At 37.3% G+C, this 243,793-nt stretch overlaps 12 protein-coding genes and 1 long non-coding RNA gene across 56 annotated transcripts in view; 8 read left to right on the forward strand and 5 right to left on the reverse strand.

Annotated features, from left to right (window-relative positions):
- Positions 1 to 49,141, forward strand: part of LOC112053155 (cytospin-A) — a 74,137-nt gene extending 24,996 nt beyond the window's left edge. For 5 of the 14 annotated variants that reach the window (XM_052883296.1, XM_052883299.1, XM_052883295.1 and 2 more), the window contains exons 3-25: positions 1,911 to 1,966; positions 2,992 to 3,164; positions 3,865 to 4,225; positions 27,895 to 28,279; positions 28,578 to 28,733; positions 28,836 to 29,021; positions 29,385 to 29,509; positions 30,022 to 30,181; positions 31,569 to 31,664; positions 31,879 to 32,003; positions 32,543 to 32,699; positions 33,363 to 33,539; positions 34,952 to 35,083; positions 35,630 to 35,767; positions 36,353 to 36,515; positions 37,900 to 40,632; positions 41,678 to 41,779; positions 42,714 to 42,829; positions 43,514 to 43,664; positions 46,275 to 46,427; positions 47,166 to 47,289; positions 48,115 to 48,271; positions 48,865 to 49,141. In XM_052883296.1, the coding sequence (XP_052739256.1) occupies positions 1,923 to 1,966; positions 2,992 to 3,164; positions 3,865 to 4,225; positions 27,895 to 28,279; positions 28,578 to 28,733; positions 28,836 to 29,021; positions 29,385 to 29,509; positions 30,022 to 30,181; positions 31,569 to 31,664; positions 31,879 to 32,003; positions 32,543 to 32,699; positions 33,363 to 33,539; positions 34,952 to 35,083; positions 35,630 to 35,767; positions 36,353 to 36,515; positions 37,900 to 40,632; positions 41,678 to 41,779; positions 42,714 to 42,829; positions 43,514 to 43,664; positions 46,275 to 46,427; positions 47,166 to 47,289; positions 48,115 to 48,271; positions 48,865 to 48,954 (6,204 nt within the window). In that variant the 5' untranslated portion in view covers positions 1,911 to 1,922 and the 3' untranslated portion in view covers positions 48,955 to 49,141. Of the gene's footprint in view, positions 1 to 1,910; positions 1,967 to 2,991; positions 3,165 to 3,864; positions 4,226 to 5,025; positions 5,327 to 27,784; positions 28,280 to 28,577; positions 28,734 to 28,835; positions 29,022 to 29,384; positions 29,510 to 30,021; positions 30,182 to 31,568; positions 31,665 to 31,878; positions 32,004 to 32,542; positions 32,700 to 33,362; positions 33,540 to 34,951; positions 35,084 to 35,629; positions 35,768 to 36,352; positions 36,516 to 37,899; positions 40,633 to 41,677; positions 41,780 to 42,713; positions 42,830 to 43,513; positions 43,665 to 45,017; positions 45,156 to 46,274; positions 46,428 to 47,165; positions 47,290 to 48,114; positions 48,272 to 48,864 lie in introns of those variants that run through there. The other 9 variants (XM_052883300.1, XM_052883309.1, XM_052883305.1 and 6 more) reach the window with 9 other exon arrangements.
- Positions 1 to 60,771, reverse strand: part of LOC112053158 (inositol oxygenase-like) — a 200,511-nt gene extending 139,740 nt beyond the window's left edge. The window contains exons 1-7 of one of the 2 annotated variants that reach the window (XR_008251076.1): positions 60,626 to 60,771; positions 59,574 to 59,751; positions 58,343 to 58,551; positions 57,792 to 57,928; positions 56,966 to 57,100; positions 56,218 to 56,313; positions 55,397 to 55,668 (exon numbers count right to left, since the gene is read on the reverse strand). Coding sequence is in view for 1 of the 2 variants with exons in the window: in XM_024092469.2 (XP_023948237.1) it covers positions 55,560 to 55,668; positions 56,218 to 56,313; positions 56,966 to 57,100; positions 57,792 to 57,928; positions 58,343 to 58,551; positions 59,574 to 59,751; positions 60,626 to 60,643 (882 nt within the window). In the remaining variant the exon portion in view is untranslated. Of the gene's footprint in view, positions 1 to 55,192; positions 55,669 to 56,217; positions 56,314 to 56,965; positions 57,101 to 57,791; positions 57,929 to 58,342; positions 58,552 to 59,573; positions 59,752 to 60,625 lie in introns of those variants that run through there. The other variant, XM_024092469.2, reaches the window with a different exon arrangement.
- A 2,739-nt stretch (positions 60,772 to 63,510) lies between these two features.
- LOC112053163 (inositol oxygenase-like) lies at positions 63,511 to 74,039 on the reverse strand. Its single transcript, XM_024092482.2, has 7 exons — positions 73,933 to 74,039; positions 72,048 to 72,225; positions 71,204 to 71,412; positions 67,221 to 67,357; positions 65,663 to 65,797; positions 64,767 to 64,862; positions 63,511 to 64,282 (listed from the first exon to the last, which is right to left on the reverse strand). Exons 1-7 carry the CDS (start codon positions 73,945 to 73,947, stop codon positions 64,174 to 64,176), a joined length of 879 nt encoding a protein of 292 aa, XP_023948250.1. The 5' UTR covers positions 73,948 to 74,039; the 3' UTR covers positions 63,511 to 64,173.
- Positions 74,040 to 75,299: 1,260 nt separating this feature from the next.
- On the reverse strand, positions 75,300 to 97,084 carry LOC112053160 (protein suppressor of white apricot). Of its 3 annotated transcripts, none has more exons than XM_024092478.2 (15): positions 96,768 to 97,083; positions 91,069 to 91,238; positions 90,677 to 90,834; positions 89,941 to 90,157; positions 89,346 to 89,410; positions 89,024 to 89,237; positions 87,380 to 87,565; positions 86,382 to 86,651; positions 85,171 to 85,469; positions 84,066 to 84,429; positions 83,245 to 83,375; positions 82,166 to 82,256; positions 81,079 to 81,130; positions 79,654 to 79,686; positions 75,300 to 78,655 (listed from the first exon to the last, which is right to left on the reverse strand). In XM_024092478.2, exons 1-15 carry the CDS (start codon positions 96,956 to 96,958, stop codon positions 78,337 to 78,339), a joined length of 2,760 nt encoding a protein of 919 aa, XP_023948246.1. In that variant the 5' UTR covers positions 96,959 to 97,083; the 3' UTR covers positions 75,300 to 78,336. The 3 variants fall into 3 exon arrangements, with proteins under 3 accessions (XP_023948246.1, XP_052739281.1, XP_052739280.1); XM_052883321.1 differs by having other exon boundaries at positions 96,561 to 96,907; XM_052883320.1 differs by having other exon boundaries at positions 78,538 to 78,655; positions 79,654 to 79,690; positions 81,082 to 81,130; positions 96,768 to 97,084.
- Positions 87,703 to 88,742, forward strand: LOC128198347 (uncharacterized). Its single transcript, XR_008251077.1, has 2 exons — positions 87,703 to 87,764; positions 88,308 to 88,742. It is a non-coding gene; the product is annotated as an uncharacterized LOC128198347 (long non-coding RNA).
- Positions 97,085 to 97,815: 731 nt separating the features above from the next.
- LOC112053159 (eukaryotic translation initiation factor 4E transporter) lies at positions 97,816 to 134,638 on the forward strand. Of its 5 annotated transcripts, none has more exons than XM_024092476.2 (24): positions 97,816 to 98,274; positions 105,071 to 105,239; positions 105,738 to 105,816; positions 106,630 to 106,870; positions 109,763 to 109,925; positions 111,073 to 111,162; positions 111,382 to 111,450; positions 112,568 to 112,667; positions 113,337 to 113,429; positions 114,640 to 114,759; positions 116,261 to 116,366; positions 117,082 to 117,237; positions 117,637 to 117,746; positions 118,363 to 118,467; positions 119,903 to 120,043; positions 120,870 to 121,017; positions 121,215 to 121,336; positions 121,633 to 121,729; positions 123,020 to 123,195; positions 123,767 to 123,877; positions 124,510 to 124,587; positions 125,128 to 125,187; positions 127,270 to 127,429; positions 127,758 to 134,638. In XM_024092476.2, exons 1-24 carry the CDS (start codon positions 98,190 to 98,192, stop codon positions 127,931 to 127,933), a joined length of 2,955 nt encoding a protein of 984 aa, XP_023948244.1. In that variant the 5' UTR covers positions 97,816 to 98,189; the 3' UTR covers positions 127,934 to 134,638. The 5 variants fall into 5 exon arrangements, with proteins under 5 accessions (XP_023948244.1, XP_023948243.1, XP_023948238.1 ...); XM_024092475.2 differs by lacking the exon at positions 97,816 to 98,274 and adding an exon at positions 103,714 to 104,366 and having other exon boundaries at positions 127,744 to 127,884; XM_024092470.2 differs by lacking the exon at positions 97,816 to 98,274 and adding an exon at positions 103,715 to 104,366.
- A 6,499-nt stretch (positions 134,639 to 141,137) lies between these two features.
- On the reverse strand, positions 141,138 to 145,889 carry LOC112053156 (ecdysone oxidase-like). The gene is made up of 3 exons (XM_024092466.2): positions 144,255 to 145,889; positions 143,754 to 143,887; positions 141,138 to 143,120 (listed from the first exon to the last, which is right to left on the reverse strand). The coding sequence occupies exons 1-3, from the start codon at positions 144,364 to 144,366 to the stop codon at positions 141,483 to 141,485; spliced, it is 1,884 nt and encodes a 627-aa protein (XP_023948234.2). The 5' UTR covers positions 144,367 to 145,889; the 3' UTR covers positions 141,138 to 141,482.
- A 4,373-nt stretch (positions 145,890 to 150,262) lies between these two features.
- LOC112053164 (ecdysone oxidase-like) lies at positions 150,263 to 153,371 on the forward strand. The gene is made up of 3 exons (XM_052882910.1): positions 150,263 to 150,298; positions 150,990 to 151,193; positions 151,655 to 153,371. The coding sequence occupies exons 1-3, from the start codon at positions 150,263 to 150,265 to the stop codon at positions 153,143 to 153,145; spliced, it is 1,731 nt and encodes a 576-aa protein (XP_052738870.1). The 3' UTR covers positions 153,146 to 153,371.
- Positions 153,372 to 156,050: 2,679 nt separating this feature from the next.
- On the forward strand, positions 156,051 to 158,969 carry LOC112053157 (ecdysone oxidase-like). Its single transcript, XM_024092467.2, has 3 exons — positions 156,051 to 156,467; positions 157,132 to 157,268; positions 157,394 to 158,969. The coding sequence occupies exons 1-3, from the start codon at positions 156,356 to 156,358 to the stop codon at positions 158,954 to 158,956; spliced, it is 1,812 nt and encodes a 603-aa protein (XP_023948235.2). The 5' UTR covers positions 156,051 to 156,355; the 3' UTR covers positions 158,957 to 158,969.
- Positions 158,970 to 159,942: 973 nt separating this feature from the next.
- On the forward strand, positions 159,943 to 187,642 carry LOC112056161 (ecdysone oxidase). 2 transcript variants are annotated; one of them, XM_052883003.1, is made up of 4 exons: positions 159,943 to 160,719; positions 184,008 to 184,126; positions 184,700 to 184,836; positions 185,981 to 187,642. In XM_052883003.1, the coding sequence occupies exons 2-4, from the start codon at positions 184,015 to 184,017 to the stop codon at positions 187,541 to 187,543; spliced, it is 1,812 nt and encodes a 603-aa protein (XP_052738963.1). In that variant the 5' UTR covers positions 159,943 to 160,719; positions 184,008 to 184,014; the 3' UTR covers positions 187,544 to 187,642. The 2 variants fall into 2 exon arrangements, 1 of the variants encoding a protein (XP_052738963.1); XR_008251006.1 differs by lacking the exons at positions 184,008 to 184,126; positions 184,700 to 184,836; positions 185,981 to 187,642 and adding exons at positions 164,578 to 165,371; positions 166,860 to 168,007 and having other exon boundaries at positions 160,267 to 160,719.
- LOC112056158 (uncharacterized) lies at positions 167,998 to 227,946 on the reverse strand. Of its 21 annotated transcripts, none has more exons than XR_008251017.1 (12): positions 227,931 to 227,946; positions 177,708 to 177,912; positions 177,189 to 177,368; positions 176,605 to 176,777; positions 175,673 to 175,873; positions 171,319 to 175,593; positions 170,672 to 170,876; positions 170,013 to 170,328; positions 169,535 to 169,707; positions 169,175 to 169,310; positions 168,831 to 169,031; positions 167,998 to 168,751 (listed from the first exon to the last, which is right to left on the reverse strand). XR_008251017.1 is itself a non-coding variant. In XM_052883005.1 (2 exons), the coding sequence occupies exons 1-2, from the start codon at positions 168,908 to 168,910 to the stop codon at positions 168,502 to 168,504; spliced, it is 330 nt and encodes a 109-aa protein (XP_052738965.1). In that variant the 5' UTR covers positions 168,911 to 168,972; the 3' UTR covers positions 167,998 to 168,501. The 21 variants fall into 21 exon arrangements, 1 of the variants encoding a protein (XP_052738965.1); XR_008251010.1 differs by lacking the exons at positions 177,708 to 177,912; positions 227,931 to 227,946 and adding exons at positions 176,209 to 176,331; positions 177,457 to 177,701; XR_008251019.1 differs by lacking the exon at positions 177,189 to 177,368.
- Positions 194,857 to 224,657, forward strand: LOC112056160 (uncharacterized). 3 transcript variants are annotated; one of them, XM_024096527.2, is made up of 10 exons: positions 194,857 to 195,050; positions 195,384 to 195,443; positions 203,902 to 204,085; positions 207,570 to 207,636; positions 207,737 to 217,271; positions 217,756 to 217,865; positions 219,267 to 219,452; positions 219,596 to 221,829; positions 222,206 to 222,643; positions 222,747 to 224,657. In XM_024096527.2, the coding sequence occupies exons 3-10, from the start codon at positions 203,910 to 203,912 to the stop codon at positions 224,095 to 224,097; spliced, it is 14,097 nt and encodes a 4,698-aa protein (XP_023952295.1). In that variant the 5' UTR covers positions 194,857 to 195,050; positions 195,384 to 195,443; positions 203,902 to 203,909; the 3' UTR covers positions 224,098 to 224,657. The 3 variants fall into 3 exon arrangements, with proteins under 3 accessions (XP_023952295.1, XP_023952293.1, XP_023952294.1); XM_024096525.2 differs by lacking the exon at positions 195,384 to 195,443; XM_024096526.2 differs by lacking the exons at positions 194,857 to 195,050; positions 195,384 to 195,443 and adding an exon at positions 195,844 to 196,277.
- Positions 227,947 to 239,241: 11,295 nt separating the features above from the next.
- LOC112056159 (uncharacterized) lies at positions 239,242 to 243,409 on the forward strand. The gene is made up of 4 exons (XM_052882911.1): positions 239,242 to 239,326; positions 241,116 to 241,229; positions 241,573 to 241,763; positions 243,237 to 243,409. Exons 1-4 carry the CDS (start codon positions 239,242 to 239,244, stop codon positions 243,378 to 243,380), a joined length of 534 nt encoding a protein of 177 aa, XP_052738871.1. The 3' UTR covers positions 243,381 to 243,409.
- The last annotated feature ends 384 nt before the right edge of the window (positions 243,410 to 243,793 follow it).

The raw sequence follows: 243,793 nt of genomic DNA on the forward strand, positions 1-243,793 counted from the left end.
AAGGTCAGACCTTTCATATATGAAGATATGGAGCTCAGACCCACCACGCTGCTGCTCGCTCCCTTGTGGTCGTTTGATATTTTCAGTAACCCACTGACTGTTATATTGATCATAAACACCACTATAATACGCACATGTATGGACTTATGTCAGTTAATGTAATTTCAAAACCAAAATACAAAGCCGATTTTTCTATGCGATCATTCAAGAAGTATAGGAAGTAGGAATAATTTATTTTTTGTTTGTCACAAATAAAAAAAAATTGGTTGAACGACGAATTTATAAGGTAACCAAACTTTGCGGCGAATTGAGTACCCCTTTTTTTAAAATCGGTTAAAATAAAAAATCATAGATACGGGGAGACTAGTTCTTGTCGTAGACATGGATTGGTCGTTGATACATTTTGACAAAATATCAATTCCTCTGAGACAACAATTAATGATAATTTCCATAGATAATTTCATTATTAAGATCATTATCTGATAATTTTTGGTATGCAGGGCCGTAAAATAAATTAAAAAAAAAATCTAACAACTGTCGAACAATTTGTCAGGATATATATAAAAAAAATCGAATATTTGTATAGTTACGATTTAAAGCTAATTTTGTGGAGAAAAGTTATTAAGAATTAAATAAATTTAGCATTAATTATTTATTTTATTACAATGTGGACAAGAGTGAGAAAGACAAAGCAGTACAATTTTATCGTGGTAAATACCGCGTAACGATCTCTCTAGCTCGTAGTATCTATTTTATCTACTAGCTTGGAAATACATAATTATATGTATTTAATTGGAATTTTCTTTTATTATAAAGTCCGTTTGTAAATCAAAATCTAAAAAATCATCCTGTATTAACTAGTCCAACTCAAGACTCAAACCCAAAGTCTCTTAATCCTATAGGGTAACCACTGGACCACCAGGCAGTTAGCTTTAAAAGTTAAAACTCAACTCATCAGATGTGGATGTTTCTTTGGATCCCGAAGGACGTCCACTGCTGGACATAGGTCTATTGTAAAGACTTTCAAACACCACGGTCCTGAGACGCGAGCGTCCAGTTGATATGCCATCGGTCGACTTAGTCGGGAATCGACCAATTCCACGTTCTAGCACCTTGGGTTCACAGATACATCGGCTCTTCGAACCATGTCCCTCGCCCCTTCAGTTTGGCGACTCGCTGAGCCATGTCGGTGACTTTGGTTGTTCTGCGGATCTCCTCATTTCTGAATCTATCACGTAGAGATACTAGACGCCGAGGGACCCCGGATTCGTACATCAACACTGTTCGAAGAGACTTTCGTCTATTATATCAATGTTCGTCGTATTTCGCCGCAAAGATGTCCCGAAGTTGTCGCAATTGATTCGTCGGTTTACCTCTATCTCGAATTTGGACCTACCTAACTGGACCGCGTGTCCTAGGTATATATAAATTATTAAATAGGTAGCTATAACAAAAAACTAAGTAAACAAGTTATCAATAGATAATGACATGATAAGGAGTTGTTGGTAAATTGTAACATTCATGCAATTTTTACCGAGCATGTCACATTAAATGCTCATTTCACTTGTTTGCTAATCGTACTTAATCTAAGTATTTAAGTGAACAGTTATGAAGAAACATGGTAGGTACCAAACCAAGGAGTCCACTAATTTCTATACTACCTTTAGAATAGCAATTACTAATTAGCAACCTATTTAAGTACTTCTTCGTTTTTTCGGTTTTATGGCTGCGCGTGTTGAGTGATTGAGCCAATGTCATAATATTTAGGTTCATAGTACTTTTATTTAGTTTAGGCAAAATCTTTGCTGGTACACTACAAAGGAAAATGCAAATACTTAAGATTTATTTATAAGATGAGACAGGAATTTCAGCATAAATGTAATATATATTTTATTTTGTATTGTTTGTAGATCGAGGAGGTTATGCAGCAGAAGGCGCCGGGGGTGCCTAGCAATATCAAATTACAGTAAGTTGTAGTTAAATCTAAATCTATTTTTTTATGTAGTAGAGTGAGTAGGATCACTTATGCGACTATGTGGCGTAGGTGGTTAATTTTTCTATGCTATATATATCTGGCTTCGCTTAGAAAATTATATATATATAATTTTCTAAGCGAAGCCAGATACTCATATAACCCAGTTGATAGTACCTAATGGATAGTAAAAAATGTTGTTTAAGTTCCTATGAAACAAACACGCTGTATTGAATTATAACTGATATGTTATGTTTTTGTACCGATAGTAATAGTGATTAATTATTGGTTTCAATGGGGGAATAAGTTGATCGATATACCTATACCTACTTTAACTGATAAGTTTAAAATAGTACTACTAGCGCCACCTATTAACGATGTGCACAACTATTGATATAGTTCGCGCTGTTGCGCATAGATGGCGTTACAAGTTGCAAAATGCAATACTTTGAATTATTATTTTTAACTAAAGTGAAACCTGTGTGCTAATTTTTTCCCGCCATATTATTCGCATGGTTTATAAAATAAGACATACATTTAAGCTGTAACTAATTATGATTAATCTATCTATTCTATATACCTACATAAAAATGAATTGCCGTTCGTTAGTCTCGCTAAAACTCGAGAACGGCTGAACGGATTTATGTCATCTTGGTTTTGAAATGTTCGTGCAGGTATAGGGAAGGTTTAAAAGGCGAGAAAAATTAGAATAATTGCCGGGAAAACCATAAAAACAACCCTTTTCTATTTCCAATACATAAAGGTTTAAGAGTCACGGGATAGGGGTAGTGTAGGGGTACAGTAGTGTAGGTATAGGGAAGAAGTGTACATAAGCACAGATCTACAAGATAAGTCAAATCTAAGCTTGACCGGATCCGCTAGTAAAGGACCTATATAAATACAGGCAAGGATTCTCAATCAAAAACAATAGTCATTGTCTGTACGCAAAAACCACTGAATGGATCCGGCTGGTTTTTTCCAACTTAAAATTTAAGTACTGTATTTTGCTTCTTTCTTAGAAATCCGCAAAGCTCGTCTGTAACCCGCAGAGGTTTAACGGCCAACTTCTTCAAGACAACCTTCAGCTCTCGAAGTAAGGCGGTCCCAGCCGCCGCTCCCTGCACAGTCAAGGAAACCACCAAAATAGGCAGCGCGGAGACCAAACCTGTCACAAGAAACCGACCTAGAACAGGTAATAAATTGTAAAGTTGTGTTTTGTATGAATGCATGGATCGATTAGAAAAAATAACATCCCTTATGTGAGAAACAAAAGAATTAATTTCTTCAACTTGCATTGAATATACTACAGGTTCGTTTCATGTAGGATGGTGCGGGTGACAGTTCGTTTCACTCTTTAAAGTTTGCCGCGATTTACGATAATGAACTTATACAGGCGACTATCACCGTACCCATGCTATCTGAAAGACACTTTAATGTTGCAATGAAAAAAGTAATTGTGCCTCTTACAGGCAAGGTTTTTTTATTTGTGGCTCGGCCAAGGCATGGGAGGTCATCAAATGAACAAACTATGAAAGCTGTAAAGCTTATAAAGCTACAGAAGAGACCTTCCGCAATCCTAAATTGACACGAGCAGGAAATTATCACCTCTTTTATTTAAAAACCAAAGCATAGGAGGTTATCAAATGAACAAACTATTAAAGCTTTATAGCTCGTGTCAATTTAGGATTGCGGAAGGTCTCTCCTGTGGGTAAGTAAAGGCTTTTGCAAGTAACTACCCTACCGATTACGCAATGGCAAAGATCATAGCCCACAACCTAAGCATTAATAAAATCTTTGTAACCCTTTGGAATGCAGATGGCTTATGGTACATGACCTATATTGAGTCTCAATATTAATTTAGGAATAATGTTGATTTCTTTATTTCCTTGTAGTACCACAAGTCGACCAAAGAATCAGAAGACGGAATAGCGACAGACAAGTCAATCTTCGACCCGAGAAACCATTAGAACCTACTAGACCTCTCAGAGCCAAACCTGCATCATCAGATGGAGGACCAAAACCTATTGAGAAGTCCAAACAAGATATCCCCAATGTTGTCAAGGTTTTGAAAATCGTTAAAAAAGTCCAAGCACCCGTCGCACCGGCAACCACTGCAGAGTCAATTCTTCCGCCATCTTTGAAGCCGAAAGTGTCAGAGAAAGTGAAACTGAAGCGAGAGAAATATGTGAACAACAATAGCGTTTGGACAAACGCTAACATTTTGAGTGAGCGGAAACCGTTGATTGATATTCGGTAAGAGTTTTTGAATTTACGTAACATGACAATTTCCTTTTTGTTTCGAATGTAATGTTTCAATTTGTTTGGCGTTTGCCTGCAGATTTGATTGGTAATTTATTAGTTTTTAGTACAGAACGAAAATCACACATTATTATTAGGCAACGCGCTTTTCGTTCTGCATTCTTCTATTATGCATCACATGAGATAAAAACACCAAGCTGTATCTATTGATAGAGATGATTTTTGAAATATCATCATCATCATATTTTGATCTTTGAATGAATTTTGTTTTATTTTCTTTTAGGTACATTTTTAACATATTGCTTAACTAATACCAAGTCAAACCAATAGGTACCATTTTTAATTCTAATCTAAAATAACTATTTTTTTAGTGATATTAAGTATGTTTTAGTTTATTTTACCGACATTATTCCTAAATTCGATCTTACTTATGAAGCACCGTTGTATAAATTACACATAAATTTAAAATTATAGGTATTTATATCAACGAAAAGTACATATTTTACTACTAATACAACCCTTTTTATCTTGTTATAAATTTGAAATTTTGAATAATCATTCAACGTTAAATCTTCACACGTGACGGATTATTTTTTGTATACATTTATCGTGTACCTGTCTTCAAAACTATACGCATCTCTTTCACACGTATAGCATTTGTACAATCAAATATATACGCCGTCCTTCTTTCGACGCGGGTTAAGTTTCCTCGTAGTATAATGCGACTTTCGTGATAGGTTATAGCGGTCTTAGTATTAACTGCTTCACAGAGGGTCTTTGAATTAATCGCGCTATAGAAAGAAATGCAAGACAGACATATTATGCGACCGGATAGCAAGTTTGTTTGCCGCGGACGGCTACGGACGTGTCCCGTTGGCCAGTTTTATATCGAACTTTTTGTAATACGAAATAAACGAACTTTTTGTGTGTTAAAATGGTGTGTTTGCGTTCAAACTGCTGTTGATCGGATTTATTTTGTGTGTCTATTCATAATAGTGTTGTAGTGAGTCGTCGAAATACACAGTGTAACGAAAATTTTACTTAGTGTCTCGTTTACTTGTCACTTTCTCGAGCTAAACATGCTATTATTATAAAGTATGTTAGTGTGAAAGTTAACTTAATGTGACCCATCGTTTTTCTTTTAACTTTATCAAACGCGCATAGACAAAATTTAATTATTTGACTTAATTTAGGTTATGATTTTTTTTTATTTTTGTAGGCAAAGGTACAGTCGCGTAAAATGTAGGTTCGGTAGTGTATTTAGAGATATATTATTTAATACCTTTTTATTATCTAGTTCATAATAATGCTGATAAAATGATAAATAACATAAACAATTTATGTAATGTTTAAGCTGTATTAAGATAAGCAAGGGTATTTGGAGGCAATGTGACGTCTCAGGGTCACTCTAATTATATACACGACGCTTCTGAACATACCAAATCAAAGTATTCGTCGTGGTACGTAGGTACTTAAGTGTACTTGAGCTACTTAAGCGCTTATCTAAGCACAGAATAACTGTGAACCTTTAATTGAAATCTGTTGAAGTCTGTTAATAAGTAGACAAAAGATAAATGATTCAAAGTATGTTCAGTATCTGTAACCAATAAAACTTTTTTTTTGAAAATGGAACTACATTCTTACATAAGCAAATTGTAACGTCATAATACAATCAGATGTTATTATGACCGGAAGCGACAGCATAACGTGCTCTCCGAAGCATGGGAATGTTGCATCACTAACATCCCATCTCTGGGTGCGACTTAAAATTTCTCGGAAGAAAGATATCTGCAACTACTTCTACATTAGTGTCTAATAGCTCAATCGCTCGACGCGTAGAGCCATAAAACCAGAGAGAAGAAAAAGTAGCCCCTAATAGGTCAAAATCACGAAATGATTCGATATTCAAATCACGAAGTGATTCGATATTTAGTTCTAGTCATTATATCAATTTGTTATATTTTGCTCATATTCGATCTGGTGACAAAAATCTCCCGTGGCTAGTTTCTATACGTAACTATACACCCGTTAACTAATAACTACCACAAGAACTACCTACTAGTCATTAAAGTGATTTGTTTGGATGTCGGTAGAAAACCAACCACAGAATTCTTATATTACTGTCTTATCTTGACTATTTTTAACCAGAAGTAACAGATCACGTACATCCTAAAAATCTATGTCTACTATTCAAAGCAAATTTCAGCTCATAACGCTGAAGAACAAAACTTTGTCTTGATTTAAATCTAAACCATTTTTGGATATAGTAAATCGTTTTAGTCTAATAATAATTCAATCCATACTCTATAGTCAACTAATCTGAAAAAGAATAAAAGTTACAGTTAAAACAAAAGACCCGTTTAAATATCTAAAAGAATGATTGGCTATACTCCCAAAGATGAATCGCTAATAAGAATTAGACGACCGCTCATTAGTTTAACGATTAGCATCAGTACGTTGCAGGCTACATTAAAAAATAACTTGAACCATAGTGATGTTCCAGTATCAATTTGACCTACCCTTTAGACTCAATAATTGATCCAAAAGTTCTAAATTGTGTCCTAAAAATCCTACCCTTCAAAGTCCAAAGCAATAATGAACAGACATCTTTTGGGCGAGCGTGTTACAACTAAGACATCATCATTGCTTTCTATCAGTCGATGATATTCAATAATTTGTAGAATAAATATAATTTTCCTTAGCTTAAAACGATGTGTTCTCTACAATATCTGAACATTTATTTATTAAAGTGTTACATGTTCTTCTTTGCAAGGTTGTCTGAACTTGTCTGGAACATCGAAATGATCGCTTCGTAGCGATAAGGCCGCTTGTATCCATTCTCTTGGTTGTTTTTGTTTTATCGAATGAACCGATTCCATGTGCCAGTGGCAACGTCTTGATCAAAAATAAATGTTAAATGCTTGACTCGTCTTGTACATGCTGCTCAATCTGATCTAATCGGAATTACAGTATTCTTGTCCTTGTAATCGGAATTACAATGTCCTTGTTATTACAGAAATTGGGGATATTCTCCTATTGCTATAGACAGACGTCTTAAGATGAAATTAGAGTTGATTGCGTTTAATTTTATTAGACAAGTGGCATTCATTGAGTTTTAGTTTTTCCCAAACTGGTTCACGGGCGTTTGGAAAACAATAATCTATATCTATATTAATATTATAAAGCGGAAGAGTTTCTTTGTTTGTTTGTTTGATTGAACGCGCTAATCTCAGGAACTACTGGTCCGATTTGAAAAATTCTTTCAGTGTTAGATAGCCCATTTATCGAGGAAGGCTATAGTCTATATATTAGCCCCGTATTCCTACGGGAACGGGAACCACGCGGGTGAAACCGCGCGGCATCAGCTAGTATGATACTGTTTGCGAAATTCTTATGTAACAATTAGATATTATTATTAAGTTCGTAGTCTTCACTTGAGGATGCTCTGGTATCTGAGTAAAATGGACGTAAAGAATTACCGATCGGATCTAGGTGACTTGGATCTGTTATTTTCTGAGAACAGAAAAATAAATCAATTATTCACTGCTTATAAAATACTAAAAAATAAAAGTGTTACTTTCATTTGAATAAAACGCACGTTAAGGTGTACGTTTCTAAATTGACAAGGATAATCCTTACAAATCCAGAGATTAAACCGGTTAAGTATTTAATGCGTTTAATACAAACGAGAGGCCTTGTCCAATCAAAACATTGCCTAGTAGGGCTTCTCATTTACCTAATCTAGATTGTGTTGTTTCACATCATTATACTTATCAACTCTCTACAACCTTCTAAATGGAAAACACTTAGACCACCTATTAAAAATGAATGTACGAGTAACTACCTGGTTCGTAAAAAAAATTGTTAAAACATTCAAATTAATTTTTTTTTTTTTTTTTTATTTAATTGTATGTAACCTAAAAATTAGTTGAAAAAAATACTTAGGTACGCAGTATGATCCAATTGATCAATGAGGAGAGAAATGTTACTAGTTTATCCGAACGAAATACGCGCATGAGCCTCAATTTAACTGTATAATATTGATAAATGATAGTAAGCAATCTATTAACTATATACTCGTATTTTACGTATATTACCACTAAGAGATTTTCATCGTTGTGACATTATCTTGAGTGATGTGATACACTAATAGAAACGTGCAAGTAGTAAAACAGGACTAGAAATCAAGATTCACACCAACCAAAAGAACCATTTATCAATATCAGCCTGCAAATGAAAAAAAAAAACCTTCTGTCCTATTAGAGATAGCAAGAAAAAATTATGAACTAAAACTCAACATTCAATTCTAGCTATGGGCGTAGTATACATTATTAATCCGATGGGACTAAAAAGTTCTCAAAATATTTTGTTAAAAAGTGCACTCAACTCTCATGCGCTTGTATCCGAAAAAAGGTTATAAAAGAGCCATTGATTCGTAAATTGTAAGCTCTAAATTGACACCATATGGGCGGCGTAAACTGTGTCATGCCTGTACACGATGAGCATCGGAGACGATAACAATGAAGCGTCTTGTGGGTAATGACGTAACAACGATCTTCTTCATATTATACTTCTGGGATTGTTATTTTGTTACGATTTTAGACTGTTTTGAAATTATTAAACTCACACAAATTAGAATTCAAGAATTTATATCCATGACGACAAGGAAAGTTATAAATTCTCAAATTCAAACAAAACCATTATGGTAATACTCTTGGCAATATGGACTTTAAAAAGTAATGTAATACGAATGGAAGATGTTTCTGTACATCTCAAAACAATCAGTGCATAAATAATAGACACATTTGGAATAGTTCAGATGCAGTTGCAGAGCAGCAGATGCAGAGCCTAGGGCGGCATATTTTAGGCGGCGGCAAATTTGACCCAAAAATCTTTCTCTCCTACAAAAATAAAGAAAACATAACGATAATTTTACTAATATTTTAGTTCTGTACGTCCTGTACAATCCTACTAAAATATTAAAACTTGCATTTGTACTGACACAATCTAAGGTAATTTTTATATTGATTGCGAACTAGGATACCTATCGAATTTCAGAGTTCATTAGGGGCTGTAAAAATTCCGCCACTGTTCAGATGTATAAATTATGATTTAAATATTTGTTATACAAAATACATTGACCTCTTATAAAAACTTCTACCTCTAATAACATCTCGATGTCAAACTACAAAGACCTGGAATGATAGGGTGAATTAATCTATTAAACACCACAATAATTCAGTCATCAATGTCGTCAAAAGTGTGTCACGTTTGCATACTAATACGCAAAGATTGCGCCAATTACGTGGTATGTATTTACCAATTAAAATGTCATTTGAGTGATGACGTAACAGTGCATTAATAGCAGACGTATGGATGTCCACGATAAGACGACGAAAGACTCTGAAGTTACACGATGCATGAAACAGGAAATTGTTGAATTAGTCATTATTGTAAACTATCAATAAATGTTATGAAATTTTCGAATAAAATGCTAAAGAACGTCAAAATTGTGAGGAAATGTCTGTAAACGGGAGTTTGCAGTTGCTATAATCTGACCCACTCAGATTTCACTCGGCTGACACCGATATAACCACATCTATGCCAGGTTCAGTTTAGAAACTGCCCTGTTATTATAATATCAAAAGCAACATTAACTGATTAAGAATAATATGAAACGAAAATATGAAATAGGCTCACGTTTTAGCAGATGGTAAGCGTAGACGTGGCCTACAACATAACGCATTTGCCTAAAAGACGCCTATCCACGTTTGTCTTAAAGATGCTCAGGTTGTAAGAAACATACGACTTCGGAAGAGAGAGTTCCATATCTTAATCATGCTTATAAGAAATGAAGAATTTGGAGTACCTACTGAAATTATGGTTAACGAACTTAGTGCTTGAGTCCCAAAGTAATATTGCTGGTAACAGTTATGACGAAGCCTTTTTTGGAATATTTGGGATAGCAATTGTCATACACATTTTGTCCCAAAATGGTCTGGATTTTTACAAGATTTACCTTAATCTACCGGATGATTTCGAATAGGTACATCAACATGATAGTAATTAAAACTTTCTCTTTAGTTAGAAATAACTACTAACCCAACTAGAGGAAAACTTGTTCTTTTTATTACCATATAAAACTTCATAATAACCATACTTGTAAATTTATTTCTTCGAATCAAGGTTTTCTCCTTAAAGGGAGCATCTCTAGAATGTCGGCAGATTGCGGTTGCATGCAATATTTAATTCTATTAAAGAAAAACATTAACATTAAAACCGTATACAGTGCGAGATAAAATACTTTTAATTCAAATTCATTACCTGCACTTAATAGTCACAAATCGAAGAATCAGACATTCATGTCCGATGAATCATAAAATTGTCACTTGTATTCGAAACCTACATGAATTGTACTTGTATGTAGGTTTAGAATCATTGGAGGATTTTCGTTTAATATTCCAAGTCAATTTTAGATATACACTATGGGTATTTTATTAAATTACCCCGTAAACTAAAGGTCTCAACGAGCTACACGAATACAAAAATGATCAAATCAATAATACGATGACCAGTAAAGCTCGATTTACGAAGCATTTAAGAAGTAAGCTTACATGGCAATAAATCTAACGCGTGTAACAGACAAAAAAGTTGACCTAAAAAGGCATAATTATGAACAAAAAAATCTGGATTATAGATGTCAAAGAACTTACGTGCGCGATTGTATCGGCGTCCACGTGTTGCTATGGTTACGCGTGGCTATAGATGTTTACCCCAGTTTGCTCACGCCCGAAAATGTCTTACTGCGCATAGTTCATTGCGCATAGTTTACTGAAATATAGCCGGACGTCTAGATAACTCTGCATTTTACAACCATTCGTTCATTGAACGCCCATACAAATCTAACGATGTCTTCAAGCGTTGACGTCATTCCTTCGTTACATTTAGTATGGAGCGTCTTTAGTGATCCGTTGCAGTGCCACAAATATGACCCTTTAAATCCCTGTAGCTTCGAAAATAATGATCGCAGATAACCTGTTACTTCTACAAAATTGCTTTTATTTATACCTCTTAATTTTTAAACAACTAGCGGACGCCCGCAACTTCGTCCACCCTTAGACATGCTTAATCCGGCGCTATCGCAAAATTCTATCCAGATACAAAATCTTAGCGGAACTACCCTCCTGCCAAATTTCGTTTTTGTACATCAGACGGTTTTCCAGATTTCGCAGTTACATATTAAGATTTAAACAAGATACGCGCGGAAAACATAACTTTTCTTGCAGTGGGGAAAAAACTGTCATTATCCCTATTACTATGTTCCAGTTCGAATGAAAGATACATCTTGCAAACCCATACACTTGTTATCTTAGTATTGTCACGTAGAATATTCCTCTGATTTTCCACTATGTGATCTATATGCTGCACGCGTGATAATTAGCTGCTCCGTGACGCCGTGTGAATATAAAACACGATAATAGACGTCGTTGGCTATGCTTCGCCATAAAATGAGGATCCCTTAACGGTGTCAACGCAACTTCCTTCCATCAAGCTGAGTTTTTTTTTTATTTTCTGGTGTATACTTATACCAGATTGATTATTAATATTATCTTTATCTAAATAAGTATAAATAACTAAGTATAGCAAAAAACTCATAACGAAATCGCGAAATCCGCTTGACATAGAAAGATGAAATTAGGCTTAGAAATACTTAGTTTATAGTTTGTAGACATCCGCAAAGAGTTTAAGACAGGACCGGATTAAGGAGGTTTTAGGGCGAACAAAGTTGCAGGCATCCGCTATTTCGGAAATTTCGGATTACGGAAGAAATCATAGTAAAAACGTTTTTTTAAGTTTTGAAATTTTTTGTAAAAATTCAAAGTACCTAAGTATATATTTAAATGCAATAGATCCCCTAAAAATCCTAAAATGGCTATGAAGTCACACAATTCAAGGAAAACCGTAAATGAGTGGGTGACACAGAAGGAAATTAAATTTATTAAGGAATTTGGCACCACGGTCGGTCAGTCGCAATTGTAAGAAAATGTAATAGCAAGAAGACTAAATGTAGATAAAATAGACTCAGCTGAATTCAATTTAGTTTAGTTGCTCAGCAGAATTTTATTTCTCGAATGGATAACAACAATTCGTTAATGGCGCGAGCTATATTGCTGTCTAGAATCTAGATCATTGGGTTGATTTCATAATAGGAACTTAGTGCATATAAATACAATTGTACAAACCTGTAAAATACAATTGTACATACCTAGAACATGCATTAGAACATTAGTAGGTATATACTTTGGTTCGTGTTCTTTTATACCCTATAAAATTTTTTGAACAGTGAAACAGTTTATACCATAGAGAGAGTACTCTGGGAAAACAAATTAGGACATATAACATAAAGAGTACTCTGGGAAAAACAAATTAGGACATATAACATAGAGAGTACACTGGGAAAAACAAATTAGGACATATAACATAGAGAGTACTCTGGGAAAAACAAATTAGGACATATAACATAGAGAGTACTCTGGGAAAAACAAATTAGGACATATAACATAGAGAGTACTCTGGGAAAAACAAATTAGGACATATAACATAGAGAGTACTCTGGGAAAAACAAATTAGGACATATAACATAGAGAGTACTCTGGGAAAAACAAATTAGGACATAGAACATAGAGAGTACTCTGGGAAAAACAAATTAGGACATATAACATAGAGAGTACTCTGGGAAAAACAAATTAGGACATATAACATAGAGAGTACTCTGGGAAAAACAAATTAGGACATATAACATAGAGAGTACTCTGGGAAAAACAAATTAGGACATATAACATAGAGAGTACTCTGGGAAAAACAAATTAGGACATAGAACATAGAGAGTACTCTGGGAAAAACAAATCAGTAATAACTGTACACATTTAGCTACGTAGAATGTGTGTCCTCAAACTTGCTGACAGTATAAGAAACCAAAGGGGACGCCCTTGTAGAGTCGTTCCGCCTATCTCTTCTGCTTCTGCTTTCGGGCCCCATCAGGCGATGCTTCTGCGCTCGCCCAAACCCCCTGGTGACGTGTCTGAGGTTCCATTAAGGCGGCACTTAAATCAGAATAAAAATAAGTAACTAAAATAGTTATTTTCTGAAAAATATGATCCATGTATTTTAAATCAAGAGTAGGACAATAAATGTATTTATTTCTTGATTTACAAGAAGTGAGATCTCAGACGTCGAGAAGTTGCAAAAAGTTCTCATCATTAAATCTACTAGTTGTCCGTATGTACGTACATCTCGATCTCTAGATCCAGTTTAACAACTAATGTCTTTGAAAAGTTATCTTGAACCTGCATCGAGTAAAAAAGAAAACCGACGTTTCACTTTACTGGTTAAAACAACGTGACATTCGAGTTCTTGCGTTCGAAAAAAGAATACGAATTGACAGCTCGCAAATGGTGTTGTCCTTTTCATTAGTGAATAGTGGGAAGAGGATGACACTATTTATTAACCCGTTAGATAAAACAATGAAATGATAAAAAATATAGGCTGAAACTAAAAGTAATAGCACGAAATACATATGTACAGAATAGAAGATTAGTGTAGTAGTAGTAGTAAGTAAAAACAGTCCAAAATTTTTATACGTAGTTAGTAGCTACGGTATGTAAAATTACGGGTAGGTATACAAATAACGAATTAACGAGTAGTTTATTAGATTTAATTAAGTATTAGGATTAAGTTAAAAAAAAACTCAAGATTTAGCTCATAATGCTAAAAATCGCCATTAAATAAAAGATAATAAGTATATATTTTTTTTTAATTTTTGCAACTTTTTTACCCAATCTTACCCTTTTTTCGCCAAAATTCAAAATTCATTTATTTCCAGTAGGCTCAGTTTACATGCATTTTTGAAAAGTCGGTTGACTATTTGTAACCATTCTACCACCGATTATAGCTCTCTGATTATTGATATTTATATCAAGTAATAATAATTAGCAAATTTTTAAATTATTTGTCATTTGTTTGTTTTTATTTAAGGTACCGTTGCTCGTTTCAAATTACGTGATACTTACACATATTATTAACCACAAAACACAAAAACTATTTTATTTTTTTGTTTTGACTGCGGTTTGCTGCCTAACCAAGAGTAGGTCGTAAGAATAACAATATACTATGATACTTAGTAATTTTTAGGGTTACAGATATGTCTGTGTGTTTATCACACGCATATGTCTGTCTGTTATAGTATTTTTTTTGTGTATAGATAAAAATTTCTTTAGTTCTTCCTCTCAATGTCCGTTCGCCTCGCCCGATTACATTTTTTTGTAACGCACTCACCTACTGCCCTAGTCAAGCATGAGTTACTAAAAATACAATGGGGCTATGTACAAAACACCCGAAAGTAGTGTTCGACCCCTCAATGGGTGGGCTCAAGACATCTTCAAGAAGTCAATGGTTGCTAATAGTTAAAAATGATTGTGTAGATGTACCCTAAGCCATATCATATCATGAGTGAAAATCGTATGGAAATTAATTCAGTAGTTTTTAAGATTTTTGCGTGCGATCTTTCTTCTTCGTCGATGCGTTGCTAACAATTTCCCTCCACACAGTCCGGTCCTCAGCTTTTCTAATGGCTGTTGTTACAGGAAGGCCAGTGAGTAACTTAACCTGGTCAGACCAGCGGGTAGCTGATCGGCTGTGTAGTCGTTTGCCCTCCACCTTGCCCATACCACTATTAGTTTATCCAGGTTATCGCGAAGGCGACGGGCTAAATGGCCAAAGTATTCAAAATCCTCTGGTAACATTACAACTGGTAACGCCAGAGGATTTTGCATTTAGACATGCCCACTCAATTGGCTTTGATTGTCAAGTCTAGACAAAATGTCGCAAGTACAATTGTAGCCCGATTCAAACTATTTGCGCTCCATAGATGCCAAAATTCATTACCTACCCTGCCCCTGTAGTCAAGTGGCATGTCGATTTTCTTTCTACGATCGCAAGCGCTTCGCAAACATTTGCTATCGACAGGTCACGTGATCAAGATCTGTCATTCGCATACATTTTTCTAGTTTTCACCATAGAAAGAGAATCGACGTGCCATTGGGCTACCGGGGCTGAAGACTCATTACGAGCCTGTATTAGTGAAGGATTTTTTCATTTTGTATGCTTAATATCTACCCTAGTCAAGAACCTCGTCGATGTTTACAAATATAGGTATATCCATTGTTATGCCACGATAAAATTGTGGGTATGCTTAAAAATAATACATTGCCAATTTGAATGTCGAACGCTCGAGTATCCGTTACGTATTACGAGGTGACTTGTGATCGCGGTCGGGTAACCTTGTTATTGTACCCAAGAAACACATCCTTGGGTCACACTTGGGCAAATAAACGTTATCGAATATAGCCTATTGCTACTATGACGCACTGTACAGTAAGGCTTGATAACATATTGTTAAATATTATTTATGTAGTTAGGTTGAATAGTCGTCAGTAAATTGTTTTGGTTGGCTTATTCTTAATTTTGACGGCATCCGTGGCGCAGTGGCATGCACGAAGGATTTAATGACGGAGGTCCTGGGTTCGATCCCCGGCTGGGCTGATTGAGGTTTTCTTAATTGGTCCAGGTCTAGCTGGTGGAGAGCTTCGGTCGTGGCTAGTTACCACCCTACCGACAAAGACGTACCGCCAAGCGATTTAGCGTTCCGGTACGATGTCATGTAGAAACCGAAAGGAGTGTGGATTATCATCCTCCTCCTAACAAGTTAGTCCGCTTCCATCTTAGATTACATCATCACTTACCATCAGGTGAGATTGTAGTCAAGGGTAACTAGTAAAGAATAAAAAAAAAAAATAATAGCAGAACCCGGCTGCAAAACAACAGCTTGTTAACAAAAATCACATTGTCAATTGGTAAATGTCATTTACCTACTTTATGATAACCAGGAAAGGGAAAGGTTACGAAATCACGTGACTTAAGAATTATTAACGACAGTCTATACCTTGGCAACTTCGTTCGTAACACTCCCAATGTGGCGCGCGGGCCGGGTTGCGTGTAGCGATGATGCGTGTAGCGTGAACTGGATGACATTTGTTACATGTCAAAGATGTACATAAATATATAATGGAATTAAACACAAAACTTTGCATGTGTTCGTTTAGTGATGTAGCTAAATGCGGATCACATTGCGGTGATTATGTAGGCACCTAATATATCTAGTATAGCATAAAATATCTTTTATGCTATACTAGATATATTAGGTGCCTATTATATATATTATTGATTGATACATTATCACTGTTAATTATTGTTATCTGACTACGTGGTGGATAGTGTTAAGCAAATCTTTTAGGTTAAGGTACAGCCCCACTAGCCAAGTGCCACGTCGATTCTCTTTCTACGATCGCTAACGCTTCGAAAACTAGAAAGATGTATGGGAATGACATTTGCTATCGACAGGTCACGTGATCAAGATCTGTCATTCCCATACATTTTTCGAGTTTTCCAAGCGTTAGCGATATTAGAAAGAGAATCGACGTGGTACTTGGCTAGGGGTGCAGGCTATACTGAAATGTACGAGTATGTATGGAAGGATATGTACTTCTCCCACGACATAAATATTTGAATAGCACAAAATACAATACAAGTTACAATGCGCATAATTCGAGACCTTGTAATGTATACATACATATGTATACATGTATGTATGTATGACTACATTTTTGTAATACATAGATAAAATTATAATGAGCATCGGGTTGACGAAACTCCTTGAATTTCATTGTATTTTTTTTAACGCTTTCCTGTTCGTAAAATTAACCATAATTGAGTGGTAAAAAAATCAAAATTCATTTATTTCAAGTAGGCTCAGTTTACAAGCACTTTTGACACGTCAGTTGACTATTTGTAAAGATTCTACCACCGGTTCGGAAGACAGGTTCTGCTGAGAAGAAACCGGCAAGAAACTCAACAGTTGCTCTTTTTTAAAAAAGCATACAATATTATAATTGGTATAACCGGATTCATCATCGAGAGATGGGGAATCCGGAGGAGGATGGAGGTTTGACGGTATCCGTGACGCAGTGGTATGCGCGGTGGATTTACAAGACGGAGGTCCTGGATTCAAGCCCCGGCTGGGCCGATTGAGGTTTTCTTAATTGATCCAAGTCTAGTGGGAGGCTTCGGCCGTGGCTAGTTACCATCCTACCGGTAAACGACCTCCAAACGTTTTAGTGTTCCGGTTCGAGGTCGTGTAGAAACCGAAATGGGTGTGGATTTTCATCCTACGCCTTAAATTAAACTAACAAGTTAACCCGCTTCCATCTTAGATTGCATCATCACGTATCATCAAGTGCTAATTTGTAACTGATAAAAAAAAATCCAGGACTCAAACCCAGGACCTCGTGATCCGAATTCCGAAACCACTTAACCACGGGCCTAACAAGGAAGTTACGATTAGATAACAATAAAATATGCATTACTGAACCTCCAGAGGCCTATCGGTGTTACGTTAATGAATGCATATGGTCTAAGATCCGGTATCAGAAATATATGCCCTCATCGTTCATCATCATTACCAGCCGATGAACATCCTCTGCTGAACATAGACATCTTGCATGGACTTCCAAGCAAAACAATCTCGCGACGCCAACATCCAGCGGCTCCCTGCAACCCACCAGGTGAGGTGTACCGAGTTCGCTTACTGGTGCGGGCCTCCAATCCAGCACCTTGGGAACTGTTATTTATATACCCTCATCTGTTATTTATTAGTGATAAGAAATAAATGATAAATAATATTCACACACACACAGTGACACATTGCATAAAGGTTGCCTATAGTATAATCAATAATCGTGCGAATTTTCTGACAGATGTTAATGTCAGTTTTTAAAATAATGATACCATATTTATTGTCATAGTGATGTCCTGTTCTGTATAGGTAAAAAATAGTGCCCCAGATCATTCACTCTCAAAGAGGAATTTTGAACATAAATTTCTATCATAGCGCTTAGTGACAGACGGTTGAAAGAAAAATTGTGTAAATTATGTAATTGATCAATTTTTTACCTATTTGCCCTGTTTGAAAATTTAAGCCAAGCTACTCAAGCCTACTCCTACCCTAAGTACCCTTTTCTATGTCCTCCTGGTTCTAAGGTACCTCTCCACCAATTGTCAGCCAAATCGGTCCAGCCGTTCTTGTGTTGTAAGTATTGTAACAAACCCTTAATATAGATACTAATATTATATAGGGGAAAGATTTCATTGTTTGTTTATTTGCATTGAATAAACAATGACTATTCAAATGTTCGACTCTGTGATGGTCAAAAAACTACAATTTAAAACAAATATCTAGAGCCTAAGCCAACGCAAACACTAAGTTTGAAATCGTCTGATGATCGCCTCCTCCAGTCTTTTCCACTCCGTTCTATTTTGTGCTACCCTCCTCCAGTGATTACCTGCAGTTAATTTGATTGTCATGCTTAGCTCGTTACATTTCATGATTTCTTTTAGTGACCAGTACACTTCTTCCAGCCGTTTGCTATTCTTCTGTTAACTTCTTTAGTTGTTTGTTCTTCATGGGAGATAAGTCAAATTAAATAAGGTCTTAGAATAATTTTATTTTTATCACTGTGACTCAAAATAGGTTTTACGTTTATTATTAAGCCTTAGACTGAGAAATTTCTTAATAAATAACAGATGTAACTGTTATTTATTAAAATTATTTACTAATTTGGTTCAGAATATATTGAGTGAATCATGATCGTTCACTTTGTCACATCACTATTTTTGATTCAATAAAAAATGGTATCACAGGAAACTTCAAAAGAGATCGCTGAGTTCAATATTCGACTATAGTCAGCGGTCAAACACATATTTCATACAAAATCTAGGAAACTATAAACTAGTTCAAAGGCATCTTAATACAGTCAAATTAAGTATAAAATAAGCTTTCATTTTACTGGGTAATCAAGTGTTTATGTCTAGCAACCCCACAATTGCAGCGTGAAAGCAGGCAACCTTACATTTTTAAGTCTATTTCTTTCAACTAGGTACGATTTTATTAATTTAACAATGAGGAAAGTAGATTACATAAATTAAAAAAATATATCAATTAGGTAGATAATAGCACAGTATACATATAATAATAGTATCTGGCTGCAATTTAATCAATTTGCAACGTATCAATGTGAATATTTTCTATCATTTATTTGTTATACCATATAAATAACAGATGAGAGTATAATTTTTTATGCCGGATCTTGTACTAATGGTAAAAGCGAATGTTATGCCCGTGCGTGCAAAACGCGTAACGTTCCCTTGCTAAATAGTTATCTGCATTACAAAATGATTGCTTCACGTCGCACACGAGTATGTTGAACTGTTGCCACTAAATAACATCAAATATACGGACGAGCCTGCGCTAGCCAGACATACTCGTACTTACCAAAGCTGAAAGTTTGTCAGCCTATGCTCCTAGTAAGTTAGGTAGCCAATAGGCTGGTTGACACTTTTTAAATGGTGTTAAATTGTTCATTATAGTTCTCCTACATTAAAAAAAAATCACATTTTTTTGAGACGTGTTCTATACACGTCTCAAAAAAAAAAATTATATACTTTTTTTGACAGTACGAGTCAAAACGCTGTCGACAATGATCGTCTATATTTAATCGTTTCATGACGTCGCGTAAACACTAAACCTTAACCTTAAGGTTTAAAGTGTTTGTCGCTTGTGCGACGAAATGGACGACAGCGTTTTTGACGTTTAGAAAAATTGATAAAATACATAATTTTATGACTTTTATTAATTAATTACCCTACATTTTTGAAATTTTCGAAGCGTTTGCGATCGTAGGAAGGATTCGACATGCCACTTGGCTACAGGCCTATATTTTGTTAGTTTTTGAAGCGTTAGCGTTTGTAGAAAAAAAATCGACGTGGCACAGGCCTAGTTTGCATCGGGGACTTTCAAAATTTTAATTTATAACTTGTGACTACTCCGTAGTTTCGTAGGTAACCATTTTGTGCCAATTTTGAGCGGCATACTTGCGTTATTGTAAGTACATAACTATAAAATTAACTCATAAGTTATGATTAATGTGAGATGTTACTTTGTATGAATAAATATGTAAATGCCAATAACCTTGGATACATCTGTCCAACCGCAGAGCGAATGAGACGATAAATAACTGATACAATAGAATCTAGACCGAAATCGAGACGAGAGGGCATTAGGCGCGGTGACTACTAACGGTCTTAAGATAGTTACAGAGAGTGATTTTTTCTTCAAATGTTACTAATTTTTAGGGTTGAACCACAGAATAAAGATGATTCAGAATGAGTCTTTGAGAGACAAGCAGCGTGGTGAAACCAGCGAAACACATAAAAAAACGAACGACACGCGTCTCCTTGAAGTATATACAAACTTTTTCTTTAATTTGTATTTTAAAATTCAACAATAACAACAATTACGTAAATAATTATAATAATCAAGTAATTATAAACAAAAAAAATACTCCATCTTATTTCTTTAATTTTTGTGAATTAAAATATTTAAAATTTTATTGAATAATATTGAAAATTACTGATGCGACGCTTCGTGTCGTACTGACTGGAGAATGTATTCGTTTTCGAATTTTGTATTTGGAACGGCTACGACACAGTCGTGGTCCGTGCCCATTATTCTTTAATCTGTGGGTTAAACCTTAAAAAATCAAACTTCTAAAATAACATAAAAAACGTATACGTAACGCATTATCCAGAATTCACCCTTAAAATAAGTTGTGTTTTTTTAAGGTTTAAAAAGGGGATGAAAGCTTACACTGATTCTCTCGCGAACGAAATCACGGACGCCAGATAGTATAAAACTGAATCTCTATTTGTTAGCCTCGCTAAAACTCAACACGGACTTCAATTAAGTACTTGTCTATGTACCTAAAATAAATCTATACTTCTATATCTATACCCTAACTAATATATAAAGCTGAAGAGTTTGTTTGATTGAACGCGCTAATCTCAGGAAATACTGATCTCAGGAAATTCTTTCAGTGTTAGATGCCCATTTATCGAGGAAGGCTGTAGGCTATATATTATCCCCGTTTTTTTACGGGAACGAGAACCACGGAGGTGAAACCGTGCGGCGTCATTTAGAATAAAACCAAAGCAATAGTCGAATAAGAGGAGGAAGGTAAAAACAGACACAATAAATAAAGTATGACACACAGACACAATAAATAAATGTAGAAAGCAATTAGAAAACAGTCCTATCTACTAAACAAGACCTATTCTATTGAATAGAATGATTTTCGTCTACATTTTTTAATAGGTCCCGACTGTTTTCTAATTGCTTTCTACACTTCTGGACTGAGCTTGTTATTTTCTTTTTAGTTTTAGTATAATTTATACGCGCGATACGCGAAAAACATAATCCTTCTTGCAGTCGGGTAAAAATATGTGAGCCGACCCATTGATCTACAGTTCTAGTACCAGTACATCGGTTGCACTGAAGCAATGCGCAGTGAATAAGAAATAAAAGTGCGATTCAAGCTTCCATATTGGATCTGACGGGGAGCGCGGCCACGGCTGGTCGTTCACCCATTCCTAGCCGTAGGGTGACCACGGGCTCGCCTCTATGCAGACCTGTCCCGAGCGTTTGAGGTCACTATTTAAGGTCAGATAAAAAAAATACATCTTTAATGGATGAATCCCTACTAATATTATAAATGTGAAAGTAACTCTGTCTGTCTGTTACGCTTTCCCGCTTAAACCTCTCAACCGATTTTGATGAATTTTGGCACAGACAATCTTTAAACCCTGAGAAAGGGACATAAGCTATCTTTTATTGCGAAAAAAGGGATGAAGAGGTTTAAATAGAGGTTGAAAGTTTGTATGGGATTTCTTAATTTTAAAAGATAAAACCATGAAACTTTATATTTAAGCACTCGACAAGACATAATTAAACATTTGTTCTAGCGTTTTTGAAATTTCGACCTGTGAGGGGATGAAATAGGGGTTGAAAGTTTATATCGATTTTCACGCGGACGAAGTCGCGAGCATCCGCTAGTTTAATATAATAACTATAGCGAACGCCTACGAATTAGAGCTTTTAAAGGGGTACAATTTCGTTTTAAATATTTTTTTTTGCTTTAATTTAGCCGCTTACGCAGCGCACGTAATATTTTTGCCATATTTTTATTTGATTTTATGGAAGATCACGTGAAGAAAGTGACCTAAAGTAATAGTTAGTGAAAGACTAAGATTAAGTTATTGCACATTATCTTAGTATAGTAATAATTTATTATAAATTTAGGTTAAAGTTAAATCACTAATTAGTTACATAACTAGGCTAGATCGTAATCTTTTGAAGTACCAAATTGGTAATTAACAACAGAAAAAAAAAATGATGACCCACTTCTATTTATTGGTCGTAGTGTGATTCTATATGAAAGAGAAAAGTTCAATTCCCCAAGTATAAATTGAAATAAAGGATTCGTTTTAAACGCCAGGTTTACAACGTGGTTTGAATTATATTCCCTTTTAAATATAATAACCCAACTGAACAGGCTTATCAGTATGGTTGATCATTAGGTTAACATCAGTAATCTATAACTGTTGAATAGTTACAAGTCCATCTTTATCTATTTCTAGTAATTGTTGTTGGTTGAATCATAAGTCCCACCCTACTAGACACATGTACTTATTAAGAATGTGAATTACTTTAATATAACTACCTTTATTAACATGTATAAAACCATTTTTTTTACAAATAAAAGTTAGTGGTTTTGAACTAGGGTAGGCACTATACGTAAAAAAATGTACAATGGAAGATTCCTCCTCCTATAAGGGTCATGATTAATCCTCTGAGTATGTAGTGTATTTATGCATCTTTTAAGTGCACGCCGCTGAATATTATACTCGCAATAGTAACTCGCCAACCTGAATTGGCGCAGTGTTGCGTCTAAGCTCTAGATCCTCTTTCCTATAACGAGGGAAGCTCTGTATTTAAATAATGATTTGTTTGTCAATCAAGTAGGTTGATAAAGATGAATTATTTTTGTTAACTGACTGAAAATTACTCAACATTCCATTTGGCGATAATCTCGTGAGCAAAGTTTAACTATATTTTGATTAAAAGTAAATTAATTGTTGTCACCCTACGAACGATACCTCTGATCAAGGAATGCCATTCAATCTATACTGTGTATAATAAAAGCGAATGAGGTGTGAATGTCTGTACATATTTATGAAAAATTCATTATATTCCTTTTTTTATCTTTCATGATTTCTATGAAGCAATATAGTAACAAGTTAGTGCTACGGCATGGAAAGTGGCGTACACAAGGTGTATGACTAGAGTATGCACTATTCGTACAATAACAAAATAGAAAATTCCTGCTCCAATACATATTCGTACTAAGTCCTCAGGGTAGGCAGGGCCTTTTTGCAATGTAAGAGCAATCTATAAAGCACATGAATTTGATTAAAAAATTGTTCATTGTCGTGCTACTAGATTGAAAAAAAAATATTATATTTTTTGAGACGTAATTTGGCATGAAAATTTCAATTTTTAAATTATATATTTTTCCAATACGAGCCAAACCGCCTGTCGGCCATGATGTCTATATTTCAACTGTTTCATGAAGTCACGTTAACAAATTCCTTACAAACGGAGCGTTTGACAAAAATTGGCTAACAATTAGTTTGACGTTTAATACAGCATTTGTCACAATGTTAGGTACTTGCTGTACTAAAATTTAAAAAAAACCCGATTTTTAAATTAAGTGTCAAAAGAAATCCTTTACTTTTATTAATTAATATCGATATATTACGGACCCTTATTCCATGCTCTACACGAAATTAATATTGTTTTAACAATTTTTTTGAAAGACCTGATTTTAGTTAGTACTAAGAAACCCTTTACATATTATAACAGAAAAGATAAATGGTTATGCAATATATGTGGTATGTAGGGATGTTTATTTTCCTGAGTACAATAAGCTCTACAAGTTGAATAAAATTAAAATAGTAAAAAAAACATCAAAAAGGGTTATTGGAAACGGTTGTTACGCGTATATATTCCATCAATCTAGTTTCTTCCCCACAACGGACGTGTTTCCCCCAGCCCGCATGCAAATAGAGGGCCGAATGACCACACCTCCCCTATCTCCCCCACTGATTCAATTGCAGAACACTTACTATGATTGCACTTTCAATTTGACACGAATAACGATGTTTTAAAAAGAGGTATGGGTTTCACTTTCATACATAAAGTGAACTGTATTTTATAGTGATTCTCCCGATATACTCGCAAGTACTCTGTACTCACTCGTATTAGAGTGAAGTGAGGGTAGATTTTGAACCTTGAACCCTACGTGTAGTTCCACACATACGTGCTGGAACTATTGCGCGGCAAACAACTAGTTATACCTACGAGTTTTTACGGCCTCCCTGGCGCAGTGGTATGCGCGGTGGACGTACAATTTGGATGTCCTGGGTTCGAACCCCGCCTGGGCCGATTGAGGTTTTCTTAATTGGTCCAGGTCTGGCTGGTGGGAGGCTTCGGCCGTGGCTAGTTACTACCCTTCCGGCAAAGACGTACCGCCAAGTGACTGTTTGACTATCGTTAGGTAGAATATATTGTATGTTTTGTTCCTCCTCCTTTATGTCATGCTAGATGGGGTCTGGACAACATTATCTTAGTTCAACAGTATCTATTAGTTTTTGGACTTTCCGAAGGGTTTATTTTTTTTTCCCGATCGTCTCTGGTCTTTAGACGGAATTCTCTATGCCCTGAATTAGAATTAGAATTGACTAATCCAGGACTGTCGGAAGCACATCCCTCGACCAACGATTTACCATTGCACTCGACTACACTCGGCGGTTACTCGACTTGGTACTACGAGTAATCAGAGGCGAAGAGATCATGCATGGCGATTCCCGCCGGGTTACCTATAAAAGTACTGTACTTTATCTAGATATATGAGAAATCGGAGTTTGTATCACGCTGTATGAATTTCCTTTTCTTTGGGACGGCTTACCTTCATCTAAATTTTATCCTTCGCCACTGGTACTTACCTACCACAGAATAGTGTACCTACTACAAACTTCGTACTTCCTAAAAATCTGACGTTCTTATACAAAATTACTAATTTCGATCTTCTTCGAAGCTCTTTATTTAAGAACTCCCTAAATATTGTTTTTATTTTTATGAATAAAATAATCTCTTTAAAGGAGGACGTAAATAATAAAATACGAGTATTATATTGTTATATTAGTATCAAGTCATAAAGTGTAACACAAAATAATAAACCTGTTTTCAATTACGCAACAAAATCGCACCTCGTAAACATGCTATCATGTAGATATACCTACTAGATACACAGTGCGGTGGAGACAATTAATTGACTCAGAGCTACGTAGGCCACACCGACAATCAATACCACGTGTTATGTATGTACCTATTAATGAACAAGAGCCTGAGTTACCCAGACCTCCTCATTTTAAAAAAAATCTTTAAAAAAAAACGAGAAATAACATCGTACTTATGTCCTTTCTAATGATCGGTTTGAAGGCAGTGCTTTGCCAAATAGGCTCTTGAAGATTATTTTGTTGCTTTCGCCTGAATGGAAAAATATGTGTTCTATACTTGAGCACTTCATTGTCCTTTGGCTGGTCGGCTATGTCTCGGCTATGGCTAGTTACCAACCAACCGGCAAAGATGTACCGTCAAGCGATTTAGCGTTCCGGTACGATGTCGTGTAGAAACCGAACGAGGTGTGGATTTCATCCTCCTCCTAAGAAGTTAGCCCGCTTCCATTTTAGATCAGACACCATCAGGTGGAATTGCAGTCAAGGTCTAACTTGTAAAGACTAAAATAAATAAAAAAAAATCAGGTTTCAAAATCTTGAACCCACTCAAAACTCAGTAGTGTCCTACCGAACTTATTTACGTTAGGAGTATAAGCTGAGTTTTAGCTTTTGTAAAATAAGGAAGGTCTAGTCATTACACACTCTTAGTTCATTAGGGTAGCCATGCGTCTCGGGAATGTGTTATAATGATAATATTGTTAAAAGTTCCAGGGATCATGCTTGTCAAGCCAGACAATCCGTTTAACTGAGATCCGGATAATTCGGCTAGTATAAGAGTTTATAATTAAAATATGAATGTCTTCCCTATCGAATTTTGGTCACGGCGGCCAATCAAATCAAATCATCGTTTATATCAAATATGCCGTTGGTTCGAAAAACAAATTTTATTGAAAATAATCAGCAAGAAACCCAGCAGTTGCTCTTTTAAAATCCTCATAATTTAAAAATATAAATTTGAATTAATAATAATATATTCTGCTTAAATGTATATTTTCGTTTGTGTTATTTTGTTTTAATTTTCGTAAAAATCTTTTTGTCCTGGTTTTTTTTAAATAAAATATGGTCACCCTAATTAGTTATCATTATAATTTATCAAATGTGACCAAGAAATCATGATAGGAAGCTATTTTAGTAGATACATAACATTGATAGGCACCTTTTCTACACACTCAATAAATAGGTAGATATATGCTATCAGACAGATCGCGGAAGATTGATTAGAGATTGTAGTGAAATGAAAGAAAATGTATTAAATATAATCAATACATACAAAATAATCTAAAGTGTCTGTCTGTGATTCCACATTAACTTTGTTTTCTCAAGTACTTACAGTTATTTACACGGTAATAAAACAAATAAACCTATTTAATTTTTTGTCTGTTTATTCGGTCTAATCTCTGGTATATAAATAATATACCCTACGTTAATTAAGTGTCAGAAAGTTCTAAGACAACAGTTCTATAAAAAGTCGTGTTTCACTCACACTAATCTTTATAGATATTGTTGAGTCAATACACAACACAATATTTGAAAAACCCAATTATCGGTTTCAGATATCATGCGCTAATAAATGAGACAGTCCTACATACTCATATATACGCTAGAAAAAGACATAACTCTCCTTCGTTAGTTGAATAAAAATATAAATATAAAATTTTATATCTCTGACAGGGTTGTTGCGAATATAAGTATCAACATTAACATTAATGGAATAACAGCATCAACATCAAATCCATGCTGATTTTAATTTTGACATTCACTTGAAGGAGGTCTGTATTAGACTCTCTATACAGTCGATCTTTACCATTTAATGTATGGGCAACCCAGTTTCTTACGTCCTATATCGAAGTATATTTATCAATTTAAATAATAATCTACATTAACATTAACGGATTGTCTATCAGCATTGTTTCATCAGCATCAGCATCACATCCATGCTGATTTTAATACTGACATTCACATGAAGATAGACTGTATTAGACTAGTAACACAGTCCACCTTTACCATCTGTATGCGCAACGCTTTTTTTACGTCCTATATCGAAGTATATTTATCAATGTGAATATTCCTCGTCCAACTTTCCACGTTTAGACACGGCCTCATTGTAAGCTTTTATATGCTAATGTGAGAAGTTATCGTAAAAACAATAGTCTACAATAGACAGCGATAATAATTCCGATCACACAGCAGCGGACGCAGTGACCGTTACGATATGCAAACACAATCGAACAGTGACGCCATAACGAAATATGATATAGAATAGTCAAGATGATGAAGTTCAAATCCTTGTTCCGTAGAGGGCCAAGTCAGGGGAAGCAGGAGTCCACTTTAAAAGGCGCCCCGTCGGTCTCCAGCCTCGACTCCAAACACCACAAAGTAGCACCGGCCAGGGAAAAGGCGCTAAAGATATTCGGCTCGAAAGAGAAACTCCACAAAGCGCACAAGAAGAGAGATTTAGGAAACAACAATGCGGTGTTAGAAGACCCGGAATTGAGAGAGAGTTTGGAGGTGTACGAAGATGGCCAGGTCAGAGCTCATGATTACGGTAGCGCGGAGGAGTTGGGAACGGGGTCCGTAGACGACAGGGGGTCGCAAGAGTGCATCAGCCTGCCGGTGATGCTAAATGCCGACCACATGCCGGGCTTCCAAGAGGTCGAGCTCAGGCCTAGAGTACCTTCTGAGGTGAGAATCTATTATTTATGTTTAACAATTTCCAAAATACTCGTAGATTTATTTGTTTTAACTATAACAGTTTGCAGTCCTTTGTCCAATAATCCTGTATAAAGAAAATATAAAATGTACGTACGTATTCTGAAAATACTTTGGTAGTTTGATAAACTAAATTGTAACTACTCAATACCATGTTCTGTTTATGTCTAACTCTAGAAACTAGCACATAAGACTCCTTATAATAGTAGGTACAGACTGGTCATATTGGTAAGATTTATAAGCACTCAGTCTATGCTTTATGTCGATTTAGGCGTCGCTAACAACTGGAGTGAGAGAGCTGGAGTCTCTGCGGAGAGAGTTGGAGGAGAGCATGATGGAGCGAGCGCAGCTGGGCGCGCGAGTGGACGAGCTGCTCGAGCGGGCCAACGAGGCAGACAGGCTACGATCTGAACTCGAACGATTAAAGGTAAGCGATAGCTTGTTGTCGCTCACGCACGCTGCGATGAGGTGGAGAGATCTCGTAGGAGATACAGAATACTTTAGTTAATGTTATTGTTGTGCTGTACAGTTGATAGATGTAGAACGCGAGTCGACCCTGGAGCGGCTGGCAGACGAGAACGGCACGCTGCGCGCGCGGCTCCGCGGCGTGGCGCACTCTCCGCTCTCCGACAGCGAGAAGCGACAGCTGCTGTTAGCGCCCGCGCCGCGCCGCATGCACTCCTCCGCGCCCGCCTCCATCGCACTCGCGCACAATGTGAGTATACGAACAGAACGGTAAGCGTGGCGCACTCTCCGCTCTCCGACAGCTGCTGCTGGCGCACGATGTGAGAGATAAGATATGCATAAATTATAATGTAATCGTCGTCATCATCAGTATTTTTAAGGCGATGCCTCTCTCCTTACAAGAGGGAGAACCATAGATTCACCACGCAACAACCATGTGGATTGCCTTTCCATAAAAATGAGTCTAGTTGCAAAGCTAAGGGGCAAGCTACAATTGTGAGAACTCATAGATCCATTGAATGTCCTAAGACCTAAACACTAACCAGTTCACAATCTCAGAAAGAAAAAACTAAAAGTATCCGTCAAAATCAAAGTGTCAAAACTAAAATTCCAGGGCGAAGGCGACAGCGGCGAGGCGAGCACGCCGGAATGGGACAAGCACTCCTCCTCTTCGCTCAGCGAGGTGTCCGTCGCGTGTCTGCAGGACAGGATCCTGCAGATGGAGGAGCATCATTACAGGTACATTATCTTATTCCAACCATACCATCAGAATTCAATTATTATAACGTGGCGGGTAGGGCGACAAGGTACTATCAGATCGTTGAACTCTTGTGTTAGAGGAAACATCTCGAGCTTATCTCAGGACTAGTGACCTTGTAGGTTTAAAGGTACCCTTCAGAATGCATTAACACTCGCCTTTACCAGGCAAGTTCTCCATGCCCACACTTAACAATTTATGATCAATTACGTACAATACAACGCCTTTGTAAGGGTTTTACTTTCCTACAAAACATTATTTTACAAAATCCACTAATGCACTGAGCAGCATAACGTCGTGCAATCTGCACCACCAACATCACCTGTACTCGAAGAAACTCATAACAATGTACCTACTCATCAAATGTTTAGAAAGTTTCTCCTTAACATTAAGGTTTGCAAAAATAAGCGTTTCTATAATAGTTATTAAATTTTTTGACGTTCATCTTATTTCGTCTGAATGTTATACGAGTTAAGAATCTGCTTGTCTCCAGCACGAGCGAAGAGCTGCAAGCGACGCTGGCCGAGCTGGCCGACCTGCAGTCGCAGCTGGCGGACGCGCACGCCGACAACGAGCGGCTGGCTGATGAGAAGCAGGTGCTGCTGGAGTCCTTGTGCCGGCAGACCGAGAAACTTGAGGATAGCCGAACAAAGGTACGGTTGGATTGTCTTAATACGTACTACTGCCTCATTGGTCCCGTGGTTAGCTGGTTCAGCTACGGATAATGAGGTCCAGGGTTCGAATCCCGGGTCAGGCCAACAAAAACAAATTGGGATTTTTCTTACAAGAAAAATCTTAATAGCAGCCTGGAGTTAGGAAGTTGGCGGTGTTAGTACACCCACGTGCCTCGGAGAGCACGTAAAGCCGTCGGTCCTGCGCCTGATCTCTCACCGGTCGTGCCGTCCCATCGGATTTCGAGAGTGAGGGAAGAGAGAGTGACCGAAAAAGTCGGTCGGGAGCCTATTATTATTATTATTATTATCCAAATGAATTAAACTCTCACGCCCAGTACAAAATAAATATATATAAAAGCCAAAGGGAAAATAAATAAACTTACTTAAATACACAAAATAAATAAACTTAAATATATATTACATAAATACATATATGCACCGGGCGGAGGATTCACCCCGGCAGGGAGACCAAACGGCCGGGGGTCAGGGCGACAGGTGGAGAAACCGGCGGACTATCCTAGCCGAGTCCAGCAAGACCGCTTTTTGCATCTTGCCTGCGAGCGAACTGCCACGGAACCCCAGCCGCCTCAGATGGTGAGCGAGGCTGACTGGGATCAAACTATTATTTATTATTATATATATTATTATAGATTATTATTATTATTATTATTATTATTATTATTACGTACTATAGGCCAGCACGAGCGAATCTGTTTAATCGAATAAGAAATGAGGAGATCCACAGAAGAAAACAAAGAAGAACTAAAGTCACTGACATAGCTCAGCTGTCGCGAAGCGGAATAGGCAATGGGCAGACTACATAGTTCGAAAAACCAATGGACGTTGGCGTCCCAAGATACTCCTACCAATACTAATAAACTAATACGATTTCTATTGACATCAACTACTTGGAATATTAAATTATATATTGGTGGACGTGATAGCCCAGTGGATATGACCTCTGCCTCCGATTCCGGAGGGTGTGGGTACGAATCCGGTCCGGGGCATGCACCTCCAACTTTTCAGTTGTGTGCATTTTAAGAAATTAAAAATCACGTGTCTCAAACGGTGAAGGAAAAACATCGTGAGGAAACCTGCATACCAGAGAATCCTTAATTCATTGAAGGAAGACATTGAAGGTGTATTTGAATCCAATAATGTTAATGGTACTTTTTCAACACACATGAAAGGTGTATTTGATTCCAATGATGTTGATATGTCTACTTCAAAAGACATTGAAGGTGTATTTGTATCCAATAATGTTCATGATACTTCTTCAAAAGACATTGAAGGTGTATTTGAATACAATAATGTAGTTGATGCTGCTTCATTCATCGAATTGGTGATTAGTGATTAAACCTTACAGGTGGACACACTCCAAGAGTTGCTGATGAGGGAAGGGGTTGAGCCAGAAACTGTAGTCTCTGGAGACACCGATCAACAGTTATTTGCTGTTCTCAAAGTAAGTTGTTGGCTTTCTTACAACTTATTCAGGAGACATACTTGTATTTAAGTGATCTCGTATTTAAGATCAAATCAACACTAAATAATTTTAGAACATTTTATGAAAAAAAGTAATCGTCGATGTAGTTTTTTATTAGGGACTACGAAGATGTCCATGTCCATCCACAAACCACACCGTAATTTGTGATACTAACTTGGATTGGTTTGTTCAGGTGTCCCAAGAAGAACGGAGGTTGTTACTTAGCAAGCAGGAGCAGCTGGAAGCAGACCTAGCGTTAACTAAGACAGCATTAGAAGACAAAACCAAAGAAAATGAAACGTTGACTGAAAAAATTAGGTACGAAAATGTGATAAATTGACCAATACAGCGAAATTTTTTAAATTATCCGGGTTTTAAAAGTAAATAAAAATAAGCTGCTCTAGCAGGATCTTATCAAATTTGGCTAGGTAGGGAGAACAACACGAACAGAGAAGTTAGCCATGAGTAGCTAGCTGTCAAGGACGTCCTTAACCCTACACCACTAGTCACAAGTCCGGGGCTTCGCTCGGAATGTTCGTTAATATTTGTCACTCTTATATAAATAGTTAGCTAAATTTTGAATCAGTTCTAACATTGCAACATGTCGAATTATTGTTAACCTGGCTGGGATATGTTTTCGTTTACTGTGCAAACAATCAAGAAATATCAATGTTCTTTGTTTAAAAAACGCAATTATTTTACGGTAAACCGCTTCGTAACGTAACGCGTTACGGCGCCACTTTGTCTGGCTTCCCTGTCTGTCAGCATGTGGGAGCAGGTTTAAGTTTTTGTAGATTTACCTATATAAATTTTATGTAAAATTTAACATTTTTGTCAAAGAATGATTCGTTCCACAGAAATCTAGAAAGTAGTGTGGAGAAGTTAGAGGTGGAGCGCTCGCACTGGGAGCAGGAGGCGGGCGCGGCGCGGGAGGCGGCGGCGGCGCGCCAGCACCAGGTCACCACCCTGGGGGACCTGCTGGAGGCGGCTAAAGCACAGGTAAAGAAGGCACAGGTAAATTCATTCACTGACTACTTTTTGTAACTATTTTCAATAACCAAATATGGTAATCAATAGACAAACGAGGCGGTTGACCGTAGGTATCTAGAACTGACCTTTGTGTAATTGAAAATGCAATGTATGTAATCCAACATGGCAATCAAAGGACGAGTGATGCAGTTAATTGTAACTAAAAGTAATCTTTGTCTGACTGGGTTAGGTTGCGAACAATCCTGGGAAATATTGTAAAATATTGACCTTTCTTTTCAAGAAATTATTAATCAAACTTGATAAGTTGGTGATGTTACTCCCTATGCCTCGAAAAGTAAATTAAACACCAGCCTTGGTCGTTATCATTATCATCTGATCTATAGTGTTTGTCACCCTAACCAAAAGCTAGCTCACTGTAAGCTCTCGTTGTAACATCCTATTGGAAAATGGAGTTGCCTTTTACTGGGCCATTAAAATAGGCAGATGATGATGACTTTAATGGCACATTAAACATCGGTCCCGGTCGTTGTAATTAACAATAGTGTTAGTGATTGTTACATGATCACCCTAACTAAAAAACATTAGTACAGCCTGATTGCCTCAGTCAAACTTTTGGTAAATGGAGGCCGTTGCCTTGTAGTGGGCCTTAAAATAGGATGACCTGTTACGTGAGTTGTTGTACATCAGCTGGCGGGCGCGGCGGAGGGCGCGGCGCAGGCGGAGGCGGCGGCGACGGCGGCGGCGCGGCGCGAGGCGGACGCGGCGGCGGCGCGCGCGCACACGCTCGCCGAGCGCCTGGCGCACGCGCAGCGCCAGCTCGACCGAGCGCACTCCGACGCGAGGAAGCTGCACGACGACGCGCTCGTGAGTGTACTACTACAGTTAGAGCAAGTACACATTAGGTGCATTTAGTAGGCGTTGATAGCGTACGTACACCGCGCTCAGCACGGCGTTTTACGACCGCAGTCACGCGCTTCATCATAAGCCCACGCTTGCATGTGTACACCTTCGAAAAACGCGCGTTATCAAAGCGCGCGTTTCGAAAAGCCTAATATGTACTCGCTCTTTGCGTGCGCGGCAGAAGGATTTCCGTTGTTCTACATGTTTGCGTGCGTGACAGAGGATCTCCGTTGTTCTACATACAGTTTGCGTGCGCGGCAGGGGATCTCCGTTGTTCTACAATATTTTGCGTGCGTGACAGGGGCTCTCCGTTGTTCTACAATAGTTTGCGTGCGTGACAAGGGGATCTTCGTTGTTCAACAATAGTTTGCGTGCGTGACAAGGAGATCTCCGTTGTTCTACAATGGTTTGCGTGCGTGACAAGGGGATCTCCGTTGTTCTACAATAGTTTGCGTGCGTGACAGGGAGATCTCCGTTGTTCTACAATAGTTTGCGTGCGTGACAAGGGGATCTCCGTTGTTCTACAATAGTTTGCGTGCGTGACAGGGAGATCTCGGTTGTTCTACAATAGTTTGCGTGCGTGACAAGGGGATCTCCGTTGTTCTACAATATTTTGCGTGCATGACAGGGGCTCTCCGTTGTTCTACAATAGTTTGCGTGCGTGACAAGGGGATCTCCGTTGTTCTACAATAGTTTGCGTGCGTGACAAGGGGATCTCCGTTGTTCTACAATAGTTTGCGTGCGTGACAGGGAGATCTCCGTTGTTCTACAATAGTTTGCGTGCGTGACAAGGGGATCTCCGTTGTTCTACAATAGTTTGCGTGCGTGACAAGGGGATGTCCGTTGTTCTACAATAGTTTGCGTGCGTGACAAGGGGATCTCCGTTGTTCTACAATAGTTTGCGTGCGTGACAGGGAGATCTCTGTTGTTCTACAATGGTTTGCGTGCGTGACAGGGGCTCTCCGTTGTTCTACATACAGTTAGCGTATGCGGCAGGGGATCTCCGTTGTTCTACAATAGTTTGCGTGTGCGGCAGGGGATCTCCGTTGTTCTACAAAAGTTAGCGAGTGTGGCAGAGGTTCTCTGTTGTTCTACAATAGTTTGCGTGCGTGTCAGGAGGATCTCCGTTGTTCTACTAAAAGTTGCAATTTTTTAAACTTTATGAATTTCCAATGTAAGCACATTGGAAATTCATAAAGTTTTTATTTTATTACATTATATTTTAATTACATTATGCATTTAAGTGTTGCTATTTACAGACGCAGTTTTTTTAATAGAAAGCTGATTTTCGACAGAGTAAATAATAAGTACCAATTGGAAAATTTTACCTATTTTCCGTTATGAGCATTTGAAAGTAATGGGAACTCCCTTTCCAGGTATCAAGAAACAATGCCAAATCGACGATCTCAGAATTAGAATTCCAATTGGAGCAGCTGCGACAGGAGAAGTCTGCGCTGCAGGGGGAGCTGCAGACTCTGCAGGAGAACAACTCTGAACTGCAAATACAAGTTAGTGCAATTGTCATCTGAATAAGAGATTGTTCTTATTTTATTAGGTTTTGGAGTTTTATTTAGATGCTTGATAAAATTGGGTTAAAGATTATTCTGTTACATCAATTTATGTAAAAAAAATTAATAAAAAAATACAACTGACTTCAAAATCACAAAAATGATTCTACTAAACTAAAAAGCGAAAAATAACATCGTACAATGTGTCTGATCAGTTTGAAGGTGGTACAAGTAGCAAGTTAGTGTTGTGTTAATTAAAGCGCTTGCTATCTGTGCAAAAATGACAAGCGTATCAAAATATTATCATATGGAAAACAGGCAAAGATGCAAATTCATTTTCAGAAAGTGTGTTCAAAGTGTGTTTCCTCGCAAATGTGTTATAAAACGTCATATGACATACGTGCGCTTTGCTAATTACAGCCTCCGCTTCCTTACTATAGCTGCAATATCGCCTCGTCTGTAATTTGTAACTTACCGCACTTTTATCATAATGTACTATTAGTGAGGAGGCTACTGATTAATTATTATAAATCCCTTTCACAATAGGTACAAGTAGCCACAGATGAGAAGCTAGCACTGATGAGCAGAGCGGGCGAGGCTCTATCCCGGACTGCGGACCTTGAGCGACAGTTGCAGGACACGAAGACACGACTGGCGCAGGTCACCAGGGACAGGGAGAGAGATGTGAGTATTCCGTGCGAGAGAGGGGACTTAAATCTGCAAGTAGAATGACACAGGAGGAGAAGGCCAAAGAAGTGGTTGGAGTGTGTGGAAGAAGATGATTGTGGCTTAAAAAGAGTTAGAGATAATCTAAGCTAAGATAGTATTACAGAGGTATTAGATGCATAAAGAGGACATTTTGTCTGTACCTAAGTGGGATATGGAAAAGGCAACAATGATGATGAGTTAGGGAGAGGGGACTACTTTATATCTCATATCAGAAGTTTCCACTTGTTTTTAATGGGAAAGCGTGACAAATGGGATCTGGTTTGATTATGTTTCTGGTTTTTAAAATACATTATCGTCTAGCGCTTGTTGCGATCACGCCCACCGAAGTTTTGAAAGTGTTTGCTTATTGTGTCTTGAACCAAATTATATGGTGGAAATTTAAAGAGAGAAACATCTCTCCTTAATTATAGTTGTTCCCGAGTTTTAATTATTATTGTGATGTGCTTCGTCTTTATGTTAGTAATTCTTTTCTGGTATTAGAAAATTCTGGCTTAGATAAAACACACCAATGCAAACTAAATATTTCCTTTCGCCGTCTAGGAAACAGAATGGAAACAGTTCCAAAGCGACTTGCTGATGACGGTACGCGTCGCCAACGACTTCAAAACTGAAGCGCAAAGAGAGCTGGAGAGGCTGGTCTCTGAGAACAAGATCTCCAGAGATAGGATACGACTGCTCGAAGACCAGATACACTCCATGAAAGGTGAGGATACGCTAAGGAAGCATGATTATTTTTAATGATTCTCCAAAAGGGGTTATGACAACGTTTTCTTCTTCTAAGCAATAGGGTTACTTTTATGTCATCTATCTTTTCAAATTTTGGTATGCATATTCTTAAAGTTGAGAGTTGAATTTTGACAGTTTGAATTAAACTCTTCATCTGTCAAGTCTCAGATTTCGCCTGTGATTTAAATTTTATGGATTAAACCTTTGTCTACTATAATTATAACTGCACTAAATACAGTGGCTTTTATTTTACGTTGGTAAACTAAGCCACAGTGTATTTAATTAGATCAGACAGGACTGAATTATAAATAGTTTGACTGAATTATATCTCTGCATGCAGATAAATTTAAATCTGTTTGTTCTAGCTAACTTTCTTGTTTAGACAATGTCTGAGTGTTGCATGTGGTTTGGTAGCAATTATTGTAAATATTTTAATGTTTTAGAAACGCTTTGTAACTTTATGACGTGTTACTGCCAAATTATTAAAGAAATTGTCTAAATATTTTTGTTGGCTACTATTTTATTACCCCGTATTAATTTTATTCGACTTCACGATCTATTATAATTTCTATTCTATTTTATTATTTCTATCTTCGTTTGTCTGTAGAGACTCTCCTTGCTCCTGTAAGCTTTGTATGTCTACTTCCAATAGTAGTATTACTACAATATAAACTCATATTACTGTAAAAATGTTCCCAAGTTTTAGATGTAAAGCATAATAATTCTGCTCTATTTCTAATTTTTACAGTTAATTTAAATAAATTCAATAGTATGAAATACAACTTCAAAATAAGTTACCTACATTAAGTCATAATGATGTATACTTTAATTAGATTTTTATAGTGTGTTATATTCGAATTATTTTACGATTATAAATGTCTAAAATCAGGGTGCAGAGGGCCAATAATTAATTAGATATTGAAGTATAAAGTGACAAGACTTTTTTAATGCTGATTGGTTAGTATTTACTTTTCAGTTGCATGTAAGAGGAAAATATAATAAATTATAAAATTATTGAACTATTTCCATAGAATAGTGAAATTAACAACATTTATCACGCACTAATTCTATGTGCTGCTTTCAAAAGTAGTCGCAATCATAGAACTAACATAAAATGTTGTCATCTAAAATTGCAAACTACAGCTAAACAAGGGTTTTGATAAAAGTAAAAATGGAACGAGAATAGTAAGAATAATCTGACAAAGTAAACACAAAATACATATACATCATACATAAGTAAAGACAAAAAAATATTCTAGTCATTAAATTGATCACTTGTAGATTTACCTTTACTAAAATCCTTGTACCGTTGTATATTTAAATATAAAGTTGTCTAATCTAAATTTGATGTACCAAAACAGGTGTTGAAATGCAAGAATCTCTGGATAGTGCACAAAGTTATTCCGACGGAAAACAACTATCAAAAGATTCCGATTCCCTAAGCGATAGCTCTTCTAAAGAAGTTTTTAGGAATATTAGAACACGTTATTTGTCAAGAGTACACAGTGTTAACGAACTTTCCAAGGATACAAGTCTAGTGGACCAGGCGTTTTATAAACTAAAAAAGACCGTCTCTCAAAACGATTTAGCTGATAATAATCTTACAACGTCCAAAATCGTAATTGACAATGTTACTACGGACGAGACAGATGATGATATGGATACAGCTAAAACGAAATCCGATGATTGTTCTAGAAAAATATTAGCTGAAGCGGCCCTATCCTTGGGGACCAAAGAACTAAAAAGGCAAGATGCAATAGATTTTTCAGCGCCAAAAGATGCAGACGATGATTCAATTAATACCAAAAATAATAACAGTAAGTATGTTTCGAAGTCCGAATCAAATAAACCTGAAAACCGGCAAGAGAGGACCATTTTTAGCAGAAATCTCTCTGGATTATTCAATGGTAAACCAAAGTCCTACAGTACAGATAACCTTACAACAAACGAAGAATTTAAAAATGCTTTGAATGAGGCTACTAGTATAGAATTTTTTGGTGTTGATTATAATGTCAGTAATTCGTCATTGTTTAGTGAAGGATCTGATTGCGTCTTTTATAATTCAAAAGAACCCAATAATAATATAGTTGATATTATTAAAGAGGATACATATAAAATCAATGTTGAAGGATCTGAAATACATCAATCTATACCTGTCATAAAAGCAGAATCTATTCTACCTTACCCCTATCCTGATGATATAAGGGCTAAAACTACTGAAATAGACAACTTAGCGAATACATTTATGCAGCCTTTAAAAAGTAACGTAGATAACTCTATCGAAAATGATCTTAAGAAAGTAAACGAAGAATTGAAAATTAATTTCAAAGCAGCACTTGATCGACTCGTTGGCACAAACGAGGAAAATCATGAGCAGACATTACGTAAAAGGGATGATGTTTCACCAAGCTTTACAGACGTTAGTAATGTTGAAATTATTAATATAAATTTAGACATAACAGATAATTTACCGGTAAGACGTTTTTCGACTTTTAAGGGTGAGGATGACATTCATGAGGAAAACTTTAGCAAACCAACGCCAACAGTAATTAAAATCCAAGAACATTATGATTCCACTTGCCAGAACCCAAGTTGTGAAGAAATCTCAAACAAAGATGAAAACTCAATTCAGAATGAAAATTTTCAAGCAAGTAGCAACAATTGTAACCCTTTTTCGAATCAAATTAGTATTGAGTTTGTAGATGATCAGATTGATATTCTGGAACCAACAGTTAAAGAAAATATAGACAATGCGCAATTACAAAGTTCGACATCTGGGCTTGAAGGAAATAATACTAATTTGGAAAACAAGAGCCTAATCGAATTATCTCAAGATCTAAATACACCTAATGAGTCATCAATAATTGATAATAATGTAAGTTATCATTTGAAAATAAAATCTGTTAGTGACTTCACGCCTCCTAGCTTACCTAACGTAATAGCTACTAACCAAGATGTAACTGCAGTTGAAACTAATAAAGTTCGCAACAAAGTTAGCACTATACTTACCCCCGTTAATATAATAAAAGCAAATGTAGATCGTGCATCATCTCCGATAATATTGACTCCTGTATTAATTCAACCGATATTTTTTAAACCAAATAATCCAGTTCTGGACAGTGAAGACCATCCAGAAAACACAAAAGGAATGGTTTATTATAATGATATGGACCAAGTCATTACTAAAGAAAACAAGAACCCAGATATCGTTTCACATCAAAATGACAATGAAACTAAAAAGAAAGCCATCTATAACAAGAATGTTAAACTTAAGCCTTTACCAGCCCTTCCACCAAAAAAGATTGGACCAAGTGAAAATGAAATTCCATCACCAAGTAGAAATCCACCTTTTACACCTCCAAAACCAGTAGCCAGACTGTCAAAATCACCAGAATGGTTAATTGATAACCAATATTATCAGCCTATGGAAAATATACCTTTCGTAATTAACACAGCACAAACTTTTGTAAAACCCAGTATCTTGTGCGAAAATAACAAAACAAATATAATGAATACGAATCCTTTTTTCCCACAAAAGAAGTATAAAAGTGAACCGGAACAAGAAAATTATTACGAAGAAATTGGGCAACCAATAACATTGATACCAGCCAAGAATGTAGCAGACGATGATAAATTATCAAACAAAACGTCGATTGTAGACGATTTTTCCAATATTAGTCGTGAGGAACTATTAAAAGTGCCACGGAGACCTAAAAGAAAGAAAAGGCACGACTCTCATTCATCAATAGTGCCGGAGAATAAAGACGCAGAAAAAGCAATATCTTGCATGACGAAATCAGTAATTTCGCTATCACGGACACCTAGTGCAAATGAGATTATAGTTAAAAGAGCCGCTGGTTCGGTTGGAGATATAGTACAAAGTTTGGAAAAAAGTTCACTAATTGAATCGCGAACTGCGCCTGAACCACCCCCTAGAAAATTCTCACTGCAAGGACAATCTGCTCCAAACATTGAATCAAATACGGGCTCTTTACCTAGACTAAGAAAAACTTACCATTGGAAGACGTTGGAACATAAGAGGCTTTCGCATCCAATACGATCACTTAACGATTCCCAGCCTTCGCGACCTCTACGTAAGTTAGGCCTAAAACGTCCCGTGTGATATGTGTCAGTGTAAATAACCGTGTAAAGCGTCTTTTGATGGATAATTTTGTGTCGTTTTGCGTGTTGTTGTATTGGGTGGAGGTTTGTTGGTGTCGGTAATTGTAAATTGCTTTAATTTTTTTCATACATTCGCAGTATACTGTGTTACAGTGGATCTATCATGATGAATGGGATACATTTGCAAAATTATTGCTAATAGTTCTGAAGTTCCGAAGCTTTACTAAAATCTTCAATTGAATCTACTTCTCGGTAATTTGCACTATTATTATATAATTAAACGATAATTTTATGATAGATTGACTATAATACCTTTTCATTACGTTGCGTATCATTTAGCATTTCGCTTATTCTGTTTAGTGAATTCCATTGACCAAACACGGATACAAATGCTAAATGTCATTGTTATGTTTAAGCGTTAAAATTTAAATTATTTATTGAAAAAATATAGTTGTTATTAATCCCTATACTCGTTTATTCTGATTAGATTTTCTATTAATTATTATTTTATATTATTCATAATATTTACCCAAGTTTTTCTAATATAATTGGCTTTATATTTTTATAATATCTTATTGAAATGCTTAAGCGCATGGGGCAATATTGGTAAGCATATTGTTATCAAAATTTATTTCTCTATAAATGAAATCATTACTATTGCTAGATTTTGTGATATGTACAGCTATTGTTTCAGTAGAATTTACTAGACAAACATTAGTTGAAGTTCGCTATTCTTCGCTACTTTCTATTGTTTGTACAATATGTTTTGTTTTACTATAAAAAAGTATATCATGTTCTAAATTTCGTCATAAAAAATATAACTTATATCATAATTAGTATTAACTTCTGTTATAGAAGCTTGCAAATCCATAAAATATTCAACTATTATTGGATATAACTGTTAGATCTACCAAAACATCTTTATTGCCAAAGAAAGCATTATCTTGAGAGCATCATAATTTCTAATATATACCACTTTCGAATTATTTATATCTCCATTTATTTCTCCATCTACAGCGTTGCCACCAAGAGCAGAAGACACGCCACCTCCTCCGTTATTATCAAGCGCCTCTTTACAAGACATTATGGCTACTGCGGCGTCTCACAGACGGACCAAAGGTACTTAGATAAAGTGTTTCAAGATTTATATATTGTTTTCTTCATTGTATTCAGCCACTGAGCCTGCAAAAGCATCGATCTCAACTATGTTCTTCGCCGAAGTTTGAGAAAGTCCCCCAAGTTTTTCTATCTCTCACCGATTATAGCTATGCTTCAGTCTCATTAGGAAGCTAACAGCAAATACACATTCTTTTTTATGAGAGAGATAGGTAATTAATTTAGCTTTATTTAAAGGACAGCTATAAAATTTTGGGAATCGCCTTAATCTCCCCCTAAAATCGTCGAATGATTTATAAGAGTCTGAGGCAATTTTGCCAGAGCCGGGAATAAAAATCCAGCTCGGCTGGGCAGCTTTTGGAAAACACCGCGACATCTTTTCGTCCGAAATTCCTCAGTGCCTGAAGACGAAAGTCTTCGAATTGTGCGTGTTGCCAGTGATGACCTATGGATCCGAGACTCTCTAGGATCGCTAGCCATGGGCCTTATTAGAAGGCTCAAAGTCACTCTGCGGGCGATGGAGCGAGCTATGCTTGGGGTTTCTCTATGTGATTGAATCAGAAATGAGGAGATCCGCAGACGAACCAAAGTCACTGACATAGCTCAGCGAGTCGCAAAGCTAAAGTGGCAATGGGTAGGCCACATAGTTCGAAGAGACGATGGATGTTCGGGTATCAAGGAGCTGGAATGGTAACCCTGCAGCGGAAAGCGCAGTGTTGATCGACCCCCCACTAGGTGGACCGAAGACATCAAACGTGTCGCAGGGAGCCGCTGGATGCTGGCGTCTCGAGACCGTTTTGTTTGGAAGTCCATGCAAGAGGCCTATGTCCAGCAGTGGACGTCCATCAGCTGATAATGATGATGATGATGATGAGGCAATTTTGCCAAATTTTAACCGTACTCTGTATATTTTACTCCACCGAAACCTTTGTTTCAGGTGTCAGTCGACAAGACTCGCGGCTATCGGTGAAGTCTCTCATCGAGAGCATAGAGAACGCGGCGAAGGCAGCCAAGCAGTCGCCGGCGACCACCCCTGTGACTGAGTGGCCACAGGTAAGGTTCTACCAACGTTTTAGGGAAACTAAGATGACGAGATTTAGGGACGAGACTAGTGTCGACAACCTTTATCATAGAAATGCCTTGGAGATATGAGTTCGTTTCGAAATTAGTTCGTGTTACCAAAAAGCGTTACTTTTTTATGCGTCCATAATGCATTTTTCACTTTGATATTGTGTGTTTTATTGTATTACTGGATAAGAATAACATTTAAATAGCCCGACCGCTAATCCGCATTGGAAGAGCATGTTTCATTGTTGTAATCGTTTTCGTCGTGTAAAGAGCCCCCTAATTTTACACTTTGTGTAGTTAAATAGCATAAAAACGATCTACAACTTCTAGTTTGAGTACTAAAAAAATAATTTGTTATGAAAACAATTCTAAAAAGATTCGATTCTTCAGCCGGAACAGCAAAACATCGATCAAGTAACGAGTTTAAGCGATGTGTTTGTTAGTTTGTATAAAAATTAAATGTGTGTGTAATGCTTATCAAATTTAAAGTTGTGTGTAGAATATATTTATTGGTGGTAAATATTTTCGATGTGTGAGTTTACCTCGTCCCCCTCAAAAAATGACATAATTTTGTTAGTGAATTTGGGTGCGATACTGGTCCTGGTGGCTGATTTGTAATTGGTCTGAGTGCTGTTAAAAAGGCTGTTAATGATGACATAAACGATCCAGGTGCAGAGCTCCGCAAACGTAACAGCTCCGAGCAGCAACATAAAGAATGGCGTCTCCGAGTCCCCTCCCCCCTCCACCAACGGCATGTCGGCGCCCAGCTACGCCAAGCCCCCCGCGCCACGGAACAGCAGGCAGTCGCCCATCACCACTGGTGAGTACAGCACACTAACGACCCCTTACAGTACACCTACATTATACAGGATGCTCGGGAGTATTTTCCATAATTCTAGGGTTATATTTATTGATAAATATCATGAAGTAGCTTACTAGTGCGGAGTGCCAGTTACATTTCTGTAGGTAGAACGAAAAAATTGTTTGTTTGAGCTGATTGCTAGAATCAGATGTAATAAGATTTACTTAAAATTGTTTCTCTGTAAGTGAATGTAAATTCTTTAAGAGAAATAAAGATTCTTTGACCTTAGTTGCAATATCTCGTCGACAGTCGATATCGACAGTCTTCAGTCGTCAGTCAGACTCTACGATTACGTATTTTAAAATGTAAGGAATTTGAATTACTTTGTATGAGAACATAAAAAGTTTTTTTTTAATTTAGTTAAAAAAATTAGTTATGCAGTTCGGCTCCTGTATGTGGACTCGTCAACACCTTGAAGATATGGGAAATGCTCCCGAGCAGCCTGTATACTGAAATGAAATGATGATGTGTTTACCAACAAACAAATTGAAAATAAGGGGAAGACATCGCTTTTTATTTCACAACTAATATTAACTTGTTCTTAATATAACCTAAAAAATAATACATAATATAAATAAGTAAGTATAATAAGTTAGAAAGCCCGCACTCACACAACAGTTTTGTCAAAAATGAGGGTATAAATCACTAGTCAATTCACACCTAATAATAATTATAATTAACTTTAACTTGTTGTTAAATTAATGAAAATAAATTTAGCTTAGAACAATTAGATATGGTTATATATATGGAATATTTTATATAATATTTATTAAACAAACCATACATAATTGAAAATAAATAAGTTATGAAATTACGTGAATTTTCTACGTTCATTTCTAATTTATTTGTTGGTAAACAGTACTCATCAAGAAAGGCTGTAAAATAGATGACACCCGCGCTCTCATCTACATTTCCCATTTCTAGCGCAATACGGGGATAAAATAGGCTATATGTTTCAGGAATTATGTAGGATTTTTAATCCTGTGGAATAATTTTTCAAATCGGTCCAGTACTTTTAGAGTCTTTTCAATTAAAACACATTGAGGATACGCGGGCTTTCTTGTATTGCTAAAAACTTGTTCAGGACATAGATCGCTAAAGCTAAACGCTTTAGCGATGTATGTTCTGTAGGTATGACATAAAAACCCTTAGATACCCTAATTTATAATACGAGTATTATTGTGTGAGTGTGGGCAATACGTAATGGCCTTAATTTATTTACTTATTGTTTTTAATATTTCCGATTTTAAAAAATAATTATTTTATTATGATTGACCGCATGTAAGTGTTAGCTAACGTTTTCTATTCCAGCATGGAGGAATCAGAGAGGCGCATAGCTCTCGCCTTTTCTATCTAACCTTTATGTTTGTCTTTCTATTATGTACATATTTATTTATTTATTCTGTTTCCGTTTGTCTTACTATTTATTATATAGCACGAACCCGATATGGTAGTACATTAAAATAATTACGTTTAATTTTGTTTTATTTGAACGACAACGATGCCTTTAATTTATTTTGTGACTAACATTGCATCCAGTACGAGTACGTTTTGTAAATAATTGTTATATGAATAGAATAATGTTAAGATGTTATCTGTGATTTTCCGCTTTGTTTATGGAATTTGTAAATAGACATACAAGACTATCCTATAATTTGAAATAAAAGTTCTACTAGTTTGATGAAATTTAAAATATTTATTTTAAAAATGAAAATAAATTTTGTTGAATTTCTCAATTTTTATTTTTAGAGCCATCTAATTACTGCTAATTTTATTACCATTAAATTTTAAATTAAGTAAGAAAGTAATTTTTTTTAGAGTATTTATTATATTTAATTAACATCTTCTTGTGTTTGTAATGGTTTGTAATAATTACTTATATTACTTATATTGGTTAATTAATGAATTTTCCTACACAATTTTATTATAATTCCATTCATTATTTGGCTACATATGTCAACAGAAATCAGCTTTCGCCTCGTCATAAATTAATTAATTGATTAAATTAGAACTCATTAAGAAATTTTTTCTGATTTTTGGTTAATCCATAAAATGGAGTACAATACATCGCACTTACTTAACGCTTTTGGCCTATCTAATATCATGCTTCATTGAACTTTTTGCTTTAGTGCCAAACCTCATAAGCAGAGAAAAAAATTCTCACTGCGATCCTTTTTCCTTTTACAGCATTGTGTCAGTTTTTGTTATTATTTCACATGTAAAAGTCTATTATAACGATGTATAGGTAGTTTATTATCTGGTGTGTTGTGATTTTATTAATATGTCAGTTGGTATATAAACCTAATATCATACATAAGTGTTTAATATTATTTTAATTGCACCTTTCTATTATTTCTTTATTTATCTTTTAATTTTATTTTTTGCCTTTTTGTTATTAAAGATTCAAGCTTATATATTTGCTAACCTAATATAAATCAAACCCCAACTTAAGTTAGTACTCTTGAGAGTAGTAATAGTAATTTTAAGAAATTTCGCTTCAAATTTGAAAAAAAAAACTGACACAACGCGTGGTATATGGCTTTTAAATGTGTCTAACGCGCGGGGCAGAATCTTCGGCGACGGGAGCCAACATCACCAACATGTCGAACATGGCCAACATGCCCAACATGGCCAACATGCCCGACGAGCAGCGCGCGCTTGCCACGCTGCAACAGAAGGCCATCGAGTCGTTCGTGCGGCGAAATAGTTACGGCGATATATGTGAGTGACTAATATTAACATTTAAGGTGGCTTCACATGTAACGGTACAGATGAGCTATTTTGTAGTGATAAACATTTTTTTTAACTTTAAAAAAATGGAATTTATTCGTAATTTACGTTTTTGAGTAATAAAAACATCTTTACAGATTGGCTCCACAGATTCCCATCGTTACATTACGGCCGTCTTTAATAATATCAATGCATGAGAGTAAATAATAATAATTTGACATTAATCATTTTTATGACAGAACAGTAGTAGATCTAGTAGTAAATCTAGTACCAAATTAAGTAAATGTTAAAAGCCCATTTGCTTTTTGATATCTTTTTAATAATATGGAACACCTTTTAAGAGTTGAAAAATCTCTTGAATAGTTGAAAAAACATAAATCTAATTAAAAATATATATATGTTTTTATAGTAAGAGTACCTACTAGCAACATTTTCGAAAAATAATTTAAATAAGGCTGCGTTTTTTATTCTTCTTATAGTAAGTATTCTAAACTCTTCCTTTATCGTTGCTTTTATGATCTTGTAAATTAATAAATATCATGAACACAATAGTGAATCTACTGTCAAAAATCAAATTTATAGCACATATAAAACATATTACTTTATCATTTATATTTTCTAATTTGATAAAACATATTAGAAACGATAAACATTTTAGTTTATAATAAACCGCTGAATGTTAATATTAACCCTTTTAATTATTTTCTTTTATAACATTTTTTAATCTAGGCGAAAGAAAAGATCCTCTGAATGCTCTGCAAGTTAAGAACGGTGGATCGAAACGCAACGCGCTCCTCAAATGGTGTCAACAGAAGACGTTGGGATACAATAACATAGATATTACTAATTTTAGGTAATTTTTTTGTTATGCTCAATTTCATAATTTGTTAACCGGAACGTGTATAGTTAACATAACGAGATTTAAAAAATAAGTTTTATAATGCCGTCTGTACACGTTCCGGTTTTATAGAACTAATTATAATTAATTTTTTAAGTATACCTAGGTTATTCATGCTCAGTGAGTCGCGAAGGTGAAGTGGCAATGGGCAAGCTACATAGTTCGAAGAGGCGATACTGGAATGGCCAGAAGCGTCTCTAGCTAACGTAGCGCCGCCCGAGTGCAATCATCACATAGCGCTCTTTAGTACCTTACCGTGCTGAGCACTGTTAAAATGGAATATGTACATACAAACAGCACTTCAAGTTACCACAGCTATCTGTGTAACTAATTTTTCCAGACAAATTTTAAAAATTTGTATAACTAGGTGGGAGGACTAGGTCTCGCTGGTAGTAAATTTTTGAAACTGTGACTGTTTTTCTTTGGGAAGATAGATGTTATGTAACACCCACTGTGATTACACGGATAAAACTGTCTTTATGGATGTAAAGGTTAACAAAACAAAAATAACTGAACACAACTTTAAAAAAAGTTTAATTTGAAAACAAACGCTCGGGCGCCTCTGAGAACGCGGCACCCGGATGCGACGCACCCTTTGCACTATAGGTAAAGACGCCTCTGGGAATGGCGACCCCGCACCGGAAAGCGCAATGTTGGTCGACCGACTAGGTAGACCGAAGACATCAAGCGGGTTGCAGGTAAGAGGCCTATGTCTATGATGATGATGATGACGCTATTCCAGTCTGCGAGCTAGATGATGATGATTTCGTATAACTCCAGCTCATCGTGGAACGACGGCATGGCTCTCTGCGCGCTGCTGCACTCGTACCTGGGCGAGGCGCGCATTCCGTACGCGTCGCTGTCGCCGCACGACAAACGCACCAACTTCTCCGTCGCCTTCGCCGCCGCGGAGTCTGTGGGGATACCCACCACTTTGGTATGTATTATAAACTTTTACATTTGTATGAATATTAGCCGCTGGATGCTGGCGGCTCGAGATAGTTGTGCTTGGAGGTCCACGCAAGAGGCCTATTGTCCAGCAGTGGACGTCTATCGGCTGATAAGGTATGAATATTAGCGAACGTCTACTAATTCAACTGCCCTTTGACCTCCCTAATCTGACTCTCTCACAAAATAGAAATCCTCCCTAATCTTAGCGAACGTCTAATATACGAGTAACTATAAACTATCTCCCTACCAAATTTCAATTTTGTACATCGAGCTGCTTTCGAGATATTTTATAACATAGATAGATTATAAAGCGGAAAAGTTAGTTTATTTGTATGTTTACACATGGTAAACTGTGAAATAATGAGATGAATTATAAAACAACCATTTAAATATGAGAATCAGACCTAAAAGGTATGACATAGTCTGATTTTAAAGAGAACGAGGAAATTAATTGGTGGAAAACTTTGTATTCAAAAAAATTCGAAGGATTAGGGCTTTCCAAGCGGTCTAATATTAAAAATACGACAGGATAAGGATGTTTGGTACTAAAAACTAATAATTTATGTATTTTCGTCACAGAATATTCAAGATATGATCCATCAAGAGAGACCAGACTGGCAGCAGGTGATGGCGTACGTAACCAGCATTTACAAACATTTTGAAACTTAGTCTATAAAATTTTGCGAAGATAAGTTAACATAACTGTTATGGAAATTGCTAAAAAAATCTTAATAAATGTCTGGTTTCTTTAAATGCCAGAATTTCTTAATAATTATTTTTATGTATAATATTAAATTTTTCTTCAATTTTCAGTTGTATGAAACTGAATGGTAAATATTATTAAAGATGAAAAGGTTGTAACTTGTAATGAGACATTCCCGTAAAGTTAAATGTATTAACCAACCGCAATAAATGTCAGAATAACTACAGATTTTATATTTCAGACCATCATTTATTGAAGAAACTCCTTGCTATAGCAATTATATTGCAAATAAAAGTATCTAATAATTGAGTGTTTCAGTGCAATAGTATTTTTTCTTTACACAATTTGTTTTTTTTTTTTTTAAATTTATGTGGATTTTGTGAAGTAATTTGTGAATGAATGATAAGATTTTTTTTCTCAATAAAAACAGCTTTGCACTTTAAACTTTTACACTTAAATAAAACATTTTGCTCTTTTATATGCCAAATATATATAATACCACTTGTATAATGAATGAAGTAATGTTATATTAACAAAAAACGGATTGCGGTTGGTGTGTGTGATAATGGTTCACCATTTTGTGAAATTGAATTGCCTTGAAATGGCCTTTGTTGTGTGTGGAATTGATATACATCGTTCCCTATGAAGACTGATATATTAGGTTAGTGGAGTGCAGTTTTTGAGCCGTTTTACCGTTATTCAAGTACATTCGCTTTGATGTCGTTAATTGGTTGTATTAGTTTTGTGGTTGTGGTTAAAAATATTTGAAAAAGAAGTTAAAATATATTTCTTATTGTAATTAATAATAAGTTTAGGTACACTTTAGTTTGAAAGGCTGCAATGCGTGCGCTTGTAGATAATCTATACTAATATTATAAAGAGGTAAAGTTTGTAAGTTTGTAAGTTTGTCACATTTTTTAAATGGGGTAATCTTCGGAACTACTGGTCCGATTTTAAAAATTCTTTCACCAGTAGAATGCTACATTATCGGGGAGTGCTATAGGCTATATTTTATATTGGTATCATATATATTAGCCGAGTTATCACAGTTTTTGTCATACAGGTCGGACTAAAAACCTTTTAAACAGACTTATTCGCATGCGCTGCCTTAACCATTGTGTAAAATTGAAATTAATGTATGGAGACTTTATGTATCTTTAAAAGTTCTACAAAAAAGTCCGCGACGCCATATATCTATCTTCTATATATTAGCAGATATAGTACCTTTTGTGTTTTAAAAAATATTAATTTTATATACTTAGGTTTACGTCATTATTTATACAACTAAACTTTAATCCTTATTAAAATAAATTATTTAATAATCACAAGGATATTATGGAGATAAGATTTGCCCTTTACAGTATGTTAATTACTTAAATAGTTTCGGAGATAATACAAAATTTCTAAAAGACGCAGAAATTCCGCTATATGACGCCCGGCGCTTTCATTTACGTAGTTCCCGTTCCCGTGTGAATATGGGGATCAAACATAGCCTATGACACTCGCAAATAACGTAGCTTTCTATTGGTAAAACAATTTTCCAAATCGGTCCAGTAGATCCAGAGATTACCTCCTACAACCACACGAACTTTACCTCTTTATATTATTAGCATAGAAGTCTCTATTTTCCTTGGTCATTCCTTCGCACCACTTGCGAAGGGCTGGACCGATTTTGCTAAGGGTAGGAGTAAGATAGAGAATTTATAGAGTAGGGTAGGGTACGGGTAGGGAAGGGTAGGGTAGGGGTAGGGCCGGGGTAGGGTAGGGGTAGGGTAGGGGTAGAGGTAGGGTAGAGGTAGGGTAGAGGTACGGGTAGGATAGGGGTAGGAGAGGTGTGAGATAGGGGTACGGGTGGGATAGGGGTAGGAAAGGGATAGGGTAGGGGTAGGGTAGGGGTAGGGTAGCGGTAGGGTAGGGGTTGGGTGGAGGTAGGGGTAGGGTAGAGGTAGGGGTTGGGTAGGGTAGGGGTAGGGTTGGGGTAGTGGTAGGGAAAGGGTAGGGCAGGGGTAGTAGTAAAGTTGACATCGAATTTCACGCGGACGAAGTCGCGGGCGTCCGCTAGTAAATTATAATTTTGATTACGGATCGTCGTGTGTAGTAACCATTACGTCCAAGTTTTCACGTAAAGATTTTTTTGTTTTTGTTTTCCCAAATACCGAATATACTTTTATAATGTTAAAGCGGCATCAGGCATTTAGGGGTATTTCGTATTGTATACAATATGATTAAAATTTGGATCAAATTTAAAATTAAATTTTCATAAATATTTTACTCAACTGTTGCGTACCCCTGCAATTTGCTAAGTGTACGTAGTATTAGATAAATACCAGAAATGCTTGAAGAGTATTCTTAATAATGGACTTCATGGGTTACGTATGCGATAATATGTTTTAAGGATGTGAAAATAATAAGTATCACTTTGGAATGGCAACACTGTTAAAAATTAATGTAATGTAATAGAAAATTGTACTTCTGTTGTGAAAGTAAACTTACTTTAAGAGCGGTTCAGTATAACCAGTAAATAGTCTGATATCTGGGAATTGTTCGAAATTTTATCGAATGCTTTCGATCGTATAGTATTACAGAACTTGGGCTGAATTTGGAAATTTTATAGATTTTATTACTATTCTATTTGATATGCAATGTAAGACAAAATATTGAATCACCGGCTACCTTCATAGATCGAATATGCTCAACAGTCATTAATTCTAATCTTTAAATATCTACTTGTTGTTGTAATAATAAACCTACGTAAAACAAATACCTTCTTGTTAAAATGCCTTCGATGTCTGTATCCTTATAACCGCCTTATTAAAGTAAATAAGTAGCTATTACGTACGTCTATTTACAAGTTTCCATCAAGCTTATGTTTTAACTGAAGCTTGGTTTATGTAACTTTTGTTCTACTCCTGTTAAGTCGCTATATAACATGAATAAAATTACTAGTATTATCTACTTTACTTAGAAATCCAGTTTTGAAGGAAGAAATATTAAAATAATTAAGTCCTCTACACACGTTCCGGTTTCAGTTGTGTGCATTTTAAGAAATTAAATATCACGTGTCTCAAACGGTGAAGGAAAACATCGTGAGGAAACCTGCATACCAGAGAATTATCTTAATTCTCTGCGTATGTGAAGTCTGCCAGTGAAGTGAAGAAGTGGGCCATTGTGGTGGATTATTGGCCTAACCCCTCATTCTGATAGGAGACTTGAGCTCAGCAGTGAGCTGAATATGGGTGATAATGATAATGATGATACAAGTTTAACAGGATTAGAACCTGAAACCAATATAAGTAGGTCCACCAGTTTTATTGTGATGCAATTAAGGTGCAAATCATATTTATCAGCATCGTTTTGTGTTTTATATTATTTTCACGCATACATTTTCATCCAGAGGGCCTAGTGGTAGTTTTATACTGTTACTATCACGTTAAAGTAAACACGAAGGAATTGAAACAGCGCCATCTAGTGGCACTACTGCACAACTATTTCAATTGCATATAAATTCGCGTTTACGTTAACGCGATAGTAACAGTATGAAAATATTGAAAACTCCCACTGATAAATGTGATTCTGGATTTAATTGCTTGCTTTATAGTAATTTCAAATTTCCGACTTGTGTAAACATGAGTTTTGTATGTATAGTGCCTGCCTGGTATTGTGTATATGCGGTTAAGTTTGACTGTATAAGTTAAACTGTGGAAATATACTCAGAGCCACAATTATCCGCCCACTTTCATATTCCGCTAGTATATTAAAGTGGACGGATAATTGTGCCTCTGAGTATATAATATCTGTAAACTTTACCCTACGCATTTACTTATTCAGTTCGCGCATATTTGCGCAGTCTTTAATTATCTTATGGTTGGTTTCAATAAACGACCTGTCTTAAAGTTGTCGATAATATGTTTAGCAAAGTAGTAAATATCTATAGTAATCTAAAAACACTATTAATTGTTGACAATCCTTATCGATCGTTCAGAAAATTCGTCAAAGAAGGAAAAAATCCTGAAAAAATCCCGGATATTTCAATATTACTTATACATTTGTTTTAGCTAGTAAATTGAAATGAAACCGGGTTTTGTATGTAGAAATTATAATATTGTTTCGATTTATTTATTACTTAAAAAGGAATAATAATAATAATAATAATGAAAATATTATTGTAATTTTATTTGAATTTTATATAAAATATGGATAATAATGAAATATTTGATTTGTTTGTGTTGTATGGATTCACGTTTTTATAAAGGTATGCTCACACGTTCCGGCGCCATTACCTGTGGCTGTACGTGTGATTAAACCTCAATGAAAAATATTTGGATTTATTTCGTAAATTGTGATGAAAAATAATGTTTGTTTAGTATCATTTAGAGGTAAAATATTTCATAATTTACTTTCTGCACTCGGGTTGTTTGTTTAGGTGTTTGATATACAGGATAATACAAAGTGATTATTTTAACTTTTAAAAGGTAAAAAAAAGTTATAAAAAAAAACAGGTTTTAAATCAAAAAGCATTTTTAACCTTTTTGCTTTTTATGATTTTTACGTTTATATGTAGCTGATAAACTTACACTACATTCGAATTATCTCTAGAAGTCTTCCTCTTTAGGTACATCATCCGACATATTTAATAATAAATCAACTTACCTACAATTATTAAACACCTCTTCAAACAGACCGACGTCCTTTCCAAACATAATATTTAGGTAATAAATACGTTACCTGTAAATGCTCTTATAGAATATTATTGTAAGCATTCTTTCATGCCTTATTTACATATAATATATGGTGAGGATTAAGAATTAAAACTCTGCTGTACCATCGGCCATAAAATTTTACATAACACGGCAAGATTGCCCACCATGTCAACTCCCTTAATGATTGACCTAAATCCGATATACCTATTTGAATAAGCGTGATCGATAATCAATAATTATTGCGATTATCATCATAATTATTAAAGGAATTCACCATGGAAAATGGTATAGGATTATGCCCCTTTTTACATGCTAAGTGTCACATGTATCTGTCAATCAAGGTTGAGCGTGTAGAGGACGCTTTACGTCGAGGTTACGTTACGTCGTGAGAGGGATTCCCGCTCCTGGTAATATGTTGGGGATATCAATGCAATTCAATTACCCCTAATTCTCAAATTATTGAAATTGCAGTGAATTTGTATTAAATATATTATTACGTTTATGATATTAAAGAACGTTGTTTATGCTTGGATGCACCAATGAGATTAGTTATATATTGTAAACGTCAAGCATTATTTCGTTTTGCAAAACTGGCGCAATTTAAAAAAAAAATGCCGTTATATTTTATGGTGTCTTCCTTCGGTTTCTATGGTATTTTAGGTATACTTAATGAGCTGGATTGATTAAAAATATTTTAAAAAGTCGATGTTAGGGGAATCCCTTTCCTCGTGTATTGTGTCCTCGACCTTACAATAATCCTCGTTTCGCAAAGTGATTGTTTGTTGACGCTATAATATAGAATAATTATCTATTTTCAGATATTTGTATTACTGTAAATATAGCTAAAATAAAGTTCCTGGTTTATTTTAAAAGATTTGTTTTATTATCTCTTACAAACTAGTAATATCACATTTTGACAAAAAGTACAATGACCCAACACACCGTTCCAACGTATTTGTAGAATAGTGAGTTTTATAAATATATCGTTTACATTGTTTACTTAAGAATCCTATAAAATCTTAAAACTATTCATAATAATAAATCTAATTACTAGTAGGAACAACACAAAACTGAAATCTTAACCTAAGTAAAGTCCTTGTACGAGATAGCGTTTGATGAAAATATGTTTATTTTTATTATTTGTATTATTTCTTTGGATAATATCTTACTTATGTACTAACTTATAATTAAAAACAAAGCCTTATCAAAATACCATAATTTATCCTAATTTTTTGACACCTATCGGGATTTCAGAATATATAATAGGTATACGATAAAGTAAGGTAAACGAGACGAGATAAAATACGTAATCAACCAGACCGTTACAAAGTTAGGTACCTGCGGAAACGAGAGATTATGTCTGTCCTTATCTGTCGAAAGCAATAAAGTACAAAATGACATTGTCAACCAATAGCGACGAACCGCAAATATTGCTACCCTTTGTCATTTTGTCTTCACGATGTATTATGTCATGGCCCATCTTAGGCTTTTTTTTATTCTTTACAAGTTAGCCCTTGACTACAATCTCAACTGATGGTAAGTGATGATGCAGTCTAAGATGGAATCGGGCTAACTTGTAAGGAGAAGGATGAAAATCCACACCCCTTTCGGTTTCTACACGGCATCGTACCGGAACGCTAAGTCGCTTGGCGGTACGTCTTTGTCGGTAGGGTGGTAACTAGCCACGGCCGAAGCCTCCCAGCCAGACCTGGACTAATTAAAAAAATCTCAATCTAAAAATAGGCTTTCTAGTGTCCAATTGTTTACATTATGTATCTCGCCTCGTTAAACGTGCTATAGGTAGTAGTAGATACGAGACACTGATATTACGAATAACTGGCTAGCCTATAAATAAATATCTATTCATTCGTTCACCAGTCGAGCTCGCCGGGGATGTACTTGTCAATGAGCCGCTCGTAATACGGCCACAGCGCCTCGATATCCGGTGCACTTGCACTTTTTGTGTACAAGTCGTATTGGCTGTGAAAATAACAGAGGCTTATTAGTTTACCATACAAAGTTGGACTTGGTCTAACTATGGGCCTCATAAGAAGGCTCAGAGTCGCACAGCGAGCGATAGAACGAGCTATGTTAGGAGTATCTCTGCGTGATCGAATCAGAAATGAGGAGATCCGCAGAAGAACCGAAGTCACATAGCTCAACGAGTTGCGAAGCTAAAGTGGCAATGGACATCGACCCACACTAGTAAGCGCAGTGTTGGTCGACCCCCCATCAGGTGGACTGACGACATCAAGCGAGTCGCAGGGATTCGCTGGATGCAGGTGGCTCAGTATCGTGATGTTTGGAAGTCCCTACAAAAGCCTATGTCCTGCAGTGGACGTCCTTCGGCTGATATGATGATGATGATTAGTTTACCTTTGATTCTTTGTTTGTTTATTGTTTGTGTGTTTATTATGATAAAACGCAAAAACCATTCGAAAATTTCTTTCACCATCACCATGAAAGATGTTTCCATTATCTATTTTTATGGAACATCATTTAAAGCCAATAAAAGAAATGAATGCTTACTTGAATTTAAGTACAGCTTGTCTGATCTTCTCATCGTTCTCGGTGACGAACTGGTTGTAATCTCCGCCGGCGTGCCACGGGTAAAACGAATGGAAACTGTGGAAGCATAGATAAACAGATAAAGACTTTATTGCACACTCAAAATAATATGACGGTACTTAGCTGTCATTCGCACGAGAGCGTTTTTAACAGACATTAAAAAGCGTTCAAGTTATAGTATGTAGTTAAATAAAGATCTATTTCCAACGCCCAAAATTGAAAATTCAACGGCTCAAAAAAAATGTCATATTTCTTATAACATAACCAGTATTCCCATTCCTCTCCTTCTAGTCGGAAGAACTGTGCCAGGAGTGGGTACGTCAATAGACTAACTGGGTAAGGATTGAACCACTATCCCTCAGTGATGAGTCCAACCGTTCTTACGGTTGAGCTATTGAGGCCATTCATTACTTGGGAATGCATTTGTTGTATTTGAACACTTTAACGTCCGTTAAAAAAACTCTCGTGCGAATCAGGGCTTACAAAGCATCAAAAAATTAGTTAGCAAGTATGGGCAAAGGATGGAGTACCATAAACCTCCAAGAATAATTAAGCAAAACTTAAAAATAAAATAGTCAAGTACTCCTAAAACTAACTTCTCACAACAACAATTCAAATAAAGCGCATTTAGTAAATCTTAATCCTAAGCTAAACCAATTATTAGCATTTAAATACATGATTCTGAAGTAATAGGACTGCAACTACTAACCGGATCATCTGTAAGCCTTCTTCAGGAAACTTGGCCTTGTTATGCTTCAGTACTCTGTAGAGGTATTCATCGTGTCCCCACGACATTAGGAGGTTTTCGATACCGCATTTCGCTTTATACATGCCCAATTCAGTGCTAGAACAATAAAAAAAATATCGATATATTTTCCAAAAATTAGATAAATTCATGTTTATAGGTAGTTCAGAAATACCTGGAAATAATAAAACGTGATACAGAAACGTTGGATCTTGATACCGGTAGAAGTTTTATTTCTGAGTGATGATTTGCCTCAATTATTGCAACTACACCAAATACTACGAGTAGGTAGTCGTATAACTTGTAACAAAGAGCATCCTTTTTTAAATTCCTAGGTTCCTAGGAAAACAGCGGAGGAAATGGATAGACGATGTCAAGAAGTGGACAAACTTATCATCTTGCAACTTAAAGATTTTACTAGACCGGAAGAGATTTCTTCACCTGACCGCCACACTTCAATTTTATGAAAGTATCAGTTTACGATGATGCTACATTAAAAATCGTAGTTCCGATAGTAAGTAGGTACCTACCTAAACAACTGTTTATTTAACATGTCCACCTATGTGACAGTCCAGAAACCCGAACGTGGAGTCAAGCAAGCAATTTTACATATACTATGAGCTCACATTAGGCCCACGGACATGTGAGAAGAACGGTTTCTTCTTCTTACAGTGCGGCTTCTTCTTCTGACCTTCTTCTGACCTTCTTCTGACCTATTAAGACTTATGGTGTGATAAGATAACTTTCTAAGGAGACTGTGACTTTGAAAGTGATAAGAAAGAATCCTCACTTAAATCTCGGGTCGTGCGTGTCGGGGTTGTCCTTGAAGCTGTCGTCTCCGTACACGATGCTCTGTCCCCACCGGCAGCCCACGGGGAAGGTGTCACCTACCACGCACCACTGCGGTTCGTCATAGAACGCCATCACCTGCACACAAAACACTTGAAATGAGTTTCTAGGACTCGTAGAATACTCAGCTATGCGGTTTTTGGTTGAACTTTATGTCAGAAAACCGTTTACCGGATCAGCAAAAGAAATGTTATGGTACATAAGTAATTTTAAGAAATTAAATAACACGTGTTTCAAAACGGTGAAGGATAACCACGGTGAGGAAACCTGCATGAATTCATGAATTTTCTTAATTCACTGCGTGTGTGAAGTCTGCCAATCCTCATTGAGCCAGCGTGGTGGACTATTGGCATAACCCCTCTCATTCTGAGAGGAGACTCGGGCTCAGCAGTGAGCCGAATATGGGTTGATAATTATGACATAGGTAATGGGAACACTTTAAAAAAACTCTTCATCGCCTTTTCCCACTCTTAGGTACAAAAGGTATTTTACTTTGCCAAGGTCATGTATCAATCCAATGAGCTGGAACCAGTCGTCATCAGGGTAGTCTTGTCGGATCCTCTCAGCGGTCTGAAAGGCGTGCACGATGTTGGGCAGATCGGTATCAGGATCCGACTCGTCGACCAACTCGTTGAGCTTGATCAGCGCGTCCTTCACCGTCGACTTAAAGTGGTTGAACTTCAGCCATTTCTCCATTTTGCCTGGGAAACATTTTAGAAGAAAAATCCAATCAATTCTTGCGAATAAATCGAAATACCTACAGTTCTCATTGGATCCTATAACCACAATCTACTGTGCTATAACCATGAATCGAAGATATTATCCTAAGCTTGGCGAATAGGTTGAAATTGGCGAATGGCTGATAGGAAGTAGCTATCCTAATAATTCTACTTTTTTTGTTTTCATTTTTTACAAGATCACCATCCAGTTCTTTTAGTGAACATTGCACGGCAAATAAGGAGATTTGGATCTTAGACCTGCTTCAATTAGATGATAATATTGAATATTGCCTCTGCTAAACACGGTGGTGAAACACGGCCGATTTACAATCTCCTGCAAAACTTTTAGGGAGAAAAAAAATACAACCGACTTCAAAACCTAAAAACGTACCCACTAAACTAAAAAGCGAAAAATAACATCATAATATGTTCTACCTGCTGATCAGTATGAAGGCGGTGCTAAGCCGGTGATGTATCATCATCAGATCTTGTCATGATGGCAATGGGACCAAATGGGGACTATACCGTTTCAAACAAAAAAAGAATTTTTGAAATCGGTCCAGGCGTCTTTGAGTAATCGGTGTACATACATAAAAAAAAAAATACGGACCGAATTGAGAACCCCCTCCTTTTTGAAGTCGGTTAAAAATATCAACATATCATACTTCGACGCAAGACAGAACAGTTTTACGGATTCTTCGGATATCCGAACCTTGGATTATCTTAATAACGTATGAAAACAATTATTACATTGATCGAAAATAAAGAGTCCCTAATGTACCCTGCGTAAGATGCAGATCACCAGTGCGCCACTAGACCAATAAGACAAAAACTGCTTCACGAATGTGCTAGAAGAGACTTTAAAAGATCTTACAGCATGAGAGGAATGGTGACGAATCGTAGAGCTTGCCACCACTCATGTTGTGACGTACATGAGCACTATATCAAGATTGGAACGACGAACACAAAAAAATATTTGGAAAACTGCAAGCAGTATAACTCACTTTTAACGAAGTCCACAGTCATATTCGTGTGCATGGTGTAGTAGGTGCGTCGCACGCGCTCCTTGATGGGGTCCGCGTCGTCCACGGAGTAGTCGCGGAAGCATGCCAGCGGCTTGTCTCGATACACCGACTCTGGCCGCAGCAGCAGAGACGGGTCCAGCATAGAGATGCTGTTATCCTGATAAAAAGACGGTGAACTTCATTCGGCATCAAATTCCCCTCTATTATGTAATTAGAACATCACGGCATTATCACCAAATTCGAGAGGGTAAGATACTAATGCTTTGGGCACGTAGAATCGAGAATGAAAAGGAACTACTCCTTTTGTTAGTTAACAAAAGGGATAAGGCGATTGTGATTGGAAATCAAGTCAAGTCAAGTGTACCCTGAACGAAAGGAAAAAGCCAGGGACATCTGTAGGTAAGGATCTTAGCAAGTGGAAAGGCATGATTTCTGACTACGGGATTGAAGCAGATTATGTCCGTAATTGTTTAACCTACCTGTCTTAATTCAAACCTAAAATCCCTTTTATGTAATTAAACGTCATATAGGAGTTTGAAGTTGGAGTATCTAAACTCCAACTTCAAACTCCTATATGACATTTAATTACTTACGCTGCTCTTTGACTCGGGAACGATTAGGTACTATCATGTATCTCGGCGAACAAATCAAAAAATTAGTCGCTACATCGAGTGCCAGTGAGTTAATTTGCGATCAAAGGTGTATATAGGTGACGTGATTATTTTAACTTGCGCACACACCTATAATATCTCCTGCATAGGTATTATGGTTAATCTCAACATGAGATTGGCCGCGTTGGTCGAAAAATTCGGTCAGGAGCATATAATATATCCCTATCGCACTAAGAACTTAAAAGCTCAAGAAAGATCACAGCCAATCTGGATTGGGATAACACAATCCAGATACGGATAACATTAAAAACAAAAAAATAAAGGCTAATCCCAAATGGACACGGAAAAGTAGTGGACGTTCAAGAACAAAAAATCACATATCATTTAAATAAAAATTCAAATAACATTAAAAATACTTACTGGATTTTTGAACTTCATCGCCCTTGGACGTTTTTATTCCGTTCTGTGCCAGATGAAGTTAGGAGATGGACTGACACGGGTGCGACTTGTCCTCATCTTAAATAATCCCTCCATCAATTGATTATAACGCGGGTCAAATGTTATCACAATGATATTATTTTTACGTAAGTAATTGTGATAATGCAAAAATCAATGTCAGTCGTCAGCTAATTGGCTTACCAGTCTTTCGAATTATGTAATCATTTGTTTTGCAGTGATTTGTTTATTGGGGGACCTAATTGTAATTAACAATTAGGTCCCCCAATAAGGTTATTAGGTCTTTAAAAATTATTATTCTTTTAAAGAGTTACATAAATTATTAAATTATAGAATTCATAGTTTCTATCATTCTCTAGTACTAGCCGTTGTCCAGCGGTTTCACCCGCGTTGTTTCTGTTTCTATGAGAATACGGGGATAAAATATAGCCTATGACACTCACAAATAACGTGACTTTCAAGTGGTCAAATAATTTTCAAAATCGGTTCAGTAGATTCAGAGAATAGAGATCCCCTACAAATACCACAAACTCTTTTCAATATTATTACTTCTAGTAGTATCTTTATAACTTCAGCTTGTTCTCTTATTTACCACTTTACTATACTTTACTTTTATATGAAAATAATATTGAGAGGTAAGGATTGTGACTGTGAGGTTGTAGGGGTATTCGGTTCAGTAAAGATCTACTGAAGCAATAGAAAGGGGACGTTAATGGGGATGATGACTAGGTTGGAATATATTGATCTTTATAATAAATTCGGATAAATAAGGTCAATGTTAACTAATTTATACATAAAAAGCAAAGATTGACTAGATATTTGCAAAATAAATAAGATTATAAAATTTCAAAATCTAATAAAAATCTTTTATCGTAATTAGATAAAAATTCATACAGTTTTAGCTTCCTTACATTAAATGTGACATTTTTCCATAAATGAACTATTAACATAAACGCACAAACAACAAAGATATTAGTAATTTTGTTTGAACGCCCATACAAATCTAACGATCAGCGAGCCAACGACGTCACTAACTTGTGCCATTTTCTATGGAGCGTTTTTCAGGGATCCGCGGCAGCGCCGCAAAACTGACTCTTTAAATCCCTGTAGCTCCGAAAGTAATGATCGCAGATACCCTGTTACTTTGACAAAATTGCTTTACTATTAGCATACTCTTAATTTATATACAATTTAAAAAACTGTCATCATCCCTATTTTTATTTATGTAGTCCCAAGGGAATTGGATCTAACTCAGATGAAACTGCGGGGCGGCTAGTATGAAAATAAACGCTCATGTCACTCGATGCTTACAAAAGTGTATTAACTAGATACTTTTTTGTCAGAAACTCAGACCACTTTTCTCAGCCTGGGATCTCGTGACCAGCTATCCAAATCAAAGCAATTATAGCCATTCGAGCAACCTATAGCCACAGTAGATATAGCACGTGCCACACGAGACTGGCACACAGTCGCAGCTTTGTGACGTCACTAACGAGGACGACCAAAAGGAGCAAACACACTAAGCAATTGCATACAATTATTTCTTTACAATCATCTATTATTTTTTTAATCTATTCCCTTCTTGTAAGATCTCTAAGAAATTATTCAGAATGTAGTAAATAGTATATCGGTTCAGTTATAAAAATAGGGGTTACTCAAGGATCTATGTTAGTGCCATTTCTGTTTCTCATTTACATCAACGATTAAGTATGCTTAGTCTTATCCTATTTATATTATATGCACATATTACTTTTAAGCATAATTATATTTTCTATTAACGGGTTAAAATTAGCTTAATAAATGGAACTATGGGCAAAATGGTAGGACAGTACTTTAAAGTATCTCTACAAGAAAATGCGACGTGCCTTGGAATTATTACCTATATTACCTATACCTATTAAAAATCAATTCTTGACTCATTCTTGAATCTTCCTTTGTATTTAAATTTAATAATGTCTTTAATTTGTCAGCGGATTCCGTAATTTGCTATTACATATTTTATTCCATTCATTCCCTTTCGTTCTCGTCTATTTTGTTCTACTAAATCTGCTTATCTATGCTTTCTTTTAGTAATCTTTCTTTAATATTCTATGAGTATTTATTCAATGTTATTTTGTTTGTGGATCTACATAAAAATAATTGATCCAGCCAGTCCAGACTCCAGTACCAACCATCAGTCTGTTTTTAATATTCACTAGCTGACGCCGCGCGGTTTCACCAACGTGGTTCTCGTTCCCGTAGAAATACAGGGATAATATAGCCTATAGCCTTCCTCAATAAATGGGCTATCTAACACTGAAAGAATTTTTCAAATCGGATCACTAGTTCCTGGGATTAGCGCGTTCAATCAAACAAACAAACAAACAAACAAACAAACTCTTGAGCTTTATAATATTAGTATAGATTATCATTAGATATTTTTTTCTGCTGTTGCAGGTAGATGTACCTTAAGGTTAACGATCGGTTCAGATGCAATTCATTTTCATTGAACGCGCAATTTAGATCTATATATAACTTTACAATACGCGCAGAAAAATCTATTAACCTTATCAATTGACAGTAGACCATGTAAAACCTATTTATAACCTATTTTTATGGGTGGTATAACTTTAACGTCGTTGTCTATCTGTGTGTGTCTGTCTGTGGCAATGTAGCTCTCAAACGGATGGACCGATTTCGATACGTTTTTTTTTCAAATTGAAAGCAAGTAAGTTAATTTTCTTTGTGCCAGCTCGCACTTTGCAACATGAAAAGTTTAAAATAAAAGTTTCTGACATAAAAGTCTTTATTGTAGTTAATGTCTTTACCTTCGGGGTTATTAGTTTATTTTAATTTTAACTTATAATACCTAGTTAGTAATTTCACACACACACCTCAGTGATGGTACCTACAGATTTTTAAATTGGTTTTCATTAATTATCATTATTTTTTACTAAAATGTTTTTTTTTGCTCCCTATAGTACTTCATCAGTTACAGTTAATTAGTTAGAGTATGATATCGGAATTAAATTGAATAAAAAAAATAATGTAGGTACATCTAAGCTGTGAGTAAAATAATCATTAAGTAAATAATAAAATATTTATTAAGTAATTAGGTACATGGGTATTTTTTATATATTTAATAATATCGTTATAAAACTTAATAAAATCGTTTAACAATAAATAAAAAAAAGTAATTAGATAATAACACATTTAAATTGAAACAATAAAAATAAATTAACAAAATACAATAGTAATTAGTAGATATTTGTAAAATATGGGTACCTACATGCTTTAAACGAATAGTGAACGTATAGTAGGTACCAACGGATAATAATTAAGTATGTAGGTACATATTTCAAAATAATGTGTATCAAAAATCTACCAACTGAGTGTCAAATACTTTCAAAATTCGAATATAAGTACCTACTTTGTACCTATGTGTACACTAGCCGATAAAATTAACTTTCACACGTTTACTTCGTCGTCTAAAGCAAGCATTTCCGGGCTAGTGAGACGAAAATTATATCATATCACCACTCGCAAACGCCAGGAATATACTTCTCAATAAGTTTCTCATAGTACGGCCACAGAGCTTGGATGTCGGGAACTGTAGCACTCTTCGTATAGAGGTCGTATTTGCTGAAAAAAAAAGCTTTGTGATTATGAAGATTATTTAGTGTTTATTTTTTATACTGGCCTTTAACGGGCTAACCTAAACTGAAATTACTGCATGCAAAATACTTTTAGGCCCAATTATCCGCCCACTTTACTATACTCGCGTCATATTAAAGTGGGCGGATAATTGTGCCTCTGAGTATACGTCTAGATTAAAAACAAAGGGTGGGGCTTACTAAATCATAGACCAGCAACACCTAACAATTTTTAACTCCAAACGTAAGCTACTTCTGTGACTATGTGAGCGCAAGAGCTAAGCTAATTATACTTGCTGATACGCACACAAGCGTACTTATCGCAGCGTAGCGATGCGTCAAGGGCTCCCATTTCGGGGCACATAAAATAAATCTTATGAATCCTGCGCCTACACACTATCTATGTGTTATAAAATCTATGGCTGGGGTTTGAGCAAATTCTAGAAACATCTAAAATGTTTGAAAGTACTAACTTGAACTCATGCACCCATTTCAGGATCTCCTCATCTTTCTCGTTGGTTAGGTGGCGGTAGTCTCCGCCGGCGTGCCACGGGTACAGCGAGTGGTATCTGCAACAATAGTAGATTGTTATACAAGGGGCTAAAAAGACCCATTACGAGGTATTTTTAGGGCACAAGCCGTAAGGCGAGGACGCTAAATAAAAACCGAATTACAACGGGTTTAACCTCGCGTGTTACATTCTACTTTTCACTACGATTGCGAGAAAATAAATCAATTCAGTACAGTATTCAATGTTTTATTTAAATTAAAAATTAAATGTACAACTGGACCCAGACTCTTCACCGAGGAGAGGATTGTTGATCGAACTGTTCGACGTTATTTTTCTGTCAAAGTATAATCAATGATCATCATTACATCAATGATCTAATGTGATTATAAAAGCTGTATCTATAGAATCGATGTTTCATAGTTGTAATCATATTCGATGATTAAAGAAAAATTAAAGAGCTCCGTAAAAATATCCTACTGTGTAGTTGAATGATGTACAAAACGGGCAAAAACTTCTAATTTAGTTTAAGATACGTATATACCAAATCTAAGCTCGTGTTCCTCAGAAAATGACAGACAGTTTGTTCGTGAATGCGATAGTGATCCTTCTATAATTGGTCTGAGATCGCTGTCCGCTAGACTCCTAACATGGTCATGGAATAATGATTCCCACCAATAAATTAGTTTATATAGTTCCAATACACATTGGTAAATTTAGTACCCACGGGCAGTTTACTCGTTTCTTCCGCGGGAAGCGACACATAATAGGGATTTGCGGAATAAGGCGTTTCACAGTCGGGAGGTTATCCCACTAGTTCGAAGGCAATGGGAATACTACACTCATATTATGAAGAAATACCTGATCATATAGAGCGCCTTCTCCGGCAGCGTGCTGCGGTTGTGCTTCAGGAACTGGTAGAGGTACTCGTCGTGGCTCCACGAGATGAGCAGCGCGTCCAGGCCGCAGTGAGGCGAGTACATGCCGTACTGCGTGCTGGTGAGGAAGACAACATGAATGACGACCGTGACACAGTGGTAAGCGCGATGGATTCACAAGACTGAGGTCCTGGGTTCGACCCCCGGCTGGGCCGTTTGAGATTTTCTCAATTGGTCCAGGTCTGGTTAGCTACCATCTTACCGTCAAAGACGTACCGCCAAGCGATTTAGCCTTCCGGTACGATTTCGTATATAATATAACGCAGTGGTGTAGGTAACTATATGTATATCATCTGAGACTCGTGGCATATTCATTGATTGAACCCTAGAAAATATCGTCTTGCCGCCGGGCTAGCATGGGCAAGGGATAAAATTTTTATCCACCCATTATATCCACTGACTAAGGATATAAATCCACCCGTCATAGCATGGCCACAAGGGAAAGACAAATTAATCCCCGATTGACATTACGCGTGGAGATCTTTTCCTCGACTATGGCATATGGAGTGGATAAAATGATATACTTTGGGACTTTTGACATTTAAACGCGATAAATTTATCCCTGTGAAGTTGATGTGGGGATAAAAATTTACTTAAAAAAACAATTATGTCTCGCATGTTTTGGTCTTTAACAATTGCTTCGCAATATGGGGTAGGGTAGGGCTAGGGTAGGGTTAGGGTAGGGGTAGGGTAGGGGTAGGGTAGCGGTAGGGTAGGGTAGGGTAGGGTAGGGTAGGGGTAGGGTAGGGGTAAGGTAGGGGTAGGGTAGGGGTAGGGTAGTGGTAGGGTAGGGGCAGGGTAGGGGCAGGGTAGGGGCAGGGTAGTGGCAGGGTAGGGGTAGGGTAGGGGTAGGGTAGGGGTAGGGTAGGGGTAGGGTAGGGGTAGGGAAGGGGTAGGGTAGGGGTAGGGTAGGGGTAGGGTAAGGGTAAGGGTAAGGGTAGGGTAGGGTAGGGTAGGGTAGGGGTAGGTAGTACAACTCACTTTTTGAAATTCATTTTTTCTACTAATATTAGTCTTAAAACACCGTTTACTATAGATACCTACTACAAACCACCGCAAAAAAACAATCACCAAACAAAACAATGCCAACAGAAAACAGATAAATAATATGCACAAAATAACCAAATATAATCAAATTTACGTTTATTTCGGACTATTGATATACCTAATGCCAATTTATAAGATATCTACAAATGGGTGGACAAGTCTTTCCCTCCGTTTATCCACCGGGGATAATATATCCACCGGCGTGACCATGCGCTGTGAGTGGATAAAACGAGTGTGGGGGATAAACGTTTTATCCTCTCCCCGTGGATAAATTTCTCCCTTGCCCGTGCTAGCCCTGCAGTGCCAAAGTTACGCAACTGCTGTTAAGTTCAAGTCCAGTTCAATATCCTTGTAATTGCAGCGGCAACTCTTTGGACACTGCAACGCTGCTTATATGCAGAAATAAGAACGGTAGTTGAGAAGATATTGCCTACTTGTATCTCGGGTCGTGCGTGTCGGGGTTGTCCTTGAAGCTGTCGTCACCATATACGATGCTCTGTCCCCACCGGCAGCCCACGGGGAAGGTGTCACCCACCACGCACCATTGAGGTTCTCCGTACAACGCCATCACCTGCACACAATACATACTTCAATGAAATACAAGATGGCGCCACTTGTTGGAGTAAAAGTAAAACTTCTTTAACCATTCGCTGCCCGCGAGTATTTTATCGGTGAGCCCGTCTGCGTTGAAGAAGCCGACAGTCAGGGAATGCGGTTTTAATCTAACGTTGTGAGCCATTTAAAAAATCTTATATTCCTCTATCGCGTGGATCATGATACTGTGCTCGCCTATTGCCCTTAGTGGTAGTTATATTTTTTTACATGTCACGTAACGGATACGATGGGCGACCGGTCGTCCATTTAGGAGTCACTTGGCCTAAATAGGAGTAAAATATTAAATGCATGACGAAAATTGTAATCGAGCAATGCGTGCCATCTACAATCACAGTGAAAAAGTGTTTGTTATTTTAAACCACCAATAGATGGCGTTTTTAGAGAACTTTGAAATAATTGTACACTTCAAGAACCTGTTGCGATGCAGTTATGCCTGATAGATGGCGCTGGTTTTGAAAAGAGTCTTACTAGTACTACAGTCAGACCACGTTTACAGCATGTTTTATTTTGTTTTTGTTTGTATATTAGCCCTCACTTAAGTGATTATATACTCTTATACCCACTTATGCCGCAGCCACAAAATGTTCCTCATGCTGCTTGTCGTACCTACTAGTTCTTTCAGTCGCGCTCCAAACCGACCAAATAGGAAGCAATGGCCAGGTCGAGTAACGTAGCCACATAACATCTCTGCCTACGTCCCTCGCCACTTGTGCAGTGTGTGACAGGCCCGGGAATCTGAGAGAATCAAGTACGCGTAGTAGATATCTAAGTTAATAGTTGCAATATCTTGTTGAGCGAATGGAGATTTACTTAGTAGAATTGAATTTTATTGGCAATAATTATCAATCTAACTTGTAAACAAAACGCGCGTGATAGGTATATATTATTGCACGTGGTCTTATAAAACATAACAGCGTTATCGAGGCATCAGTCGAAGTCACCGAGTCACCAGAGGTCCCTAAAACATGCGTAGATTATTATAATCGTGACCCCGCGGTTAGCTGATAAAACAGTAAACACGTAAATCATAAACCATGAACTTACACCAATCGTAAAGTTCGTTTGCTATTATGTTATCTTGTTTTCAATGGGTTTTTCCTACTTCGTATTTGCGTTTTATTCATTACTTAGTAAAATTCAGTTGTGACATTAAGAATATCACTAATACCTAAATAGGTAAAGGTATGCACAGGTAAGTGTATAAACGTCGATCGGATAACAAGGGTTGATGCTTGGCGACAATAGGTATCTGAATCTGACCAATATGGCGGCAGTTTAAGTACTTACTAGTTCAATAATACTTCTACCACACAACATAAGCTCTCAAAGAGTTTCTACTGCGCGCACTGTATGGTTTTTACACAATTTAACAGTTCTAAGTATCGCCGCACATGGGCTACATGCGACAGTCACAAACGCCGCCACTAGAAGCAAGAAGTGGCCACAAAAGTAGCTGAAGCGCGCGACAGCCACTTGTGGCCAGTGGTCGACTCGGTCGGTGGCTGCTACTTTTCGACTCTAACAGGTTTACTGAGGAGAGAGAGGGGTGCGGAATAGCGTGAGTGTGGCGACGTTTAGTGGCCGGTGCGGGTCACAAGAAGCGAGCAGCGACGATTGTAGCTTGTGGCGGTCACCGGCGTCAACCGTGTGCGGTGAGTTCATACAAAATGTATGAAACTACAGGAAATATGCCGGTAGCGGTGTTTTGTGGTTGTGGCCCGTGGCCCGTCTGTGGGAGCCCTAAAGACGCAATAGCATACATGTATTTTCACTACTCTTGCTCAAAAACACTGTCATATTACCACTCCACAGCGGGGCTAAACAAGCATTTTAGCCTCTAGGGGCTAAAGTAATTTTGTTTTTTAATTCTTGTCTGTTACGAGTACTAGCCTACTATAAAACGGAGGAGGTTTTATTCGAAAATAGAATCATTATAGGTAAGGCCCTGATTGTTTTGAAAAATAAATAAAAAGCTTTAAATTAGAATGAAATGCAGCGTTCTTGTCTGTGGAATGCGTTCATTTTTTTATTTAATTTTTGTTTGAGTTGCGAATAGAGCGAGATTTGAAGACATGGGACATCCTGTACGGTGTAATACCTTTGCCTTTTTCTCGTGAAAGAAAAATAAAATTAAAAAGCGAGAATTTTAAAAACAATATTGCCGTGAATAATCCATACTTGATTTTTTTTAATGAAATTTATTGTAAACTAGCGGACGCCCGCGACTTCGTCCGCGTGAAAGTCCTACCCTACCCTAACCTACCCCTACCCTACCCCTACTCTACCCTATCCCAACCCTACCCCTACCCTACCACTACCCTACCCCTACCCTACCCCTACCCTACTCTACCCCTGCCCTACACCTACACTACACTACCCCTACCTTACCCCTACCCTACCCTACCCCTACCCTACTCATTAAGGCTGCACTTCTTTATTTATTCCTCCCACCGCGAGTCGCGTCGAGCGCGGCAACCGTTACACAAAAATAATCCTTAAAGCATGAATTAGTATTCACGCGCGATGGCTTAGCGTATTTCATGTATAACTTTGGTGTTTCTTTACCAATTTTTATGATTCTTTTTTTATTGAATAGGTAATAATGTTAACTTTCTTATTAGGGATAAGTGATGAGTGTTATAAACATAAGAGTAGACAAATATAATTAGAAAGCTCCGAACTGCTAAGCTATCGGGAGTTACACGTGTTATTGTGAGTCAACCATAAAAGATAGACATATATATGCTGTTGTGTTTTTATAGATAATTTTAAGGAGAACATTTCCGTCATACATGATTTCTATGTACCTTTAACCATTAAGGCTGTACACGCGACGGAAGCTTAAAAAATTGAGTAACTTCTCCCGTTTTCTCAACATTTCTCTTCACTGTTCTGCTGCTATTGATCGTAGCGTAATGAAAAGTATACTATAACCTGCCCAGGAGTATGTAGAATAATTGTACCAAGTTTCGTTAAAATCCGTCTAGTAGTTTTTGTTTCTATAAAGAACATACAGACAGACAGACAGACAGACAGACAAAAATTTTACTGATTGCATTTTTGGCATCAGTATCGATCACTAATCACCCCCTGATAGTTATTTTGGAAATATATTTCATGTACAGAATTGACCTCTCTACAGATTTATTATAAGTATAGATAGATTTGTGACCGTAACATACATATTGTTCAACGTTAATTGTTATTGTTGTCTTCATCTAGTGATAATGGTGATCCTAATTTGGAGATGGATGAAATTTTCAATCTGTTACCATCAAAGTCGAGACGCATTTACTTAAATACCTACCTAGGTAAAGTGGAGAAAACAACAACGAATGGATTCACTTACGAAAGGAGTTTTTTAAACTATTATCTCCCACGTTTACCTCAAATAGTCATTATTCATCTTCACAGGAGTCGGAAATTATGTTGCCGGGTAAAAGCATCTCCCTTAATATCCAAAATTGTAGACTTTGTACATTTAATTTTCAATTAATATAAATCATTGAATATTGTACTAAACTATTTTATTTTCTCGCAATCGTAGTGAAAAGCAGAGTGTAACACGTGGGGCTAAACCCATTATAAACTCGGTTTCTCTTTAGGCGGCCCTCGCCTTCGTCTCGGGCCCTAAAAATACCTCGTATATAATGGGTCTTTTTAGCCCCTTGTATAACAATCTACTATTATCTTTTTTCGCAGGGATTTACCCTTACTAGTAATTTGAAAAATCATGTTAATCTGTGCTACATAGACACATCGTGGCTATATAATATAGCACAGTTCTTGAGGCTTTACTTACCTTGCCCAAGTCGTGGATGAGTCCAGTGAGATGGAACCAGTCGTCATCAGGGTAGTCCTGGCGGATCCTCTCGGCGGTCTGGAAGGCGTGTACGATGTTGGGCAGATCCGTGTCGGGGTCCGACTCGTCGACCAACTCGTTCAGTTTGATCAGCGCGTCCTTCACCGTCGACTTGAAGTGGTTGAACTTCAGCCACTTTTCGCGCTTCTCTGTTTACAAATAATTTTTATAAACTAGCCGACGCCCCGCGGTTTTACCCGCGTAGTTCCCGTTCTCGTGAGAATACGGGAACTTAATATAGTCTATGACACTCACAAACAACGTGGCTTTTTTTTTTAGTATAAGAATGTTGCTAATGACCTTACTATGCCAGCCTACGGCAAGCTCGGCCATCTAACCCAATAGTGCAACGGGCTGGGATCGAACCCATGATCTTTCTCTCAAAACTCGTGCTCAACAGTGAGCTGAACGTGGGTTGTTAATGAGGATATTGTTCTTATAAAAACAATTTTTATGCCACCACTTACGTTAAGAGCCGTGATAGCCCAGTGGATATGACCTCTGCCTCCGATTCCGGAGGGTGTAAGTTCGAATCCGGTCCGGGGCCTCCTCAACTTTTCAGTTGTGTGCATTTTAAGAAATTAAATATAACGTGTCTCAATCGGTGAAGGAAAACATCGTGAGGAAACCTGCATACCAGAGAATTATCTTAATTCTCTGCGTGTGTGAAGTCTGCCAATCCGCATTGGACCAGCGTGGTGGACTATTGGCCTAACCCCTCTCATTCTGAAAGGAGACTCGAGCTCAGCAGTGAGCCGAATATGGGTTGATGACGACGACTTACGTTTAACGAGATCAACTGTAACATTGGTGTGCATGGTGTAATAAGTCCTGCGCACTCGCGCCTTGATGGGGTCCTCGTCGTCGATGCTGTAGTCACGGAACGCGTCTATCGGCTTGTCGTTGAACGTCGGCTCGGGACGAAGCAGTTGCGACGGGTCTATCATTGAGATAGGATGTTTCTAGAACGATGAATCTACGTATTATATTCGACCTCTTTAATCCAGCCCTTACAGTAGTATCGCTGTAAAAATGGAATAACTTCTCCCGTTTTCCCAACATTTCCCTTCACTGCTCTGCTCCTATTGATCGTAATGTGACGAAAAGTATACTATAACCTGCCCAGTTATGTGCATTTTAAGAAATTAATTATCACGTGTCTCAAACGGTGAAGGAATCGTGAGGAAACCTGAAAATATGAGAATTTTCTTAATTCTCGTTCGTGTGTGTAGTCTGCCAATCCGCATAGGGCCAGCGTGGTACTGGTGGACTATTGGCCTAACCCCTCTCATTCTGAAAGGAGACTCGAGCTCAGCAGTGAGCCGATGGGTTGATAATGATGAACCTGCCCAGGAGTATGAAGAATAATTGTACCAAGTTTCGTTAAAATCCGTCGAGTAGTTTTCGTTTCTGTAACGAACATACAGACAGACAAAAATTTTACTGATTGCATTTTTCAATTTTTGGCATCAGTATCGATCGCTAATCACCCCCTGATAGTTATTTTAGAAATATATTTCATGTACATAATTGACCTATCTTCAGATTTATTATAAGTAGGTACCTAAAGATTTCATTGTTTAGGAGACGGTTTAACAGAATCGTTTCACCCTCTCCTTTTTAGGGCGTCTGTCCTCGCCCAAACCAATAGTGACGCTGCGGTGCAGAGGCGTCTTTAACAGTGGAATTCAAAGACGTTGCAGGGGCACCCCCAGATGACCATTCACCTGCTGAGTGTCGAATTTCTTAAACACATAGAGTTTAAATTCGACATTCGGGTGAACGATCCCCTGGGGCACCTCCACAACGTCTATGAATTCCACTGTTACATAATATGTAGCGCCTGGTTGAAATCATAACCCTAGCGCCCTCTAAGCGGCCGGCTCCCCTAATCCGTCGCCGGGGTACTACGCACCCCCTGCGTCATAAGTAAAGACGCCTCTGCTGCTGTGGTCACATTAACGAGCCATAAATAAGAAAACAAGAAGTTTACTTAAGTAGCACGTGTCTCAACTGAATCAGCCAATCAGTGTTGTGTATTAATTCATCATTTAATGTGTGAATGACTTTAGCTACGGGAAGCTGCTAGGGCACCTATAAACAAAATTTTGAGAAAATTTTGTTTAGTAGATAGATCGAGTCGATGATCTTTTTTTTTTTATTGTTTACAAGTTAGCCCTTGACTACAATCTCACCTGATGGTAAGTGATGACGCAATCTAAGATGGAAGCGGGCTAACTTGTTAGGAGGATTAAAATCCACACCCCTTTCGGTTTCTACACGGCATCGTACCGGAACGCTAAATCGCTTGGCGGTACGTCTTTGCCGGTAGGGTGGTAACTAGCCACGGCCGAAGCCTCCCACCAACCAGACCTGGACAAATTAAGAAAATCTCAATCTGCCCAGCCGGGGATCGAACCCAGGACCTCCGTTTTGTAAATCCACCGCGCATACCACTGCGCCACGGAGGCCGTCAATCGCTGACGATCGAGGGTGGCTGATGGAGGATAGATGATGATGACGAAAAAAGTCAAAGCTTGCATGCTAATGAACCAATATTCAGAGAAGATAAACATTTAGCTATTATGGGCAGAAAACATTTTTAAAATCTACATTTGGTTGATAAAGATTATATGTCAAGACAGTAAAAAAATTATAAAGATACTCACTACTTCAGCGGCCATAATTCTGGTAAAGACGTAAAAGATATCCAAATGCGTCGAACCGATCAACAGTCGCTTATCAATGAAGAGATGTCGTGTCAGCTCACATTTATAGCCGACCTACGATCCAGCTCTCGAGTGCTTGTTTTATAATGATAAACACGGCTTAATTTCACCTAATACGAGATTATTATAAGGCTAGCGGACGCCCGCGACTTCGTCCGCGTGAAATCCTACTACTACCCTACCCTATACTCATACAGCTACTGTACCATACAGGGAATGAGTAGGGACTCAACCCTACCCTTACCCTACCACGCGACGGAAGCTTAAAAAATAGAGTAACTTCTCCCGTTTTCCCAACATTTCTTCACTGCTCCTATTGATCGTAGCGTGATGAAAAGTTTACTATAACCTGTCCTGTATGATGAATAATCGTAATAAGTTTTGTTAAAATCCGTCGAGTAGTTTTTGTTTCTATAACAGGCAGACAAAAATTTTACTGATCACATTTTTGGCATCAGTATCGGTCACTAATCACCCCCTGCTACTTATTTTGGAAATATATTTCATGTACAGAATTGACCTCTCTACAGATTTATTATAAGTATAGATTACTTTGCACTCGTCTTCGTCCACACAACACAATTACCTACGAGTAAGTAGGTAACTAGGTACCTACCAAGCACTCAACATTTCCTGATTTTGTGGATCGCTGTTTGCTACACTCTGGCTCTCTGAACTGCCTAAATTATAATATTCGCCAAGGGACTATTCTACCGACATAGGCGTAGATATCTACCAGGAGCGTAGCTACCGCCGTATCAATAGTAAGGGACCACCGGACTACAGGGGCCCCTTACGTGTGAAAGCAAAAATTAATGAAATGTAATCCACAATCCCACTTGATTTTTTTTTATTCTTTACAAGTTAGCCCTTCACTACAATCTCATCTGTTGGTTGATGTGATGATGCAGTCTAAGATGGAAGCGGGCTCACTTGTTAGGAGGAGGATGAAAATCCACACACCTTTCGGTTTCTACGACATCGTACCGGAATGCTACATCGCTTGGCGGTACGTCTTTGCCGGTAGGGTGGTAACTAGCCACGGCCGAAGCCCACCCGTCAGACCTAGACCAATAAAGAAAATCTTAATCTGCCCAGCCGGGTATCGAACCTAAAATCTCCGTTTTTTGTGAATCCACCGCGCCTCAAATAATCAAATTACTGCTTGGCTCGTTTTTACGTCGGGAGTACGCAGTCCAGTTAGTCTTAACAGGTCCATGGTCGGGTCCAAATGCCATTTAGACATTAGCGACTTGTTTTATGGCGCGGAGTATACACATTGTTAGGGTTTTCATTAAAAAGATTGATTCAATTTTCAAATGATTTATTATGTAAGTTATTATATGTATAGTATCTACATTGTATATGTAACAGAAAATCCGCATTTAAGATATTAAGATTATCATCGGAGTTTGTTTATACTTTATAACTTAAGATAAAATAATAATTATCTATTTATATTCAACTTTGTGTCGTTTTAGAGAAGATATTCCGAACACCACATTGTATTAAATACAAAACTTACTATATTTTTACATTTTTCAGTCCATACAATCGCAAAAATTAATATTTGAATTAGGATGTAAAATTCGTCACTTGATTTGAATTAAAAAAAAATTGATTTCTCAGATTTTGTTTGTATATCATAATGTCACCTTAACCGGTACCAAATTGATTCACACCTCATGCATTAAAATCTTATTATATAGGCGCTTCCTTGGAACATAGATAATTACTAACTTACATATTTACATAGATTGCTGAAATACATATAAATAACCTTTGTGTTGGCATCGCCTCACAGTAAGGTAATAAAATATATTTAAAATCTTAATTAAATTGTCTTTTATACACTTAAAATATAAAACTAAAAATTTAAATTTTAAATTCCACGCCGGAATTTTTCATGTTTCTTGTCTCCAAGCATAGTTTAATCTACCCGCGAAAACCACAACAGCTAGATTGGAGCAGTTACATGCACAATGTTTTTAATTAGATTATGCCAAAGATTTTATACTATTAGATATGTCACTATCGCGTCGAAACTGATGCGAACAAAAGTGGCTAATTGTGTTTAGTCGCATAGTAAACGACGAAAGATGTTTTAGTCGAGTTGTGTTCAGGAAGTGTTAAAACTAAGTAACGAACAAAATATACAATGTAAGCAATGAATTTGCTTCTCAGACCAATTATAGAAGGACCTGTATCACACTCATAGTCACGAACAAAATGGTCTGTCATTTTCTGAGGAAAACGAGCTTAGATTTTGTATATATCTTATATTATATTAGAAGTTTTTGCCCGTTTTTTTACACAATTCAATTACACAAGATGGTATTTTTACGGAGCTCTTTAACCGAGGAACACGATCACAACTATGTAACATCGATTCTATAGAGACAGCTTTTATAATCGCATTAGATCGTTGATCATATACTTGGATAGAAAAGTAACGTCTAGCGAGACAGGTCCTATACAATAATTGGTCTGAGATTTGCTTACATAGTTTATATAAATTATTGTGCATGTGTGCGTTGCGTGGAGTAGCTAAATTCGGAAAACCTAACAAGTGACAAAAAATGGGGTGGCGTCCCCTGATAAGATTTTTATATTTTTAATCATCAGTCCAAGACTTGGCGTCTGATAATGTATTGTATTTCGAAACTTTAGACATTTCATTTAAGTAAAACGTTAAATACATAATCATATTAATAATAATTTTAAAATTTTAGTAAATTCAATTTAATTTCGCATGACAATCTATACTAATATTATAAAGAGGTAAAGTTTGTAAGTTTGTAAGTTTGTAACAATTCTTTGAAATGGGGTAATCTTCGGAACTACTGGTCCGATTTTAAAAATTCTTTCACCAGTAGAATCCTACATTATCGGGGAGTGCTATAGGCTATATTTTATATTTCTATACTATATAACTACTGAGTTATCGCGGGTTTTCTCTTACAGGTCGGACCGAAAAATTTACTTATTCGCATGCGCTGCCTCAACTATTGCGTATAACTGAAATAAATGTATGGAGGCTTTTTGAACCTTTAAAAGTTCTACAAAAAAGTCCGCGACACCATATATCTATCTTTTATATTTTAGCAGATATAGTACCTTTAGTACTTTAATAAATTATTTAAATTTTAAACTAAGGTTTACGTCATTATTTACACAACTAAACTTAAATCCTTATCAAAACAAATTATTTAATAATTACAAGGATATTATAGAGATAAGATTTGCCCTTTACAGTATGTTAATTAGTTATATAGTTTCGGAGATAATACAAAATTTCTGAAAGTCGCAGAAATGCCGCTATATGACGCCCCGCGGTTTCAATTATGTGGTTCCCGTTCCCGTGTGAATATGAGGACCAAACATAGCCTATGACACTCGCAAATAATGTAGCTTTCTATTGGTAAAAGAATTTTCCAAATCGGTCCAGTAGATCCAGAGATTACCCCCGACAACCACACAAGCTTTACCTCTTTATAGTATTAGCATAGAAGTCGCTTGGGAAATTATAGTCTTTTGGTCATTGCATCACGCACAAAAGGCTGGACCAATTTTGCTGAGAGTAGGGATAGGGAAGGGGTAGGATAGAGGTAGGGTAGGGGTAATTTAGGGAAAGTGTAGGGTAGGGTAGGGTAGGGTAGGGGCAAGGTAGAGGTAGTGAAAGGATATGGAACGTTAGTGGAAGGATATGGAACGTATAGGGTAGGGGAAGAGTAGGATAGGAGTAGGATAGGGTAAGGTAGGGTATGGGTAAGGTAGGGTTAGGGTAGAGGTAAGGTAGGGGTAGGGAAGGGTTAGGGTTAACGGTAGGGTAGGAGTAAGGTAGGGGTAGATTAGGGTTGGGTAGGATAGGGTATGGATAGGTTACGGGTAGGGTTAGGGTAGGGGTAAGGTGGGAGGAGGGTAGGGTTAGCGTTAGCGGTAGGGTAGGAGTAAGGTAGGGGTAGGGTAGGTTAGGGTTGGGTAGGTTTACGAGCAGGGTAAGGTATAGGTAGAGAAGTTTACATCAATTTTTACGCGGACGAAGTCGCGGGCGTCCGCTAGTATATATATCCCTTGGTCACGCCATCACGCGTGAAGGGCTGGACCGATGTCTCATTTTTTTTAAGTGTTTGTTATTGTCAGAAGGTTCTTATGACAGAAAAAAATTAAAGAAGGGTTGAGGTAGGTTAGGGGTAGAGGTAGGGGTAGTGTAGGGTAGGTTAGGGGTAGGGCAGGTTAGGAGTAGTTAAAAGTTTTCATCGAGTTTCACGCGTACGAAGTCGCGGGCGTCCGCTAGTTATAAATAAAATCAATTACTTTTGTACACTTATAAAGTAATTAAAATCAATCTTTGTCGACAGTCGACACAGAATCTTCGTCACTATCGCTAGACCACTCCCCCTCGCTGTATTCTCTATCTTTCTTCTTCTTTCTCCTCTCAATCTCCTCTTCGCTGGACGACTCTCGCTGCGCAAGAGACGGTAGATCGTCGATATTATTCAGTCCTAGTTCTTTACTGGGAGACATAGATCTAAGTTCTTTTAATGTGTTTGTAAGATCTATATTGATCTTCGGGGGTTCTTCCTCTAAATCACTTTCGTGTTTCCTTCTCTTTTTGTTTTTGGATGGTTTTTTGTCTTTCTTCCGCTTTTTCTTTTTAGAACTGTAAATCAAAATTAATTAGTTTATATTTTTTAGCAGCAATGTGCACCAATGAATATGATTGTTGGATACCAAACGCATCCATAGCAACGTAGCGTAGCACATTTCTGGTGGAAAAGCACCCTAATGGGCCCATGACACTCACAAATAACGTGGCTTTCTAATCGTAATAGTTATTCATTCCACTGTCATGTAATGAAGGCCACATTGCACAATAAACAGCATGAGTGCTGCAATCGCTAATTATGTGTAATGGCATACAATGCTTTTTCTACGACAATGATAAAATAAATGAAATAATTAACAAATGTTGCTAAATAATGTACATAATTAACCAAGTTTTGTTAATAATTTATATATTTAGTGGCCTCCTAGACTTTCTCTTTTACGTAAGCCTGATTTTTTGTAGCCGATGCTATGGAACTATTTAAAAATTGAAAAAAAATCATTTACGGTTTACCTGTATGGTAATGAACATTACCAAATGACCTATAGAAATGAATAGCTTTGTGATATGGTTTGAGGTTTTATATATACAGTAGATTAAGAAATGGGAGTAGAAAAAAGAATTTTCAAAATCGATTCAGTAGATTACCCTCACATCCTCACAAAGTTATATCCACAAAGAAGACCCTACGAAAGTGTGGCGCTTATAAAAAAAACCCAAAACTCGTGCGCATTAAGTTGACATCTAGCAACCAAACAAACACAGTACCAACATTCGAACAAACAAACACAGTGCCAAGATAATCCGCACGAGCTGTACATTACTTTCTATACAATACAAACAAAAACATTTGACGTTTCTCTCATAGATAACAATCGAGTGGGTGGCTTTGTATCGAGATGAGATATCTAGAGATAATGCCTTCAAACAAACATAGCGAATTAAGTTCTAAACCACCATTCAGATTATGTTATCACCATCTCAAAGATAGCACGATGACTCCAATCCATACTTTATACTGTCTGTCTGTCTGTGTTTTGAACATGACTTACCTTTCATAGTCTGAATCTTCGTCATCAGTCAATCTGTGAACAAAATAATAATCAATAATCCCAATAGTCATAGTTTTGGCCGTGTCTAGTTACCACCCTACCGACAAAGACGTACCGCCAAGCGATTAACCGTTCCGGTACGATGTCGTGTAGAAACTGAGGGGGGGGGGGGGGGGGTTGTTAGATTTTCATCTAACAAGTTAGCCCACTTCCATCTTGCAATGCATCATTACTTACCATCAAGGTGAGATTGTAGTCAAAGGCTAACTTGTAAAGAATATAAAAAAAGTCATAGGGGTACAATTGGGGTAGGTTAAGGTAGGGGTAGGGTAGGGGTAGTTGAAACCTTACATCGAGTTTCACGCGGACGAAGTCGCGAGCCTCCGCTAGTTTAGTAATAAAACCCGGTTGGGAGCATTATATTATTATTGCATAGCATATGAATGAATTCGGTTTTACATAAAATTCAAAAATTTCGTCGTCATCAACCCATATTCGGCTCACTGCTGAGCTCGAGTCTCCTCTCAGAATGAGAGGGGTTTTAGGCCAATAGTTCACCACGCTGGCCCAATCGGATTGGCAGACTTCACACACGCAGAGAATTAAGAAATTCTCTGGTATGCAGGTTTCCTCACGATGTTTTCCTTCACGGATTGAGACACGTGATATTTAATTTCTTAAAATGCACACAACTGAAAAAAATCAAAAAATTTGGTACTAATATAATATTCAAAATTAAAATAACAATGTTATAAAACTAATATATAATTTTTGTATTTAAGAATTCTCAGTAGTCTTACAAAGTACTTTTTATAAGCCAGCTTTTCTATTTATATTTAAAGATATGTATGAGGAAGCAAACAAGGAGCAAAACTATGGACAAAAGCTATCACACCACAATATTATTTGGATTAACGCAGTGGATTTATAAGACGGAGGTCCTAGGTTCGATCCTCGGCTGGGTTAATTGAGGTTTTCTTAATTAGTCCAGGTGTCGCTGGTGGGAGGCTTCAGCCGTTACCACCCTACTGGCAAAGACGTACCGCCAAGTTAATTAGCGTTACGGTACCATGTCGTGTAGAAACAGAAAGCGCTGTGTATTTTCATTCTTCACCTAACAAGTTACTCCGCTTCCAACTTAGATTGCATCATCACTTACCATCAGGTGAGATTGTAGTCAATGGCTAACTTGTAAATCTATACTAATATTATAAAGCTGAAGAGTTTGTTTGTTTGATTGAACGCGCTAATCTCAGGAACTACTGGTCCGATTTGAAAAATTCTTTCAGTATCTGATAGCCCATTTATCGAGGAAGGCTATAGGTTATATATTATCCCTGTATACCTACGGGAACGGGAACCACGCGTGTGAAACCGCGCGGCATCAGCTAGTAATAAATAAAAAGAGTAAATAGCAGTTCCTACCTGTTTTTTTTCCGTTTACTTTTTCGATGCTTGTCTGATTCACCTTCGTATTCTGAAAAAAAAAATAAGATAAGTTACGTAGTCCTTTCAAATTAAAATAGCAATCGATAGTATATTGTAAGCGGCTAAAGTTTCTGTTTATTGCCGATATCCTATTGGTTGCTTGCGTAACTATACTAGCTAATGTGGTGAAGTTGCTATGTATACGGGTAGGGGTAGAGTAGCGAGGGGTCGGGTAGGGTAGTGGTAAGATAAAGGCGAAAGTTTGTGTGTGTATTTTTTCTGGATTAACATACACTGAAGCCGACCATGGGGCCAGTTACTCCCGCCCGATCGCTCCCACTCTCTAACTCCCACTCTTTACGGAAACAACTCGCACCACCTAGCGTTAGCACGAACCAACAAGATAGTCGAGTGACGTCATATCCGTCTCAGACTACTGTTACAAATAGTACTTGCTTCCCGCCTGTTTCGTATAGATACGTGTCGCCGCCTAGCGTATTGTAGCGTCATTCCATTTCATACTTTTATGACTTTCGGTTATTATAGTTAAATTTAATTAATTAACAATGATTATCAATCCGAACAGTGGAGAGGTTATTATTAATGATTTATATAAATATAATTATTTATTTTACATAATATATATTCATCATTGGTTATTTTACTTTTAACAATTGTGACGTCACGTTATGATTTATTTTGTATTTAATTTCTCAACTTTGTGTTTCGATATTTTAATATTATTTTACGATCGTTATAAATCTCCTCTAATTAATTAATGTATTTTAGATAGAATTATAACGTTTGGTTTGTATAATAATACTCCGGAACTATTATTAAAACGTACTTGTATTGTTAACATATTCGTGCTACCAACAGTAGACACTAACTTTGCAAATATTATAAAATAGAGGGTTGTTTGGCAGATTCATTCATATACTACCATCAGCGTGTAATATTAACATTATAGCGGAAGCTATGCTGAAATTGTTATCGAATAAATTTGTGTACAGTGAAACTATTATTTTACTTCTCCCACCTTCTGTTACACTACTCTTTTCCTACAGTATACTATGTATCTCACCTCTCTTTTCCTTGCGGCGCCGCTTTTCATGTCGCCTTCTCTTTTCCTCCTGTTCGTCTCTCTTCTTTTTTAATGATTCCAGCGTGTCGACCTGTAGCCATAGTTAAAAATCATTAAAAATTGTAACTTTCAATAGTCACACAGTCAATCTTACTAGAATGATTTTAAACTTATTTCGTGGTTGTTCATTATGAATGATATTTAAACGGGTACATACCACGATAAAACGACGAGATTTTTATTGTCGATATTTATTTACTTGGTTTGCACAATTCTACCACCGGTGGTAGAATTGTGCAAACCAAGAGGGCCCCGCGATACGCATAATAACAAAAGCGATGTCGTGAGTGTGGTTTGCCTAAACAGCCAAAAACGCGAGGTCGTTGAAAAAAGAAAAAGAACAAGAAAGAGGGTAGATCGATTTTGCCCCTAACAGCTGACTTCACTTCTCATCTCGCAACTTCAGTCCCGTCGTGACCACGATCCATGCAACTGGGTCGAAATATCGACAATAAAAATCTCGTCGTTTAATCGTGGTATGTACCCGTTTAAATATCATTCATAATCTTACTAGAAGACCACCTTTTCTTATTCTCATATACATAAAAAACGGGACAAGTGCGAATTGGACTGGCACACCGAATTCCGTACAATTTGCATTTATATAATTTAATTACAAAAGTATAATTTTTTCCTGATAGATATTCCAGATGTAGTTTAGATCTAAGTCAAGAAAGTTTCATAGTTCTAAGTCAAGAAAGTATAAATTTTTTATCCAAACATAAATTATAAAGTATATTTTTTTTTATCCCTCGAGTGTCGCAATTTAAAGGTATTTCGGCATGAACGGCAGTATATTTTTTTTCATTTTACGTTGCCTTAGGAGTTTGACCTTTTTCACGTATTCAAGGAACAGCTTGATTTTAATGGTTTAAATTTCAACTCCAAGTGTTCAACTCAATGTGCGGAACCCTAAAAATTTGCTATGACCCTGTGTTAACTATGCCATTTACCCAAGAGACTATTTAGTTTACAAGTATAAGTTAATTGTATGTTGACGTTTAGTGTGGGTCACCCACCATGGCGCTGGCGAGTGAGGTGGTGGGTAAGGCTGCGGCGGCCGGATCCACGCCCACTTTCTTGAGGAACTCCGCCGCACGTTTCCGCCTTTCTTGCTGTTTCGTTCTGTCCACTTCAGTTTCACATTCACCTGTGAACAAATACATTAAAATTTTAGTTAATAAAAATGGGTCTAATAAAGTCGTAGTGTGGCAACACTACATTTACAGTAATTATCACAACAACATTATAGTGCAACCAATGGGGATGATGACTAGGTTTGAGTATATTGATTTTTATGATACATTCGGGTAAATAGGGTCAATGTTAAATAATTTATACATAAAAAGCAAAGATTGTCTGGATATTTGCAAAATAAATGAGATTATAAAATTTCAAAATCTATTCAAAATCTTTTATCGTAATTAGATGAAAATTCATACAGTTTTAGCTTCCTTACATTAAATGTGACATTTTTTAATAAATGAACTATAAACATAAACGCACAAATAACAAAGATATTAGTAATTTTGTTTGAACGCACATACAAATCTAACGATCATTACATTACCTACGACGTCATTAGTTCGTGCCATTTTGTATAGAGCGTCTTTTCAGGGATCCGCGTCAGCGCTGCAAATCTGACCCTTTAAATCCCTGTACCTCCGAAAGTAATGATCGCAGATACCCTGTTACTTTTACCAAATTGCTTTACTATTAGCGTACTCTTAATTTATATACAATTTAAAAAACTGTCATCATCCCTATTATTATTGATAGTTTTATTAGATTATTAAAATCATAGTGAAAATTAGGACAATTACCAGACGAATGTGCTCACCTTTAGAATCTGACTGGTCACCAGTCAAGTCGATCATTTCATCAGAATTGTCCTCCAAAGAAATAATCTCACTCTCTAAATCATCCTTATATTTTTTCCTCTTTTTGTCACTTTCCCTATCTCTCTTCCTTTCTCGTTCTTTTTCTCTTTCCTTTTCCCTTTCTGCACTCCTTCGTTCTGATCTCCTTTCTCTATGCTCTTTAGATCGATACTCTTTTTTTCTTTCGTGTTTCCTCTTGCTAGGACTCTTCTTCTCCCTGTCTCTGTTTTTTTCCTTCTTTTCTGGAGTTACTTCTCTTATTTTTTCCACTTCCTTTTCCGGGTACTCTTCGATTTTTGGGAACTCTGTAACTGGTTCTTTCACCTGTAGACAAAATAATGAAGATTAATAATAAAAAAACAATTATAAAGTAATTTTCATGAAAGAAGTCCCTCAGACGCAGCGCTAATGTCATAATGGCGCTGCTAATTTTATGTAAGGCGCTGTCAATTTTAGTTCAGGTTTTAGCCGCAGGACTTCTTTCATGAAAAGGGCTCTACCTGGCATATTTAGATAGACACCTTGAAGGGAACTATAGAGTAAATAATATAGACAAGTAGCTAATTCGGCAAACGTTGTTCTTCCATGAGCTTATTTTATTAAAAAATCACGATTACAAATTAGGGGTGAGCATAGTAGGGTGAAAATACTTGAATACGACATAATATTCGCATGTCACAAATATAATTATCTATAATATGAAAATGAATCGCTAAATGTGTTGCTAAGCGCAAATCTCAAGAACGGCTGAACCAATTTGGCTAATTCTTTTTTTAGAATATTCCTTGAAGTACGATCATGGTTTTACGGAGTTTTTTTAGGGTAGGGGTAGGTTAGAGTAGGGGTAGGGTATGGAAGGGAAGGGATAGGGAAGAAGCACACATAACTCAAAGCGAAGCTTGTCCGGGTCTGCTAGTTATATTATATAATGTAAAATATATGGTATTGCTTGAATAATAAATGATGTGAAATGTACATTAAAATGTCAGCCATTTTTCTCTCTGGCACACAATGTCTTTCATTGGGACTACAGAATTACATCAATTTTTCATTAAAAAAAAATACCTCTTCCTTAACCTCCGGCAAAGTGATGGCTCTTGCTGTCTTGTTGCTAACTCTCTGCTCTATGGTTTTAACGACCGGCAGGTTGTTAATCTGTCCCACCTCCATCTTGTACACCAGTACGGGTGGTATGTTGTTGGTTGCTTGTATCTGTGGTATGTTGGTTTTGGGTTGTTCTTTATTCTCCTCGGTGGTGTCTGCTTGCTTGTCTTCGTCCTCGCTTGATTCATATGGCAGAGCTGGTTTGGGTAGTATTGGATCGGGTTCTTTGTGCTTCTTTATTGAGAACGATACTACCGGGGCTGTAATAAAATCATGATAAAAACCAATTATTCAAAATCTACAAATTAATAACCAAATAACATTGACCTCTTACAATAAGAGGATGCACTATCATGTAGAAAATACCACTTAAAAACTGGCCAATTATGCTTTGACAGTTTTAGAATTATTGGTAAAGAAAATTATACCTAATGGCCTTCAATATAGTCCAATATTCAATAAAATCTCAAATTCAGAGCAAATTCAACCTTAAGTATGGAGTTTATGGTTGAATTTGAAAATGTGGCTACTTGAATTGAGTGCCAAGAAGTTGTATTAGGCACTCATTGAGTGTATGTACTCACTCCTGTAAGGCACGGGAGAAGTCTCATTTTACTAATAATACATATTATGCTAAATGAGACTTCCCCCACAAGAAAACAAAATAACTATGGAATTTAAGGTTACCTGTGAAAATAACTAATTTCCTCAAACTACACGAGTTAGTGTAATATGCTCAGGGGCACAATTATCCGCCCACTTTAATATGACGCGAGCATATTAAACTTAATGCTATGGAATCATACAAAGTTTCCACACAAACACTAGTACTATAACCACTCACTTTTCTCCCGTGTGACTTGCTCCTTCTCCCTCCCATTGACATCCACTCCCCTCTTCTCTTGCATCAGCCGTTTATAGAAAGGGTGATACAAGTTGTCGGGCTCCCAGAAAGTAAAGCGCAGGTCGCAATTAGTTCACAAAAACACTAGTACTATAACCACTCACTTTTCTCCCGTGTGACTTGCTCCTTCTCCCTGCCATTGACATCGACTCCCCTCTTCTCTTGCATCAGCCGTTTATAGAAAGGGTGATACAAGTTGTCGGGCTCCAGGAAAGTAAAGCGCAGGTCGCACTTAGTTCACAAAAACACTAGTACTATAACCACTCACTTTTCTCCCGTGTGACTTGCTCCTTCTCCCTCCCATTGACATCGACTCCCCTCTTCTCTTGCATCAGCCGTTTATAGAAAGGGTGATACAAGTTGTCGGGCTCCAGGAAAGTAAACCGCGGGTCGCACTTGGAGCGCACGATCTCCTCAAACTCGTCACCGTTCCGCGCCACGTACGCCGCCATCTTGTCTATGACAGTCTTGACGTCATCCGGCGGAGTTAGTATTATAGGTTTGTCTTTGCTGTCGGTTGATGAGCTGTCGTCGAAATCTAGAGATTAAAAAAATATTATTTTTTAACATGTATTATTTACATGTTACTTTTACATTTACATGTTTAGCCGAAGTTTTACGGTTTTTAAGTTATAATGATTTTTGTAGAAACCTTTAGTGTAGTTGAGTCACACCATGTGCTGAAAATTTACTTAAGCGTTGTTGTTATACTTGGTTATTATATTTTAATAGTTGTTAATTAATGAATGTCAAATTTTTTCTTCTGCAAAGTAAGTTTTTTTTTCATAAAACGGCACTAAGTAATTGTTTTTTTTATGTTAAACGAATTTTTTTGTATGTACTTTTAACAGTCACATTGAAAAAAAAAGTCTAGCTTAAAACATGTTCATTTAATAAGGATTCTATAGATGGAAGACATTAGTACATTATTTTCCAACACTTCGTTACAATTATACAATAAAAAAATATAGTGCCGTTTTTTGAAAAAAACTTACTATCCAGTAGAAAATTCAATTATAATTACCAATCTTAACCAATTATAAAATCAAAGCTTAAGTAATTTTGTAGCAGATGGTATGACTAAATTTCACTGAAGATAGGGATTTTGGTATTTTGTTCAAAAAACAGTAAAATTTCGGCTAACATATATTACGTTATTTTAATAGGCCTTAGTGTCAGCTATCATCCTGTAGCATATGTCGTACCATTTACGGGACACCCTGTATATAGTAGAGTGACAGTAGATAGATATATTTATTTACTGACCCGAGACATCACTATCGCTGTCAGTATTGTAGTTCTTCATGAGACTGAGCCCAGTGGACTTGCTGGCAGGCTTGTCCGTCCGCGGCGCCAGTGTGTTGTTGACTTGTGTGTTTGTTTGTATGTTCGCCTGCATCTGCGACTGAGCCATATACTGGTTGTAGAAGGGCGGATACTGCTGCTGTGTTGCTGTAAAAAAATATAGCATTTTTAATAAAAAATTAATTAGCCAATCAACTAAAATTAATTAGTACAAAGCAGAATAGCAGGTAGTACTTCGATTGTAAACCTTTGTCACAATTAACTTAACACTTATACCTCTTATACACAGGTACTGGAGCAGGAGTCTACTGCCAAGACCTCAACATACGGATTGCACAAGCGCTTGGTAAGCACAACTCAGTCTTCCAGGCAGAATGCGTCGGCATCACAACTGCGGCTGTTGCCGTGACCAACAGACAGGTAACAAATTTTAACATTAATATACTTAGCGACAGTCAAGCAGTACTAAAAGCACTGGCAAAACACTCGACTACGTCAAAACTACTGCTAGACTGTCACAAGGCCCTAACAAAACTTGCAACAAATAACTTAGTTACATTAAGATGGATAAAGGGACACAGCGGAATCTTAGGTAATGAAGCGGCTGATGAACTGGCGCGTCGCGCCACGACACTGAAGGTAGTAGGGCCCGAACCAATAGTACCCATACCATTCAGTGAATACAAAACATGGTTGCACAAACAAACCATCAGAACCCACGCCGAACTATGGGACAGCATAACCACATGTAGACATACAAAAGAGGCACTCCCAGGCCTCGACCCAAGGAAAACAAAGAAACTTATGAACCTCACACGAGACAAGCTGAGAACAGTAGTTGGCCTAATAACAGGTCACTGCCCGCTAAACAAACACCTTTCAATTCTAGGTTTGACCGACAGTCCTCTGTGCAGAGCCTGCATGGAGGAGGACGAGACACCGCTACACGTTATGCTCAGTTGCAGAGGCGTAACGGAACAACGAGCAACCTACATTGGCTCCTCAGCGACACTCCATGAGGCTATCGGCGACCTGGGCGGCCTGCTAAGCTTCTGGAGCGAGCTCGGCTGGATGGAATAAATCCAGCGGGAACCTACACCAAGGGACCCACGCACAACGGCCAAACACTTGGCTAAGTGCGGAAACGGCCCAGAAGAAAGAAGAAGAAGAAGGATACCTCTTATAATAAAAGGACGCACAATCATGTAGAAAATTTCACTTAAAAACTGGCCAATTTTGCTTTGACAGTTTTAGAATTATTGGTAAAGAAAATTATACCTAAAGGTCTTTAAATATAGTACAATATTCAATAAAATCCCAAATTCAGAGAAAATTCAACCTTAAGTATTGAGTTCAAGGTTGAATTTGCAAATGCGACTACTTGAATTGAGTGCCAAGAAGTTGTGTTTGGCACTCATTGAGTGGGGACGTTTTTTGGTTTCTGATTGTGCATCCAGTTTTTAATAGGAGATTATGCTTATACCCTAACACAACAATATAAAATCCCATTATGGTTGGTGACAACATTCCTCATCATCTTCCTTCCTTCATCCTGATGAAAATCCTGATTTTTTGAGATTCCTGAAAATTAACAAACACACATACCATGATCAGTGTTGTTGTACATGACAGGAGCCCCAGTGATCTCGGTGCTGGCGCGCGGGGGCAGGGGCTCCGTGCCAGGGGGCGCCACCTCGCCTGGCGCCAGCTCGGTGGTGTAGGCCTCGTCCAGGGTCGCCTCGCCGCGCATCTTGGATATCAGCAGAGTATAGTCGCAGTCCGCCGACGGCTTGTAATGGATGCTCGGAATGGAGGGCGCCTGTAAATTAATTTAAATTATTTTATAATAATATGCTCAAGTCTTAATAATAATATTAAATTACAATTTCTCAGGAATAATTAATTATATGTAAATAAATATTCTCACCGATTCAATAATTGTTGCAGCCAGACTTGGATGGAGGTAGTCTTCATTGATTTCTTGATGTTTTTCTGCAAATTAAAAATAATACTTAAAAAAAGATTCTTTCTTGTGTGGGGTGGGCAAAATAATATGTCAATCTTCTCCATTTGTCAATTAATATTACAATATAGTATTAATTCCAACACAATCTAGTGACAAAATCACCAGTCTGGCTATTAAAGACTTTTTTTTTTTATTCTTTACAAGTTAGCCCTTGACTACAATCTCACCTGATGGTAAGTGATGATGCAGTCTAAGATGGAAGCAGGCTAACTTGTTAGGAGGAGGATGAAAATTCACACACCTTTCGGTTTCTACACGGCATCGTACCGGAACGCTAAATCGCTTGGCGGTACGTCTTTGCCGGTAGGGTGGTAACTAACCACGGCCGAAGCCTCCCACCAGCCAGAGTTTGGACAAATTAAGAAAATCTCAATCTGCCCAGCCGGGGATCGAACCCAGGACCTCCGTCTTGTAAATCCACCGCGCATACCACTGCGCCACGGAGGCCGTCAAAATCAAAAACTACTACTACTACTACTATAAGTATAAAGCGTACCTTCCACAGTCTCTACCTTCTTCTCGGGCCACTTCCCAGCCTTGACCAGTGCGGTGAGCGCTGTGTAGTATCCGTGCAGGGGACAATCCTTGTTGAGGAACTTGAACTGCGGGTTGTCTTGCTGTTTAGCTTTGATCAGGATCTCCATCTGAGTGCCTTGGTGAGCAATGAAGTTTGATGTCTTCTCTATTATCGCATTCTGTTTTTGGGTGTCGGGCTGGAAATGAAGGGATAAAATTAATATATTTTTCTTAGTATATTTAACCTTATGTTTTACTTTATGTCATCACAAAATGTAGTTTCATTACATCAAAAATCATTTATTATTAGACATTGGGGAGAGGCCATCAAGTATTACAATATACCTGCATTACATATGGCCTCAATCCATTACAAATTGAAAACAATTAAAATAAATAAAATAAATCATAAATCACCAATTCTTGAACTGCCTCATTGGTCATACAACTTCGGACCGAAGTGTCCTGTTGATCTAACATGCTAGTGAAAAGCTAAAGCTCTTTTATTGTGTTGGGATGAGAGATGAGACTGACTGAGGGTTCCTATAAATGGTCTCTATAATACTTTGTAGTTATGAGATGAAGGATTGAGACGAGTTCAAGAAACTGACTGCCAACTTTCGGTAGTCGGAGAGGCACCTTAAGAAGAAGAAGTTATGAGACATACTCCTGAGCACCCTGTATAATTAACGTAAAATAAATAATTATATACTTACAAAAATTGTGTTAGCTGGCAAGAGATCCTTGAGTGCTTGACTTGGCTCAAACGGTTCTTCGATTTCAACTGGCACCTCAGGCTTGGACTCGGTTGGAGCATCATAGTTGAATCCCACCTGCCCATACCCAGCTGCATGAAGTCGCTTCAACTCTTCCTCTATGAAAGAAACAGAGTAACAGTAAACAAAATCTGTTACAATAGTTATGAAGAGCCATGATAGCCCAGTGGATATGACATATGACACCTGTGAAATTGGGTATAGAGATAAAATAGGAAAATAGGCTCTTTATCCTGGAAATTCATTGTGCCCAAAGAATTTTTTTAAAATACACATTTCATGTAAATGGAGTAACGTGAGTCTGCTTGTTCTACATATGTGAGACAAAGTACCTTTGTACATCTCTTCTTCATCTTCATCAGTGTGGAGCGCCCGGTACCTCTCCTCGTCACAGAGCTGCTCCACATCCCGCTCTGCCCTGGTGAGCTCCACTCGCCAGTCAAAGCCCCCGGGCGGAGCCTCCAGGGCTGACAGATCATGGAGTGCACCCCTCGCATCATACCTAGCAAAATAATTTATTTATTTATTTATTTAATATCAAGCAATACCATACATTACATTATACAATATAATAATAATAATTACAATAATAATAATAACAGTTACATTTTATTACATAATGCAATAATAATAGTTACATTTTATTACATAATGCAAGTTATGGATACCCAGTTTGGGCGTAGCCTTTTGTCGAGTGAGTGATAGGGAGACCGATTTTATTTTTTGTTTTTATTTGTCATTCAAGTAGTCATTCACCGTGTAATAGCACTTTTCGACCAGAAAGTCCCTTAATTTCTTTTTGAAAGCAATATCTTTCGCCTCATTACGTATACGGTCTGGAAGGTTGTTGTAAATTTTTATTGACATTGCGTATGGGCCGGAGCTGTGGAGTATTAATTTTGAAAGAGGGTAAATTAGTTTATTTTCGTTTTTTTCGCGGAAGCGCCGTGGTTTATAAGAGTTATCGACTTTTTCGTAAAAATGAAAATTTTTTCTCACAAATTTACATATTTCAAAAATATATATGCAGGGCAGGGTCAATATTTTTAGTTGTTTGAAATACGGTTGGCATGATTCAGTCTTACTTATATGTACGAGGATGCGTATACACTTTTTTTGAAGTATAAACAAATCTTGGGCGTTTGTGCTATTTCCCCAAAGGATTACCCCATACCTTAACCACGCGTACCCATAGGCATAAAATGCAGCTAATGCAGTTTTCATGTCAGTGGTTCTTTTTAATTCTTTAAGTCCATATATAAATTTCGATAATTTATTTTTCGTTTTGTGTATATGATTTTTCCAATTTAAATGAGTGTCAATTTCTATACCTAAAAAAGTTAAACTGTCAACACATTCAATATTTATGTCATTATAGGAAAATTTGATATTTAATTCTGTTTTTTGATATGGTCTGAACTGAATTATTTTCGTCTTATTAAAATTTATTTCTAAATTATGAACATTCATCCATTTAATTATGTCATTGAGTAGATTATTTAATTTGTCATTTAAGTTAATGTCATTTGAAAAAGATAATAATAAAGAAATGTCATCCGCAAATAATACACAATATTCGTCAAGGATTTTCGGCAAGTCATTGATATAAATTAAAAACAGAATACACCCAAGAACGCTTCCTTGGGGTATTGAGTTAGTCATTTTTATTACGTCTGATCTAGTGTAGTTAATTTGTCCCGTTTTTTGATCACATTGTTCAATTTCAACATATTGTTCGCGATTTTCTAAATATGATTTAAACCACGCGTGTGGTATTCCGCGTATTCCTATGCCATATAGTTTATTAAGTAAAATACTGTATTGTACTTTGTCATATGCTTTGGACATATCTAGCATTAACCCTATTGCGTAATTTTTTCTGTTTAAAATGTTAATTGCTTCTTGTATAAATTTATAGACAGCCAACGTCGTACTGCGATCCTTTCTGAAGCCGTTTTGGCTTTCATCAAAGATTTTAAATTTTTCACAATACGAGTTTAGTCGTCTACACATAGCTGTCTCAAATATCTTTGATGTTGCTGGGAGTAAAGCTATGGGTCGATAGTTGCTTGGGTCCGTTTTGGCGCCCTTTTTATACACCGGTCTTATGATAGATTTTTTTAAGCGTTCAGGAAATATTCCGTCGATAAATGACTGATTAACTAGTAAGTATAGTGGTGGTGTTAATTCTTTCGCACATTTTCTTAGTAGCGATGGTGGTATATGGTCAATACCGCAACTATTTTTATTTTTTAATTTACGTATAATGTCATACATTTCACGCGGTTCGACTAGGCGCAGGAACATGCTGTTTTCGTTCTGATTGCATATTGTCACTGGCCGGCCGCTTGCGGTGTCGTCACGAGCGCCCCCTCCCACAGAGGCGAAATATGTATTGAATGCGTTTGCTGTCTCATTCGTATCCGACGTTAGCTTATTGTGGACTTTCAATTTGATGTTCGAGTTTGGTCTTGTTCTATTAGCGTTTTTATTTGTACAATTTCTTACTATTTGCCACATAGATTTTGTAATGTTGTTTGACCGTGCCATTTGTTTAATATTATTTATTTTTTTCGACTTGTATACCGACTGTTTCAGTACTTTGGCGTACTTTTTATAGTAATTTTTAAGAATTTTGCTTTTTGATTGTACAGTTAAAATTTTTAATAATCTTTTATTTTTACATGAAATTTTTATCCCTTTTGTTAGATAAGTTACTCTTTTTGTATTTATTTTAATTTTTTTTAGAGGGATGCATTTGTTTAAAATATTTGTTATTATTTCAATAAACACACCTCTTAGCTTCTATGCATTTGTTAGCTTGTATTCATTCATCATTAATTGCTTGAGACCCTAGCATGACCAAAAGGAAGAAAAAGAGATCATATTACCTATCTTATGAGAATTTTATCAAATTATTATTATTATTGTGGCAATGTTTTTCTCAAGTTACTTATTGATATAATTAATATAATAACAATATCAATAATTTGTAGACCACATACTGATGAATTTGAAACAGAAAGTATATCAATAAAGAATTTGAATCATTAGATAAGCTCATAAATTAAAAATTTGTAACTACATTGCAAAATCTTTTTAGCAAATATGTATTTGCTTATGTAAATATTTGCTAGTGTCTAAATTTGTATATATTGATGTATGGTTTTGACATAAATTAACCGAATTGATCATATGTTTTATAGGGCAATTTTACTATAGTCCACAACTTTAGGTTTTTTACACAACAATAATACTACTCAAAAAGGTTCTTTTAAGCGACACTTTTCGTTTCGATTCACATACATTTTATTTTTAATAATAAGCTTTACGGCTCTGGGTTCTAGCCCTTTTGAGTCCGGTTTCACATACAACAAATTAATTATCACGGACCAATTATAGAAAGACCTACCCCGCTAGACGTTACCTCTCTGTCAAACAACCAACGATCTAACGCGTTATCGATTGTATCGATGTTTCATTGTTGTAATCGTTTTCGTCGTCTAAAAAGCTCCCTAATAATTCCGGTTTGTGTAGTAAGTAGTCAGTCAGTCAATGGCATGAAAAACGGTCAACAACTTCTAATTCACTAAAAGATGACGTGACGTATTTTATTTTTTGTTATTCTTTACATGGTAGCCCTTGATTTCAGTCTCACTCAGTAACTGATGTTCAGTCAGTAACTGATGATGCAATCTAAGATCGAAGCGGGCTAACTTGTTAGGAGGAGGATGAAAATCCACACCCCTTTCAGTTTCTACACGACATCGTACCGGAACGCTAAATCGCTTGTCGGTACGCCTTCGCGGTCGAAGCCTTCTACCAGCCAGACCTGAACCAATTAAGAAAACCTCAATCGGCCCAGCCGGGAATCCAACCCAGGACCTCCGTCTTGTAAATCCACCGCGCATACCACTGCGCCACGGAGGTCGTCAAAAACATAATTATAATTAATAATAAATTAAAACAATAGATAAAAGAAAAATCGATTCTATTCTTCTAACGAACGAACGAACAGCAAAACATTGATCCATTAATTGAATATTCTGTGTACAGATTATAATTATTATTTATTCTTGTTAAATTTTTTCGATGTGTGAGTTTACCTCGTCCCCCTCTAAAAACGACAGACAATTTTGTTTCTGCATTTGGGTGCGATGCATTTCCATGTCTAATTCCTCTATGTTAATTAAATAGAGTTTGCAGAAACACAACACAAACGACATAAAAAGAACCTTAAATACCCCAAGCAGACATGAGTCACGAACCATTTTGAAAAACAAAGATTGAGTTTTATGGGTATTAATATGCATTTATAAAATTAAATAAGAGCTTTAATTAATTTTATAAATCGTATTATCGTATTATCATATCAAAAGAAGAAAGAAGTTGTAATTCAAATGATGTTTTCTTTTATTATAATGTGAATAAAATATTTCATTTATTGCAGAATTACCTTAAACTATGATTAATTTTTTGATTTTGTATTAAGTGAAAGAAGATTTGAGATTTGACAGTTCACACTTCACAGCACAGAACACTACTTTATTTTTTGTCTGTGACTAATACTCCTACATCACAGTATTCGTTAACTAAATCCAGTTTGTTGTGCGTATTTTCTTCCCTTATAATTTTTGTTATTTCGTTTTGTTCTCGTTTCGTTGTTATTGTTTATTATTGTTATTTGTTGTTCGTTTACTGTTTTTAATTTTATTTAGTTTAGTACGAAATTAAATTAGCACTTTAAATCTTAATATTTTACAAATAGAGGCCTAAATTGAAAAGTAGTGTCTTAACAAACTCATCAAATTCTACATAAAAACGTATATCTAACAATAACCCACACTACGAGAAAACGAGTAAAAACTACTTGTCAAGTTTTTAATTTACGCCTATAATCGCGTACATAATTTTTATAGTCAAGCTACAGTTTTCTATTAGTAATTGAGTTACAGATAGAAGGACAGACGGATATGGGTATGGGTATCTTCAAGTCAAGAGTGAATAGGCATCTTCTAGGCAAGCGCGTTCTACCAAAGGCTGCCTCATAGCTTACAATCTAGCGTACAGCTAAGCGGTGCTTGCTTATACATAATAAAAAAACAAAACTATAAGGGTTCTTTATTGACCACGGAACCCTAAATATAAGTGAAACATTATCTGTTCGATAAATAACAGTTTATAGGAACATAAAATATAAAAAAAATTGTCTATCAAAGGAAGTTTTATTTCATGACAATATTCGTGAATAATGCTTTAGTAAAATGTTGAGCACCCCTGAATCATATGTTTTTGTTTATTTACATTGTTTAAAATACCTACCCGATCTGATTATAGAACAAACATTATAAAGTGATTACACTGTACTTACAATTACTTAAAGTTGTTTATGATTTTTACTCAAAATTAATTATTTTATTACAGGAGGAACTGCCACAAAATTACAGCAACTGCCACAGCAGACAGCAGCTTCTCAAAAGCATATCTAACGATTTAAATCCTCGATAGTGTGTACAACATAAACTTGACACAACAGAAATTATATTTTGTGAGATCTGAAATAAAACCTATCTACTAAGCTCTACAATGTGATAATTTATATATAAACACTAAACAATATGTAAACACACTACTTGTAAAATAAATAGCTTTCCTTTAGAGAAATATTATATAATTTATGTTTATAAAGTTCACATCGTACCACTTAGTCCATGTCATGATGAGGGTTATACTTTGTACATTCGGTTGTTTCGTTTATGTAAACGAAATTCAAAGTCACACAAATCTATCGTACGTAGGCATAGTACCTCAGCATAATACATACCACCGAGCAAGTCACCATAACAAAAGACGAGGCGGATACCGCGTCCCGACGTCCAGCAGCCTCGCTCCGCATCGACAACCGATAGGCTCTGCGAAATACTTAGTAGCATCTTCCGAAAAATTAACATTTTCTCATTATTTACTATAATTTTTTTTTAACTTTTTTAGCGGCACAGTTAGCAGTCTTATAGTAAAAAACGGATCGAACCTGTCGATTTTCAACGTTTCATCCCCCATCCACGGAATGAGGTGTTTGCCTTGGTCAACCTGCAGGGCTTTAACATCGTCCCTGAACAGTTTGCACGTATAGCCGAACACGAATAATTCTTCTTTCTTCTCTTTGCATTCACTTTTTCGCAATATTCCAGTTTCACTTTGACCTGTCCATTTTACTGACATTTTGATAATATTACACACGCACTACAATAAATTAATTTTAAATTCAAACCATTTACATACAAGAAAAAAAACTATAAATCCGCACCGCATGCATGAACGAACGCCATTTTTCATTTTTTGACATTTGTTTTGTTTGTCAAACCTTTGACAAATAATTATGACAATTTACTAGTGGTGTGATGATTTTTTCATGCCGATTATTTCGGAATTACCGATTTATTTTCACTTATTTTCAGAGAAATTTAAAATTCTAAATATCGAACCTTAGCGTTACTATCCAACCCACAACTAGATATGCACCTGATTCTGAGTCTTTAAATTAAAAATTGTATTTGTAGTAGCATCTTGAGTATTAAGTTCCACTCCTTTCCGTTTGTGTGAACCACTTTCGTTTGGTTCGGAGTGGCTTATAAATAAATGAAATAATAGTGAGATTTTCGTCAATCTGAAAACCATTTAATAGTTTATTTGTTTTCATGTTTGATTAATAAAAACGGAAGGACAAGGGAACAGAGGAATTTATCATCAAACTCAAAGGAGCAAGTCACAGATACTACTTGGAGCAAGTGAAAGTCGTTTCCAAAATTGCGTTCCATTTATCAATAATGCGATGAAAAAATATTTTTTAATTTAATTATTTTTATTTTTATTAAAATTTTACTACATTTTTAGGTAGAAAAGTTTTCGGAATAAAAAGTTGACAACAATTTATTTCAATGAAAATAGTTTGGCCACTCAGGTTATTGATAGGAAAGCCGTTTTACTGCAATAAAAAAAGAAGACAATGGCAACTGGATATAAACCGGATAAATCAAGAGTACAACGTTTTTACTGATAAATGCAGTATAGAGTGTGTAAATGTAATTTGTCCGAATATTTCAGGCCTTCAAGGCATATGGCGGACCTTTTAGTGTTTTATATATTTTTGCATGAAATTTGAAAACTGATAAATTCTTTTAGTTATGAACATCTCATGACCGCCAGAGCGTTAAAAGTTAATAATAATTTTTAGTAGCTTAATGTGTGTAAATTGTAAATATAGTTAGTATTTTCGTGCGTGGACGTTTTTATCCGTATTGTCTAGTGAAAAAACGAAAAGTCTGTGATATAAACAATACCTAGTTGATAGTATAATTTCCTGAAGACTTTTGTAAATATTGTATAGTTATTTTGGAATTTTAGTATAGTTAATACGAACGAAGACTGAGATATTTGTGTGTGATCGAGAGCTATGTCAGCTGTGAATTTGTTGGCTTCACTGAGGGAGAAACCAACGGAGACCAATCAGACCAATGGGTCGAGTTCGAATCATCCAGGTACGTAACGTTTTTTAAATCGTCAGTATCTACATATAAATGTTATATCCTACCTACTTTTTGAAACAATAGTTTAATGGACCCAATTCGAATTTCAAATATCTTCAGCTTTCGCTATCAGACGTCCTCAATTCAGTCCAACAGAAACAGTTATACAATACTAAGACAAAGAACGAGATTTTTCGTTGTAAAGGTTTCATGTTTTAGAGCATTAACATTTGTTTACAAATAAAGACTTAAAAGTACCACTCACTTCTAGTGTAACGAAAAAAACTACTTTGAGCGCTAAGTAATTAACTGTTTACTGCTAAAATCCTTCTAGTTATGATAAATAGACTAATAGTAGTGCCAAAAAAAATCCTTCTCATTTAAAGTGTTCATTATACCACATGTAAACATTACAGATATAGAACACACGGATTATAATCTACTACTAACTATCGTAAGGACCCACTTCAGGGCCAGGTCACCTTGTATGGGATGAGATAATATGGAACTTAAACCCACACTGCTCCAATGCATATTTGGGTGATTTTTGTTTTAAGTCTCGCATCATTCCTTCAATCTGTTCTGAGACTTTCAACTGGATTTTAATTATTTATTTTAAAGTGTGTTACAGTTACATTTGTGTTACAGTTCGTTTCATGTAGGATGGTGCTGGTGACAGGTCGTTTCACTTTTGAAAGTTTGCGGCGATTCACAATAATAATATATATTATTATGAAAGTCACACAGGCGACTATCACCATACACATGTTATCTGAAAAACATTTTAGGTGCAAAATCCAGTGATTTGCCCAAATATAATATAATAGTCTCTATTTCATGTACATCTCATGGTCTCTTGAGCCTTTTGAAAGTTGTACCAGGTTTTGTCATCATTAGGTACCTTGCAAGTTGATTTTCCAAACCAAAAGCTTATTTGGATGTTTCCAAATAAGCTTTTGGTATGTTCCCATTGAGTGCACTTCAGTTTTTATAGTTTTAATTTTTAGTTCATTATGCAAGTGATCATTTTCACTGTGCGGGTGCTGGGTCCATCGTGTGGTAGAGAGAAAAACTCCAAGGAGTCCTGGACTTGTGACTACAGGATGTAGGGTTAAGGAATTCCTTGACGATCAATCAACACTCCCCGTTCTCTGTAGAAGTTTAGCAGGCCGCAAAGTTCGCCAAACGAGGTCATGGAGTTTTTCTGGCTAGCCAGTGTGTTGTGTGCGTTGTTCAGATACACATCTGCGTCTAAGCATAGCATGTATTGGTGTTTCTTCTTCCTTCATGCATGCATATCAACATGAAATTACAATGCCTATTACTATTATCTATGTGATTCATAGCAATAAGCAATCACAAGCAACTAAACTACAGCCCTAATTGATGTGTACTTTTTTTTACTAAATTAAAAATAAAGGCTGTAAATGCATGTCATTTCATAAATTATTTATTGTAAATTCTAATTATTATTAGATTATTATTAGGTATTTAATATAATACATTAACTATATCTAAATGTTATAAGCATATTAATCAACATTATTTTCATTAATTTAAAAACAAGTTAATTATTACTAGTAGGGCTGTAGTATAATTAAAGAGGTCTTTACAAATTCTGTGACTCAACAATTTCATGTTTTAACCAAAAACCTTTTGAAAATTATAGCACAGGCTATATTTTTCCCCCATATTCCTATCGTAACGGGAACTACGTGAGTGAAATGTGGGAGGTCTAGTAATTAATTATAATTAGATAAATGTTTTAATTATACTCATAGCATTTTAAATCTGGTTGTGTTTATAAAGTGCTCTCAATAACAATGGGTGCTTAACAAAGAGGGGAAATATATAGTAATTGGCAATTGGGAATGACATTGGATTAAAAAGGGTCAAAGGGACTATATGTAGTACTATAAGACTATAAGCATCATGCCAAGTCCATGAAGTTGAACTCATGTAGTTTCATTTTTGCATCTATGTGTGGCTCTCTTATAAGCAATTTTTTATTCACATGATTGGCCCAATGTGAATTGCGGACTTCACACACACAGAAAATCAAGAAAATTCTCAGGCGTGCAGGTTTCCTCACGATGTTTTACCTTCACAGTTTGAGACATGTGATATTTAATTTCTTAAAATGCACATAACTGAAAAGTTGGAGATGCGTGCCAGGGACCAGATTCAAACCTACATCCTATGGAATCGGAGGCAGAGGTCACATTTTTATCCACTGGGCTTCTTCTTTCTTCTGAACTGTTTCCGCACGTGGATCCACTGGGCTATCACAGCTCTCAATTATAATTACTATTAGATGTGAATTAACTAGTGATTTATACCATTTTTAATTTGTTTGTTGGTAAACAGTGCACATCAAATGGGGCTGTAGTATATGTATAGTTCTCTTATAGGCAATTTTGTTATTACATAACATCCCAATCGCCTCGCTAGCTCATTGGTGGTAGCGCCGCGAATCAAACGCCTGATGCGAGCTGACGTGCTCGATGACTAGGTAACGGCAGAGCTATGGCTCTCCTGTCAGAAACCGCCCTAAAGTCTCACAACTCACCTGCTTAAAGTCTAACGACTGATCGCAGATCCAAAGAGAAAAAAAAAATTACATGACACCAGGAGGACATGTGATAAATACACTGTGTGCTAGCGGACGCCTGTGACTTCCTCCGCGTGGATTTCAGCTTTTCACAAATCCCGCGGGAACCATGAATGTTGTACATATTAACCTTCCTCTTCAATCACTCTATCTATAAAAAAAACTGCATCAATATCTGTTGTGTAGTTTTAAAGACTTAAGGACAGGGACAGAAAGTGTATTATATGTAGTGATAAGCAATGGTTTTCGTCACATCCACCATTGATTTGTTCCATCAACTGTTAGATATTATAAAAAACCTAGTGTATGATTATTGAAGGTCAGGGTTTGTGTACAACATTGGACTTAATGTGATTAGATCCTTGTTTGTAAACATTAAGTAGGTAACAGTGATTGAACTGGCTCATGGCAAGTTAATCTTCTTATGGCTTTAACTGAAACTTGCATGTTTGTCATGCTCCCTTTTCTGTATGTACATCAATACTCAATCAATATAAATAAAACTGAAGTGTCTGCAATTTTAAAATAACTGTTTTCTCAAGCATTTGCAGTTTTTTCAAGGTACTAAAACTACCTTTTTAAATTTTTTGTCTGTCTGTCTGTTAATAATTATAATAAGCCCTTTATTCTGTGATAAGAAATTAAATTTTTAAATAGGTACATTACAGTTTATTTTAATTTTAGTTTTTATTTTTATAGAATATCTCTTACTTAGCACAGTGTCTATCTGTTTTTTCTGGGCTAATTTCCACTAGAAAGCAGAAGGGGTGAGTCAGCAATGTGGTACTAAAACCACTTTTTTCCAATTTTGTCTTTCCATCAGTTTTTCCATTTTAATCTCTGGAACAACTAAACCGATTTTAATAGGAAATTCTCGGGAAGAGAAGAAGGTTACTCAGCGATATATGTATCAGGTTATATACAGGAAAAATCCCAAAATAATGATGTAAATGTTGCTGGTAAGTACAGTACTCGAATGATCCATAAAACACATTAATACAACATATTAGGAATACTGGGTACCTATAGATTATATTAGGGTAAGTCTCCCTTGACCTTCGCCGGTTGCACCCCATGCTAACTTGTGCTATTCAATTAAATCCATAGGTATTGTATAACTACAGTAGGGTTAAACTTGATATCAATGTAGGGCATCCAAAGCTCGGGTTAGAGGTACCACCTTTTTTTGTGCAAATAATGCATATTTGGCCATATTTATTAAGATTTCGTGGAAGTCAGGGGCAAACAACTAGTAGTTTTTCATGTATATAATTTCAAACACCCACCCCCACCCACCCATAAGCAAACATAGCGAAAAAAAATATTCATATATCAAGACTGATCAAAAATTAAAAAAAATTAATTTGTCAAACTAAAATTTCACGTTCAGTTTTTCACAAATCCTTAAATATATCGGAAAAATCCTGGATTTTTCGATAAGTACCGTATGTGTTTATCTATCTTCATTCCATATTTCAGCCAAATCCATTCAGTAGATTTTGTGTGAAAGAGTAAAAAACATATATACAAAGTTTTGCATTTATAGAAAACTAGCGGACGCCCGCGACTTCGTCCGCGTGGAATTCAGTTTTTTACAAATCCCGCGGGAACCGTGAATTTTTCCGGGGAAGTTAGGCTACTTCCCCGGAAAAAATAATCCCGTTATGTGTTAATCCCGAGATACAATATATGTATTTATGTCAAATATGAACTGCGTTATTAACCCGTAACCCTTTTATATTATTCCAATAACCTGTATTTAACGAATTTGTGATTGTGGTGACAGAATTGACAATGAAGCTCTTAAACAAAAGACAAGACATGGTAATACGTTTTACCATAGATTATTATTTATCTCTGGTTTGTACTGCGTAAATTGGAACGTATTTTAGGATCATCAGAAAAATAACATTGTAGGGTATTCATAGAAAATAATTGAAGACTCGTAATGCCGGCCGCACACATGTTTAGCGATGTTTCCATTAAAGCGACTCGACCGCTATGACTAAAGTTTACCATGATTTTTTTTATTATTCTTATTACTGTGAAATAAATAAATAATTTATTTTAAGTACTATTTGTACAACAATTTTCTGGTTTCTTAGCGATGAATTTCTTTCTGGTTATAACGATATAAATATATTTTATGTAAATTTTTTCAATTCAGCAATTGCGATAGTCGTCTATGTAGGAAATTGAATATATTTAAAGATTTGGTATTTACCTATCGCCTCACTCATATTATATACTGGCGTCTCCTGCGACTTTGCCCGTTCTTCTGGCGGCCGACCAGCGAACTCTCATCAATACAGATGTACCAATTCAATAATAATTTTGTTTCGGAGTTATTTTAAAAAGTATGTCGACAATCACTATCAATATTGTTCAAAATAAAACACTTATGACGAATATTTGCATATTAAATTAGGTTTACAATATTTAGGTTTATAATATTTGGATAAACAATATGTTAATATTAAGATAAAAGTTAATATTGGGTTTATATTTTAAATCAATTAAAATAAATAATGAAAATAGTCTTCGCGACAGTTGAAATGAAATTTATTGCTAATATAAGTAAGTTTACATTGGTGCTGAGGAACCTGACCCTCAGGATCATCTTCCTGCGTAAATTATAACTGGTATTTTAGCAATCATAAAGAATATAGGAGCAATAGAAATTAAAACCCATGTTTCTTAGTAAGACAGTTGTCTAAGAAACATCGCTTAAAAATCGTATTGGAACGTGTACGGCCGATCTTATTATTTTTATTCAAAAGTAAGGGTATATTGTGCTAAAAGATTACTACTTGCCGCGTTGTCTTTGTCTACCAGTCTTTTAGACAATCCCGTACGCTGCGACCGTTTTCGAGAAAAATCGGTTCGATTAGTTTTCCCAATCGCTTCGGTTCATCTTATTGTGAAAAGCCTGCGTGGTTAAGGATCGTAATCCTTGTTTTTTATGTAGAAAATATCGCGTCGTCGTGTTTGTCAACTTAGACAACTTAGTTTAGTAGTTTACCGTTACTTAGTTTTTAGTTTAGTGTTACGTATATTTTTTATTAATTTGCATATTTTATTTTTAAATCGTTATCCAATTAAATATTTCTATTAAATTAGTTTTTATTTGTAAGTTAGTTATAAGTGTTTTTGTGTCGTTTTGTGTTTGTTACGTGTTGGACGCCATTTTATTTTGCCGCGTGTGAGTGTTATTGGGTGTGTTTAGACATGATGGGTAGGAAAGACGTCCAAGCGGTCGTGGTTAAGAAGAGGCGCAGAAGTCGCCGCAGAGTCAGTAGGTCGGCCAAGCGTCACCAAAAGAGATCGATAGCGAACGCCGTGACGGAAAGTTTGGCGATTGCGTCGCCTGTGAAATGTGCGGTCCACGTATTCGTGTTGCGTTACCAGAGTGCACTGCGGAAGGTGCCCTCACAGTTGCCTCCGAAGATCCGCGCCGGCCCTCCCTCTAAACGCGTCAAGCGTGTCTCGTGGAGTAAGTGGCGTTATTGTCTTAACGCAATCCATTGCGCAACTATCTCTAGTTATGCGTGTACTAGTCTATGTATCTTCGGTTGTGGCGATCTATCGATTATCGATAGACCAGATTTTTTTTTATCGTTGGACCAAATTGATCTTAAACGTCAATCGATTTGACTAAGTTGCGCGAGTGTCAATACACGAAATTAATCGCAATTCAAATGGCGGCATCCAGACGCCATTTTGTAAAAATAATAACGTCAAAATAGCACTAGTAAAATTGAAAATATCGCTCACTCTTTCGTTGCCTAGGGGCGAAAGCGGGAGAGATATTTTTTGTTACTAATAGCTGCTATTGGCTAATAGTTTAAAGACAATATCACACGATATGTCTATCTCCCACGTAGACATGTCAATACATGGAAACTAAAAATAAATGTGCACAAGGTATATTTTCTGTGTGTATTGTTTTTTTCTTTCTGAAAGTGGCGCTGTCATCGCACCACGTGTCGAAGTTGTGTTTTTATAGTAATAAATTTAGTAGAAAATAAAAAACGACAAAGCAAATAATTATGATTTCATTCAGAAGCATACAGATTTTTTTTAATTAAAAAAGAACGGGCCAAGTTTGGTTTGGGCCACGCGCAGTGTAGGGTTCCGTAGATTAAATTAGCCAGATATTGCATGCTGCAGGCTTAACAGCTGTTTTGTGTGTGGCAGGTCACGATGAGGGTGTGGCGTCGGGCGGCGCGGACCCGGCCGTGCTTGCGGTGGGCCCGGTGCGGCGCCCCCTGCAGTACACGCGGGATGAGCTGATGCGTCTGCGCAACTCGCCGCTCGTTCGACGGGGCCTTGAGAATGCCTTCGCGGGCAACGACACGCTCGCGCTGTGAGTACTGCCCAAAACTGACCCGGGGTGTTGCCGGGGGGCCGGTGTGGCGCCCCCTGCTTGTACACGCACGATGTGCTGATGCGTCTGCGCAACTTGCCGCGGTCTGGTGACCGCCTTTGCGGGCCACGACACGCTCGCGATGCGAGTACTGCCCGTCACTGACCCGGCGTGTTGCCGGGGGGCCGGTGCGGCGCCCCCTGCTGTAGGCACACGCGCGACGAGCTGATGCTGATGGTCTGGAAACTGCCTTCGCAAGCAAGGACACGCTTGCGCGGCGAGTGGCAGTACCCGCAGCGCAAGCGTGTCGTCACTGACCCGGTGTGTTGGCGGGGGGCCGATGTGGTTCCCGCTACAGCAGGTGCCCGGTTTGGTAGCACATACATAGGTACAACCATAGTTTTAGCGTGTTGTACCTAAAATCTTTTAAGTCAGGACTTTTGACCCTGGAACAAATCCAAGATAATGATTTCTTTTTTACAAAAGCTCTGTTTTCAGGGTTATGAAAAGACGATCTGAATCACCGGCCGAAGAGGACAAAGGAGGTAGAGGAGATGCGCCCGTCGAGAACCATAAAGTGAGTAAAACATTTATATATACACTATATTTAGATTTGAAATTAATATCACATGGGTAGCTGGCGTAAATAATAACAATTAAACTCTAAGAATCAACGAAATATCACATTAATCACGTGGGTCCAATCAATAATAATCATTGTAAAATCTGAATTCCACATAACATATATGGACGCACGATGTAATTGGATTTCTTGTCCAGCAGCGCACGCGATTCTGAAGATTCTAGAGCTCGGAGTTGCAAAAACGCAGCGTTTCTTGCCACTACAAAATATGTCGTTATGCTGACTTTAATGCCAGACGATCATTTAATAGCTGTATGTTAAACGAAAAAGTCATGTACAAGTTTGCACATTTGCTATCGTGCTTCATTACATTTCAATAATCCACTTTCCGCCCTGGGCAACAATATTTAGATGCTGGTTTCGCGGAGCAAAAAAAAGCTTTTCCAAGATAGTGAGATGAAAAAGTTCGTTCTGCTAGCCCTAGCTTTTTTGTAGAAAATGATAAACTCTAATAAAATAATTATAGTGTTACGTACTAGGCTTCGAGGATTTGGAATGATACCTGATGAATCTTATGGACTTTATTGCATTCAATAATCAGATACACACATTCAATTGTAGAGAAATCATCCAGCCAGCATTCTGTAAATTTACAGCGCTGTGACATCAATGGTTTCCATGGAAACTCGTTGTTAGTGACATTTTAATTTTAGCATCACATAGAAATGAAGTTCATACCTAAACAATTGTGAACCTTAAGCACCTATGACTAAAGTCCTTCATTTGTAACAAGAGTATAACGTGCAGGGTGTGTACGGTCGGGAGCGCGAGCGCGAGCGGCGCTCGGCGGACCCGCGCGAGCGCGTGCGCAAGGAGAGCGAGCCGAGCGCGGGCGGCATCGTGCTGTCGCCGCAGCGGCGCTCCTTCACGTCGGGCTGCGGCGCGCCCGCCGCCGCCGCGCCGCCGCCGCACGTCGCCCGCACGCGGCCCGACTCGCCGCTCGCCGCGCACCAGCCGCTGCAGCCCATCCCGCCCAAGACTGAGCAAGGTGTGTACTGTTGTGTTATTTTTATTTATCTATTTATTTATTTTTATAGGGTACCAACAGGTTATTGACAATGGGGATGATGACTAGGTATGAATATATTAATTTTTATGATACATTCGGGTAAATAAAAATCCAATATTGTTTGGATATTTGCATAATAAACGAGATTATAAAATTTCAAAATCTATTAAAAATCTTTTATCGTAATTAGAATGAAAATTCATACAGTTTTAGCTTCCTTACATAAAATGTGACATTTTTTAATATTTGAACTATAAACATAAACGCACAAATAACAAAGATATTAGTAATTTTGTTTGAACGCACATACAAATCTTACTATCATTACATTACTTACGACGTCATTAGTTCGTGCCATTTTGTATGGGGCGTTTTTCAGGGATCCGCGGCAGCGCCGCAAATCTGACCCTTTAATCCCTGTAGCTCCGAAAGTAATGATCGCAGATACCCTATTCCTTTTACAAAATTGCTTTACTTAGCGTACTTTTAATTTATATACAATTTAAAAAACTGTCATCATCCCTATTAAAATTGAGTTTTACAAAATTTTAAATAGTCAAGTTGTATGTTACCTCAACATGCGTAATTTAGTACTCGAATAGAAACATTAAAAGAATAATAAATAGGTTAAATAGACTAAGTAAGGAAAAAACTGATTTAGATTTGCGTTTATAAATATAGATCTATCACACAATTACATTATGAACAGAATTAAACTAAAATATTATTACTAACCAGTTAGCAAAAATTTTATACGCCAGCTATGTAGCAAGTACTTTGTTCTAATTTCTGATGTAAAAAATCAAAATCAAAATTTTAAGTGTCAAGATAAAATAAAATAGAAGTAATTTAAATCGTATCAAGTCTACGATCCCACGAAGTTTAAAAAATTCAAAATTCATTTATTTCAAGTAGGCTCAGTTTAAAAGCACTTTTGATACGTCAGTTGACTATTTGTAAAGATTCTACCACCGGTTCGGAAGGCTGGTTCTGTTGAGAAGAAACCGGCAAGAAACACAACAGTTGCTCTTTTAAAAAAATCATACAATGACAACATTACAATTTCTTATAGTTTTACTTCCTGTGTGAAGGTAGAAGCTGATCCAATGACCTCCAAGCATCTTTATCATCGAGGAACTCATCAATGGTGTAGTAACCTCGACTAAGTAAATGTTTTTTTGACACATTGCTTAAATCTGTGCATTGGCAGGTCCGTCACATCAATTAAACTTGCAAGTTTACATAAAAAAGATACGGCTTGATTATTTTTTTTTTAAATTAACAAAAAACGCATGTAATTTCAAGGGAATGACACTTTCAAGGGAATTAAACTCATAGAGCACTTCCCGTATTCCACCTATGAACATAGACGAACGATGTTATATTATGTCGTTGTTGATTATGTTTAGTTTGAAGTGTAAATTTCGACCCAATTTTCGAAGATTTCATTACAAATGCATAGTTTTGAGATTTTTTGTTATACTTATAAATCTCAAAACTACTCTATTAGTAGTAATATTATTTTAGAATTTAAACTATCGTGAGTGTTATTCATATTAATTGATCATGACTAAGGGCCCCGAATGGGTTCGAAACTAGTCGGGCATACTCCCACCTGATATCACGTGAGTTTTAGCCGTGTTGCATAATCAATTAGTAATATTATTTGTTACTGAGTAGGTAAAGAAACACTTGGCCAAATTCAACCAGTATGAATAAAATTGTGAACTATTTAAACAACTTTATTCATACTGGCTCCTACGTTTATGTTGCTTACGAGTATGTAAATGTTCATAACTACTCATTTTGAAGGCCTATAAAAAACGGCAAATCTATGGTGATGTACGTCCTAAGTTATGGCTTACATTGTATATTTTGCCAACATTTCTCAACACTCAATATAAGCTGAGTTATTTCCTGGTTCTACTTGCTAGGTTCTCATAAATTCGATTTGATTATCTTGTCAAGAAGAATTTTGTTTAACTCAACTTAAATTAAACTTAAAAGTAATAATAAAAATCCATATAATGTTTTTTTTTAGATATTTTAAAAGTGTTTTGTATTGTATTTTGTAGTTTATAAAATATAAACATATTCAAAAATTTATAAAGATAAATAAATTAGGGAAAACGTCAATATTGTTTTAGCTCATTTAACTTGGTTATTATTTAACTAGCCAATGATCATTACTAAGTCAATCATGATCACCAGGCTATTTCCTTACCACACTTGCCGACACAGCAGCTAAATTATCAAATCACATACTAAATTATTATGTAATAAATTAGCCTATAATGAAGTATAGAAATAAATATATATGTAATAATATATTATAGTGTTTTGTATATAACTTATAAAAAATATATAATAAATTCTGTAAAAATAGTTGAAATAAAAATATATATAAATAAGAAATAGTAATAAAATAATACTTACTTCTATGTATAAAACATTTTTGTACTGGTATCTTAATATATACAGGCCAAAGGTCATTCATCACGAAATTTCTAAAACCCTTTGATGTACAAAGATGAAATTTTTCTGGGACGTAGTTTATAGTTAGTAGATATCCACTAAGAACGAATTTTGCGATAGGGCCGGATTAAAGAAGTCTAGTATGAATGAAATGGCGTCCGCTAGTATGAATATATTTTGTAATTATCGTAACCTCGAGTTAGTTACCTCTTCCAGTTCCTCCAAAAACCTTTCGCATGCTGTGATTTTAAAGTGAAGTTCAAGTTCTAAGTTCACCAGTGTTCTCCTTTTACCGAACCCAAGACCACGTTCTCAGGCACCCTAAGCTTTCTCCATCAACAACCACGTTTCTCGTGGTAAAGAAATCCCCTCCATCAAGTGTTTCTATGTTCTCAGTTGGCCGACGCATAGGATCCGGTCGCATCATGGTGCGCGACGTGCCCAACAACACGTGGGAGGAAGGCGACAGTCGCCCCGAGACCCGCACCGAGCCGTACCGCCCGCCGCGCGAACGGGAACGTGAACGGGAGCGCGAGGAGCGCCGCACCAACGGCGACCGGTACGTACCTTCAGTGTTCCATCATCATTCCGTACGTACTTGTCATATTCTTCATACAGTACGTACTTGTCATATTTCTTTATATATGACAGGTCTGGTTCGTACTTGTCAAACTTGCTCTTAAAGGATGTGACTAGTACGTATTTTTCACACTTCTTCATATGACATGTCCGATTAGTACTTGTCATACTTCTTCATCTAGGATGTTTCTGGTTCGTACTTGTCATATTTTCTTCATATAGGATGTGTCTGGTTCGTACTTGTCACACTTCTTATAGGATTTAACTAGTATCTACTCGTCATACTTCTTCATAAAGGATATGACCGGTTAGTACCTGTCATATTTTTTCCTATAGAACATGCCTGGTACAAAATTGTCATACTTCTCCATATAGGATATGCCCGGTACATACTTGTCATACTTCTTCATATAGGATATGTCTGGTTCGTACTTGTCAAACTTCTTCTTAAAGGATGTGACCAGTACGTATTTTTCACACTTCTTCATACAACATGTCTGGTTAGTATTTGTCATACTCTTACATATAGGACGTGTCTGGTTCGTACTTGTCACATTTCTTCATATAGAATGTGACCAGTACGTACTTCTTCATAAGATGTGTCCAATTAGTCATTGTCATACTTCTTCGTATAGGACGTGTCTGGTTCATACTTGTCACACTTCTTCATATAGAATGTGACCAGTATGTACTTTTCACACTACTTCATACGACATGTCCATTTAGTATTTGTCATACTCTTTCATATAGGACGTGTCAGGTTTGTACTAGTCACACTTCTTCTTATAGAATGTAACCAGTATGTACTTTTCACACTTCTTCATAGGATGTGTCCAGTTAATCACTGTCATACTTCTTCATATAGAATCTGCCCGGTCATATAGGTCTTTAACTGCCTCAATGGTACATTGATTAACTTATCATCTCAGCGTCAGGATGGCCTAGTCTAATCATTTATAGAGTCCACGAACAAGTTCCAATTCTTGAGGCAATGCAATGGATGCTATGTCTATTTACTTATCTGTCTACGCATACAAGTGGTTCATAAGTAAATAACCTATTATAATATACTAACACTTAAGTTCATTCATGTCATTTTGAATTCATTCATTCACATTCGTTCACAGATTCGAACGTCGTTCGTTCGGCCGAGACTCCTACTCCTCTGACATCAAGAGGGAGAGAGACGATCGATTCAACAACGAAAAGTCGCATAGGTATTGTGCTCACTATTTGTTAACAATTTAACAAACAACTTAACATATAACACATTCATTGTTAAATTTCCACAGCTAAAACTACATTGTTAATAACTGTCAACAAGTGATGTCAAAAAAAATGTGTCTATTTCATCAAATTTTACTAACATTTTACTAAGTTTTATATGAAAATAATAAAAATATATGTATTAATGTAAAATACTTGACTTGTTACAGAGAGGATAACCGTAGATCAGGTGGTCGCTTCTCTCAACGTAGGTTTGAGAAGGAAGATGAACCAGAATGGTGAGTGACAGTAATTATACATTAAAATTTTCACTTGCAAAAATCATCATCATTATCAGCCTCAGACTAATTACATATAGACTAGTAAGTATCACACCAAAATTCACAAACAAAATTGTATCATTTTCTGATCAAAACGAGCTTAGATTATGTATATATCTAATACTAAACTAGAAGTTGTTGAGCGTTTTCTACACCATTCAACTATTCAAAAGGTATTTTTACGGAGCTCTTTAACCGACGAACACGATTACAACTATAAAACATCGATACTATAGAGACAGTTTTTATAATTGCATTAGATTGTTGATCATATACTTTGACAGAAAAGTAACGTCTAGCGAAGTCCTTATGTAATTAGTCTGAGTTATCTTGTAACTTCCAAACACTATATTCTCTAGCCACCAAGGACCCCAACTTTCAATGATGTGTAAATATTTTGTATGAACGACTTAAAGGAAATGAATATTCGGCTCAACGTTGAGCGCCAGTCTCCTCTCAGAATGAGAGGGATTAGGCCGTATAGTCCACCATGATCGCCTAATGCGTGTTGGCAGAGTTTACATACGTAGAGAATTAAGGAAATTCTCAAGTATGCAGAAAAACGAAAAACACCTTCCTTCACCGTTTAAGACACGCGATAATGAATTTCTTAAAATGCATACAAATGTAAAGTTGGAAGTGCGGGAAAACTATTCAAATGAGTTTTAGATAATTAGTTAGTGTATCTACCATTTGCGTTTTATCCATAAATTACGGGGCACCCTGTATAATGTATTGTAATGTATCTATTTTTATTATATTTTATTGTATTGTTATTGAATATTTTGTAATTAGTATTATTTTATAAAGATCGTGTCGGTATATTTATTAATTTAATTATCCTATTTTATCCTGATTTATTTTATTTTATATGACATTTTGCTAGGTACATTATATTTGATATTTAAAATATAAATTCTAAACATACCATCACAATTATGTTTGATTTAACTGAATGGCTATTGTCTTTTTTTATTTTAATTACTCGTGTCTTTGTAATTGTTGTATGCCAGAAATGGTCGAATACATAATTATACTGTGTGTATTCTCAACAAATAAATGAATTATTGTGCAGGTTTAGTGGAGGGCCAACATCTCAGCTGGAGACGATCGAGTTGCGTGGCTTCGACGAGCCTATCAAGAAGAACGGCACTGCCAATAATAAGGATAATGAAGTAAGATTGATATTGTATTTTACTCTAGCAGTATCTCGTCGTTTTACACGCGTTACTCCCATTTCCGAGTGATTACGAAGCATTGACCTCCTATAATAAAAGGACTTTTTTTTTTATTCTTTACAAGTTAGCCCTTGACTATAATCTCACCTGATGGATGATGCAGTCGAAGATGAAAGCGGGCTAATTTGTTAGGAGGAGGATGAAAATCCACACCCCTTTCGGTTTCTACACGGCATCGTACCGGAACGCTAAATCGCTTGGCGGTACGTCTTTGCCGGTAGGGTGGTAACTAGCCACGGCCGCACAATCATGTAGAAAATGACACTTAAAAACTGGCCAATTTTGCTTTGGCAGCCTTACTTACTGGTAAAGAATATTATACCTAAAGGCCTTTAAATATAGTCCAATATTCAATAAAACCCCAAATTCAGAGCAAATTCAACCTTAAGGATTGTGTTTAAGGTTGATTTTGTAAATGTGACTACTTGAATCGAGTGTCAAGAAGTTGTGTTTGGCACTCATTGAGTGGGGACGTTTTTTGGTAGCTGATTGTGCATCCACTTTTTAATAAGAGATCGATGTTACGAAGATAAAATATAGCCTATGTTATGTCCCTGATAATGTAGCTTTCGATTGATGTATAAGTGTGTACACGTTTATGTACAGAAGTGGAGCAGCGGCAGTTCCCGCTCGCCGGAGCGCTGGCGCGCGGACCCCGCCTCCCCGCCGCCGCCCCACGACCTACTCAACAATAGCAATGTACGTATGGACCTTCGTCGTCGTCGTCGTCGTTATCAACCCATATACGGCTCACTGCTGAGCTCGAGTCTCCTCTCAGAATGACGGGTTAGGCCAATAGTCCACCACGCTGGCCCAATGCGGATTGGTAAACTTCACACACGCAGAGAATTAAGAAATTCTCTGGTATGCAGGTTTCCTCACGATGTTTTCATTCACCGATTGAAACACGTGATATTTAATTTCTTCACATCACACAACTGAAAAATTGGAGGTGCAAGCCCCGGACCGGATTCGAACCCTCACCCTCCGAAATCGGAGGCAGAGGTCATATCCACTGGGCTATCACGGCTCTTTGTTTGTGGACCTTCCACCACTATGCTATTGCTGACTTTGACTAATTAGATATGGACCTGACTCGTTAGACTTTACCACTTCGTCAAAGTATAAGATCAACGATCTAACTCGTTTATGAAATACTATTTTTTCTGTACTGTCCTCTGGTGCGTTACGAGGTTTTTTGACCTCATACTAAAACATTATGTGTATGGACCTCGTAACTCTTGAAGACGCTAGACTTACGAGGTCAATTGTCCTCGTACCGCAGCGAACGTGTTAAGCTCCAAAAATTGCCGATTTGTGTAGTTGTATGATGTAAAACGGTCAACAAATTTGTATTTAGTATTTTGTATTTCTAAAATTTAATCTTTCAATGTCACTTCACTTTCAATATTTCACTTTTCTTGTAAATGAATTCTGAAAAAAAATCTGTGTATGTGTGTTTTATATATATAATTACATATAATGTATTGCACCTTCCCGCTCTTTCTTCGCAAGTTCTCTCGTCAGGGGTTGCCTGGTAGAGATTACTTATAGTAATAAGGCCGCCTTTGCATGCTAAGTTTAATTTATGTTTTTAATGTTTCAATTTATAATTGTATTTTTGTGTGCAATAAAGTATTTCTTCTTCTTCTTCTTCTTCTTCTTCTTCTTCTTCTTCTTCTTCTTCTGTGGTTAACGGTGTAGGTTAACGATTTAGTTTTAATGTCAGTAATTATTTTTTGAACTGTATTATCTTATCGTTTACTGTTTGTTAACCCAAATAAAAAAAAAAAAAATTTTTAGTAACAACAATATCTAAAACGAATCAATTTTTCAGCGGAATAGTATAATAATAACAAATATAATAATAATAGTATAGTAAATGATGATATATTATATGATTTGTCAGGACAAGGACTCCGGAGTGGAGTCCAAGAGCGAGGAGCATGTTCTGCTGCCCCCGGAGCCGGACTTCAACCTGGACGAGTTCCTCAAGTTTGACTCTTTGCCGGACGTGGCCCTGCTCACTGTGAGTTATACATTGGCGTGCACAAGTTATTAACTAGGGTATGCAATATATAGTCCAGGATCCGTGGAACATTTTTACAATTGATTACTGTGAAGTTAATTTTCCGTGAGTAGCTTCATCTTGATCTGGTTCATCATCATCATCATCATATCAGCCGATGGACGTCCACTGCAGGACATAGGCCTTTTGTAGGGACTTCCAAACATCACGATACTGAGCCGCCTGCATCCAGCGACTCCCTGCGACTCGCTTGATGTCGTCAGTCCACCTGGTGGGGGGTCGGCCAACACTGCGCTTACTAGTGCGGGGTCGCCATTCCAGCACTTTGGGACCCCAAAGTCCATCGGCTCTTCGAACTATGTGCCCCGCCCATTGCCACTTTAGCTTCGCAACTCGTTGAGCTATGTCGGTGACTTTGGTTCTTCTGCGGATCTCCTCATTTCTGATTCGATCACGCAGAGATACTCCTAACATAGCTCGTTCCATCGCCCGCTGTGTGACGCTTGATCTGGTTAGCAACAACTTTTGGTAAACTCTCCTCCTCCCAACTTTAACGAGGTTATTAAAAATTGTTACTAACCAGCTGTTTTTTTACTGTTGCTTAATTAATAGTTATATAACTTAACAGCCACAATGTTCCGATGCTTAAAAATTTTTGCAAGTCTCGGCATGTGACGGTAATTTATATTTTGTATTTTTTTCAGAATTTTAATCAATATTTAGTACTCGAAAAAATAAACTATATAACTAACGGCGACATGCCCGTGTTTCATCGGCCCATTTTCCAACTCCATTTTCAGCGCAATATTTTGTTAAATAAATATTTATTTAGACTTCTATAGGTTACAATTTTTGGTAGGAAATTTCCTGTTCTTTTTGAATCTTTTATCAAATTTGCAATATCTTAAATAGTTTTTGAGTTATAAGTCAAAAACTGAACCCTTTTTTATTTTTTATGTTAGTTTATAACTTTGAAATTTTTTCAAAAGCGATTCCAAATCGAATGACACTTCAACCATATTTTTAGGAGGCGCAGAAAAGATTTTGACCTAAATGGCACACGTGAACAAGACTAATAAACACCAACGCGCTGTCTGTCACCTATCAAATTCTTCTCTACACTTTACCACATCCATTTTATTTTTAAGTCAAACAAAATTAGACAAATTTTAGCAGACTCATAAGTGATTACAAAAAAAGGAAAACTAATGTCGAACAAAGGTTATGATTCACAACTGTAACCAAAGTAAGACCCTAGAATGGCAGATAATGACTTGAGTGAAGTCACGCACTTGTGAACCTAGTGTGTAGGGTTAAATCCTTTGACTGTTAACAAACACTCCCCTTTTCCACTCAAGTCACTCTCCCCGCTTATCCCAATAAAGAATTACACAACAAGAGATGTGGACGGCTCGAACGCCACGAGCACACTGAAGCCGTCCGTACCGCAAGTCATTACAACGCGGCGATAACACAAAGTATAAGAAGTATGTGTTTACAGAACGGCAGCAGCGAGACGGAGGGCAGTCGGTTCAGCCGCTGGTTCCGGCGCGAGAGTCCGCCGCCCGACCGCCACTACGAGCGCCTGCTGCACACCATGATCGACGGTATTTGATATACATATATACAGGGTGTTCTTTTTTGTTGTGTACAATTTTTTTTATCTCATCTCGTGTATATTCCAATTATGAAATTAAAAAATATACTATAATGGCATAGATTATTCACATGCATACTAAAATAATGAATTAAAAAATTACATTATAACACTGCTCTTTGTATGGAAAGTGTGTCATAATATAAGTTTTCACTATTACACCACAGTTAGAGCTCGGGGTTCTTAGTCTTTTGCGCAGCCCTGGGTTCTTGGTTTTTTAACAATGTTTTGTTTTTATTTTATATTTTAAAATTACAAGCTGGTATGTTTTAATTAAAATTAATTAATTAATTAACAATTTGACACATTCTGCGTGTGTGATGTTTGCCAATCCGCATTGGGCCAGCGTGGTGGACTATTAACCCTAGACTCAAGCTCAGCAGTGAACCGAATATGGGTTGATAACAGGGGCGAAGGTTCCTAACAACTCGATTCCTATCGGGTTACCTTTAAAAAATCCACGAGTTTTACGGACGTAAAATATTAACGTACTCAGCCAAAAACACATTCAGTCTAAAAAAACACATGAACGGGTTACTTACCAAAAAAATTCAGTCTTCGCTACTAGTTGATAATGATGGTGACAGGTATTAGTGTATTGCTCTTTTCTGCTTGTACGATCATCCATGTGGATATTTAGATTATAATGAGTGGATATTTGACAGATCTAGACAGCTCGACGAACGACGAGCGGCGGCCGCCAGTGGTGGAGCCGCAGCCCATCTATCCCCCGGGCGCCCCCGGGGCGGGCAGGGGGCCCGCGCCGCCTTCGCTGCTGGACCTCCTGCGCCGCGCCACCGCCGACACGGACCATAGGCCGGGTGAGTCACAATTTATATGAGTTCCTCTATTACATGGTATACGCAAGGTGGTATTATCATTAATTATTTATATTATTGAGGAGGGAAGGCATTTGTACGAAGTTGTTGCGATAGTGATGGTATAAATAAGAGGGTATTTGATGACTTGAGCTCAGTTGTTTGTTAGGCAGCGTGGACACCGTCACGCTGCCTAACAATTTGGTATACAAATTTTGACTTTCTTGATACAAACTCCAGTTTCTGATACATCCACACATATACTCGTATATATACAATATAATGAATATATGTCATGTATGGATGTTAAATGGTAACCCGGCGGGAATCAACCTGTATAGACTCTTCGCCGCTGCAATGTAGATAGAACTAGCATAACAATGTCAGTTTTGTCTGTTTCAGAGATGAACACTGTGAACAACAAGATGCAAAGTCTAGAAGAGCTGGAGGCTCGTCTGAGGCCGCAGCATCAGCCACCGACCGATCACGATCTGTCCGCTTTCAAGAGACTGGTAAGTCTTATTAAATATATATTTTTTTCTTTTTTAAGAAAGACGGTTAAGTATGAACCTCAAGTAATACCTAAAAACTCGAAAAATACGATGTTGGTAGTTTTGTATAAGTAGGTAGGTAGCAGTGGCGAAGAATGGAAATTAGATGAAGGTAAGCCGTCCCAAAGAAAAGAAAATTAATATAGCGTGATATGGTTTCCGGATTCTCATATATCTAGATATAGAACAACAATGAATATGCATGGATTTTTGAAGGTAACCCGACGGGAATCGGCTTGGATGAACTCTTCGCCGCTGGCTAAGAAGTAGTCATTTCGAATTATTTTAAATAGACGAGTTTTATGCTGGAACTGTTTTTTGACAGTGTGTTTTTATTTTTTTTACTAGACGATGCTCCGCGGTTTTACCTGCGAAGTTCCCGTTCCTGCGGAAATACTAAAATAAAAAATATAATCCATGACACTCATAAATAACGTGGCTTTATATTGGTGTAAGAATTTTCAAAATCGGTTCATTGGATCCAGAGGTTACCCTTACCTCCTACTACTTCACAAACTTTACCTTTTTACAATATTAGTATAGATGTATGTATGTACATATGAAACGTTGTTTACAGTTAGCTCAGGTGTCGGGAGGACAGGCGCAAACCGCAGAGCCGCCGCGCCCTCAGCCGCAGCCGCAGCCGCAACCGCAGCAGCAGCCGCCTATGAGCATTTTACAAGTAAGGGAGCGTGCCTATACTAAAGTGTTTTCAGAAAGCATGGTGACAGTTGCTTTATGACGTTCATAATAATCGTGAATCGCGGCAAACTTTCAAGAGTGAAACGAACTGTCACCATACCCATGCTATCTGAAAAACACTTTACTTGACTCATTGTTCACAATTTCTTTTACCTCCCTCCCCCTCTGATCGCCCTTAGTTTATATCAAGGAACCAGCGCCAGAACTTGTGTCCTTGGGTGTAGGTTTAAAGGATCCCGTTAGAATGCATCTCACTCACCTCCCATGCCCGCCATGTTCTCGATGCCCACACTAAACAATTTATGATCAATAATTACAACATACGACGGACTGTGGACTGTGGACTGATGACATCAAGCGAATCGCAGGGATTCGCTGGATGCAGGTGGCTCAGTGTCGTGTTGTTGGGAAGTCCCTACAAAAGGCCTATGTCCAGCAGTGGACGTCCATCGGCAGTTATGATGATGATGATGAATTACAACATAAAATATTGTCAATAATTACAATACAAAACATTATTGTACAAAATTACTAACGCGATTAGCAGCGTGACGGTGTCCACGCTACCAAACAAAGAACTAAACTCACGTCATTAAATACTCTCATATTTACACCATCACTGTTGCAACAAATTCGTGCAAAAGTTTCTCGGTATTAACATTAATTATGTAGATTATTATAAAAGGGAGGTACCTTTTATAATAATCTACATAATAGGGATGATGACAGATTTTTAAATTGTATATAAATTAAGAGTATACTAATAGTAAAGCAATTTTGTAAAAGGAACAGGGTATCTGCGATCATTACTTTCGGAGCCACAGGGATTTAAAGAGTCAGATTTGCGGCGTTGCCGCGGATCCCTGAAAAACGCCCCATACAAAATGGCTCGAAAAAATGACGTCATAGGCAATGTAATGATCGTTAGATTTGTATGCGCGTTCAAACAAAATTACCAATATTTTTGTTATTTGTGCGTTTATGCTTATAGTTCATTTATTAAAAAATGTCACATTTAATGTAAGGAAGCTAAAACTGTATGAATTTTTATCTAACTACGATAAATTTTTTTTAATAGTTTTTGAAATTTTATAATCTCATTTATTTTGCAAATATCCAGACAATCTTTGCTTTTCATGTATAAATTAGTTAACATTGACCCTATTTACCCGAATGTATCATAAAAATCAATATATTCAAACCTAGTCATCATCCCCATTAATGTTAATACCGAGGAACTCGCATAATAATGTAATACCGTCGAACCAAAAATGTCGCTCACTCTTTCGTTACAATAGCACGAAAGAGAAAGCGATATTTCTGATTACTTGACAGATTTTTTTTTTTCGTTGCGCGCATAATAGGTCGGTATTCACAAATGCTGAGTACTAGGCCAACGAGACTGTTTTTTTTAGTCTGACTATTTACAGATGCTCAGCAAAAGTATGGAACAGCAGCACCAGCAGCAGCAACAGCAGCAGCAGCAACAGCAACAGCAGCAGAAGGCGCCGCACATCCCGCAGGAGTTCGTATACAAACTCATGCAGTTGCAGCAGGTATGTCAATCAATCAATCAATCAATCAATCAATCAATCAATCAATCAATCGATCGATCGATCAATCAATCAATCAATCAATCAATTAATGTTCTGTTTGTTTATTTTTATTTCATTACTTGTGTGTGGACAAATAAAGAGATTCTATTCTATTCTATTGTATTCGATGTATTTATTTGCGAGCATACAGATGGTAGGTTGATGCAAATTGTATATGTATCTTGCCTATGTTGTTAGAAATCCTTTATTTTGTTATCCGACTTCAAAGGAACAGGTTCTTAATTTGTTGGTGTCTGTTATTTAATTTTTATGTACTCTATTATTTGTTTTATCATCATTACCATCACCATCCATCGATCAGCTCCATCGTCTTCTATCATCGTCCATCATTCGTCATCCTCCATAAACCTTCATCGTCCATCATCCATTGTCTTCCATCATCCATTACCATCCATCATTCATCCTCCATTATCCTTCATCGTCCATCATCTATCATCCTCCATCACCATCCATTCGTTATGCATTCATCGACACCCTTCATCATCATCATCATCATCATCATCGTCATCGTCATCGTCATCGTCATCATCATCATCGTCACCCGATGGACGTCCACTGCTGAGCATAGATAGGCCTCCTGTATGGAATTGCTCCCTGCAACCCACTTGATGTCCACGGCCAATCTAGTAGGAGGTCGACCAACACTGCACTTTCCAGTGCGGGGTTGCCATTCCAGCATCATACTATTGACATTTTGGTGTTGAATCCAACCCCTTAACCGTAGAGCGATAGAGCCTGAACTATAACTTTAGCTTGTTTGTTCTAGCGCCAACAGCAGTCGGGCGGAGAGCCCAACCCGCTGGGCAACCCCCTGGGTAACCCGCTCGGCAACCCGCTAGGCTCGATGGGGGGCATGACCCCACCCAGTGACCGAGATCTGCTGCAGCGCCCCGAAGCGCAGGCCATTATACACGGTAATATTTGTTTTGTTAACTGACTTAAAATAAAGAAGAGCTTCTTTATGTATTTTTAGTTAAGTATACAGGGTTTTCGGGAGTTTTTCTCATTGATTACTTAAAAACATCTTAGTTTGTGTTCTTAAATGAATATTTTCGGAGTAAACAATTTTTCTTTTGTGAATAGATCTTAAATTGATTCCCTTATATCGCAGGTTTGAAGGCAGGCGAGATAACGGTGCAGCATTTGATGCAGCAGCTCGGCAACCCAGGGCTGCAGAGCCGCCACCGGGAGGTGCTGCTCACCATCCTGCGCATGCACCAGCAGCAAAGACAGGTAAGCATCATTAGATGCAGCGCTTCAGGGAATCAAAATTCCATTCTGTAGCATCTGTCTGAGATTTGCCATCGGAAGAATTACGCTTCATGCTTGGTCGGTTGAGGGTCTGGAAGACCTTCAAACCGCCTTCCAAAGCCAAAGCAGTTCAAACTCCATAATTGGCATGCTTACCTGATTTGAACATAGGCTGACAAACTGCCAGACTCCATAAATCTGTGTCTGTGTATCAATATAAATTTATAAAATATTCTGGTTCCGCTTAAAATATCATTAAAACGCTCATATTTTTCCAGCAAATGGGAGGTTCCCCCCTCCCATCGGGCGTGGCCCCTCACTTGGTGGTGCCACCTCACCACCAGCCTCTGAGGCTGTCACCTCTACCACATCCAGGTATGTAGATTAGACATTAGAGAGAAAGGGCTTGATTTTATCTTCTAGAAAATTTAGTATAAACTTTGATTCCGCTGTGAATAAAGTATATTAAAAACGTCCAAACGGGGTTATAATAGCTGTCTTGTCAACTTTATGCTAGAAGTTTGGCGCGAATTGTAAGTGCTAAATCAATATAATTTACATATATAGAAAAGTATAATGATCAATGCGTATACATTTCATTTAAATATGTACTGAACGTAGCTTTGTCTAACTACTTAGTAACTTTAGCTATTATGTGTGACTAAGGGAGTATCCATTCTTACACGCCTAGCATGCGTCAAAGTGACTAGAGCCATTAGCTAGCTAGACTAGTCGACCGTTAGCGATGAATTCGAAAATATTGTGTTGGTACGAAAGAGTGTGTTATTTTAACTCTGCCGCTATTGGACGTCATGAGGTATATCGTTTGACGCATGCTAAGCGTAATAGACGCTACGTAAAGACCACAGTAGGCATTAATTACGCTACATCCTCCCTCGGACGCAGCGTTTTGCGTATCACCCATCATGGCGGCCAGTCCGAACACGCTCACCGTGCATCATCCAGGTAGGAAGTTGACTGTTTGACCTTATGATATTTTTTTATCCCTCAAAATCAAAAATCAAAAATCAAAAATCATTTATTTCAAGTAGGCTCAGTTTACAAGCACTTTTGACACGTCAGTTGACTATTTGTAAAGATTCTACCACCGGTTCGGAAGGCAGGTTCTGCTGAGAAGATACCGGCAAGAAACTCAACAGTTGCTCTTTTGAAAAAGTCATACAGTATTAGTAATTTACAATTAATAACAATTACTGTTTACATTTTTTATAGTTTTACTTTCTGTGTGAAGGTGGAAGCTGATCCAACGACCTCCAAGCATCTTTATCATTAAGGAACTCATCAATGTTGTAGTACCCTCGACTAAGTAGATGTTTTTTAACACATTGCTTAAAGCTACTTAAGCTTAGCCCTACTATGATAGTCTCTAAAAGTCAGGAAATCTTTACTGAAATCTGTGTTTTTTAAGTAAATTGTCTAAAAAAAGGATTCTCCTAGATATTAGATAGAAGCAGGCGTTACTTTGCGGAAGTTCATCATGAATATATAATGATAGAATTGTGCTATCATCCAAAATAAATAAAACTATAATATATTAGCAAAATTAATAAATTATTAAATATTATTCATTTTATCACAACAATTGAATAAATATAAATTTGAAACAGAAAATAGAAATGAAATAATTATTCCTTGGTCTGTCAGGAGTACCAGCCCGCATACCGTCGCCGCGCGAGTTGGCCGCGCACACGCAGGTGATCATGCAGGGCGCGCTCCTGAAGAAGAAGCTCGAGGAGCAGAAGGAGAACTACCGCCGCAAGCACGAGATGCAGCAGCAGCATCCGAAGCAGCCCACGCCTATCTCTTTTACACCCACCTCGGTAAGTTGTAGTACGCGCGTGCGAACATGCGCATCAGTGTGTGTGCGTGCGTGCGTGTGAGGGAGCGAGCGTACGTATGTGAACAAACGTGCGTGCGTGCGTGCGTGAGTCAGAGTGCGTATGTGTGTGCGTGTCAGCGTGTGTGCGTGCGTGTTGTATGTGAGCTAAATTGCGTGCGTGTGTGTGATCGAGTGTGCATATGTGCGTGCGAGAGTGCGTGTCAGAGTGTGTGCGTCCATATGTGTATATGTGAGTGAGCGTGTGTGTGAGCGAACATGCGTAAGTGCGTGCAAGTATGCGTCTCAGCGTGTGTCTGTATGTGAGCGAACTTGCGTGCGTGTGTGCGTGCGAGTCAGCGCGTGTGTGGCAAGTGGCACTCCAAAACTAATGGTTCTGGAATGCCACTTTGTGGTTATTTTTTCCTGATTCTAAGAGTATTTTTTTTTCATTGGGTATCTTTACACCTAGATTGAATGGGTATTTTTCAAGCAATCGCGTTCCAATTCAGGGCACATTCTTTTAACATGAATAATAAGAAAACATTTATAAATTATACATATAATTCTGCCAGGTTCTGCGCAAGATGACAGCGGAGAAGGAGTCCGAGGGTGGGCTGAAGTCGCCGTGGTCGTCCCCGCACGCGGCGCACCTGCCCAAGCCGCACGGGAGACCCATCGTCAAGGTACACTGAGGGACATACGTTGAAGCATATGCTCAAGAACTCCACGTTCTCCCTTACTATATCACAAAGATATTCATTCCTATATTCATTTAAATTTTAAATATTGGCATTGGCTACAAATTTCGCTTCAATTGTTCGGGAGATGTGGTGCCATAGACAGACTTGTCAAAAATATAACATCCCTCTTTTTGCATCTGGGGTTATAAAATAGATACCTCATTAGTACGTTGCATCGTCGCAACTGATTAAAGCATTGTAATTTGATTTAATCTGATAATTTTACTTGTACTAAAATTGTCATTTACGATAAATATTTTAGCTGAAGAGTTTGTTTGTTTGATTGAACACGCTAATCTCAGGAACAACTGGTCTGATTTGAAAAATTCTTTCAGTGTTAGATAGTCCATTTATCGAAGAAGGCTATAGGCTATATATTATTCCCGTTTTCCTACGGGAACGGGAACCACGCGGGTAAAACGCGCGGCGTCGGCTAGTTTACGATAAAAGTGTCGCTTACTATAATTTAATGGTCATATTATGTCGACTTGTACTTCCCACCGGTGCTGCCTCTAGTGGATTTTTTTTGAAACCTCATTTAATGAAATAAAATAATGATGATATTGTGGTTCCAGGGTAATCAGAGCGGCTCGGCGGCGCCTGGCTACGCGCCGACACCTGACTACCAGCAGCATTACATGAACCAGCAACAGGTGAGTTTTGACTGCAGTTCCTCCTTCACATTTATTACCCCCCCAGGGCTAGTATTTTTTAAAAAAGGGGCAGAAACTTTATGTTAGACGTTGCCTCTCGCCTTAAGTAAAAGTATAACAGAGGAATTAACAATTGCATCTTTTTTGTTACCTAAATGAGCAGAGTTTGTCTACTTTTGAAAGTCCTGTCAAAAAAATTGATTTTTCGAAAAAAAAAAAATTATATCTGTTATTGACGTCGAGTTTAAGATGTTTTAAAATTAATAATAATCTTCAACTTAACTTTTCTCTTTGAATACAATGGAATATTGGAAAGGTTTTTAACTAGAGGGTGTTACTCAATTATTATAGATAGACCTTATAGGTTTGATACAAATATTTATTGTATTGTTTTTTTTTTTTATAAAAGTATATAAGTAATGTATTGACGATTGTTGTCTCGTTTGTATACAAGTATAAATATGAGTTCACTTGAATTAACTGAACCTAGAATATGTTGGGTAATTCGCGAGCTATATTTTTTTGTGTTTTCTTTATTAGATGACCAACGCAAACCGCGCATTCCCACACGCTCAACACAGACAACCTATGTCCAATAATGTACGTATATACTGTGCGTTTGTTAAGGGCGATGCCTCATTGGTGCTTAGTGTTACATTGTCGCAACGGATCAACGCATTGTATGCTACGACTGCGTTGTGATGACGTATTTCGTCGCAGAGTAAGAGTACGACGCACGTACCCAGGCAGTCTCAACAACGTGAAATTTTAAATACCGTTAGATTATAATATATCTCACGACATTATAAGCTGTCTATAGATTGCGAACTGCTTCATATTGCTTACAATTTAACGTGTTTATTATTCAGTATATTGAAACGAAGAACGTAGGTACAAATTAAAAAATACCTAAATTAACCATTGGTTTCTGAACCACTCAAGTCCCGGTTCTTAGGAGTATGTATGGAGTTCACAATCTTTCGACAGTTCACAATCTCGTGAGATAGATTATAAAAAACTAACGGTATCACATAAAAAACAAATGAGCACTGTCCGTCGTTCTTTGAAAAGTCGCTTGCAACGACGCAACGCTTTTATATTGGATGTCTTTTATTTCATATGGAAAGCGACGCTGCGACGATGTAACGTAACTCACCGCACTAATGGGGCATTGCTCTAAGCCTGCAGCATGACAGACCGTGGCTGGATTGGACCATATTGCACCTCTCTAATAGAAGCTTTTATCTAACTTGCCCTGTTAGTAGGGTTGCCATCTCTAAAACCTGGCAAGTAGGACAAGAAGCATTAAATAACACAAGGTCTAAGCTTCGATACCCACCCGTTGGACTTTTGTTGTATATAATCTTAGTACAACCAATTTGTTTAGTTGGCCAATCATCATTAAATAATCCTCTTATAAAAAATATAATCATAATCAGCGACCAATACACTCACTTAATGAGTGCCAAAAACAACATTGAGGTGGACTTTTCAAATAGTCGTACTGTAAAACTTAAGCATTGTGCATTTTAAGAAATTAAATATCACGTGTCTCAATCGGTGAAGGAAAACATCGTGAGGAAACCTGCATACCAGAAAATTATCTTAATTCTCTGCGTGTGTGAAGTCTGCCAATCCGCATTGGGCCAGCGTGGTGGACTATTGGCCTAACCCCTCTCATTCTGAGAGGAGACTCGAGCTCAGCAGTGAGCCGAATATGGGTTGATGACGAAAACTTAAGCGAAACATTCTGCCCCATCTTAAGTTTGATTTTGCTCTGAATTTGGGGTTTTACGAGTATTGAAGATAGCTGTAATATAGAACTTTAAGCGAAGGTATTCAGATTTAATTTTCTTCAACTATTACTAAAACTGTCAAAACACAAAATATGTGGACAGTTTTCAAGTGAAATTTATTTGATTGTGTCTCCGATAGCCCAGTGGATGTGACCTCTGCCTTCGATTCGGAGGTCGTAGGGTCGAATCCGGTCTGGGCATGCACTACTAAATTTTATTCAGTTATTTAAAAAAATTAAATATTACATGTCTCAAACGTAGAAGGAAAAACATCGTGTTTGAAGTCTGACAATCCGCATTTGGCCAGCGTGGTGGACTATTGGCCATATAATATTCCATGTAATAACTTATAAGTTTTTTTTTAATATAACTGAACTTACTACAGTTTAGAACAATATGCCTACTAAAGCAAGTCAAATAGCCACTATGTGACGTAACTAACGCGGTTGTATGTAAATACACTAACTTTGGCTTAACACTGGCTTAGTAGTCTTTAACATGAGCTTGTCTGCGGCATACTTATAATAACTAAACAATTTATCTAAAACTAATAACTACGACATGATGATATATTGTATGTAATTAATTTATTTTTAAAGTAAAACGTTAGATTAATTAGCTTCCAAGTGAAGACACAAATATCGATCAATGGGGGCGGAGTTGTCCCAGGTCCCTTTCGTCCCATTTTGAGATTTGTCCATTTCCCTTCACGAAATTATCTCGTTGGTCGCATTTTAGCGCCAGGAGAGAACGAATCTTTCTATTTTTTATACCTAGTTACCTACATACCAGAGTCAAAAATTTTGTGCACATCACATTATTCAAAATCACATCAAAAATTATAGGAGGTACCTAACATTTATATAGCATTTTATTATTTTCACAGATCAACATGAACAATATGAATAACATGAACAACATGGGCAACATGGGCGGCATGGGCAACATGGGCGGTATGGGCAACATGGGTGGCATGGGTGGCAACCGCGGCGCCGGCACCACCTTGCACCAACTCCTAGTGCAGTCGCACCAGAGGACGCTCAACGGTGAGTACTTAGATTACTCCCATATGAAATTCTTAGGAGTCCTTAAAAAGAAAAATATGGAACCCTTATAATTTGCGGAGAAGAAAGAATTCGTCTTTGACATTTCACCCATTATACTATCAACACCAGGGGCTTTAATGTTCTTCAGTGTTGGTATAAATAAGAGGGTATTTGATGACTTGAGCTCAGTTGTTTGTGAGCCCCTCTCCACAATAACATAAATAATGAATGTTAATACCACCTGTAATCGAGATTAAACCACGTCAATAAATGGGTCCATTAACTGAAAATTGGGTTTTGTAATTAATAGATAGCCTCTTAATTGCAGAAATGACCAGCGGAGGTACGGGCGGCGGCGACAACCAGCTGGCGCGGTGGTTCTCCCCCGAGCTGCTAGCGCGGGCCTCGGCCGGCAAACTGCCCTCCGTGCACGTGCCCAACGCGCTCTCGCTGGAGGACCTCGAGCGGCACCACCACTCGCCAGCGCCGCCCGTGCGCAACTGAGCCGCGCGCCCCGCGTCACCCCTATATATAGACTGCGCGTGTGACGTCATCCTCGAGGACTTCAGTGTTCCGTACGAGTGAAAACAAAGTGTTCATTAAAAACCCGTGAATTACAATGGACGGAAGGTACCACACATGTTTTGTTCAAAAGTAATTCACGTGTTTGGCAAAATTAAAAACTTTTATGATTAATTGAAATGGAACAAAAAGTGGTGATTAGGTCCTGGAATGGATTCCAGCGCAATGAAATGTTGAATGTATTGGAATTTAAAAAACGGTATATTGGTCTCAAGAGCCTTGAGTTTTCTTGCAATTTCGAAAATTTTGTCAGAGCAGACTCGAAATGGACCCGAACTGAATTTGAAGGAGGCTTAAAACTAATATCGAGTGTCCCTGCTTTCTTACCACATATATATATTGTAAAGGATTTTGGCAATATCAGTCTATTGCAGATGTGTGTTAAGAAAGATATCAATTAAATAACGCGTAAAATACTTTAGGTTCTGGAAATACAGTTTTACTGGAGAGAACGCCAAAATTGTATCACTGACAACATCACTGATTGACTTGCTGACTGGTTGACAGACTGAGTGACTCACCGACTGACTTGCTGACTGACTGACTGACACAAGACTGTCCATCTGAGAACCGTAAAGAGCACCTCGCAAAAATGTTAAGAGATTGGTTATAATTTTCATTGAAAAAGGTGTTTTGAAAGAGGTTGTGAGCAACTCCAGTTCGAGTTACTATTTTTCAAGCGAAATTCCAACACTTTGGGGCCTTGAGTGGAATTTGTAACGACTATATGGAAAATATTCCCAATTCCAGCCCGGTGTTGGGAGATATTTTCCATACAAATTCGTTAACTTGATTTGTGAGTGTGTAAAAATTGATGATGTTGAAAGATTTGTCTTAAATTTACGAAAAATATTGGCAATAAAATTTTTGGTGTCTTGGAGAGTGAAGTTGTATGATGAGAGAAAAAACGCAGAATTCTTTATTGTATATTATATAAATTGAAGTGTTTAATCCTATGAGGTGTGACGCAAGTTATTCCAGTTTTTACGGCGTTGTTTATTATTTGTTTTGATTCAAAAGTTTCAAAATTTTACTAATATATAATTTTATTGTCGAATGAATTCGTTTTATACACAAAGCTATCGTTAAATATACAAACATAATATGTAAAATAGATTAAATTATACATATATAGATGGAGATGTATTTCGAAAAATAAATGGTTAAAAAAGGGGGTAAATACAACATTGACAAGTGCTATAAAAATATTATACACTTGTTAAATTTTCTATGGTGGGACTATTTTAGTTGTGGTTAAATGTTTTCTTCCAAGGGTGAATTTTATTAAAATAGTAGCATGAAATAAAAACACAATAATCCAATTATTAAAAAAAATGTGTATGTCTTTTTTTGAGGACGCTTCTTAAACCTAATTGAAAATTCCATACGTCATGCTGCAACGACATACGATGGAGGACTGAGCTCAGTGTGGCTAATTAGCCATTGTTTGATTTGTCCGCGTTCAACATATCTACCTATTGGGTCACCGTGTCATGATAGAAGGGGTCAGGGGTTCGAATTCATATTAAATAAATAAAACAGTATAATTTTTTTTTTATTAAACACATTTTAAAAATCTAAAATATTTCTTTGTAAGCCCTCGGTCTAGTGTAATACTTGCGTGAACACCTGATAGTGAAGGCCTTAAGATACTCGGGTATGAAATGAAATGAAAAATGTGTATTTCACGGCAAGAGAACATTTGTATATATGCCGGCAAATAACTTGAACATTAGCTGACGTTCTGAGATGTTGAGTATTGACTGTGGTAGGTACTGATTTAATGTATTTTGTGGGTAGTCAGTGTATTTTGGCATATATGATGTGCAGTTTAAATAATTCGATTCTTCAAGGGGTGAACGAAATTTTCGACAAGTTGTAAGTGATCAGTATTTATAAAGTTTTTGAATAAAGGTTAGTAAATGTCTATTGTATGTGAAGTAATGTGGCTTGGTTCAAGTTATTTGACTTTGACGAAAAAAGAATATTGTTAAGGTAACGGTGCTCATTTCGATTGTGTTGAACTTTACTAAATTCGCAGGTTGACAGCACCTGTCCTTTTCATATTGTGCCGATTGCTCCTATTATGAGAGGGCATTTTTTAATAATTTCAGTGATTTCAATAGTTCATTCAATTTCTATTACTTTGCATATTGTGCCAATTGCTCCAAATAAGAAAGGGCCTTTTTGGGAGGGGAAAAGTCCTGAAAAAAATTTTTTTTTTTTTGATAATTTAAGTGATTTGAAATAGTTCATTAAATTGAGACATATCTGCTCAACATTTTTTAATAGTGTTTGAAAGGAATCGACATAAGATACTGAGGTTAAGCAATCGCTTGAATAGAATATAATGCAAGATTCCGACGTTCGCACTCACTTTTGTTGTAGTTTTGAAATCATTATAATTCTGATTGTTTAAAAAAATCTACACTTTTCTTTCAAAATGTTTTCTCGTAGTAAATAATAATATCTACTCTTAAATTTAAACTGCTTTTTTTCTACTTCTGATGTTAAAATTACTATGATTACGAAAATAATTATTAAATTTAATAAAACTGGATATTTTTCAATTATCGTACCAGTATAGAACAAAGAAAGTTGAGATTTTTTTTCATTTGAATGTTGTCTTGCAAACACATGGAAGTGACCTCAATCGCATCATTTCGGCATATGCGGCATTTTATATAAATTTAACTTGTTTTAAAACTCAATTTCGTCCATACCTAATTTGATATGAAAAGGTATATTCAATACTGAATATATGACTTTAAGACGAGGGACATTTGAACATTACAGTGTATGCCGTGAATTTAGTTTAGTAGATCGAATTAGCACCGAAGATGTTTTACAAAGGTTGCAGCTGATATCAGGGATCAAAGTTTGGTGTAATAAGTTGTAGTTATTATATGGAAAAAAAAATGTAATGACCTAGTTTTTGACTTTCTATTCGGCCGTTATTGTGTATTTTTTTTAGATCCCGTATCGGCTCCCTTCGTACTGCTCGCTGTGCGAGAGTTGAAAATGCAAATTTCCAGATGTACTACACAGTGAAACCCTTTAAAACTCTTTCTCTAACCGACCCAAAATTGGGATTTTGTTTCCATTTGAAGTGGTTTTTTCAGCTCTCGTATCGCGCGCTGTATATTAAAATTATATTGTCAAAAAAAAAAAGGTTGTTAGTCCCTGAAATTGCGCGGACGATATTACGTACGATTGAATGAACTGTGAAACCTATACATGTGTGAGTGAGTGAATGGTGTAAAGTACGTCTACGGTTGTGTTTGTAAGCGGTTTTTTTGTTACTACCAAGTTTTTTGAGGAAGAGAACGTTCTTATGTTATGTGAATATTTGCGAATAAAATGAAAAAAAATTGTCCGTTTAGTCAACTTGAAACTAATGTGTATGTACGAACCTTACAAGCGAGAAAATTAAAATTCATTATTTTTGATGAAATGGACTATCTGTTTGTAAAAAATACTGTAGTGATTTAACTATTGTGACAATGCATGTTTATGATTTGTGAGATATTGAATACATTTGGATTCGCACAAGTGATTTCGTATTTGCGACTGGATGTTCCATGTTTTAAAATTAAAATTTAATCTTTTGTTAACCACAATGTTTCTATGTTATCTCTGGATCGACGACGTAACTTTGATGCGATTATTTGAAGACTTGCCTGTTTTTTTTTTTAATTTGCTTGATTTGGCTATGAGTTCTAGTCTATTTTGAGTATAACAAAATTAAACCACAGATTAGCTTAGACAAAAAATTAGAAAGATCTCCAGCATTTCGTTGTTTAATGATAATTAAAATATTCAACTTTAAAAATTAGAGGTAACCTATTATTTACTACGAGAAAACATGAGTAACTATTTTTATAACTGCAAGAATTATTTATGATTTTAAAGTATAATAGGGTTTGCGCTTGTCTGATTTGCATCAAAGTTGCGTATAATGCGATTGCGTTTCGCAATGACCCCTCAGCATCGATGTCAATTCCATTCAAACACTACGGACAATATTAATAGTGTTTTGCCGTCCAGTGAAAAAAAAAAAACCTATTTCGGCCCATTATTATCAAGAAGCAATAACCAGTGTTCCCTATTTATTTGAAACTATTTAGTATCTCCCAAACACATGTGAATTTTTTAAAGGAAATGGTCCAAAATTGTATGGAGCGCAGGATCAGTCATTGTACCCTGGCGGAAGTAAAAGAAAATATTTTTTAAACTATTTTTTGATTATACAAATCTACGAATTTATTTTAATTCTTTCGAAATAATATTCATTAGCTCCCTAGAAATGCAACACTAGTACAGGTAATAATGGCGGTTTGATGACGTTTTCAATGCAGTAGTCGATTTAACGTTTGCTGTCAATTGTCATGTCATAGTTGCTTTATGGGCGCCATCTTGATCATCTCAAAGACTTGGGTTTTAATTTTATGTATTTCTTATTATTTAGTTAAATTTATTCACGTATTTAGATTTTAATAAAATCCTTGTATTTTTTAAATTTTAATGATACGGGGTACAAGAGTGGACCTGAAATGGACCATCTCCTTTAGACCGGAATTGTACGGTGGATAGTTGTTAGTGTGAAAATCGCACCATCATCATCATCATCATCCATCATCATTATCAGCCGATGGACGTCCACTGCTGGACACAGGCCACTTGCATGGACTTCCAAGCGCAACTGTCTCGAGCCGCCAACATCCAGCGGCTCCCTGCAACCCGCGTGATGTCCTCGGTCCACCTAGAGGGGGTCGACCAACACTGCGCTTTCCGGCGCGGAGTCGCCATTTCAGCACCTTGGGACCCCAGTGTCCATCATCTCTTTCAGCTATGTGCCTCACCCATTGCTACTTCTACTTGGCGATTCGCTGAGCTATGTATAACTTTGGGTTCTTCTGCGAATCTTATTTTTTGATTCGATCACGCATTCGTACTCCGGGCATAGCTTGTTCCATATCCCTTGTAGATCTTATTATCATATCCCTTTGTAAAACTTATGAGGTTTATAAAGACCTCTCTCAGATCCGTAGGTCATATCTGACAACAATGCCATTTAATGTCAAAGACAAATAGACCTTGTGTAGGTTATTTTAAAGTCTTAAATGCTATAAGAAATACATAATGATATCCAAGAGCTCCACTAAGAACAGTCTGTGGGAGTGTAAACGAATTTGAGTTTTAATACGAGTCTGTTTTGATCTATTTTAATATGGCGAATGTTTCGATATTTGAAGGTAGAGAGTTTTCGCTGAGAAAGTTGTATTCGAAATTTGTGGAAATTCCGAAAATTCACATGAGTTTGGGTGGCTAAAGACCAGAGATTTAAATCGTAGACTATGTCCTCATTATTAAAACGTGAAATGTAAGTCGTTCATAATAGTTGATCTATTTAAACACGAAAAATAATTGATTATATTGATTGAATATATTTAAACACGAGACTAGGATAGTCTCGAATGACAAAGAAAAAAGGAAGGAATTTTTATGTAGTGGGAGTTTTCAATGTTTTCATACCGTGACGATCGCGTAAACGTAAACGCTAATTTATATGAAATTGAAACAGTTGTGCAGTAGTGCCACTTGATGGCGCCGTTTCAATTCCTTAGAAGTTTGCGTTTACGTTTACGCGATCGTCACAGTATCAAACTGCCACTAGGCACACAGGTCATAAATATCTTCGATTGAAATCTTTGGCTGGTAACTTGATAAGAGCTTTTTATTTGACGTTTTGATAAGGATCTGTGTCACGTGGCAATCATGGAGTATGTATTTGATATGTTTTTTTTCGGCGTGCGCATAAAATGCCGCGCAAATTTGGTACTAACGTAGATGGTCGTAGAGGCGAAATTTCTGTTTGTTTCGGAACCTACCTTTATTATATTGCGGCGCGAACTGCGCGTCGCTCGCCTAGCACGCTTCCACGGGATATCTCGAGACGTTGAAAAACACATCGAAAATATCGCTTTTTCATTCATTTCGATGGAGAGAGAAAGAGAGCGATGTTTTCGTTTCCGCCGCTATTGGTCTACATGTCTTTCTATATTCACGAGATGTGTCGTTGACGCATGCTATAGTAGAGGATCCCAATGTAGGATGACCGTCACCCATCTGTTTACTGGATGAAAACTTTTTTTTTTATATCAAATTAAATATGCCAATGGTTTGCCAAAAGAAAATCAGTCCACTGGTTTGGTTAACCTACAAAGTCCTTGACAAACGAGCGAGCGAACGTCTGAAGCCTATAGAATATGAAAATTTTAACTTGACTATTTCTTTCTCGTCTTAACTCGTGTGTAGGCAGATATAAACAGGTAAATCGATACTAGTAAATAGCAGAGTCCGGTTAGTGGTTAATTAATTAAAGTTAAGTTAAAAATATCATTACAGTCACGGTATAGGGTTGTCTGCGAAAAATCAGTCCTGGTTTCCGGACATCATATCCTGGACTGAATTTTTTTAGGCAAACCTTTGGCAATATATTTATTAACATATTCAATTTGATACAAAATACTGTTCACCCAGTAAACAGATGGGTGAATATCGTTTCTGATTCGGATCTTAGACTATAAGCTTTAAATTATTGACTAAAGAAAATTTGAAAGTTAATTTTGTTTTATTTTGTCTCGTCACCTGTTTACAGATGCTCAACTCATATCTATATCGAATGATACTGATAAACACACTTGGGAAAAAACAGACAGTTGGTTTGGGGGCATCGAAGCACAATCAGCGACCAAAAAACGTCTCCACTCAGAATGTGTGCCAAACACAACTTCTTGGCACTCAATTCAAGTAGTCGCATTTGCATATTCAACCTTAAACTCACTTCTTAAGGTTGAATTTGCTCTGAATTTGGGATTTTATTGAATATTGGACTATATTTAAAGGCCATTAGGTTATAATTTTCGTTACCAATAGTTATAAACCTGTCGTAGTAAAATTGGCCAGTTTTTATGTGAAATTTTCTACATGATTGTGCGTCGTTTTATTATAATAGGTCAATGGTTGGGGTCCCAAAAATGTCTCCAGTAGGTATAGGTATATGCATTTATTAAACAACCACAAAATAAACATCCAGAGAATAAAATCGAAAATTTTCTCAAAGTTTTAGGAAAAAATAGGAATTAGATCTATCATACTGCTCCAATGCGGATCGGCTGAGGCTTAGGCAGGGCATTTTATCTACAAGTACAAATATGCGCGGCCTTCCTCCGGCCGTGACTTTGCCTGCCCAGGCTTCGGCCCCGTATTTTACCTACGAGTAAGTACCTGCGCGGCCTTCGGCTGCGCTCGTAACTGTCCTTCGGCTGTGTAAGGTAGGTATTTTACGTACGTACATAAGTAAAACCCGCCTCCGGCCACACGCGTAGGTTGTCACTTAGCGTAACCATGCGCGATCTCTGGCCGCCCAGGCTTTGTCTGGGGATTCCACTTATGTAAGTAGGTGTAGGTATTGTACCAACGTATTATGTACACGGCTGTAACAATGACACAGCCACAACCCAATTCCGCATAAAAATCCTCGACTTGTTTTTTAATAACATAAAACAAATGTGCATTACATGCAGTTGTGTTGTTCAGTTCACAATTCATTGGTTAGCAAGGTTTTGAATAATTTAATTTTTAATTCACACAGAGTTCTTTCCGCCTCCAAATTAAAAAAATAGCTTAACAAGAAATTCTTAGTTAAAGAACTCCCGGTTTGGAAATTAAAAATCCGATGGTGTGACGATAATCTTATACCTATATATAAAAATGAATTGCTGTTTGTAGTCTCGCTAAAACTCGAGAACGGCTTAACGGATTTATCTTATCTTGGTCTTGAAATGTTCGTGGTGGTATAGGGAAGGTTTAAAAGGTGAGAAAAAGTCAAATAATTTCCGGGAAAACCCTAAAAACTGCCCTTTTCTATTTCCCATACAAACGTTTAAGAGTCAAGCGGTAGGGGTAGGGGTAGAGGTATAGAAGGGTAGAGTAGGGATAGAGAGTAAGTGCACTTATGTCAAAACGAAGCTTGACCGGCTCCGCTAGTTTCTTAATATTTTTTTAAATTCATTAGCATGTTACAGTTAATGTAATAGCCAAATTTTTTTTAATATGACAAATAATCCTGTTTACCTATGCAATTAGTCGGAAAAGACTATATTAGAGGGATAGGGATTTTCGGTGATGAGTCCAACTTTACTTTTTTACTGTCGAACTATTTCACTTTTTATCGCGATAATAAAATCAGAACGGGGTTGGAATTTTGTATAGAAAGATCGGGAATTATGTATTTGTTTTTTAAGGTACAAGTTACTTATTTTGTAAGAAATGGTAAGTACCTATACTAGGTACCCGCATAGGCGTATATAGTGGTGGGGCCGGGTGGGCCGGGCCCACCCTAGTATAGTCCAGTGCCCACCCTAGGATACTGGGCTACCAATTTGAAATTCATATGTATGTTACATTAGTAACCAGGATTATTTCCTAGACGGGGCCTGACTCGAACATCAAATCTATTAGTATCTTATTAGAATTCCATAGGTATCCCAAGCCCAGAATCTTAGGGTGGACACAGGTCCATTCTTGGGTGGTCATAACTTCAATATATTTTTAATTCACAACGGAATTAGTATGCAATTTTCGATTTCCAATTACGTTCTTTAAGTTGGTCGACTGTTTAGCAAATTGCTACTTAGCTGTTATAGTTTTCCTTGTAATTTCATTATATTATATGATTTAAATCCTACTCTCGTGATTTATTTCATGTATTCATAAACAACTGTTTATCACGTAGTGGGTGAGAACACGTCTTGACTCGAACAAAAATTTGCTCAAAAGCTTAATATTTTACAAACTGATCTGATGAAATAAACGAGTAGATAGGTACCTAAAAAAATTCATCCACACTTTACATGTAGCCATTTAGGTACCCTAAAAGTAAATATTTTTCAAGATTTTATTTTACAACATTTTTAATGTAAATACGTATTCATGCTAAATTACAGCTTACTTATTAGAAATTTATTAGTACTGCGCTAAACCGCGGACAGACGGAGGGACGGACAGACAGACGGACATGGCTAAACTATAAGGGTTCCTTATGGACGATGGAACCCTAAAAATGATTGTATCAATCGAATATACAAATAAGAGTGAAATTAAAAATACCTGTATGCGATGTTGTACATGTTTCATGTACCTTCATCGATGCCTGTATGACGTAAAAACAGGCAGCATGCATAATGCATATATGCATACCTTAGATTAGGAAATGCTACATATTTATGCCTTTTTCTACCGGTTCTGCTACTTTGAGTGTTATTCAGATAGAATGGGTGAAGTAACAGTGGCCTGTATGACTTTCTTAATATGTACTATTATCGTAAATCGCAGCAAACTTTCAAGTGTGAAACAAACTGTCATCCGCACCATCCTACATGAAACGAACTGTTTAGCTTGAAACACAGAACCTCAGCAGCATCCAGTGTTGTTAGTTTATACAGCTGTTATCCGTAAAGTTTGGAAATAAAAACATGATATTTGGTTTGACAATGTTAATATATTGCAATTATGTAAATATAAGCTGATGGCCGTGACTTAGTTCGCGTGAATTAAGTATATTTTAATAAACTGAATGTCACATGGACAAAGTCGCTACCAACAGAAACAACAATGGAGGGTAGACCTAATCGATACTGAAACCAAAAAAAGATTTTTGTTTGACTTTCATCCTAAAAAAATCCATGGTTCCCGAGGGATTTTAAATTCTACGCGGACGAAGTCGAGGGCATCCGCTAGTTATTATAGAATAATTGTTTGTTAATATCATTACATTATTAACATCATAAATTATTACTTTTAGTTTTACTTACAGTGTGAAGGTAAAAGTTGATCCAATGGCGCCACTAAGCAACTTTATCATTATGGAACTCATCAACAGTTAAAAAACAGTAGTAAACTGTTTTTCAAGAGGATTCATGTGATACTTCTGCATTGGTGTATCTAGGATTATTTCCTGGGGGGAATTTTATTTGAATCAAAATACGCACATAACTCCCGAAGCTTGAAGCGACAGCTTGGCCCTTCCAAATTCTAGACAAAACCGCAGAACACGCATAAGACGGCCACCTTGCGGCGAAAGAAATTTTCCGCAAGCCTTGCACTTCATTATCACTGGGGGTTTAATCTGTATCGGGTTTTGACAACACAATTCACGTGAACCACAGTAGATGTCTCTAGTAGCGTACGTATTGGTACTGTTGCTAAAAAGTTTTATAGTGTATGTGTCGCTAGTAATGTACGCAATCAAGTTATCGATTTTTTTAAAAGATGGCGCTGTGTACATACATTTTTTATTATGCCATTTTTTTATATATTCTACACAAGTTGACCCTTGACTACTATCTCACCTGATGGTAAGTGATGATGCAGTCTAAGATGGAAGTGGGCTAACTTGTTAGGAGGAGGATGAAAATCCACATCCCTTTCGGTTTCTACGCGGCATCGTACCGGAACGCTAAATCGCGTGGCGATACGTCTTTGCTGGTAGGGTGGTAACTAGCCACGGCCGAAGCCTCCCACCAGCAAGACCTGGACAAATTAAGAAAATTTCAATCTGCCCGCCGGGGATCGAACCCAGGACCTCCGTCTTATAAATCCATCGCGCATACAACTGCGCCACGGACTTTGACTGACAATTATTTATTTGTCCTTTTTTAATTTTTAACAATGTTAATAATAAAAAATAAAAATCAACCCTCCCGCTGTGGGACATTTGAGTGCCCAAGAAACTGGTAGACAACTCAGGGCTCTAGAGTAAAGATTCTTAGAATTTTTAACCGAGTTGAAAAAAAAAGAAGAGACTTTCAATTTAACGCGTACCTATGTTTTTTTATATTTGTATATGTATATATATACCTCATAACTTCGTTATTTATTAACCAATTTTGAGAATAATTATTTTTGTTTGAAATCGGTTCAGTAATTGATTTGATATAGAACAACAAATGATTTATAGGAATAATTAAACACAGCGCATTATCGCGACATTTTTAACCGACTTCAAAAAAAGGTTCTTAATTCGAATCAATTTATATTATAGGTTTCCGAACGTGCTGCATCAATTTTCATAAGAACCTTTCTGGATTCTCTGGACTTCTATCTGACGCCATCTACTGCAACTGCACGTAAACATACCGCCCACCAAGGACATTTATACTAATAGCATTAACAACTGAGTCTTAGGGCCATAAATCATTTCTCTATATCTATCTCGCTTGCACTTATTGGTCTTATGGAGCCGTCTAGTGAAGGGTGTAACAATGAAAGACATATTATCGATAAGTAAAGTTTATTATCGTATCTTGTTCACAAAATTAAAAAAATTAACAATATTTGATTTAATATAATACATATTTCATATTATATAATTATTAACTAAATAAAATTAATCTTCATCTGAGTCTTCATCATCAGAATCTTCGTCTTCTGCCAAATTTATTATATATTAGTATCCATAGTGCGCAACGAGTAACACATGAATGTATTTATTTAATTGCAGTAAACACATTTATAGCAAAAAAAATACGCAATGCAATTACATTAGAAACCGACCAATCAGAATCGTCCAAATCATTATTGACTCATCATTAGCACGTGCGCAGGTAGCCGTTTATCGATAATTAGGGTGCGCAGGTAGGCGCGCTGCACATTCCTATCTTTTTTGACTTTTATGACCGGACGACTCAGATGATAATGCGCATACTATAGTGGCGAAATGTCCTTCATCACGCCTTGCCGAAAATACGAAATAGAAATGGCCAAACTGGTCGAACCATTCTCAGGTTCTGCGCGAGTAGCAACACATTTTGTGATTCATTTTCATTTCTATAGATAGATTCCTTCTTTTGTCTTTTGAAATTTAGCCCTTTTGTTGTTAAATTACGGACCGTCGGGCATGTGTAACTACACTGACGGAGTGCTTCTCTGTCTACGTGTCTGTGTGTTTTATGTTATTAATTAATAGATCTTAGGCCTTACAATATTGCCAGAGGAGAAAAATAAAAACTTAGCTTGTATTTATTGCAAAATTAATTTCTCCATTCCATCCATCCATACTAACAGACTGCTAAAAAGTGCCTATTTCAATCCAGGTTTCTTATATTAGGTAGTCATTTAGTTTATTTTCAGCTGAATGCTTTGGAAGTCGATATCAAGAGACCTATGTCCAGCTGTGGACGTCCATTGGCTGGTAAAGGCTGGTAATGATGATGATGATGATAATTGTAATAATTTATTTATTAAACATTTTACTGACTAATATAATAATGATAATATCAATCGAATAGATGAATAATAGATAAGTGAAATTAAAAACACCTGTATGCATTGATGTATATGTTACATGTTAATCGGTGCCTGATTCTTTTTTGGGCTTTTGTTTGTTATCAGTTTTTTATTTTTATTTTAAACTACATTTATGTTGGCCAATTTAATAGGTTTAAAAAATATCTCGTATCAAGCATCAAGATAGTCGTACATTTTTAATTTAGGTTAAGAATTAAGATAATATATTACGTTAACTAATAGGCTTTGATGTTGACTACAAGTATCACCACGTACTCGTAGAATAAGTGTTGCGCATTATTGGCGGAAGACCTTGTGTTAGAGTTAGATTAGCATTATAGCAGCATAGCAACTTACAGCAGATTATTTGAAAGAAAAGTTTATTCAAGATCTTCATCATTGAGAAAAAAGAAAATAATAATATTACCTTATAAAAAGTTGTAGAACTAGTGTGATGTGATCTTAGAAAGTTTTCTATTCAGCATAAATATGTTTATTGACTAGCAGACGCCACGCATTTTAACCCGTGTGGTTCCCATTCCATAGGAATACGGGAATAAAATATAGCCTCAGGGCTAGTTTAGCTTCCCAACTGTGAAATAATTTATCAAATTGGTTCAGTAGTTTCAGAGCCTATTCAATAGGAACGAAACAAGAAATGAAATATTTCCTCTTTATAATTATAATATTAATATAGACGAACGACTGAAAATCGCTATTAATTACAGTTGAAGGAATTTTGAAAAATAAAACTATTTATTTGATTATAATTTTATTAACAGAGAGCGATAAGAGAGCGAAGTCGTAATTAATAAGTATTATTAATTGTAAATAATAGGTAAATACATTTTGTACCACTTTTAAATATCACAAGATATTATAAACTTCTACTTTTTTAAAGTTCTACCTAAACACAAGGTTTGAAAAACACATTAAAATATTGATATAGCAATCAATTGCATGCATTTGTAGACGCAAAAAGGCAACATTACCCTGATTGATGATGACTTATTATGTTGTTAATCAGTGTTGAAGGAAGAGTTTTCCATTTTGTACAAATTTATACTTGAGTTTGTATATTGTGCACGCTACTGATTGCAGTCTTTCATTTTGAGCGTTTTTATAAGATTGCTAGATCAATGCCTAAAATTTTAGGTAAGGTAAGGAGTGGTTTTGGTGGCGTTGGTTTGGTTGGTTTCGTTGGTTCGGTTGGTTTGGTTGGTTTGGTTGGTTTGGTTGGTTTAGGTGGTTTAGTCGGTTGTGCTTTATGGGCTTTCTTTATCATATCTGCGGCTTTCTCCGCCAGTACTAGTACTGCGGCGTTTATATTTGCACTAACCGTGTTCGGCATTGCGCTAGCATCCACAACTCTTAGCTTGTTGACCCCCAGAACCTTCAGTTTGGCGTCCAACACCGACCCCATCCGACACGTGCTGCTGTAGTGGAAGGTCGTGTCCATCATGTTGAGCACGTAGCACTTCCAGTACTCGCGCGTGTTCAGCTCCAAGCCCCTGCAGTTCGGCAGATCGAAGTACATCGTCTCACCGCCGACTTCGCGGAAGAAACTAGAATTGGTCACTTTAATGAAGTCTTCAATGTACGCCGCATTGTTCTCCAAGTCTTCGCTGTTGGAAAAGTAGCCCGTGTAGATTTTTGGTGTATCTTTAGGATCTGCGCTACGCAAGACGACTTCCCCTCGCGATTTCGGACGAGCTACGTTGAACACCGTTGCCAGAATTTCGTTACCTGTACCGGCTGTGATGAGCTGGTTACACACGTCATCGTGTAGTCCGAAAACACTAGAACAGAGTAGCGCCAAGTTGCTGGGATTGTTTCTGCATATTAAATTCAGAGTCACGTAATCAGGATGGCTCTGTGTTTTATCCACAGCATCTACACCAACGAACGTCGGTATTGGGAAAAGAGACGGGTTTTCGGGAGCGGGAGTTTCACTTGCTTCTCCTAATTTATGCACTAAGAATGCGGTAACGTGATCCTCCATATTTTGCCCCACAGGCAAGTCGGCTACTACTTCGATACCCAAACTTTCGAGATGACTTTTCGGTCCGATACCAGACAGCATCAGAAGTTTCGGTGAGTTGAACGTACCCGCCGATACTATCACCTCTCTCCGGGCGTAAATGTTGAAAGTTTGACCGTTTGCAGAAGCCTGGACACCTATAGCATTTTTATTTTCATCGATCAAAATTTTATCGACTGTGGTTTCTTTTGCTAAATGGAAATTAGGTCGGTTCTTTAGTGGCGAGAGGTAGCCTATAGCGCTGCTCTGCCGTATTCCGTCTCCTATGGTAAACATGGGTCTTGCGAACCCTAAGGTGTCGCCGGTATTGAGATCGTCTACGACATTATGCCCAACTTCCTTGAAAGCTTCGAGGTATTTGAGCGGTGAGTCCCGCAGCTCGCGTGTTATGATGATGGAGCCGTTGGTCCCGTGGTATTTGCCAGTGGCAGAGTTAAGGATCTCCTCATCTTCGAGGCGTTCGCTCTTCTTAAAATACGGGAGAAGATTTTTGAAAGACCAGGACTGGTCTCCTGCCGCGTGGGCCCATGCTTTGTAGTCGTTGGCGTGTCCTCTCACGTAATAGAAGTGGTGTAAGGTGCTGCTGCCTCCGTACACTTTGCCGGAAGGCAGGTCCAGGTAGCCGTTCCTGTGGTACTGCGCGGTGTAGCCGTCGTCCTCTGACACGTAGTTCCAATCGTAGTTTGTTTTTGTTAGGAGCGGGAACAAACCGGCGTACTGCAAGAAATTTAGAACTTGAACTTTTACTTAAATGAACTTTAGTAAATAGTTATAAATTACCAGAAATATACATTGAATAAATTTAGAAAAGAAAATTTAAAATTTTCATCTGTCGCATTGTTATGCTAATCTCGAGTCCTAGGTACCAACAAGTGTAACATATAAGTAATGGGACCTACGAATAGATAAAATAAATCTATAATGTAGAAATATAATAGTCTCTATTTAAGAGTCTCCTCTTAAATAGAGACCAACCTAACTCTTAGAGACATCTCTAAGAGTTAGGTTGGATTTTAATGAACCTACCTACCAATAGAGTATTTTATATATTAGCTCAGGTATAAATCTCGTTAGTCGTGGTAGACTTCGGTCAAGACATTATTAATCAGTTTATCACATAGGTACATAGTTAATAATCAAAAATACTTCTGCCTCTTCAAATTGTCTGTTATGGTGCCACCATATTGGGTTGCATACTTACTCTATATGAGATGGGATCACAGAGTACTAAATTATCGCTGAGTAAAAATACTGTAATGTAAAACTAAAATACTTATATAGCACTATATGCCAGTACATATACATTTGGATATAAATGATCTCTATTTATATTTATTGGAGTTGACATACTTCGGTTTCAAAGGCGGGTTCTCCCCCAGCTTCAATGGCCAGCACTTGCACGTCGGGGTTCTCCGTGAGCCGGTTGGCCACGACGCTGCCCGCTGTGCCCGCGCCCACCACGATGTAGTCGTACACTTCGCCCTCTGCACCAGTGGAGAAGATGAAGAATATTATTAGGTACACAATTTATATTGTCTTGAAAAAAGAAACAAGTTATATGGCAGCCCGAAAATAGGCACTCCCAGGGGATCATTCACCCGCTGAGTGTCAAATTCTTAAACAAATAGAAGTTAAATTGGACACTCAGTGGCTGAATGATCCCCTGGGGGTGCCCCTATAACGTCTATGAATTCCACTGTTAGACCGCTACCATCGTAAACTACATCCTCGTAATATACATACTGAAATCCCGGTCAATCGCTAACTTTTCAATAAAAATCGAACTCTGCTGTAAGGAAGAGGGGCTGGGGCTATTTAAAATACGCTGCTGATGATGTATCGAGCTGGTACCTGTCACCGGAGCGCTGGTCGGCCACTTGTAGGCGGTGAGGCTGAAAGCAGCCAGCACCAGCAGCGCGGCGTGCGCCGCCTTCACTGTAGCCAGAGAGGTCGCCACGTCCATCTGTGAACACGAGCATTGTTTCTTTTGTCTCTGAGATTTACTGTTGACTAACTAGCGACTAGGAAATATTACCTCACTTGTTGAGTGATAAGGAAATATTACCTCACTTGTTGAGTGACTAGGAAATATTACCTTACTTGTTGAGTGACTAGGAAATATAACCTTACTTGTTGAGTGACTAGAAAATATTATTAAAGAAACTCAGAAGTGGATTTAAAATAAAAAAAAAACGCCAATGTTGAACAATGTCTTGAGGTACATTCACAACTTTTGACAGGATAATTTAATCAACAACAACAACAGTGGATTACTTTGGACTAGCCAATCGAAATGGCCATGTCAGATGACGAAAATACAATGTAAAACGACGTAGGCTTAAAATAATAAGAATAACACTATATTTATGCGATTTAAAACTATTGATGTAAGTATTACCTCACGCCAAGTATTAGAATACTTTACGTTGATGTAGGTGTACTGGCACTGGTCTAATAAAAATGATATCATTTGCAAAATGTGGCTGGCTAGCCATAGCCAAAATCGGTAGAATTAAGTAGAAAGTAATTAGATTTATATTCTTCTTCTTAGAGTGCCTCTCCATTACTGAAGGTCGGCGGTCAGCTTTCTAAACTTTTCCTTGTCCATGGCTAGGCGGAAAAGTTCTTCGACTGTCTTTATGCCAGTCCACTCCCTTATATTTCGTAGCCAGGACTTCTTTCTTCTTCCTACACAACTAGATTTATATTATTTAATTAAATTTGTTTTTTATTTTATCAAGTTTCATGTGTTTTATTGATTTTTTATTTTATTTAGTTGGTTTTCTTTATATTATATGCATGTTTATAAATTATTATCATAATTGTAGATCTCCTCATCAAATATAATTATTAAAATAATAGTCTAAGTATATTTTAAACTTTAGACAGTTTGCATGCGGTGTTTATCCGTAAATATATTTACTTTTTATCATGGTATTACTCCTTGGATATATTTTTAATTATTGTAATATTTACACATCTGTTGGTAGATCAAATAAAAAGAAAAAAATAAAGATATTGCCACATTCATCTGTGAACACAAGCTTTGAATACCCGTGCCTTAGGGCAGGTTCCCACTTATCGGGCCCGTATTTAAGAGATAAATAAAAAAGGATACAATGACGCCATGTAACTGCCTAATTGATCCAGTGGTTAGCCTGTGTGACTTCCGATCACGAGATCCTGGGTTCGACTCCTTGGTCGGCTATGAGTTATGACATACTGAGCTTTCATATTTTGTAATAAAATTTCAGTTAAATTCTCAGGCCGCAGTTGGGAAGTTGGTAGTGTAACATCCCAGTGCCTCTAAGAGCACATTAAGCTGTCGGTCCCGGTTAACCCGATACTATCGTTAACATAGTGTTAGATAAAAGAAATTTTATCATCCTAAACGCGTCAACACGCATTGGAGCAGCGTGGTGGGTCTAAGTTTGCCGCGTGTGGTTAGAAGGTAGGGTGGCAAAGAAAAGCGTGTTTATCGATCGCCGTTTACTGTTCAACTGACTTAATAGTTACAATTAACAAATACATTGGCTTAGTAACAAGGAACATATTTTAGTGTGGCCTGCACGCCACATGTGCATTGTGCAGGCCATATGTCGGGATACATTTTGGTACGTTATAAACTTATGGATAATCTACGAACTAAATATTAATGTGGATACGCTAATAATTATTAAACAATAATATTTGTATGGCTAACGCTACATAAGCTCCATATAACCTCTTCTAATTTGAGGGAAGCTTGGCCCTGTAATAAACCGTTATAATTGGCTGCTAACGATAATTTTTTTCTGTTATTTTTTTCTCCATTTTTATTTTTAAAAATAATTAAATTAAATACTAATAAAAAATTATAAAAAAAACCAACCCTCCCGCTGCGGGGCATTTGAGTGCCCAAGCAACCGGTGGTCAGGGCTCCAGAGTGAGCAACCTCTTCATACTACGCGCGCTGTATTAAGAATCACTGCCTTCTGTATACGATACTTGATCCAGCAGTCAAGCTTCTAGGTCGAAGCTTTTCGCTATATGACCATAGACTGAAACGACTATCGGAGTAATAATAGTTTCACTCAACATTCCACATGGCGGTAATCTCGTGAACAACGTCCAAGTATTTTTATACTTTTTCCTTTTTAGCTTTAACCAGATGTAGAAGTTATCGATCATAATTAAAATTAATTATTATAAAGTTAAATTCTTACCTTTGATGTATCTCTTCTACTGTGCGAGCTCTATTAAGACCCCCCTAACTAGTGATAGTCAATTTATTTCCTATTTACCTTTTTATAGTTATTGTATATAAATATGTTAAATTTGAACAACTGGTTTGGGAATTGGGAATAATAATTATTGCAAAATTAACATAACTTTCGATAGTTTTATTTGAACAGCGCGCGTTTACAAAATTTTCGATTTGTAACGCAAATACAATATGCTTATTAAATCAACATTTGAAAGTAAATTTCAGCTGAATATTAAGACAATAATAGAACAAAATGGTATAGGTACTTAAAACGACTATGTAAAAGTAGGGTTGTTACCTTGTATATATCCAGTTACCATCGGACAAAAATAAAGATAAATGTAAAATGCATTTTTATCCAGCATTATCAATACAAATGATTAGTTAATTTTAAATGAACACAAATCCCTAATCACAGTGTGTTTTCGCGGCATCTTTATCATTTTGAAATACTCATTTAGAAATGAAAATAAAAAAATTTACTTAGTTATCTTTTTATGACTATAATTATGCACTAAGTTAATTTAAAAAGTAAACTTTCTTCTTCTTCTTTCAACTCGCATATTCCCGTTATATGGGGTCTGCTTTCCCAATCAATCCCATTAGAGAATCCCAGTTCTTTCAGATCCTTTTGAACGGTAACCAGCCAAGTAGTCAGAGTAACCCTTACCCCTTTTACCCGTGGCGAAGAAAAGACAATTTTTTACTACATAGTCGTCGGGTCGTACGTACGCCTTGCCCGTATCACCTTAGGCTACTTTCTTTTAACTTGTCGGCTATTGGTGCCACTTTAAATGAACCCCTTTATAGGTATTATTTATTTTATGTTTTACAGTGACTCCCCCGGACCAACGAACGCATTTCAACCACATGAAGTTTATGTTCTTGTGAATTTATTATGGGCCACACTTCGCTGTCATATAACTTAATAGAGCCCAAATATTTGAACTGAGTGACTCTCAGAAGCCTCGTCCCATCAAGTGTTATGTCGTCTGATTGGTCCGCTTGTATTGTGGCAAACTTGAAAACCATGTATTCTGCTTTTGTTCTACTTATACGCAGACCGTTCGCCTCTAGCGCTTCTCTCCGTTGTTCTAGATTTTCTTGTACCTCCTGTTTACTTTCCGAGATCACATAAAAAATAGATTCCAAGGAGCTGGTTTCTGAATATGCGCTGTAAGATAAATAATTATTACATTGAACAAGAGAGGACTGAGAGCGTTGCCCTGATGTACACCTACATTAATTGGTATATAATTAAATACACTGAAGGTTTTGGAGTCGCCAGCTGGGCTTCTGATGTACGTCTGGGCAGAATTATACACAAGCTATTTGCACATAGTATTCTGGAATATTATGTGCTCTGAGCGCTTGCCAGATCAGTGACCTAGGGACACGATCAAAAGCCTTTTCTAGTTCTATGAAGACCATCCACAAATTTCGTTTATTGGAGTGCGCCTTCTCCACTACTGTCCTTATGGCGTGAATAGCGTCCATTGTGCCTTTTTCCCGGTACGAAGCAAAATTGGTTATCGGTTAAGCTAATTAATTTAAGTAAACGGTCGTTTATTTAATTTAAAAAGTAAACATTAAAAAAAATACTTTAAAAACACATAAATGCCCCCACTAAACTAAAAAGCGTATAAAATATAAAAAAAAATCAATCTACTTCATAAACACAAAAATATATGCACTGATTTAACAGAATAAAATAACATGTGCTACCTGCTGATTTGTTTAAAGGCGGTGTCAATGCAGATTTCAAAAAGGATTGACATCGGGCGAATACCCTATCTCTTCACGGTCTTGAAATTACACCATTATTTGGATTTCAAAATTCATAATTAAGTATTCATTTACTCTCGAATGTTATTTTAATAATTATATTTGCAATAATTCTCATAGGCCAGTTGTTCAAATTTAAAATATTTACATACAATAAGTATAAAAAGGTTAACGGGAGAGAATTTGGCAATCACCACTCGGTGTCCTTAAATCACGCAGTAGACGGGAAATATTGAGGGTAAGTGTTTATTTTTTTTTTTAATTTTTAATGTCATAAGTATGACTCTCTGACCGAGAGTTATCTACGTGTTTTTGTAATTTTTGCTCGAATAGATACCCTAGGATTATGAAATTGCAGTGGGATTATTTTCTTTATTTTCTCCTTCCGTATATTATAGGGGATATGGAGTTTGGACATACCATACATCATAATGGGGGTTGATGGGCTTAGGGTGATAATGTTATATACTTGAACGAGCACAAAAGTTAATGATAATAACCAGAAGCGACGGTTTAATATGCTCTCCGAGGCAAAATATGACGATAGATTGGAAATGTCGGAAAAAAATTCAAACTACTGTTTGATATTCCCTCAGTAATCCCAATACACCACTACATAATATCTCGATACTAGAGAAAGACCAAATGTCGACCAATAGCGGCACAATCTAAACATGGCCCTCTCTTTTTCGTTGCGGGATGAATGAGAGAGTAATATTTCAAACTCCGCCGATATTTATCGATAATGTGACTTTTTTTTTTCACGAGATATTACATTGTGCATGCTAAGTCTGCAGGAATGAGATCTGTTTAAATAGATAAATATATGAGGGCAGGTACACACATAAATACCGAGCCCTAAAAATTAGTCTGTGTTATGGGTACTGATATAGCTGATTTTTTTTATATCGATTTTTTGTGATTTTGTAATCTATTTTTATTATCACTAGACACATCTTCAATTTTGTAAACTCATTGTGTATTTTACAATTTGTGTTAGACAGTCATAGCACAGTATACATATATAATATCTTTATTCTGGTCATAGTTCACTTACATCGATGCAAGGCGATCGATAAATTTCCTATTAGTCACTATAAAGTGAGGTAATAAATAAAATATTATAATATGTATTTCCTAGTCGCTCAATAAGTAAAGTAATGTGTATTTTCTAGTCGATCAACAAGTAAGGTAATATTTTCTAGTCGCTCAACAAGTAAGGTAAAATTTTGTAGTCACTCAATAATTAAATTTCCTAGTCGCTCAATAAGGTAAAATTTCCTAGTCACTCAACAAGTAATATTTCCAGGACGTTCAATAAGTAGTAATACAAGTCCATAACTATTTATTCTGAGGCTGTGCCGTACTATCCGAGCCCGATAGCTGATTAGTGGGAACTCTCCCTAAAGTTCGGAAACTCAAAGCTCGTGTTCACAGATGGACGTGGCGACCTCCCTGGCTACAGTGAAGGCGGCGCACGCCGCGCTTCTGGTGCTGGCTGCTTTCAGCCTCACCGCCTACAAGTGGCCGACCAGCACTCCACTCACAGGTACCAGCTCGTCATCATCATGAGCACTCCAGCCAACTCCCTTTTTACAGTAGAGGGACTTAGGATCCCCGCCACGAAATAAGTCCCGCGATTAAAACCTAAACTAAAATTGAAAGCCCATAAATGACAATAAGACCATCATTACCAAATGAGCATGAGCGCCATTAAAACATTAGCGCCGCGTTTAACGGACTTGTTTCGTGACACGGAATACTTTTTTTTTATTAAAAAATTAGCCTTCGTCTGCAATCTCACCATATTACGAAATTGTAATTTACGATGGTAGCACTAACTAGGAAGAAAGAAGTTCTTGACGTAACTTTGCGCTATATCTACGCGGCATCACGCCGGAATGCTTCCATATTCCAAAAATACCCCCGTTTATAACCCCTTTACATTCAATGTGACATTTTTTTTATTATTTGAAATAAAAAAATAAACGCGAAAATAATCTCAACAAAAGTATTTGTAATTTTGTTTGAACGCCCAAATTATTAATGATCTCTCAGCAACGGCGTCACTCTTTCGTGCCAATTAGTATGGAGCGTTTTGAAGCGAAACATGGAAGCAGTCCCAAAATTAATCGTTTGAAATATGTAGCTCCAAATGTAATAATCCCAGATACCCTGATTGCTTTACTATTTTTTTTTTTTTATTCTTTACAAGTTAGCCCTTGACTACAATCTCACCTGATGGTAAGTGATGATGCAGTCTAAGATGGAAGCGGGCTAACTCGTTAGGAGGAGGATGAAAATCCACACCCCTTTCGGTTTCTACACGGCATCGTACCGGAACGCTAAATCGCTTGGCGGTACGTCTTTGCCGGTAGTGTGGTAACTAGCCACGGCCGAAGCCTTCCTCCCACCAGCCAGACCTGGACAAATTAAGAAAATCTCAATCGGCCCAGCCGGGGATCGAACCCAGGACCTCCGTCTTGTATATCCACCGCGCATACCACTGCGCCACGGAGGCCGTCAAAACTATTAGCATAGGTACTCTTAATTAGGTATACCATTTTAAAAACTGTCATCATCCCTATTGTGTAATAATATTCTTCATCTTCTCCACTGGTGCAGATGACGCAGTGTACGACTACATCGTGGTGGGCGCGGGCACAGCGGGCAGCGTCGTGGCCAACCGGCTCACGGAGAACCCCGACGTGCAAGTGCTGGCCATTGAAGCTGGGGGAGAACCCGCCTTTGAAACTGAAGTATGTCAGCTACATTTGTATTAAAGTCATACTGGCAATTGGCATATACGTACTTTAAACTATTTTTCTATAATAATAATAAGTCACCGTTTTACCTACCACCGCACTTCGGCAAGACATCGGGTAGGTTTCCATCACTGTCATTGACATCCCTAGGACTCGTACGAAGTGATTTGCTTCTCAGTTTCTTAAACGCATGGCTAGGGTATGGAGTTCTTACAACCTGGGTGAGAGTGAAAAAGCATCTCTTAGGAAAGCGCGTTCTATCTTAGACCACACCTACCATCATGAGATTGCAGTCAAGTGTGAGCCTATTCCATATATTAAAAAAAAGTTAGTACTTATCTGTAATCACATCTGATGTATAGAGAGTATGCCCAATATGGTAGCACCTTAGCAGACAATTTGAAGAGGCAAAGTAGGTATTTTCGATTTATAACTAAGTTCATACTTTTTTGCAGTACGCCGGTTTGTTCCCGCTCCTGACAAAAACAAACTACGATTGGAACTACGTGTCAGAGGACGACGGCTACACCGCGCAGTACCACAGGAACGGCTACCTAGACCTGCCTTCCGGCAAAGTGTACGGAGGCAGCAGCACCTTACACCACTTCTATTACGTGAGAGGACACGCCAACGACTACAAAGCATGGGCCGACGCGGCAGGAGACGAGTCCTGGTCTTTCGAACATCTTCTCCCATATTTTAAGAAGAGCGAACGCCTCGAAGACGAGGAGATCCTTAACTCAGCCACCGGCAAATACCACGGGACCAACGGCTCCATCATCATAACGCGCGAGCTGCGGGACTCACCGCTCAAATACCTCGAAGCTTTCAAGGAAGTTGGGCATAATGTCGTAGACGATCTCAATACCGGCGACACCTTAGGGTTCGCAAGACCCATGTTTACCATAGGAGACGGAATACGGCAGAGCAGCGCTATAGGCTACCTCTCGCCACTAAAGAACCGACCTAATTTCCATTTAGCAAAAGAAACGACAGTCGATAAAATTTTGATCGATGAAAATAAAAATGCTATAGGTGTCCAGGCTTCTGCAAACGGTCAAACTTTCAACATTTACGCCCGGAAAGAGGTGATAGTATCGGCGGGTACGTTCAACTCACCGAAACTTCTGATGCTGTCTGGTATCGGACCGAAAAGTCATCTCGAAAGTTTGGGTATCGAAGTAGTAGCCGACTTGCCTGTGGGGCAAAATATGGAGGATCACGTTACCGCATTCTTAGTGCATAAACTTGGAGAAGCAAGTGAAACTCCCGCTCCCGAAAGCCCGTCTCTTTTCCCAATACCGACGTTCGTTGGTGTAGATGCTGTGGATAAAACACAGAGCCATCCTGATTACGTGACTCTGAATTTAATATGCAGAAACAATCCCAGCAACTTGGCGCTACTCTGTTCTAGTGTTTTCGGACTACACGATGACGTGTGTAACCAGCTCATCACAGCCGGTACAGGTAACGAAATTCTGGCAACAGTGTTCAACGTAGCTCGTCCGAAATCGCGAGGGGAAGTCGTCTTGCGTAGCGCAGATCCTAAAGATACACCAAAAATCTACACGGGCTACTTTTCCAACAGCGAAGACTTGGAGAACAATGCGGCGTACATTGAAGACTTCATTAAAGTGACCAATTCTAGTTTCTTCCGCGAAGTCGGCGGTGAGACGATGTACTTCGATCTGCCGAACTGCAGGGGCTTGGAGCTGAACACGCGCGAGTACTGGAAGTGCTACGTGCTCAACATGATGGACACGACCTTCCACTACAGCAGCACGTGTCGGATGGGGTCGGTGTTGGACGCCAAACTGAAGGTTCTGGGGGTTAACAAGCTAAGAGTTGTGGATGCTAGCGCAATGCCGAACACGGTTAGTGCAAATATAAACGCCGCAGTACTAGTACTGGCAGAGAAAGCCGCAGATATGATGAAGAATGCATAAGATGTTCATGACTCTTAGGCAACTTCAGATAAGATTGCTGTACTAATATCATAGTTAATACATTTTCAGAATCTTGTATTTTAGTACTTTGTTCCAAACTGTTTCTAAAAAAATGTCTTATATCATATTTTATAATGAAATGTTTTTACAAGTTGTATGTATATATAATGTACTTGTTAATGGCGACATCGCTCTCTCATTGCTCTCTGTTATTAAAATTAAAGTTGTGTTTAAAAACTAAAGAGATTTTTAATCATCATTATCACCAACATCATATTTCCTATACAACACGAATATCGGCTACAAACGTCTTCTATCGATACTCTGATGTAGGTTTTTGGTGTTTACTACTGTCTAATTTAGTCATTTGTTGCTACCACAGACTATACATATTATGTACACGTTGCTACCTACATAATAAATGCTGTTATCAGCTTATCAGAACCGAATTTGAAAATACTTCCGCTAAAAAGTAATGTTATTTGCAAGTGTCATATATTATCGGCTATATTTCATCCCCGTATTCTCACGAGAACTGGAGTTACGAGAGTAGCGTTGCCAGGCGTCCGGATAAAGCCAGACATAGGTAGACTTTTTGATTGCGTTTCCGGCCAATCAATAATGTAGGGTGACCTTTCTACCAAAATGTCCGGCCAAACTGGCTGGTCTGTCCGGCTATTAGGTTTGGCGACTTGGCAACCCTATACACAGGTGAAACCGCGGGGCATCAATTAGTAATTTATACAGATATTTTAGAGAGGTAAAGTTTGTGTGGTATTGTAGGTATTCAATATCTGAATCTACTGTACCGATTTGGAAAAATTCTATTACCACTAGAAAGCCACGTTATTTATAAATGTCATAGGCTATTTTTTATCTCCGTATTCTCACAGGAACAGGAGGTAAGCGGGTGAAAATGCGGGGCGTCGGCTATCAGTCAAGTACAATGAAATTCAGTGTACTCCTCTATGGCTAGTAATTAATATGTCGCAAATGTAGAGTAATTGGCGGTCTTTTATCTGACGGTCCCTAGTTTTGGATATTGTGCATATTCCAATAAAATCATTATTCACTTTCAAACTATTTATTTTACACATTAAAGTTAACCGCAACATTTTTAATCCACCATCTTCGTTCCAACAACTTTAGACATCCATAGAGTAATTTACTACTACAGAGTAGTTTACTATAAAACCAAAGACAATATAATAAGGTTTGTATCCTTTTACTATTCAACAGCAAACGCCTCTACAATCACAGTTCAGCTTTCGATCTCCACCGAACCCGACACCGCCGCGACGCAGGATAGCGAGGAATCGCAGTCCGCCCGGGCCACCGGATTTAACGCAACCCAAACCCTTAGGCCGAAAGGCCTCAACCACAGACCAACCAAACCCCTCAAAGAGAGAACCGGGGAGCAAAGTCCCCCGCGGGCCGGAGAGGACCCACACATCATTACGGCATTTTGGTGAGCAGCGCCATCTTACGGAACTGTGTTGCACTTGTACGCGCGGGCGCAAGGAAACATATCGTATGGGCAGTCGGAATGATAGACAGAGTCGTATATGTGTAAGTAATACTTAGTGTTCTCGTTAGGTGGCAGTAGTAGTCACAGTTCTGTTAATTAATTATGTAGTTGAATATTAATTACAGTTTCTACGAAAGCACACATAACAGGCACAGTACAATAATAAGTATACTGTGTCACAGGGATGATGACAGTTTTTTAAATTGTATATAGTAAAGCAATTTTGTAAATGTAACAGGGTATCTGCGATCATTACTTTCGGAGCTAGAGGTATTTAAAGGTTCAGATTTGCGGCGCTGCCGCTGATCCCTGAAAAACGCTCTATACAAAATGGTAGGAACTAATTGTACGGGCGTTTAAACAAAGTTACTAATATCACTAATATCTTTGTAATTTCTGCGTTTATGTTTATAGGTAGTTCATATGTTAAAAAATGTCACATTTAATGTAAGGAAGCTAAAACGGTATGAATTTTCATCTCAGTATGTACGATAAAAGATTTTTAATAGATTTTGAAATTTTATAATCTTATTTATTTTGCAAATATCCAGTCAATCTTTGCTTTTTGTGTATAAATTAGTTATAAGGTCATTGACCTTATTTACCCGAATGTATCATAAAAATCAATATATTCATACCTAGTCATCATCCCTATTAAAAAAAAAAACCCCGACTACATAAAATATAAAAACTGAAAAGTAAAAAAACTTAAAAGTTGTAACCAGAAGTGTAGAAAGCAATTAGAAAACAGTAATATGTGTAGGTATGTTTAGTATTTACAATCTAGTCTAGGCTCGAAGGTTTCACCCTCTACTGATTTTATTTTCCTAACAAACAATATCCTATAACCCTCTTCGAATTATGGTCTTAAATCGTGCCAGATTTCATTTGAGTTCATTCAGTAGTTTCAGAGTGATGACTGTTCAACAAAACCACGGACAGACAGACCAGACAGACACAAAAAAATGGCTTCATTTTACTTTAAATTGTTAGGTATAATTTAAAATTCAAGCTGTATCTACTGAGACAATTACAATGGTGTTTAAATAAGTTGCTTTTTGGCCAGCAACCTGTTCAAACTTAATAATCGAATGAACGAATGAAATACTAACTTTTTAGTGAAAATTGGCAATCGACAGTTGGTTTACCTCAATTCAGCACGTGAAGTAGATGCAAACCAACCTTTAAAGTTTAATTTTTTTATTACTTAAATATTTTCAAAACCGTAAAGTCTTGGGTCATTCATTGGGGGAAGGTATTTTGCATTTTGTACAATTTGTATGTATAGTGAGATTGTAGTCAAGGAGGGCTGACTTGTAAAGATTAAAAAAAAACGATTTGATTAGAAATTACGCCCTCCGAATCGAAGACATCAGAGGGCCTAGTGGCAGTTTATTAATGTTACCGTCACGTAACGTAAACGCAATTTCTAAGGAATTGAAACAGCGCCATCTAGTGGCACTACTGCACAACTGTTTCAATTCCATATAAATTTGCGTAAACGTCAACGTGATAGTAACAGTATGAACATATTGAAAACTCCCACTAGGCACACAGGAAGGCATATCTGGGCTATCACATTTCTCATTATACTTACTTTCTCATAAAAGGAGGTAGGCCTGCCCTGTGGTGCCTTTTTAAAATAGGCTATTAAATGATTGTTCTATTTTTACAGCACAATCATGGACGCCGCAGCAACCATAGCCTCGGCCAGCTACACTAAGGGACTCTTCCTGGCGTTGTCTGCGTTAAGCCTGTCTTTACACAAGTGGCCAGCACACGTCTCTGTTTCTGGTAACAAGGATTATTGTCAACATCGTCATTATCAACCCATATTCAGCTCACTGCTGAGCTCAAGTCGCCTCAGAATGAGAGGGATTAGGTCAATAGTCCACCACGCTGGCCCAATGCGGATTGGCAGACTCACACACGCAGAGAATTAAGAAAATTCTCTGGCATGCAGGTTTCCTTCACTTTGTTTTTCCTTCACCATTTGAGACACGTGATATTTAAGTTCTTAAAATGCACACAACTGAAAAGTTGGAGGTGCATGCCCCGGACCGGATTCAAACCCACACCCTCCGGATTCGGAGGCAGAGGTCATATTCAATGGCTCTTTAGAATTATTGTAATCTAGATTAATTAAACATCTTACGCATATAACAAACAAAACGACCTCATAGATCATGGTTGATAAAGTCCTGATTTGGACTCTAGGTCGGGGCCTGGAATATTGGCGTTCTTTTCTCTATTCTGATTCTCAGCAGCTGCTTGGAATTTGGAAGTTGTGGAACACTTACTCCGTGCCTCGGAGAGCACGTTAGTCTAAGCCAATACATACGCTGAAAAAGCGTGGTAAGTTTATATCTCCATTCCTATAAAAAGGAACTGCTTGCCTTTAATATACGCTAATAATGATGACGGAACCCTAAAAAGGTGAAATACGATTAATTTCCAGATAAAGCCCAATATGATTTTGTTGTGATTGGTGCTGGCACCGCCGGCAGTCTCATCGCGAACCGACTGAGTGAGGACTCCGACACGCGCGTCCTGCTCATCGAGGCCGGCGGGGACCCGCAGACACTCAACACAGAGGTGCGTTGGGTTCGGAATATGCCAGAAACATCGTATACCCTATTGTCCTAATACCCACATGTTTTGAATTTTCAGTTTTATTCCGCATAGATATCATGAGTATGAAAAGCGATATTTTATTACAGTTAGCTGGTTTGTTCCCGTACCTGCTGAACACTGAGATGGACTGGAACTACACAGCGGAGAACGACGGCTACACCGCCCAATACCACAGAAACAAATACGTCAATTTACCCACCGGGAAGGTTTTGGGGGGATCCAGTACCCTTCTCCACTTCATCTACCTGAGAGGTCACCCTTGTGAATATAAACTATGGGAAGAAGCCGCAGGTGATGAGGCTTGGAGCTGGTGGAACCTTCTTCCGTACTTCAAGAGACATGAGCGTTTGGAAGACCAAGATATACTCAATTCTGAGTCTTCATACTTCCATGGAACGGAGGGATCAATCGTGCTTACCAAAGAAAATAGAGAGGCGACGTTGAAATATTTGGAAGCTTTCCGGGAAACCGGACATCCTATTAAAGAAGACCTTACCACCGATGATTCGATAGGATTCGGACAGCCCTTGTATTACATAGCCAAAAATGGTATTCGACAAAATAGCGCAGAGTGCTTCTTAGCACCTGCTAAATACCGTTCCAATCTTCACTTAATGAAAAAAACAACAGTGAGAAAAGTTCTTTTTGATGCCAACAAAAGAGCTATTGGCGTCGAATGCAGTACACCAGACGGCAAAATCATCAAAGTATACGCTCGGAAGGAGACTATACTATCGGCTGGCACTTTGAACACACCAAAGATCCTGATGTTGTCGGGAGTGGGCCCAAAAAGTCACCTCAAAAGCGTGGGTGTTCCATTAGTTCATGATTCACCGGTAGGCCAGACATTCCAAGATCGTACAGCTGTTATTTTGGTTCATGGCTTAGAAAAAACCAACGATACACCCCCACCGCCGAACCCGGCCGACTTTCCATCGCCAACTATTATTGGGATAAGTGCTTTGAACGAATCCAAGAGTTGCCCTGATTATATGACACTGAACTTTGTAATCAGAAATAACCCTGCAGCTCTGTTGCAGTTTACGTCTGTATTCTTCGGTTTGAATGACAATGTAAGTAATCAGCTCGCAGCTGCCGGAACGGGAAGGGAAGTCCTCTTAACAGTATTGAATTTAGTGAACTCTGCATCAACTGGAAGAGTTTTGTTAAGGAGTTCAAAGCCTGAAGACGCACCAAAGTTCTACACAGGATATTATTCGAAAGAAATAGATTTGAACAACACTGTCGCATACATACGTGACTTTATCAAGGTAGCGGAATCGAGCACTTTCAAAAGCGTAAACGGTGAATTGATACATTTCGATTTGCCAAGATGCAAAGGTTTGAAAAGAAACACGATGGAATATTGGAAGTGCTATATCCTGAACATGATGGATAGCACTTATCATTTCACTGGTACATGCCCCATGGGGTCAGTCCTTGACTCCAGACTTCGTGTCAAGGGGGTCAAGGGACTCAGAATCGGAGACGCCAGTGCTATTCCTAACCAAATCTCTGCCAATATTATCACAGCCAGCATGGTCATTGGCGAGAAATTGGCAGATATGATAAAGCAAGACAACCATTTAGAAACAAGTTCTCCTTGGAAATATTTCACTGAGTTTTTGTTTCGCTTAGTATGCAATTAAATCTTCTTTTGCGACACTTTGTATTTTATTAACCGACTTCCAAAAAGGAGGAGGTTCTACGTTCGGCTGTATGTATGTTTTTTTTTTTTTTTTTTTTTTTATGTATGTCCAGCGATAATTCCGTCAATTATGGACCGATTTTGAAAATTGTTTTTTTGTTTTGTAGGGTTTACTTCCAGGGTGGTCCCATTTTTTTCATGTCAGGATCTGATGATGGCATCCTGGAGAAATTGAGGGGAACTTTCGAAAGTTGTAGAGACGGCTAGTACGTTTGTTAGTGTTTCCATAAGGTATTTTAAACCACTACAACTTTATGAAGGTTTGGAGTTGGTCTGATGATGGAGCCGAAACACAGACGATAGAACTCGTCAAGGATTTACAGCAGTCACCTTTTGTTTGGGCTTGATTAATTTGTATTGATGAGTACTTTCCACCTATATGGGTTGTGACTGTATTAAGGGTCTGGTGATGAAGACGAGGGACAGTGAAGAGAACTCCTCGACGGTTCACAGTAGCTACCTTGTGTTTGGACTTGATAAATTTGTATTGATGAGAACTTACCACCTACATGGATTGTGACTGTATTAAGGGTCTGATGATGAAGACGAGGGACAGTGAAGAGAACTCCTCGACGGTTCACAGTAGCTACCTTGTGTTTGGACTTGATAAATTTGTATTGATGAGAACTTTCCACCTAGATGGATTGCGACTGTATTAAGAGTTTGGTGATGAAGACGAAGCACAGTGAAGAGAACTCCTCGACGGTTCACAGTAGCTACCTTGTGTTTGGACTTGATAATTTTGTATTGATAAGAACTTTTCACTTAGATAGGTTGTGACTGTACACACGCAGTGGGTATGCTAACACTAAAAATAAAAAAATAAAAATTTTAATAAAAAAAATTCAACCGACTTCCAACTCAAAAAATAACTTTAACTAAAAAGCAAAAAATAACATCCTACCTATGTGCTACCTTCTGCAGGCTGATTATGTATCTCGACGTATCACTTCTAACTGTGTAACGCAAAGCTAAATTGAACACTAGTGTGTTTTTGCAATTCCGATTATGTAAGACAAAAGACAGCCACAATGCCTAGTGATATCGTTCTAGGCGCAAAATTTTATCGACATTATGCGACTAAATAAAATACACCCTTTCCCGGTACTACTTACTACGGGTGCGGCATACTTTTGCACATATACGCATTATACTTGATTTTGCTGTTTGTCTGTGGTGAAGTGAAGTGCCATAGTTTCTTTGTTGGTAAACAAAGCCGTATTATGTGTTTTCTAAAACACACAGCGTTAGATGAAGAAAGCTGATGTAAATTTGCCTTAATTTAGGTTGTCTATGGTTAAAAACTTACCGAATTGTCTGCAATTGTATACCTTTCTCTTTCTTTCACCAGCAGGCATCCTCTTCTAACATATAAGGATGCTTGAAACCTTTGGTGTCAATGTCATAGCGTTTGTAAAATTTTGCCGGTAAAACGTCGCAAAAATTTTCCAAGTTAAAAAAAGTGTTGAAATATTAAATATAGATTTAAAATTGTTAACACACAGTGTAATATCCTTAAATGGATGCTTAAGAGGAGGTGCAGCACCTTTAGGAGTATTATAGTGTTCTGTGAGGTGCAGTGTGCATGTGCATTGTGCACTCTGGTGAATCAGGTTCGAAGGTGAACGCTTCGTACGAGAGTCGACATTGAGGCTGAGGAGAGCAGATTCTTCATCCTCCAGGAATATCACCTCCACTTACAATGTAAGTACAAAATCAAATCGTATCAGACTTACTCGGATCCGAGAGTTGACGACGAGAGTTGGTGCTGAAAGTATATTTACTTGAATCTATAAACTACATTGCCGACACTACTGTCGAATGGTATTCTATTCCTGAAGTGATGAGACCTTCTACATCTGATTTCTTAAATAATCCAACCTCTAAAAAAAAAAAAAAATATATATTTTTCATTGCTTGCGCACGGTACAGAGTGTTATGAGAAATACACTATCCCATCAGTGGATTAGGGGCGTTTACAATAACCTGCGGAAGGATTATTAACGTACCACGTACCGTACGCATACCGAACTAGCGCGCTGTACAGCAGCCTGTCGCGTGTTTGCTTTTCAAACCTTAAAATTTTGACAGTCAGGCTCAGAATGGGGTATTCGATTTTTTTTTTAAATCTGGTATTGCTAGTCCTGGGTTTGTAGACCGTAAGCTGAACGAACAGCTGTGCCAATGTAAAATAAAGATTATTTAAGTAGCTTCAATTGAGAATTTAACAGCTGGACTATCTAACACTAAAATATAGCTATTGAAGTCAGGGTTGCAGGATTTGCTTGACTGAACATCAACTAATTCAACTGCTAATTGAATATTTGTAAAAGTATTTCTAAAAGAAGGTAGGTACAAATTCACATGTATTTATGTAATTTTATAAACTGAAATAAATGATATTTATTTTATATGTTGGGTTGTTCAATTCTGAGACTACAATGTAAATTGTGTGTAATCATATAGTATGGTTACTTACCATATTATATGATTATGGTGAGTGGGCATTTAGAGTTCTACCAAGTCAGAAATTTGACAGGGAGGCTTTGCATCCATAGGTGGATCACAGAGGTGGCTTAGCACTCTACCTTATATTACAGAGAAGAATCTTTTTAATGATTGCTTAGGAGACCATGCTCACCAGTGAAAACAGCAGGGCGCTAACAGTTTAGTTATGAGCTTAATAACTGGTGCAACAGAGATGACAAATGTGATGTACAATTTAAAATGACAGAAAATATTAGAGAAATTGAAAAAATACACATAAGAATAAAGAAGTTACTCAATCCAGGATGCCTACGTTGCATAGTCTTGGTAAAAAACAGAAAGAGGATTACTCCCAATTCTTGACCTCACAGGTCTGAGTTCATATGTCTCAGTGAAACATTTCCTATTAATTTCACAGACAGATGATGGGAATTTTTTATAGACAGATGATTGTTTAATGAAAGACAAGATTCATGAGGCTTATTATAATTAGCTTATTTTAGCATTTACCAATGATAGGGCAAAATAATGATAGTTTTAGAACAATGAAGTTCTACAATTGACAGTTCTAACCATTTTTCCTGACATCAATCTCAAAGAAGGTTCTCTATAGTTATTAATTGGATTGCAGAGATCCTATATGCAGAGGGTTTCCAGATAATTGTATATTTAGATGATTTTTTCCTAGTCAATCAGGATCATACAATATTAGTTTTCTCAGGTTGCGGAAACGCTGAGAATAGTGAGAATCTTAGATTGGCAGATAAATTATTACAAGTCTGCTCAAGAAGTAGAATATCTTGATCTAGTATTTCCATACCATACCTATTTTAACAAAACTCAAAGAAGACAATAAAAAATAAACACATCATAACCGAGAGGGTCAGAGATAGAGACAGTTGTCTTCGAGAAGCTCTAACTTTATTAGATTTGTTAAACTTTGCAAATTACACAGCTTAGAGGGTCCTCTGCGGTGTTGCAGGACCCAGCTGTTTCTAAGAGTGGTCAAGCAAGATGGGCCAAGAGCAAGAAAAGGTCTACCACTACTTGTCCAACAGGATCTAAATTTATGGTTAGAAACTGTTGTAAACAGTTCAACATCAATAGTCACACACAGTGTGACTCATTTTTACTTCTATAATGACAGATGCAGCAAGCTCTCGAGCCCACATGAATGGAACTTACCTATCAGAAAAGTGGGGTCCACGGCAGTCAAACAGAAGGGAGATGTATGTTGTGTTCACAGCCTTAAACAGTCAGGGGTTGACTCTACAAGGGGCACACATATTAATTCAACAATCCGACAATCAGACCCTTGGGGCATTCCTCGGGAAAGAGGGTGGCACACATTCTCCAGCATTGCTAGGACTCACAACCACAGTCCTAAAACTTGCAAAGCAGTTGCAGCCAACACTCACGGCAACCAATCTCTCGGAGAGTAACAGAATTGCAGATAGCCTATCGCAATGTATCGCAAAGTACCGGAGTGGCATCTTCTGCCCCAAGCCTCGGAGGTAATATTTCAAGTATGGGGTGTCCCAGACATAAACTTGTTCACGTCAAGAGCAGTCAACAGCTGTCGTATCTAGGATAAGTCACCTTTAGTGGTGTGCACTTCATAGATGCAATAATGCTATGCCTACCCAGAGGTCTGTGATAATGAGGATGGTACTTTTTGTAAGTACATTGCCTACCCTAGTTAAGGACTTTGTGCACGCCACTAGTTACCTTAGATTGCAAAGATTGTTCTGCAATTTTCTTTGACATTTACAGCTGACTATGGGACTATCAGCTGGGCTGGGCATTCCCCCACCCAGCTTAATACCAAGAGTTATAGCTCCCTTGATTAATTCAAAGGGAACATACATTCTAAAAGCACCAGAGTGGACTAAGTGTTTCTGGTTGCCAGAGCTGCGAACGAGGACTCTATCAGAGCCTCTTCCAGTAAAGAACCTGCGGAAGGTTTTAAATGATTGGACCACAGGCAATTGCCCAGCAAAAGTGGACAATTTCAGTGTTCTGGCCTTGAAAGTTGCGGGGTGGGCCCCAACCAAGGTGCTCACTGGTTCCTGTAAGAACAAAACTTGTTAAAAAGTTATTGGCAGACATCTACTAACAAAATATAATGCTGCAATTAAGAGATGGTTAACTTGGTGTGAGACCAATAAGATTAACCCAATAGCACCTGAAGGCCAGCAAGTGGCTAGATTTCTAGCAAAATTTTATTTTAGAAGAGCTTTTAGCTTATAGAACCATTCTTATATCATCAGCTATTTCAACTTACTGTACAGTTTCAGAGGCAGGTATCTCTAAACATTTTTAATATCATTATTATTTTCTTTTTTATTTTTTCTTATTCATCAAGTTCTAAAAAAAATTTCACTTACTCGGCTAGTGATAAAACACTATTTGAGTGTTTAAAGGTTTCAAATAACTCTGATTCTCCATCTGAAATAGCTTGGTGGACAATTTCAATACTCTTGCTAGCCTCAAATCATAGAATCCATGATCACTTCAATGGACAACAGTCTGGAGAAACTCAGTCTTTCTGAGGAAGGGATTATTCTCCGGCCAAGGTTTGGTTCAAGGACTAATTTAGATAGACTAGATGTTGCGGAGACATCCAGACCGACGGGTCTGCCCTGTCCATCACATTACTGATCTGAATTCTGGACATAGATGGGACACTGATACAACTGTCACAAGTCTATTTATCTCTCTAACAGAGAAATTGATACCTGTTTCCATAACAATGATGGTTCAGAAGCATTTTTTAAATAAGCTAATATTGATGCTCCACCAGGTAGTATTTGCTTGGCAATAGCCTCTAGAATAGGGGAAATTGGAGGAGTATTACAACTTTCTAGAAATTTTACTGTAAGCCTGTAAGCAAACTTAACGATTCTAAAGTTAATTTATTACTCATGTTTTTTTTTTCTTATAATAGTTAGAATGATTTATACATACATATAGTTAATTATGTTTTGATATTTTGTTTTTTGTTTGAATTTAGTTTTGGGTTATACTATGTAATAATAAGAAACTAATTATTTAATTTTTTATTTTTCATCATAGCATTTGATATTTATCACCAGCAGATAACAAACAGGTCTTCATCTAACGCTGTGTGTTTTAGAAAACACATAATAGGACTGTTTTGCATTCCAACAAAACAGGTATTATGTGTTGAATAAAACACACAGCGTTGCAGCAATCCTCTTGCTGGAGATTTAAAGACTATGACATTGACACCAAAGGTTTCAAGCATCCTTATATGTTAGAAGAGGATGCCTGCTGGTGAAAGAAAGAGAAAGGTATACAATTGCAGACAATTCGGTAAGTTTTTAACCATAGACAACCTAAATTAAGGCAAATTTACATCAGCTTTCTTCATCTAACGCTGTGTGTTTTATTCAACACATAATACCTGTTTTGTTGGAATGCAAAACAGTCCTATTAAAATATTAATAAAAAAATTGGTTTCGTTGGATCAAAGTACTTGCTACTGCTAGTTTTTTGTTTTCAATAGAAGTAATTAATTAATCATTTTATCGTATACATTTTTATTAGTGTTAATAGTTAATTTATCAAAGTAAACGGCCACTTTTACATAAAACATTATCTACACGAAAGTTCTTCAAAGTTTTATCGTCTGCCTATGATTAATTTAATGGTCGTTGTGATAATATGTAAAGTATATTGTATAGTGTTTTGTTTATTAAAGTTCATCGCTTGCAACTAAAGATGTCCGGGAAACTCAATGATCGCCTTGGCTTGGATCAAACTTGGCGATGGGTTGTTTTGGAGGGCCTTTGGAAAGTCAGGCTACTAAATAAACCTTCCGTGTTCGCGTCTGCCAGTGGCGTTGTGTAAGTTATCACATATCTATATTCTATATTATTATTTTAAAGAGGATGAGAGGAAATTTTTGATATTGTAGGGGGTAATCTCTGGATCTACTAAACCGATTTCGAAAATTCTTTCACCAATAGAAACTCACATAACTTGCGAGTGTAATAGGCTATATTTTATCCCTGTAGTCCCAAGAGAGTGAGAACTATGCAGGTGGAACTGTCGAGCATCAGATAGTAATTATATTCAATTGAAATTCATGATTTTCTATTATAAGTTTAACATAATACTTGGTTTTGTGACTAGCATATTGCATTAACAAGCCTTTTTAAACCACAACTATACCTGCACCATGTAACCTTTAAGTTCTAAGCATTAAGTACAAGACAAATAATCAAAATCAAACTTTGTCTCATTATGCAGATGTATTAGAATTGTTTGTATTTGTAGGTGTTTGTTTTAGTTACATTAAGGCTAAATATAAAATCCTACCTTGATTAGTAATTTTTTTATGATGATTGAGGCTAGCCACTTAAAATAATTAATTCAAATTTCAATTACAATATATAGTTAAGTTAAATCCTACAAGTATATGTATCTCCTACAAAACTGGATAAAATATAAGGCAAATCAAAAAACAAAAGAGCTCAGTTTAATCCCATAAAAGCCCAGTTGCTGCAGAGTATAGACTAGAGGGTTTGCCAGGGATATAGGTCCATAAGCACAGCAATAGCCCAGTGGATGTAACCTCTGCCTCAGACTCCAGAGGGTGTGGGTTTGTATCCAGTCCGGGGCATGCAGCTCCAACTTTTCAGTTGTGTACATTTTAAGATATTAAATATCACATGTATCAAATGGTGAAGGAAAACATCGTGAGGAAACCTGCATACCAGATAATTCTCTTAATTCTCTGCTTATGTGAAGTCTGCTAATCCGCTTTGGGTCAGAGTGGTGGACTATTGGTCTAATCATGAATGAATGAATAGTATTACCTAATCCAGTGTATGTAATTCTTAATGATAATAATTGCTAATTCAAATAATAATTTGTACTTTATATTTTCTTTTATTATGTACATGTTCAGCTTAATAAATATTGCACATTTTGATTTGTTAAATATCATCATTTTGATTTGTTAAATATCACATATAATGAATATTGTTATCATTTACAATAATGTATTGTTTATGATAACAATATTCATTAACCTGAAACTAAAGGATCACAAACATTCTTCGTCTGAAAAGAAGCTCAACATAAATACAACAAAGTATTATTTTTGTTATCACCATCTCACAGAAATATATTGTAGAACCAAGTAATATACCTGAGGTATAAATATATCAATTAACCCCCCCCTAGATTTGTCATTTATATAAACTCTTAATCAAGATATAATACATAGGCCATTTCTTATCTCAATATTCCCACAGGAATGAGATCTACTTAAAGAAACCGGGGGCATATGTAGTTCATGTAATAAAAAAATATTTTCTACATTTCAGATCAACATGAAGATGTGGGCTCTAAACTTTGAGTGCCAGGGACTGACTATGGAAGTCTCCATGTCGCTGGTCACCATTGAGGTGCAAAACACCTTGAAAAAATTGGTGATTCTGAATCCTTCATCTCTATGAACGATTCATGAAGAAAGAATTAAACAAACATTTAATGAACAGATTTTTTATAAGATTATTATCAATAATGACATTGCATATGAGAGAAAATTGTCAAATATAATTTCATTTTAATTTAATATAGTTAATTATGACATCACTGTATATAAAGAATATGATTATTATCATTTGGTTAATTTCAGTATTACATAGTATTAGATAAAAATTTTATTGTAAAATTGCACATCAAAATATGTTTTATTATCTATTATTAGGAGGAAATATTATTTAACTATTATTATTATCCCTAATAGCCCAGTGAATGTGACCTCTGCCTCCAATTCCGGAGGGTGTGAGTTCGAACCCGTTCCGGGGCACGCACCTCCAACTTTTCAGTTGTGTGCATTTTAAGAAACTAAATATCACGTGTCTCAAACAGTGAAGGAAAACATCGTGAGGAAACCTGCATACCAGAGAATTCTCTTAATTCTCTGCATATGTGATGTCTGCCAATGTAATCCAAATATGCTGGCCCATATTCGGCTCCTGTCAGAATGAGAGGGGTTAGGCATTGGCCTTCCCTTACCTTATCAGCCGATAGACGTCCACTGCTGGACATAGGCCTCTTACATGGACCTCCAAGCACAACGACCTTGAGCCGCGAACATCCAACCAACCGACCAACCACGCTTTCCAGTGCGGGGTCTCCCGAGTGCGGGTAGGCACTAACCCCTCTTACTGGGGGAGACTCGAGCTCAGCAGTGAGCCGAATATGTGTTTATAATGATGATGATGATGATGATGATGATGATGATTATTTAAGTAATTGTAAAAGAAAAAATTGAATACTACATTAGTTGTTTATCTATACAATTCAATAATTTTAAGAACAAAACATGTACCTACCACATTGTAGGAAATAAATAAATAATGATTTGATTAAAAACAATGTTGTTTAATGTTAAGCAGGTAGGGCCAGGTAGTTCTATATTTGTGTAACATCTATTACTTAAAAATAAAAAATATATTTACTTGTGTTGGTATTTTTTATTCAGACTTGATATATTGTTGTTGACAAATTTTGTTATAATATATATCTTTCATTCTTTAGTTTAATTTAATCAAGAAACGACCCTACTTACACATATAGGTACCCCCTCTAACAAAAATAGACTGAAGTATAGGTAAATATTTAACAAAAATGTAAATTAAAAATTAATTATAGATTAATTAAAAACATGACTACAATTTGAATTATCAACTTTAATAATTTGCTTCAAAATAAAAACACATACGCGTGGCGCAGTAAGTAGTGCTCCTGCATCCACGGTCATGGGTTCGATTCCCACACCTGGAAAATATTTGTGTGAAGAGCATGGGTTTTTTCCAGTGTGTGTGTATTTATACATTATATAAGTATTTATAGGTAGTATATAAATGTAAATGAATATTATAATATCAACTATCTTAGTACCCACAACACAAGCTACTCTGTATGCCTACTTTGGGGCTAGATAGTGCTTTGTATGGTTTAAGTATAAATAATTATACAGAAGGCTTGGTCACGAAAAAATATATCCAGTCCTTTGTCTGTATAGCTTGAGGGTTCTAGCAACTTGTTATCATGGTTTTGAGTGAGGAATCCTTGGACAATACTGCCATCACAAGGATTACTGTTTTCTGTATCCAGCCCTTGATCTAACAGCCAAGTGAAAGCTTCTTTAGGCGTTAGTTGAAACATTGTTAAGCTCTTCACTTCTTCAAAATTATTAGTGATTCTCCTAGAAAAATAAATCATAATGTAGGTATACATGGTACTGCCCAACAAGTTCTTATAAAGTAGGTATATAATATACTGACCTGTGATAAGTCTCCTCCTTCGGCTGCATAGCTTGAGGGTTTAGGAAACCAGAGTTCATGGTTTTGGAGTGAGGAAACATTTTACAATATGCACCCAACTACAAGGCTCCACCGTATTTCTGACACAGCAATGTTGTGCATATCTTCATGGGATCTAGGAGCAGCTCCCAAGATGGGGGTCATCATGCAAACATTGGTCACCTGAAAGAATTGAAGTGTGTATTGCAATGTATTATGTATTTTGCCTACATAAAAGTAACAGTTATATATAATTTATAGTATATAATTTATATTTGGATCCTGTAGTTTCATTAACTGACAGTTATACCTAAGCAACAGCTTACCTAACAACCAACAGCGGTCACTATTGGGCAGGTTTTCCTCAAGTGGTCTTATTGCACTGGTTCCATATGTACAAGTCATAAGATGCACCACCAAATTGAGCATCCACTATGTTATTATTAGATTGGCATCACATATCTGAAATATTAATTGACAATATATAAATAAGTTAATGTTTAAATAAAAGGAGGTACCATGCTTTTATTCAATTCTAATTGTTAGCCTCCTAGTAGCTCTTGGCTTGTAGGCCGAACTATTGTCACATGGGTGCAATCAATGCGCCCTAATAAAAAAAAAACTAAAAATATAATGAATAGGTTATGTTAGTTTCATACTGTGCTATAAGTTAGTTTCATACTTACTTATTTATAATGATTTTGTGTTTAATGCAAAGGGAACTTAACACATTTTTTTTAAACAGCTGGGGTATTCAGGAGCGTCAGCGACTTCATGTAGGCATTTGCTAAAAGATGCCTTGGCCATCACAAAGCCATTTGTATGATCCATTGGCATAAAAGTTTAAAGCTGCCAAGACCTGTAAATAATATTCAATGGTTTAATTTAGGTTCTTAGGATGACAGTGACCGATCTTTAGATAATATTATTTGTTTCTTACAATCTAACACAAATACTACTGGACTGATTATAAAAAATCTTTCACCATTGGTAAGCTACAGCACAGAGTAATATAGGCTATATAAAATATAGCCCGTATTACTCTGTGCTACCCCATATTCCCACAGGAACGGGAACTACACCGGTCAAACTATGGTGTGTCTGCTAGTACTGAATAAGCCTACTCCAAATCTTAAACCAACTTATCCTATGATGGAAGCTCACCATATAAAAATACCATATTCGGCTCACTGCTGAGCTCGAGTCTCCTCTCAGAATGGGAGGGGTTAGGCCCATAGTCCACGTCACTTGCTCAACGCAGAGAATGAAGAAAATTCCTTCATTCATTCATATAACTTACTTATCTCTAATTCATTGCGAACAGCAGTTGTTCGAAGACTTTGTATTTCTTCTAAAACCTGCTGGTATCGCGACACGAAAGTTTTGCAATGAACTCGACAAAGACATCTTTTTCGTTCCGTTTCCGCGTACAATACAAATGCTACATGCATTGTATTGTACATGGCAATGTCGGTAAACACTACAAAAATAACACAATTAATTAAATTCACTTCAACTAACTCTAAAACTGTAATTCTGCTTTATGAAATAAGTATGTAGGTAGGTACCTACTATATATTCTCAACTTTCGTCATATTTTACATGAAAAACTTTTCTAATTCTGATTTTATTGACTTACAAACTAATACCTTACTTACAAGGTATAGTACAAAATTCAAAAAAATCCTAAAAGTACTTTTATTTGTAATTATTGAATCACAGGCGTCAAGTAAACTTTATTAAAACACTGCTCGGTATTAGTTTCTATAGCGATTGACTTTGACAACTTCTGTGTCACCCAGTTCTATGATCATAATGCTTACATAATCGCTTAAACTGACTATCGATACGTAAAAACTGCGTTATAACTTGGATAAATCCCTACAAGTGACCGTGACAGAGAACGATCCAAGATGACGTCATTTCGGTGGGAGATGTGTGTTACATGATCGCAAAAACGAAAAATCGCTGTCATTTGTTGTCGTGACTGTGATTTTAAAGCGTTCACCGAGTTACATAATGACCCTGCTGATCAGTTTGAAGGCGGTGCCAAGCCAGTGTCGTGTTTTAATTAAAGCTGTTTCTGGAATAACCACAGAAATTTTGTAGTTTAAACGTATTTAATTAAAACATCACTGGCTTGGCACCGCCTTCAAACTGATCAGAAGGTAGCACATAGGTAGGATGTTATTTTTTGCTTTTTAGTTAAAGTTATTTTTTGAGTTGGAAGTCGGTTGAATTTTTTTTATTAAAATTTTTTAACTTTTTCTTGTACAAGTATGTACTTAGGCGAAGCAATAAGATCCTCATATTTTCAAGAAACAGAGGAAATTGGTTTTTAAATTAAATATTCAAAAGATAAAAATAAATATTTGGTTTTATATTTTGATTTGCTTTATTTGTTAGCACACACCATCCATGATTCATCCATTTTTTTATTCTTTACAAGTTGTAGTCAATACAACCTTACCTGCAGGCTGATTATGTATCTCGACGTATCACTTCTAACTGTGTAACGCAAAGCTAAATTGAACACTAGAGTGTTTTTGCAATTCCGATTATGTAAGACAAAAGACAGCCACAATGCCTAGTGATATCGTTCTAGGCGCAAAATTTTATCGACATTATGCGACTAAATAAAATACACCCTTTCCCGGTACTACTTACTACGGGTGCGGCATACTTTTGCACATATACGCATTATACTTGATTTTGCTGTTTGTCTGTGGTGAAGTGAAGTGCCATAGTTTCTTTGTTGGTAAACAAAGCCGTATTAAAATATTAATAAAAAAATTGGTTTCGTTGGATCAAAGTACTTGCTACTGCTAGTTTTTTGTTTTCAATAGAAGTAATTAATTAATCATTTTCTCGTATACATTTTTATTAGTGTTAATAGTTAATTTATCAAAGTAAACGGCCACTTTTACATAAAACATTATCTACACGAAAGTTCTTCAAAGTTTTATCGTCTGTAAAGTATATTGTATAGTGTTTTGTTTATTAAAGTTCATCGCTTGCAACTAAAGATGTCCGGGAAACTCAATGATCGCCTTGGCTTGGATCAAACTTGGCGATGGGTTGTTTTGGAGGGCCTTTGGAAAGTCAGGCTACTAAATAAACCTTCCGTGTTCGCGTCTGCCAGTGGCGTTGTGTAAGTTATCACATATCTATATTCTATATTATTATTTTAAAGAGGATGAGAGGAAATTTTTGATATTGTAGGGGGTAATCTCTGGATCTACTAAACCGATTTCGAAAATTCTTTCACCAATAGAAACTCACATAACTTGCGAGTGTAATAGGCTATATTTTATCCCTGTAGTCCCAAGAGAGTGAGAACTATGCAGGTGGAACTGTCGAGCATCAGATAGTAATTATATTCAATTGAAATTCATGATTTTCTATTATAAGTTTAACATAATACTTGGTTTTGTGACTAGCATATTGCATTAACAAGCCTTTTTAAACCACAACTATACCTGCACCATGTAACCTTTAAGTTCTAAGCATTAAGTACAAGACAAATAATCAAAATCAAACTTTGTCTCATTATGCAGATGTATTAGAATTGTTTGTATTTGTAGGTGTTTTTTTTAGTTACATTAAGGCTAAATATAAAATCCTACCTTGATTAGTAATTTTTTTATGATGATTGATTACAATATATAGTTAAGTTAAATCCTACAAGTATATGTATCTCCTACAAAACTGGATAAAATATAAGGCAAATCAAAAAACAAAAGAGCTCAGTTTAATCCCATAAAAGCCCAGTTGCTGCAGAGTATAGACTAGAGGGTTTGCCAGGGATATAGGTACAAGACAAATAATCAAAATCAAACTTTGTCTCATTATGCAGATGTATTAGAATTGTTTGTATTTGTAGGTGTTTGTTTTAGTTACATTAAGGCTAAATATAAAATCCTACCTTGATTAGTAATTTTTTTATGATGATTGAGGCTAGCCACTTAAAATAATTAATTCAAATTTCAATTACAATATATAGTTAAGTTAAATCCTACAAGTTTATGTATCTCCTACAAAACTGGATAAAATATAAGGCAAATCAAAAAACAAAAGAGCTCAGTTTAATCCCATAAAAGCCCAGTTGCTGTAGAGTATAGACTAGAGGGTTTGCCAGGGATATAGGTCCATAAGCACAGCAATAGCCCAGTGGATGTAACCTCTGCCTCAGATTCCAGAGGGTGTGGGTTTGTATCCAGTCCGGGGCATGCAGCTCCAACTTTTCAGTTGTGTACATTTTAAGATATTAAATATCACATGTATCAAATGGTGAAGGAAAACATCGTGAGGAAACCTGCATACCAGATAATTCTCTTAATTCTCTGCTTATGTGAAGTCTGCTAATCCGCTTTGGGTCAGAGTGGTGGACTATTGGTCTAATCATGAATGAATGAATAGTATTACCTAATCCAGTGTATGTAATTCTTAATGATAATAATTGCTAATTCAAATAATAATTTGTACTTTATATTTTCTTTTATTATGTACATGTTCAGCTTAATAAATATTGCACATTTTGATTTGTTAAATATCACATATAATGAATATTGTTATCATTTACAATAATGTATTGTTTATGATAACAATATTCATTAACCTGAAACTAAAGGATCACAAACATTCTTCGTCTGAAAAGAAGCTCAACATAAATACAACAAAGTATTATTTTTGTTATCACCATCTCACAGAAATATATTGTAGAACCAAGTAATATACCTGAGGTATAAATATATCAATAAACCCCCCCCTAGATTTGTCATTTATATAAACTCTTAATCAAGGTATAATACATAGGCCATTTCTTATCTCAATATTCCCACAGGAATGAGATCTACTTAAAGAAACCGGGGGCATATGTAGTTCATGTAATAAAAAAATATTTTCTACATTTCAGATCAACATGAAGATGTGGGCTCTAAACTTTGAGTGCCAGGGACTGACTATGGAAGTCTCCATGTCGCTGGTCACCATTGAGGTGCAAAACACCTTGAAAAAATTGGTGATTCTGAATCCTTCATCTCTATGAACGATTCATGAAGAAAGAATTAAACAAACATTTAATGAACAGATTTTTTATAAGATTATTATCAATAATGACATTGCATATGAGAGAAAATTGTCAAATATAATTTCATTTTAATTTAATATAGTTAATTATGACATCACTGTATATAAAGAATATGATTATTATCATTTGGTTAATTTCAGTATTACATAGTATTAGATAAAAATTTTATTGTAAAATTGCACATCAAAATATGTTTTATTATCTATTATTAGGAGGAAATATTATTTAACTATTATTATTATCCCTAATAGCCCAGTGAATGTGACCTCTGCCTCCAATTCCGGAGGGTGTGGGTTCGAACCCGTTCCGGGGCACGCACCTCCAACTTTTCAGTTGTGTGCATTTTAAGAAACTAAATATCACGTGTCTCAAACAGTGAAGGAAAACGTCGCGAGGAAACCTGCATACCAGAGAATTCTCTTAATTCTCTGCATATGTGATGTCTGCCAATGTAATCCAAATATGCTGGCCCATATTCGGCTCCTGTCAGAATGAGAGGGGTTAGGCATTGGCCTTCCCTTACCTTATCAGCCGATAGACGTCCACTGCTGGACATAGGCCTCTTACATGGACCTCCAAGCACAACGACCTTGAGCCGCGAACATCCAACCAACCGACCAACCACGCTTTCCAGTGCGGGGTCTCCCGAGTGCGGGTAGGCACTAACCCCTCTTACTGGGGGAGACTCGAGCTCAGCAGTGAGCCGAATATGTGTTTATAATGATGATGATGATGATGATGATGATGATGATGATGATGATGATGATGATGATGATGATGATGATGATGATGATGATGATGATTATTTAAGTAATTGTAAAAGAAAAAATTGAATACTACATTAGTTGTTTATCTATACACTTCAATAATTTTAAGAACAAAACATGTACCTACCACATTGTAGGAAATAAATAAATAATGATTTGATTAAAAACAATGTTGTTTAATGTTAAGCAGTTAGGGCCAGGTAGTTCTATATTTGTGTAACATCTATTACTTAAAAATAAAAAATATATTTACTTGTGTTGGTATTTTTTATTCAGACTTGATATATTGTTGTTGACAAATTTAAAAAAATGTAAATTAAAAATTAATTATAGATTAATTAAAAACATGACTACAATTTGAATTATCAACTTTAATAATTTGCTTCAAAATAAAAACACATACGCGTGGCGCAGTAAGTAGTGCTCCTGCATCCACGGTCATGGGTTCGATTCCCACACCTGGAAAATATTTGTGTGAAGAGCATGGGTTTTTTCCAGTGTGTGTGTATTTATACATTATATAAGTATTTATAGGTAGTATATAAATGTAAATGAATATTATAATATCAACTATCTTAGTACCCACAACACAAGCTACTCTGTATGCCTACTTTGGGGCTAGATAGTGCTTTGTATGGTTTAAGTATAAATAATTATACAGAAGGCTTGGTCACGAAAAAATATATCCAGTCCTTTGTGTGCATAGCTTGAGGGTTCTAGCAACTTGTTATCATGGTTTTGAGTGAGGAATCCTTGGACAATACTGCCATCACAAGGATTACTGTTTTCTGTATCCAGCCCTTGATCTAACAGCCAAGTGAAAGCTTCTTTAGGTGTTGGTTGAAACATTGTTAAGCTCTTCACTTCTTCAAAATTATTAGTGATTCTCCTAGAAAAATAAATCAAAATGTAGGTATACATGGTACTGCCCAACAAGTTCTTATAAAGTAGGTATATAATATACTGACCTGTGATAAGTCTCCTCCTTCGGCTGCATAGCTTGAGGGTTTAGGAAACCAGAGTTCATGGTTTTGGAGTGAGGAAACATTTTACAATATGCACCCAACTACAAGGCTCCACCGTATTTCTGACACAGCAATGTTGTGCATATCTTCATGGGATCTAGGAGCAGCTCCCAAGATGGGGGTCATCATGCAAACATTGGTCACCTGAAAGAATTGAAGTGTGTATTGCAATGTATTATGTATTTTGCCTACATAAAAGTAACAGTTATATATAATTTATAGTATATAATTTATATTTGGATCCTGTAGTTTCATTAACTGACAGTTATACCTAAGCAACAGCTTACCTAACAATCAACAGCGGTCCCTATTGGGCAGGTTTTCCTCAAGTGGTCTTATTGCACTGGTTCCATATGTACAAGTCATAAGATGCACCACCAAATTGAGCATCCACTATGTTATTATTAGATTGGCATCACATATCTGAAATATTAATTGACAATATATAAATAAGTTAATGTTTAAATAAAAGGAGGTACCATGCTTTTATTCAATTCTAATTGTTAGCCTCCTAGTAGCTCTTGGCTTGTAGGCCGAACTATTGTCACATGGGTGCAATCAATGCGCCCTAATACCCGGGCAATCCAAATTTTTTCATAAATCTGTAAGTAGATGTTAATCTAGATTAAGCACCTGGGTATATGTCTATTTACAGTAACATCCTGTGATATGAATAAGCACTCTGTGTATTATTTATCAATCTCAATCAATAATCAATCTCATTTTGCAAATAAGTTTTTATGCAAAATCAACCTATGAAAGATTCAGTGTGGTAGTGAACACAAATTAGTTGAGTCTTAGAAAAAAAAAACTAAAAATATAATGAACAGGTTATGTTAGTTTCATACTGTGCTATAAGTTAGTTTCATACTTACTTATTTATAATGATTTTGTGTTTAATGCAAAGGGAACTTAACACATTTTTTTTAAACAGCTGGGGTATTCAGGAGCGTCAGCGACTTCATGTAGGCATTTGCTAAAAGATGCCTTAGCCATCACAAAGCCATTTGTATGATCCATTGGCATAAAAGTTTAAAGCTGCCAAGACCTGTAAATAATATTCAATGGTTTAATTTAGGTTCTTAGGATGACAGTGACCGATCTTTACTGTAATACTACTGGACTGATTATAAAAATCTTTCACCATTGGTAAGCTACAGCACAGAGTAATATAGGCTATATAAAATATAGCCCGTATTACTCTGTGCTACCCCATATTCCCACAGGAACGGGAACTACACCGGTCAAACTATGGTGTGTCTGCTAGTACTGAATAAGCCTACTCCAAATCTTAAACCAACTTATCCTATGATGGAAGCTCACCATATAAAAATACCATATTCGGCTCACTGCTGAGCTCGAGTCTCCTCTCAGAATGAGAGGGGTTAGGCCCATAGTCCACGTCACTTGCTCAACGCAGAGAATGAAGAAAATTCCTTCATTCATTTATATAACTTACTTATCTCTAATTCATTGCGAACAGCAGTTGTTCGAAGACTTTGTATTTCTTCTAAAACCTGCTGGTATCGCGACACGAAAGTTTTGCAATGAACTCGACAAAGACATCTTTTTCGTTCCGTTTCCGCGTACAATACAAATGCTACATGCATTGTATTGTACATGGCAATGTCGGTAAACACTACAAAAATAACACAATTAATTAAATTCACTTCAACTAACTCTAAAACTGTAATTCTGCTTTATGAAATAAGTATGTAGGTACCTACTATATATTCTCAACTTTCGTCATATTTTACATGAAAAACTTTTCTAATTCTGATTTTATTGACTTACAAACTAATACCTTACTTACAAGGTATAGTACAAAATTCAAAAAAATCCTAAAAGTACTTTTATTTGTAATTATTGAATCACAGGCGTCAAGTAAACTTTATTAAAACACTGCTCGGTATTAGTTTCTATAGCGATTGACTTTGACAACTTCTGTGTCACCCAGTTGTATGATCATTAAGCTTACATAATCGCTTAAACTGACTATCGATACGTAAAAACTGCGTTATAACTTGGATAAATCCCTACAAGTGACCGTGACAGAGAACGATCCAAGATGACGTCATTTCGGTGGGAGATGTGTGTTACATGATCGCAAAAACGAAAAATCGCTGTCATTTGTTGTCGTGACTGTGATTTTAAAGCGTTCACCGAGTTACATAATGACCCTGCTGATGGTAAGTGATGATGCAATCTAAGATCGAAGCGCGCTAAATTGTTAGAGGGAGGATAAAAATCCACATTCCTTCTGGTTTCTACACGATGTACCGGAACGCTAAATCGCTTGGCGGTACGTCTTTGTTCCGGATGGAAACTAGCCACGGCGAAGCCTACCCATATAATTTCATTACCAGCATTGAGTTGACGGAAGTAATTGATGGACCATCCGATCTCAATTGGGATAATCAAACTGCCTCGTCGGTTCACTGGTGAGCCTATGTGGCTTCGGAACACAAAGTCCTGGATTCGAGACCTGGGCCGGGCTGTGAGATATTTATTTCTTTCTTCTCAGAATTCATCAGTTAAATTGTCAGTCCGGAAGCATCCGGCCTAGTATCATTGACATATGTAATCATTATCATCATCAACAACCCATATTCGGCTCACTGCCGAGCACTAGTCTCCTTTCAGAATGAGAGCGGTTAGGCTAATAGTCTACCACGCTGGCCCAATGCGGATTGGCAGACTTCACACACGCAAAGAATTAAAATTTCTCAGTTACCTATACAGGTTTTCTCACTGTGTTATTCTTCACCGTTTGAGACAAGTGATATTTAATTTCTTAAAATGTACATACTAACTGAAAAGTCCGAATCGAAGGCAAAGGTCATATTCACTAGGGCACAGTAGATAAGATAGACAATATAATAATCAATAATTACAAATATAAAATACTACACACCTAATGATAAGTGATGATGCAATCTAAGATGGAAGCGGGATAACTTGTTAGGAGGAGGATGAAAATCCACACCCCTTTCAGTTTCTACACGACATCGTACCGTAACGCTAAATCGCTTGGCGGTACGTCTTAGTCGGTAGGGTGGTAACTAGCCACGGCCGAAGCCTCCCCCAGCCAGACCTGGACCTATTAAGAAAACCTAGGCCCAGCCGGGGATCGAACCCAGGACTTCCGTCAAGTAAATCCACCGCGCATACACGCCACGGAGGTCGTCAAAAACGATATGGACTAACTACTTAGACGGTATTCTAAATAGTTTTGCTGGTGGGAGGCTTCGGCCGTGGCTAGTTATCACCCTACCGACAAAGACGTATCGCCAAGCGATTAAGCGTTCCGGTACGATGTCGCGTAGAAACCGAAAGGGGTGTGGATTTTCATCCTTCTCCTAACAAGTTAGCCCGCTTCCATCTCAGATTGCATCATCGCTAACCATCAGGTAAGATTTTAGTCAAGGACTAATGAATAAAAAAAAAGCCACAGCGATAGTGTCAATTTGTTCAGATTGTTACCTAGTCAGTTAGTTGTTGATTTTACATTAAGACACGTATTTTACCTTATATTACGTAATACATAATTATATCCATCTATGCTAATATTATAAACTAGCGGACGCCCGCTATTTCGTCCGCGTAAAACTTGTTATAAACTTTCAACCCCTATTTCACCCCCTTTATATTTTCGCATGTTTTATATCTATACTAATATTATAAAGAGGTAAAGTTTGTAAGTTTGTAACAATTTTTTGAAATGGGGTAATCTTCGGAACTACTGGTCCGATTTTAAAAATTCTTTCACCAGTAGAATGCTACGTTATCGGGGAGTGCTATAGGCTATATTTTATATTTCTATCATATATAACTACTGAGTTATCGCGAGTTTTCTCTTACAGGTCGGACCGAAAAACTTACTTATTCGCATGCGCTGCCTCAACCATTGCGTATAACTGAAATAAATGTATGGAGGCTTTTTGAACCTTTAAAAGTTCTACAAAAAAGTCCGCGACACCATATATCTATCTTTTATATTTTAGCAGATATAGTACCTTTAGTACTTTAATAAATTATTTAAATTTTAAATTAAGGTTTACGTCATTATTTACACAACTGAACTTAAATCCTTATCAAAATAAATTATTTAATAATCACAAGGATATTATAGAGATAAGATTTGCCCTTTACAGTATGTTAATTAGTTATATAGTTTCGGAGATAATACAAAATTTCTGAAAGTCGCCAAAATGCCGCTATATGACGCCCCGCGGTTTCAATTACGTGGTTCCCGTTCCCATGCGAATATGAGGATCAAACATAGCCTATGACACTCGCAAATAATGTAGCTTTCTGTTGGTAAAAGAATTTTCCAAATCGGTCCAGTAGATCCAGAGATTACCCCCGACAACCACACAAACTTTACCTCTTTATAGTATTAGCATAGAAGTCGCTTGGGAAATTATAGTCTTTTGGTCATTGCACCACGCACAAATGACTGGACCAATTTTGCTGAGGGTAGGGATAGGATAGGGGTAGGGAAGGGGTAGGATAGAGGTAGGGTAGGGGTAATTTAGGGAAAGTGTAGGGTAGGGTAGGGTACGGATAAGGTAAGGGGTAGTGTAGGGTAGGGGCAAGGTAGAGGTAGGGGAAGGATATGGAACGTATAGGGTAAGGGAGGAGTAGGATAGGGGTAGGGTAGGGTAAGGTAGGGTAGGGGTAGGGTACGGGTAGGGTAGGGTTAGGTTAGGGGTAAGGTAGGGGAAGGGAAGGGTTAGGGTTAGCGGTAGGGTAGGAGTAAGGTAGGGGTAGGGTAGGGGTAGGGTAGCATAGGGTATGGATAGGTTACGGGTAGGGATAAGGTGGGGGGATGGTTAGGGTAGGAGTAAGGTAGGGGAAGGGTAGGGTAGGGTTAGGTAGGTTTACGAGCAGGGTAAGGTAGAGGTAGATAAGTTTACATCAATTTTTACGCGGACGAAGTCGCGGGCGTCCGCTAGTTTAAATATATAATAAATAGTCCACTAATCATTTTACAAAAATATAACTCAAAATATGAACGATTTATATTAGAAAAAAAATTCAACCTGTTTTTAATCCTAAAGGGTAGAATTTTGAAAAATCTCGATTCACATTATTTTTAGTATTTTCCTACCTACCATTTTTTACGAATGTAACTTGAAAAATGAACTTTGTATACAAACATTCAACCCTTAATACGCCCTCTACTGGTTTTATTTTCGTAACAAAACGTATCCTATAACCTTCTTCGTATGTCTCAAATCGTGCCAAGTTTCATTTGAATTCATTCAGTAGTTTCAGAGTAATGACCGGCCAACAAAACACAGACATGACAATGGACACACGGACAAGACAGACACAAAAAAATTACTTCGTTTTACTTTAAATTGTTATAATTTAACATTCAAGCTGTATCTACTGAGATAATTACAATGCTAAGATAATATAGCTTTTGGCCACAAAACTGCTGTTCAAACTTAAAAACCGAATGATATACCACAACTCTAAACTAAGAAAATTTAATAAAATTGGCAATCGCCAGTTGGTTTACCTCAATTCAGTACGCGAAATAGAAGCAAACTATATAAAGTCAGTGATTTTTTTTTTATAACTAAAATATTTTCAAAAACAGTAAAGTAATAGTACATCTATACTAATATTATAAAGCTGAAGAGTTTGTTTGTTTGTTTGATTGAACGCGCTAATCTTAGGAACTACTGGTCCGATTTGAAATTTTCAAATCGGACCAGTAGTTCCTAAGATTAGCGCTTTTCAGTGTTCGATAGCCCATTTATCGAGGAAGGCTATAGGCTATATATTATCCACGTATTCCTACGGGAACGGGAACCACGCGAGTGAAGTGAGTCAGCTAGTTATGATATAAGTGCGGTAAGTTGAAAATTACAGCCGAGGCGATATTGCAGCTCGAGCCAAAGGCGAGAGCTGTAATAAGGAAGCAGAGGCTGTAATTATCAAAGCGCACGTATGTCATACGACGTTTTATAACACATTTGCTAGGAAACACACTTTCTGAAAATTAATTTGCATCTTTGCTTGTTTTCCTTGATGACATTTAGATATGCTTGTCGTTAATTATGCACAGATAACAAAGTGTGCATACCAGCGCTTGTTTTTTTTTAGATAAATGCACCAAAAATAGCCAATATAAATATTTACTAATAAAGTAAATTAATATTTTTGTGTTTCTGACATTTATTGTCAAAATTATTAAAATAAAAGAATTAAATGTTTTTTTTTATATTTTACCTCAACAAAGTTAATTTTATTCATAAAATGTTGAGCACTTTTCTGACATAATAAACATAAAATCTCTTTGCCAAGATTTATAAAAGTACCTTACGTTATTAGACGCATGATAAAGGTTTTATATTACATTAAGGCACATGTGCATTTTACTTTGCATTACGGCACATATGCGTAATGAGATAAATTACCATATTGAAATTGGTGAAAAGCGATACTTTACGAGCAAATGTGTTTTAAAGGTCATTCATTACATTGCTCTTAGTTGTCAGAAATAAATTGGATATTAATTCCAACTAGCCGACAAGGGTAGTTTATCTTGGCCCACTTCCATCTTACTCGTAGATTGCATAATTACTAACATTGTCACTAAATCAAAAAATCAAAATCAAAAATCATTTATTTCAAGTAGGCTCAGTTTACAAGCACTTTTGACACGTCAGTTGACTATTTGTAAAGATTCTACCAACGGTTCGGAAGGCAGGTTCTGCTGAGAAGATACCGGCAAGAAACTCAACAGTTGCTCTTTTGAAAAAGTCATACAGTATTATAATTTACAATTGATAACAATTACAATTTCTTATAGTTTTATTTCCTGTGTGAAGGTGGAAGTTGATCAAATGGCCTCCAAGCGCTTTTATCTTTAAGGAACTCATCAATGTTGTAGTAACCTCGACTAAGTAAATGTTTTTTAACACATTGCTTAAAGCTATTGGCATTGGCAGGTCCATCACAGTCTTGGGGATCTTGTTATAGAAGAGTACACCCAAACCCACAAAAGATTTTTTTACTCTTTGGAGACGATATGCAGAAATAACTAACTTATGCCCGTGTCTAGTAAGACGTGGGTTTAAATCTCCTTTTCGTTTGTACAAATTAATATTTTGTCTTACATAGACTATACTGTTATATATATATATATATTGACAGGCTACTGTTAGTATACCTATTTCTTTAAACTTTTGACGAAGGGACTCGCGTGATTTTAATTGATATATTACTAGCTCGCCTAGTGCCTAGTACATTGAAGGAGGGGGATCTTTGCTCAATATACTTGGCTTATGATTTGGCTGGTGAAAGGCTTCAGTCGTGGCTAGTTATCACCCTACCGGCAAAGACGTAGTCAAGCGATTTAGTTGACGGCCTCCGTGGTGCAGTGGTGTGCGTGGTGGATTTACAAAACGAAGGTCCTGGGTTCGATTCCCAGCTGTGCCGATTGAGGTTTTCTTAATTGGTCAGGTCTGGCTGGTGGGAGGTCTCGGTCGTGGCTAGTTACCACCCTACCGACAAAGACGTACCGCCAAGCGATTTAGCGTTCCGGTACGATGTCGTGTAGAAACCGAAAAGGGTGTGGATTTTCATACTAATCCTAACATGTTGGCCCGTTTCCACCTTAGATTGCATCATCACTTACCATCAGGTGAGACTGCAGTAAAGGGATAACTTGTAGATAATTAAAAAAAAATAGCTTTCTCATACGATGTCGTATAGAAACCGTAAGGGAAGTGAATTTTCATGCTACTCCTAATAAATAGCCCGCTTCCATCTTAGATGCATCATCACTTACCATCAGGTTAGATTTTAGTCAAGGACCAATTAGTAAAAAATAAAAAATAAAAAAAAATACTTACCCTCTTCTCTATAATATAGAGGTAGACCACGCCTGGGCCTGTAGCCATGTGGTCTATTCTCTTTCTACAAACGCCGCTTCGAAAATTTAAAAACAGGTCACGTGATCAAGTTGCCGATCAGAGGGCCTAGTGGCAGTTTGATACTGTAGTAACAGTATACTATCGCGTTAACGTAAACGCGAATTTCTAAGGAATTCAACTAGCGCCATCTACAGTATCTAACAGTATGAAAACATTGAAAACTCCCACTAGGCACACGGATCTGTCATTCCCATACATTTTGTTAGTTTTCAAAGCGTTAGCGTTTTTAGAAAGAGAGCGACGCGCCACATGGCTAAGGCCCCAGGCCCTGTAATGTGGCTGTTTTAAAATAGGCTATCAAAACGATTGTTTTATTTTTACAGCACAATCATGGACGCCGCGGCAGCTATAGCCTCGGCTAACTATACTAAGGGTCTCTTCCTGGCGTTGTCTGCGCTAAGCCTGAGCTTATTCAAGTGGCCAGCACACGTCTCTGTTCCCGGTAACAAGGATTATTGTAATCCAGATTAACTAAACATTTTACGCATATAAAAAACTAAACGACCTCATTGGCAATGTAACATTAAGTCCTGATTTGGTATCCAGGTCAGGTCCTAGAATATTGGTGTTTTTTTTTAAAGAAAAAAAGAAAGAAAGAAAAAACATTTATTTAAAAAATTGTGCCATACACCACAATGCCTAAGTATCCACTATTGTAGTGTCTGATGCTTCAACCACCTGAAAAATTGAAAATCAAAACTAAAGTAGTTGAAGCATCAAAAACCACTTCGTCCTGTGTGTTTTTCTATTTAGAGATTTTCAGCAGCAGCTCGGAGTTGGTAAGTCAGTGGGACTCTTACTCCGTGCCTCGGAGAGCACGTTAGGTTACATTTTCGCACAGAGTGAGACAAGCAGCTTGAAAAACCAAACGTCACGCGTCTCCTTGACATCCGCATATACAAACTTTTTTTCATAATTTGTATTTCAAAATTTAACACGCTTGATCAGTGAGCCTTAAAAATACGCTAATAATGATGACGGAACCCTAAAAAGGTGAAATACGATTAATTTCCAGATAAAGCCCAATATGATTTTGTTGTGATTGGTGCTGGCACCGCCGGCAGTCTCATCGCGAACCGACTGAGTGAGGACTCCGACACGCGCGTCCTGCTCATCGAGGCCGGCGGAGACCCGCAGACTCTCAACACAGAGGTGCGTTGGGTTTGGAATTAACCAGATACTTCAAACAGTGCGTGTTGCCAGTGATGACATATGGTTCCGAGACTTGGTCGCTAACTATGGGCCTCATAAGAAGGCTCAGAGTCACACAGCGGGCGATGGAACGAGCTATGTTAGGTGTATCATTGCGTGATCGAAACAGAAATGAGGAGATCCGCAGAAGAATCAAAGTCACCGACATAGCTCAACGAGTTGCGTAGCTGAAGTGGCAATGGGCGGGGCACATAGTTCGAAGAGCCGATGGACGTTGGGGTCCCAAGGTGCTGGAATGGCGACTCCGCACTAGTAAGCGCAGTGTTGGCCGACCACCCACCAGGTGGACTGACGACATCAAGCGAGTCGCAGGGATTCGCTGGACTGCAGGTGACTCAGTATCGTGATGTTTGGAAGTGCCTTCAAAAGGCCTATGTCCTGCAGTGGACGTCCATTGGATGATATGATGATTATACGGGGAAAATGGAACACAGGTTCGTTGTGAGTTAAAAGGTAGGCAAAAAGGCAGTACAATTTGCGTCTGTAAAGTTCAACCCACTTTGGCAGTGACCGTATGTATAAATATAAGTATAAGATTTTAAATACTCGATTTTTTTTCAACTGTAGGTAATCGATACTAATATTATGAAGAGGGAAGATTTGATTGTTTATTTGGTTGCATTGAATAAGCTACGAAACTACCTACTGAACGAATTTGAAAAATTATTTTACTGCTCGGAAGTTACCATCCCCGAGTGCTATAGGCTATTTTTATCCCCGTATTTCTACGGGAACGAGAAACACGCGGGTGAAACCGTGTGATGTCTGCTAGTATTGCATATTTTTCAGCAAAATTAAAGTACAGATTTTAAGTGGGTAATGTACGAAACGAAAAAAAAACTATTTTGTCAATTCATGTTTTGAATTTTCAGTTTTATTCCGCATATATATCTAACATGCAGTGGTGTGCACTTCATATATGCAAAAATGTATTGCATACCCTAAGGGCTCATTACGAACCTAGATTGATGAAGGAATTCTCTATTTTGTATACGATTTGTACAAATACCTAGTGCATACCCTAGTTTAAATCCCTGTGCACGCCACTGCTAACATGAGTATGAAAAGCGATATTTTATTACAGTTAGCTGGTTTGTTCCCATACCTGCTGAACACTGAGATGGATTGGAACTACACAGCGGAGAACGACGGCTACACCGCCCAATACCACAGAAACAAATACGTCAATTTACCCACCGGGAAGGTTTTGGGGGGATCCAGTACCCTTCTCCACTTCTTCTACCTAAGAGGTCATCCTTGTGAATACAAACTATGGGAAGAAGCCGCAGGTGATGAGGCTTGGAGCTGGTGGAATCTTCTTCCGTACTTCAAAAGACATGAGCGTTTGGAAGACCAAGATATACTCAATTCTGAGTCTTCATACTTCCATGGAACGGATGGATCAGTCGCGCTTACCAAAGAAGATAGAGAAGCGACGTTGAAATATTTGGAAGCTTTCCGGGAAACCGGACATCCTATTAAAAAAGACCTTACCACCGATGATTCGATAGGATTCGGACAGCCCTTGTATTACATAGCCAAAAATGGTACTCGACAAAATAGCGCAGAGTGCTTCTTAGCACCTGCTAAATACCGTTCCAATCTTCACTTAATGAAAAAAACAACAGTGAGAAAAGTTCTTTTTGATGCCAACAAAAGAGCTATTGGCGTCGAATGCAGTACACCAGACGGCAAAATCATCAAAGTATACGCTCGGAAGGAGACTATACTATCGGCTGGCACTTTGAACACACCAAAGATCCTGATGTTGTCGGGAGTGGGCCCAAAAAGTCACCTCAAAAGCGTGGGTGTTCCATTAGTTCATGATTCACCGGTAGGCCAGACATTCCAAGATCGTACAGCTGTTATTTTGGTTCATGGCTTAGAAAAAACCAACGATACACCCCCACCGCCGAACCCGGCCGACTTTCCAGCGCCAACTATTATTGGAATAAGTGCTTTGAACGAATCCAAGAGTTGCCCTGATTATATGACACTGAACTTTGTAGTCAGAAATAACCCTGCAGCTCTGTTGCAGTTTACGTCTGTATTCTTCGGTTTGAATGACAATGTAAGTAATCAGCTCGCAACTGCCGGAACGGGAAGGGAAGTCCTCTTCACAATATTGAATTTAGTGAACTCTGCGTCAACTGGAAAAGTTTTGTTAAGGAGTTCAAAGCCTGAAGACCCACCAAAGTTCTACACAGGATATTATTCGAAAGAAATAGATTTGAACAACACTGTCGCATACATACGTGACTTTATCAAGGTAGCGGAATCGAGCACTTTCAAAAGCGTAAACGGCGAATTGATACATTTCGATTTGCCAAGATGCAAAGGATTGAAAAGAAACACGACGGAATATTGGAAGTGCTATATCCTGAACATGATGGATAGCACCTATCTTTACAGTGGCACGTGCCCCATGGGTGCAGTCCTTGACTCCAGACTTCGTGTTAAGGGGGTCAAGGGTCTCAGAATCGGAGACGCCAGTGCTATTCCTAACCAAATCTCTGGCAATATTATCACAGCCAGCATGGTAATTGGCGAGAAATTGGCAGACATGGTAAAGCAAGACAACCACATAGAATCAAGTTCTCCTTGGAAATATTTAACTGAGTTTTTGTCTCGCTTAACACGTAATTAAATCTTCTTTTGTGACACTTGTACTTGTAGAAGTATGTAGACGAGGCAATAATGACCTCATATTTATAAGAAACTTAAGAAATCGGTTTTGTAAATTAAATTTTCAAAAGACAAAAATAAATATTTGGTTTATATTTTGGTTTGCTTTATTTGTTAAATTAATCAAAATTTATTTATTGCGAATTCAGGTTACAGTCAGACCTTATTGAAATAATCACCAAATTTCGCCTTACAGCTTGCAATATCATTATTAAAAACACCTAACATTGTAATTTACAATAATCAATTCACACATATTAATTATTTGTACTGTGATTAATTAATTAGTAGGTATATTGAATGTTTTAGAGAATAAACCATGCAAAACAATAATTCTAATTTTGCCTTTATGTCAATATTATGTCAGTTTATATAGGGTAAATAAGTAAAATCATAATAAAATACAAAAAAATAGTCATTAATATGGTGTAACAAAGATCGAAAAATATCAAAAACTTCTTGAAATCAATTGAAATTGGTTTATTCATCATACTACTTTTTGATGGAGTAGTATGCTTTGTTTATTAAAAATGTCTTTAATTGTTTCTTAAAATTTGTCAGGTTGGAAAGGTTTTTGATATTTAATATCAGCTTATTGTAAATATTTATTGATTGGCAAAATACACTTTCCGAAACTGCTGATTTTGCAGCTTATCCACACAACCTTAAAGGACATCTTTTTTTATTCAAGTTTTTGAAAAGTGACCCCAGAACATTATTCCGTATCTTAGAGTTAATTCGACATATCCAAAATAAGCAATACGCAGTGTTTCAACATTAGCTGATTTGATTCACTGTGTACGCACTGTGCGTAGGAAAATTTTAATAATTTCTTACATAGGTTGTCAACCTGTGTTTTCCAACCAAGATCAACAATTATTCCTATAAACTTGGTCTCACCTGTTTCACTAACTTGCATACCCTTATGGTTAATATTATTTGTTGTTATTCCAAATCAATTCCAGTTAAAATTAATAATTTTAGTCTTCTCCAAATTAATACTTAAATTATTTTTACAAGCCAATCCTCATAAGTTAATGTATTATGACGTTCATATAATATTGTACAGTCGTCTGCAAATAGGACCATAGGTTGAGCTATTACCGAAGGGGGGTCATTAATATACATAATAAATAACAATGGGCCTAGAATGTTCCCTTGTGGCACATCATGCTTAACGCTACGAGATGTTGAGTGATTAAGATATCCTTGTTAAGTTATTAGGACATATTCTACTAATTTCAGTAATTTGCGATCTATCAGTGAGACGCGACGAGATAAGACGTCAAGAGATCTAACACAGTTCCTCAAACACCATATTTATATTATACGCAACAAAATATTATGATCCACAAAATCGAAAGCTTTTATCCATGTACAAAGCCGTTAGATATGCCAATCGATCCATACAGACATCTTTATACAACGTATAGTATTGCCAGTGAATATTTTATTACTTAGGTTCTGGGTTCGAAACCTGGGTCGAGATTTTAAGATATTTATTACTTGCTTCGAAGAATTTATCAGTTAAATTGTAAGCCCAGAGTTGGGCTGTTAGGCCGTCGGCCTGATATCATTGATATAGTGGTCGTTAAAACACAATATCCATAAGTCCGCCAACCCGCATTGGAATAATGTGGTGGGAAGCTCCATAACCTTTCTCGAGCGTCTTTTATCAGAAGGGACGCCTGGCCCTGGCTGTTAGAAGAAGCTGTTAGTGACGATCTATTTATTTATTTACAAAACAACACTCGGGAATACATTACAGTGGCTTAATTCATCTTCCCAGGCTACAATAAACAATATTATAAAAAAGAATTCCTATTTACTGAGAAAAAAATATGTTGTCTAAACTTGCACTCGATTACAATGACGCCTGATGAAAAGCAATGATGAAGCTAAGATGAAGCGCGCTTGCCTAATAGATCGCTAAAATTTTGTTAAAAACTTTACTTTTTTTCTCTGTACTGTTGTTTTACTGTCTTTCTTATCGGAACGATACGGATACGGAACGCGGTATGCGTTAGTATCTATTAATCTGAGGCGGTACCTATGCGGGGAGAAACAGAATAAAATGGCGGATCAAAGTATGTTGCCACCGGTGATAAATATTGCTTCTTTTGCGGTGAAATGTAAGCATCCGTTCTTAGGTCACATCCGATCGTATAGGCGATCATATAGGCGAGCCAATCTTACATAATTGAAAAAAAAAATTCGGCGCCTGCTTCAAATTTTACGGCAGAACTCCTCAACAGTGTCGCTACAAAACCGACCTAATACGGCATCATCAAGTTAATAATATTTTTTCACAAACAAATTAGCTGATTAAACCTAATGTTGGTATTGGTAGCACCATGAAATGAATTAAAAACCAAAAAAAATAATCATCAAAGTATTTAAAAAATTATGCGATTTAATAAAAATTATCAACGCCATCTTGTAATATTTTTGTAGTACCTCAAGACACTAATAGATGGCACCAGCATACAAATATCGTCGTTCGTTATGAAAGTATAGGCACTTTGTGAAATCAACCAAATTGTTCCGTGTAAAACTGATGACCTAGTTGCTATGTATAGCTATCTCATTCTAATCCAAAGTAATCTTCGTAGTTTCGTATGGTCTCGGTATCTTTCGGAACTACTTAAAGATTAGATTATTTTTATTACACCGTGCATGGCTCAAGAAGTAGTTATTGGATAACATTATAGTCTACCATTCTAGTGACAAGGCAGCAAAGAGTACATTATTAATAAAAATTAGTACGAGGCATTATTATTGAATACTAGTAGACGCCGCGCGGTTTCACCCGCGTGGTTCCCGTTCCCGAAGAATACGCGGATAAAATATAGCCTATAGCCTTCCTCGGTAAATGGGCTATCTAACACTGAAAGAAGTTTTCAAATCGCACCAGTAGTTCCTGAGATTAGCGCGTTCGATCAATCAAACAAACAAACAAACTCTTCAGCTTTATAATATTAGTATAGATTGTAATTGCAATGGTAATACAGAGGTCAATTCTGTATATGAAATGCTTACATTTCCAAAATAACTATCAGGGGTTACTAGTGATCGATAGGTAGGTACTGATGCCAAAAATGCAATCAGTAAAATTTCCGTCTGTCTGTCTGTATGTTCGTTTTAGAAACAAAAGCTAATCGACGGATTTTAACGAAACTTTGTACAATTGTTCTTTATTCAATTTATAGTATACCTACCTACTTACTTTTCATCACGCTACGATCAATAAGCAGTGAAGGGACATGTTGGGAAAACGGGAGAAGTTCCTTACTCCATTTTTTAAGCTTCCGTCGCGTGTGCAACCTTAATGGGTAGGGTAAGGGTAGGGTAGAGTAGGGTAGGGGTAGTTGAAAGTTTACATCGACTTTCACGCGGACGAAGTCGCGGGCGTATGCTAGTAGAAAATAAAATAAAGGAAAACCATTTAAATCTCTCTTCGATGATCCTAGTCTAAAATAGAATGCGCTAATTTTCTATAGACTAAACTACCTACTTATTGTCTAGTCTTTACGAGTAGGTAGGTACCTACTTTTAAGTTATACCTACCTAACTGTCGTCATCTGACAACGTCATATTGGCGTATAAAACACCCCGTTAACTCGGGCGTTTTAGAAGAGCCCGTGAACGCCAGACTTTCGTCATTTTATAAAAGCTGAAAGTTCGTCAGCTCATGCTACTACCATAAGTACGGTAGCCAATTCTGGAGTTTGGACCGTGGTGGCTTTTAGAGGTAGCAGGTTTTAAGCATCCAGACCCTCAACCGTCTAAGTACCTGTTTTGAAGCAGGAATACCCTAGTTAAAAACCTTGTGCACGCCACTGTGTATAGCCCGCTAACTCTAACTAACTCTAACTGGAGCAGCGCGGTAAGTGCACACGCCTATGATGTGAGGTCACCTTTAGGTTGGTGGACACGGGAGTCAGAACAGCACTATAAATGGTAGGGGTCCATGATGACTAGGTTTGAATATATTGATTTTTATGATACATTCGGGTAAATAAGGTCAATGTTAACTTATTTATACATAAAAAGCAAAGATTGCCTAGATATTTGCAAAATAAATCCAATATATAAAATTCTCGTGTCACGGTTTTTGTTGCCATACTCCTCTGAAACGGCTTGACCGATTTTGATGAAATTTTTTGTGCTTATCCGGTATCTATGAGAATAGGCCAACATCTATTTTTTATATGACACTCGCAAATAACGTAGCTTTTTATTGGTAAAACAATTTTCCAAGGTAGGATAGGGAAGTGGTAGGGTAGGAGTAGAATAGGGGTGGGATAGGGGTAGGGTAGGGGTAGGGTAGAGCTGGGTTGGGGTAGGGTAGGAATTAGGTTAAGATAGGGGTAGGGTAGAGTATGGGTAGGGTAGGGTATGGTAGGGCAGGGTAGGGATTAGCATAGGATAGGGGTAGTTGAAAGTTTACATCGAGTTTCACGCGGACGAAGTCGCGGGAGTCCGCTAGTAAGAATATAAAATTTTAAAATCTATTAAAAATCATTTATCGTAATTAGATAAAAATTCATACAGTTTTAGCTTCCTTACATTAAATGTGACATTTTTAATATATGAACTATAAACATAAACGCACAAATAACAAAGATATTAGTAATTTGGTTAGACCGCCCATACAAATCTAACGATCATTATGTACCTACGACGTCATTAACTCGTACCATTTTGTATGGGGCGTTTTTCAGGGATCCGCGGCAACGCCGCAAATCTGACCATTTAAATCCCTGTAGCTCCGAAAGTAATGATCGCAGATACCCTGTTACTATTCCTAATAGCATACTCGTAATTGATATACAATTTAATGGACATGGATATACAATTTAAAAAACTGTCATCATCCCCTTTATGGACCTGCCAATACATAAGTTTAAGCAATGTGTTAATATACTTTTACTTATAGCTCAACGAGTTGCGAAGCTGAAGGCGGGGCACATAGTTCGAAGAGCCGATGGACGTTGGGGTCCCAAAGTACTGGAATGGCGACCCTGCACTAGTAGGCGCAGTGTTGGTCGACCTCCCACCAGGTGGAGATCAAGCGAGTCGCAGAAATTTGCTGGATGCAGGTGGCTCAGTATCGTGATGTTTGGAAGTCCCTACAAAAGGCCTATGTCCTGCAGTGGACGTCCATCGGCTGACATGATGATGATGATGATGATGATGACGACATTTACTTAGTCGTGGTTGGGTCATAATTGATGAGTTTCATAATCACATTAATATTATAAAGGCGAAAAATTGTGTGGAAGTGTGTGTGTAAATATATATGTTTGTTCATCTTTTACGCTGCGGCTCCTGAAGCGATTTGGCTGAAATTTAGAATGGATTTAGATTTAGATTTTACGCTGGATTAACACATACTCTTCATTCCGGAAAAATCCATGGTTCCCGCGGGATTTGTGACAAACTGAATACCACGCGGACGAAGTCGCGGGCGCCCGCTAGACGCCGTAAAGATGAAGGCCAATCTACCTTCATACAAGAAGTAAAACTAAAAAAAAATTAATGATGTTAACAATTGTAAATTAGGTATTGTATGATTTTTTCAAAAGGGCAACTGTTGAGTTTCTTGCCGACACTTCTCAGGAGAACCTGCCTTCCGATACTAAGCTTACTTAAATTAATTTTGAATTTATTTGAGCAGCGTAGAGGGGATAAACACCAAATTCATAATTCCTCCATTTTAAGTTAGTGACTAACACAAAATTAATAAAATAACATGGATAAAACACGATGACAGCTTCATACCATCATCATTTTTGGCTGGTGGGAGGCTTCGGCCGTGGCTAGTTACCACCCTACCGGCAAAGACGTGCCGCCAAGCAATTTAACGTTCCGGTACGATGTCGTGTAGAAACCTAAAGGGGTGTGGATTTTTATCCTACTCCTAAAAAGTTGGCCCGCTTCCATTTTAGATTGCATCATCACTTACCATCAGACTTCCTAACCCCGCCGGTGACGCCGTGAATAGTTCCGCAAGGAGCTCTCGGCACCTACTCAGACAGAAAAAAAAATATCTTTAACCGCCTGCATCCAGAGTTTGACTTGACGTCAGGTCACGGTAGGTAATATCGACAATCACATCATTTACTGTTATCCGAGGAAGTACTACAGCCATTGCTAATGTCTAAATACGGGGACATAAGGCTTAAGTCCCAACACCAGGCGAATGGTCACAGGGCAGTATTTCTCTGTATAGTTCAACATCAGATGAGTCACCCTGTTTGGTTCGTCCTATAAAATTTATTCGTCATGACACTTCCTCTACGATATCACGATTAAATATGCATAGGCTGTAGACCGTGGATATCTCTATAATTATTATTGTGCTTACTTAGGTGTGGAAAATCCCGCCAATTTGGCTAGCGAACTATGGTCAGAATCTCTCATTAAAATAAAGGAGAGAAGAGTTGTGTTGTGTTCAGTATCAGTGATGATGGATTGATGTGAAATAAGGACCTATTAGTCAATTGAAATATTTTTAATTGCCTACGTAAACTTTTACTTCCGTTGTTAAATAATAAGTAAAAAAAGATCTTCCAGGAATCCATTTAAAAACATTTTGTTTGCTGTGGTTAGCTGTAATTTCTCACTTGTCAATGTATTATTTTTCTTCACTGACGTTTGTAGTTTGAATTGATCACAAAAGAATTTATTCATCTAAGCACTGACATAGGTCAATGCTTATAACTATCTATACTATAGCATTATTATCATGTATTTAGTAGAACATAATTGATAACACACATTTAGATAAGCTGCAAGGTACAAAACTTATGCATTATACACTTAGACTTCATAACAGGTCATTAACAATTGCTGATTTCACTGTTGGAACATAACATCTTTTTATCATAACATACTGGCCTGCTGAGACGCAAATAAAAAAAAAAAAGAACGTCATCCAAATTCGAAACGCTGAAGTTTATCGATTCGTTTGTTAAGTATCCTCAGTCCAAAACGCTGTGACGGAGAGTAGATTGTGGTTTGTTGTACGAAATAGTTTAGAATTAAGCTTAAAGTGCGTAGGATCTGCGCTCACGGACACAACCGGAATTTATATTTAGAACGCGCGGCAAATGAATAAAAAATCACGATACGTGCAGCCCGCGCGGACGTCGGACGTCGAATAATTTGAATTTTCAAGGTGTCTGCATTGGTAGCGCGCTAGCGGTGGGGCGTTGGCGACTGGCGTGCATCGACCGCCCTGCACACCGCTTCGTCTTGCTCCCTGTCGCCTGTTCCTATCGATTCCGAACAGTTTCATCGAGGCCCGACACTGCGAGAGGCGAAAACGATAATGTCGAACAAAGGACTAGAAACTGAACATGTTTGTTGAACATTGGAAAAAACTGTACAGAACTCGGAGTGTTCGGTAGCTGTGTATAAAATTGACGATAATTTTTATCCGTTTTTAGCTTATACCGCGCCAGGTCAGTGAAAATTTGATTAAAAAAATATACCTACGCAATATGTTCTTACCTCTAATGTACTTTGGACGAGCAGGCTAGTGGAATATTCCATTCTCTTGCAACATAACCAAATGCGGCCGCCTTTGTCTCATTGCCTGAGCCTAGCGTTTCGTTTCGTTACAATATGGATCGTGAACGAGTTGCCCAAGTAATTTGATTTTACGAAGATTGTATTCGTTAGGTAAAACGTATGAACTCGGTTTAACTAACTACTAGCTAGTCTAAATAATGGTAATTTTACACTTGATGATTGCTTACAGCTACTAAAATATGTTTTCTTTTCGAATTTATAAGCTGCATTTGGATTCAAGTGTTACGTAACTAATTAAAACCACAATGGCTTGGAATGAAAAGGTACGTTGATAATATTAATAAATAGCTTAGCTCAAATACTTACTGGTAGGTATAGGTATGCACATAACCTGTATATCATCATGGATATTGCAAAATTGTGTAAAATAACTAAAAACTAAGAACAAAAGAAAAGAGAAAGACAAGACAAAACAATCAAGCCGGCCAACTTATAATAAACGTTTAACGTTCAGAAAGTAGGTAATCAAAATACTTAGCTGAACTCCGTACAGCTTTAAACAATTACATTTAAATAAGTAAGTACCTACTAAAATCATATTTTATTAAATAATTATGTATTTATAAATATCTAAAAAAAACAAATTGAAATTAATATTCTGCGCTTACGATAATAATGCATTAAAATAATGGCATCCATATAATTTTTGGCATTACGAAATATGAATACGAATTATGCATACACAAAAGTAGCTATATAGAGTACAGACAGCGCTCAGCATTCTCGTCACTCGGCAGTCGGCAGGACAGACAGAGCAAGCAATAGTTTACTGTTTATCCGCGCGCAGGGAGAGGTCGCCACCCGCCCGTCGCGCTCTTGTGGCCGCGTAGCGCGAACCTCGTCGCCATTTTGTCGTTCATTTCGTACGTCGCAACGAAAGGGGAGACTCGACCGACGGCGCTGGCGCGTTCGTGTAAAAATTGAAGCAGTATCAAGACAAACGTGATCTCCATAGTCCATAGTCGTATAGAAGAACTTGTGATTACGGATCAATAGTCTTACATTGCTAATTGCTATTAACAATGTATAACAGTGTTATTAATTAATGCGTGAATATCACGTAGGTACTTCAAGACTGTGTTAAGTGTGTATAGATTGTAAGTAATTTTTCTTTATATATATATGATTTTGACCATTTTCATGTGGTTTTCTCTTTCTTCTACTTTAAAATATGTTAACCTTCTACCTACTTCGTAGGTATTTAGTGAGTTCTGTTATGCGTGGCCAGTGGCGTCGCGAAATATTCATGATCGGATGTTGCGTCGCAGTAGGAGTTTCCGATGATAACCGAACATTGCCGATGCGGTACCGAATACGCGCTGCAGTTTCTAGTGTTGCCATACTTACTTAATAAAAAGGTTGGTCATCGAATAATTTGTGGTAGATATTCTGTAAATCTATATTTATCTATTTAAATAAAACAAAATGATTACCTATTCAAGTGTCTCTAATACAAGGCATCAAAAGTAAATTACAAACTACTATTTTCAATAGTGCCGTGATTGTACATAAGTACATACGACAATTTATTATTGCGTGATTCCTTTTTGTTAACTTTGAACTTACAGTAGGTACCTGAGACGAACGACAAAGAACAATAATTTTACTTCATGGAAGTAGTCTTTAGTTTTTGAAATGACAATTGTATTTTATATTTTTCAAGTCTCTTATGTCCTTTTCTCCTACGTTCTTTTGTGTGCACTTGTGGTAGTTTAGGTTTTTTATAATAAGTATTTCAAAATGGAGCATCATTACTCACCGGAAGGGAGAGTGACATAAGGCACCTCGCTTTTTAGACTTATTGTTTTGTTTACCTATTGATTGTATTTTTGGGCAGATATTCTTCATTGCCTTGCTACCAATTTTTAGAATATCCGTTTGTTTTTGAACTGACAACTATCTAGGTGCCTATTTGATACTTTAGTAGGAAGAGACCTAATTGGTCTCTCTTTTTTTCTAATTTGATCTTCTCATTTTAATTAATCATACTTGAAAATAAAATGATTGAATAAATTATATTTCTCAAGTTTATTTACCTAATAAATAAAATTTATTTTGTTTCAAGTAGGCTAAGCGCTTTCAACAAGTCAAGCCAAATATTTTAAAAGTACCCACAAACGTTTCTGGTCGTCTAATTTAGAAAGTCTTTAGTTTTTGATTAAAATTGTCATAAATGCAAACTTAGGTATGTAGGTATACGTTATGCAGAATCTGTACCACTATAACTAAAGTTAGTTGTAAGTGTAGTACAGATTAAAGGACGTATAACAAAAAGCGTTTGGTCTATTTTACTATAACACAATATAATAAAAGAAGGTCTTTGCGACGTCTATTGTCTGTGCCTTCCAAAACACAAAAGCGACCAGTCCAAACGTAAACCGGTTTTAAAGATTTCTTTTCTATGTCTACCTAAACATCGTTTGTATACTTTGGAAGTCTGTCTGTGGTAGACAAGCGTGTTGGTGTATAAAACTGAAGTATCGTTCTCTAACCGCGCTACAAACCTTCAGTTTTAACTGTACAGTTTTGTTTTATCGAAATTTCATTCAAAATCGTTAGAAAGTTTTAAGAACTTTACAGTTCAAACGGATGGACTCTATTACACACGGCAAATTGAACTGAATAGTTCAACTACAATTAAAACTACAAGTCCTATACTATAACGACTTTTAGTTTTACTCACAAACGCGCTTGGTAAACGAAGTTCCTGGATTAGATTGACTGTTCTTATAAAATTATTTATACTTCTCTTTGTTGAAGTTATATCTTATAGGTTTCCAATCTTATAGGTTTCCATATCTTGTAGGTTTCTATATCTTGTAGGTTTCCATCCCTGTCATACACATAAGAACTCGTACCGTTTCTCGAGACGTGAATGACATTTCCTTAAGCGTTTCTCTTCATCGTATCCCATACGCATGGCTAGGCTATGTAACTCTCCTGAAGTCTGCGTTTCCTAATTCTTACTTTGGGCATCTCTTACAAGAGGCAATCTTGCAATATTGCCTCTCGTTCCACCTTAGGCCACCTCTACACTATCATATTTGATCGTGGTCAAGCGTGAGCCTAATCCATGTAAAAAAACTAGGTACGTACAAAGTTAAAGATGATGATTTGTGATTTGTCTACGTCGGCACGTCTGTTCATGCTATATAGAGAGCATTGTCAAGTAATAATTATTATCTTTTAATTCTCCAGTAATAGTAATCTTCATAACACGGAAATATTGAAATTTTAAAGTATACTTTGAAATTATAAAACAAAATTGAAAAGGCATCTAGGCCACCTCTATGTACTCATCATTTTTGACGAGCCGAGTACGTCGTACTAGTAGATGCTTCGCGGTTTCACCCGCGTAATTCCCGTTCCCGTGGGAATACGGAGATAAAATATAGCTTATGACACTCGCTAATATCGTGGCTTCTGTTGGTAAAAGAGTTTTTAAAGTAGATTCAGGGATTACCCCTTTATAATCTTAGAAACTTTACCTCTTTAATATTAGTATAAATAATATAAACTCAAGCCTGCTTTAGTAGACAAAATACATACTAACTGCTGTGGTTATTTTTGCTGTCAAGCAGTATTGCCGTGACCTTGTCTGAAAGGCATGATTGGCGGTGTAATTACTAGCACATGAATCTAAACACTTGTTGACCATCCAATAAGCCCACGTGCCTGCAGTGCTAACGGCTTGACATCCGATGGAACTGCGATGTGTATGACATCATTTACATCGCGTCCATCACACGATCAGTTTAATTGGGTGGTGAGTGGCTAGCATTTTCCTCTGGTTGATGGCTACATCGTGGCACTTTGTTAGACATGTTCTTTGCATGCCCTGCTATTTTCGCTATGTCCTTTGATTATTATGTCGTCGTCGTTATCAACCCATATTCGGCTCACTGCTGAGCTCGAGTCTCCTCTCAGATTGAGAGGGGTTAGGCCAATAGTCCACCACGCTGGCCCAATGCGGATTGGCAGACTTCACACACGCAGAGAATTAAGATAATTCTCTGGTATGCAGGTTTCCTCACGATGCTTTTCCTTCACCGTTAGAGACACGTGATATTTAATTTCTTATTTATTATTATGCACTCGTACTAAAAAAATATCTCAGATTTTAGTCCGATCTTCTAACCGCAGTAGCTTTGAGGCTTACGACTGTTATAGTTTTAATCAATATCTTTTTGTCTCTATCTTTTATCTTTGAGGACCTCCGTAGCGCAGTGGTATCGCGGTGGATTTACAAGACGGAGGTCCTGGGTTCGATCCCCGGCTGGGTCGATTGAGGTTTTCTTAATTGGTCTAGGTCTGGCTGGTGGGAGGCTTCGGTCGTGGCTAGTTACCACCCTACCGATAAAGACGTACCGCCACGCGTTTTAGCGTTCCGGTATGATGTGTAGAAACCAAAAGGGGTGTGAATTTTCATTCTCCTCCTAACAAGTTAGTCTGCTTCCATCTTAGATTGTATCATCTCTTACCATCATGTGAGATTGTAGTCAAGGGCTAACTTGTAGAGAATAAAAAATAATCTTTAACTAGCGGACGCCCGTAATTTGGTTTGCTATGGGAACTCGTTACTTCGGCTTCGTCCTTAGCGTACGTCCACTAACTATAAACTCCATACCTCCTTTTCAAATTTTATCTTTGTATGTTATGTAGTTTTAGAGATTTCGTGATGTGACCTTTCGCTTTTATATATTTAGAAGATTTAGATAGCCGAAGGTCTTTCTTATGAGAGGGCTATAAAGATACATCTTTGAGCTTATAATTTTTTTTAAAAGAATATTTACCATATTTATACTAATATTAAAAAACTGAAGAGTTTGTTTGTTTGTTTGATTGAACGCGCTAATCTCTGGAACTACAGGTCCGATTTAAAAAATTCTTTCAGCGATAGATAGCCCATTTATCGAGGAAGGCTATAGGCTATATATTATCCCTGTATTCCTATGGGAACGGAAACCACGCGGGTGAAACCGCGCGGCATCAGCTAGTCTTTTATAATATGACCAATATTCCCATTCAACTAACTAGTCGGGAAAGACTGCTAGGAGTGGGTTCGATAATAGACCAACCGGGCGGGGATCGAACCGCCACCCCTCGGTGATGAGTCCAACCGCTCTTACCGTTGAGCTATTGAGGCTTTACCACGATGCGGATCAGTGGACGCACTTGTATATACTCTCTATATAAAGAATACTAAAATACGTTTGATGCGATACGTGCGATCAGCGGCGTGCACTTCATACATGCATTACAGTACTGCATACCCGGATCGACAACTTTATGCACGTCACTGCGTGTGATACGTACCTCGTACCATGCGAGTGGACGCCTGCTATAAAGGGGAACAATTCTATTGGTCCAGGTCTGGCTGGTGGGAGGCTTCGGCCGCGGATAGTTACCACCCTACCGACAAATACGTACCGCCAAGCGATTTAGCGTTCCAGTACGATGTCGTGTAAAAACCGAAAGGAGTGTCGATTTCATCGTACTCCTAACAAGTTAGCCCGCTTTCATCTTAGATTGCATCATCACTTACCATCAGGTGAGATTGTAATAAAGGGCTAACTTGTAGAGAATTAATTAATCTTTTCAGTTATGTGCATTTTGAGAAATTAAATAAAAAGAAAAAAACGTCATGAATCCTGCATACCGGAGATTTTTCTGGATTCTCTATGCATGTGAAGTCTGCCAATCCGCATTGGGCCAGCGAGGTGAACTCACCCCTCTCATTCTGAAAGGAGACTCGTGCTCAACAGTGAACCGAATATGGGTTAAGATGAAACTAATATTGTAAAAAGATTTGTAACCGACATCCAAAAAGGTGGTTCTATGTTCAGCTGTATGTATTTTTTTAATGTTTGTTTTGAATAGGCTCCGAAACTACTGAACTTATTTTAAAAATTCCTTCGCCAATGGAAAGCTACATTATCAGCGAGTAACATAGGACATATTTTATCCCAATGTTCCCACGGGAATGGGAACTACGCGTTTGAAACTGGGTTTAGGAAGTTGGTGTTACGAAGAGCACGCTAATGCTTGCCACTCACCATCCAATAAGTCCACGTGCCTGCAGCGCTAACGGCAGGACATCGCGACCAACACACGTACCATATTTGTCATGAGTACGTACTTACTACGCTGGGTGCCATCTAAACCATAGATTTACGAGTCGGTACAAGTACTATTAATTCTATGATCTAAACTATCATAACCGCTACAGACGTTCAGTTTTATCTAATCGAAATTTCAATTAAAATAATTAGAAAAAACTGTTCAATCAAACTGACGGTCTACACACGGACGATTTAACTGAAAAGTTCACCTGTTCTGTTAAATTAAATTAAATTCTTATTATTTTATAATATAGATAGGTTACCTGCCTACAAAATCACCACAAAAAAGTGATTTAAATACAGTTTTTACACTTCCTAAACACACTACTCGATACTGTAGAAAATATTTAGGTATTATATGTTAAAATTTTAATAAAAAAAATTCAACCGACTTCCAACTCAAAAATTAACCTAAACTAAAAAGCAAAAAATAACATCTTACCTATGTGCTACCTTCTGAACAGTTTGAAGGCGGTGCCAAGCCAGTGATGTTTTAATTTAAGCCGTTTAAATTACAAAATTTCTGTGGTTCTTTCAGAAACGGCTTTAATTAAAACATGACACTGGATTGGCACCGCCTTCAAACTGATCAGAAGGTAGCACATAGGTAAGATGTTATTTTTTGCTTTTTAGTTTAGGTTAATTTTTGAGTTGGAAGTCGGTTGAATTTTTTTTATTAAAATTTTTATTTTTTAATTTTTAGTGTTAGCACACCTACTGAGTGTAACCAAAAATTAATAAGCAATTAGTTGAAACGTTATTTTCCTATGATAAGTATCTAAGTCCTACAATCCCAATTTTAAAAATACTACCTTAACTCATATACAAAATTTCACTCCCTCTTTATCTACACGTAATATGAATATTCAGAAAAACGTGAAAGGTGACTGTCCTCCGTCTTCATCACCAGACCCCCTATGCAGTCACAATCCATATGGTTGGAAAGTTTTCATCAATATAAAATTTATCAAGTCCAAACACAAGGTAGCTACTGTGAACCGTCGAGGAGTTCCCTTAACTCTCCTTCATCTTCGTCACCAGACCCCTAATAAAGTCATAACCTATCCAGGTGGAAAGTTCTCATCAATACAAAATTATCAAGTCCAAACACAAGGTAGCTACTGTGAACCGTTGAGGAGTTCTCTTAACTGTCCTTCGTCTTCATCATCAGACCCTTAATACAGTCACAACCCATCTAGGTGGAAAGTTCTCATCAATACAAATAAATCAAGCCCAAACAAAAGATACCTGCTGTAAATCGTTGACGAGTTCCATCGTCTGTTTTTTGGCTTCATCATCAGACCAACTCCAGACCTTCATAAAATTGTAGTGGTTTAAAATACCTTATGAAAACACTAACAAACGCACTAGCCGTCTCTACAATTTTCGAAAGTTTCCCTCGATTTCTCCAGGATGCCATCATCAGATCCTGACATGAAAAAAATGGGACCACCCTGGAATCAAACCCTTCAAAACAAAAAAAGAATTTTTAAAATCGGTCCACAAATGACGGAATTATCGCTGGACATACATTCGAAGTCTGTTAAAAATAACTTTCGTTGTTCATTAAGCGACTAAATGAAATTAAGACAATTATTCTTCTTCTTCTTCTTCTTCGAGTTCTGTCTCTAGTATAAAATATCATTGCTAGCACGGGTAGGGTTGGTGAAGACTAGTCAGTTGGGCCGGACATTGGGGTGAAAAGGCCGGACACTCTTACGGACACATTATTGAAGTTTTTTTGTCTCTGTAGGACTAGGTACGACAAAAAATGTATATAAAATAAGTATTTTTGCCTGTTATTATAAATATTATTAAATTCTAAGTAAATATAAATAAAATCGAACCAGTTTAAGTAATTTAATATTAATCATTCGATTGGGATGATGACTAGGTTTGAATATATTGATTTTGATGATACATTCGGGTAAATAGGGTCATTGTTAACTAAATTATATATAAAAAGCAAAGATTGTCTGGATATTTGCAAAATAAATGATACTATAAAATTTCAAAAACTATTAAAAATCTTTTATCGTAATTAGATGAAAATTCATACAGTTTTAGGTTCCTTACATTAAATGTGACATTTTTTTAATACATGAACTATAAACATAAACGCACAAATAACAAAGATATTAGTAATTTTGTTTGAACGCACATACAAATCTAACGATCACTACATTGCCTACGACGTCATTAGTTCGTGCCATTTTGTATGGGGCGTTTTTCAGGGATCCGCGGCAGCGCCGCAAATCTGACCCTTTAAATCCCTGTAGCTCCGAAAGTAATGATCGCAGACATTCTGTTCCTTTTACAAAATTGCTTTACTATTAGCGTACTCTTCATTTATATACAATTTTAAAAACTGTCATCATCCCTATTATAGTCATTAGTAACAATTAAGTTCTTGAAATGTTCAAATCCTTGCAAAAGCCGGACGCTGTTTGTTTTGGCCGGACACGCAATCAAAAAGCCTATGTCCGGCTTTATCCGGACGCCTGACAACGCTGAGCATGGGCAAACGTATCAATGGAATTTATTATTTAAATTTTAATCTTACAATTATACCTGGATTAAGATGCATGTATAATTTCAGCCACAAAAATGGACAAAGGCGATATGGAGTACGATCGCAAATTTGAGGAGATGAAGAAATACATTCCCTTTTTGGAGAGTATGATTAAAAGACTGGAAAATTCGAATTCTGACTCCAATCCTCGACAAGCACAGCTGGATAAAATAAGATCACTCCGGGATTTACTTTTGGATAAAAAGAAAAGGTACCTACTGTTTTATTAACCGACTTCATAAAAAGAAGGTTCTCAATTAGACGCGTATGTTTTTTTTAATGTTTTTTGCGTCATAACTTCGTCATTTCTTAACCAATCTTGAAAATTCATTTTTTGTTTGAAAAACTATACTTCCAGATTGGTCCCATTTAATTTTCATGAAAATCGGTTCGGTAATTTTGTGTTAAAATGAAAATAACGAAATTGAAATGGCGTTTTCGTTCACTATGCTAGGACACACTAAAAACAGAAAAATAAAATTTTTTCGCCGCTTTCAAAGTGATCAGAAGGTAGCACATAATATGATGTTATTTTTCGTTTTTTAGTTTATTTTTGTGATTTTGAAGTCTGTTCAGTTTTTTTGTTAAAAAGATTTTATTTCAATCAACTTTATCTCGTTCATGTGTCAACTAAATATATAAAAATATTAATATCTTATACAGGGTGATTCGGACTTTAGTACCGATATTTTTTTTCGTGGTTCAGTATCATTAATAGAACATAAATCTACAAACAGTCCGATACATTTTATGTAATTTTTTTTTATCAATTTATGTCTCAGAAATAACAAAATAATGGACACATTACCAAACAAACTGCGCAAATGCTGGCGGCACTTTGTAAGACGCCGACAAAGAAATACCGGCCGTAGGCATATCGCTTCGGCTTCGACTGACGGGGGTGGCAGAGGTGAGGGGATCGAAAAATCCCTGAGGACGCCTACCGAATTGCCGATGGGCGACCAGTGACAGACAATCTGCCGTCGCTTGCGCATTTACTATGTCGGGATTTTCAAATCGCGACTATTACGAAATGGGGCGAGTGTATTTGCTCAGCAATGAACGCCTTCGTGCAGCTTGCACAATGTACGAGTGAGTGTTCCTAGGCCACGAACCCAAGGAATCCTGAACCCCGCAGTGCCTAATGTGAGGAACAAGTGTTTTAAATAAACTAAATGAAAATTTTATTAAAACGTGCTCGGTTGTGCCTTGAAAGGAATGGACTTCATTTCGAACAATTGTTAAAATACAGTGATTAAAATTTTCAAATTAACATAAACAAACTTAGTAAGTAGATATCATTGATTAATGTAAATATGCTGATTACAATTTTTTAAATACGCCTTTAATGCAAAAGTTTGCGTAATAATAATCATCATTTGTATTTCATTATTTCAATCGAAAGTTCATAGTTTTTATTATTATTATTACGCATGCACTTCAGGCATTATTGATGGTCCTAAGCCCAATAAAGTATGAAAGGAATATCGGTACTCAGCTCAAAAGTGACGACCTTTAATTATTATAAAAATAATAGGTATCAAACAAAAATAAAATAAACGCACAAAGGTCAACGGCCCTCGGCGCGGGCGCTCGCTAACCTACCTACCAGCTGATTTTGTAGTTGCCTATTACCTAGTACAGCGATAGGGTGACCCTCAAATTCTGTTTAAACGTAAATAACTTTAGCTAACGATAACTTTGTTATTTTTGAGTTAAAAAAAAAAAGAAAAAATACGTGTTCATTAAATTTTGTTTATGTACAAAATATAAAAATATCCGTACTAAAAAAAATTTCTTCCTGTATAAAAGTTAGGATGCTTACTGAGTAAATTAAGACTAAAGCATATGCGAATAACGTACCGCCAAGCGATTTAGCGTTCCGGTACGACGTCGTGTAGAAACCGAAAGGGGTGTGGATTTCATCCTCCTCCTAACAAGTTAGGCAGATTCCATCTTAGATTGCATCATCACTTACCATCAGGTGAGATTGTAGTCAAGGGCTAACTTGTAAAGAATAAAAAAAAAGAATAATTCGGCTAACTCGGCTAATATACATGATACCAATATTAAAGCCTGTAGGACTTCCCGATAACATAGCATTCTACTGGTGAAAGATTAAGGAAGGTTTTTAATCGGATCATAAGTTCTGAACGATTTCCCAAAGCCATTTAAAATGTTCCAAACATTACAGTGCCCGTCACGTGATATTGTGTTTGTGAAGTTAGCAACAAATGACTGCGCAACAAATCAATAACGGTACAATCGGCGCGGAGTGTTCGCGTCTGTACGAATGCGCAAAATCATTCCGCAGCTAGCTTCACAAACATAGAGATCCGTGGCGAGCACTGTACCTCTTTATATTCGGCATTGGTGCCAGTGACGGGTCCACGGGGGACGAAGGGAATCTCGCGTGTAGTTGCTGCCCCAGAAGGGGGAGAAAGCATAATAAGGGACAAGGATGTAGAATAACCCGGGAACACGCAAAGAGCATGTTCCGAGCCCGCCCTCCCACTGATCGGCCCGTATGACTGCGAAGTTGGGTGGGCCATGGGCGGTGGTGGGTTGTACCTCTTCATAATATTAGTATAGACGTAGATTTAAGAGTCTAAATCAGCCGGATATTTCTAAAAAACTATCAGTTGTATTATGAACCATGCTGTCAAATATGCTATAAAGGCCGTGGCATTATTAGGACTTCTATGTTATGGTATTTTAAAAATAATTAAAATTAATCCAGAATAACAATAAAGTTCAACAAGAGAAACTTAACGGATTAACAATAATAACTAAAGAAATACAAACACGAGTCAACTAGTTCATAAACTACAAAGCTGTTAACAGAGTGCGGTCCTCGATTTATGTATCCTCAATACGTTACGTGTAATACGAAATACGAAACGTGAGTTTTTTCTCACGTTTCTGTAGCACCCACGACTATAATTGATCGTGTGTTGGTCACTGCGAACACGACTTGTTTAGTATGCCGCGTGGGTACTGCCGTTTGAGAAACGTGAGAATAATTGACCGTCAATGGCGACCTTTACACTACTTGCTGGTCTATTCACTATTTTTAACCGACTTCCAAAAAGGAGGAGGTTCTACGTTCGGCTGTATGTAAGGTTTTCTTTTTTTTTAGTTCTTATTATCCACCTTTTAAAATAAACATTAAATAAAATGAAAAATGTCATTTACCAACTGTATTATGTCCACCAGTAGGCACCGAATGATATTAGTTACATAGAATCTCAATTTCGTATATACTAGCATACGTCAAAGAATGTCTTTGCGTATGTTAGTGGGAAAATGGAGATTCTATGTAAAAATGTGATCCGGTGCTGACTGGTGGATATTACACAGTAGTTTTAAGACATTTTGTCTATTGATTTCATGGTAATAAATACCAAATAGTGAATAGGCCAGCTGGTCTAATATTAATTACGAATACCATCGACGATAAAGTGGCATTTGGTTATATTCATAGATGTCTGCAGATGTCAGTTGTCAATCAGTTGGTAAGGACAGAAAAAATAATCACTTTTTATTTATTTGTGATGTAATTTAGCGGTCAATTTGTTTGGGTATTTTAGGTATTTTTTCTCGTCTTGTTGGCCGTACTTACTTATTTAGTATTGTTAGATTTCAATTGCAATTTAAAAAAAATATAGAAATAAGAACTCGAATTTTTGTTTTAGGATGAAAATGGAAAATTTACTAAAATGCGAACAAGTGTTGATTAATTTATATGCAAAGGTTGAACAGGTATGTTTCATATTCACGATATATTTACAAGTAAATTGAAAGTAAATAGGATGTTTTTACAAGTACATTAAAAATAATTAAATGTATTTCCATATTTTAGCGTGATGTCTTTCCGAGACCCGTCAAAGATGACTCATCAAAACAAGAAAAAGCCGATTTAAATATTGTAAGAAGTAAGCTCAAGTCTTTTGTAACAAAATTGAAACCGGATAATGTTGAAACATTGCCAGAAATAGCAAGAGCCAGTGAGATTGAAGAAGTATGTTTACCGGGTAGCAAGGAACCAGCATTGTTTCAACGAAGGCCAAATTTACAGTCGTCAGCTTCGATACGTAACTCTTCGAATACAAATGAGGAACCCACAAAACCCAAAAATACTTACACTGGGGTTTTGGTATCTCCGACACGTAATGAAATTTATTGGTCTAATGAAACCTCGTCAGAAAAACCGCTTTTTAGTAGACGTTCACCGAAAATATCACCACGCAAACGTTCACCACACAAAAAAGAACGAAAGAAAAGTAATAAAAATAAATTAAAACATAATCGCTCCAGAGATTTAAATATAACATTAAATGTGCCAGAAGATAGCATCGATTCCTTGAATACTAAAGATATTTTGTCCAGAATAATAAATTGTAGCGATAATGATGTTGACATTGCATCATTGCGTGAACTGAGAACGCAAATTCTTGGTGAATTGAAAGAAACAGGAACCAGTGATGACATATCGGATATTATACTTAAATCTTATAAGAGTAAAAAAATTAAACAAGGCACAGTTAGCGAAAAGACTGAAATTGAGGAAGGAGAACTTTCTGATAGCGAAAGTGAAGCTATAGAAAGTATTTATGGCAGTCTAGTTGTTTTAGATAAAAACAATGCTGCATCTACAGGTAAATGTAGTACAGATAAAGAGAAACAACGTAAAATACAGTTACGTCTTGTGTATTCCGATAAGACAAAACCAATGACTTCTGAAAACAAAGTTACATGTGTTGATAAATCTGATTTTGAAACTTTTAATAAACAAAAAGATCACAAAGATAATGAAGTTATCGTATTAGATGAAATAACTGTAAAATGTGACGATAACAAAGATATATTAGAGATTAATGATGATTTGTTATATAATGAATTCATTTTAGAGCAAAGTAAAGAACTTAAAAATGAGGCTCCATCTCCTGAAAAGATAGATTCTTGCAAAGAGAGCCAAAAAATTATCACAATAGACCTCGTAACTTCAAATTCTAAAAATATTAGAAATGATCATGAAAACAACAAAACTTCTAAAAATAATGAAGGTTGTGAGCCAAATTCCTGTAAACCTTTAGTGGATGTCGTTCTAGAAGAAAAGAAATCTGAATCTATAAATACAAAAGAGGCTCAACAATTAAAAGACATTCCGCAATCCAATACCATAGATAGTAACATATTAGCTGGTGGTGAAGCTAATCAGAATCCAGAGGTCAGTATTCCATTATTAGAACCAACAAAACCGATATTGGTTCCATCGAAAGAAGTATCAGAAATAGATATACTGCAAGCTTTAAAGAATGAAATCTTATGTGAAACTACAAACGTGTTAAACACTGATGATGCTACAGCTTCCGCAGTAAGTACTCCACTTTTACATCAGCCAAAAATCACCAAAGTTACAAATGCCAAAGAAATAGGCCCAAAAAAGAGAATTTCAATTGAAAATTATAAAGCAAAGACTTGCACGTCTAAATTCAGTATAGATTCTATTAGAAGCTCTCCAAAAGAAGATACTACGAAAAAACAGAGTCTTAAATTGACAGAAAAGGAATGTGAAAGGTTTAATTTTCTATCCAAGCTAACTTTGACAGAAAGTTCAGATGATGAAGATAAATCTAGTTTGTCTTTGGATGATATATATACTGATTTAGCTCCTAAGTCGCCTGATCATGATGATTTTGCTGACACGGGTATTAAACCACCTGTAATTATTCCGAGTGATCCAATCCAGGAACTAGTTGTAGGTTCAGAACTGGACGTTGATATGAGGAAATTATTACCTAACATAAAACCTGATTTGTTTACTACACCATTATTATCACCTATAGCAGCTGACATGGTAAAAGTTAATAAGGTTGAGAAGGAAATAAACAAAGATGATGAAAGAATATCATCATTAGCAGATCCAAGAATCAAAAGAGATGTAAATTCGGTATCAAATCAGGATACTCTTAATTTACAATCTGTAAATGTTGAAAAGATGCAGTCACCATTGCCAAACTCAGTTGTGCATAATAAATATGTGGATCAACAATCATTCAGTGTTAATTCTATAAACAAATCTATCGAATTCAATATAACATCAAATATCCCACCTTTGTTACCAAATACAGTACTAAACTCTGCCCCGTCCATGCGTCCAACTATTTCTATGCTCATGACTCCCAGTAGAACACCAAATGTTGCAAACATGACTCCAAACAGAACGCCAAATATTGTGAATATGACGCCAAGCAGAACGCCAAACCTTGTAAACATGACTCCAAACAGAACACCAAATATTGCAAACATGACTCCAAACAGAACACCAAATATTGCAAACATGACTCCAAACAGAACACCAAATATTGCAAACATGACTCCGAATATGACACCGTCGCACCACTCGTTTGACACTGAAGATTCTACTCCTAAACATGTCTATGCTCCGATGTTTTCTTCAGTCGGCTTGGAAAAATCAATAGATAATAACCAAATTCAATGGGATACATCTGAATCTCGTCAATCGTTCTGGGAAGAGAAGGACCCAAGAAATTGGTCTGTGCAAAAGGACGTTGATTATAGAGAAAATAGGATTGATATTGATTATAAAAGAAGTGAATCTATGCAGAGAGATATTGATTATAGAGATATGAGAAGTAGTTCAGTGCAGAGAAGTCAAAGTTTTGACCAAAGAGATTGTGAACGTATGCAATATCAACTTATGGGCAACCATTTTGGAAAATTAGACTGTCCACCTATTCCAATTCCACCTTTTGATAGATCAGACTGTTCACCTACTCCAACCTCATCATTTGGAAGATTAGACTGCCCCCCAAATGCAACGCCATCATTTGGAAGATTAGACTGTCCATCTACTCCAGCAGCATCATTTGGAAGATTAGATTGTCCACAAACTCCAACACCATCATTTGGAAGATTAGACTGTCCATCTACCCCAGCAGCATCATTTGGAAGATTAGATTGTCCACAAACTCCAACACCATCATTTGGAAGAGGAGATAGACCAATGACACCTGTTCACTCTTTTAATAGATCTGAGTGTCCACTAACCCCTACTCACTATTTTGGAAGAACTGATAAAATTTCTCCTCTTCTTGGACCAGAACCAATGGGTAGATCTGAATACAAATCTGGCTCCAAAGTCGGTTGGTCACAGGATCCAAGATTACATAGAAGTTCTGATTATGACAGCAATCAGCGTCGAGATGATGACCGAGAACGCAACTATTTTCAGGAACGAAAATTTAATGTTGGCGTCTATAAAAACGACCATCAAAGAGATTATAAAAGGTACCATCATGAACAAAGTGTAGAAAGAAACGACAGGAATAAAAGCTACGAACCGAGTCATAATTATCGAGACCAATTACCTCGTCATGAAACCAGCGTCGGCCGTTCATACAATAGGGAAGATAGGGATTATGGTCGTTCGTATAGTAGAGAATATGAAAATGATCGGTATTCCAGAAACCGTAACAACCGCGGTAGAGGGTATGACTATAGAAACCGTAGAGAATCTAAAAGTTACGAAGATAGTAATCGCCGTAGTTACCACCATGACCGAAGCGGAGGGAATTTGCACGAACTGAAAGATCACAGAGATAACTCAAAAAATTTAGAACAAAATAAATTACGCGTAAATCCACATGGCGGATCCTCTTTCACTATTGATACTAGTATTAACACTTCATTTCAAACAATTAATGCTAAACAAACATCCAATTCTAGTTTTGATGCTCGAAGACAACGTGCATCCAGCGTTGGTCGTACAATATCTTCTACAAACAGAACCCATGACATAAAACATTCATCTATAGAACCCCAAGAAAAAATCACAAATACGAAAAGATTTCGACGCGCTTGTAGTGTAGGGCGAGAGATTAAGTGTAGCAAACTTGATTTTATGGATGTTAAAGCTGATCTAAAGTCTTTCAAACTTAAGTCTGACATCAGATTTTCTAAAGATTATACTGACGAAAAACCCAGCCCAGTACCAACGAAAAGTACAAATCATGTTGATCCTCCCAAAGAACAAAAGCTTTACTCTCCTAGAAAAAACAGTAGAGACCCACGGATGTATCGGGAACATAAAGATTCACGTGATATTAAAGAATCTCGTGATAGAAAAGAACCTCGTGATACTAAAGAATCTCGTGATAATAAAGAATGCAAAAGTGGTATAGGAGATTCTAAAAAACATGGTATTGTTTACTCTGACGATAATATTTCTAAGGGCACGATTTTGGGGTCTGGTTATGGCGTTAAAAATTACAAAATTCCTAAACTTCGACGGCCGCAAGTGGTAACAGAAATAAGCCAAACAACAACAACATCATTAACAACTTCATCAACAACAAATTATGATGATGAAGATAATCAGATAACCAAAGACAATGATAAAAATGAAATGGAAAAAGCCAGTATAACCCAAGAAGAGGAAGAGGACTTAAATAAAGTTGAAAGTTTTGAAAGTAAGCCTGCCCCAAGTGGCAAAACAAATACTAAAGAAATACAAGATACAAAAACAAATGTTACCAAAGAAAATGTGGATTATGATAGCCAAATGAACCATAAAGAATCGAATGAAACTAGTATAAATATCCTTAATGAATCGTCGGAACAAATCGATAAAGTAGAAAGAAGAGTTACGAGATCGTCTCGAAAATATTTATCCGAAGGATCGATCTCCTTAGAGTTGTCACCAATTAAGAGATCAAGAAAATCTAAAAAAACATTGGTTGTTGAGTCCGATTCAGATGACAACGAAATGGTGATAGCAGCCTCGGAGAATTCCAAAAAGTATCCACTTAAGACGGTACATACTTTGGTCACTGAAAACACAGCCAGCAATCCAATTTCTTCAATTAAGGAAATTAATAGTAATCAAAACGATGAAAAAGCAAAGCAATCCTTAGATATTGAAAGTAATGAGCTTTTAGACTTAAACGAACAACGACCGGACGATCTAGTGTCCACTGTCGGAGGAGAATGCATACAGGAGTCAAAAATAAAATCGAACGTTGGTTTATTAGAAAATGTGAACACAAAAAGAGATTGCAAATCAAATGAAAATATACAAGAAAAAGTAGCAGAACAAACTCTAGATTTAGATTCCAGCCTCGATTTAGTCGATCTTGAGATGTTCCCTGATAATATAACGTCAGTCCCTAATATAAATGCTCTTATTGCGGAATTGGACCATGACTTAAATTCATCGAAAAATACTGACGCTAACAGTCACTTTACCAAAGAGTTGAATTTGGAAACCATGTTAGAAAATTTATCAAATCCTAATAAAACTGACAAGAAATTAAGCGTTTCATTTGATGAAAACGATGTAAGTAAAATTCACGAAATTAACACGGAATTAAACAACGGAAACGGAAAATCTTTAATATGCTCTAATGATAATGAAAAATATAATGATGTAGATGATATTGCTGCTACTATCCAGAAAAAAAGTAGTATTAAATTTGAACAAACAAATGAAAATGACAATCCGCAACTCGAATTGGAGTCTAAAGGCTCTGAAATACAAGCCAGTAAAATTGGTCTAGAAACATGTGTATCTGAAAATTCGAACCCATGTGCACAGCATAAAAATAGTACAGTTAACGCAGAAGATTCTTGTCGTAATGATGCTATTGTTTCAACTTCAGACGACGATAAGAATCTCATACGCCCTGCACCACCCTTAAATCTTGTTGATAATGATTGTGCTCCTGCTCCTGATAGCACATTAAATACTAATGTGGAAAACGTTTACCCGAACATAATTTTGCCTAGTACCCATAACTCGGAATGTGAAATGAATTCCGATGTTAGCTCTACACATACCACAGAGGCAGTTAGTAAGGATACTTTAGAGGAAGTTTCTTCCGATGTTGAGAAGTCTTCAGATATTAAATCAATTGGAAAGCTGTTGTCAATTTTACAAGATAAGAATAAAATAAAGGAGTTACTTTCGTTATTGGATGATCAGACAAGTGAAAATGAAAAAATAAAAAAAAAATTAGAAATGTTGAGCGAAATAGTGTCAGACGATGAAATTGAAAATACTACCGAAGAAATATTAGATGATGCGAAAAATAGTAATAAAACACAAGATCCTTGTAATATAAATACTGCGCCACATACAGAAATTATTACAAGTAACGTTGATTCAAATGATCTACCTAATAACTACCAAAAACAGCATAAAGTTGACAGTATTGAAAGCCAATGTGATATAACAAGTGCGCAAAATGAAAATCAAGGAAGTATTGTTATAACTAGTGTTGAAGATAATTGTAAAATAACAAGTGAGAGTCAAGAAAAGATTAATAAAACCAGTGTTGAAAATAATCGTGAAACTGCAAGTGTGCAAAATGAAACTCAGGAAAATATTGTTAAAACTATAGAAGAAAGTACCAGCGTTACGAAAACGGTTAAAGATGTAAATATTAAAACTACTACAATGAATGATGTTGCGAATGACGAAGTTCCTAGTGTGACTAATGACTTAACTGAAACCTTATCACAAAAAAATATAGAAGAAGAGTCAGGTAGAACTAATGAACCTAGTAATACTGAAGATGTTGAAAATAATTATCAAAATGTAACTATCGAAGGTGACAAGCCTACTACAAAAAAACGAAGACGAAAAAGAGGTAAAAAGTGGAACAGTAAAAATAAACAATCATCTATTAATGATAAACGACTGACCCGTGCAGATACAATTAGCTCACAACCTATGATATTCACCGATAAATCTGTCAAGAAAAGACCCTCTAGAGAACTGCAAAGATTGCAGGAAGATATTAGGGAAATGTTTTTAAAAGATGATATCTTGAACGCTACGGGAATACGTATGTGTCGCATAGCAAAATTAACTGATGATAAATCCAAAGATGATAATTCATCGACTAATGAAAGTAACCAAGAACCATCAGTATTTAAAAAAATCAATGACCCCAATCCTTCAGACAACCCTGATATAGATAATATACCAAAAAAGAAACCAACAAAAAATGTAAAAAATAAAGGTGTTGACGCAAATAGTTCAATTAATAAAGTATCGAATGTGGGTAGAACTCCTGATTTAGAACTACAATCTAAAACGAAATTAAAGGAAGATAAACGTGGATGTGTGGATCCTTATGATTTTGAAACTGATTCTGTGAGTAAAATAATTAATGCTTGTGATACAAAAAACGACAGTTGCTCGGAATCTGAAAGTGATTCAGTAGATTCAAGTAAAAGCGCTGAAAGTACGGAGGTAACTGATATAAAGAAAAAAATAAAACTCAAGCGAGGTAGATTATGGCAAGCAGGGATAATTAAACCCAAAAATAGAAAGAAGAAATCAGAATTAAAACCAGTTCCGACTACATCAACCGATGATATTCCTGAATCACAAACTTGTAAATTACCAGACTTTACTTGTTTCACTGATAGAACTTATTGTTTCCGTAAACAAGTTGTTACCTACAGCTGCCGAATTTGTGTATATAGTGGTTCTGATATAGTGCATCATTACAAAAACGAACATCCTCACACAGAAGTTCCATTATCACGATTGAGTCCGCCTGTGGCTAAGCAAGCAATCAAAGAATCTGAAGATGCAAACTTTCAAGAAATAAGTAAAATATCGTCCAAAAAATATATCTGCCGATTTTGTTTCAAAGAATTCAGCAGAAAGAAACGCCTTTTGGAAGCATTTTTCTGGCACGTTGTTAGTATGCATACTGGTGAATATAAACATACATGCTCCAAATGTGTTGATACTCAAATCTGCCCACTAGATATAGATATTCCACCACCACCAAATGACGCCAACGGGCAGCTATTAGGATATATTTGTGAAAAATGCAATTATACTCAAATATCATTAGAAAACTTGAAGACGCATGTTATAGTGTGGCACAATGACGAACAAACTGCGGTGTATACAATTAATTTAGCAAGTTTAACCAGAAGTGCTGTAAGTTATCTTTTAAATCACATTGAACCAGGAGCGGATTCAAAACAGCCACGAGTATTAAGAAGTACTCGGTCAAATCAAAGCATGGCCGATGCTAGTGATAGTGACAGTGATAGTACAGAAGAGAATATTGAAAAACCCACAAATAAACCCCATAACAATGAAAATACACCAGATGCTGCAATAAAGCCTAAAACAGGCAAAATTAATTCGAAAATAACTTTTGAAAATGATATTACCGATGAAATATCAAATTTCGATGCTAGTGAGACAGCTAAAGTTAAAATCGAGTCGGATATAAGCGAAACACAGGAAGAGTCTCAATCGGAAACAGAAAACAGACAAGAGAAAGAGGCAGATTCGCTAGAAAATACAAATATGGAGAAGTCTGAGGAACCAATTGTTTCTCAAGATATTATTGATTATCCACATTTTAAAATTATGTATACCGAATCGCAATCCAGATTATACGTGTGCTGTATAAATGGAAACGATTATCATTACAAAACATCGCTTTTAATTTCGATGAAAAAGCATATACAGTTGAATCATACCGAAAAATGGGACGGATATTGTTGTATTTGCAAAGTTATAGTTACACCACAAGGGCAACATAAGTTCAAGGATTGCTTCCAACATTTTCTGGATAATCACATAGATAGTTTCCCTATTCTGGAGCACGTTCCGGTACCACAAACGAACATACCTGAAATTAATAAGCCTACTGTTAGCGACGGCGTGCCTGAGAAAGTCGTACAAAATAAATCTTACATCAATGTACGGCGACTGTCAGATCTCATAACAAACACAAATGCACCTCAACCGGCTGACGATAGCGCCCCTGTGTTGCCGGTCATAGAAAGCGTCATTAGTCTTGGCGCTCACGCAGATCTGCCGCGGCCCAGCCCATCCTATCCAACTTCGATAACCGAGCCTGTCGAAACAATACAATATAAGTACGAAGAATTCCAAGCCGATGTCATGTCGCGGAAACATCGCGTCGTCTTAGAAGCGATGATGGCCCCCATCAAATTGGTGCAGGTGTTCAAATGTGCCGGCCGCTTTTGCTCTTTCACAACGAATAACGCTGAAGAAGCTCTTCTCCACGCTTCGACGCATTTGCGAGTCGGTGGAGTCGATTCGCTTTGTTGTGTTTATTGCGACTTTGACGCTTGCGGGAACGCAATCGACTTGATAACTCACGTGTTCAAGTACCACGGTTGCTGTCCGTACGTTTGCAGCCTTTGCTTCTACCGCGCGGCCGCGAACCCGTTGGTGAATGCGCACATTAAAAGAGTGCACAACGGCGCTACCAACGGTGAAATATTAAAGGCTCCATTTCAAACTACGCCATTGCCGGAAGACAACATATTAACCCGGGAAGCTGCTGTGCCCTACTATCTTTGTTGTGGTGAGTCTTTGATTATCTTCTGCAAAAAAGTTTTTAAACCCTTACAAATTAATATCGTAAAAGAGACGTTGTTCGTGATAGAGCTCGTCCTGGGAAGTATTACCACCATGTTTATTTTTACATCCAAGCAGTTGTGTCCGGATCTGAGGGTATGCTGAAATTAATTGAAAGCTCTGAGAAGGCGTTTCCCACTTAACAGTTGGGATGACTTGTGCTGATATCAGTTCTCTTAATCTATGAAAATTTAACTGTTTACTATTACTAACTTCATTTGTTTCTGTAAAAATGGGATATTTTATATTGATGTTCCATTGTCGATGAAGCGTGGGCAACTTGAAAATCAAAAGTGCCGATTACGATTACATGAGACTTATATTCTCGACTCGTTGTGAAGATAGATGTTTCTTCAAAATAATAATAGAAAAATTGTAAGATTACGAAGGCTAAAGTACGTAACTATATGTTTTGGTGTATACATTTGCAGATAAAAGTTCTCCAGATGCCGCCCAATGCAAGTTCCGGACATACACGCCAGGAAAATTCTGTGAACACTTGCAAACTCGACATTCATCTGCCACGGAATTCTCATGCTTTGTACGTTATTTTTGTATGTTAAGACTAACTACATGCGCCACAACACAGCAAAGTTTTCTAACATGGCTAATAACATAATAATAAATTTTGAGCGAATATTCTTAACGAGTCTCTTAATAATTATACAGGATGATCTACAAACTAAGACGTAAAATGAATAGTAGATTGTTAACCGAGGGTGGAAAGAATCAATTCCCGAGGTATTTAGACTGGCTATAGTCCGAGTAGGAATTGATTCTTTTACCCGTGTTAAACACTCTACTTTTCATTTCGAATATGAGGAAATTTCATTTCGATTACGAGGAAATTATAATTATTGTCTATTTATTTGGCCCGCTCTTGGATCGTCGGTAAAGCAGTCGTCAAATTGGACGACTGCTTTACCGACGTTGTGACTACTCTCCGCTAGGCGGCACTCTCTAAGGAGAATGACTTACGTAAAAATCTCGTTACATCCTACTCGAAGAACCACTAATGTTATAGAATTCACTATTCCTTTGGTGGAATACCTATATTGCTTATCGCAATATAAAATTACTGGTTCACATTTGTATGGTTTTTAAAATAAACCTTTAGATAGCACTATGCACCTTAAAAACGTCTTGTTTAATCCACCATCTTGGGGAGAGAGAAAGCGCGAGACGGCAAATAGTCGTTCGGAAATAACTTTAGACAAAATTCAGTTTATATTTTTTTAATATTAAATACTATGTATATAATATATAATATTTAAAATTAATTGTCATTATATTTTTTAATCATTATCTATTTTTTTTTAACTCCGTCACTGTTATGTAACAAATTAGTATTCCGCCAATTTAAATCGACTTTTCAAATTTTATTTAGGGAACTCAAAACGTTATTGTTGCGGCTTATTCCGATTAAGAAGTTTGCGCTAAATTTACACTGGCTGTTTAGAAACTCACATGGCCGTAGCATTTTTTTTTATAATTACTTTACTTTTTACATAAAAGTTTTACTCTAGAACTTCATTGACGTCTGAGCAGGCTGTATGGTCAACGACCTTTGCCTGTCCCCGAATTTAGTTGGGGACAAATTAAAAAAAAAACATAAAACTCTTCACAGCTAATGACAGCAGTTCTATTTTTAAAGTTCATTCTTTCATTCAGTTTCGTCTTATTTCTGATAGATTAAGTACGAAAAACATTACTTTTATCAATAAAAAATTAATATTACCAAAAGTTTAAAGAGTGTGAGTGATTTGATTAAAAGTTGTTTGCATTCCTGCCTTCAAACCGGTGGTAAAGTCTTTGCAAATAGTCAAACTTGACGTTTCAAAAGTGCTTGTAAACTAAGCTTTAATATGAAATAAATGAATTTTGATTTTTTTTGTATATTTACTTTGAATTGAATTGATATTGTTTTCTATTTTGTTTACAGATTTGTTCAATTTCTGTAGATAAATCTACTGAATTGATTCGTCATTTCAAAACGCATGGATTAAAATTATACCAGTGCACGTGGTGTGTGTTTGGAGCTGTAGATGAAAACGAATTGCTGGAGCACGCCTCAGCGCTGCACCCCGCGCGACAGCCAAAGGCATACTTGAGGATCATAACTAAGAAGGTAGTTTGATTCTTCAATGTTTATATGGCTTCCTAAAACTATTCAACCTAAAAAAAATTCATATATTTTATAATTTTTTGCAATTTTAGTCATTTCTCAAGTTACTTTGACTGAATAGATGATACAATCCCTTCCATTTTCAGGATGGCACCACCGAGCACAGAGTTTTACCCTTGGCTCATTTAAATAAATCTGATGTACCAGCTGTAGAAGTCGCTGCGAGCACTCAGCAAAATTTTCCAGTGCGAGAAGCGGAGAGATCGATCGAGTTAGAAAAATTAATTGGACACACAAACTCGATGATAGATACGATGTCAGCGGGTGCAGAAACCATTGTGGGCGTAGAAACGAATGCGGATGCAACAGAAAGCACGGAAATCGAAATAAATTCTCAGCTCAAAGAACTCTTGGAAAGGGATAGTATTTTAGAGAATGCAGAGATGCTGATAGCGAGAATGAAAACTCCCCCTCCCGCAGTAGAGATCGATCAGTCTGAGAGTTCCACTCCGATTCTTAAACCGGTGACAATAGATACGACCCCAGAGAAGGCACTCGCACTTCAACCTGAGCCTGAAATTGTTTGCTTAGACAGTGACGATGAAAGTCCTCCTCCCAATGAAACGAGTCAACTCCCGGCCCAGGGGCAGAGTATCCGCGCCCCGTCTCCGAGAAAGTCGCCAGTTCAAATGGAAACAAAAAAAGTTTCCCTAACTGAATTATTCACGTGCTCAAGATGTTCCATTGTACTCAAATGTGGGTCTGGCTTCAGAAAGCACATAAACGCTTGTTTTGCTAATACATCTGGCCTCGTTCGTTGCGCCCACTGTCCGAAGTCTTTGTCAAAAAAAAATATCGTCAATCATTACAACGACAAACACTCCTGTAGAGATAAGTTGGTCCAGCACGTCTGTCAGAAATGTTCCTTAGTGTTCAATAGCCCCAGCCAAGCAAAAGAGCACATGTTGACACACCACAACAAGGCGGCCGAAAACTCAACTTCGTCAGAATTCGTCAAAGAATTGAAGTCGGGTCCGAAGAGCAGAAGAAAACGGCACGTTCAGACTAGTGACAAATCTGACGAACCGCCAGAAAAGGTGAAGAGATACGGCCCGCAAGATATCGATAAGTTGCCTATCAATCCGATTTTGGACGATTCTGTAGTGTGTTCTTTGTGTGAATTCAATACTAAAGTTCGGCTCAATATGGTGAGGCATCTGCAGATGCACGCCCAACAGCAGCCCGTCCCGCAGACGGCGCCCGTCAACCCGGTGCCTCATCTGGAGACCAACGAGAAACACTTCGACAAGATGCTGAACCTCGCCTCCAGCTCTTTTGGACTTCGGCAGGCCGAGAAGACCAACAAGCCCGACAGCGCACCGGCTGCGCTCCAGGTGCCACCGGAGTCGGTGGCGCGCTACCCGAAGTACGTGTGCGACAAGCAGCGCCTGACGTGCGGGGCGAGGGGCTGCTCGTACACGTCCGTCGACGAGTCCATGTTGAAATGCCACTGGGAGACGCTCCACTACGGCACGAACGATTTCCACTGCGTCCATTGCCCTCCCTACCAGCAACTGGACAAAACCAAGCCAGTGACCGCCGCGAGAATTATAGCCCATCTGAAAATGCACGACGAGAAACTATTTGCGTGTTCGTCGTGCTCGTATTACCATCATAGATTGCAAATTGTAGAAAAACATATAGCCGACGTCCACAAGGGGGGGCGAGTGATGCTAGTCAGAGACGGCAAGCCCGCGGAGGTCAGTGCGGCGATCGCGTCGACCGCCGGTCTGCCGAAACCGCCGCCTGCCCCCACCATGGACTTGAAGCCGTGGCAGTGCGGTCTTTGTAAATTCAAGAGCTTACTTCGTCCGGAAGTCGCCGACCACTGCGCCAAAGTTCACAACTCAAAAATGCAGTACAAATGCGCATACTGTGCTTTTAGAACTTCAAATCCCGAAAACATCACTAAGCATCAATCGAAGTCCCACGTGGGTAAAGCGGAAGAGATATTCTATTATTATTATCGAGAAGGCACCGTGCCGGACGACACCGACGGCACTCCGCGATGGCAGAAGCAGAGTCAGAGTACCGTTCCCTCTGAACCGAAGGTTAAATCCGAGGATTCGAGCGATATACCCCCCCCTTCACCACAAAAACTTCTTCCGGCACTTATACCTATGAAAACTTCTGTTGATCTTAATCTGGTTAAGAAAGAGATAGAGCCAATCTACGAGTCGGTAGAGGACTTGTGTAGAGAGTTTGGGCAGTTTTGTGAACCGAACGGACTGAAATACAAGTGTCCGCTGTGTAATAATGTCACAGAAGACAGATTAGAGGTTATGCAATCACATCTTTATGAGGAGTTGAAGTACAGAAAGTAAGTAACGCAACAAGCTTAATATATACTTCTCATCAAGAAAATCGAAACAGTCCGCCTGTACAGTACTTGCGGAATGTTTCAATGTTTTTGATGAGAAGTATTTTTTCAGGAATCTAAATGTTAACAAAGTTCTGTTATAGATTTGGATTAGTGCATTAGTTTCTTTTTACTTCTAGTAAGAACGACCTTGGATTTTAATTACCTAGATCAAACTGTCAAAATATTATCAAGTATCTGTTTAGGCGTTCTACCTAATGTGTATAGATTTAAAAAAGTCAAAATTATTTCTTTAGCTCTCGATGCCTATATCCACACATACTACCATACTACAGTTTTATGATATGAAGAATAAAATATTATTTGTTAATTATAGGTGGGGTTGCAGTATTTGTTTGTATAAAGCATTCCACAAAGAAGGATTAGGAGATCATATGAAAACAGAGCACAGACAAAACCGGGATCCGATCGAGTTGCCCACTGACAAGAGAATTGAAACCTGGGTCGCTAAACTTTTGGAGCACCAAACGTCATTCATAGCCGGATATAAAGAAAACTTGGCGAGGCAGAAAGAAGAAATATTGAGGACTAATCCTGGGCCATCCACGTCGAAAGTTCCGCCACAACCCAGTGTGTCCAGGTCACCTCCATCTTTGGTCTCTGCCAACAAGCGCGATGAAACAGAATTAGAAAAAATGTTCGGTAGTTTTGGTGCTCCCAAAGAGTTGTCATTCTGCTGTCCCAAATGCAGTTCTACATTCAAGGAAGAAGACATCATGCACAACCATTTGGAGAGCGAACTTAATAAAATAAGGTAAGTATTGGAAAGCTATGAAATTCAGATATTTTATTTGTATACACTAATTAACATTTCAATGTTTCTTACAAATAAAACATCATACGTTATCTATTTACAGGTGGTATTGCAGCAACTGTTCTATGAAGTTTCAAACGTACCACGAGGCGCAGTATCATAGTAAGAGCGTCCACATGGGACAAGGCGCCCGACCGGTCGAGGCGACCAAAAATGCCACAGTCCGAGCGGCTTGGATCGAAGCGGCCATCAAAACACAAAAACAGGGCATGGATATCGTAGCAGTGCCTAACACCAACAGCAAGTACAATGAGATGGATGATATGTCTCAACAGCCTGATAACTCGCTGTTAGTAGTCCGGTACGAGAAAAGGATCCCGACTCCCGAAGAAGAAATGGCACGAAGAAGTCCGATGTCCACTGGCGACAGTGACGATGAGAAACTAACCATCGACGAACCCATTGAAAATAGATTAAATAAACCGGCGGAAAACTGTCGTCATTGCAAATACACAACCATTAGCTCTAGAGCAATGCGTCTTCATTTATTGCGTCATTACAATCTCAAACAGTTTACCTGCTCGTACTGTGACGTAAACGGGACACGGAAGGGAATAGAGAAGCACCAGAAAACGCACCACCCGACGAAACCGATAAATCTGGTGACTACTGCGATACCGGACGAGTCGCCCAGTGACTTTATTAAAAAGGCATCGACTACTCTTGTCGATCCCGTCAAAGTAGTTTGCTTAGTTTGTAGAAAATATTTCACTGAAGCTGATTCACTTACACACTCGCACGACGATATATTTACCACTTTCGGCAAAAAGGGTGAAATTGTCGTGCAGTGTAACGATTGTCACTCGCTCCACAAAGACCTCGGCGCTTATGTGAGGCACCATAAATATAATCACTTTAATTCCTCGGTCAACTATTTGTTTTGTAAATTGAACACACACGATGCGGAATCTAAGGAGTTGTTGTACAGTTGCGACAATTGTACACAAAAGTTCTCCCATCTGCAAGACCTTAAGGTTCACGCCAACGCGTACCATCAGTCTATATTGAAATACACTTTAGTTCCTAAACACCAGAATTCGTTCGTAGACGAATTGCAGGAAAGTACGAAACGCAAATGCGCCGATGATTCAATCTTGCCACCGAGTAAAAGAACCGCGAGAAAATCCACGACCAAGTTGCCTAGTTCGTCTACAGCGCGAAAATCGACGACGAAACTACCTTACAATGTTATCTGTGAAACTATTCAGCGTTCGTGGTACGGACAGAAGCCTTCGACTGAAGGTTTGGAGAGCGTAGTGGTTATGATGCCGTTTTGTAATAAAATGATGCCTTTCACGTTGAACAAGTTGAAGGATATCATAAACATTGATCCTGTGGTGACGGTTAGCAAGTTAAATGCACCTGATTGTGTTCATCCTGTGAAATTGGATTGATTTGAGTGTGAAGAAATGCAGGCATATCCTTTGTCATACGCCATATGTGGCCAATAAATCTGTGATTTTATCCTAATTTTATTATTGATTATAGATTTTTTAGATTAGTGTTTAAGTATATTAAAATAATGTCACTGAAGATAAGCAGCTTATTCCGTTCCTTTTGTGCTGGCTGAGAGAATAGAAACTAAAGTTTTCTGTTCTCCCGACTACTCCTTCAAGAGGATTGTTAAGAAAGGAACAACCCTAAATCGCATTTATGTGTATATTATTAATAAATGTTACTTTAATTTGTCAAGTAGTTAATAAATGTTCGTTAGAATTAGTATTTTTGTGAAACATGGAAAGACTTTTTTTTTTTAAGTAAATATTCTCTTAAATTAAGTATTACCTGGTATTATTACCTATCTAAATACTCTAGGTCTTTTTATTTTAATTATTATCAGCCATGTTTTTTTATCTTGTGTGATTGTGATTTTTTGATTTGTCTGTCGATTCGCCATTGAATCGCCGCAACTCCATGATGATTAGTATGGAAATATATTGTTATTTTTCAAGTACTTTCGTACAGTTGTTTCTTTGCATTGTATTTTATATAAGTAAGTCATATACAGATTGTTTTGATTTTGACCGTCTAGGGTGGTCTAGGTCACATTAGTCTAAAATGATAAATGAAGCTGATATATTTCGTAAACAAATACTTAATTTATTGCGTGCTCAGTTTCTGCCAAATTCGAAAAGCACATGGCGCAACCTCAGGATCCCCCGTACGAGTACAGAAGACTTAACATAAATAAATCTTGTTAGTAATTATCCTTTTCGTAAATACTTGTTCGAAGGTTTAGTAAGTACGTAGTTATTATACGTATAGACAAGCAGTTGGATTCTGTTATTTTGCTGGCCTGATTCCACACTTCATAATATTATATAAAAATTCCGTTAAATTTTAATTAGGTACGTATAAACGCTAGAGATCCATGATGGCCCAGTGGATATGAACTCTGAATCCGATTCTGAAGGGTGTACGTTCGAATCCGATCCGGGGCATGCACCTCCCAACTTTTCAGTTGTGTGCATTTTAAGAAATTAAATATCACGTGTCTCAAATGGTGAAGGAAAAACGTGAGGAAACCTGCATGCCAGAGAATTTCCCTAATTCTCTGCGTGTGTAAAGTCTATCAATCCGTATTGGACGTCGTAGTGGACTATTAGACTAACCCCTCTCATTGTGAGAGGAGACTCGAGCTCAGCAGTAAGGTGAATATGGGTTGATATGACGATAAACGCTGGTGCGGCCACCCGAATATCCTCAAGAATGCGTCAGTTTCTGAATAACAATTTATTGCAAAGGGGGAACATGTGAATAGTTGTGACTGGAGAAGCCTACCTGTAATAGAGTAAGATCCCAGTGCGATCTAAAACATATTTTCTCACAGATGAAACATTGGGTTTTCAGTAGCGTCATATGTGCTATAAGCCTGCATGTTTGTGGAGACTATCTGTGACATCAGCGGGCTAATTCACTATCTTTGACATGTGCTAGTAACGGAATCCAAGTTGACGAAATTGAGATTCTATGTCAAATGGCATCCGGTGTCTACTGGTGGATAACTTAAGGCCTAGTTTGGACTACTTTAGTATTTTAGTCGAGTACGAACGATTTTTTGACGGTTTATTCAGTCAGATTTAGCGTTTAATATTCTGTGTTCTAACCTCTCATGCTGGGGCCACACTAACGGAAAACGCCGTAAATTAAGGCGTTAAACGGTAGCCACGATTTAACGCGTTAATTTTCACCGAAATTAAGAATAGACTTTAAGCGATAGCTCGAGTGTCAGTAAATCATTAAAGCCTAGTTCGGACTACTTTAGTATTTTGCTCGACTAAAATACTAAAGTAGTCCGAACTAGGTAACTAGTCGTTCAAGTGTGGCCACTGCATTAAGCCATTAAAAATTAATGCCTGCCTATGTTATAATTATATCTCACAAAGTTTAGGTATTTACTTTTCTGAGATAAAAACTCTTTGCTATGATTCAAAAAAAGTTCTGTTCGTTTTTAGACGGATGATAAACGTTTTATATTACATTACAGCACATGTGCATAATGAGATACATTAAGATATTGAAATTGGTGAATTAAGAGATATTATAATATGAAGTAAAAAAGCTATTTTCAATCAATCATGTTTGCAACGCCATCTTGTACACTATGGATGTACTCGTAGGTTGAAATATGGGTGCGTAAAGTAAGCGATGCAAGTTGTAACCATCTAGCCATTCTTTGTCTATTCGGATGTACCTACATACACCTACAGCTTATTTAAATTTTATTATAGTTTAAGTATTGAGGAGTATGGGAACAAACATTCGTTTTTGGGATTACCTACTGTTTTGTACTCCTTAACTTCGTGGTAAATACCTTAAATCTCCACGAGATGGCGCTTTAGATAACTTTGTTGGTAAAGGTTGGTAAAGTGCCGCAAACCAACTTGCCCGGTAAGGGTGTCGCTGTTGTCGCGCTTGTGTTTAGTAGACTCCGCGCCACGAAAGAAGTCCCGCGGCTAAAACCGGAACTAAAATTGACAGCGCCTTACACAAAATAAGACTGCTATTACCAAATGTCAATGAGTTAAATGACACTGCCGCCGCGCCGCGTCTACGGGACTTGTTTTGTGGCGTGGAGTCTATGAAATATTTTGCAAAATGGCGACCCCTGCGACGCTAGTGCCAGCAGTTTTAGCCAGCGGGCCAAAAAAGTGTGTAATAGAGAACATTGCAGACTGGGCTGATTCAAATCAACTTCTCTTAAACTCAAATAAGACCAAATACATGATTCTTGGTACTAGGAGAAGTATCGAGAAAATTCCACACAATGCTCCCCCAGTATGTATTAGGGGCGAAGTTTTAGAACGTACAAATGAAACTAGGAACTTGGGTGTTCTAACTGACAGTGACCTTCGGTTCGAAAATTATTTACTTAAAGTAGTCCGAACTTGTTTTTACAAGCTAAAAATTTTATACCGCGTGCGACATTTTCTTGACATACGAGTACGACTTAAGGTTTGTGAGTCTCTAATATTATCAAAATTAAATTACGCCGATGCACTGTATGGTCCTCGCTTATTAGCCCGTACTCAACGATTAGTGCAGCGAATACAAAATGCTTGCATTCGGTACTGCTACGACATCCCTCCCAGATCTCACATTTCACCATATATTAATAATGGCAACTTGCTAAATATGGCAGCTAGAAGAAAGTTGCACTTGGCAACTCTTTTGTTTGGCATTCTTAAAGACAAAGAACCAAAATATCTCTTCGATAGATTGCATTGGGACAAAGAGTCTAGCGCCCGTTCTAACAGAGTCTGGACACTGAGAGCACCTCAACACTTTACTGCTGCGTTTCGGGGTAGTTTTAGATACGCTGCCACCAAGTGCTGGAATAATCTACCTCCCCCCATGCGCAATGTCAGTAAGTCCAAAGCCTGGTTTAGGAAATCGGTAAAAAACCTTTTACTTTTACAACAGCAGGGTAAGTAACAGTCTCCAATCCCAGGCTCCTCACCTACCCTCTTTAATTAATTAATATTAAATAGTCTCCGGGAAGGTTTTGAGGACCCAATAATTTAATTTTATTTATTTCTACTCTATATTATATTTCTCACTGACAACTACTAATAATTTATTTAACACACTATATATATATATATAAATATAATTATAAAGGTATATATATATATAATTATTTATTATGTTCTTATTATTAATTATCAATTAGTAACACTTCTTCTTGTTGTTTCCGCCCGCGTCACCACATGGTTCCACGGAAGACCAGCGCTGCGCTGGTGCATCCATCACTAGCGTAGCACATGCTGAGTGGAGACCATTTTGGTACCACACACATCATTTTTTTGGATTTAATTTAATCATTAGTTTAATATCTTTAAATTATTAGTTTACTATATTTTTAAAATTTCTGTCTTTTGTTTTAGGTATTTGTTGTCTTTTGTGTATTATGTGTGTGTGTGTCCAAATAAAATAATTTTCTTTCTTTCTTTCTTTCTTTCTAATTTGGCAAATTGTGTTCTGCCACAGAAAACATATGTACAAGGTTCTGCCTTAATTTCTTTCATACAAAAATACGTAAAATAAATATATAGTGTCTCGCTCTACATTACATAAGTACTAAAATCGTGATTTTACTGTTGAAAACTGGTTGACATTCTAATCTCAGGAATAGACTTTAAAGATAATGAACTGATTTTATAACGTTACATTATCTGTAGCAAACTGGCCGGTGATGCAAACACTCCGGCTGAAATGACGCCGTTAGCGTCACTGGTCCGGATCCGGAACTGACGGCATGGCACTGACGAGCGCGCGGGCTTATGTTGACGAATAGACGCGGAATGGATAGGGAGCCACAGTGTAACTCACGGAGTAAAGCCAATCGAGGACTCTTGAAGTAGGATAAAAGAAACAATTTTAGATTGTTATACAAGGGGCTAAAACGACCCATTATATACGAGGTATTTTTAGGTAAATAGAAACCGAGTTTATAATGGGTTTAGCCCCGCGTGTTACACTCTACTTTTTACTACGATTGTGAGAAAATAAAATAATTCAGTACAGTATTCAATGTATTCAATGTTAAAATTCTTTTTGCAGACGCAGCTCGCAACTCTATAAAAAAAAATTACGCATACCACAGTTTTTAGATTGCGTTTTTCTCCTAAACTATGAGTTTTACATTAAAGTTCATTTAGAAAATCTTTTAGTCATATTTCCTAGATTTCCTGTACTATTACATAAAACGAGTATGACTCGTACCCACTTAAGATGATTCTATTTCCGAATCAAAGAACAAAATTACTTACCCCCTAGAGGCTGTGAAATGATTGTATAGCCCCGCTGTGGAGTGGAAATGTGACAGTGTTTTTGAGCAAGAGTTGTGAAAATATCTTTTGGCAATGGACGGGGCATATTAGTTCGAAGAGTCGATGGAAGTTGGGGTACCAAGGTCGTGGAATGACGGCCCCCACCTGAAAACGGTGAAAACCTGTCATGGTCAATCGACTAGTTAGATCGACGATATTGAGGGGAGCTGCAGGCAGTTAGTACCTATTGTTTGGAATTGCTTAAAAAGAGTGCTTTGTTCAGCAGTCGAAATCTATCGGCTTGTACTTCTGTGATTATTCTGTGGCAATACTGCAATTTGTAGGCTATGTGCATGTACCATTTGTGAGAGCAGCAAATGGAATACATGTGTCATTTTCAGCTTTCAGGTTTTTAAAGTAATTTGGTAGCGAGCGTTGTTAAACGACCGCCGGTCAGTTTCAACGTAACGAATGGTTCATTTTATTTACTCGCTTTTTACCTTGTATACGGGTCCTTTTTAGGGTTCCGTGACCAGAGAAAAAAACCTAACCCTAAATAGGATCATTTTGTTGTCCGTTGGCCTGTCAGTATGTTAGTCAAGAGTCAATACCCTTTATCTGAAGAACGCGTGGAGGTGTCGACTTAAAATTAAAACCATACACCTACTTACTCAGATATAAATAAGTACCTACTCGTAGTTTAAAGACAATCGCGATACCTCTGTCTCCCAGTCCGGAGGGTGTAAGTTCGAATCCGGTCCGGGGCATGCACCTCCTGAATAGATGATACAAAAGTAACTATTTAGAAAACTGTAATTCAGAATGGTGAAACTGTTAGTGTATAGAATGCAATAGGCAATATAGTCTGCATTATGTGTCTATGATCTCTTTTCACTTGCTCTATACTCGTTGACAATGACAAATGACTTGTTCTTTTTTTCTTCCAACCTTGGTCTCGCTTGTAACTCGTTTGTAAATGTAAAACGTTGTAATCTATTAATAATTAATATAAATAATTTGCTCGGAAATCCAGCGTGTATAATTTCAAACCTTTCATGGTAGCAGAGCGTGGTTAAATAAAAAATGTCTTCGACGCATTCTTTCAATTTAGAAAAACTTACCGGTCGGTCCAACTACGCCACGTGGAAGTTCGGCGTAAAGACATATCTGCAACACGAAGGCCTTTGGGAGTGCGTGGAGCCGCTGGACGATACAGAGGTAAACAAAAGTAAAGACAAAGATACCAAAGCACGAGCCAAAATAATTCTGTTAATAGATCCTGTCAACTACGTACACGTTCAAGACGCGACGTCGGCGCGGGAAGTGTGGAAGAATCTAGAAAAGGCCTTCGACGATAATGGCTTAACGAGAAAGGTGGGATTGTTAAAAGATTTGGTCACGACAACTTTAGAGAACTGCGGGAACATTGAAGAGTATGTCAACCGCATAATGAGTACTGCACACAAGCTCCGGAGTATCAATTTCAATATAGAGGATGAATGGATTGGTACGTTAATGCTTGCTGGTCTACCTGAGTCTTACAAACCAATGATAATGGCTTTAGAAAGCTCAGGGATTCAAATAAGTGCAGATTCTATTAAAACAAAGTTGATTCAAGAGGTAAAGAGCTCCGAGCCCTCCGCATTTTATACAGGCAAGAAGAAATTTGATAATTCAAAGCCAAAAGGACCCCGTTGTTACACATGCAATATGTATGGTCATTTGAGCCGTTTCTGTAAGAAGAAGAAACAATATAAAGACCAAGCCAATAAGCAGGACAACTCATCAGGTTTTATTGCAGCTTTTTCAGCCTTTACCACAGCAGATGATCAGTGGTACATTGACTCCGGTGCAGCTATGCACATGACACACAGGTGTGACTGGCTGTATGATGTCAAGGTACCCTCGATAGCAAACATCACGGTGGCGAACAAGACACCACTGTCTGTTGAAAGTATGGGTAATGTTAACATTATACTAGATGAGAAAAATAAAATTCAGGTGAGAAATGTCCTTTATGTACCTGGTATTGCTGTGAACCTACTTTCAGTTAGCGCAATGAGCAAAAGTGGGTGTAAAATTATATTCCACAGTAAGGGCTGTGATATTTATAACAGTAAAGGTGACTTTGTCTGTTCTGCAACGCTCATAAACAATTTGTATAGATTAAACTGTAGCACTGTTGTGAATGCTAATTTGATATATACTGGAATTACAGATGAGTCAGTCCTGTGGCATCGCCGCATGGGACATTTAAACTTTAATGATGTCAACAAGCTGCCGTGCTGTACCGAAGGTGTGTCGCTGCCTACTAACACAAATAAGAACAACATAACTTGTACTACATGTAGTGAAGGTAAACAATCCAGACTGCCATTTAAAAATGTGGGTTCCAGAGCTACACAACCGCTGGAAATCATACATTCCGATTTATGTGGCCCTATGGAGACTTTATCACTTGGAGGTATGAAATATTTCATTAATTTTGTAGATGACTACACTAGACAAGTTTATGTATACTTTATGAAAGATAAATTGAATATATTGAAAATATTTAAAGATTTTAAACATAAAGTAGAAAATGAATTAGATAGGAAGATTAAATGTCTCCGTACAGACAATGGTACAGAATTCTGTAACAGAGACTTTGAGAAATATCTTACAGATTCTGGAATTGTCCACCAGACAAGCATACCTTATACACCACAGCAAAATGGACTCTCCGAACGTATGAATAGAACTTTAGTTGAGCGAGCACGTTGTATGATATTTGATTCAAAACTGGATAAGCGATTCTGGGCAGAAGCTATAGCTACTGCAGCATATATTATAAATAGGTCACCTACTCAATCATTAGGTGGAAAAACTCCATATGAAATGTGGACAAACAAAAAGCCTGATATTTCTCATATGAAGATATTTGGTTGTGAGGCAATGGTACAAGTTCCCAAAGAGAAGCGTTCTAAGTGGGATCCCAAATCAACAAAGTTAATATTCTTGGGATATTGTGATGACTCAAAAGGATATAGGTTCTGGAACTCAACTACTAGAAAAATGATTAAAAGCAGAGACGTCACATTCTTGGAACAAGATAGTAAACATAATGATAATATTACTAACCTTAAATTTACAGATCAGTCATTTTGTGACAGTCAACAATCTTGTGTACCAGATGTACCTGTTCCTTGTTCTGCAGGATCATCAACACCTGTCAAACCCAGTGAGGACACTATAGATCAGAATAAATCTGAATCAGCAAGTGAATATGAGACAGATTATGGGGAACTTGATGAAACATATGTACCTCACAGACTTTTACCCTTAGAAGAAGAGGTTCGCAATATTACATTGAGAACATGTAGGAAACGAAATATATGTAAAGATAATGAGAATAGTTCTTCTAGTTATTTCTGCTATAGCAACCTGAACGACCCACAGTCAGTTGAAGAAGCTTTATCCACCGATCAATCTACCAACTGGAAGGAAGCAATGGACAAAGAATACATTGCATTGTGTGAAAATAAAACTTGGACATTAGTGGATCACCCTCCGGACAAGAAAGTCATTCCTTGTAAATGGGTATTTAAATCCAAGACGGACCAGGATGGTAGAATAGCTTGTTATAAGGCCAGATTGGTCATAAAAGGCTTTAAACAAAGGAAGGGCATAGACTATGATGAGATTTATTCCCCTGTTGTACGCTACACATCTGTGAGATTCCTACTAGCACTAGCTGTTAAATATGATCTGAATATAGATCAAATGGATGCTATTTCTGCCTTCTTGCAGGGAGACATAGATACTGAGATATATATGCACCAACCTCCATTGTATGAGAAAGGTGCACAAGTATGCCTATTACATAAATCAATATATGGCCTAAAACAGGCAAGCAGATTGTGGAATAAGAAATTGAATGGAGTTCTACAAGATATAGGATTTCAGCAGTCAAAAGTTGACCCATGTATCTACTATAATATAAATATAATGATGTTTATTGCAGTTTGGGTTGATGACTTAATTTTGTTTGCAGCTGATAATGACACAAAAAATAAAATAAAAGATAAGTTAAGAAGTAAATTTTCTATGAAGGATTTAGGTGAAATACAGCAGTGTATAGGTTTGAACATTACAAGAGAAAGAAAATTTGGAAAATTAATGATTGATCAGCAAAAATATATTTTGGAAGTTTTAAATAAATTTAATATGTTGGAATGCAAACCAGTTAAAACACCCATTGAACCGGGTAAGAAATTTAACCCATGCACTGAGGAAACTAATGAAACATTTCCCTATCATCAGGCTGTCGGTTGTCTGCTATACCTTGCACAAGCATCAAGACCCGACATTGCTTATGCAGTAAACACTCTAAGCAGATTTAATAAAAATCCTTGTATGGAGCATTGGATAGGAATAAAAAGAGTTATGAGATATCTGCAAGGTACTCAAAATTACAAGCTGGTTTACACCAAAGATGGTTCTAAGCTGTTAGGATACTGTGATGCTGATTGGGCAAATGATACGCAGGATAGAAAATCCTGCACGGGTTACATTTTTATGTTTCAGGGTGGAGCAATATCTTGGTCCTCCCGTAGACAACAAACAGTGGCACTGTCTACAGCCGAGGCAGAGTACATGGCAATGGCAGCGGCAACACAAGAGGCACTGTGGCTACGTCAACTGCAGAGTGAACTCGGAGAAGATGAAGAGAACGCCCTCCTAATCTTCAGCGACAATCAAAGTGCCATCAAACTTTCTGTAAATGATTGTTACAAGCCGAGAACGAGGCATATTGACATAAGATTCCATTTTCTTAAAGATTATGTTAACAAATGTAAAATTAAATTTGAGTTCTGTTCAAGTAGTGAAATGTTAGCTGATATACTTACTAAAGGTACACCTTTTGATAAACATATGTATTGTAGTAAAGGTATAGGATTGCATTCTAGGGGGAGTGTTAGTGTATAGAATGCAATAGGCAATATAGTCTGCATTATGTGTCTATGATCTCTTTTCACTTGCTCTATACTCGTTGACAATGACAAATGACTTGTTCTTTTTTTCTTCCAACCTTGGTCTCGCTTGTAACTCGTTTGTAAATGTAAAACGTTGTAATCTATTAATAATTAATATAAATAATTTGCTCGGAAATCCAGCGTGTATAATTTCAAACCTTTCAGAAACTCGTGATGGTTTACTTTATAATTTAAATAACTGAGCCTATGTATAATAAATATTTATACTGGTAAATAACGACCCGTTTCCGGCGTTTTGAATATCATTTTTTGTAAAGAGACAAAAATACCCTAATGCCAAAAATTATTTCCCTTTCGAGCTGAAGCATTTCGTATTTAAAGAAATTGCCTATAAAGAACAATTTACTTTTCAATTTTCTGTTCCATTAGCTCTCCTCCACTGTATCGAGCGAAACAATCACACGGACCCTTTGCTTAACGTGTATAAATTGAGACAATTTGATCCAACGCCGCCTCAACTGCACTTGGAGACTTGCTAGAGAAAACCAACGTTGTGGGTAATATTTAACCATATCGAAGAAAGTCGGTCCAACGCCAACGTCTACTTCGCGTCAATAATGTCTTGTACGAGATTATATAGAAAACCAACGTTGTGAATAATAAAAAGTAATAAAATTGAGACAATTTTCTATAACCAGACTGAGACAAATCGTTCCAACGTAACATCAACTGAATTTGTATTAGACTTGCTAAAGAAACCGAACTTTGTGGATAATATTGAGACAATTTTGCCCATGCCGCCTCAACTGCACTTGGAAGAGACTTGCTAGAGAGAACCAATGTTGTGGGTAATATTTAACCATATCGGGGAAAGTCGGTCATACGCCAACGTCGCGTCTACTCGCGCCTATTGTCCTGGACGAGATTTGCATGAGAAAACCAACGTTGCAGATAATATTGAGACGATGTGGTATAATGTCCCGCCAACTGCGTAGTATGCGATTTGTTAGAGAAAACCAACGTTGTGGGTAATATTTAACCATATCGAGAAAAGTCAGTCCAACGCCAACGCCGCGCCTACTCGCGCCTATTGTCCTGTACGAGATTTGCATGAGAAAACCAACGTTGCAGATAATATTGTGTATTACTTACACACAATGTGGTATAATCTCACGACAACAGCAATAGTGTGACACTTGCCTCCCATTCCCGGAATATGGGAATAAAATAGCCCAAGATATTCACAAATAACGTAGCTTTCTATTAGTTAAAAGAATTTTCAAAATCGATTTAGTAGTTCCAGAGATTACCCCTTTAATACCACAAACTTTACCTCGTTTTAATATTGGCACAGAATTAAGTATGCATCTTAATGAAGCCCCTATAAAAGTTGCCTTGCACAAATAGTGCAGCAAATATTCATCGTAAGCTAGCTAAAGTAATAAACCTACCTAATTATTATTAAGTTGTTTTTACCGCTTTGTTTATTGAAAAGTAGGGAGAAGAAGAAGATATAATAGGTAAGTACTTTATTGCACACAAAAATACAATCCTTTATAAATAAAAGTATGGATTGCCAAACCTGGGGTATGACTGAGAAAAATATTATGAAACTGAAAACATGCCAAAATAATCTAGAAAGAAGCATGCTTCATATAAAAAAACAAGACAAAGTCAGACTCTCTACTATCCGAAGCAAGACCAAGGTCAGAGATGTGGCAGTACCAATTAAGGTGGAAGTGGACAGGACACTTCATGCGGGATAAAAGGGATAAGTGGACCAGGGATGTGACAGAGTGGTATCCTAGGATAGGAAAAAGGAAAAGAGGTCGCCCCTGCCAAAGATGGGAGGATGACCTCAGACAGACAGCAGGAGACACATGGAGAAGGAAAGCAAGAGATAGAGAACTATGGAAGTGTCTGGAGGAGGCCTATGCCCGAGGGCAAGCTGAAGAAAAGAATCAGTGTCAATGATATATTACAATATTATTATGTATATAAAATTCAGTAAATAAAGGCTTTTATTATTATTATTATTAATATAAACTTAAGGAATTCAATATAATATTAAGTAGGTATACCGCCGGGAAATGGATGGTATACAGAAGAGTAACTCTTTCCCAGTTCAAAACTGTCGAAGTGCAAATTATGATTGATCCACTAGATTACACCGCCCGCCGTTATCCAATGAAACAGGATTTGTGCCGAATTTCTGTGTAAATGTAAATGTATTAACCAGCATAATCTATACCTACTTAATATTATAAAGCTGAAGAGTTTGTTTGTTTGTTTGATCATCACACGCTAATCTCAGGAACTACTAGTCCGATTTAAAAAATTCTTTTAGTATTAGATAGCCCATTTATCGAGGAAGGCTATAGGCTATATATTATCTCTGTATTCTTACGGGAACAGGAACCACGCGGGTGAATCCGCGCGGCGTCAACTAGTAAGTATACTACCTTACTTTTTAATGATCGCGCTGATACACGATCTCACCTGATGGGGCTGATGGTAACCGTTTATGTGACCTAAGTCAAGTATAATCAAAATCGATATCGATCCAGAGATTACCCATATAACCTCACAAACTATTTATAAGTAGGTACCTCATTAGTGTTGATATCGAGCCTACTTAAATAATATTATTTTTTTTTCCTCGTCACGATAGACATTTTTATTACATTCCTCGTAAATTGGGAAAGTGGATGATAACATTTTACAAATACTTTATGAATACTCAAGGCAAAGGGGAATAGAGATGAAATTATATTATTAGTAAAAGTTCTGCTTGAAAATATAGCTAAAATTATCGTTTTTATGAGATTCTTCGACAATGGGGATGATGACTAGGTTTGAATATATTGATTTTTATGATACATTCGGGTAAATAGGGTCAATGTTAACTAATTTATACATACAAAGCAAAGATTGTTTGGATATTTGCAAAATAAATGAGATTATAAAATTTCAAAATCTATTAAAAATATTTTATCGTAATTAGATGAAAATTCATACAGTTTTAGCTTCCTTACATTAAATGTGACATTTTTTAATATAAGAACTATAAGCATAAACGCACAAATAACAAAGATATTAGTAATTTTGTTTGAACGCGCATACAAATCTAACGATCATTACATTGCCTATGACGTCATTAATTAAAGCCATTTTGTATGGGGCGTTTTTCAGGGATCCGCGGCAGCGCCGCAAATCTGACTCTTTAAATCGCTGTAGCTCCGAAAGTAATGATCGCAGATACCCTGTTACTTTTACAAAATTGCTTTACTATTAGTATACTCTTAATTTATTTACAATTTAAAAAACTGTCATCATCCCTATTATTTTTATTTAATAAAAATCTAATATATAAAATTCTCGTGTCACAGTTTTCGTTGCCATACTCCTCTGAACATCTTGACCGATTTTGATGAAATTTTTTGTGCTTATCCGGTATCTATGAGAATAGGCCAACATCTGTTTTTCAAACCCCTAAATCCTAGGGGTAGGGTAAAAGTAGGGTATGACTAGGGTAGGGGTAGAGTTGAGGTACGGTAGAGGTAATGTAGGATTATGGTAGGAATAGGGTAGAAGCAGGGTAGGGTAGGGATAGGGAAGAAGTGCATCATAAATCAAAGCGAAGCTTGAGCGGGTCCGCTAGTAATAATCTATATTATAAAGAGATAAAGTGTGTTGTCATGTGGGGTAATCTCTGGATCTACTGAACTGGTTTTATAAATTCTTTTAGGATTATAAAGCCACGTTATTTGCGAGAACGGGAACCGTGTGGGTAAAACTACGTCTGCTAGTAAGTACCTATAGGTATTTATAATAATACCAAAGTCACCGATAAAGATCGACAAGTAGGGAAGCTCTTTGCACATAGATTTTTTTTTTCTTTATTCTTTACAAGTTAGCCCTTGACTACAATCTCACCTGATGGTAAGTGATGATGCAGTCTAAGATGGAAGCGGGCTAACTTGTTAGGAGGAGGATAATAATCCACACCCCTTTCGGTTTCTACACGGCATCGTACAGGAACGCTAAATCGCTTGGCGGTACGTCTTTACCGGTAGGGTGGTAACTAGCCACGGCTAAAGCCTCCCACCAGCCAGACCTGGACAAATTAAGAAAATCTCAGTCTGCCCAGCCGGGGATCGAACCCAGGACCTCCGTCTTGTAGATCTACCGCGCATACCACTGCGCCACGGAGGTCGTCAAAATAGATTAGCTGATGGTTGTTGGGATCCCAAGTAATAAGGTACAATGGAGAACAACGGGAAGCATAGTGTTGGTATCATCATTATAATGAGTCTGGAGGAAGTTTCAGAAAAGTGTACCTGTATATATCACACTAAGTATCACACTAATATTATAAAGGTGAATGTTTGTGTGTAAGTGTGAACGTATGTAAGTGTGTAAGTATGTTTGTTCCTCTTTTACGATGCGGCTACTGAAGTTATTTGGCTGAAATTTGGAATGGGAATAGATTTTACTCTGTATTAATACATTTAATCTCGCGGGATTTGTGAAAAACTGAATTCCACGCGAACGAAGTAACGGGCGTCCGCTAGTTATGCATAATCCTCAATACCTCAACGGTTAATGGGGCCTAAAAACTGAGGTCAGGGGCGTAGCCACCGCCATATCAATGATACAGGCCCCGGCCTAAGGGCCCCTTACGTGTAAACGCTAAAATTAGTAAAATGTAATCCACAATCTCCTTTGGTTTGAAGAAGAACGTATGAATTCCCGTATAATTTATTCGTAGGTTCTTCAAACATCTTTCTTTTATAAGAAATCTTTACCCTTCATATAACTAATTTTATACAGGGCCCCTCAAAAGCACACTACACCACTGACCGATGTTGTGGGTTTGATCCCTCACTGAAGTATTGTCGTACCCACTCCTAACAAAGTCTTTTCCGACTTGGAGGGGAACTTCCCTTTGGAGGGGAAAGGGAATAACCATATTTAAAAAAATATATAAGTACCTACATAACATATACCTATTATTTAAAAACCAAAAATAACTTTCTAGTCACTCACTGGACCAAAGTAACAGATGATTCATCACAATGCGAATAGGAAGATTAAAATTAATCTGCACCTGAAGTATTTAGTCATTCATTTTTAAACACCTGATAATTTTTAATCATCCTATTTTAATAAAAAAATCACATTTCACAAGATTTTATCGTTTAGATTAGGACACCGGTTTGATAAATAATTAGCCCTTTAAATAGTATATATTTGGACGTGTTTTTGATAAGTTATTATCATTTGAATCATGATGTTCACGGTGTTCAAAGTGGTTGCAATATTTTGTGGACTATTCGCGCTCGCTCGCGGACAGTCCACCGATGTTCATCGGTGTAAGTTGTTATATATTAGCTTGGTCTTTTAGTGAAAATCGCATGAAAATCTGTTCTGTATTTCGGAAGGTTAACTTTGATGGACAGACAGACAGACATTTTAAATAGTTTAGAGTGATCTGCTTCCTCTTACTTTCGTGATCTAGTATTTTTCTGAGTGAATACAATGTATAATTCCATGTTAAGGATATCACACACCAGGAGGTAGGTACCTACTTACTCTGTTACAAATCCAACATACCTACTAACTAACTCGAACTTTTCTGGGACGTCCTATTGGCTTTAACTGTAGTGATAAAGTGTCCAAGAAAAGCCTGAACATGCGTTGATGTGTAAAACTGACTGTATGTGCAGCAAGGATTTTACATGTAAAAACGTCCTTGGTATGGAGGAAACCTCCTATTTTTTACACACACGCTTAGTCTCTGATACCTACACTCAGGCCAAAACACGCTTCCAGAACGGCTCTCTATTCCGAGTCTCAGAGGAGACACCCTTAAAGAGTTTCATTTCCGCCCATCGCTTCTGTTTCTGCCTTCGGGCCCCATAAAGCGGTGCTTTTGCGCTTGCTCAAATCCCCCGGTGATGACGCTGAGGTCCCATTAAGGAGCCTACAGTACTTACACATCAACATCATATCAGCCGATGGACGTCCACTGCAACACACAGGCCTTTTGTAGGGACTTCCAAACATCACAATCCTGAGCCGCCTACATCCATCGAATCCCTGCGACTCGCTTGATGTCGTCAGTCCACCTGGTGGGGAGTCGACCAACACTGCGCTTTCCAGTGCGGGGTCACCATTCCAGCACCTTGCTTTGGGACACCAACGTTCATCGGCTATTCGAACTATGTGACCCGCTCATTGGCATTTCAGCTCCGCGACACGTTGAACTATGGTTCTTCTGTTCGGTGACTTTGGTTCTTCTGTGGATCTGCTCATTTCTGATTTGATTACTTAACTACACAATCTGAATAAAAGCAGCTTGTTCTGTCATCTTACCACTACACGGCCAGTGGCAGATTAGCCGCCCTAGGCCTTAAAGTGCCAGCCCCTCTCTCAGTGTCTGTCATACTATCATCAGCCTATATCCGTCCATGGTTCACTGCTGGAGATAGGCCTTTCCGAGAGCGCGTCACCACACACGATCCTCCGTCTTCCTCATCCAGCCACTTTCCACCCAGCCTTCTTAATGTCGTTGGACCATCTAGCTGGAGGGCGTCTTACACTGCACTTGCTGGTACGTGGTAACTATGAAACATGTTTGCCATCTTATCTGCGATAAGATGGCAAACATGCTTCTAGATTTTGTCCTTCAGAGAGATTCCAGAATTTTGGATAAGGCCAACCTTTGTCCGACTCCTGGTGCTAAGATACCTCTCCACCAATTATCAACCATATCAGCCGTTCTTGAACTATAAACAGTGCAACTAAAACGACTTTCTTTTAAATAGCTTAAATATATAGATATGATGCGATTGCATTACATTTGCATTCACATTTATAGAATTTATTTTGTTTCCTTTAATCAATAAATTTTTCGAGATTTTTGGGATAATTGCACATTTAAATTAAAATCCAAGTTTTAAGAAAAACGAAATTAATAAAGTTCAAAATTTTATTGTTTAGTTATTGCTTATTCCCACATTTTTTGTCACGAATGGCCAGTCCTAACATCTGATCGCTCTATTCCCGGGCAAATCCTTAAAGTAAATCTGGCACTGGCTGCACCCAAAGCGAAATGGAATTTCCGGAAGAGAATGACTTTAAGTATAATATTGTTGGCAGGTCTTATCAGCAAAGGGATTCTTCCATTGAACGCTCACGTCCATGGTTGCACCACGCCGCCGTGTCTGCTGCCGCAACTACAGGATGTAGTCATTGATGTAATTTTCGAAGCTCGTAAGACATAGATTTTCTTATAATAAAGTGTAACTTCTTGAGGGTAAACCGTTACGGCGCCACCCTGTCTATCTTCCCTTTCTCTCACGCATACACTTCTGTCGAACGTCATACACTTCAGTCTTAAGATGGAAGCGGGCTTACTTGTAAGAGTTACAAGTTTATTCTACGCGGCATCGCACCGGAACGCTAAATTGCTTGGCGGTACGTCTTTCTCAATTTAAAAGAAGCCGGGCAAATGTGAGTCGCACTACAAAGTGATCTTGTGAGGTGTCCGTCTTTCATTTTGACGTCCGGAACCGTAAAAAGAAAGAAAATAAAACATAATGATGGCATTTTACAGCGCGAACCATCAGCAACATGACGACGCTGGCGACCGCCATCCTCAACTTTATCATCGAGGTCGACTTTCCCTACGACCTGCAAGCGAACTCCGTCACCTGCAACTTCTTCACCAACACCTTCTGCCCCGTCCTGCAGGGAGAGATAGTGCAGTACCGCCTCAACATGTTCATTGAGAGCGTCTTCCCTGTGGTGAGTCCGTCACTGAGAATAAGGAGAAACAATTGACAACCTCAGATGATGGTTGTAGAATTTTTTATTTAATCTATGGCAGCTGCTCTGGATTTAGAGGGTCGCCTTGCTAGAAGGCTCCTCGGTAGCTCAGACCAATTACCTTTTTTGGACTTGTATCCTAATGTGGTACGCTACTTGCGTGTAAATCACATTGGCACCGTGTCATATCATTGAGACACGGATACAGTATCAAGAGCGGTAGCCGCAACAGAAAAAGCTGAAAACGGTTATAGGCAGAACATGCATGCCTCTCTGACTGAGAGTTACTATACTGTTGCTGTACTGCCTAAACACCGCGGCTAGTCTTGACAGGTGAAAGCCTGGCTGTCCAGCTCGAAAATGCAGCCAGTATTCTTGCCACCGTTCAACGTGGGCATGATTTGTTTAGTTATTAGGATAAGTTACCTTGGTCATATATTATGTAATATAATATAAATATTATATATATGTTAGCCGATGCCTCGCGTTTTTACGTGCGTAGCTCCCGTTTCCATGAGAATACGGGTTTAAAATATGCCTGTGCCTTATATTTTGACGGCCGCGTGGCGCAGTGGGTAGTGACCCTGCTTTCTGCATCCACGGCCGTGGGTTCGATTCCCACATCTGGAAAATATTTGTGTGATGAGCATGGGTGTTTTCCAGTGTCTGTGTGTATTTATAAGTATTTATATGTAGTATATAAATGTATATTAATATTAATATATCAACTATCTTAGTACCCATAACACAAGCTACTCTGTATGCTTATTTTGGGGCTAGATAGTGATATGTATTGTTTAAGTATATTTATTATTTATTTATTTATTTATTTTGACATTCGCAAATAGCGTGGCTTTTAGTGGTAATTTTTTTTTCAAAATCAGTTCAGTATATCCAGGTTGTATTGTAGGGTAATAAAATTGGTTGTATTAGCCTCCAATACAACAAATTTTACCCCTTTATAATATTTATTATTATCGCCGCTTTGCAACGATTTGCGGTACGGACGGCTTCAGTGTGCTCGTGGCGTTCGAGCCGTCCACATCTCTGTTTAATTCTTTATGGGTTACTTGGGATAGGCCGGGAGAGTGTCTTGAGTGGAAAAGGGGAGTGTTAATCAACTATCAAAGGATCCTTTAACCCTACACACATCGTTCACAAGTCCGTGTCTTCACTCAAGGTCATTCTCTGCCATTCTAGGGTCTTTTTTTGGTTACAGTTTGATTTGTTAATTAAGTTGTCCTGACAAGTGTTGTGAATCAAAACCTTTTCGACATTAGTTTTCTTATATTTGTAATCACTTTTGAGTCCTATAATATTAGAGGACAACTTACTGTACCCAATTTATCTGCTAAAAACGGACACATACAATGAAAGTTTACGATCTTTGCCAGAGGAAGTCTCGTGTATCCGCTAGTTATTACTATAAAAAATCTGCTTTGCTATTTGCAGAATACGGTGGCAACTGTCGAGTTCAAGGTGAGAGACAATGAGGCAGGCGAAGACATCTGGTGCGTTCGCGTACCCATCCGAATACTGCCTCCTCAGCCGGCTGCAGCGAGCGACTCGCTACCAGCGCTACTCACTGCGGAGTAGAATCTGTGGAATCTATAGTCAAATTTAATAAAAAGCTTTCGTCCTTAAATCAGATTGCGTCTATTCATTATCACACAAATCATAAGTGAAAGGAGACTCGACTTTGGCCTTAATGTGAACAGTTCATCATTCATTATTCATCAACAATTTATATTCGGCTCACTGGTGAACATGAGTTTCCTCAATGAGAGGGGTTAGCAGTAGGGGCCAGTAGTTACCACGCTGGCCCAATGCGGATTGGCAGACTTTGGACACGTAGAGAATTAAGAAAATTCTCAGGTAGGTATGCAAGTTTCCTCACGATGTTTTTCCTTCACCGTTTCACTGGGCGAAAATATCTCTCTTCGCGTCGTGTTCCTCATTACTGGGGGTCGTGACCCCTACCACACATTTACGACTTTTCTCGCACGATG

Source organism: Bicyclus anynana, chromosome 8, assembly GCF_947172395.1.
Source record: "Bicyclus anynana chromosome 8, ilBicAnyn1.1, whole genome shotgun sequence".
Lineage (NCBI taxonomy): Eukaryota > Metazoa > Arthropoda > Insecta > Lepidoptera > Nymphalidae > Bicyclus > Bicyclus anynana.

Bases quoted from the DNA above. Each gene is read 5' to 3' on its own strand.
- LOC112053163 (XM_024092482.2), bottom strand. The intron at 67,358-71,203 runs GTAAGTAAAGCC...TATTGTGTGCAG, and splicing joins TCATCCACGACTTGGGCAAG to GTGATGGCGTTGTACGGAGA. The intron at 64,283-64,766 runs GTTAGTACTTTC...TTTTTTTTTCAG, and splicing joins AAATGGGTGCATGAGTTCAA to CAAATACGACCTCTATACGA.
- LOC112053160 (XM_024092478.2), bottom strand. From the start codon at position 96,958: ATGTCAGTAAAATGGACAGGTCAAAGTGAAACTGGAATATTGCGAAAA. The intron at 84,430-85,170 runs GTATTTTTTTTT...TTTTGTCTACAG, and splicing joins TGCCGGAGGTTAAGGAAGAG to GTGAAAGAACCAGTTACAGA. The intron at 83,376-84,065 runs GTGAGCACATTC...ATTTGTTCACAG, and splicing joins TGACCAGTCAGATTCTAAAG to GTGAATGTGAAACTGAAGTG.
- LOC112053159 (XM_024092470.2), top strand. From the start codon at position 104,102: ATGATGGGTAGGAAAGACGTCCAAGCGGTCGTGGTTAAGAAGAGGCGC. The intron at 109,926-111,072 runs GTACGTACCTTC...ATTCGTTCACAG, and splicing joins CGCCGCACCAACGGCGACCG to ATTCGAACGTCGTTCGTTCG. The intron at 121,337-121,632 runs GTAAGCATCATT...ATATTTTTCCAG, and splicing joins TGCACCAGCAGCAAAGACAG to CAAATGGGAGGTTCCCCCCT.
- LOC112053156 (XM_024092466.2), bottom strand. From the start codon at position 144,366: ATGGACGTGGCGACCTCTCTGGCTACAGTGAAGGCGGCGCACGCCGCG. The intron at 143,888-144,254 runs GTACCAGCTCGA...CCACTGGTGCAG, and splicing joins GACCAGCGCTCCGGTGACAG to AGGGCGAAGTGTACGACTAC. The intron at 143,121-143,753 runs GTATGTCAACTC...AATTTCTTGCAG, and splicing joins AACCCGCCTTTGAAACCGAA to TACGCCGGTTTGTTCCCGCT.
- LOC112053164 (XM_052882910.1), top strand. From the start codon at position 150,263: ATGGTAGCACTAACTAGGAAGAAAGAAGTTCTTGAC. The intron at 150,299-150,989 runs GTAACTTTGCGC...ACTCTTAATTAG, and splicing joins GGAAGAAAGAAGTTCTTGAC to GTATACCATTTTAAAAACTG. The intron at 151,194-151,654 runs GTATGTCAGCTA...ACTTTTTTGCAG, and splicing joins AACCCGCCTTTGAAACTGAA to TACGCCGGTTTGTTCCCGCT.
- LOC112053157 (XM_024092467.2), top strand. From the start codon at position 156,356: ATGGACGCCGCAGCAACCATAGCCTCGGCCAGCTACACTAAGGGACTC. The intron at 156,468-157,131 runs GTAACAAGGATT...ATTAATTTCCAG, and splicing joins AGCACACGTCTCTGTTTCTG to ATAAAGCCCAATATGATTTT. The intron at 157,269-157,393 runs GTGCGTTGGGTT...ATTTTATTACAG, and splicing joins CGCAGACACTCAACACAGAG to TTAGCTGGTTTGTTCCCGTA.
- LOC112056158 (XM_052883005.1), bottom strand. From the start codon at position 168,910: ATGTTTCCTCACTCCAAAACCATGAACTCTGGTTTCCTAAACCCTCAA. The intron at 168,752-168,830 runs GTCAGTATATTA...TTATTTTTCTAG, and splicing joins AAGGAGGAGACTTATCACAG to GAGAATCACTAATAATTTTG.
- LOC112056161 (XM_052883003.1), top strand. From the start codon at position 184,015: ATGGACGCCGCGGCAGCTATAGCCTCGGCTAACTATACTAAGGGTCTC. The intron at 184,127-184,699 runs GTAACAAGGATT...ATTAATTTCCAG, and splicing joins AGCACACGTCTCTGTTCCCG to ATAAAGCCCAATATGATTTT. The intron at 184,837-185,980 runs GTGCGTTGGGTT...ATTTTATTACAG, and splicing joins CGCAGACTCTCAACACAGAG to TTAGCTGGTTTGTTCCCATA.
- LOC112056160 (XM_024096527.2), top strand. From the start codon at position 203,910: ATGGACAAAGGCGATATGGAGTACGATCGCAAATTTGAGGAGATGAAG. The intron at 217,272-217,755 runs GTGAGTCTTTGA...ATACATTTGCAG, and splicing joins GCCCTACTATCTTTGTTGTG to ATAAAAGTTCTCCAGATGCC. The intron at 217,866-219,266 runs GTACGTTATTTT...TTTTGTTTACAG, and splicing joins CCACGGAATTCTCATGCTTT to ATTTGTTCAATTTCTGTAGA.
- LOC112056159 (XM_052882911.1), top strand. From the start codon at position 239,242: ATGATGTTCACGGTGTTCAAAGTGGTTGCAATATTTTGTGGACTATTC. The intron at 239,327-241,115 runs GTAAGTTGTTAT...TATTGTTGGCAG, and splicing joins GTCCACCGATGTTCATCGGT to GTCTTATCAGCAAAGGGATT. The intron at 241,230-241,572 runs GTAAGACATAGA...GGCATTTTACAG, and splicing joins TGATGTAATTTTCGAAGCTC to CGCGAACCATCAGCAACATG.